At 42.2% G+C, this 283,331-nt stretch overlaps 17 protein-coding genes and 3 long non-coding RNA genes across 54 annotated transcripts; 11 read left to right on the top strand and 9 right to left on the bottom strand.

The window, feature by feature from the left end:
• Positions 1–7,863: 7,863 nt before the first annotated feature.
• Positions 7,864–66,611, bottom strand: bahcc1b (BAH domain and coiled-coil containing 1b). 4 transcript variants are annotated; one of them, XM_026316456.2, is made up of 28 exons: positions 66,472–66,611; positions 55,474–55,805; positions 38,275–38,433; positions 34,395–34,505; positions 32,115–34,121; positions 31,496–31,607; positions 30,697–30,890; positions 30,298–30,438; positions 28,923–29,110; positions 27,964–28,333; positions 26,092–27,027; positions 23,142–23,308; positions 22,486–22,622; positions 22,138–22,242; positions 19,121–19,199; positions 18,808–18,994; positions 18,533–18,694; positions 17,247–17,417; positions 16,495–16,739; positions 14,777–14,936; positions 14,439–14,556; positions 14,197–14,272; positions 13,969–14,077; positions 13,760–13,876; positions 13,524–13,661; positions 11,389–12,815; positions 10,280–10,516; positions 7,864–9,956 (listed from the first exon to the last, which is right to left on the bottom strand). In XM_026316456.2, the coding sequence occupies exons 2-28, from the start codon at positions 55,643–55,645 to the stop codon at positions 9,747–9,749; spliced, it is 8,235 nt and encodes a 2,744-aa protein (XP_026172241.1). In that variant the 5' UTR covers positions 55,646–55,805; positions 66,472–66,611; the 3' UTR covers positions 7,864–9,746. The 4 variants fall into 4 exon arrangements, with proteins under 4 accessions (XP_026172241.1, XP_026172240.1, XP_026172239.1 ...); XM_026316455.2 differs by having other exon boundaries at positions 66,330–66,572; XM_026316454.2 differs by lacking the exon at positions 66,472–66,611 and adding an exon at positions 59,282–59,501.
• Positions 29,009–31,976, top strand: LOC113136018 (uncharacterized). Its single transcript, XR_003296219.1, has 3 exons — positions 29,009–29,135; positions 30,719–30,817; positions 31,525–31,976. It is a non-coding gene; the product is annotated as an uncharacterized LOC113136018 (long non-coding RNA).
• Positions 66,612–90,484: 23,873 nt separating the features above from the next.
• slc38a10 (solute carrier family 38 member 10) lies at positions 90,485–107,997 on the top strand. Of its 10 annotated transcripts, none has more exons than XM_026314893.1 (18): positions 90,485–90,591; positions 90,926–91,158; positions 92,581–92,698; positions 93,173–93,218; positions 93,397–93,490; positions 93,665–93,808; positions 95,970–96,094; positions 99,289–99,391; positions 99,784–99,966; positions 100,822–100,933; positions 101,972–102,078; positions 102,184–102,337; positions 103,757–103,918; positions 103,995–104,414; positions 104,503–104,589; positions 105,260–105,280; positions 105,708–105,848; positions 105,927–107,997. In XM_026314893.1, the coding sequence occupies exons 2-18, from the start codon at positions 91,069–91,071 to the stop codon at positions 107,099–107,101; spliced, it is 3,282 nt and encodes a 1,093-aa protein (XP_026170678.1). In that variant the 5' UTR covers positions 90,485–90,591; positions 90,926–91,068; the 3' UTR covers positions 107,102–107,997. The 10 variants fall into 10 exon arrangements, with proteins under 10 accessions (XP_026170678.1, XP_026170677.1, XP_026170676.1 ...); XM_026314892.2 differs by lacking the exon at positions 95,970–96,094 and adding an exon at positions 95,106–95,230 and having other exon boundaries at positions 90,535–90,753; XM_026314891.2 differs by having other exon boundaries at positions 90,535–90,753.
• Positions 107,998–108,002: 5 nt separating this feature from the next.
• On the bottom strand, positions 108,003–108,938 carry ndufaf8 (NADH:ubiquinone oxidoreductase complex assembly factor 8). Its single transcript, XM_026314902.2, has 3 exons — positions 108,685–108,938; positions 108,423–108,533; positions 108,003–108,341 (listed from the first exon to the last, which is right to left on the bottom strand). The coding sequence occupies exons 1-3, from the start codon at positions 108,763–108,765 to the stop codon at positions 108,321–108,323; spliced, it is 213 nt and encodes a 70-aa protein (XP_026170687.1). The 5' UTR covers positions 108,766–108,938; the 3' UTR covers positions 108,003–108,320.
• Positions 108,939–109,045: 107 nt separating this feature from the next.
• Positions 109,046–114,310, top strand: tepsin (TEPSIN adaptor related protein complex 4 accessory protein). 3 transcript variants are annotated; one of them, XM_026316397.1, is made up of 13 exons: positions 109,046–109,160; positions 109,596–109,668; positions 110,745–110,836; positions 110,989–111,082; positions 111,168–111,235; positions 111,319–111,400; positions 111,678–111,743; positions 111,821–112,012; positions 112,188–112,374; positions 112,536–112,649; positions 112,776–112,854; positions 112,938–113,072; positions 113,162–114,310. In XM_026316397.1, the coding sequence occupies exons 1-13, from the start codon at positions 109,122–109,124 to the stop codon at positions 113,801–113,803; spliced, it is 1,863 nt and encodes a 620-aa protein (XP_026172182.1). In that variant the 5' UTR covers positions 109,046–109,121; the 3' UTR covers positions 113,804–114,310. The 3 variants fall into 3 exon arrangements, with proteins under 3 accessions (XP_026172182.1, XP_026172184.1, XP_026172183.1); XM_026316399.1 differs by having other exon boundaries at positions 112,191–112,374; XM_026316398.1 differs by having other exon boundaries at positions 111,824–112,012.
• A 12,558-nt stretch (positions 114,311–126,868) lies between these two features.
• LOC113135735 (protein FAM104A) lies at positions 126,869–129,164 on the bottom strand. The gene is made up of 3 exons (XM_026315973.1): positions 129,028–129,164; positions 128,511–128,616; positions 126,869–128,201 (listed from the first exon to the last, which is right to left on the bottom strand). The coding sequence occupies exons 1-3, from the start codon at positions 129,042–129,044 to the stop codon at positions 127,944–127,946; spliced, it is 381 nt and encodes a 126-aa protein (XP_026171758.1). The 5' UTR covers positions 129,045–129,164; the 3' UTR covers positions 126,869–127,943.
• A 517-nt stretch (positions 129,165–129,681) lies between these two features.
• Positions 129,682–132,579, top strand: amz2 (archaelysin family metallopeptidase 2). The gene is made up of 7 exons (XM_026315972.2): positions 129,682–129,815; positions 129,959–130,247; positions 130,368–130,541; positions 130,688–130,816; positions 131,127–131,290; positions 131,455–131,631; positions 131,850–132,579. Exons 1-7 carry the CDS (start codon positions 129,726–129,728, stop codon positions 132,006–132,008), a joined length of 1,182 nt encoding a protein of 393 aa, XP_026171757.1. The 5' UTR covers positions 129,682–129,725; the 3' UTR covers positions 132,009–132,579.
• Positions 132,566–139,377, bottom strand: LOC113135730 (monocarboxylate transporter 7-like). 6 transcript variants are annotated; one of them, XM_026315957.2, is made up of 6 exons: positions 139,199–139,377; positions 135,865–136,104; positions 135,601–135,744; positions 135,349–135,477; positions 134,030–135,004; positions 132,566–133,491 (listed from the first exon to the last, which is right to left on the bottom strand). In XM_026315957.2, exons 1-6 carry the CDS (start codon positions 139,236–139,238, stop codon positions 133,190–133,192), a joined length of 1,830 nt encoding a protein of 609 aa, XP_026171742.1. In that variant the 5' UTR covers positions 139,239–139,377; the 3' UTR covers positions 132,566–133,189. The 6 variants fall into 6 exon arrangements, with proteins under 6 accessions (XP_026171742.1, XP_026171743.1, XP_026171745.1 ...); XM_026315958.2 differs by lacking the exon at positions 139,199–139,377 and adding an exon at positions 139,031–139,166; XM_026315960.1 differs by lacking the exon at positions 139,199–139,377 and adding an exon at positions 136,860–136,898.
• Positions 135,354–146,893, top strand: arsg (arylsulfatase G). Of its 7 annotated transcripts, XM_026315965.1 has the most exons (12): positions 135,354–135,495; positions 135,571–135,617; positions 140,373–140,602; positions 140,702–140,937; positions 141,965–142,079; positions 142,439–142,585; positions 144,381–144,586; positions 144,669–144,749; positions 144,882–145,029; positions 145,404–145,524; positions 145,625–145,715; positions 145,945–146,893. In XM_026315965.1, exons 3-12 carry the CDS (start codon positions 140,391–140,393, stop codon positions 146,223–146,225), a joined length of 1,638 nt encoding a protein of 545 aa, XP_026171750.1. In that variant the 5' UTR covers positions 135,354–135,495; positions 135,571–135,617; positions 140,373–140,390; the 3' UTR covers positions 146,226–146,893. The 7 variants fall into 7 exon arrangements, with proteins under 7 accessions (XP_026171750.1, XP_026171752.1, XP_026171749.1 ...); XM_026315967.1 differs by lacking the exon at positions 135,571–135,617 and having other exon boundaries at positions 135,371–135,495; XM_026315964.1 differs by lacking the exons at positions 135,354–135,495; positions 135,571–135,617 and adding an exon at positions 136,309–136,343.
• Positions 146,682–154,048, bottom strand: LOC113135733 (WD repeat domain phosphoinositide-interacting protein 1). Its single transcript, XM_026315971.2, has 12 exons — positions 153,634–154,048; positions 152,503–152,585; positions 151,754–151,923; positions 151,538–151,634; positions 150,996–151,093; positions 150,773–150,865; positions 150,623–150,693; positions 149,538–149,645; positions 148,988–149,152; positions 148,789–148,896; positions 148,570–148,709; positions 146,682–147,994 (listed from the first exon to the last, which is right to left on the bottom strand). The coding sequence occupies exons 1-12, from the start codon at positions 153,708–153,710 to the stop codon at positions 147,873–147,875; spliced, it is 1,332 nt and encodes a 443-aa protein (XP_026171756.1). The 5' UTR covers positions 153,711–154,048; the 3' UTR covers positions 146,682–147,872.
• A 1,256-nt stretch (positions 154,049–155,304) lies between these two features.
• Positions 155,305–164,026, top strand: LOC113135416 (cAMP-dependent protein kinase type I-alpha regulatory subunit). The gene is made up of 11 exons (XM_026315444.1): positions 155,305–155,461; positions 157,054–157,269; positions 158,340–158,510; positions 158,674–158,765; positions 158,848–158,909; positions 159,011–159,057; positions 159,160–159,318; positions 159,495–159,555; positions 159,778–159,899; positions 161,132–161,213; positions 161,492–164,026. The coding sequence occupies exons 2-11, from the start codon at positions 157,096–157,098 to the stop codon at positions 161,662–161,664; spliced, it is 1,143 nt and encodes a 380-aa protein (XP_026171229.1). The 5' UTR covers positions 155,305–155,461; positions 157,054–157,095; the 3' UTR covers positions 161,665–164,026.
• A 1,053-nt stretch (positions 164,027–165,079) lies between these two features.
• fam20a (FAM20A golgi associated secretory pathway pseudokinase) lies at positions 165,080–173,286 on the bottom strand. The gene is made up of 11 exons (XM_026315240.1): positions 172,919–173,286; positions 171,278–171,471; positions 170,907–170,957; positions 169,477–169,555; positions 169,052–169,144; positions 167,838–167,953; positions 167,306–167,486; positions 166,560–166,669; positions 166,370–166,451; positions 166,223–166,282; positions 165,080–166,008 (listed from the first exon to the last, which is right to left on the bottom strand). Exons 1-11 carry the CDS (start codon positions 173,284–173,286, stop codon positions 165,738–165,740), a joined length of 1,605 nt encoding a protein of 534 aa, XP_026171025.1. The 3' UTR covers positions 165,080–165,737.
• A 3,071-nt stretch (positions 173,287–176,357) lies between these two features.
• Positions 176,358–188,827, bottom strand: LOC113135317 (WD repeat-containing protein on Y chromosome). 2 transcript variants are annotated; one of them, XM_026315239.2, is made up of 19 exons: positions 188,266–188,826; positions 186,696–186,939; positions 186,368–186,514; positions 185,971–186,093; positions 185,721–185,892; positions 185,576–185,622; positions 185,326–185,472; positions 185,013–185,201; positions 183,927–184,118; positions 183,350–183,823; positions 183,066–183,215; positions 181,321–181,505; positions 181,066–181,220; positions 180,256–180,404; positions 179,963–180,174; positions 178,430–178,545; positions 177,753–177,805; positions 177,460–177,586; positions 176,358–176,622 (listed from the first exon to the last, which is right to left on the bottom strand). In XM_026315239.2, the coding sequence occupies exons 1-18, from the start codon at positions 188,334–188,336 to the stop codon at positions 177,497–177,499; spliced, it is 2,916 nt and encodes a 971-aa protein (XP_026171024.1). In that variant the 5' UTR covers positions 188,337–188,826; the 3' UTR covers positions 176,358–176,622; positions 177,460–177,496. The 2 variants fall into 2 exon arrangements, with proteins under 2 accessions (XP_026171024.1, XP_026171022.1); XM_026315237.2 differs by having other exon boundaries at positions 186,696–188,827.
• LOC117152779 (uncharacterized) lies at positions 180,291–182,190 on the top strand. The gene is made up of 3 exons (XR_004463330.1): positions 180,291–180,409; positions 181,071–181,194; positions 181,344–182,190. It is a non-coding gene; the product is annotated as an uncharacterized LOC117152779 (long non-coding RNA).
• On the top strand, positions 185,887–186,812 carry LOC117152780 (uncharacterized). Its single transcript, XR_004463331.1, has 3 exons — positions 185,887–186,132; positions 186,346–186,463; positions 186,706–186,812. It is a non-coding gene; the product is annotated as an uncharacterized LOC117152780 (long non-coding RNA).
• Positions 188,828–190,075: 1,248 nt separating the features above from the next.
• Positions 190,076–211,962, top strand: myof (myoferlin). 8 transcript variants are annotated; one of them, XM_026315107.1, is made up of 56 exons: positions 190,076–190,097; positions 190,594–190,662; positions 191,424–191,479; positions 191,910–192,001; positions 195,552–195,660; positions 195,788–195,878; positions 196,043–196,191; positions 196,519–196,647; positions 196,782–196,844; positions 196,939–196,989; positions 197,089–197,119; positions 197,698–197,813; positions 197,933–198,059; positions 198,228–198,331; positions 198,444–198,512; positions 198,620–198,663; positions 199,344–199,426; positions 199,628–199,666; positions 200,034–200,158; positions 200,295–200,408; positions 200,594–200,771; positions 200,859–200,983; positions 201,169–201,278; positions 201,531–201,723; positions 201,887–202,042; positions 202,161–202,292; positions 202,381–202,544; positions 203,027–203,141; positions 203,446–203,548; positions 203,747–203,889; positions 203,966–204,136; positions 204,334–204,427; positions 204,559–204,636; positions 204,792–204,973; positions 205,106–205,264; positions 205,493–205,594; positions 205,682–205,843; positions 206,088–206,253; positions 206,340–206,416; positions 206,553–206,609; positions 207,252–207,263; positions 207,347–207,445; positions 207,574–207,702; positions 207,836–207,991; positions 208,082–208,173; positions 208,284–208,454; positions 208,533–208,681; positions 208,972–209,111; positions 209,209–209,297; positions 209,374–209,469; positions 209,683–209,824; positions 209,923–210,022; positions 210,102–210,295; positions 210,680–210,789; positions 210,975–211,122; positions 211,277–211,315. In XM_026315107.1, the coding sequence occupies exons 1-56, from the start codon at positions 190,091–190,093 to the stop codon at positions 211,313–211,315; spliced, it is 6,201 nt and encodes a 2,066-aa protein (XP_026170892.1). In that variant the 5' UTR covers positions 190,076–190,090. The 8 variants fall into 8 exon arrangements, with proteins under 8 accessions (XP_026170892.1, XP_026170890.1, XP_026170891.1 ...); XM_026315105.1 differs by lacking the exon at positions 190,076–190,097 and having other exon boundaries at positions 190,421–190,662; positions 211,277–211,962; XM_026315106.1 differs by lacking the exon at positions 190,076–190,097 and having other exon boundaries at positions 190,421–190,662; positions 204,337–204,427.
• A 166-nt stretch (positions 211,963–212,128) lies between these two features.
• On the bottom strand, positions 212,129–215,867 carry aarsd1 (alanyl-tRNA synthetase domain containing 1). The gene is made up of 12 exons (XM_026315525.1): positions 215,731–215,867; positions 214,778–214,906; positions 214,402–214,561; positions 214,210–214,267; positions 213,968–214,124; positions 213,670–213,786; positions 213,380–213,510; positions 213,221–213,287; positions 212,955–213,046; positions 212,784–212,838; positions 212,610–212,704; positions 212,129–212,527 (listed from the first exon to the last, which is right to left on the bottom strand). Exons 1-12 carry the CDS (start codon positions 215,767–215,769, stop codon positions 212,389–212,391), a joined length of 1,239 nt encoding a protein of 412 aa, XP_026171310.1. The 5' UTR covers positions 215,770–215,867; the 3' UTR covers positions 212,129–212,388.
• A 327-nt stretch (positions 215,868–216,194) lies between these two features.
• Positions 216,195–218,259, bottom strand: ptges3l (prostaglandin E synthase 3 like). Of its 2 annotated transcripts, none has more exons than XM_026315528.1 (7): positions 217,981–218,141; positions 217,786–217,899; positions 217,523–217,589; positions 217,305–217,403; positions 216,878–216,967; positions 216,659–216,721; positions 216,195–216,412 (listed from the first exon to the last, which is right to left on the bottom strand). In XM_026315528.1, exons 1-7 carry the CDS (start codon positions 218,013–218,015, stop codon positions 216,404–216,406), a joined length of 477 nt encoding a protein of 158 aa, XP_026171313.1. In that variant the 5' UTR covers positions 218,016–218,141; the 3' UTR covers positions 216,195–216,403. The 2 variants fall into 2 exon arrangements, with proteins under 2 accessions (XP_026171313.1, XP_026171312.1); XM_026315527.1 differs by lacking the exon at positions 216,195–216,412 and adding an exon at positions 218,184–218,259 and having other exon boundaries at positions 216,647–216,721; positions 217,981–218,033.
• A 726-nt stretch (positions 218,260–218,985) lies between these two features.
• Positions 218,986–225,066, top strand: kat7b (K(lysine) acetyltransferase 7b). The gene is made up of 15 exons (XM_026316483.1): positions 218,986–219,032; positions 219,126–219,176; positions 220,122–220,272; positions 220,367–220,615; positions 220,726–220,808; positions 221,217–221,300; positions 221,556–221,654; positions 221,781–221,891; positions 222,285–222,476; positions 222,771–222,860; positions 223,058–223,198; positions 223,317–223,410; positions 223,656–223,802; positions 223,895–224,001; positions 224,139–225,066. Exons 1-15 carry the CDS (start codon positions 219,003–219,005, stop codon positions 224,238–224,240), a joined length of 1,731 nt encoding a protein of 576 aa, XP_026172268.1. The 5' UTR covers positions 218,986–219,002; the 3' UTR covers positions 224,241–225,066.
• Positions 225,067–274,536: 49,470 nt separating this feature from the next.
• On the top strand, positions 274,537–278,221 carry dlx4b (distal-less homeobox 4b). The gene is made up of 3 exons (XM_026315549.1): positions 274,537–275,139; positions 275,991–276,184; positions 277,686–278,221. Exons 1-3 carry the CDS (start codon positions 274,818–274,820, stop codon positions 277,926–277,928), a joined length of 759 nt encoding a protein of 252 aa, XP_026171334.1. The 5' UTR covers positions 274,537–274,817; the 3' UTR covers positions 277,929–278,221.
• Positions 278,222–283,331: the final 5,110 nt, after the last annotated feature.

Genomic DNA, 283,331 nt, shown 5'->3' on the forward strand with positions numbered 1-283,331 from the left:
GTCTAGTATCTGACTCTCATGTACGACTAGTATTTGAGGGCAACTCAAACCTGGAAGCTCTTGTGTTTTCTGCGAAGCCCCAAATCCCATTTTTGGCTTTTACTGAGAAATTAAAGCCATTTAAGTCTATAAAGGATCTTCTGGATATTTTTAATACAGTCATTATAAAGTCTTAAGAAGACAGAAAATTGCAACAAAGGCCTGTGGTTTGGCTGCCCGGTGCCTTAATTCCCTCGGCTAACAAGAGACCCTTAACCGCAAACTGTTTAATAAACTGAAACTTGGAAAAACATAAACCTGTCACTTCATCCTTCTCTTTCTTTTGAGGTGAAGTGACATCATTTATGATGTGGAGGTCCCAAACAGCATCTGGCAGAGGGTTCACACCATGACGCCTAGATCCTATAAAACAACTGTCCCTATCCATGTAATGAGTATCCAAAGACAAACTGATTTCTACCTAGTCCTTCCAGCAGAGGACTGTAGTTGTTGTCCAGGTTGATGTTGTTGTGAGAACAGTTCCAGTTGGCTCCGACATGCAGACCAGTGGTGACTCACAGGAAATGAAGGGATCATCTCTAGCATTAATCACAACCGCAGTGTGACGAGGCTTCTTTTCACAATCTCTGACAGAACAACCAATCTGTTCGCTCGCTCCCTCCTTCCATCCACGCCACACTCCCTCTGCTGCGTTGAGCTGCCACTCACACTGCACTCATTGCAGCACTGTACAGGTTACAGGGCTGGCCAGCTCAACTGGGATTTCAGTCTCAGTTGCGTTTGTTGAAACAGAGTTTAGAGCAATACCATGGGCAAATTTGGAGGAAAGAGTTTGGGAACAAAGACTGCCTGTGCTGCAACACACTTAGATGGGCCAGATGAAACGTTGCTTATGAATTGAAACACATGCATTATGCATAATGAACAGAGACTGAAGGGAAAGAGAGACAGAGAGGAGACATCTTGTCATCACTAAAGGAGAGCGATGGAAAGATGGACAAAGGAGATGTCCCAAGGGACTATGCACTCATTCTGCATGGCTGCCTATCCGTTACCATGGAAACTGTGTGTGTATGTGTACATTTGTGTGTGCACTGGCGACCAACAGTGAGCTGGAGGGTGTGTGAGTGTGCGTTATGAGGAGGGGAATAATATGTAGGTGCTAGGAGGGAGGCCTCCCACTGTGTAAGCAAGAATACTTTTGAAACTCACTATGATCACATTCCACATTGTGTGTGTGTGTGTGTGTGTGTGTGTATACTGGCAAGGAGTGAACTGAGAGATCTTATCATTTAAAAGCAGGACCCTTGGTTGATGAGTGATCTGTCGGATAGAGTGATTGATGAAGGATGGAGTGATGAACACTTGATGATTTGAAAACATGAAGAGCGATCAGCATGCAAACACCAATGTACACACACACACACACACACACACAGACAAAGCACATGACTAAGGCCTCTGATGCGCATGTTTAGGCAGCACATATGCATACGTACTTAAACAGACACACACATTTATAGAACCAAAAGACATTATATAAAAAGACCCACAGGCTCAAACACACACCTCCATGGAAGATGGATGATTACAGATGAAAAGTTTATTTTGAGCCAACAGGAATATGACCCGAATAGCTCCGAAAAGGCTTTACTACCATATACATGCTAACAGACACACATTTCAAACACACACACACACTCAGACTGCTGGCACCTGAGGAGAGTGCCTTCACTGTGCCAACATGTGGGAGCAGTTACAGTAAAGAAACACTGCCAAGACCACTCTGGGCAGGGCAAACAGCTGCCAGGGACACACACTCACTGATCCCAAACCTGCAGCTCACACACACCTACCCTCTGCTTTCACTATTCCAAGAGCACAGCCACACATTCACCACACTGCTTCCTCTCACACACACACACTCTTTGCTTATGAACCACACATAATCCTCCACCTCTTCCTCTGTCTCCCTTTCTCATGCAAACACACACACACACACACACAAACACACAAACACTGCTGAGTCAATGTGGATAACAAAAGACCAAAATATCACCAGGATTTATATATCAGACAACAGAAATCAGGAGCTTAACTTCCATTGATTGTACTGTACATTCCTGGTGTGCTGGTTCAGCTCGGCTCACTCAGCGTGTCGTCTTAATCTCTCAGGATCGCTGTCAGTTGATGAATCGTCAGTCACACAGAGCAGAGCAGCTTTCAGGGACTATACAAGCTGAGCCGTTTTGACAGAGAACGTAAAGTAGACATTGTAGGAAGGCACTTGTCTTTGTACTATATCACTATTTCCTCTGTGTGTTCCAGCGTGTCGCCAGTGAGTGTTTTCAAGATGTCACACGGGTCTACTGAGACTACTTTCAGTGGAGAAATTGCCATGATGTTTACCAATTATTCTCCAAATTGTTAATTAATTTTCTGCCATTTATCACCATGGTAACCATGCCTTGACATTAGCCCCAGTTAAATGGGAATAGCATTACCTGGGCTTCTCTTGTGATTCGTAATAATTGCAGAGGTTGTCTGTCTTCTTAATTGCTTGTGAAACTACCAAGTGAGTAAACTGTAAAGAATTCCACAGCAAATTACTTTTCATATTTCACCTAACTCAGAGGTCATCAAGTAATATTAGTTCTGTATCTCATTAATTAGTTTTTTTTTTTTTTATAACAAGGATTTCTGGGATTTTCAGTGCTTTTTCAATCTCTTCTGGACTGACAGCTGGGAGTCAGAGCTTTTTGATACAAGAAACTCATCCTGTTACACAGAGACATTCGGAAAGAGGAAGCTTACAGTAAATTAGTAATAAAATTTTGCGCAGGAGAAGGTAAATTCCAAAATTACATGGCAAGCACACTGAAATCCTCTTATGTATGGTAAGAAAAACTAATAATTAAAGTTAAAAGTGAACAAAGCGACCCCAATTTTTTTTTTTTAATAATTGAATTCCAGGTGAGCTTAGCAACATTAGCTTTTTGACAACTCTATGTTTTCCCCCATGCTCTCTACGTGCTGCCCTTACGTCACGTCACGTCACAGAACGTGTTTATTTACATTTCTACCCAATTACTGCTCTGTCATTATCTTAGCAGGCATAAATTATATAGCTCTATATTAAAAACATCTTAAACCACATGAATGTCATTTGAACATAACTGTCCTTTAACCAAACATGTTAAATTATGTATTATCTCTATTTATCAAAACATGTTTCTTATAATATTAATATGTAACCATAATGTGTTTATGCTTTCTTTCCCCAGGCTGCACTGCTAAAAGTTAATAGGCCTGCAGCAATGTAGCTTTTTATTCCACGTGCATCATTTCATTTCCCCTTGAATTATATTCATTGTAACATTTAAGACAACATGCTAGTCAGGTCTCTGATTGCATTTTACAGCTCACACAGCAAATGGTCAGTTTTTGGTAACCATGCTGGCAGATAAGCTGTAGTGTTCACTTGGCTACCTTCAGCAGCCACCTCACATTTATCTTTCAGGTTGTTGTGGTCTATCTAGGCCTCCCCAAGGTAATGGCTGGGGGTGACCAGGGATGGTATAGATTTACCTTTAGTTTCCTTTGGACAGAGCCACATTAGCTGTTTCACAATGTTTACAGTCTTGATGTTACAGCTGGTAAACAAAATATCTGTATTTTATGACAGAACGAAATGCAGCCCAATGCATGAATGACCATTTAAATTGGTAACAGAAGAATGTGAGGAGATAAATCACACTGTTCAGGTTTCGACCTAATCTTCTATATGTATTAGATCCAGACAGGTGTACAGTTACCAGTATTCTGATGACCCTTGACAACACACCAAGAAGGAAGACCATACAGGGAAGTGTAAGATATGTGTGCATGCCCCTGTTATTACTCACATGGTGGGGACCAAAACCATATTGTGGAGACTTGACTTTCCTTGTAGGGACAAGATCCTGGTCACCATCAAGAAAAACACTCAGTTTTATGGTGAGGTTAGGGTTAGGCAAGTAGTTGTTATAAATAAATAAATGTGAGTCCACATGAGGAACGACAGCAAATGTGTGTGTTTAGTGGGTTCTTTTATATAACTATACTGTACATATCTTTTCTCCTGCTGTCACTTGGGTACAGCTAAGCTAGAGTCAATGTGGTGCTCATCGACAGAAAACTGCAAAAAAACATGATGCTATCTACCACACACACACACACACACACACACACACACATATATAAATTACACCCAGCAGCCAGATCACATCATAAATATCACACAAATATTTCTGCACAGCAGCTATCAGGTGTCTGCGGCTCGGGTTGCTGTGTCCACTAAGACTTTACAGGATGTTTGACCTATTCTGACTGTCGGGGCAGGCAGCCTCGCACCGGCCAAGACTCCTCTACTATTCCAAATATCAAATACCAGAATCAGTGATAACCACCAGAGCTGCTCAGTGTAATGTACCTTGTGTGTGTGTGTGTGGAGTCTGTCTTTCCTTCATTAAGGGGAGGATAGCATCATGCTTTTTTTTTTTTTTTTGCAGGTTTGCGTTAAAATCTTGTGGATTACATGGTTATAGAGGGAATTTGACCCTATGTGACCCTGAGCCAGCACACAAGCTACAAAACACTCCTCATCTCCTGCTCTTGTGCTGTATCTCTGCTCCTTTAGTTACAGTACAGAATTTGGAAACATACATTTTTTAATCATTAATACTCTCAAAGTTGAGATTTGAACAAAAAATTCAGCTCTCTGTGGATTAAATTATCGATATGTTTCCTTTTTGTTATAATGTTAATTTAATGTTTAATGTTTGTTCCAAACTTTGCCTGATTAAATAAAAACTGTGTGGTAATAATCTTTTTGCCTGTGTTAGTTTCATATCAATAGTTTCAACTCTTACTGTACAATAAAGTCAAACGCTGCTGTAAAACAAGTTTAAAAAGAGCTCGTTCCTCATTTCTTATCGTTGACTGATAAAACATTTTTTTACTTCATAATATCGACATATGACCAGTTATCTGTGGGAAATATAACACTGCTCTTTCCTTAAATATTCTGTGTAATGGGCCGGAAACTGAAACAAGTCATAAAACTGAGGGAAATGGGAAGAACAGTGGAGATTTGTTGCAATATAGAAGAACATGGACATGACTTCCCCACTGCCAGGAATCCATGATTTATGTAAGCCTACCATCTGTTGCCACAGAATACGTTGCACAACTACCAGTGAGTCAGACTGGCTATATGGACATCTACTACTACACACACACACACACACACACACACACACACAGATAGTAAGATGGATACTGATGGCAAGCTCACAGTGGCTCATATGAACGATGGATGAGGTGATGCAGAGACGGCAGCTGATCTCCTTACTTCCACTCTGAGTGACCTGAATGTACCCAAGCACACACACAAACACACACATATAAGCCATCTGCGCGTGCACACATGCAGCATCCTGCTGCAGCTGACAGCCATTCATTCACTTCATTGACATGCTCAGGCTAGGTCTAAATGGAGGGCTTTCTCTGGACTGGAACCCTCCTAACACACACACACACACACACTCACAGTTTTTTCTTTTTCAATCCACCAGTTTTTCCCATTTCACTGCTGACCCCCTTCTTTTTTCCCTTTCTGTGTAATAAAACAGAACACTGATGCACACATAAACAGAAGACAAAACAAAAACATACACACATGCATTCACTCTGAAACACAATAGATAGTCTATAGGCTCTCCTAAGTGAGTAACATGCTTCAGATGTGGTGTCTCCCCCATCCCCTCACCTGAAAAACAAAATTAGAATAAAAAAACAGCCACACCTCACTCTGACACCTTGACCCTTTAACACACACAAAAATCAGCTTGCAGCATGTTTGCTCTTAAGACATGAAAGCCTTCTCTCATTAACCTAGAGGGCACCCCCAGCCTTCCATTGTGCCCCTATCTCCTGCAGCATTCTGGGTAAAGTAGTTTAACAATGTCAACCAGATAAGCCCTATGCAAACCTGCTGATAAGGAGTCAAAGACTGCACTTAATGTCTGTGTGCTTTGAAGGTGTTGGTTGATTGAGGAGCCGATGAGGAGGATGTAAAAGACCAACAGTGTGAATGGATGTATGGTCAGACTGGCGGGCGTATTGTTTCATATCTCTTTAATAACAAGTTAAACTGCCGAAACAGCGGAAAACAAAAGGAAAGCAAACACACAAATTCACACATAGCACTAGACAAAGAGTCTATATTTGAATGTGTCCATATTTGTGTGGTTTCAAACCATGACCCAGGACCATTAGCAAAGTTATCTAGAAAAATAAAGGTGAGCCAGCTTTTCCTGTATTGATAAGTAAAAACAAACAAAAAAAAAAACTGGGGAAGGAGCAGCTGACATTAAAAACACAGCTCAAAGTAAAATAAAGTTTACAGCAGATGTTTGAGGCAACACTGAGCACAGGCTCTCTGCCACAAGGCAAACAGATTGTACTCTGAGGTCAAAGGTAAATCCTCCATCGAGACTTTAATGTTGCAATACGCTTCGTCACAAAGGCTCCAGTTGCAGTGCGATAAAAAGGTGTGAATATGTCGGAGGAAGTCTCAAATAAAATGCAATAAATTTGCACACTTTGTCCCAGAAACTCCACACCCTGTTGGGGATAATCTCAACTGTTCTTCTCAGCTCTCAGATTACGCACACACACACACACACACACAAACAAAAGCAAGCAGAAAACCCTTGGAAGTACAGGAATGCATGCACACCATGTGGATTTATGTTGGTGTACAAACTCAGTCTGATGAGAACATGTGAGCTGCATTTTTGTATTCACACGCATGCAAGAATACACACGTATGCGCAGACTGAGGATATGAAATCTTTGATTGAAATCTGATATGCGCGCTTTGTTCTCTTGATGGGCCTGTTCCATTTTTATTATTCTGAATGCCTGACCCACCTGCACAGCCTGAGGAGACTTTATTCCTGCCCGTCGTCTCTCATGAAACACAGCTAGATACAGTTTCCCCTTTCTCTTCCCATTCTACCCCTTCTATCGGCTACAGCTACAGTTTCAAATTGCTTCCTCCTCTGGTGTTTTTCTCCCCCCACCCCCTTCTTATTCTTTCATGCTTTCTTCTGTGGTCCATTTTCCTGCAGCAGACAAATGATCAGCATTGATGAACACAAGGGAGTATTCAGAGGACTGGCACCCAGCAGGAAAGGGGGAGGGAAAAAAAAAAAACAATTGAGATGTTTTATTTTGTAAGAATCTTTTTTTTTTTTAATGAAACACAAAAAGGCAATAAAATTAAGATAAATAATTTTTTCTTTTTGTACACAAGGAAATATTTATGTCATATTTCCAAAGAATGACTGAAATTACATAATATCTTTTAGTAGGCTATCTCCACCATACAAAGCAGGTTCCAGTGGGTCTAAAAAAAACAACACGATGTTACTTTTGTTAAAATGTGATGGTTAGAGCTGAATCCAGTGTTTCTTAAAGAAAATACAGCTTTTAAAAATAATTCAATTAAAGACCCATAAAAGTAAATATTTTAAAAGTGAATTTCACATTAGACTCCTTTTAAAGCTTTTGCTTTGCAGTGTAACAGCAACGTTGTTGTTAAAAGTCAGTCAATGTACTAAAAAAGAAAAAGGCATTCATGTTCTTCCCCCCTGTACATCCTATACACTGACAACAAACGGTCATCACGGGCTTGCATAAACAGTCAGACAATAGTAAACAAGGAAAACAAGCAAACATAAAACACACAGAGACATTTTTGGCAAAGCAGGAATAAAAGTGACAAGAAGCATAATTTGTGATTTGATCCTTATCGTGTTTTTTTTTTTTGTTTTTTTTTTCGTCTCTCAACATTGTCCCCATTGATTGGCTCTGATTGTCCTTCACAGTCACGTGATGCCATTCTGGTTGCCATGGAGACCTCAAGTGCATCAGCTGGGCAGCATGCAGACAATGTTGCTGCAACGTTTCTCAGAGGCTGTCATAGCAACGCTGGGTGAACACGAGCAGACAACGAGAGGAACTCTACTTCAAATACCTCAGTGATTGCAGGGGTCCCGGATTCAGGTTTGATTGAACGTCTTTTTGTCCTTTTCATAAAATTGTTTTCTTCTAATGCGGTGAAGTGTAAACTCACAGGTGCTTTGGTATGTTTCTTTCTGATGCCAGATAAATATCTACATTTTATATATGAATACAGGCTAAAATAGATAAAGAAACACTAGATTCTTTTAGGATCAGACAACAGTAGAAACTCAGTTTCTTTCCAGTATTTGTGAAAAAAAGCACTCACAGGAAATGCTCATTCTAAACCCAAAAGAGCAAAATAAAAAGAAAAAAAAAGACATTTTGGACACATGTTTAAAAAGAGCCTTTTCTGATTTGCTTATAAAAACAACATTTCCCAAACACCTTTTCTACATATTCATCCCTAAAGCAAGGCTTGCAACCACAAAGTCTTCACATGAGTTGTACAAGCCTCCAGTCCTGTTCAGTGCACTGTGAGAGAAGGAAACGTAACCCAACCTCCTCCCTCTGCCAGACCCCCGGCCCCCAACCCTGCCCACACACACACCCTAAAAAATCTAAATAAAATAATCTTCTCTGCAAAGGAACACAACCAAAAAACAAGAACAAATATATATGTATACTATTTACAACATGTTATTATATACATAATGCTGTACAGAGCACACACAGTCACCCAGTCACACATATGCATGCACACCACCATGCACGCACAGTTCAAATAAACAATCCAACTACCTGTACATGTATCTTCGTACCTGAAGGAGGATACGAGAGAGAGGTATTGACGTGTATGGCTTGACAGGAGAAAAAAAAAAAATCGTTCTGTGTTTCAGTCGCGAGGACTGAAAGCTGCATGTTTAAGCACTGGACAGATTAATATTCAGCATGTTAGAGACATACCCATACCGGCGGTGTGTCATGACGTCGTCTTTGCTTGATGAGCACAGGCGTACACGTGCATGACCACATGCGTGCGCACGCGCGCACACACACACACACACACACACACACACACACACACACACACTGTACAAACACACCCACACACTAAAGCGCTGTTTACTTAGAGCTTATTAAATGCCAAATAGGGTCATTGCAGCCACTCTGCACACACGCACACACTCTTATACACACACACGAGTCCAAACTACAGTGTTTTTTTGGTCCTCCTGGGGATCTCCCAATGGTGTTGTCGTCGTTAAACTATAAGACCAGTAAAACCATCCAAACCAGTGTCGGTTACAGTAAGTCTGTCCTTACCATACAGTCTCTCTCTGTCAGTCTTTGTTTCAGAAACTCTGCAACCCTCCCTCCACAGCATATCCAAGTTACTGTACTCCAAAGTGCTCATGTCCTTGGTTCCTGTTCTTTCAGCCAAAGGGAAAGCTGAAGATTCTCGGCAACAAGGAGCCACAGTCCTCAACTAATAAAGGGGTAAAATCTGACATGAATCAGACCTTTCCCCCAGAACAAAACCTTTCAAGTGCCAGTACTGACAGGATTTATCCAGTGGGCTAGCTCCTTCTCTTACAAGGGACAGATCAATATGCAGAGCCAAAACTCTTTGTCTTGGTTTCCCTCTGTCTCCTGCTCTGTTCTCAAGGACCATCCTGGAAGCAATCTACTCCAGAGTCCAGCTCAAAATTTGGATTTCTCTCTAGCTGATGGAGCTAGGACACAATGGCCATGCCGTCTGCGCTGATCAGCTGCCCTGTGGTTGGTTCGTAGGTTCCCGCCAGGTAAAACAGATCATTTGACGTGTTGCCAGGTTTGCGCTCACGCATCAGGTGATCGTACTCAGCCCTGCTGACCACCTGGCAGCGATGGGAGATGGTCTGCACGTCATTCTCATCCTCGTGGCTGGACTGGTACAGGGCATTCTGTGACAAATATGAAAGGAATAATCAGACCGTCGCAATTAGAAAGTTAAAGTGATAAGTTGATAGTTGCAAGATTGTTGTGTTTTTGTTTGGCAAAATCATTGGTACCGTTTCTATAAGATGTAAAATTTCATGGACGTTCATGCAATAAGTCATTTAGAACTGCAAATGTTAACAGTTTCATGAACTACATGGAAGCCCAGCCTGTCGTTTCAGATGGGAATAGAGAGTAGCAGTGTAGTTATATATCTACATGAAAATGTCACGGACTGTTATTTTGACCATTCCCGTTTTAGAAATTCTACTTGTACTCTGGTCTTTACCTTGCCATCACGATGTCGCTTCCCCAGTCGAGTCTCCTCAGGGTGATAAAACCACTTGACCCTGACCACCATGCTGGAGCTCCATGACTCCCAGAGGCTCTCCACCCTGCCCACGTAGGGCAACTGGGGGCGACCAGGTGACAGGAACACAGCACAGTCTCCGACGCGCACTGTCTCCTTGCCCCGCACAATAGCCTTGTAGAAAAGCTTGCGGGCTTTACCTTTAAGACCTCTCCTCTGTTGGAGAAAGAGAATAAAAATAGCTCTCTGAGTAAATTTATTCAGTGTGGAGGGTGTATTTCACCACCAGGCTCATTTCAGAAATTAAATTTAGTTTGCTTTGCCAACTCCAGCCTAACAAAATATATTAAAATTTGAAAAGTTTATGCTTTAAGTTATAATAGGAACACACTAATGTTTATTGGGGATTTTAAAAGCCTAACACTCATTTTGTTGTGCTAGAGGACTATGTGCACAGTTACACAATAATTTACTCTTAACCTGATAAGGCAACACCCCTGAAACTCACAAGCTGTCATCACAGTAACCATAACCTGGGTAACACGGCTATATTTCTGCTCCATCCTTGGATTTCGGGGCCATGCACACACCAAAAGGTCAGCGTTTACTGAGCTGCACGTCTGAGTCGACAGATGTAGTCGTGTTTACAAACCAAACATTGCAGAATGGAAACCGAGAGTGGCAGAGGTTGCTCAGACTGTTTTGTTCTATTATCTCAGGATCGTGACATAATAATCAGGAGAACAAATTCAGAGATTAACCACACCAAGTAATCCTGATAGTGTTGCCAATGTGTACCGAGTCTGAGGCAGAATAAGCAGTACTAGGAGATCGTATTTGGTTACTGAATTTACTGTATGTAATCAAGGTGTGGCAAAGTAGAAACTGCAACAGCAATTAACACTTACTTAAGATCTCAACTTAAGAACGTTACTGATACTCAGTACAATTGTTTCGTAACCATAAAATCAAAAAAATAAAGTGTGATTTTAAGAAAACACTGTCTCATTTAACCAGGATCTTGATGTCATGGGATTTCGATTGGCACCTCTCTAGCCATACCCTGGATGCAACGCAGAGCATCCTACCTGTGTGGGGTTACCAGACCATTTCCACAGCTGGCGTCCAGGCAGCAGAGGAGCCATGTTGGGCAGAGGCTCAGGTGAAGCCATCCTCTGCCTCTTAGCTGTTGCCGGGTCCTTGGAGGCAGGTTTTTGTTGTTGGCCCGCAGGACTCTGATGGTGGCTGTTGGAAAGCCCTTCTTTCCTCTTCATCTGAGTTTTGGCTGTGCTGCTGTTAGCCACCATACTTCCTTTTGACATGAACTCCTTCCTGTCTTCTGCTCTGTCAGCCCTCACTTTCGACCCTGACACGGCCATGCTAGCTTTGGCCACGTAACCGTGAGCTTGTGCTGAAGCAGAAGGAGAAGAGCTGGAGGTGGCTGGGTCGGGGCTCAGGATGTCGGAGGTCATGTTCTGCCTGTGCTTGTGTTTGTCCTGCTGGAGCAGCGCACGACGCAACAGCACTGACGAGGACTCTTCATCAGAGGAGTACGAGGAATCGTTGTCTGAGGAGCAGAGAGATGAGGAGGAGATGGAACCGGAGGAAGAAGATGAGGATGAAGATGAGGAGAAGCAGAGACGGGAGAGAAATCGACCCCCACGGTGGGATCCGACTACTGCGCTTCTTCTGCGTGCTTCTTGACCATCATCCTCATCATCCTCATCCAGCTCAGAATAGGAGCTGGGGCAGTCGCTTGCGTAGTCCAAACTGTAATCCACACCCTGGACTCCAAGACCTGCTGACAGAAGATCCTTTCTCAGAGGTGGAGTGCCCTTTAGAAGAGGATCAGACCGGGCCCCTGCACCGTCTCTTTCCCCTCCTCCCTTCTTGCCATCCTTCACTAGCAGTGAGGGGTGGATGTATCGCAGTGGTGCGCCTGCTGAGCTGAGGTGCTTCCCCCCTCTCCCTCCGCTGCCTCCGAGTCGAAGCAGAGCTTTACCATTTTTCGTTTTAGGAGAAGTTACTCCTTCATGGTCAAGCTTTACCAGGAACTGTTTCCTGTCACGCTCGCTCACTGGCTTCCTGCTCCCAGCAGCCATTGCCATGCTGACAGATGAGGAGCAAGTGGAGGAGGAGGAGTCCCGGAGCCCCATTGAAGCAACTGTGGTAATCATTCGTCCGGCGCCAGAGTTTCCACCACTTCCAAAAGTAGAGTAGCCATTGGCAATGCTACTGAATGAGTCAACTTCAAACGGAGAGCCGAAGATGCCTTTGATGGGGCTTGGGGGAGCAAGAGGGTGAGAGGCAGGCCGATGAAACAACCCCATGTCTCGCTCCCGTATCCTTCTCTGGGTTTTACGAGATGTCCCATTGAAGAGAAAAAAGTCAACAGGTGGTCTCTTCCTGGGCGCAGACCAGTTCAAGGAAGTGTTGCCTTTAGTTACAGTGTCTGTTACTGATGCCGGTGTGCTGGCAGTTTTAGGCACAGAGTGGATTTTCTTCGGTCTGCCAACTGAAAAAGGAGGGACAGAAAGGAGTTATAATCAATATGAACTGACAGGTCTTAAGAGCGGCCCGAGATTAATTGTGGAACTGAGAGCTTTGGAGGAACTTAATATCTTTATCTTCTTGATCTTCACCTAGTTTCAACATATCCATTACTCAAACTACAACAAACCTGGAGAACCTGTCTCACCCCCCCACCCAGTTTTACTTGTCACCCTGAGCCTTTGATGAGCTACATGTATGTTGCTCAACTACACAAAGCACACTGATGACAATTCATAAAACTGTGATTGATGTGCTCACATAAAGGTGGAATAATGGGCAGCAACTTTAATTTACGAGTCTTTTGGTTTTATTTTCCTCCACTTTGACTCAGAGGCATCAGATAATTGGTTGACAGTTGGAACTGTAAATGAGGCCTTGTTGTTGGGATTTTAGTATGGCCTGAAGGGCTGTGTGTGTGTGATGTATTTACTAGTTAGACCAGTACTACTCAGACAAGATTAAGACTTTGGTGTTCGAGAGATGTTCCTGTGTGGATTCCTCAGACTGAGAGACTGACATTATAAACTGAAGACTGTGTAAAACGCACAAAAAATGGAAATTTTCAGAAAATGTGTTTTTCCAAGCAGTGAAGAAAGATCGAATACAAAGAAAGGACATAGAGGATGTCTGATCCAGAGTAAAGTGCTGCACGTCTTCCCTTCTCCCTCACCTGGTCTTTTCTCCTGAGGTCTCCCCACTGGCTCCTCATTGGTTGGTTTTTCTGTGGGTGTGTCTTTCTTCTCCTGAATGGAGTTTCGTCGACCATGGTGACCAGGTGAGATCAGAAGAGCTGGAGAGGGTTCCGCACCTGACAGGGAAGAGTTTTTTAATAACAGCGTTCATTTGTTCCTGCATTCTTTTCTTTAGTATGCACTACCCCCCATCCCTTCACAGAGCCATACTCACAGCAGATTTGGTATCCCGGGGGCAGGAGTCTGATGTTCGCGAGGGAGATCCTTCCTCTGTCTCCATCATCAAATTCCACCATCACGCTGCCAGCCTTCTCCTCTTCACCTGGACCTCCTAAAGCACAACACAGAAAAGGAGGACCTGAGTCTGCTGGGAATGTGTGTGAGACTGTGTGCAGAATGAGGCTGTGGATGTGACTCACGTACCTCGATGGACGTATCCAGGGTAAAGGCAGCGAGAGCGCTCGCTCCAGTAGGCACAGACTCGCGTCCCTGCAGTCAGGATGGCCTCAGTCTGGGGCCGCACATCCAACACCTGGAGAAATCACAAAACTTTTAAAACATGTTTCAGTTTAAATTACCCAGCACTGCACGACTCCCATCCAAAGCTCTAAATGTAATAGATGCTCCGAAGCCATCAAAACTGAAACTCACTGCCTCTTTTAGTAGTTGCTCAAGTGAGTAGATCCTGGGGCGATTACCTCGTTCCCCCTCAATGACAACGCTAAATCTAAAAGGAAAAAGAAAAGCAAATGGATGAGAAACAAAATTTTGTAAAAACCAAACTGTCATTTTAATTTGTTTTTTATAATTTTGTTGTCACGGTTTGATTTCGGGGTTGTCTTTTGAAATTAGTTCTTAGTAGTTCTTGAGAAACCTGGGAAACAGGGTCTTACATGTCAGGCAGGTCCAGAGTTTGGACACAGGCAGCATATAGCAGCTCATCCTCCTTAGAGATCAGGATCTTCAGCCCGTCCACCAACATCTCTTTACTCAGCACACAGTTTGGCAGAGCTGGGGAAAGACGGCGTGGTAGAAAGATAAATGGGTGAAGAAGATAAAGGGTGCAATATACATAATTTGTGAGTGTGTTGAATAATTGCTATGTGGAGTGAGAAAGAGGGACACAGGCAAAGGAAGAGGTATGTGTGCATGTGTGAAAAGGATCCAAAATGCTTTTAAAACCTGCCTGTGTGTATGTAATTATAAATGATGTGTCACTGTTTATGCCTACCGGGTATTCTACAGGGCATGTTGGGAGGAAGGTGGATTGACTTCTTCTCCTTTGCCTCCTCCTCTTCCTCCTCCTCGCACTCAGAGAAGCTGCTTTCCTCATCCAGCCGAAAGCCGTCATCTGCAGCAAAGCTCTGCAGGAGTCGGCTCACTGCGTGGCCCTTGGTGGGGACACGAGACAGGATGTGACATCAGTCATGGCGTTGCTTCATTATATACCCAAAAGAATTGGTAAACAAGATCTGCAGGTGACTGAATTAAGACTTTTCACTCAGATGTCAGATGTGGTGAATCCATCAGTGAAAGGGAACCGCAGGCACCGACGCCTGTTGTAATGTGATGCTTCATTTAACCCTGCAGGATTTTTTTTCACACTTGCCATTGTTTGCTCTAAGGTCAGAGGTCATGGTCAGGAATTGTAGCTCTTAAACTGGTAGGACTTTAGCATATTGCCCAAGGACCCATCAGCACCACCTAATAGAAAAGTTCAAAGCCTAATTTACATGCTCACCTTCATACACACACACACACACACACACACAGACTAGATACTACCAGATCTCCAGACTGGTTTAGGCTAGTCTAATGACTAATGATGGAAAGTCACCTCGCCCGACAGGTTTCTGCTTGTATTAAGGTTTCCAAAGAAAATACCACAATATTCAATGCAGGGGAGAAAGTGTGTGTGTGTGTGTGTGTGTGTGTGTGTGTGTGTGTGTGTGTGTTTGTGTGTGTGTGTGCATGTCTCTTGGGGTTTTCAACAACAGGAGACCATATATTTTAGTGACAGAAGTTTCGTCACCAGAGGGCATGGCTGATCATCCATTCAGTGCTGGTGTTGTGTGTGTATAGGCATGCATGGGTGTGTGTAGGGTTATGGCCAATGATTATCTTTATACATCTCTGTTTGGTTTGGAGTTATATGTTTTTGGACATTCCCTCACAGTGACTCAAAGACTAAAGCAACCTTGGGGCAGTTCTCATTAAAATGAATGCGGGTGTTTTGCCAACAGCTGCCTACACAAAGGCAAGGGGCCGGTGGTGTGTTAGTACAGGAGACATGCATGCAAGCACCCACCTTTAACACGAGCAAACGGTATATCTGACATGTGACTGATTTACAGCTGATGCTAAAGGCCTGTGAAGGAGCAGGAGGCAGTGGTAGGTAATGTTAGTGCTAATCTGTAAGATTTTTGGATTTCCTGGCAGGGTGTGGCTCACTTCAGCAAATAAGGAGTGAACTTGAGGGAAAGTCTTTTCAAAATTCCTCTATGCTTCTCTCTTTTGCAGTTTTTATTTGCATTCAGCAGAATGCCAAAGGGAGTGACCTACTCTGAGTCACAGCCACTGTCTGAATCTAAGTCCTGTCCTGACCAGTGCTGGGTCCATTACACAAAAACCGACATGTCCCTCTTCCTATTCCATTTCAGAAGTAATGACGCCACTCTGCTTACAACTCTGTGGTGGCATTATTTTATTGTGATACTTGGCCATAGTCTTAACTCCAAATGTTGTCAATTTTCTTCACAAGTTTAAAGCAGATTTGCAAAGTGTGTTCAGTGCATGTTTTTTTAACTAAACTGTGCAAATCTCCTGGCACCAGGGCTGAGAGTAGTTAATGGCTACTTTTTTATTTTTGTAGTTGTCACTGGCAAAAATAAATGATTGATGTGTCACTGTTCGATTACATGTTGCCAACCAACACTGGTGATATCTCACCTTTCCCAGAATGCCATGTCCTGCTGAGCTCTTCCTCACAGCTTCCTTGCTGCCTTTGTTTGCTTCTGCCAGAGCTCCGTGGTTCCCCCGGCCATCCCCAAAGCTGCAGCCCACTGAGGGCAAACCCCAGCAGGGCACAATGGCTCTCTTAGGCCCCTGGTGATCTGGATGTCCCCTCTCTGTTCCGATGAGGACCGGCCTTCTGGGCGCTCTGCTATGTTCTCCACTGGGTGTGCTCGCTGTGCCTGAAGGTGAAGAGGAAAAAAAAAGAAAATTAGAGCTTGCAGATAAATCGATACAAAGTCAATATCGTGAAATTAAGAAACAGGGGAAGAAGGAGGGATATGACATGTAACAAATGTCTCTGGCTGTAATTGAACCAGGGACACTGCAGCATGGACTGTAACTGTTTTGTATCTGGCTGCTCCCAGGTAAAATCTTTCCTGATCTTATAACCTTACAACAGTTATCCAGTATGACTGTCTGATTGGATTAGACTGTTCTAGATGAGAAAAATGAACAAAGACTCTTCCAACAACTTGGTCATCACCATCAAAAATTAGTGAGACTTTTATTCTAACATCTCCAAGCTGCTAACTTTTATATGACAAAAGAAACAATATTATTATTATAGTTAATCTTCTGAGATTCTAAACTTTTCTAAAAGAAAAGCGTGACGTCTTGGTTAAAGTCAAAAAGTTTATTTTTTTTTATGACACATAAATATATAAAAATACGTATAAAGATCTCACCAGGAAGTCCTAGTCTCTTGCTCTTGGCTTTCTGGCTTGTTTGGAGTTTGCAGGAGTGCGATGAAAAAGACACAATCCCAGCAGAGTTTGCAGGAGCTTCTTTAGAGGATGAGCTAATCTTGACGTCACCAGCTCCGTCTTCACTGTCGTAGCTGCCATCCTCCTCCTCCTCTGCGCAATCACAACATCAATATGATCAGTCAGTCAAGTCGTCTAAATGTAAGCACCTTCAACTGAGGCCAGGGACTCACTTGACAGGACGTATTGATACGATATGCATTGATAGCAAACTTTCAATATTCCTCTAGACTGTACAGTTCACAAGCTTGTGGCTAAAGTTACGTAATTGTAAATACAAAGAGAGAAACATTGTCATTGACTGGTGCATGTTTGATGAAACTTTCCTTTAAAGTGGGACTTTTCTCATGGATTAACTCTGCCTTAATGGCTACACAGTAATGCAGGGCTTGTTCCCTGATTGCAGTGACAGGAAGCAAATGTTGTCACACAAGCACATATGCAGACACACAGAGATTCCTATTGGCAGCTGTGTGTTGCTGACTGCAGGGGTCGCGTCGGGTGTCGACACTTCTCTGACACACTTGTCACTTACACGGCGTGCTCGTCAACACTTTGCCTCAGTCACACACGCACACACAAACACCGACAAACACACATGAATCGACTACTTCGCCACGCCATCGAGGCCGTGGGGGTCAGTCGGATTCTGGTGTTTTCCTGAGGTTTTTCCCGTCCTCTCTTTCATTGAGAAGTCAGGAGGGGTGTCACCGTGTCTCCTCAGCTCAAGACTTCCAAGGAGAGCACATTTGTGGGGTTAGGTAGGCATAGAAGAGAGAAGAGGATGAGGTGTGACATTCTGAGTGGGGCCAAAGCGGGCTCATGTTACCGTATGGTGTTGTGGGCAGTGGTGGTTGTGCTGCATGCCTGTGGCAAGTCATTAACGGTTTTAACGGTGTGACAGACGAGCTGGGAAGTGAGAGGAGGCTCCTGATGACGGCTCACTCTCAAGATGCCTAACGTGCGCACACACAAACACACGCTCATACTCTCACAGTGAAATCTCACAATGTCTGGTTTCTGTTCAGCATTACTTGACTCATATGTGTAACTGTCTAGGAACTCTATCAGTTGCTCTACAAATGTGTTTGCAGCCACTGACGATTTTGTGATAAATGGTTCAATTAAGGCCTTAGAATAGTTTTATGTCTGCAGGATCCTTGTTCGGTTGGATTACTACCTTGTGTGTGAACTGCACTGTAACTCACCATGCTCCGAGCTCTCACTGTCACTCTTCTCTTCCCTAGCTTCCTGTTTCTCAGACGCCCGGTTGTCCTTGTGGTGGTTTCTGTTCAGGTCCATCAACACTTTGGGCTTTCGACCCCTCTTCCTTTTTTCTGTCTGACCAGCTGCCCAGTCCTGCTGAGGGTCTGGTGGATCAACATCAGAGGGGATGATTTAGTTTTACGGTGCTTCCTGATGACATTGAGTGTATATATATATATATATATATATATTTGTACATATATACATATAACTCCACCTTTTGCTCCTTGTCTGCAGTGACTCTTGGAGGTCTCTTCTGCTCCAGGCACCCCTCTGCAGTGCAGCATAGCTTCAGATGGCGTGCCACGCTGAGCTGCAGCTTTCTGCTTCAGCTGGGTCACCCGTCTAGCCAGCCTGGAGCTCAGGGTGCTGGGCCGACCCCTGTGCTTACAGCGCGCTTTCATCTGTAGACGGGGAGGCAATAATTCATTACTTTCTTACTGTTAATTGAAACATCCAAGTAAAAAAAATATTAGCAGCAGGAAGTGGATGTCTATGTGTGTGCATGAATGAAACACAGGGGGACAGACCTGTGCAGCACTGAGGCTGTTGAAGCTGTGATTGGATATTTTCTTCCTGGCTTCTTCCTCTAGTAAATTCAGCCCGGCCCTGAAAAACATAAAACCCCAGCACTTAAATAAGAAATTATCCTGCATAAAACAAAACACCCAATCGATGTGATCACACATTTATTTTCTCTGAGACTTTGCCTCTCTGCTCCCCCTTCAGTCTAGTCTTACTTCCCTCTCTGTGGGGTTCATTCATTGTCTCACTCTCTTCCCACTCTTCTTTTCTGTCTCTTAACTTTGATGAGGTAAGAGACAGGTTCCTCCGCCCATCTGCACAGTTTGACGGCAAACACAGAAATATTCAGAGGCTGTGCGAATATGAAACTCTGCTGAATCACCACATGAAAGGATGAGAATTATCTGGTGTGAAGGAGAGTGGAGAAGAGACAGAACGAGGAGGAGAATGGTTGAGGGGGAAGGAAAAGAGACAGAGAGAGAGATGAAGCAGTCTCAGGGGAGTCTGTCCGTTGACCGGAGCTTCAGGGCTCGATCGATAAACACTAACCTCTATTGAACACTACTCCTCCCTTCCTCTCTCTCTCTCAGTCCTTCCTCCATTGTATGCATGCTTGCTCACACCACAGGCAGCCAGCACACACATACACACATACACTGTTAGCAGCTGGTGTCTGAGGCAGGTGAATCCTATAGTCCCACAGAGGGAAGGTTTGGCTCTCAGCATCCCACTCCCAGGAGAGGAGAGGAGACGAGAGGAGAATGGAGGAGAGAAAAAAGGAAGACATCTTTCTAAAAAAGACCTGTTTGTCTATCCATCCAGACTGCATCCATGTGTTGAAGTCAGTCAGCCCCAGCCTGAATGTTCAACCTCTGAGCTTCTAAGTCTCTGAGTCTACTTCATATCACGCCTTCTCCAACAGGACAGTCAGTGTGCATAGAGACTGTGTATACTACTGCATAATACCAGAAAGTATGTGGTAACTACATGCGTACTTTTTGGTCTGTGTTGTTTTTCATGTTATGGGCCAGAGCCTTTAGCTCAGATTAAAGGGAATCTCGATGCTTCAACCGACAGTGATATTTAAAGGTAGCTATTTTCTTTTCAGCTGCTAGAGGACCTAATGAGATTCTGTTTTCCCCTGCACATCGCATCCTGTCTCCTAGCTACAACATGAATTACAGGTGTCTGGTGTCTGCGACAAACTTTTCAAAAGGCAGCCCCCAGTCCAAAGCTACCATTAGCTGAGTAAAGAGTAAATCTGACAGTCCACGATCTGGTTACCACCTACGCACTAACAAACCACAAAGCTCTAGTAAGTCCCAAAGTAAAATAATGTTAATTTTATATTAAGGTAAAATCATGACAATATTAGGTTGCTGATGTTACCAAAACAAGCATGTTATCCTCAGAGGCATCCAGAAGAAGGAATGCTACAAATTAAATGTGACTTTGGCTGATTCTTACATTCTCATGATAACCATGTTTTTTCTCTCTCTCTCTCTCTCTTTCTTTGTCCCACGCTCTTTGGGCAAAAGAACATGGTGTCATTCTGGCAGGCACTGCTTCAGATGTTTAGCTGATGAGAGATCCTCCATGGCTGGCTGTTTCTAGTGACCACTCACAGTCTGAAGAACTTGGAGTGACAGAGTGCCATGGACATCACATCATCCAAAATGTGCACAATCTTATTGAATTCACCACAAAAGGGTACATCCAATTTTGGAATAAAAGTTTGTGGAAAGCCCTTTCCTGCTCCAGTGTCTCAGGGAAAAGCCCATGTTGCAGAAAGGCAATTTCTTAAGCTTCTACACCAAACTGGTTTTCCCAGTTTGGTGTGGGTCTGAAGAGAGCCCTGACTAACACTTTTGGTATTAACTACATTGGCAACTGAAAGACTGTCCTTAATGGGTCTTCTATGTTTGGCCAGTTTTTCAACTCACTTTTTTCCCCCAGACATGACCAGGAAACACATCAAGTGAATTACTCTGATTCAATGACATATTTGACTGCAACATATGAATGTAAAGTTCAGGCACTTTCAGCCATATAATTAAAGGCTACACTATTTATCTACCAAAAGCAATAGTCTGTTAAGTTTGGAAAGGTTGCCATTCTCTCTTTATCTCGATTTCATTCCATTAGAAGATGAAGGTATAAACAAATGATACATCACTTATTAATAACAACAGAAATGCTGCTCAGCCACATAGCGACCAGCTCCACTAATTAAACAAAGTCCCTGTGTGTGTGTGCATGTGTGTGTGTGTGTGTGTGTGTGTGTGTGTGTGTGGCATGTATGACTAAAGCCTTTCATTGTCATTTTCATTAGCGCTTTCTAATCATGGTAACCGTGACAAACCTTGAGTTTCTCTAATCATTTTATCAAGGCGAGGGGTGCACATGCTAACAGAGGTGGGGCAGCATGAGAAAACACATTTGTCACCATGAGTGTCGAGCACTGACTGCATGAGTGTGTGTGTCTCCTGCTGGTGCGTATGTGCAGGAATGTGTGTGAGCATGTACGTGTGCATGTCTGAGGTGTTAAATAATGTGTGGTTGTGTGTTGCAGCGGGTGAGGGTGGTGTTGAGTCGTTTATCACTGTAATAACTGTATATCAAGACTTTGTCCAGCTGTATTAATATGCTGGAGGTTCATGGGGAATCAGGACATAATCAATGCAAGTGATAAATATGATTAAAAGTGATTAATGATGATTAATGAAGGCCTGATCTCCATTACCTTCTCTCATTTAAAATCATACCCAGCCTACAGCTCTCATCACATAACCCATTGTGTGTATGTGTGGCTGTGAGAATGTGTGTGTGCGTGAGTGAGCAGCTCCTTCCAGTGCCCAATCAAGCAAATCATCAGCTATAGAGTATTCGAATCAATTCAGCTGAAGAAGAACTTCTTGAAAATCAACCGTGCCTTTCACTAAAAACACAAACAGAAATCAGGATGAATGAGTTGGGCTTGCCAATCACACTGATTATACTGACGCAATATCAGCGGACTGACCTGAGTCTTTTGGAGCTCTCTGCGGCAGCTGGGCCGGGGGTGGACTTGCGCTTGCGGGGGCGGCCTGGCCCCCGGCGGGCAGGGCTGCGAGACGTCTCCTCTTTCCTGCAGAGAGGAAGACAAGATTGAGGAGGAATATGGGGGAGAGAGAGATCAAAGATGCAGTCAGGACAGCAGGAGAAATCAGGAAGAACCTTGTATCGGCTACAGGTCAAACTGCATTAGGTATGAGCAGGCGGTAAGTCCTGATAAATCAGGGGGATGCAGCATGACAGCAGAATTATGAATGTTGGAATGCACGGTTCAATCCCGACAAAAAGAAAGTGTGTGTCTGTTTTCTCTGCTCACTGGTGGTCGTGTTTCCTCTGTAGCTTGGCCAGTTCTCTCTGTTTCTCTTTGTAGCGGCGCTGTAGCTCAGCCAGCTGGACACGCATGGCCAGCTCCTCCCCTCCCATCGTCTCCATGGACCCCTTCACTGGGCACACCTGACACACACACAGTGCACACAGACACACACAGACACACATACATAGCAGAGGAATTTAAATGCTGGACACAAACTGAGCTCAACAGTCACCGGATATGTGAAGTAGCCCACTTGTGTCTGGGCAGCTTGATGATTACTTTTCTGTTACCAGCAGCTCACGGGTTTGATCCCTGAAGCAGCTAATGTTTGTTAACCAACACCTGCCCTAAAAAGACATTTCTGGGAGATCAATAAGGTGATCCATGCTAAAATATTTACATTCAAGGTGACATAGGGAAGTAGCATTAGAAAAAGGTATTCACTAAAATAATTTATATATATATGTATATATATATATATATGTAGTATATAAAAGTAAGTATATAAAAATGCAAATGCCAGGCCAGTTTTGTTAAAGCTTAGTAGATAAAAATTAAAATGAGGTGTATGTCTATTGGTCAATACTTCCCCACATTTTCAGCATGAATGATGTGTGTTTGCATACACAATTGCAAAAACACATTTGGCAAAGCCTCACCGGCTCATGGCGAGGTGTCCAGCTGTACTTCCTGCGCAGGTTGAGCCTCTTCCTGATTGGACACTGCTTGTCCGCCCCCTCGTCCACAGCCCCTCCCCCCATCTCCAGGGCACGGGCGGCCGCCAGCGTCGCCAGACTGTGGAGGTCAAAGGTCAGTATGTCCTCACCTGCACAGAGACGGATCGCTGTGGTTTAAGATTGGTACATCACACAGTGGCTGACACAGTGTTATAAAGCATGTTGAGCGCTGAAGGGATTTATTTCTGGAGCGATGAAATCATGCCTTGAAAAGTGGTGATATTTATGATATTAGCTGTGTAGTTTATTTGATGTATACTGGTGTTCATGCCTAATCGTGCACACAAACACACACACACACACAAAGGGGAGCAGCAGAGAACGATCTCTACATCTGTCACTGTCATTAACTCCGTCATTGTCACAGCACCCAGTAGATGAAACAGAATATTCATGAGACGATCCACACACACACACACACAAACCTAGGCAAATAAAACACACTGATTCTGAATACACACAAGCACCTACAACGTTTTTGCTGAGCTGCACAGACATGGGCATGAATTTGTGTGAGGGAGAATTGGAGAGAAGGAGAACAACAGGCTGGAGGGAGGAGAAGGAGGAGTGCAATGCAGTGCGAAAAAGGTAGGGGAGGGGTGGGGAGTAAAGGGGAGGAGAAGCAATAAGAGGCAAAGTGTTTATTGAGCTATCTATTTATTCTCCTACATCTCCTCATTATGGACATGGACAGAATCCAATTTCCCCTTCGAGGAGTGGAGAGAAGAGGAGACAAGGAGAGGAGTGGAGAGAAGAGGAGACAAGGAGAGGAGTGGAGAGGAGATGAGGAGAGGAGAGGTTTTACAGGATTACTCTGTGCATTACTGTGCACTGGAGCTTTAAGGCCTATTCACTGACACCTGACATTATTAAAACCTGCGTGTTTGAGATGCGGTAAACAGAGGAGAAAGAAGAGGACAGGAAGGAAGGAGTTTTCATCTGTAAAGCGAGATTAAAAAAAAAACAAAAAACAAGAGTTTGAACGAAAGAACAAATGGATGTGAGAACGACAGGTAACTCCTCAGAGAGAGGAGCAGGAACAGAGCTAAGAGATACGGCTTTGTCCTGTCCCGGCTCACAGAGGTCAATGCCATCTCATCTGTCAGACCTCTGAGCCAATGGCACGCTCCGATTACCCTGACAGGATGACATCACTGCTGACATCACCACACCTAGTTTAGTATCCTGGAGGATGGCCACAATCGATAGCTACCTTCCGCCCACTGTACATAGCACACACACACACACACACACATCTTTGCACAGTAATAACACCATACTGTGTCTGTAAAGGGGGTGAAGGGTGTAATAAGAGGCAGCACAGGGGATTTGAAGGGGAAAAATAAGAACAGTGGAGGAAAATTAAAAACCATTACAGTTGATATGGGCCTAGTCATCATTAGAGGCCATTAAGGATGTTTATTGAGCCAAAATTTCAATATAAAGAAAATGTGAAGGAATAAAGGAAACTATGACACAAACGGCTCCTCTGTCTGTGTGGAAATAGAAGTAATGGTGCTAATTCATACTAGAGGGGAAAGAATCTCTTGATTCCTTAATCTGTAATTGCAATCTCTAGTGAACGGCTGAGATATCCTCCCACGTCAAGGAGCGGCATAAATGCATCTGTCTGGGATCAGTTTCATCTCCTGAACACAGTCACGATGAAAAAAAAAAAAAAAAAAACGCCATCAGCAGTATTAATAACATTCCACACAGTGAGGCCAGTGCAGGTTTTAAATAAATGTGTTGCAATTTGGAGAACGTTTTCCACGCCACGACAGGACTTATTGATTTCACACCTATTACACATGCTAACCACGTGCACGTGCATGTAAACAAATGCACACTCACACTCTGTAGCTCACACACACACACATGCACAGACAGCTGCGGAGCGTCGTATGATTTCTACACTTATTAATTCCGTCAACAAGGCTTGCAGAGGCAGGATTTACACACAAGATTACATTGGTTTAATGAAAAAAGAAAAAGAAGAAGCGGGTGAGGGGGGGGAAAAATAACAAAGAAGGAGGAGGAGGCGCAGGCAGGGAGCAAGCAGCCTGGTAGAGAGACACATTGACTGTGATGGAGGAGAGCAGGGATTCATCTGGGATTACTTAACAGCTTACACACACACACACACATCCCAGTGCACGCACACACACAAATACAGGCAAACATACACACACAGATCCTGGCATAAATAAAAACACTTTCTCTCAAAGGGACGAGAGGAAAATAGGAGCGCTTACAGGAGAAGTGTTTTAAAGGAAAGGCTCTAATTAGCAAAGCAAGACGCCAGAGCCTGGGGGACACACTGGGCAGAGTGTGTGAGTGTGTATGTGTGTGCGAGTGTGCTGGCTTGTGTCTGAGGCTCAGCTTGTTTGTCCATCTCTGTGTCCCACTCAAACACACACCCAACTTTCCCCAGGGGGAAAACTATCGTCTATGGACAAGAAGAGAGAGAGAGAGAGAGAGTCTGGGCTGAGGAAGGAAGCAGGACAGTTAGTGGGAAATGTGTGTGTCTGTGTGTGAGTTGATAGTCTTCACATCTGGGTTGCACACATCTCCCAGACCCTTTTCCCTTTTTGGTTCACTGCAAGTGTGTGTTTGTGTTGGCATGAAAGAAGTAGGGTAACTTTTTTTATTTTTCCTTGATCTGATTTTAAGGGACATTGTGGTCCTGTTTGCTGTAATAAGACAGTATAAAATGTAGGATATCATAAAAACATCAGGCATAAGCCTAAGCCTTGTTTTTGTTTAAGAGGCATTCTATGAAATTAAAGAGGTTTTGAAACTGGTCAAAATGTCAGATTTAAACTATGTAGCAATGCAAACAACAAATCACTTTCAAATGAGCACTTCTCACCTTCGCCATCTTTCTCTTGGCTCTTCCTGCTCCTCTGCTGGATTTCCAACTCAGCCAGTTCTCCCAGTATCTCCATACCATGGTGAGGTGAAGGGCTTGGGGTTGGGACAGGAGATTTAGGTGGGTACAAGGCATCTCTGGTGGCACACAGAGCCGCGGCGATCAGGAGCTCCAGGCTCCACATGTAGGCCCCTTGGAGATGGGCTGCTGTAGTCGCAGTGGGAGGGAGGACAGGGCTGAAGGACGGGGAAGGAGCAGTAGAATCGCACGTTAGTTCCACCAAGTCCTCGTCTGGACTGGCCTCATTCCTCCCCTCCTCCTCCACCTCCTCCCCCCCAGATGCCTCTGCATTCCCCCCATCTTTGTCCCTATCCACCCTATCCTCTACCTCTTCCCTCTCCACTTCAGGTGCTATAGGCACAGAGACGGTACATTCTGTTGGTTCTGACTTCTCTCCTTCATCCTCCTCTATGTCCTCTTTTTCATGTTCCCTATCATCCTCCTGCTCTTTGGATATCTGGGGCTCCTCCAGGCTGGCCTTCTGGCCCAGGCAGCCCAGAGCAGGCTCTACTTTTAGGGCTGTGCCTGTGGCTGAGCAGGCTGGATCTGGGGAAGGGCATGGCAGCAGTCCAGAAATGTTGCTCTCAGGCTCAAAGTCAGAGCATCCTTTCTCTTCCACCTGCCTTTCCTCCTTTTTTTCTTCTGCTACTCCACTCTGAGACTCCAGCAATTCACAGTCTCTCTCAGCCTCGTCTTTCCTCCCCTCCTCTTCTTTGGTGAGAGACTGGTCGTGGCACGAATGTGGAAGGGACTTGGAGTCAGGCTCGGCCGGCTCCGCCTCCACCATGGCTTGTTCAGCCGATCGGGCTTCAGGAGGCGAGGGTCCAGCTTTGTAACCCATGGTGATGGACGGGTAGTTGTAAACAGGAGGCAAGTCTGGTAGAAAGAGGAGACAGTAATGGTTAAATAGGTGTTCTGATATAAAGAATATCTGATATATACACAATTTATTTATAAGCATTAACAGAATGTCAGGCCTTGTGCTTAAATCCTTGGCTGTTTTGTTCAAGCAAACATGATGACGCACATGATCACAGCTGGCATAATACACTAATAGCAGGGTGCACAAAACGCATGGAGTGTGTGAACGTGTGTATGTGTGCAGTAGATGTATTATATATATTGAATTGTATTATGTGTGTGTGTGTGTGTGTGTGTAGGAGTGTGAGTGGGTGCACAGATCTATGTGGGATATTGATGACACCCTGCCGTTTTCTTGCAATTGCAATGCCGGCCCTGTCACCCCTGCCTTCTTTATTATTGATGGTATCCCTCCGCCCCTTGACAACGCAGCCAGATGAATGCGTATTCTTCCACCTGTACTTCTCAAGGACCCCTGAAGGATAAGGAGAGTCTGTCTGAAGATTTCACTGACCTTCCTCTTGTGACACACATACCAGCTCAGACATACAAGTGCAAGCAGGCAGGTCACACATACACACACCCATATGCTTTCTCTGACCCTAATGGCAGACCTGCCCGCTGTCCCTCTTTAGCTTGCACAAAATATTGTATACACACACACACACACACACACACTCAAGGACACACAAAGCAAAGGATCAGCCATGCTTCAAACAATTTCTGCAAAATCAAAAGAATACTACGCTTCAAAGACCTGTGCTACATTTCAACAGCAGCACTCTACATCTCTCCCCATCTTCTTTCACTCACAGTACATCCTTCAGTTTTTTGCCTTTACATTGTGTCTAACCACCTGTCCTGTTCTCTGTTTTTGCATTTATGTTATCTGAATGTTCATCCTTCACACATTGCATTAATAGATCAGCATACAGGCTTCTTCATCTTCACCTGGCTCTAGGGATTGTGGGTAGTCCTGAGGCGGCTGTCCCTCTCCTCGATCGCTGCCCCTCTCCAGCCCTTTAGAGAGGTGTGAGGGAGCAGGGCTGATCGCCGGGGAGCGAGGAGCTGCTGCAGCCGGGCTTGGCGCAGGGGTCAGAGGGTTCGGTGGGTGCGGACGCCTGGATGGGGAGTGGTAGCAGGGTGACTGGCGGCTGCTGGGGCACACCCCTGAAGATGGTGTGGGTGTTTTGGCTGGAGGAGGGGTGTGTGAGAACGGTTTGGCCACATGAGAAGAGGTGGTGGATGAAGAAGGAGTTCTGGATGCTGAAGATTCGTGAGGAGAGTCTTCTATGGTGATTGCATGCTCCTCATGTTTTCTCTGCGAGAAACGAAATGAAGAGTTTACATGGTGATTCTTTCAGTAATTCATTATTTATCTGTTTTATCAAATGTTTAACATCTTTTGTTCAAAAAATCAACACACAAACAGGACACAAGATACTTAATGTGAGCACTAATAAACACCACTGCTATAGAGAAAAACCTCTTGACAGGAAAGCTATGAAAAACAAAGTCACAGTGTTGGCCACACTTTTTGATTGCCAAATGATCTGGCAACGTGAGAGTGCAAAAGCACAACACCAGCGTCTCTTTTTCAATGAAACCTTTTGCCAACAGAAATGAGAAGTCATTGGCTTAAATAAATATTGTTGAGCGAGGTTTTGCATACGGTTAGCATCGAGAAAGTTATCTGTGCTGAGAGATTGTCAAATGATTAGTGACGCTGCATTCTACTTCTCACTCCTTGAAGGAGAAAGATTAACTTTTGCGGAAATGCTTACATACTTCCTAATTCTCATTTGTCCACACTTACACAATTTTTTTTGTGTAACTAACGAACAACTTCTCTGAAATTTTAAACTCACATGTAACTTCTCCCACATGTGTCCAGGTTGTATTACTTGTACCTGTCCTAAAGAGTGCCGATGCATATGCTCCATGGCTCGCTGCTGCTGCTGGTGCTGATGCTGCAGGGCATACAGTTCCTGTTGCCGTAGAAATGAGCTGCGGGAGTAGACAGGGTGATGCTGCAGGTGAGGAGGAGGCCCTCTGCCTCCGTACACAGGTGGCCATAGACCTGACTGCTCCAGAACATCTAGAGGAGGAAACAACAAGAGAGGGTGAGTTACAAAGGTTAGCATTGCACAAAAATGCCAGAAAGTAAAAATTCCTATCAGTAAACTCACAAACTCTACTCTTTCTTATTACATAAGCAGTAAAAAAAATCAGCAGAGAAATATTTTAATGGTCACAGCTGGCATGCCAGGAAAGTCATGAAGAGAAACTGTATCATTGAACTGTGAAACTGCCCATTTGAATGTGTGGGATTGGCAAGAGAGCCAATCTTGACTGTAATAACTGTGACCTGTATGTTGGCCATAGTCACATCAATAAATCCACATTCTTCATACACCTTCTTTAACTCTTTCAGTTTCTAATGATGGTGTTTTTCTGTGTAGGGAAAACACAGCATTTCCAAAGTCCCACCCTAGGCATATATGAAATTAGATACACACACATGCACATACACACACCAACACAGCTCCTTGGCTGCCTTGTCGCTGGGAACCTTTGTTCTGTGAGATTAGCCTGAGTGGGCTAATGTTTCCCAGGGGAAGGGTTCAGTGGATGCACTTCCCCTCTCTGCAGGAACTCCCACGGAGCGAGGCAAGGGAGGCGGGAGATAATTAAATTTCACAGCCTGTTTGCAAAGCAGTGTTCACACACTCACACACGCACGCACACACACACGCACACACGCACACACACACACACACACACACACACACACTCTTTTTTCGCAGTGGCTGACATGTACAACACAGCCCTTAACACTCAACAATGTCTCATGCTGTTACAGACATGAACACGACTAACTTTAGATGTCCACGTGCACGTGCATGTACAAAGACGAAGTCCAGTCCAAATACACCAGTGCTCCACCACAAGAGAAATGAACACCAGTTAAACGGTTTGCATAACACTGGGCACATGCAGAGGGGGGCAATGGAATAGCTGCTCCCATTAACGAAGCCATAAAACACGGTGCCACTGACAGAGGGACTTAGTTGAGCATTATATTATGATTAGCCAATGATACTAAAACTCTGGGAGAGAAATGGCAGTGGCTCCGACGGTACAAATGGAGAGAAGGAGGGAGGTAGGGGGCAGTAAGTGCGGGTAGACGGCAATGAATACAAGCTCTGCCGCTTGAGAGAGTCTGTGTGTATGTGTGAGTCTGCATCCGTGTGTGTGTGTGTGTGTGCACTGGGCTTGGCGTACCAAGGTGATGATGAGTCCCAGGTTCTGCAGGAAGAACCATGAGAGGAGAATTAGGGTCTTGGGTTAGCGAGCCCAGGACAGGCTGCAGAGGGCTGGGCAGACCGGGTGGGAAGCCGGGACTCATTCCCACATGGCTGAGACCTGGAACAAAGAGACACACATAACCACGCCAAATGAGTGCAACATTTAAATACTGATTTTACTACTACACAAACATAGTGGCTTGATTAGAGGGGAAATCCTGGGATGTGTTTGTTGCAATTCTTATTCAGCATATAGGTTTAAGTTTTTCTGTTTACTGTCCTAAGCACATAGAGGCAGATATGTAATCTCAATAAAACATTAAAAAAAGTGCAAAAGAGAGAAACTCGACGTAAAGACTGTGTCCACTGTACTCACTGTACGAATGCCCCATCCACAGGGAGGGACTTCCCGTCCTCTGTATCCAGTGGTGGTGAGCTGGGTGAGCATGTGTAACGGGGTCCGTCCCTAACTGGCTGGCTCCTCCAGGGACCAAGAGGTGAGAGGTCAGGTCACCGTGGCAACTACTTGAAGGGTGGATCCTGGCAAACTCAACGCGATCCTTGTTTTCCCTGTCATGGTCGTAGGTGGGGTGGACTTGGTCATTATCTTGATTATGCCTCTTATTGTCATCATCATCATCATCATCATCACCATCATTATGATCATTATCTTCATCCTTGTCATCTTCATTACCACTACTACCATTATAATCATCAAGAAAAGGAAATGTGATGGCAACAGGAGCAGCCATCATCTTGTGCTGGGTCTATGAGTTCTCATTATATGTTTTCTTCCCTTAATATGACTACATAATAAGAGCCTGATACTTCAGAGACCACAGTATTAGTCCCTGTAACATTAATGCACCACATCTCATCTCAGAGAGGAGGCGAGACAGGGGAAGAGAGAGAGTAAGGGGGTACAGAAATACCACATCAAAGGGTGAGAAGAGTAAATGGAGTGAGGGGATGAGAGAAAAGAGAAGCAGAGCCTCAGACTGGGAGAGAGAAGCCAAGAGAATAAAAGAACTGCAGCTTATCAGATGAGAGAAAACATGAATAGATGTGTGTGTGTGTGTGTGTGTGTGTGTGTGTGTGTGTGCGTGCGTGTGTGTGTGTGTGTGTGTGTGTGTGTGTGTGTGTGTATGACTGCATGTGTGTGAATTTTAGTGTACCTGATGATCATTTCTCTGTCTCTGTCCAGGTGATGAAGACTGATCTGGTCCTCTGTCATCCTCTTCCTCTCCTCTGCTTCCCGGCCGAGCGGATAGACAGGACGTGACACCCCTGAATTGCAAATACAGCCGGAGAAACACGTTTACACTTCCTGTCAGTCACCAATGAACAATATAGTTAGATGACAGAGTTTATAACACCCATACTTCTGAAAGCACAGAACAGATGTGACATTCGCAACTTCAGTTGTTTTTCTTTTCCTTTAAGGGCTATCTGCAGATACTTTTATACCTAATATCATATTGTTATGTTCATTTCATTGTAAAGGCTGTAATGTGCTTCATAGACTGCCATTATAAAAAGTGATGTTGCACAATTCCTACAACGTCTTTGACAAAATCTGCTCCTGCAGAAGTTCCTTACCATGAATCTCTCCCTGCATGTGCAAAATAATGAGCTGAGATAAATTGGTTTGCATGTGTCCCCAATAAACAACTAAGAAACATAAGCTACTGTGAAACACCAATGACTGCTCCCTAGGATTTTTCCTTTAATGCGGCCTGGAGCAGAAACAGCTTTAATTGACTTTCAGCACAAGGAGCATAAATGATGTCTGACCTTTCATGCTGGGCAGCACCCTGCCCTGTCGGCTGTGTCCAGGGGTGCTGTCTGGGGAACGGTGGGGTGGCCGGGCTACTGCGACTGCTATACCTACTGGAGGCTGTCGCACCTCCCCCTCTCCTGCCTCCCCTGCCTCCTTCCCACCTCTGTCACCCCTCTCTCCCTCATTAGTGGCACCTCGGCGAGGAGGGAGCGACTGTTTGGGCGGGTCCTGCAGGGAGGTGTTGCTCTTAGCTCCTCCTCTGTCTCCCTTCTCTGATCTCTCTCCACCCTGCTTGAGACAGCCCAAACCTCCAAAGGGGCTCCGCTGTGGCAGCAGCAGTGGCTGCTGGGAGCTGTAGTTCATTAGGTTCTTCATGGCACTGCCCTCACCCTCAGTGCTTTGTGATGAGGAGTGGGATAGAGGTGGTGGTGGTTGAGAATGAGGCTGATTGTGGTCACTGTTTGAGACTCTGTTGCTGAGCCCTTTTCCTTCACCATTTCCAACTGACACATGATGGGAGCTTTTTCTCTGGTCTTCCTGGTGGCTCCCTCTAGTCCCCCAAGAAGGTGCTGTCTGACCTCCATCTCTTCCCTTCTCTTCTGTGCTTGCTCCATGGCTGCTGTGCTGTTGATGCCGTATCCTTGCAACCTTTTGTCCCTCCCTCTGAACCCCTGATCCCACTTTCCCATCAGAAGGCGGACCTGAGTGAGAGCAGTCCCTTAATGGAGGAGGGCTGGTGTTGGGGCCACTCTTGGATGTGCTCTGTCCAGCACCAGTCCCCTGAGCATCTAGTGAAAGTGAGGGCCGGAAAACATCTTCCACAACTTCAACCTCTCTGAAGGATGAAGACGTCTCCAGGCTGCAGGACCGCAGCTCAGGCTGAGAGCTCATGTTGGGGCTGGGTTTGTGGTAGTGCTGTGTCTGGTGGCTCCAGTCTGGAGATTTGTCAGCCTTGCCATATCCCAGCTGCTGCAATTTCTCCTTCTTCTGGCAGCTACTAGGTCGACTGAGGTTTTCAAAAGATCCTTCCCCATTCTTGTCATCTCCCTTTCTCCCACCTCCTGCTCCACGACAGTCAGGGGCTGCCAGGTCTCTCAATGGCCCAACTGAGGGCACATAAGTAGGGCCAATGACTTTTGCCTCCCTGCCAGACCCTGCAGGGATTGACACTGGATCTTTGGAGGACGTGAGCGTAAGGGGGGCAGGGGGACAGTAAAACTCAGGATGAGGATGATGATGAGCGTGGTGTAGCCACCCTCCTGTGACTGTGGAGCCCAGGTGCAAGGCATGAGGTGGAGGTGGTGGAGGGGGAGGAGGCATGGAGTAGGAGGTCACAGAATGGGAGGCGGGAGGTGCCAAGATGGGTGCCGCCGCCCCTCGTCTCATACATTCAGAGGAGGAAGTTGAGGATTCGCTGATCCTCATCTCCTCATTTATGGGTCCATCTTTGGAGCACCGCCTGCCACCTCCAGATGGAGGTCTGCCAACCCCACCATCACTGCAGCTGCTGAGTGCTCCCCCCTTCACTCCATTGCCAGTCTCTGCACCAGAACTGCTGGACAGTTTACAAGCACTCATATGTTTTGTCCCCTGGCTGCCCAAGTCGCTGTCTCTGAGCTCCTTGTGTCGCTCTAGAGACTGTCTGTGGTCCTCCTCCCGGCCCTGGGAAGTAAGGTGAGGAACAAGGGCGTGGTGAGGGTGGGGGTAAGCTTGGTGGTGATGGCCAGAGGGAGTGGTGGGAGGGTTTGTCTGATGAAGATGGTGATGATGAAGCTGGTGCTGTTTGTCTTTGCTCTCCTGGTGCCGCTCCTTGCTGCTTGATCGCTCCTTCTCCTTGGACACTGATGAAACACCTTTCTCACCGACATCCTTGGTGCTCTTGCCGCCTCCTCCCCCACTGTCTGTCTCCCGGCTGCAGGAGCCAAGTGGGTGGCCTGGGGCGGTTCTGGACAAGGGAGGAAGGGTGTGATTGGTGGACAGCAGAGAGGGCTGGTGAGCAAGGCCTCTCATGTAGAAGTGATCTAGGAGGAGAACAGATTAATTTTAAATAGATCACTAAAGTTACAGGCATAAAGATTAAGAGAAATTTATGTTTTAGCTGTAAAATTGTGTTGTAGGTTTTATTACACTTTATTAAACATGTTTCTGATAACTCAAGGAAAAGAAATGAGAAGCTGCCAGCTTGAAAAACCGAGTTACCAGCTGTTCTTATTCCTCTAGCGAGTGCTGATTAAGCAGTTATAGCATATAGCATATATAAAGCTATTTTCTCACGCACACACACGAGCACCTACCTTTTTGAGTTTCGTAGAAGCGGTGCTGCCCATAGAGACCGTTGCTATGGTGATCCAGGGGACTCATGGGGAGAAAAGGAGAAGCAAGACTTCCTGAATAGCTGGGGTACCCTGTCAGAGGGAGGGAGAGGGAACTGATGTTTCTCTGCAGCGTTGACATTCAGCAGCCCTCTAAACAAACAGTTTATCTCTACAATCCATCATCAAATGGGGCCATTTTGGAAAACACTGAAAAAATATGGCCAGTTAGTGCTACTTTTACCATAAATGCACTTTTGCACAAACACACCACATGAGTTGACATTATTTACAGTGGACAAAGTGGTGACAAAAACCACAGCCGACAGCTACTGCCAAGTGTTTGCAGCATTTAACTGGAAGGAATTTGCTCTTCTACAAAACACATTTTTCCCAAACCCAAGACAAATAGTATGAAGCATCGCAGCAACCCCCCTCCCCCCGATCCTTAAAACACACACACAGTCCTCCCAGAAGGTCACTGGGAGGTAAATGGTCGTTTCACTCTGTTCCTTGTCTTCAAGGACATTGAACTGAATCGTGGGATAGAGGAGGTCTTGGTGGTTGTGTTGATGCTGGGTGCATGGGTATACTGTAGGTATGGATGAGGGTCAGTGCGGGTGTATGTGTGTGCAGGGTAGTTGTTCTGAGGAGAAAAACAGCTAAATCACCAAACTCCCATGCAAACATACACGCGAGCTCATGTATGAATGCACAAACATACAGCACACAGGAGGCACACATCTCCACGTCGTGGGGCCAAAAGGCTTGGATTGTGTGTTTATGTGTGAGTGTGTTCTCCAGCAGCTGGTTTCATGCCCCACAGAGTGTCCTTGCTGGCCCGTTAATTGGCAGCCGTTAAAAGTTTAACGGTGGTGGCCAAAGTAAACAGCACTCCATAAAAACTCATCCTACGCATTCCACAGTCGCACTGCAAAACCACCAACACCCCCTCACTGCTCCCAGCATGTGTGTGTGTGTGTGTGTGTGTGTGTGGGACTCACTGGGTCTCCATGTTCATGCTGCAATGTAAATGCATGAATGTGTATGCTCGGCTGTGTATGTGTGTGTGTGTGTGTGCGTGTGTGTGTGTGTGTGTGATTACCCTGACTGGTTAACAACCAGTGAATCTAAATGGCAACAATTAGCCAAAAGGCTCTATCAGCCATCTAAAGCCAATCCCCCGGGTAATGATGAGTGATAAAACTCAGTAGGCAGAGAGGGAGCGAGGGGAGACTGGAGAGAAGACAGGATCAGAAACAGCAGAGGGATGCAGTGAAAGAAAAAAGGGGGGAGAGAAATAAAAAACAAGAGAGAGAGAGAAGGAAGTGAAGAAAGGACAGAGGAGGCTAGTGATTGAACAGGAAAGTCAGTAGACACCAGAAGAACAGAGCTGTCAATTTGGAAAGGCACCAATCTGGTGCTGCTGTAAGGCTTATGGAGAGGGGAGTGTGTGTGTGTGTGTATGTGTGTGTGTGTGTGTGTGTGTGTGTGTGTGTGTGTGTGTGTGTGTGTGTGTGAGGGAGGGAGGGGGGGGGCGTGAAAGGGAAGTGGAGAGCTTTGTGATGGCGAAGATGAGAGGACAGAGGAAAGGGAGGTAAGGAGAGGAGACAAAAAAACAAGGCCAGGTGTGGAAGATGGAGGAGGAGAGGTGTGGGAGAGCCAGGAGAAGAGAAAGGGAAGATTTGCGTGTTTGAAAGAATGTGTGTTTTTTATTTCAAACAACTGTGCATTTTTCATGAATGTGTCTCCGTGTATGTATGTGTGTGTGTTGAGTCTGTGCCTGTCTAGAGTGTGTACCGGCCAGGTTTCGACTCTGCGCTGGCTACGCTCCACTCTCTGGATGGAGGCCAGCTGGCAGACCGCCTACCGGAGCTCCCTGGCTTGAATTCTTAAAAACAATCATTTGTAGTGTGTGCGCGCACGTGTGTGTGTGTGTGTGTGTGTGTGTGTTCAGACATCAAAGCTGAGCCACACAGACACAAAATCTCTCTGATAGGCGCACACATATTCCCCCTCACACACACTTTCTCGCTCAAGTCCTTCCTTCCGACTCTTTCTGTGAATCTGATTTAAGACAGTCACTCCGGGCGACATTAGCGCTCATTTTCAGGGCTTAACTGTTGCTATTTATCGCTCGATGAGCTGCAAATGAGGCAGTAGTACAAACAAAACTCTTGTCTCCTTTCAGGCTTTAAAGCTGTATCAGGAGAGATTTTGTGCGTAAAAACTCGGCTCTCATGAGTTTCCAAATGTGCGCCACGGCGGAGAGAGGCCCTGTCTGTGCGAGTTAGACGGAGTGTGTTCGACTTATTTGCCCCAAATTAAATTCTTCTGTGCACCTTTCTTCACCACCAGGATGTGACAAATTAAAAAAAAAACAAACTGTTCCGTAAACACAACTTCCTTCCAGAATAAGACGGACCACCTTTCGCTGCTCGAAGCAATTAAAGGACGATGACAAATAAAATCGAACTTGTTTTTATTTTTATTTATGTATGTATTTATTTAGAATCTCAAATGTGCGGCCTTGCAGTTGTTTGGTCACTGACAGAGCAGTTGAGTCTGAAGATTCCCCTTTTTAAAGCAGACACTTGAACGTGTCATAGCAGGGACCACTCAGGTGTAACCAGTAACACTAATGATGGCTGTGTGTGATGGTCACCGCATTCCTGTGAGTCCGCAGACGCCGAGCTGCTCACCTGCAGCTGTTACTGATTACTGTTATCGATTACACCTGAGCTGCTCCTGCTATGACGTGTGCTGTGACGTCAGTGCGGCGGTCATAGAGCGTTTCTTCGCTTAATACGAGAGAAAACAAAAGAAGTTGGTGTCTGCACTGTTTTTTTTTTTTTTTGTTGTTGTTTGGTTTTGTTTTTGTTTTGCTTTGTTCATTTTATTTCACGGAGGGTCGCGTTCACTCAGCTGGCGTTTTGTGAAAAGCTGGTGAAACGTGAAATCCGGACGGTTTTCAGTTGGTTGAGAAACACAGCCTGCAGCGGAAGCCGTCTTTCTGTTGAGGTTATCTCTTCAGACTCATCTCTCTGTCAAAAAAGAAATCCTCTTACACAAACACAGAAACACATGTGTGCGCATACCTGAGAGGGACAGATAACTTAAGTCGAGCTCACGCTTTGACCACAAACGGTTAACAGTCGACAAAGGACATGATGCGTGTGGATGCGCACATTTTTATTTATGTGCGTGTGTCTGATCAGGAAGAGGGCCGTTGGAGGTCGGTTAGCCCAGAAGGGGCCCCGAGGGTGGGGCTGCGGTAAGAGGGGGAGGGGCTGTGCACAGGGAGTGGATGGTGGAAATGGGGGTAAGTTTCAGTGTGCGTGTGCGTGTGCGTGTGAGGGAGGTTTGTAGGAGCTCATGAAACCTAAAACTGGCTCCTTTAATAGGGCAGGGTGCTGACAGATGATTGAGTGAGAGGAGGGGAGGGAAGTAGAATATATGAACCTGAAGTGTGCTGTAGATTATGTTGCTGTACTGCATCAAGGTGTGTGTGTGTGTTTGAGTGAGTGTGTGAGAGAGGAAGAAGGAGGATTTGGTCGTCTGCCAGTTTTAAAAGCATCTTTGTGCTTTAGCTAGAAAACTAGAAAACAGCCACAAACTCTGACACACAGTCAGTCAGTTGTGTGGATGTGTGTGTGTGTGTGTATGTGTGTGTGTGTGTGTGTGTATTTCTAAAAGGAGCGTCTTCTGAGGCGTCACTGCACGTGTTTGGCCTCAGCTCAGTGTTGGTTAAACCACTTAATGGCCCCATCTCAGTCTAATCCCAAACCAAGACCCTGGATTAACCAGCGACCCGAGCACTCTGGGCTGCCTCTCTCTCTCTCTCTCTCTCTCTGTGTCTTACCTTCATGTGAATGGGGGAACCAGATAGAGGAAGCGCTCGAATGTGGTCCAGGCCTGTAGGAAGGGGAGGAAGGAGAGGCGGCAGGTCCTGAGGGGTGAGGAGGGTGGGAGGGTGGGGATCCTAGACTGCTGGCCAGGAATGAACCCATGAAGGAAGCACCTGAGAGACACAAGAGGTTAGAGGTCAATGACTGCAAATATCTCCACCATCAAGAAAGACAGGGCTGTCGAAAAGACAGAAGTGATGCCATTCGACACGCTGCACTGACAGATAGGTGCGAGATGTGCACCAAAACAGAAACTACAGCCAGATGTCCCATACAGCCATATGAAACACAACCATGGACACAAACCTGAACTGTGACTTGTCTAGAAAGAGAAAATCTTCAGTTCAGCTGAAACTCGAAAGTGACGTTAGAATCGGAGAGAAGTATGGCAGTGCAACGTACAGGACTAAAAACTAGTTCCACTTCTTTGAATGACTAAGACCAAGCATAGCTGCTCAGTCTCATTCCTGTAGCAGTGAACGGGCTCAGTTCAGTTTGGCTCCGTTTGAATGTATTTCCACTTATCAGCATGCTCTCATTTAGTGGAACAACCCGAACAGTTGTAGGGGAAGGAGGAAACAAATCCACAGGGAATCAGGTAATTAGTCACAGGATGGAGAAAGAGAGAGAAAGAGAGGGAGAGAGGTGGTGGGTTGGGTTGTTACCCATAAATGCTGCCTCGCATCAGAGACAATTACCACAACCACAACAGTCCGCATCTGAGTCACACACACACACACACACCAAGTACATGTAGAGTACCCTCACCTCAACCACGACCCGACGCCCTAACAACCACAACCACAAGCGCCTTCAACTGTCTGCCAATCGCTCTCTCACAAACACACAGACACACACACAGACGAGTGCGAGGGCTAAATCAAGACGGAGCAGCGGTGTGTATTAAGGCACAATTAGAAGAGGCTGTGTGTGCCTACTTGTACAACTGGGTTTGAGGAATAGAACAGCACACATCAATAAAGACAAACACACAAAAGTAGAAATTCTTCCATCTTTTTGCTCTGGAGGCATAATAAACCTGGAGGACGAAGAAAATGAAAAGAAGTCGCCCAAAAACTTTCTCTTCTAGACATTTATTTTCTGTTTCGTTCATTCTTACTCTCACTCTCTCAGACAGGATATTTTTACAGTCTCCCGCCTCCAAATTTTCTCTTGAACAACTGTAGATCAGTGGCCTTTCAGCCAGTAATAATAAAACACAGCTCGTATAAGACTCAGGCTGGTTTCACAAGGCCCCCTGGCAGTGCAGACACTCACACGTCAAATAGAGACGGACACACACACACATACACTCACACACACTACACCTCCTCGACTACAACAGGCAATAGAAAAAAGGCTGTTTTCAGCTGAGCAGCCATGCATTTTTGAAATTACATGAGGCACCTTGTCTCAAAGGACCTTAAAAGTTAAAAAAGACATTTAAAAAATTTGTTACACTGATTTCAAACAGGAGCGATATTGATCAGTAAGTTTAACGGTGTAAATAAAAACATTCCTTGTTGACTTCCTTCCCACACCCGTTCTTTAATCTCTCCCCTTCTCAAATCTCCACACTTCCCTTTCTTTTTCCATTTTCTCATCTCTTTCCCTCTCTCCTATATTCCCTTGTTCCCTCTTTCCTATCACCTCCCTCCCTCCCCTCTTGGTCTGTTTTCTGTTGGCGAGTTGAGGAGAAAATCATATTTGCCCACTCCCTCTGGCCTGCTGATATGGAAAATCATCTCAGAGGCCAGCCGCTAACGTAAACCTTATTTCTGTCCCTGTGTTTTTTTTCCTCCTCCCTTTTTCTCTTCCTGCCCTCTGTTTCCGTCTTTGTTTTATCCTGATCCACACATTCCCTTTCCATCTGTCACCTCTGCATCCTCTTGTAGTTTCCCGTAGCTCTGAGCTATTCTGAATGCTCGGTGCAAACACACCAAATTAGCCACAGCTGATGAGATATATCACAGGAACGGAGAGAGGGATAAAACATAACGATAACAAACATTACACCAGCTCTACCCATCAGTGCGTTTGATTGATCAACTGCAGATACCTGTCAAAAATCCAGGTCCGACCCATGTGATATCATGATTACGCCCTGCATATTACTTTATGTGCATATGCTATTTATGATAAATACAAGCTGCTGACTGAGAAAACAGCTCCATTCAGTCTCCGTAGTGGTAATTAAAGTAGAAAATGTGTTCGTATGCCTCCCATTTTTCCCAGTTGGCATCATGACTTGGAAAACTGTGTCAACACGCAGGCAGCGAATCCTCCGATGTTGACAATCCAAGGTAATAAAAATCAGAATTATGAGTTTCTATTCATACTCATGGAGTCAGCTGCGCTTACAGTGAGTAAAATCTGCTTTAGTTTATTTATGATTGAGTGTAATGTGATTTGCTGAGGGGAAAATCCACTCAAAAACACTTAAACACTGTTTAATAAAAAAAGAAAGCATTGGAAATGTGCCTTGCTTTTCTGGGCAGGTTCTGCTGCTTGGCATATTTTTGGTATTCTCATGGATAACGGGGCCAAACATAAATTTTGGGATGTTGTTATATTTTCGGTGCAGCCACAATGGAGTTTGTTAGCAGCAAATCTGAAGATTTAACAGTATAAACATCAGGATTTGGTGTCAGTGCTTTATTTAACAGCCAAGGCTTCTGAGACACCATTTTACACTGTTGTCTGGGAGCTTTTTAACTGGGTAAACTCTCACACTGCTGCTGTCAGAGGTTCACTGAAATAACGGGTTGTAAGGTAGAATTTTTAAATGTAACCCCAATGGATAAGAGTCGCAAAAAATATGTTGGATGGAGCTGGTGCAGGAAGCATTTATGAGGGTGCTCTGGTTTAAGGCACAATAGGACAGTTTTAATTGAGGATGAATGAATGAAAGCAATGACAGTCATGCTTCGAATGAGTACCACTGTATACACTTTGAAGCAAAACCCGAAGTGTGTAATCATCAAAAACACTGTCAAATGTCAAAGTCAAACTTTCTTAGATTAGAGCAGATCCGTTAAATAAATTCATGTATGTGCATAATGTTGCACAAGCCACAGAAAATGATCAGTGTGAAAAAAGTAGAATAACCCTGCACCCTCTTCTGTGCGTTTGCTTCAGAATCTACTGAAGAGCGCTTGATGAAATCTACAGTGAAACAAAACAGCACAACACTGAAACGCACAACAGCTATCAGACAGACCGTCCCAAGGTTTCCAGCTATTCTAAAGGGAGACAGGGAGGAGGAGAATGAGGAGGAGGAGGACGAAGCAAACAGGAGAGGAGAAAAGGTGTGGGGTGATGGTGGTGATATAACAAATGTCACAAGGACAAAGAAGAAAACAGATAAAGTAACAGAGGGATATTCTTCATTGTGGTTCTGTGAATGGACTGCTCTTGATCAATATAGAGCCACTCATACAAACACACACAAACACACACACACCCACACACACACACACACACACACACCTGGAAGGATGACAAGTTAAATCGATCTCCATTCGATTGAAGATCAATATCTTCTCATGTTCTATTGTCTCATTTGTCAATTAACAGAAGCCTCTGTCCACACACTGATATACTAAACCCTCACACACACTCTTTCGCTCTGCCATTGGTAGTGACTACTGAGAGAGCCTGAGTGCCTGTGTGTGTGTGTGTGTGTGTGTGTGTCAGAGGTTCTGACTCTCGTTAGCTTGGCTGTTACGCTTATTGCCGTACACTTGGCAACCACTCGTCAGTCCGACCCTTTCATAAGCCTCCAACCACCAAGGGCCCTGGCACTGAGCCTTCAATCTGTGTGCGTGCGTGTGTGCGTGCGTGTGTGTGTGTGTGAGAGAGAGACTGAGTGTCTAAGTGTGTGTGTATGACTGTGTGTATGTGTATTTAGGGGCAGGAGTCAAGCCAGACCTTTCTGATCTGTTTTGACACCACGGAATTGCACAAGTGACAGGGCTACTCAAACAAGGCAATAGTGGAAAGCGCTTATACACACACACACACACATGCACACAAAGGGCCATAAAAGCATTATGGCACTGGGGACACAAACACATTCAATGTGTGAGTAAGCGCCTGAGCGGTGCTTACAAAGACTACGTTCAGGGGAGAAAAGGAGTTCCTTTGCTCGACTAGATCCAGATAGCATTTTCCTTCTGCTCTATCTTATTATTCATCAATGATTCCTCTTGACTCATTCATGTTAGAGAGAGCCGGGTGTGCAAGCAAAGCATGGCATGTCGCCTGGGACGAGCGGCTGCACTGAATCACATTACGGCGGGAAGAAGAGAGAGGACAGAGAAAAAGAAAAGGAGAGAGAAAGAAAAAAAGAGTGGAGGAGAAAAATGAGATGAAAGAGCTACAAATGAGAGATTTCCCTGTGAGGCGCATAAATCAGCAGACTATGAACAGCATAGCTCAAAGCCCGACTCCCAGGCTGCAGACCAGAGCCTCGCCATCCACACACACACACACACACACACACACACACACACACACACACACACACACACACACTTCCTCTTCTACCATTCCTCTACATGCAAAGACTACAGTAGTAACAACCAGATCTCAGTGCACCTACATGTGTGTTCACACCATCTAAAGACACTGAGGATGCTAAAAATCAACTGTGATAAATAAAGAGGGGAAGAGGAAAACAGGAGGAATTAAATGAACAGGGAAGAAACCATGCGACTTTGAACCTTGAGTCAACGCATCCCGAAAAGCCAAAAAGAAAGAGAAAAGAGCTCCAGTGTTGTCCAGAGTTTTCCGTCGGCAAATGTGGCCGAGAGCGTCCCGGGAGCGAGAAGGAAAATGTTTCTGCTTTTTGACCACAGGCTTTTTGGATGGCACACTCCCACCCACCCACGTCAGGAGGAAAGACCATATATGGCTGTGGAGAGCAGGAACTCACACCACATGAGAGTTTCTTAGGAAGCAGAAAAGAGGGAAGGGGACTGTCAGAGTAAGTTTTTCCATGTTTCACCAAAGAAAACAGAGGAATTTGGGGAATAAGTGTCATACGAGCCTGGTTCTATTGCCTGGGTCAGAATGAAACACAAATGGTATGTGCAGACACACACGCACACATACACACGCAGACACTAATTAAAAGCATAAGGTTGCTGATATTTCAGGAAAGCCTGCGGTGAGAGCCAATAATGCAATTCCGACTAACTTGTGTGTTTGGGGGTGTGTGCGGGAAGGTGTGTGTGTGTTGGCAACCCCTCCCTTCCCCCTCCTTCACCCCCACAGTAGCTTTGCAGCTCTGGTAAACATTGATGAAGTCTGAGTTCTGGTCGTCTGACTTGCCTGTGCCACGGCCCTGTGGTCCATTCAGTCTGCAGCCACGACAACCACACACAAACACACACAAACAAACACACACACACACACACACACACATCATAATGATTTGAAGCTGCATGTGCCTGTCGCTGGGTGAAATACACCCGGGGGGTCAAGGCACCAGGAAGAGCACAAAGTGAGTCTAAGAGAAAACACGTCACAGTGAGCTGGGAGTGGAGACAGAGATGAAAAGGCACACATGTTCCTGCATGAACCTTATGATCTACTGAAATTCAAACACAATACAAATGCACCACTTATCAACATTTACTACTTTCTGGTTACTTATTACAGTGTACATTAGCACACAAACCTTATAAGATGTATGTTCTTTAGTGCTGTGTTACTTATTAACAACTATTACTGATTATGACATTAACAACATGTGACAACTGGGTGCACTAATACGAGGTAGGGACATTTTCCAGAACTGAAATTTTAAAATATTTAATTTTCACCTGCTTCACCCTGAAAAACCACCTTGTGGTTTAAGATTTTTTTACATATAATAAATCTAATGAGACAAGATAATGGATGGATGGATGGATGGATGGATGACAGTTTCTTGGCCACAAAAACAAAGATGGCAACAGGAAATGACATCATCTCAGACCCTTTGGGGCTAAGTTGAGCGCAGTGCCTCTAGTGGACAGTAGTAAAACTAAAGTGTTTTTGAGTGTTTTACCATCTTTTGGGGTAAAAAATGAATGTGACAATAATATTAGCTGCATACCTCTAAAGACAAATGTGGGGGGCAGGAGTCTGTAAACAACAAACATTTAGCAGCTAAAGAGTCAGATATTTCTCACAGGAGCTGGTGAAGACCAAAAACTGAGCTAAAAGGAGAATGATTCATATTAATGGTCAGATATATGGCCCTGCAGTAATTTAATAAGACAGTGTTTCCCTGTTTTAGTGTATGTTCAACAGTCTCTGTTTATTTGTACTCTTAAGACAAGCAATGCAGCATTTATTAATTATTTATTATTTTGTAAGTGAGTTGATGAGTCTTAACTTCACATTTAACTTGGACTAAAGTTCCCCAAACTAAAGCACTTCAGGCTGTTTTTTTCCATCAAGGTTTGAGACTGTGGCCTCAGATTTGCAACAGCGATGCAGCGTGATCCTGCTTCAGCTAAAGTTAGCTCAAATGCCAGTGGAAACAAAGACACCTACGCAGCAGAAGCGCGGCAGCAGGGCGGCTACAGCGAAGAAGACAACATCCTTTAACCAGCAGACCCAGATTTAACTATACCCATGTCAGCAGCCACCATGCTTAAGTGAGCTTGAGCAAGACATTGAATCCACACTGGTCACTGTACCTGACCCTGCAGTCTGATCTGCCAGCAGCTGAGAAAAGGTAAATTATCAATTATCACATCATCATTACAGTATGATACTTGCAAGCCATCTGTAGATGGCTTTCTCTAATCCCACACCACGGAGAGTCATATCTCACCATCACTGGAGCAGGATGTGTGTGTGCGTGCGTCTATGTATACCCCTGTGTGTGTGTTCAACCATGCTACACCGTATCACCCTCCATCATCATGAGCTGAGGGGTTGTGGTTCCTAGAGAAGCACTTTACTTAAATTAGACCCTCAACGACTCGACATGCAGGTGTCAGAGTGTGTGCGTGTGTGTGGGCGCCAGACAGTCACCGTGTGCCAGTGTGTGTGTGCACGTGAAGGGAGAAGCGACTGAACAAGAGAGAAGAGCAGGATCAGCAGACAGCGAACACGAGAGAGAGGCAACAAGGGAGCGAGCGGAGGAGGAGAGGAGAGGAAGAGCAGAGAGAGGGGGGGAGTCTGTGACCAAGCGAGTGAGGGAGAGAAAGCAGGTGAGAATAACCTAGTCTGACCTTTTTTCAGCATGGCTTATCCATTCTTTATAGTCCCTCATTGCTGTAATATTTACACAGGAATAAAAGATTATTGGAGAGATCCACAGAGAGGAAATAAAGAGGAAGGGGGGTGGGATAAATAAAAGAAAGGATGAGCGAAAGAGGCTGAGGGAGTGGGGGAAAGGAGAGAAATAAATCTCAAAGCAGAGCTGCAACTAATGATTATTTTCATTTCATTCTTTTCCTATGGATTAGTCTGTCAATTATTTAATTTATTATCATATTATTATTAAATTTATTGCACCACAGAAGGCAGGCCATTAAGAAGATGGGGACGACAAGCCAGTGGATACAGGACATTAATAAAGACAAGAGGGACAGAAGGTGTACAACGAGTGTGTAGGTGGTTTGTTTACACGGTGTGTTTGTATGGGTGTTTATGTGTGTTCTGGTCAGTCTACAAAAGGAAGACAGAGGCCAGTAATGGTAAGTAAGAGGGAAAGGACTCCAGCTTGGAGCTACCCCCAGATGCTGATAGGAGAGGGCAGACCCAGTGCTTGGTCCCAGGCCCTATGGATAGAGAGGAGGGGAAAGCAGTCAAATGATGTTATAGTATTTAGATGTTATAGTATTTAGAAGCTGAAGGGTGGGCCCCGTCTTCCCTCCCCACTCCAGAGAAATCCCCCAGATTACCCCCAGATCATTACGCCTCGATCGTCAGGGACAGGGTGGTGCATCACCCTGACAGATCCCCCCATTTGGAGATAGTGACGGTTTAGTGCAAGGAAAGGAAAAGAAACAAAAAATGTTAATTTATTCGAAGAAATTATGTTATATTGTGACATTAACGTATTATTAGTGACTAAAAGAGAAACACTGTAAATATACATCTATATATACCTACACCCTTAAACAATATATGGGATAATAATAATAAAAATGAATACTAATAATAATAATAATGATCACCATTGAAGTAATAGATTACCATAATAAATGTGTGATAGGTGGAGTAAATAAATAAATGAATATATATTAAATTTAGACAAACAACAATAATAATATTCACTTCATTATCTACCACACCATCACTTATATTTGTAATATAAAACCAACAGTAATACATTTTTTTAATTTAGCCATATAAATAGCATTTAAGAACAAAATCAAATATTAATGATTTACAAGGAAGGTGAAAAAGAGGAGAAAAACTGTAGTATCAGCACATTATAATAACATATAAAATGAAGAAGATTAATGCTGTGTTAGTGGTGATATGAATATTAATAAAGAGGGACAAATAAAAACATCAAATTAGCACCTAATCAAATGAAACACAATTGAAAACAAAAGCAGTCTGTCCACAATAGCCAGAAACAGAGAATTGAGAAAAACCTTATTGATGTAGGTTCAGTAGACGCAGTCAATAATTCTATACAGCTGAAATGTTTAGTCGATTAATAAAGTAGTTGCTTCATTAATTTTTGACTCATCCAAAAAAAATGGCAAAATGTTCCCTGGTGCCAGCTCCCTAATTGTGAGAAATCTCTGCTGTTCAAAAAATTGAATATGTCGGACAGTGAGGCCATTGACATCTGGGTAAAAACAAGCAATTTGAAGATGTCAGCCACTTTTAGAGTATTACGATGAGCAATTCTCATGATTTTCTGACATTTTGCCGCTCGAACACTTAATCGATTCATCGAGAAAGTAATTGGCAGATAAGTGGATCATTAAAACAATTGCAATGCATCCATAATTTAATATTATCCAGTGGAATCTTTTGGAGAATTGATTATCTGATCTGTTGTCCACATTAATGATTTACATTGAATTTGATCTCAACTAATGCAGCAGTCCACAACAGTTTTGTTTTATTATTTCATACTGAGTGCTGCAAGCCATTGACCAGAGCTTCACTTTCTCACAGAATACATCAATTGGACACCGGTTTCAATACAGAGCCAGCATCATACTGTCAGCCCAGAAATCCCCAATCAGAAAAATGACCTTAAACTTCCTGACATTTTGGGACAGATCAGCAAAACTGGCTGCAAAACAGCAAATAAAAAACCTGCAAGACCACTCACTTGTTCCATTCTTTCTGTCTATAGAGCTTTATTGCTTAAGATACCTGTCTTTTTGGAATTGTTTATCTGTTTATTCTTATGAAAAGTATCATGTAAACTGATTTAGATTTGGTAATAACATTTAAATCCATATCAATAACTAAAGCTCATTAGATCTGAGGTTAGAGGTTCTGATGATGTTCTGAAGCAAGACGAGCACACACACACACACACACATATGTGTGTGTGTGTATATATATATATATATATATATATACACATATATGTATATATACGTATATATATACTCAGGTATACCCAGGTAGCAGTGAGCATGCACATGCAAAAGCAGAGATAAGTGCATATTTGCACACAAAAGACGTCCCTGTATTATGCATGCACACATGCTTCCAAACATTACAAAAACACACATCAAAACAACCGGAAAAGACAGTAGGCGGTTATTAAAGAGACAAGAGAGAAAAATAGAGAGAAGGAGAAGAGACACTTTACCAGCAATCAAAGATGTAGAGAAAAAGAGACACAGAGAGAGAAAGAGAGAGGGGTAGAGGTAGAGAGACAAATGCAAAAAGGAAGAATTTGCTTCTAATCAGCCTGGATCCAAAATTTAGACAGGCACACACAGAGGCACAAGCAGTCCCAGTAGGATTAGGACCTTGGCACTGTGTATGTGTGCGTGCGTATGTGTGTGTGTGTGTGTGTGTGTGTGTGTGTGTGTGTGTGTGAGTGTGTGTGTGGTGTGCACATCCCACGAGACTGATTAGCCATGAATGACTGATGACGGATCTTTGTTGTTTTTTTTTTCTCTCTCTCTCTCTCCCTCCCGCTCTCTTTTCTTGTTTTTTTTTTTTTTTACTACTCGGGCAAGAGCATGGGAGGGGATTCTCACACAGAAACACACACACACGTGAACACACACACACGTATATACAAAGCTGCACACAGCTCCATGTATATTCAACGAAAGCTCCTGAATATACTTAATGCTTTCATGTGTGTCACTGTGTAACGATCCATGCTGTTCCACACAGCTGCTTCTCTCTTTTTCTTATGCTTTTCCTCCTTTACACACACACACACACACACACACACACGCACACAGACAGACACACAGATATGAACCTATTTCCTATTTAAGAGCACATTAGCTGTCTTTCACACCAAAATACTCAATCTGTTTAATCTGTACAACTGTGTGACTGTGACTCAGAAAAACTGGAAGGGTCCAGCATTCAGGAGGCCGTCCGGACTATTCTGTCTTCTTTAACCTCACCTCCAGATGAACCTACAGCCCCTTCCATCCATCTGAGCCTCTGACAGCAAAACAAACTGGACATAGACCCGCCTGAATGGAGTCCATTACAATATGAATGAGCCAAACAGAGCTGAAATGACTCGAATAGAGAGCCCAAAACACAACAGCCGAGAAAAGGTCCCCGGCTGAGTCAAACAAGTCAGCTCGAGTGACGATGAGTCAGGCATAAATGTGACCCTGAGACTGATAAAAGCCGGCCCGTCTCAGGTGTTGACTGCTGCTGCGATAAGGGTTGCCGTGGTTGCACCACCTCGCTTTGTGGTATGCGTTTTCAGGGGGTTCAGACCTGTGGATCTGGCGAGACTGTGACATCATGTCTGTGTCCCCCACCCCACCCAGCTAAGTGATGTCACCTCCCTGTCACGTCGCGTAAACAGAGGATTGTCTTGACCCCTCTGAAGAAGTGGAAAGCCATAAAATAGCAGGGAATTAGTGTCTGCAAACACACACATTTGTGTGCACACACACACACACACACGCACACAAACATACACGTGCACTTTCCTTTCACACATCTTGTGACTTTTTGATGCACTTGTATCAAGAATTCCTGTCACAGCAGCCACATATTAACATTAAACACCTTTCACTGGATTGTATTTTTAAATGAACACACACAGACACACACTCACACAGCTCCCCCTCCTCCTGTACAGAGTAAGAAGCTGTTTTAGCCCAGTGTTTTGCGGGCTGTTTAAAATGTCATTTTTCTCTCGTTTTTCTGACTTCAAAGGCACAGCTCTGAGCTCTCACTCCCTCTTGCCAAATCCTCCAATCGTTTCTGATTTAGTGAGTTGGCCATGGGCCGAGTAGCACCGGGACGGGCCCGTTAACAACCGGCCGAGCGGTGGGGAGAGGAAGGGAGGCCAAAAGAGAGGAGGGTATGGGAGGGTGGGGGAGAAACAAATAAGGCAATGTGGAAAAAGGAGAGGAAGCAGGGTGAAATTGAGACAGAAATAGGAGGAGTGCTGAGAGAAGCTGGTCTGCTAACAACAGGAGGAGGCGATGGGTGTGTGGGGAGCAAGACAGAGATGGGAGATGGATATAAGACATGGGGGCATCGATTGAAAAGAGAGGAAAGAGTGGGGTGGAGGGGGAGAGTGGAGAAAAGTGGGGAGGAACAGGGCTACTAGGAGGAGGAGGAGGAGAAGGAAGGAGGGGTGGAGGACCACTCGAAAAGCTGAGAGGAGTGAAGGGGAAGCGAAAGAGGAAAGCAGAAGGAGAGGAGGAAGAGGGGAGGGTGAGCATGTGGTTAAAGAGGAGCAGGGAAGACGGGTGGAGGGGAGGCCTGGCCAGTGAGGGACAGAAGAAGAAAAAGAAGAAGAAGAAGAAAAGGGGAACTAGGATAGAGAGAGTAAAAGAGAGAGCACATGGACACAGGAAGTCTGGCGCTTTCCATTCACATGCCAAGTCATCAGATGGTGGCGTGTGTTCACACCCCGGAGATGTCGCAACCAAACGCACCCCACTCCCTTCAAATCACTGCTACCGACAATAAGCAGCTGTTCACATGTTGGATGAGACGAGAGAAAAAATCCTTCTGTCACTGCAGCAAATGTGCCTCACAACAAATGCACACTTGACTCAAAACTCCAACAACAAAAAGACTCAATCACTTAATGTATTTAACTTCTTTTTTAATTTATTTTATCTTTCCTCTGGTGTGACCTTTAGGGTGGCACAAATAACAAACTATTGCTCTGGGGTCAATTTGATTAGATGCAGTGAAACATTCAGGAATATATTTAAATGATGTGCTATAGTTTGCTTAAAATATCAAAGCATTCGTGAGAGTCTAATTTGTAATGGAAATGCATTTAATGACCTTACTGGCTTTACTTAATGACTTAATGACTTAATGTCTTTAATGCCTCAACTAATTTCAAACAGTCCGACTCATTTCATTGATTTCTTTGGCCGTGCTGTATATTTGATGTGAATTTTAGAAAAGTGCAGGACAGATTTTCTAGTGTTTTCAAGTTGACAGTAAAATATGTGTATGCAAAATGTTATTTTCATAGAATCTGAATTTGAGTGTGTGAGCTTAATGTAGGTCTTTAGATGGAAATAAATATTAATACATGCTAAAAAGGGCAAGAGGTTAACTTTACTCAGGGCCAGTGTACATTTTTATTAATACTGTGGTGTCATATAAGCAAACTAAAATATAGTTAATGTGACCCAGTGCCAAATACATGCATGCACACAATGTATACAGAGCATGTCAGCAATAAATTATCAATAACAAACAGACACAAGTTTTAAAAGCTCTAGTGAATTTTAATACGTCACAATAATACTATAATTTAGATTGGGTTAATAACACTAACACTGGGTTCTTTGGTAAAGTTAACAGTATTGGTGCTATAATATCCAAAGTGGATCTGTTTCGATTTTTGGTATGTCTGTTTTTTCTCAAAGTAAATTGACAGTTCACACTGTCTCTTCCTCACTGAGCCCAATAGTATCTCAGCTGGCTGCAGCCTCCACCAGCTGTCTCCTCCACACAGGGGGTCGTCTTGCACACTGCACCCGAGATGTGCTCCTTGTAACCCGGGAAGAGTTAGTGAGGTGGGGGGGGGAGGGGGGGGGGGTGGCAGGTCTGTCTAAGGCTCATCCACTGCTGACTCATCTCACACAGACATAGACAAGTGTCTCCTCTCTCTTGCTTTCACTCACTCTCCCACTCTGGAGAGGCAGCGGAGACGCCAGGCTAAGGAGTCAGGGATGATGCCCGATGGGTGCCGTCAGGCGGTGGTAATCTGACCGGATTACCAATCAGGTGGAAACATTCAGACTCTCCACTCCTCATTCTCCTCCTACCCCTCTGCACCATCCATCTATTATTTTTGTTCCTTCTTTTAATATTTCTTTCTGATATAATTCCTTCTTTTATTTTTTACACTCAGTTCCCTACACATGTACACACACACAAATGCCTATCTGTACTAACTGCAAACCTCTGTCTCTAATTCTACAAGAAGCCCACAGAAACCTACAAACTCGTGCACACACACACACAATGATCCTTTCTTTCCACATCATGCCAGTTGTTTGTGTGTGAAGGTGTGCACAGGTAGGAGGATGAAGGGGCGTGTCACATCTGTGCTGCCGTGGCGATCAAAGCCAAAGCTGAGAAACTTCCAAAAGAGGAGAAACATTACTGACAGCGTCATGATGAATGGACAGGCGGCTGCATGTAACACACACACACCCACACACACACACACACACACACTCACACCTACTCATATTTATAGCAGAGAAACGCAGAATTTCACTGCAGGATCTTGTGCCTCACTAACAAGACTGAACATGGGGAGTGGAGTGAGAGAGGGAGAATGATGGAAAGAAGAAGGGAAAGGTCAGGAGAGAAGGACAAAGAGAAGAGATTGATCGAAAAGAAAGAGAGGAGTGGCAGAGAGGGTATCTCGTCTAACCAAAACAGTATGATTCTGGTTTGTTACTTTTTCAAAGCACCGAAACACAAGCAGCTTTGAAAGAATCACTGTGTGTACAGTTGTGGATGTGCGCATATATTTAACATGTGTAACATCAATGTAGGCTCTTTCTGTCTATATTACTAGGTCACACACACACAAACACACACACACCCTGTTATACATACACGGTCGTGTAAACAAAAGCCGTCTGCTGTCTGGGAAGTAACACACCTGTCCAATGACAAACTCTGCCACGCCCTCCATAATACCGCACACCTGTGCTACTGCAGGCTAAACCTAATTTTAATCACACACACACACGCAGCTTACACACACACACATACACACGCTTGCACAACTACTGCCCAGGGGCTAACATCACAGAAAAGGGAAGAAAGAGAGAGAAAGGAAGAGAGACCGGAATAAAGGCAAAGAAGTAAAACAGGGAGGGGAACGAGAGCAAGACAGACAGACAAAGGCTTTCCCACTGCTCCTATCAGTAATCCAAATGTCTGTGTAATATCATTCTGGGGTTTTATCAAATGGGGGCTGACTCTTATGGCGCTGGTATGCAGCTGTCATTCCATCACCTTGTCAAGCGCAACCATATTCAAGCAGACACCATGCTGATCTAAATAAGAGGCTTCAGCAAATTGATGGATTGCAGGTTTTCTGGGATATGAAGAAACTGGGGGGAATGAGGAGAGGGTTTTTTTTATTTATTATTGTATGTGATATGACCGGATTGGGCTTGTGAGAAGGTAAAAAAAAAAGTGTCTCTTTCCAAAGATCTGAAACATCCCCCTCCCCTCCTGCCCTGGTATGGCCAACGCCACATCATATCTACCCCCTGTGCTGAGGCCTAGAGCCAGGCATACAGCTTTCTGAAACTCTAAAGGGGGCAAGCACAAAGGTAACCCCCATCCTAACCTCACACACACACACAAACACACACGTACCCCACCCCCACCCCAAACAACAATCCTCTATGCCCATCATGTCAGTCAAAACCCCATCAGGGACATGCATGGAGAGTCTGGATATCTGGAATCTCAATACAGTGTCATGCACCTTGAGACCCAGTGAGAAGCCCTCTTGAATATATTTCAATAGCATTATCCCCCTGCATTACTACGCTTTGTTTCCCCTTTCAGCATTACAGAATCATTTTTAAATTGGACCATAATACATGTCAGTGAGTAGCAATATCAGTCAAAGTGGAGTCTAATCTGTTTAAATCATTCTGCAGCAAAGATGCAGGTTAGCACAGGTTTAAAAACGAACATGGTCACATTTTAGGTAAAATCATCTCAGTGTAAGTTAAAACAGACAGACATGCAGCTAAATGTTTCCAACATTTAGTATGAATTTTTAAAATAGATTTAAAGATGTAGAGCTATAATTATCTAAATTATTTAATATAGTAATAGATACAAGTATTGCATGTCATTTTGTAAATATTACATTTACAGTAACACATTTATTCCACACATAAACGATTCCACACGTTAAGTTTTAGAAAATATTTCAACAACTACCAAATTGTAAAAATTTATAAATATAAAACATGAATTATGAGGCTATTCCTTCTTATATTGTGAAATGATAATATAAAATAAAAGCTTATACACTGCACTTTTAGTGAAAATCCCAGACTAGGAGCGTTAAAGCTACACATGTGAATGATCATGAAAAGGGTGGGAAAAAAAACAAGCTGATGAACATTTTATTTATTTTTATAAGTTACCTCCAAGATCAGAACCAGGATTTACAGAACACCAAATTTCAGGGTTTATATTTCTGGGGAGAAAACAGTGCGTCGAGTAAAAATGTGGAAATTATGTTAAATTTTACAAGTTAAAATCCCGGACTGGATGTCTGCGTCGGTTTTGCTGCTATGTGAAACTAATGAATATGCAAATAGGTGAAGACAGGAGCTGTATGGATCATTCACAGGCCCGAGTTTCAGCGTCTGTTTAAAGAACCCGCTGCATTTACAGCTGATAATAAATGAGGTTTCTCTTCGGGCAAGTTTATATTCATCCAGCAAGTCCAGTTTATACACACTGCATGATTTCGAGCTGAGCCTTTCTTTCTTCCCCTCTCTCTCCCTCCACACACACACACACACACACACACACACACACACACACACACCCTCCCTCACAATTGAGACAGGATACCAAAGCTACTTGTTAAATCTAATGCATGCACTGTCAACCCATTCGCACCCCGTCACGTCCCCGCTCAATATAGAAACCGGATTTTCTGGTATTACCCGCACCTCTATTAGCCAGAGCTCCCCTCCACTCCCCACACCGCGACCCCCAGTCTGTGACCAGTACAAACCAGCATGAACCCCGAACCCAGCAGCACCAAACCACTGTGCTCCTCCTGGCACCACTCAACCACACGTGAAGGAAGAGACGCTGCAAAGAAACTGCAGAAATAAGGAAAGGGCTTGGCTAATGGCTTTAATTTATTGTTTAATGGGAAATATAAGCAGCCGAATTACCCAATTCTAATTAATTACATCAAATGGCAGTGATTAGTACTTTACTAATTGATGAAACCATATAAATCTATGACAAGATTATGTCTTTGGAAACGCCTAATAATCCCTGCCTGATAAAAGCAATAATCCTAGATTTTTTCTAAATTCTTGAGAGATTTAAAAACTAAAATAAGAAAAGAAAAGTGTCATAAATTTTAAGTTAATCTCTTTTGCAAAGAAGACACATTTACCATTTTGATCCATAGTTTGCTTTTACGCAAGGCTAAAATTCCAACCTGAGCAAATTATGTGTATTTTCATATATTACGCACAGCAAGACGCCACGTCATAAACAGTCCATTAAATAAAGCAAAACATAAAACTTTAAGATATCTGTACCTTTTTACTAATTTCTATATGCCCACTGAGCTTGAGCAGTTTACTTCCACAGTAAATTTTAGTCCGTCCCAAAGAGCTGCAAGGTTTCCCAAGTTTGTAACATGGACAGCATATGCTTCAGACAAAAGAGAGCAACAGATTTTTTAAACCCCACACTTCTCATTCCTACGCAAGAAAAGCGCTGTATTCAAAACCGACCTGAGTGCGGACCCATGGAGAGGTGGGATGGGTAGTATTTCCCGGGCTGGAAGTGAGCGGGGTGCTGCACGGAGCCGTGGCCGCCCGGCGCCATCCGAGACGCGGCGCTGTGAACCAACGCGCTCCGCTCCGTCAGGAGGTGGTGCGGAGGAGCGAAATCTCGGCTTTCCATCCCGGTGAGAACCGATAAATCCCAAATCCAAAGTAAAATCCGGAGGCACCGAAGGTCTCAGGCACCCAGATGCAAATAATCCCCTTTATGAACTTCGGGCTCCCCTCGCATTGAGCGGAGTTTTGGCTTTGCAGGGTAGAAACTGAGTCCCCGTCATGTCCTACAAAAGAGAGAGCAAGAGACACGTCAAAGCGCTGACAATAATGAGCCAACCAGGGATACAGTGCCGAAGAACAGGGTGAACTGTGGCTCAGTCGCTGTTCACGTTCAGACAAACAAGCAATATTTACAAAAGGCAATTCATATTTGACGCAAAACGTTTAAAAATAACATTCACATATTATTATCACCACTTTGGCGCTATTATTTGCGTTAAATTTCCCTAGGATTTGTACCAGAACTGGAAGGCTGGCTAAAGTCTGTTCTGCGGATGAAAAGGTGGGTGAGCTGAGGAGTTTGTGCGGATTTAGTCTGCACTATATCGTTGGCTCCAACAGAGGAGTCTTTGCCCCCGTCCTCCCCCTCATCCTGAGACCGAACACGATGCAAATAAACGTACACGGGAGCTTTCTTTATCAGCGAGAAGAATGGAAAGGGCAGGGAGAGATCTGGCTCACGTACAAACAAATGATGCATATACAGTACAAGAGTTCACAGCGGTAAAAGCCTTTCTCGATGAAAGATGAGTTGTTAAGTCTTTAAACTGAACAAGGATTGGTCATAAACAAGCTGGACCTCGGAGGCTCTTGCACTAAAATGAGAAGAAAAACCATTTGCGCACAGCGAGAACGCGTAAAAGCAGATTTTATCCTAAATTATGGCAACTAAAGTCTATTCCCCAACCTTGAGTCCTATGTCCTATTGTCAAAACAGGAAAACACACACACACACACCCAAGCACACACACACACACCTTTCTACTCTAAGGGGTGTTGTTTATGTAAATGAAGTTTGATTTCTTTCCCCATTCACTTGTAAAATCTGATCTTCTGGCCATACATTTCACACTCGTGTGTGCCACTTTGGTGGACGGTATCCCAATTTTCTACAATTAAAAAAAAGGAACACGTGCTTGATGTGTAAAACCACATACACACATTTCTGCATGCTGTTTGTCGTATATCTTTGAAATAAATACGCAATAACAGCTACGTTAAATCTGACTTTGGTGCTTGCGTTTTTTATGTCTTTACTAAACTTCCTCACCTTTAATTTTTGACTTTTTATAGCCTGCGCTGCTCTGACCAGGATCCTTGTTTGTATTGTTGCTTAATAATGTAAAACGACGATGAAACAGCTTTTTCTATTAACTCCAACGCAGTCAGCAGCGGTGGCCCTTGCCTCCTGACAATGGCAAACGCCATGCATCTCTGCTACACATACAGTATACATATAGGCTACACGGTAATCACAAACACAAATCAAATCACCTTTATGCTCCAGTGCGAAAGAGCGGGGCAATAAACAGTGAAACAGACTAGGAAATCATCGACTTTATATGTATGCCTTATAGCGCAGGTCATTTACTTAAATAGGGCTCCCTGTGACGCTCAGATAGGGAGAGCTGGGTGCCTGTGCTCACCGAACACACCTCAGCAGTCCATCTATTAGGCCTTTCAATGCATGGCACGTCCATCTAGCGCTCTGTAGATGCTGATAGCACCTCCCAGAAATCAACAAGAAAGGAACAAAGAAAATATAAAAAAAGAAAATATGCTGTGGTGCACCAGGGGCTTATGAAGTGCAGAAGAAGACAAGCTGCATGAGCTCCGATATTCAAGTCTCCTTCAACGCGCACACACACGCGCAAACGCTGCTCAAGAAGTCCAACTTTCAAGAATTATGTTTGGGAGAAGGGGGGTGGGATGGGGGCGCGGGGGGGGGGGGGGTGATCTCCAAAGTTCAGCAGCTCTGACAGAAACTGCAAATGCGTCCGTGAGTGTGTTGCACGTCCAAATTCTCCGAAGCATAAAATATCCAATGCGTGCAAATGTCAAAATGATATCTGACCCAAACTGCGAGTGCATTAAAATGATTTAATTACCTTTTGTGTGTTGTGAGAACCACGTTAACACTTTTGGCCATATCTAGTCGACAGTCTGAGGAAAAACGAGGAGGGAAAAGGAAGGGAAACGCTACTGCAAGCGCACTGGGAAGGCAAAATGGACTCTCTCCTGTCCCTTAGGCTGTGAGAAACAATGGCCCTTCTCTACGGGACATCAATCATAAACCACTCTCGTCTGACATTTGTCTATACATTTTTAAATTTTCAGGCCATAAACACACGTCCTTGATGTTTACATTCCACGTCAACAGAGACCCACTCAGGCTGCATTTAACAACCTGGATCTAAATCCCGTGTTATCGCACGCCACGCAAACAAAACGACGTGAGCAGATCGCGCGTAACAGTTTGTAGAAAATTATCATTTGGATGTGCTGTAGTGTGTGTGTGTGTATGTGTGTGTGTGTGTGTGTGTGTGTGAGTGAGTGTGGTGGAAGGCACTCAGACTTCCTTCCACTTCACCCAGACTCCCCCAAACCCCATACATACACACACACACACACACATCCCTCACAAACGCGCACACACACACGCACTTCCACCATCATCGCCCTGCAAAGGGTCAGAATATCACCAGACCAAAATCCCACTACAAATCAATAGGCTACTGGTCAAAAGGACATTGCATGATTTTAGCAGAAAATCCTGCAAATCGTCAAAGAAATGTGTTTTTAAGCTCATGTGCAAACGAGGATTCAAACAAAACTAAACAAAACAAAAAAAATGGGCTCCGCGTTTGCGCTATTTGAACAGAAATCCTTTAAATCATAAATGTTTGCGTCCACTTTTGAAGTGCTTCTGGCTCAGAGGCCAACTCGTTGCCTTCAACAATTTTGCAATAAAGTAAAGTCACAAAGCATAACCGGGGTACTAAATCCGGATATTCAGAGGCCGGCTAAACAGAAGAGACAAGCCGGGCCGAGCCGAAGACAACCCGGCGTCTGCACAGCCTTCACACCGAGGGGGGAAGCAGGGAGCACTGCAGTTTGCAATAAACCTTTCTGTCTATCCGTCTCAAACACACACACACACACAGTAGGAAACTAACAAAGGAATAATCTGCAATTTATAAGCTAGAAAAACTACAGGGGTTGAGGAGGTGCGCTGAAAAGAGAGGGGGGTCTGAATAGTCATCTGAATGAATTAGAAACGCACAAGTTATTTGGCTGTGAAGAGAGGTCAAATCACACAGTGACACACATATCGCCCACAGCTCAGCCCTCCACACTGGACAGGAGAGCAAACACAGGGAGCACAGTTTCAAATAAAGCCTGCTAAAATACTGTAAAACCGTGGTCTGTGTTGCTTTAATGCAAATATTACAATCCTCAAAATGGGACGTCTTTAGGTTATTATTCTGAGGTGTCACATCAGCTTTCATTTTACTATTTACTTCTCTAAAGGCATGACAATGAAAAACAGCGGAGTCTTTTGAAAAATAGACGCATCTCCATTTAAATAACACGATAAATTCTGGTCACCCTCCCCTGCATGTAGCACTAAACAAAAATCGACATTCAGTACAATCGCTAAAGATTATAAAACACAGCTATAAAATAACGCGCTACTTACTGGTAAGTTATATCCGTTGCATGGCGAAAAGAGTGTAATGAAAGAAAAAGTACAAAAATGTTCAAAGTGAAAATCCCCGAGTCGCAGAGATGAAACATGTGGGATTGATTACATCCTATACTGCTGCAGACTGTGCTGTGCAGTCAGTTGAGGTATGGGAGAGACGCATCGGAGAAGTTCAGGCTTGTAGTGAATCGAGGCTCGTTCATGCAGCCGGAGACTCAGACACGCCGAGGGAGGAGGAGGAGGATGGAGGGGTGTGTGTGTGTGTGTGTATGTGTGTGTGAGAGAGAGTGTGTGTGTGTGTGAGTGTGGGTGTGTGTGCGTGCGTGCAGGGAGGGGTGGACGCGCAGGCCTATTGGTTTGAGAACGACAATGTGAAAGCGTGCCCGTGAGGCGCTCCCCCACCTCCCGCCCCCCACCTCACCCGACCCTCTCCTACACACACACACACACACGCACATATATCTCCACCCCACCGCCACCACCCCCTTCGACGGTAAACGCACGCTTCTATTGGCTGCCGCTCCGAGCCAATGAGGAGGCCGACGGAGCCGCGGAGCGAAACGGCGGGCGTTTGATTTGCAGCCCTCGGCGCACTGCGTGCACAAACAAATGCGAGGAGACAGGCGGCTCAGCTCGGCGCTGCTCAGTGTGCACAGCGGAGAGGAGCCGGAGCCGTGCGGTGCTGCCTGCACTTTCTGATCGCTGGTGGAGAGCAAACAGCATCTAGCCCATTCTGTGTGATCCGGCTGCACTTCAGTTCAAATGCTGCGTGTGCTCTGAGCAGGCTGCATCGTTATTTTGCTATGTGACAGCCATGATGTGAGAGTTTTATTGATGCTCCTTCGGGGAAATCCTCTTTTTCTCTCGCCCCACAGCATGTGTTTTACTAAATAAATCCTTATTAGCAGAATCTGATTTATTGGTCATGGAGCCTCAGTTTGCAACCCAAGACATTTTTGCACACATATGCATAATTAAAAAAAGTTTAGCACCTATAAGTGAGCACTGGGATGATCGAAGTAACGTAGCTAAATATAAAATATGCTTACAGTATTTTTACAGTAATGGATATTGTCCTTAGAAACACTGAGCACCGACTGCATTTTGATAGGAAGCTTTACAAGTGAATTCAACTGTATAGGCAACAGAATATCCAATATTTTCTATTTCGTAGCTGCATGTTTACCTGTCTGTCTCTCTCTCATGCACACACACACATGCACGGGCAAATTGAACCACAGTGTAATTTGAAAGCATTACTGTCCTCGGGGTTAGCCTCGCGCACGGTTCAGTAATTTAGCCAATTAAAAGTGGAAGGATATGGGCTTGTGTGTTTCCATGTCGAAATGTATGAGCCGCTATAGGCTCATACTCCGGTCCAGGTTTGTTTATCCGTGCAGGCAAAGGGTTAAAACTCGTGGCGCTGGCCCTACCAGGCTTCTGATTGGCTGGCGCGCTGCCAGAACGCTGTCAATCACCGAGTGTAAACAAGGCTCTGATTGGCTGCTGGCCAGTCCGCACTGGGCTGCCTGAAAAAAGCAATTACTGCCCCTGCGGTTTCAAGGCGGCCCCGCGCTGAACGATGAAAGGAGATAAGGAGGGGCGGTTTCAAGGCGCCCCCACGGCGAACCCCGTTGGCCCCAGAGCAAAAGGAGAGTCAAGAGTGACTAAATCAAAGGCAGCACGGGAAACGGGGAAATCACGCGTTGTGTTGAACGGAGAGGATGGATTCCGCGTAATGCTGCAATAACAAGTTTGTGTGTAGAAAATGGAGGAGAGCACGGCAACAGGAACCGGAAAACTGCTATTGCGCTGCCGAGAGGGAGCTCCTTGTTTCTCAAACGCAGAGGGAGAAAAGTTTGTGTTGACAAAGGAGACGGTGGAAAGACAGCGATAGGTCTGAATATGAACGAAATCATCTCACAAATGTTAAAACTGCGACGGCGTCACACCGTCAGGACTTGGCTTTCGCCATGCTGCTGCGCCCAAAATGCTGACAAAAACTTTTTATTGCAGCTGTTCAATAATTAGCCCAACTGAACATTTCCGCTTGTACGGCGGCTTAAACGGTGGGTCATTAGTAGGCTAATAATTATTTTACTGAAAGAGAAAATACAAAACTCAAATAATATCAACATCATATTTTTCCATATTCTACGGCTAGTAAAAAATATAGCGACATCTGAAGCAATGAGCAATAAAGACTATCAAAATAACTGGTATAAAAATATATATATATAATTGGTATATAAAAAGTAATATATGAAAATGTGGGTATATAATATGTCTACCTAATGAGAAAACATACATACGTTTAAAACGTGTACGAATAAAAATAATCCATCCAATGAAACACAATAAAACAAATTATATTTATATTACGATAGAGAGCTTATAAATGGTCTGCAAGGAGCACAGTGAGACCTCCATCTATACAGTGGAATTAATTGATATATATATAATTTAAATCAAATAACGCCAAAGCGAACAGATTTATCACGTCTGTAATTAGATAATCATTGCCCTCTTTTTCCATTTATATAGTAGCCTGCATTCCCAAGCCCTGTGCTCTCCAATGGGCTTCAGCCACCACGTGTCTCTTTCTGTCTCACACACACACACACACACACACACATACACACACAATTGTGTACACAAATCTAGTTACATTCTGCACTCTTCTGATATATTCGCCTGCATGATGTCTCAAATGCGATCCATGCAAGACTTCTGTGAATTTTCAGTTATGCATTAGGGTTGAGTAACATGGCACAAATGTATATGCTTTAAAGTTATTTGTGCAGAGTAAATAGGAAGGAGGAACTTTCTATTATCAACTTTTATTTAATCTCACAGGTGAATCACAGACTTAGTCTATTTTATATAGCCTACATTTAACCTACTATATAACTTTATCCCAAGATTGTAGTCATGTTATAAATATAAAATATTTAGATTAATATTATTTATATTATTTCATAACACTGAGTTAACACACACGCACACACACACACATATATATATATATATATATATAAAACACACACACACACACACACACACACACATATATATATATATATATATATATATATATATAATAGGGTCTGTTTTATTCTCTCCCTCAGCAGTGTCAGCAGTGTTGTGTTGTCCTCAGCACTAATGACAGAGGGACAGTAGAGAAGCTCACAAAGGAGCTCAGCCACTTAAAACAGAAATCTGCATTGAATTTATTTAGTGACAAGGAAAAGCCTTTTATAGCTTGATTTTTATTGCTTCTTTTTCACTTACAACGTGGGGGTTGGGTGTGCATGTGTGTGTATGTGTGTGCAGAGGGAGAGAAAGCATAACACACGCACCCCAGCCTCCTCGGGCCCATGTGCCAGCCCGACCTACCCTCCTCGGTGGGGGTGGATGGGTAAGATTGGGGGGGGGGGTAATTAATGCGGATTGACTGATTGCTCTTGAAACAGACCGGGCCTGCGCGGGGATTGTCCTCGAGCAATGAAGCGTTCCTGACTGACACTTCCCACCTTCCCTTCTTCGCTCTCTTCTTCTCTTTTTTTCTCTCCCCCTTTCTTCCCCAACGCCAAGCCGATGTGGAAGACTCTCCCTGCGCGGCGAGGAGGCACACATCCCGGCTGCTTTTCTGCCGGCCAGCCCAGACAAGCTGAGCCTGTTTATGTGCAAATGTGTATCACGATCAAAAAAAAAAAAAAATATATATATATATAGACCAAAGCGTGTATACCATTTAGGCTTTCGGCTATTTTCTGATTTTGAGCTTTTCGATTCTACAGGCTAAGGGTATAGTTTTGCGCAGCAGGACATGCAGGAGTTCAGTGTTGCTCTGGTGCATACGAGCTCTGCTGCAACTTTACCTCGAGAGGACTCTCCGTATTAAAAAAAAAAAAAAAAAGATAAGCAATTTTCCGCACATTAAAAAGTAGATTGAGTGTGTTTACAGTGGGGGTTATACCCTCCACTCCATCCCCAACATTAACCGAACAAACTTTTGAACATCAAATAAGACCACATTTTTAAAAAAAACACAATGCAGTCAACGGGAAACACATTGGAAAGGCTGGTTTTAAATGAGGTCCAAATGGAGAGCTGTCTCCACGGGAGGCCCTCCATACAGGGCAACCATCCTATTCTCAGCAGATATTTCTGATAGCGCTTTAATGATGAGAATTTCCAAACAGGGCCGTTCACCAGGGAGACGCCCCGGCTATCTAAAGGTGGTGCAACCCTGTGAGACAATAGAGCCACATTAGAGCAGCAAACCATGAGAAATGTAGCTCTGCCGAGCTTTTAGACTACATATAATGAAAAACAAGCGTGTTCTGTGCGCTCTGGGCGTGTAGCAGCGATGAAGTGGGCGCATCATTCACAAATGTTTCCCCCCTCTCTCCTTGGTGCACAACACACCGTAAATATCAGCCTCGACAAAACAGCGATGCCATCTAGAACCGCTCAGTAGAAGGAGACGTGATGAAGTCAGAAGTTGACTGGACACAAAAACAACATGACCTTTTCTTCTCTGTGTGCGCAGGACAGACGCTGCTATTTCAGATCACCCTGACAGATAAGGCTGTGGAGCCCACGGCTCACGACGAGCCAGGCAACGTGAAATAGTTGGCACGAAATATAAAAGCAGCAAAATGCCCCACTCCGCCAACAAAGCCCTTTCAAAGACTTAAACCGTGGAGTGTTCGCGTACGACTAAAGGCGCATGTCTTCACGCACCTTTAGATCAAGAGTATGATGGCGCAGCAGAAGAAGACGATGATGGCGATGATGGTGATGACGGAGGGAATTGCTCGGGCACTAAATTAGTACCTGTCAGACAGCCACATATCGGGCTGTAACCACCACCAGGCCTCTATGGGCGAGATGAAAGCGTCAGCATCTATTTGAGGGCCATCAAAACACCCAGGTGGAGGCTTTAATTGCCATTACCTTTCGAACATAAACAGCCAAACCTGCGTGTTTGTACTATAAGCTTATGTGTAGAAATGAACCTTAAGAGATACTGAGATAGTGTGTGTTTTTGTGTGTGTCTTTCAAAATGTCTCCAACACCACCTCCTCTGATAAAAATGTACACATGCGCACGTTCTCACGGGAGGTTGAACATGAAATGCGTCTTTGTATTTTTCTAATTTTATTCCACGCAGTGTACTAAGACCGCAGGTGACGCACGGCTAAACTGGAGAGTCTCTAAAGGCAAAGACCTGGAAAAAAGTGCAAAAGTGTAAGGTTGAGTGTGTCCAGTGTGGGGCGTAGGAGGGGTCAACAGGTCACCTGATCCCCTGCAAGTCCTCACTCCTATTTTCAATTGATTCTTTCAACAAAAAACAAAAGTCTTTCCATGACTCATAACTTTAGTAATAAGCCATAACGTGCTTTGGTGACACACCAGCGACGGGCTCCTAAGAAACAAAACAGGATTTTAGAAAACTTTCAACACTCAAAAAAAAATAAAAATTCAATATTTAGTCACCCTGTCTTCTCGCAGGCTGTTGCCCAACTTCGGTCATAGTTTGATCTTTGTTGATTAAAGAATCTCCCAAGCGTCTGATCAGATCACCTCTCTGCGCCTGGATCGTGTTTCAAAATAAAACTCTTCCAGGAAACGATTTAATTTTTGAATTTATAGCTGTCGCTGCACGCCACGCTGAATCATTCTGGACTGAACAAGCTGCGGTGCAGACACAGTTAAAACTTTCAAAAGAGAAAAAAAAGCTACAATCTTGGCTGAACCAAAACCCCTTCGTCATCCAGAATGACACACTTTTATTACTTGTACGATCGATACACAGGAAAAAGCTGTTTTACAGTATAGCTGCAAATTATAATAGGTAATAATGCTTTTACTAAGTTATCTTCCCCTTCCTGTCTTTGTACCTGTCCACACACTGTACTGTATCTGTGATCCTGGGTCATTTATTTAATATGTTGTCTCTAAAGAAGCATAATAAACCCAATAAAATAACATTTAATTATTGCTTTGTTTAAAAGACAATACACAGTAATAGTGCAGGCGTTGAATGTAGATTTTATTACGCTGCACTAACAGCAAGAAGTTGATTCTTGTTTTCTGCAGCTAGAAAAGTTAATGCGTAGGTTCAAACGCAAATCAGGAGACTTTGTATGGGCGTGAACATTATATTTGACTTGACTCCAGGACGAGAACCACAATAACAAGTCTACACGATGTAAAAGTTGTAAACGACTCCTTGCATCCAGGTCTGAATCAAAGGTTGATCAGCTGCATTTGCTCTGTCAGAAGCAGAAATGTGGCCTAAAAAATGTGTGTGTCCTCGCGCTTGGATGGCTGCACGACCAGTGGCGTTGCCAAAAGCTTTCCCTGTGTGGGTGTGCGTGTGTGTGTGTGTGAGAGAGAGAGAAAGAGAGGCAGACAAACAGCAACTCAGTGTTACCGTGTAATATAATATATAGTAACCCTGACAAAGTATAACACCCAACTCTGGAGCAAATAATTTAGGGAACTTCACTTCCCATGTTAAATCATCGTATGTTTTTGTGTGTGTATATGTGCGCCACTATATTGGCACATGGCCCCCGAGAGGCCCCAACTGATAAACCTTCTTATATTAATCGCATCAAGAAACAGATCGAAATTTGTTACTGATAAAAGTCATAAACAATGCACTCCTGCACTGCACATTACCAGGCAGGCAGCTCACACTAAAAGCAAATATATCTGCATCGGTTGGACGCGTACTATACGGCAAAGTTTCAGCGTATTTTATTCTTGAGTCAAAAGTACCCCAAACCGGATAATGAACCGCTTGTTCAAATATGGTAAAGAGATTAAAAAAAATAAAAAATAAAATAAATAGGCTCTATGTTACTCAGGCACATACTGGGCACAGCAGTTAAGCAGCGTCAGGAATGTTTAGACTAATCCCCAAATCAGTAAAACTAACTAAAACTCAAAAATACAACGAATTATTTATTTTAAAAAGTTCCCATCTGAGTAAATCACAGAAAATATAGCAAAATACAACACCTACCTATAAAACGACCGTCTTCATATAGCACATTATAGTATTTGTGGATATAAACTGAAAAACAAAAACAGTCTTTCTTCCTCCCGAAACTTGACAACAGTAGAAATTATTTTTTTAAAAGTATTAAAAATCCAAACCAACGCACATTCAGTTGTGTGCGCTTAAATAGCGCACCGCTTCCTTACAGCTCTCTGCTGAATCTATCCACCGAGGGGTTTTCCTGACTACGAGCGCCGGATCCTGTGGATGTGAGTGTCCGTCAGACTGTATAACAGCAAATTTATGTCTGGATGACGCGTCCTCTCTCTCCCACACTGCAGCTGAAGCGCTGACATTAAACAGAAAATTGATGGAGAAACTCTCTCCTCCTTTTTCTCCCTCGCTTCTCCACGCACTGTGTCGCGTCTTGTCTAGGAAGACTAGAAGGGAGCTTTCTTGCATTTTCTGTTTTTTTGTAATCATGGGAGGGGGCAGAGGGACATCATCAATGATGCTTGTGAGTTACACACCAGGAATACACCCACTTCTATCCCCACCAACAGAGATATACTGTAAGTCTACATTTACGCACCAAGACAAACACACACAAACACACACACACACACACACACACACACACACATCTTTTCTAACCAGTATTGTTTTGTTTGCGTTTGTAATTGTACTGAACCGGATCTGTACGTGAAGGTGGAGGAAGCGGAGAGCAAGGCCTCCTTAAACATGCATCTTTTTCTGATACGGATTTGCGACGCACTGGCCCCTCGCTTCCTCAGCCTTCCACAACTTTTTGCAAAGTGAGCTACGAGGTTTTGCATAATCGCTCTTCTTTCCGTGCACCAAGTGTGCAACCTGTAACCGTGGTGTAGTGGAAGGCAGGCCGTACCAAACTGCTCAGTTTTTATTTGCGGAAAAGTTCGAGTTTGGCATGAAAGGGAGCAATCACTGCTTTTCTGGAAATCTAATTGATATGTGTTTATAGTAGCAGTTGTTTGCCAAATGATAGGCCTAATTACCGCCCGGAGGTCACAGTTTACCCACCTTTTTTTAAAATTCAACACTGCATCAGTATCTGCTATATATAGCTCCTCTCTCCGACTTTCACAGGCATTTTGTTCTGGGGGATGAGCGGCCGGCGCAGGCACACACACACACACACACACACACACACACACACTCATACACGGTTTTACTTGTAAGAGCACCATAAACATTTAGCACAGGCGTTAAAGAGTCCATGGTATTTCTGCGAGTTTGCCCTGCAGCATCTGATCAAGTCCAAACGGTCCAGACAAGTTCGTGCGTAAAAGTGAATTTATCTCCCGTTCTCGCTCCACAGAAAGGAGGCTCGGTCTGCTTCGCTGTGTCGCTCTGGATTAAAGAAACAAAGAAATGATTGCAAACAACTACAGTAAAAGAAAACACACACACACACACACACATAGAGTTTCCATTCGGGAGGCGTTTTACTGATAAAGCGGACACCTATGCGTCCAACAAATGAGCTGCAGGTTGAAGATGAATGCGGAAGAAGCGAATCTATACGAGCCTGGAAATAATCGCAGAGTTATAATTGCGGTTGTTGCTGGAGTCTCCTTCCCTGCTTCCCAAACAGGAACCTCAGCCTCGGCTTTCTCCTCTTCTCCCCCAGCAGCCCCCACTGGCTGCCCCCGCGGGTCACCGCTTCAGGAGCACCACGTCACCACGTTAACCCCTACATCGCCGCGTCCCTGACTTAAGCTGTGCCAAGGGCCCTGTGTGGTTGTGCAGAGGGAGGGAGGAAGGATTCCCCAGACTGGGGTGCGGGGACCTCCAGGAGCCCTGAGGGGCGGGTCCAGGGGGGGTCTCCGCCAAAATGAGGAACAGGTTTTTCTCGGTTTAATTCAGATCGTTGGAAATTCACCTCGCCAAGCTCATATTAGAATAAATGCTGCAGTTGCTCTGCACTGCTTTATTGTTGATATTGATATTGTTTACAAGTTATTGTCATGGATTGAGAAAGAACTTCCCTTGCAAATTTCATTTAAAAAATCCTGTCAATAGCCTATCCTAAAACTTAGAAAAACAGTGGAAAAGTTAAATACACATTTTTCTCATTTGCATCATACTTTCTGTATATAAAAATTGTTAAATTAGTTTGTCATATCAAGCAAATTCACATAAACCCTTCCCAGATGTTTGTGTTTATTTATGATTCATCTTCCTGATTTGATTTTCCAACAAAACAGCATTTGAATTATTGCTATGGCAGCCAAATCCAGATCAAAACCACCCAAATAACCCATGTGCCCTGATGGAACAATAAGCTCACAGCGGCACACAATGGCCTACAGGCATCCCTGGGCACCATATATTCTGTGGGTCAGTGGACTGAGCTGAGACATAAAAACATTTGACTAGAATGACATCAGACTTTTCCATCTAATAACAAGAATGCTTTACCAGCCTCAACAGGCAAATCCACTTAAACAAATTCACCAAAGTTTAAACTAAATAATCCTGTTCTGACTTTTTTTTCGAACCGTTGCTGCCCCCATCAGCAGTGCTGGAAAATACACAATAATCTCAAGACCAAAAGCAACAAAACATGCTTCCAGTATGGTTTTGGCTTTGCCTTTGAAATGGATTTATGGGAAAGGGAAGTGGGAGGGTCACAGCAGACCCCACCCACCAAGGACCACGACCTTTATTTGTTTCTGTAATAGCCTATACTGTTGTATTAATCTAGACATTAAAACACATATACATTTATATTAAAGCACTAATCTTGATCTTATTGAATCTATATTTTTGTCATTTTAAATGACCATTGTACTTACATTTTAAAACATTTAGAGAACTTTATTTTTGTGTCACTTCAAATAAAATCAGGTGCTTTTGGTTTTTGACTTGTGAACAAACTTGTGAACAAACTCAGTCTCTTTTTCTCGTCTTGTAAAACATCACCATGAAACATTTCCTGGAAAAAATTTAGGAGTTCACCATTTTTAGTGCACATTTTGTGTTTCTGTGGTTTAAATTCATTATGCAACACATCCCAGTCATCAAAACACATTCAAACATCTCCCTTTCGCTTTATATTTCACCAAAAAGCTCCTGTAGTTTGGAAATGTGTCTTAAATCTTTAGCAAGAACTTCAGTTGTTTGCCACATGTCATACATGGGGATGCCTCTGGTCCTCATCTTTCATCCACAGTCTCACTTGTTGGAGAAACGCACATACAAACGGACCAAACAGTTTAGTAGGTGCCATTCACATTCATCAGTCTATTTCAGTTTTGCTGCATTCAGTCAAACCATCACCTGCAGCCTGAAATGTGACCCCTTCGCTCCTCGCTAGAACAATCCCAAACAAGGTCAGTTTACTGCTAAACCCTGGGCTAGGCCGGGCCCTCTCTGTTCCACACTCTGCCTGTGTTGGGTAAACACACCTCAGTGAGAGGTGTCAGGTGGTTTTCACCCCTGGATTCCCCCTTGTGCTGTACATTATACATGTTGCACCTGTTGGAGCAAATCCATGTCTCGTGCCATTAAAACAATGGCGAGAAACATTCTTTGCTTTATGGGTGTGAAAGTCTTTAAATAGTACCATGTACCAAAATGTTCCACTTTATGTCATTATGTGGCAAACACATTTACGTAAGAAACACTTGTAATGCTCTTTACAAAACACAGCAGCTGCAGAAAAGTCGATACTTGTCCATTGCAACATTTGGCGTGTGTTTTTGACGAGCTTTAGGGACGACTGTGATGTTGTACAAATATGGCAGTACTGATAAACGTGGACAAATGTTTGAGATTTACTCTCTAGATGTGATGCAGCTCATGTGCCGTGGTGTAATCCAGTTGCTCATTCTTAATGCTGTTCAGACACTGCATATGTGTGTGTGTGTGTGTGTGTGTGTTTGTGTGTGGACCCATGATATTTGTGTGTGACACAGCTGTGATAGGTTAAGAGTCAGACGTTAAACCTGTCTCTGGTTCCAATTTCAGGCCAGCTCCTCTTTTGGCAAATGGAAAACACTCCAAGGTGCCACCGGACGTAAAGATGGGGCCGGTTTCTACACTTAACATGGTCATGTGATTTTTTTTTTTTTTTGGAGGTTGTTTGGCCCAGAGGCAAGTGCACTGCACACACACACACACACACACACACACATCTGTACATAAACACACATACGCTCCTTCAAGTTTATAGAGGCCCGCTGACCCCATAGGTGAGTTTAGCCGCATAACTGGGACAGCCACAAAAGGGTGAGATTAGACCGCAAAGCATCCTGGGATATGACTTCTTGCCAAAGCACTAAATTCTTTCATTTTTGCGCTCATATTGTAATGCATATCATTCATCAAAGAGCATTACATCACCAGACACAGTACTGCCTTTATCTTGAACCCGATATATAGGTCTTCCTCTCTCCATATGAGTTATGGTGTGTATGCATATTTTATGAAGCAGCGTTAAAACACAGTGTAGAGCAGTGACAGACAGAGACATCTCTTAAACGTCATGCCAGGCCATTCAGGCCTCCATGCCATCGTCCATCCGTCCTCTTCTCCCTAAGCTTTTTTTGCAGCTGCTAATGCAGCAGCCAGAACAGAAACAAAGCTAGCTTTGTGACTCTCCCTCCCCTCCTCGCTGTCTGCTGACGCGTTTGCTTGTTCTCCGTGTCACCCCCTAGCCCTTGTTCCCCTTCCAATCTTTCACTAAAAACTTCTTTTCTTCCTTTTATAATTTTTTTCCCCCTTCTCTCCACATCTGCAGCAGCATCACGCGGCCTGGCATAGCCGGCCTGCACAGTCATGTGATCTCCGCAGTGGCTGCTGCCTGGGAGAAGAAAAGGGAAGTGTGTGTCGGAACCCGTTTTCGGCCCAGCTGGGAGGTCAGAGGTCAACTCAACGCTGATCCAATCAGTTCAAGCCACAAAAGGGCCGACTCAATATTACTCTGTCTCTTTTCCCTCTCTCCGCTGGCTCTAAAACTCTCTTTCTTTTCTTCTTTGCTTCTTGCCCTCTGGTGTGACCCAAATGTCTCTTCTGGAAGCCTGAGGCTGACTGTGATTACAGATATGCAGATTGAATTAGTATACTTCAGCATCACCAGGAAATCACGCATCAAGGCCCAGAGCTGGACGTGGACTATCTGGGCACTAGCACCTCAATCTGTACAGCCCACTGTTCAAAAAGAGCAAGAGCCCTAAATGTGAAATTAGTAAAGGTTGAAACTGCAAAGCTTTGAAGCACTGGGACAAAACCTGACTTTGTGTCTACCCCGATGAGCTGGGTTTGAACGGATCAGACTGAGGGAGAGCAGACAGACGGCAAAAAGAGCCACAAGGATTTGATCTCTTTAATGATTGATCGCTTTAATGATTATAGCTCAAATACAAAAGTGTAATGGTAGACATCACAGAAACTGGGTCACAAACAAAACCTTAAGGAAAATATATTCAAAGTCTACTTTTAACCTTTTTTTTTGGAAAAACCCACTTTTTAACGTTTGTTTTTTGTTTGGATCTGATGTTTTTCTGTGAATTGGAGTAAAACTTTAAACTTTGAACTGATTACTATAGTACAGGTCAGTCTGTAGCTTTAAACCAATTCAGCTACATGTGTAGTATCAGAAAGTACATGTATTTCCCAGACAAAGCTCTTTCACTGTCCGCAGCCATCTCTCCCAGCATCAGCAGCTTGTTTATGATCATGAGACTGAGTGAACATGACCTAACCAGGGGGCTGAGAAACAACTGAAAAAGTGCTGAGCTGATGATTTGTTGTTGCTATAATCATGATAGCTCTGTGTTTGCTTTTATTTACGGCAAATACGGTTCTAAGAAAACCCATCAGAGCCGTGCCAGTCCGTCTAGAACTCTGATTTGTTTTCCTAAAAGAGATGAATCTGATCTGTGTAATATGTAGAGAAACTGTGCCCGCTATGCTGTAGCACTTCCTCCCCGCAGAAACACATACTTCCTCCCCCTGCAGGACTGACAGCTCTTCACCACCTTCCTCCTCCAGCAGCTGCATCCATAAAGACATGAGTTTATGTGGCATGTTGTGGATGACTTTACATGAAGCAGCTGCATTATAACATCCATCTTACTTAGATAGAATTACTACACCTCTCCTGCTGCCTCCTCTATTTCTCCTCCAAGCCAGTTATCGTCATCTCCAGCAACAAGTGGCCTCTTCCCTCGATGAATTTCTACATCCATGGAAATGCAGTCTGCTCCTGACAAAGGAAGCGTTTGAGGGTGTTTCATTGATTCCGCACAGGGGTGACAGGTACACACGGAGGAAGTGGGTTTATTGTTAACAAAAATATAACAAGTGCGCACGCAGCTAAATACACAACAGACACACTTTATGGTTTTCCATGGCAGTTTTCTCTTTTCTCTTCTTCTGCTCTTGATCAATCCGAGGGAACGGGCTGCTAAAATAAAATTTTAGTGCCATGGTAATGTTGCGAAGCAGCATGGCGCCACAGCTAATGGAGAGATCATATCTACATCCCCATTCCTGCACCCAGCTCCATGTTAAACCCCAGTGTCTGTCATCATCTTGAGCTCCCAGCACGGGGACACAATGGGCCCTGAAAGTTCAAACGTCCGGACGTAAAATAAAAATAGAATTACAAGAATGTGTTATTTTTAGAGGTTATAAAAAAGGTGGGGGATTAAAAAAAAACTGTCTGGGCGTGCTTTAAGGTTTTTCATCTACTGTTGTGGAGCAAAGGTTGGTCACAGTGGTGGTGTGGTTTGCGAAAATCCCCCAGCAGGGCTTGATTTAATTTAGAAAGTACTCCTCATGGGGAAGAAGACAGATAATAAAACAAATAAAACCAGTGGTTTGGTGATTAATGCTAATGAATGTAATTAATGTACAATTGCAGTGACTTACATTTTTGTCTGTGCCATGTTTCTAATAATTAGGTGTTCCTGCACAAACATGATGCATCTAGACTAAATGTTCTGCAGACAAACTCAACATGTCTAAATGTCTAAAGAGGCCAGTAGTGCCTGCCAGTGAAAGTGTGTGTGTGTGTGTGTGTACATCATGTGAGCAGAGCATTATTAGGCCTTTCTGGGGAGTTATCCATTAATTCGGGGTTAAAGTCCATTTGCATCTAGACAAAAGGGACATGGGCCATCCATCTCCACACTGAGGGGAAGGGGGTAAGAGAGGGAGGGAGAAGGGAGGGGGATGTGTGTGTGTGTTTGTGTGTGTGTGTGTGTGTGTGATAGACAGAGAGAGAGGGAGGTGAACCCTCCTCTTGCAGATAAATCTGTTGCCCTCAGGGGTGCGTTTACATAGGTGAGGACTGACTGTTCTGCAAGCCGAGAGTGATTTATCTGAAAATACCACCAGTAACCACGCACACATACACGAATGCATACACACACACACACACACACCTTTAGCACCAGCACCACACTTAATCAATTCCTTCACTATGGATGAAGCAGCCTATTTCACTTCCAGTGTGCCTGTGTAAATGAATCCACAGATGTACACATTCACTTATGCATGCAAAAGCTAAAACAGGAGCACAACACACACACACACACACACTGTCCAACAAATCCTCACCTTACAGTTTGGAAAAAGAAGAAAAAAGGACCAAAATCTATATTTGATAGAGGATGAAAGTTGATTTGGTTTTGCAGCGGATTTTTTTCTTGCAGCTGCCTTCTCATCCTGCTTGTAGATCCTCCTTCACACACCCACAGAAAGGATTTCCTAGCAACGATTATAATGCGCGCACGCACGCACATGCACACACACGCTGGGGCTCCCTCCAGCTATCAGCGTGGGCTTCCCCTTCTCCTCCTCCTCCTCCTCCTCTTCTTCTCCCTCGCTGCCGCTCCGCCGTGGAGGGAAGGAGGGGGAGAGAGAGAGAGCGAGAGAGAGATCCCCTCTTCACAGCTCTCCCCTGGCTGGAAGCCCCAGCTGCTGGCTACACTGTTCGGTTATACGGGCTGTGTGCGCACCGGAATGGCGCTGTGTGGATGTGGAGACGGTTTTGTTTTGCGCAACGGCGACGAGGGAGTGAAGGTTCGGATGGTGGCGGAAAAACACGGAGAAAGAAGCAGCGCTTGAGTGCACGGCGTGGATCTTTTTGCCGGTGAATGCCGCGGAAGTAACGGGAAACTGCTCCAAGACACACTGAGCGGGAGGGGGAGGGGGTAGCTTGGAAAGCCACGGATGCCCGAGAAGTGCGCTTTTATTCGGTGCTTATGACGAGACGCCCCGATGGTTGTACCGACGTGCTGTTCAGAGGGAAAGGGGGGTGGGGGTACACCGGCGAATACCGGGGACGGGTTCACATCCAGATACTACAGCCGACATGGGAGCAGAGGCTACAGCCCCATTGCGCGCAACGCGACGCACATGGCACGCCCCTCGCTCCCTCCTGCTCCACACCGACAGGCAGGCGTTTGCTGCAGGGCGCCATTTTCAAAAGCCTCCTTTTTGCATAGGAGATTTATTTTTGCTGCAGCCGTCCTGCCGTCTCATGTTACACTCATATCTGCCCATGGAGAACATGGACCGAAGAGGAGGAAACCCGGAAAACCGGACGGAACCTTCATCGTGTCGTTTATTCTTCTTTAAAAATGTCTTTCTTTCTAAGGTGAGGCATTTTAAAGATTCACTAACACTTAGACTTGACTTGGAAAATAACGTCATCGTTTGTTTTATGATCATTTTATTTTTATAATATATCAAAACTAATAAAATGCATCAATTGCATAAACAATGCGCAAAACCATAACATGTTACAATTCGGATTAAATTATTGAAGATGAGTAAAAACATCCGTCATAAAGGAGCAAAATGTGCTTGATCTGAGACTTATTGTAGATCATGATTTATGTCAATGATTATTTAATTTAATCGTTTAGTTTAATATATAATTAAATTTAAATGTAGACTAATATTTGGTACTAACTTGGTGAGATTATTAAATTGTTTCTAGACATTTTCCATTTATTTGAACGCGGTGGTGCGTTCAAGGCATAAAAGACAAAACCTTTAAAACCTAAAATCGATCATTGGCGGGGTGGGCCAAACACATTCGCCATGTTGAGATCCTTTGTGTGTGTGTGTGAGTGTGTGTGTGTGTGAGAGAGAGAAAGCTCTTATTGCAGTGACCTTTAGTTTCGCCTGAAATATAAAAACATAAACTGCTATAAAATTACCATAATAGTTTTTATATGTAAAAATATATAAAATAAACAGGAATGTCCATTTTTTTGGTTGCATGAAGGAAATCAGATCCAAACAAAAAAGCCTCAGCGAATTTGACACCAAAGTGGGAACTGATTTTCTGAAGTTTCAGGGCGATTTAAGCCACATTTATTTTAACAGTAGAAGATTTTATTTTATTGACCTTTCCTCCCGTTTCTCGCTCTGTGATTTGACGTCGCATCTTCTTTAAATGCGCCAGAAAGATGTAAAATTACAGGCTGGTTGCAGGAGCAGGCCTACTTTCCATAATTACATACAGTGGAGTAGACTGCTCACTTTGAAGAACACGCTTTTTGTTCTACTAATCATCACAGCATGTACAACAGCAGCTCATTAAAATGCAAACATATTATCCTTATTATCTTATTCGCAGTTTTTGTCATCCAGTTTGAACATTTTGGACAAAAGGCCACGTTGAGTTTTCTTCTGTCCCTGCATTTGTTTCACGTCCCCACAGTTGATTTACTCTGAGTTTTACTTGATAATCTCTCACAGTAGAAAACCAGCCGGAAACACGCGCTTGCATTTAGCTGCGTTTGGCTGAAATCAGTGAATTTACGGCGGGAAAGCTTAACGTGACCTGTGTATATTTAGTGTGTGTGTGTGTGTGTGTGTGTGTGTTGGGCGGGGGGGTCGAGCTGCTGCAGTCGGTGAGGAATTTCCATGAATTTCCTCGTTGGTGAAGTTAATTTGAAGTGACTGCAGCAGGACGGGACGCTTTTCTGTGGTAGCGTTCACCGCGAGGCGATAACAACGAGACACAGACTCACAAAATCCAAAATATATACGGAGGAAAAACACTGTAACACAACAGGCATTAGCATTATCGTTACAGCATGAACACTGACTGCTGCATGTTTATTTATGTCTGTTTGATGCTCACGAAAATACTTTGGTCAACAACAACAACAATAATAATAATGACAAGAAATAAATAATAATAATAAATAATGCAATACAAATAACGGTACTAACAACAATTATTATTATTGATGCTGTTATTAATAAAAATGGTTATGTAATGATTTTTTTCTCTATTGTGTAATTAGAATAGATTATGTTATATGACCTAATATATGTTATATAAATTATATAAATAAATAAATAGATACCTCTGTCTCTCTCTCATATATATAGGCTATATATATATATATATATATGAGAGAGAGAGAGGTGTATATACATATATATATATATATATATATATATATATATATTTGACAGAAATAATAAGAGAATATATATATATTACTATAAAAAGAATACAATAAAGTTAAAAAATATATATACTTAAAAATGAGCTTTGAAAAAAACATCTTGTTTAAATAAGCCTAAATTAAAAAGAAATACATATATAAATAAACAAAAACGTAAATAAATGATAACGTTTGTTGCTGTTTTATTTTTTTATTGTTATTGCTTATTTATTTTTGACAGCTGTTTACATATGGGCTTGTCTTTTTTTGTTTTGTGTCAGAAAAGTTACAATAAAATTTCGATAAAACAGTTTGACCGTTTCGAGGTTCATTTCTGTCAGATCTGCCTTCGACTTCTGCTTCATTTAAAGCGTTTGATCACTTTGGTCACGTCTTTGTTTCACAATCAACATTCATTAAATAAGTAAACCTGCAGATTTTATGTTTCGTGGCCCATTTCAGACGATTCCTGTGCGTGGATGTGTCCCGTGTGCATGTGGATGTAATTGTTTCAGGTCTAGATGAATTATTAAACAATTTGCAAGACAAACAAGTTTTGCGTGTGTGCTTGTGTGTGTGTTCACGTTTGTAAGCCATGCACACCTGAGAGTAGCTCAGCAGCGGATGGCTCCTCTTCAATGCAAAATGCAAATATATGTAGGTTGAATTTTTTTTTTTTAAATCTCCTGATGGACCACAGCAGCAGTGCATGCCGGGATGTGTCCGCACTGAATCGCCCAGATGTTGATTTTTTTCAGCCGGTTGAGGCCACAGAAACAGCAAGTTTGGTCGACCAGAGCCGGAGACTGAGGGTGTGTGTGTGTGTTTGGGGGGTGTGGGGGTCCTGCTCCAGCACCGATGGGGGCGTCGTGCGCACCATCCATATCCCCCACACTGCATCACACACAATTAAGACGCAAATGAACAAAGTGGTGGGCCCGTGGAGTGGATGGAGTGGAGTATAACCGAGTCAGATGTGCAGTCTGTCCGCCATAATTCACACAGCGATCAGGCATTCATCAGCTCAGGCTGGCAGTGATACAAACTCACTGTTGCTTTAGATAAATCAGACGCACATGAAGGTAAACATTGTTTCTCCACCTCTTATTGAATTTATTTGAACTCATAAAATGACGCTGATGAAATGAGGACAGGGGCCTGAAGAAATCGCTTAACTTTGCTGATTCTCTGAGGATATAATGAACTTTTCAGCTCTGCTGGTGTTTCTTTACACCTGGATGTAGGTTTGATAGTTTGCAAACTTTTATTTTTTACCATCGGACTAAAAACGGACTCGGAAATGTTTTGGGGACTCAAAAAAAAAAAAAACATTTGTTGCTCCATTTTTACGTGAAGGATGTTCATTTTCGTTACCAGTTGATTGTTTGCTGAGACAGAGGCGGGGGCTGGAAGGTGGAGGGAGGTGTGTGTGTGTGTGGGTCTCCTCTCCTCTCGGCCCTTCCACCTCCTCCTCCTCCTCCCAGCCCCCGCTGCACTGGGATGGCCTGAGAGAGAATCCCCCACCCTGCAGCAAGAAGGCACCCAGCTACGAAATACAATACAAACTCAATTAAATGCAGTCTCCGCTGCGATTTACCGCAATGAATGATAAATTGGTCGCCGTTCTCACACTGTAGGATCTCTGAAACTGCAATAATAGGCAGAATCGTTATGTAAAATACGCACAGGCCCACGTTTACCAAATTTAGACCAGGAGGGGCAGCTGTCTGTCTGCGCCTTTGTTAGGAAATTCCTGCTCAAATAACCAGGTTTGTCTCTAAAAGCTGTGTTTAAGGTCAAACTGCTACATGCGCTAAATTGGCACATTGTTACCCAGAAGAGAAGAATAAATAAATAAATAAAAATATGCATCTACGAGTTTCAAATATTGCGAGAATGCTGAATAATTTGGTGGTTGTCTAGCGTGAAATTAGTACATGGCAAAAGATGGTTTAGCAGCAAACAGTACAAACAATAATTGCAAAGAGAGAGAGAGGCCAGAGAGCAGGGGAGGGAAGGTCTTTACCTGCAGACCCTGGAGCACAGAGGAGAACAAAACTCATTTTAAACATTTTTCTAAAGGTGTAGACGCATTCACAACCAGCCAGTCAGCGTTTACGCATCTGTTTGTTACAGATTTAATACGTCCTATTCATACTGCAGGTTGCAGGAAAGTTTCTTGAAAGAAAGTAAATGTGCGTTTTATTGGGGTTAACCTGCTTTGAACTAACACCCAAACCTCATAAACTGTCCATGGACATTCATTTGAAATCTGTATGTTCAAAAGAGTAAATCTTAACTAATTTTATGTGCTTTTTAAATATGACAAAGATACATATGAGTTTTAGTAAAGAAAAACACAGAATAAAAGCCTGTTTTCATTGCTCTGGATTGTTTACTTCAACAGAAACAAAATAAAATATTGGGCTAAATTATGTTTAATTATGCAGATTTTGCTTGTAGTCTATTGTAAAAAATTCTGATTTTAATTTCATTATATAATTTGCAGCCTAAGTGTCACAGTGGTCATAACAGGAGAAAAATGAAAAAGACAAAAAAAAAATAATTTGTCATTTTGTACAGGTTAACATACACAACTTGACACAGCATATACATTTTTCTGCTTTGATTTAAAAATGATAGATTTTCAACCAGCGTCACCTGCTGAATGTGTAAATACATCAAGGCTCAACCCACTGAAACTATTTTTATGACTCAAATATCACAGTGAGTGGTATCACACCGATGCCAGTTACATGAGCTCGTATTAGGTCCCTGAAGGAGAAGTGAAAAGAATGGTTACTTTTAAAAAATATGATTTATTATTGCTTGTGTTATCAGATTTTCCAATATTGGAGTAAAAGGACCAGTGAGCCTAATCCACACTCACACAAACGCACAGATTTGGCTGGTGAGCCACCTCCTCCCAACAGGCTGTATTCCCTTTGAGCCATTCAAAGCATATAGTTCAGTTCTCTCCTTACTGAGGGCATAAAACAACAAGCCCACTATTCATTTGTGAACATATCTGTGCATTACCTGTTTTTTTTTTTTTCTCTACACACCAAAATGTTCTAATACAAGCCTTTTCCAATTACCTCACTGTGCTGAAACACACTTAATTTAATAGAAAATCGATGTAGTATTATGCACCTTGGGCTTCTTTTTTTTTTTTTTAATCACCTACATATATTTTTTGCAGATACTAGCATGTTGATGTGATGGCACCAAACAAGTTGGAACTGGGTGCAAAATATTATCTGTAACATGAGGAATGATGACCCACTTAGGCTTTTGCAGGAGTGTGCAGAAAAGCCTTAAAGACAATGCCAGTTTGGTTTTATTGTGAAAATGTAAAACCTCAAAGGAGTCGATTCATAAACAAATCAAATACTACAATTTCACACAGATATGTCTAAATAGGTTGGAAGTCAGATTGCACTTCAGGATACCTAATATTTAGGGGTTTTTTAAAGGGGATATCTGGATGTATATGGCCAAAAGCTAGAGCTGTGTATTGTGGAAAAATATTGATTTTGCAGTGGCCTAAGAAAGACAGACACATACTCACTCGCTCTTTCTCTTCTTCCCCCTCTCTCCTTTTTATTCCATTAATCTCTCGGAGCGGTGTAAGATACTGGAGGGTTAGTGTAACATCGTGCAGCTCTAATATATTCCAGCGCTCACGTTGCCTGTGGCATCCATATGTTTAATTCCACTACAAATGTTTTGACAGCAAATGAAACTCGTTTCTTTCTCCTCTTTTTTTCAACATTAGGTTGGGGTTTTGTGGAGCAAAAAAAAAAAAAAAAAATTTATTTTTTTTTTAAACTTTCACTCTCTGCATCTAGAGGGCTTCTCTAGAGTATGTGTGTGTGTGTGTGTGTCTCAAAAAGAAGCAGAGTGATGCTTTATTTAATTGGTTGTGGACCACCTGGAGTTTGAGCGTTTCCCCTGGCTGATTTCAGACTCCCTCAGGTCAGCTATACATGTGATGTCTGTAGCAGAAGAAAAGACAGATGAAATGTATCATTTGCAATGCTAAACCGATGTAATAGTACATGGGCTCTATTTTAAAGTGTATGTTGTGTACTTTTTTTTTTTTAAAGATGTTTTATGGTGTGTTTAATTTTAAATAAAGAATCAAAAGGTAAATCTCTGAACTATCTGGTTTTTTATTTGTGCAATATCTAATCCTGTTTCTGCCGCCTCGTAACACACATACACACACACACACACACACACACATACAAACCTACAGTGTATTGAAAGACATACACTCATACAATAAACACAAGCACATGACCTATAAATGTGTGTAAAACACTGGACACTATCGACAAAACACTATACTCTCAGTATTAGTCTCACACACACTCACAAACTCTGCATGAGTATCTTGTGTGTTTGTGTGTGTGTGTGTGTGTGTGTGTGTGTGTGTAGGAAGAGTAGACCAGGAAGGAAGGAGGCTTATGAGGTCACTAGAGGAGAAAGAGAAGGAGAGAGGATAGTGGACTGGAGAGGGTGAAAGAAAGAAAGTGTGTATGTGTGTGTGTGTGTGTGTGTGTGTGTGTGTGTGTGTGTGTGTGTGTGTGAAGATGGCAGGGGGTTTCTAACATGTGCTTCCGGTGCAGGGTAGCCCATTCATCATTCTCACATGGTGGGTTTACTTTGCCAGTGATAGAGAAAAGGGTGAGCAGCATGGGGAGAATTAATGTGTGTGTGCGTGTGTGTGTGTGTGTGTTGGAGGAGGGGCATGTCAACTGAGAATGAGACCGATGGCCAAACCAGATGTGAAGGTGCACGCATTTATCCGTGTGTGTCTGTGTGTGTGTGCATGTGTTCATGGGGCAATGTGTGTCACAGGGACAGATTTACTGCCCCCTCCTCCCCCCAGTTGACATATATGTCATATTCCAGGTCACCCTCCCTCCCTCATCCCCACCTATACAAAATCAGGCAAAACACACACTTGGCTGAACCGCCTCTACACATTCCTCTACAACACACAAAATCACAAGTGCATGTTCATCACTCACACATGCACACATCATGGCAGGAGATGGGGGATCTTGTTTGAGATGACATCACACTACAATGGTGTGTGTGCATGAGTGTGTGTGTGTGCGTGTGTGTGCATGGGTTCAGAGTGCGGTCAGGTGACATAACAGATGATCCTGTCATTGTCTCAAACAAACCTCTGCTGCCATGACAACAACTGAATATTCACCAGGCCGTCCTGAGAAGGAGTGCGTGAGGAGGAGGTCAAAGGCTGGAAGAGGAGGACACATGAGGAGTCACATCCTTCGGTAAATGTAGACTTCAACCACTGCAGAGGCTTCACACCTCCTATCTGCTTTTTCCCAGCTTTCGTTAAATGGTGAATCAGCTCAACGGGAAGGACCGGTGCTGCTCAGAGGCCGCCTGCTGACCTCTGATCACCCACTTATGGGAATCTCCAAGGAGGGTCGTAAAGGATGAGCCACAGCCTCCCCTGCTGGATGCACACCGAACCGCACCCTGATTAAAGAAGGAAGTCTGATCCTGAATCACCAGAATCTGATTAACTAAACCAGTTAAAGGATCCACGTGATTAAAAGTCTGCAGAGTGGGAGAGATTTAATGATAAAGTGTTTTTTTACTCTTTGAGAGGAAGCAGTGAGGGGTGAGTGGGGGGACACCGAGGTGAGGTCGCTGCAGTGACTGTGAATTGGGAACACCTGTGGGATTGCGAGACTCGTCATATCACAGACATGCATGAATAATACTGATACAGTGTAAATGTGCACGCAGGGGCCTTGTTCTCTCTTCATCTTTAGTGCAAACAGACAGACACACACACACACACACACACACACACACACACACTCCCCCTCTGACCTTGTTTAGGGTCACACAGAGGGGGACTGAAATGAGTTTCAAATGTTCACATTATTTATTATTGCGTATCATCTCACTGTACAAATCCTTTACAGATGTTAGCCTCTGGTGCATGCCTGTGTGAATGTGTGTGTGTGTTTGGAAATGCTGTGCAGAGAGCGCACAGGATACATTTAAAAGGATGTTGTTAGTGATTAGGTATGGAAGTCAGGTGATGGTGCATCTTTGTGTGTGTGTGTGTGTGTGTGTGTCAGAGGGAGCGAGGCTCTGAGTGACTGGAGGAGAAATGAGAGATGATCTTTATGTGGCAGCTTATTTGTTTTTGAATGCAGTGGGGCTCAGAGGGCCCTAACTAAAGGCATCAAGCACGGGGCAAGAGGAGCGCCTGTCACTGTACTGTCAGCAGACACACGCAGAGAACAGCGAGAGGAACAGAGAGCGACACACACACGGCTCGGTCTTGTGATCAGGCCTTGTGGGCTTCATTTAAGGGAAAGTAGGTTCTCTTTTTTGCCGAGAGAAAACAAGCATGGTGCAAGAGCAGGATGATCAGTCACACTGGTGCAGTTTCACAACATAAAAGGCCTGATCAGCCTGTGACAAGTGAGAAACTCACACAAAAGTTGAATGAACTAAAATATTACAGTTGAGCAGTTAAACAAAATAATCTGTAATATTGTGCCTACATGTACACTGTATTTTATCTGGGAATCTGGGACCTGGATGGAGTTTACACATTGGAATTACACGCATGGGAATTTAACAGACTATTATTTTTAAATTTATGCCACAAGTAAGAAAGTATTTTAATATTTCCCCACTAGAATATTTCTTCTAGGAAATGTCATCATTCAAACAGATTTTTAGTACCGAAATAAAAATATACAGAAAATGTTCATAACAATTTAACAATGAAATAAAATATGAAAAAATGAGTTTCACAGTATTTCTTGTGTCTGATTAAAATTTCCAGAGAACATTAAAATCCTGGCTACAAACTAATGTCAATGTTTATCCAGTAAAGATAATTTTTTTTCTCTCAAATTTGGTCTGCCAAACTCAGAAAACCCATTTTTAGAGAACTGAACATAAGGAAATAAATGAAAAAGCTCTGTAAATGGATCATATTTGATCATTTTAAGTATAATGTTAGATTTAAAAATAGCAGAGGGGATTCCGTAAAGATGAAACCAGTTTTCCTAAAGAGCTGCAGTCAGTCTGGGGTCAGATAGCAGAAAACTCTCCGTAAAGGTCAGCGACGAGCTCTGAGGAGAGCAGGAGTGGTGTGGAGGAGTGGTCGGTCACCAGGCTCGCCTCGGGACAGAGGGGTCAGCTCTGTCGCAGCCTGGATAAGACTGCTGACCTTTCTGGTGTCAGTGCAGGGGTGTGTGTGTGTGTGTGTGTGTGTGTGTGTGTGCGTGTGTGTGTGTGTGTGTGTGTGTGTGTGTGTGTGTGTGTGTGTGCGAGTGTGGCCTGGCCTGGGGGAGGATGGAAGGCAGGTCAAATATAAATGTGCCCACATGTTGAGCAGGGGATACATTGGGATTTTTTTGTTGTTGTTTTGTTTGACTGAATATCAGCAAATAAATAAAGAGCACACACATATAGAGGAGGAGGAGGGGTCCTTTGGTACTTTGTTAAACACCTTGTTTTTCTGTTTTTTGGCCCACACACTAGAGAGTCCTTGGCAAATACTAAATGGATGAAAGTAAATAAAAGTGGCCATTATGTGTGGGCTCCAGTAAATAGCTCTTCTCTTGTCTCTCTGTGCTTCAAAAAGAGGGGCGGAAGATGCAATCACGAGGAAAGCCCGTGTCTTTTCTTCTTCAGCCACTATACTGGGGGTGTGGGGTGTATGTGGGGGGGTCTGGCTCTCCCCCCTGCTTCCTCCTCTTCTTTACCCCTTTTTCACTTCACTCCCCTTTTCAGCTTTCTCTCTTTCTGCTTCCTGCTCCTCTCTCTCTCTAGTTCACTTCTGTCGCCACTCTCCTCTTCGTCCTTCTCCCCTCGCTGTCTCCCTGCCCGCTCCTCTCCGACGTTAAAACCCCAGCTTTGCCCGCCCAGTGTTTCTCAAACACGCAGGAAGGGAGAGATCAATGGTGCCCTCGGAGAGGGAATTACACAGCTGAATTTCGATGAGACCAGAAGAAAGGAAGAGGAAGGGAGAACAAGCAGAGGCGGGGAAGGCATGTGAAAAGGGAGAGAGGGAGGGAAGAAGGATAGTATATCCTTCAAGAAAAGAAATGGGAGGAATGTGGATGACTGTGTAGAAGACTGGATGAGTGTGAGTGAGTCCTTCAAGACTTAATGTTAAATTAAGGGGAAAAAATTACAGAGTGGATGACAAGTGAATGGCTGTGTCTTATTTATTGGGCCTGAAGAGATAGGTCTTGTTTATTTGTGTTTGCATCCACACATCAGACACAAGAGATGTGGGAAAAAAAGCAGGAGACGAAGGAGAAAATGAGAAGCTGCAGGTAAAGATTTGCGCCATCAGTCAGCTTCTGCTCTGTCCATGTGTGATGTGATGAAGTGAGATGTTAATGTGCAGTCATATGTGTGGGTTTGAATGTGACCCATGACCTTTGCTTCAGTTCTTTCATCCTTTACTTTCTGTCGTTTATAGCCCGGGGAGCCTAAACTGCAAAGCAGTTGTATTTAAAGGGCCATTTCACCTAAAGCACAAAATTGCAGATTCTCTCCCTTACCACTAGTGATGTCTGTAAAGTAGTGAGGTTTTGTTTTCTCAAAATATACATTACAATGTTTGTTTTTCTGCTTTTTAATGTATTTTTTATGTATGTAAGACACCACCATCACCAACAGATATGTGCGAACCTGGGCAAACAAAACCTCAGCTACATGGACAGATAGCAGCAGAGATTAGTGAGAATTTTTACTGCAGTTTAGGTGAACCAACCTCTTTAAACCCCTAAAGTGACACTTTTCAAATATTGATCAGATCATAATCACATAAAGAGCAAAAACGAGAGGCTCGTCTTTTGTGTGGCGTCTGGGTCCAGGTGCATGATAAGCTAGACAAAGGTTTTTCTTTTGTTGTTAAAAATAAACTCTGAACATGTCAAAAAACACACATTGTGGGTCATTTCCTTTAATGTCTCATCTGTGTAGTCTTTCTGCAGTGAAAATCCTTCTCACGCTCTGTGCACTGAGCACATTAAGTGCATTTCATGAAACAGACATTTCATAAATGCTTTTCAGCCTGGACTCTATTTGCTTGAGGCTTGTTGAGGTTACTGTCTATTCTGAAATAAATCAGCAAAGTAATAAAAAATAAGGAGGAATAATCCTTGTATTTGTTGTGTAAGGGCCTGGCTGTTCATGTGATAAGTGCCACTCCTAAAATCCTAATGATGCTGCTGGCACCAGAGAGCCGTATAAAGCAGCATTTCAAATGAAAGGCCTGTTTTTGGCCACAGACAGCCAAAGAGCAAGGAGCAGTGGAGGAGCCTGAAGAGAACCTGGAGTCTCTCCTGGCTCTGAACTCTGCTGGGCTCAAACGCCGTCAATTACTGGGAGATATACGGGCCGGACTGTTTCCACCACTTACTGAGTCCCCTTCAGTTGCAGCCCAGTCGGACTGTAAATTATCACTCCCCCTTCCAAGGTTTGCAGCAGTTTGGAGTCACCAGTGAGACCCTCCTCTGTCTCAGTCAGATTCTGAAGGAATTCCCTCCCTCTGTGCGCCAAACCCCAAACCTTTGCAGACCCAAGCTGTGGAGCATGCAGCTGCACGCCCGCGTGGACACGCTCACTCTCAAACATTGATTTAAACTCGCACAAATGCACACAAATGTTCGTATATGGTTTATGAAAACACCTGGAGCTATAGATCAATGGGAACAGGTAGAGAGTTTAGCATGCACACACACACACACACACACACACACACACACTCGCACACATATTCACAAGCTGTAGATCATCGAGGTGGGCAGGGACGTCAGCACTCCCATACACAGTGAGCCTTATTGCAGAGTTTAATAGAGGAAAGCCAGCATGAATCCCTACAGTCATTCTGTTCCAGTCAAACACACCATTCACAACACACTGGTTCTGTGTGTGTGTGTGTGTGTGGGTTCATCCACGCATACACATTCTTACATAATGTACATCACATGCTTCTGTGTGTACTCCACTGTGTGTGTGGTTAGATATGTATACAATATGTAAATATATGATTCTCATGCAAATCTGACATGCTTCTTACATTTACTGTACCTGTGGCATCTGTGTGTGTGTGTCTGTGTGCGCGCATATGCGTGTGTAAGCACTACTGCTAGGATGGGTGCCATATTAACCCATCAGTGCTGCTCTGTCACCTCTTCTCTTTATGAGTCTGGCCTTTTAAAAACACACTGGATTTATGGTCAGTTTGGGCACTATCTCAGATGGGTTGTGTGAGTGTGTGTGAGTGAGAGTGAGAGAGAGAGAGAGAGAGAGAGAGAGAGAGAGAGAGAGAGAGAGAGAGAGAGAGTGAGTCCAGAACAAAAATTTTCTCCCCTAAACACCAAACCTAATGTAGAAAATTAGTCTTGTTTGCTGTCAAAAGAGGAATTAAACACATAAACAGTCAAAGTGATGAGCGGGTTGTTAGCGCTGTGTGCTACTACAACTCTGCAGCACATTAGAGTGAGAAAGAGAGGTAGGGAGATGTAAAGAGAAATGTATAGTAAAGATGACACTGGTATTTTTTTTTTTGCTGTATTATTCTCTGCAACATGCAATGAATGTATTAACTAATCAGAATATTTCAGATTGCCTGTGTTTACAGGCAAAAAAAAAAAAAAAAAAAAATTCAACTGAACTTTACCTTCATCAGATTCTAGGAAAATAAATGACATTTTCACTGATATACCACAAACTCAAAAACACTGAGTATAATTTACCCATAATGCTCTGGTAATCTGTGTGAGTGCAAGTGCAGATAAAGTAAAAACATTAAAATGTTTGCATGCCACAGTAACATGTTTAGTTTGGAGTGTAAACTCTCTGAGTTGTGGCGTTTACACGTGTTGACGCAAAACCAGGTTATCTGAGCAAGAGCAGAATCCTTCCCCACAGTGATTGATGTCGATATTGTACTGACACGCACACACACATTGCACATGCCTGCGTACAAAGCCAAGCTGTGCAGATGGCAACTTGGCATCTTCCTCTCTACAACACACACATACACACACAAAAAAAAAATCCCACGTCATCTTAAAAGTGCTGCGCTTCCAAATTGATTTCACAGCGCAAGAACCCCCTGGAGATTAACAAAGTAAATTCCACTTCTTTCCTCCAAAAGAAGCACCCACAGATTTTTGCTTTAACCTCAGATCAGCAGACATGGATGATTTTCTTGAGACTATACAGTACACCCTTTATCTGGGATTCTACGTGCCATGTAATTGTTGATGGAGTCTAATGTGTGGTCCATTTGCTTCATTAATGGGGCAGATGCAAGCCGTTCAGCCAAGAAAACGCCTATTGTTCCCTTTACCTTCTCATTTTTAATGTGTAGCATTAGTCCAGCAGTTGTTAGTGCTCGACCGTAGTGCTTTGCTGATGGTCAAATGACAAAGTGTTAATAGAATATAGTGGGCTGGGCAGGACAAAGGTGGGCAATGTTCAGCTGGGTGCAGCCAATTTCTGTGTGAGAGGCCTGCCTAAAAACCCTATTCATAGGCCGTCTAATGCTGGTGCGTAATTAAATGTGATTACTGGAGCAGAGGGCTTCTCTCTCCCTCTCTGAGGGCCACACACAGGACTGGAGGCAGCGTGCATGTGCTCATTAAGGAGGCGCTAACAGATGCACACAAGCAACGACCACAGGCATACCTAAAAATCCACGCCGTCTCTGTCTTCCTGACGCACATGCTCACACGAACATCAGCAGAAGTTAAAAAAAACAAAATCATGTATCTTTAACATGTCAGCTGTTCGGGAGCTACGAAAAGCAGGACTGGATATGAAAGGGAGTAAACCCACAAGTAGTTGACTTTTTTAAGCCAAGGAGAATGTAACGCTTCAGCTGAAGTTGAATCATGATTTTGAGCTGCAAGATTTCTACCTGACAAAATGCACAAAAACAAACACATACCAGCGGCAAATAGAAATCAGGGTTAAACTATGACCTTCAGTCAGCGATAATTATAAAGTAAACAAGCAGAAATATAAACAAAAATCAATTATGGTTTCCATCCACACACACAGAGACACACACATACACACCTTGTCTGGCCCGCTCTCCGGTCCAGTTTCCTGGGCAGACACAGTCCCCTGGTGCTCATGGGAAATAGTGAGCATGCCAGGCCCCACAAAGGCGTCCTTTCAGCTGCCCACATGCTTGACCTGTGCTGGGTCAGCGCTCTGCTTTGTGCCCCGTGACCCTTGAGTGACCTGGGGTCGCACGGAGGACCTGGGGTCAAATCCAGATGCCTGCGTCTAATTTTGCCCCAACTGGGTTATCCGTCCAAATCTGCCCTAAAATTTGCCCCCCCTGAAATCTACTACTACCTCCACACATGACTGAGTCCCATAGAAATACATGGGTACTCTATGGTCTAATTGGACTACTGTGGAGTAGTGCTCACACTCCAGCTCTCTCTTACTCTGTCCCACACACACACACACTGACCCCCTGTAACTGCACTAATACCCCAACCCATGGCCTTTGGTCTGTCTTGAGGGATTAGGTGCAGAAAGACACACATACAAGCACAGATACATCCACACACACACACATTAGTGCAGCAGCCCTGGCTGAGGGTCTACCTTGAGGGATTAGGTGCAGAGAGACAGGACCCTCCAGCCAATCAACCGGTCTGTCACATTGATTTTGAGGGGTCACTGGTGCACAATGACCAAGGTTTCCTGTCTCAACCTCTCTGATCATACACATATGCACACACACCCACACCCACAATAACAAGAAACTTTATTTAGATTGTATAAGTAAAAGGCAGATCTGGAAAAATGATTGTTTGGCGAGTAAAAAGAAAGGGTGATAAACAGAGCAGGCTAAGTGCAGCACACACACAAAATAAGGTTGAATAAGGGAATTAAAAAAGAAATCCTATACAGAGCTGCACACCCCCCCCAATGGCCACCTCTCAAAGCCTCATCATATCTCCTCTTCTGAAAATCCTCCATCCCTGAGGGAAAAGCACACCCGGCATGGGGAAAGCTCCCAGGTCAACCCCCATGCCTCCAGCCCTCGTTCCTCTTTCTCCTTCCTGGTCAAACAACACAATAGTCATCTATCAGAGAGGGCACTGGGCAGGCGCTTTAGCTGACGGAAACAACCAGGGCCACCTCCAGCAGCATTTGAGGGGCTCTGTCTGACTGTTTTCTCTGACGTCACCCACAATCAGCCTGTTCTGTTTCAGTCTTCTTTTGTTTCCCCTCACACCTTTAGCACTCACATCCCTGGGCTGACAGTTTCCCCTTCCTGAATGGAGTCTCTGGGGCATCTGGAAAAACAGGATTCATACATGTCTGGTGGTATTGTATTCGTATTGTATTTGTAGCTATTGTATGCTATTTATTACTCTTATCATATGTTTTCTAATGTAGAAAATTACATCTGTAAAATAAATCTAGTGGAGGTAGAAGTATTTATGTTGCCGTTTAAAGCAGCATTCAGGTTTCCTAAACTGGAGCTGGGGTCTGATGTTTTGGCACAGCAGAGCCTTTACAATAACAACAACAGAGAGTTTTTTTTAAAATTCACTAAAACCATTGCTCTGCTTGAAGAAACTTCAAAAAGCAAAGACTTGAAGCTGTATTTTCACACGTCCATTGACGCATGTTCATGTGGTGACCACCAGGGGGCGTCCAAGCGTTTGACAGCCCTGAAACCAGCAGCCTGTTCAGTCTTCAGTCTCCTCGTCGACTCTAATCCCTACTTCCTGGATACGCGTCCACATAAACAGGTTGGATTTCTTAAAATTACTCCAGGTTGAGTGTCCGTAAACTTTGGGCTGATATACACACGAAGACATTGATTTTCCTCGATAAAAGACCGATTAACGTCAGCAAATTACCGATGATACCGTAGGCCTGGCAGCTGTCTGCGCGGAAGTCGCAGAGAAATAGTGAGTCAGTGATAAAATGAGCTTGTTAGCCAAACACTGTAACGTGAGCCGCTTGTATTAATGCTAATACATTCGTGTTGTCGTGTAGTGTGGGGTACTTTGCTAACAAAAAGAGAAAAAATAAACCAAAGTGGGTGAAATGTGACGCTCCGTTTTCTCTGTTCATCCCCAGAGCGCCACGTCAGTGCCAGGCAGAGAAGTCAGAAACCCAGCCCGGGTCTGACCCCGAGATTAGACGGCTCCTCCTCAGATCGCTGCGGCCGTGTTGTTTCATACACCCTTAGAGAAGGGGGACCACCCAAAACCCGCTTCAAAATGACGGGGTCCAACTCGGGTCTGATCATGAACGTTGTAAACAGCATCGTCGGAGTCAGTGTGCTCACGATGCCCTTCTGCTTCAAACAGGTGAGACACCTGCGGGTCTACAGGTGCTGCGACTGAGCCCTTCACACACCCGCTTTTTGTTTACAGTATTTACTTAGACAAAGTCCTGCAGTTAAAATCTGAAGAGAATAAAAAACATGTACAGTACTGTGCAGAGCTTTAGGCACTAAAACACACTGGTGATACTTTTAACATAAATTATATTAACTGCTTTTTATTTATCAGTTAACTTCATACAAAGCTCAGTAAAACCTAACCTAAAACCAAAACCAAACCTAAATCTAATCAGTATTTGCAGCTCTTTAGGAAATCAAAATAAATGTAAGTAGAAAATATAGAATAAGTATAGATGAAGATACATTTAGTTTGGGCTAATGGTGAATTTAACAGAAAGGTAATATTCAATTTTCATTAAACTTATTCAGTGTAACAACACTGTACAAATCAATACCTCTGTATATTTCATTTTGGCCTCCGTGTGTGTTTTGTGTTCGTTAGAGTGAAGGGAAATTTGCCTTGAAATGACTAAGCTACTTTACACCCTGGCAGCCACCTCGTAAGATCAGTGGACGCTTGGTTAAACATAAACAACATCTCCATCTGTTGTGCGACTGCATCTAAAAAGAGTTTAGGATCCTCTCATTAAATCATTTAAACACATGTTTCTAAAGGTTTTGGAAAAAATGCTAAATTAGTTTTAAATCCTTTGGCTAAATAGTGTAGGACCTTCGGTCTCCTGTGGAAAACAGCAACATGAAAGAGAGAGAGACCTGTACCACTGAGCATTGTCACAGAATTGTTCCTGGAAACCAGGGTATAAAGTGTGTTTCACTTCTTTTAAAAAGCTAACTCACATAATGCTGTAATATTTGCATAAGGCTGAACTGAATACAATGTAACTACAACTGAGATTTAAGGAAATGCAATATATCATGATTATTAAATTGGTTCACTAACTTAGCTGGTAAATGGGGCAGACTGTAAAAATTGAGATTTATTTTTTTTTTTTGTAGATGAAATGATTTATGCAGTGTGCATCATTCCTGATGCTTCTATAACCCTGTAATATATTGTTTCTGAGTTTGATGTTGTTTATGTCCTGTAAAACATAAGTTGTGCCTTGTTTTGTTTGATCCTCTGGTGTGTGTCTGTATAATTTCTCAGACTTTTCCTTCTCCCCCACCTTCAGTTTTTAAGTCAAATGCTTTTCTGAAGCATATTAAAGATTTAAAATAACATGTTTCCTTCTATTTATAGTAAAATGTGATAGAATTTGTTTTAAACTGGACTTGAGATAGTTAAGATACCATTTTGACTCTTAGTCAGGACACTGCTGTTTGCATAATTTAAGAGGACATTGTCTCACACTTCGTCTTTCTGTAAGGAGAGCTGATCTCAGGGCGGATCTATGAATTTATGTATGATGTACGTTTCCTCTCTCAGTGTGGGATAGTGCTGGGAACAATATTGTTGTTCTTCTGTTCCTGGATGACCCACAAGTCCTGCATGTTCCTGGTCCACACAGCCAGCAACACCAAACGAAGGACATATGCTGGACTGGGTGAGTTCAAGCTGTAATAAATGTTGTTTTTTTTGTCAGTATATGTTGTATTTGCTGCTTCGTGTTTACCACTGACAGCACAATTGTGATTCGGTGTGTATGCAGTTTATAAGAGGGTTTGCATTTGTGGTTTCTTTGCGAGTACATTATGTTTTTGGCAGCAGCAACTGCTGGATGAAGTTGGAAGAAATCGGTTGTTATCGTTGCTACTGCCAAAAATTATGACAGAAACATAAACTTCATTAACAAACCACACCACCACCAGGAATGATAATAAACCAGAACTTTGCAGACTTTTAAGTGTAAGCTGCTGTGCTGTAGCACACACGGTGTGCAAGCAGCATGTTGGGAGTGTTGGGTAAGTGCAGCCGTGGTGATTTGAGCTTAGTTATTATCAAAAGAGAAAATATTTTAGGACACTGCCATCTGCTCGGTCACTTGTTGTTCACATAGATATCATTCCTTTCTCTGCAGCCTTCCATGCTTACGGGAAACCAGGAAAAACACTGGTGGAGATGAGGCAAGTGTCGTTACGTGTTCACAACAACCATTACCCCATGTTTAAAGTGTATATTTTAACTTATTTTCTGCATATAACTGTCACACACATTAGAATAAAAGGGTTCTGTTCATTTAACAAACCCATTGTAGATAAAAGTGTCTCTCCAACCGGTTTCTCTCCTCGTCTGCCCCTGCAGCATGATCGGCTTGATGTTGGGAACCTGCATTGCCTTCTACGTTGTCATTGCTGATTTGGGCTCGAATTTCTTCGCTCAGATGTTGGGTTTACAGGTTTGAGATGATTAATTAGTATAGTCACGCCTCATTCTGTCAACCTGTCACAACACCTGGACAATCACACCAAAAGATTTGTCCTCACTTCTTTCTTGCGCGTGTGCCTTTCTCTTTAAAACAAATAACACCAACTATAATGTTTGCATTCTCACGTCACACGTTCATCTAAAGGTGACTGGCAGCTTCCGTGTGCTCCTGTTGATCGTCGTGTCTCTGTTCATCGTCCTCCCTCTGAGTCTGCAAAGGAATATGATGTCCTCCATCCAGTCCTTCTCAGCCATGGCTCTCATCTTCTACACCTTCTTCATGTTCACGGTGAGCCAGCTCCGCTCTGCGCAGTGTGTATGACTGGACTGCAGCGGACACACGTTCTCACTTTGCTTCCAAGCTGCACAATTAAAGTGGATGATTGAGTTTTTAAAATGTTTCTTAGCTGACGAGCTATCACAGTCATTTTCAGATTCATGTTAGTGCTGTATTCTATGTGAATTCGTTCTCATTTGCTTCATTGTACAGAACTACTGTATGTCTTGCTCCTCTTTTTTTAAAGGGCCAATACGCACTAAATCACATCAGGCAGAAAACAATTGCTGCACTGGTTTTTATAGGCTGAAACAAAGGCGTTCCCCCGGGAAGCAGGAGAAAATGGCCACTAGAGACAGTTCAAGTTGTGTAAGTGGAAAGTAAATGGGGGTCACATGGTCAGTCCCAATAAATCATAAACCTTTGCAACTTTAGGAAAATAATCTGTATATTTTCACACAGTTGTTAAGAAGAAAACCTGATCTATGCCAGAAGTAAAAGTGTAAATGAAATTTACGTAGTTCATAGGTTTAAGGTGTGTGTCAAATAGTTTTTTGTTCAACCTGTAGTCCAAAACATTTAAATTATAATGCTGTAAAACAGAAGAAAGCAGCAAATCCTTACTTTTGAAAAGCTTCGTAGTGATTTTGCTTAGCAAATGATGACATATTGGGTCTAATCAGTTACATGAGGGATCAATCTGTTCATTATGTTAAAATTAGCGTTTTAGTGTTAGTAAAGAGCCAGTTCTCATATGCTATCAAAGTAGCTCCTGCTGCAACGCCACACAATAAAACGTTTAGTATCGTGCTGCAGATTTAGGTCAGAGGTGCAACACGCTAAAAAGTTTGGATCCAGTTCAGCTGCAGTGTTCTGCCTCATGTGATGTGTTTAAATGTTAAGTCTGCACAGACGCGTTTGGGTGTGCAGCTCTGTGTTACTCACCTGTAGCGCTGCTTCCACAAACACTGCTGTTCAGTCTCTGACTGACTAATGTGACTTTAGATTGGAAGCATGGCAATAACCTGGAGCAGCAGTGTGGTGTGTGTCTGGCTTTAGATCCAGGCCTGGCCCAGCCCAGACCTCTAACCCTCTAACAGTGACATATCTCCTTCCCTCCCTCCTTTCATCCTACCCTTTGTTGTTCCCTTCTATCCCTTCTACACAATATACTACTTATTTCTCTTCTTGTTTTTCCCCTGTGCCCTTCTCCCCCTCACTCTTCTTTAATACCTCCTTTCCACTCCCCTTGTGCACCCTTTGTTTACTCCCCCCTGTCCCGCCAATGTTTCTGCTGCTGGTGTTGTAGATAGTGTTGTCATCTCTACACTACGGCATAATCTCGGGTTCCTGGTTTGAGCGGGTTCACCTGTGGCGCTTCAAGGGCGTCATTCAGTGCCTGCCCATTATCGCCTCAACTTTCTGCTGTCACCCGTAAGTAAAACATGGAACCCACCCCCGCAATAACGCCACTGTAAGGGCAGTGGGGGAGTGGGGGTGGAGAATGAAGGAAGCCCGACGTGTTGCCTGCAACTTTAACTCCCCCAGCCTGCCCTCACCTACCTGAACCTTCCCCACTCCTCTCAGTCATCACCATTTTTCACCTTTATTTCAGGTTTGGTCTGAGCCGTCTCAGTTCTGAGATTGTGTTGTGTGTGTGTGTGTGTGTGTGTGTGTGTTTGGTGGCAGTAGTAAAAAAAAAAAAGGCTGAGGGGAGTAATATTTTTGCCCTCCTGCCTCTACGCCACACCAGGATGCAGGGCCTGGGGTTGGCATGAGGCTGGAGGGCTGTGAAGTGTTGTTCTGTCCTCTGGGATCAGGTAAAGAAAGGAGCAAGAAGCAGGAAACACATGCTGACTGAAAACCTGTGGGGTCATCTTCATTTAGATTAACCTTTTATACATGTCATAATTTGATCAAATTTAAAACTCCACTTTTATTCATTAGGTATCACCTTCATTACACAACATTTTCAGGTTTTTTTGTTCAGTATGGGGTTTCCTGTCATGTCTCTGCTTCTCATGTACTCTGGTTTTCATTACTTTCGTTTTCTGTCTGTGAGCCGTCAGCATGGGCGCAGCCCCCCTCCGTCCTTTTCCTCGTGCTCCCCCCCCCAACTTGTCTTCATTTGGTTCGGGCTGTAACTCCCCTCCCCACCCCTCCTTCCCCTCAGATGGTGTTGTCCTCGTTCAAACACGGGCTGCTCAGCGGCTGGTGGCTAGGGCAGGTCAATGTGGTGCACTGGGAGGGTGTGTTTCGCTGTTTCCCCATCTGTGGGATGGCCTTCGCCTGTCAGTCGTAAGTACTCCTCCCGCCCTGCCACCCGCACAGGATCATGTAATGAAATAATGTTAGACAAGACTATAAAGAATTCTTAAGTTGGAAGCTTATTGATACAAAATAGGCAAAAATCTGTCAGTCGTCCTAATACTGTGTGCTGGGGGGGGTTTTCCTCTCAGTGACACAGTGAATGAAATCTTTCATCGCTGCATGTTGAAACTCACCAAATGTCATAATTAGTGCATGTGTACTTACATGTGTTACTGCATGTGTACTTATAACTCCAGGCCACAGTGGAGGGTTTGGGGGGTTTGGGGTGAGTTTGTCATGAAAGACTCACAGATTCGCACTGGACATGTAGTGGTTAGGAGACTTCTAGTTTCACAGGGGAGGCTTCTCATTTTGCTAATGTATGCATCATTTGTTCTGACCTGTTGAGGATTAACCCTAACTAAGCTACCCGCTTTTTGTCCATTCGGCTATTTTTGTTCATTCTTATGTAATTAGAATAATCAGTATGGCACTTGCAGAAACCCGAGAGTTGCTGGAAAACAGTTGTCAAGTGACTTTTTAATGTCATCAAACTACAGTGTGCTGCCTGAAAAACAGTCAGCAATTGCTTAAATGTAGTAGACAAAATATACAAGAGGTTGCTAACAAAAAGTGTTTTGGAGAACTTCAGTCCAATTTCCAATCAGCTTTTCTGATTTTAAACATTTGTGAAATGTAGGGTAAAATAGTGGAAGTACATTGCTCTTAGGTTTTCACGCCAATCTTGGGATTCGAATAACCTTCTGAGATCCTGCCTCTTAGAGTTTAATCAGAGCTTTTCTGAATAACCACATTCACTCATTTCCCTATTTATACCCATCTGCATGCTCTGTCACTGCCTCTTTTGTTCTGTCTCTACACTTCAGTGCTTGTGCTGGGCTTGTAGTGAGTTGAGCGGGTGAAGAGCAATGTGAAGGTCTAATGGGATGTGGGCGTACCAAGTCTTAAATTTGAATGCAGTGTCGGGGAAAGGATGCAGGGAGTGTTACAGTGAGGTCATTAGGGTCCAGATGTTTGGGTGGTGGTGGCGGTATATGGGTTTGTTTGTCTGAGACAGAGTGAGGTAAGTGGCAGGAGTGGGTGACTGTAGCCTTGAGACTGAAACGAGGCTTTAATTAATTTAATCGCACAAAGCCAACATAACATTATGGTATGGCGGGTGTGTTCATTAGCAAGCAAGGTGTCCACACGTTACAAGAAGAAGAAAGTGCGCGCTTGTATGTGTTTATGCATGTGTGTCTCGTGCGGCGGTTCCCTCTCGCAGCGCTGAGTGATATTTGGCAGGATGATTTCTTGGCCTGTGGTCAGGCCGAGCGAGGCAAGCGCTCCGTTAGGCGGCAGGCAGCTTAAGCCAAACCACTAATCAACACATTGGACTGCCGCCATCTTACAGACACACTGATGTATTCACAGGCTGATTAAACAGCTCTCAGCACATTGGATTTTTATTACATTCATGAAATGTGTTTACTTTCAGTTAAAACATTACTTAACATCACCATTATGACGGGATGGGAGCTGGCCCTGTTGTTTTCTGGCTGCACGTTGGAATAGCGAGGAACAGTTAGCTCGTAATAGAGGGACATAAGAAAAACATGTGCAGCAAAAATGTCCCTCTGTGATGCTACTGTCAGCATGCTTTCAACTCCAAGTTAATTATATTATCTTCAGCACACACTCTAGTCCCCCCCCCAACACACACTCACACACTCTTCCCCCACATTGAAGAGTTTCTCTGTCATATTTCCTCCATTTAAGGGCAACGTTAGAGCAAATAAAAACAAATTAGCCTCTGAGTCAAGACTATTGAGTGACCATTAGGTGCTTTAGGTCCCCACTTACAATATGCCGTTTTATTTAACCTTGGCTTTGAGATTTACTGGTTTGCGGATTAAACAAGCGTCAAGGAATAGCACCATGGGACAGTGCTTGCTCATAAAACCAGAATGTGTGAAAGAGACAGGCAAAGAGACGGAGCAGCAGAGAAAGTTATGGCTTCTTGTTCTCTCTCTCACCCTCTTTTCTTCTCCTTTTTTCTTCCTTTCACATATAAATATGTGAGATAGAGGGAGAGAGAAGGAGAGGAGGCAAGCACAAAGAGTCAGCCAGGAAAGTTTATAATGCTCTAAAATCTGCCAGGCACTTGCTGTTATATATAAAGCCTGTAAATTCACTGGTTAATGTGCAGATGGGCCCTGCCGCCCTCTCTTGAAGCACAGAACAGAAAGCGACAGCGACAGACACCTGTGTTACCAGGCAGACAGTCTTAGGTTCAGCCTCAGCCAGACCTGACTGTTGTCACCCATCCTGTGCCACACACGCACACACAGTATGCACAGACCTCTACACACTTCACCCCCACTGCCATGACAATACTTCCATCTATTGCCATTTTGGAAACAACTATCTTTTATGCTGCAATTTAAAGTGGGATGGACTCTCAGAGCTAATTAAAATACTAAAATAACATATTTTATTAAACAATTGTGCATGTTTAAAAAGCTGTTGCATTCATGTGATGGTCAGATAAAATTATAGACACATATCTTGTATGTTTTGGTGCAGTTTGGGGCCCATTTTTCCAATCAGTTATCTAAAAACGTGATCGGTCATGACGAGGTGAAGCAATACATAAATACATGGGGAAAATCAGTGAAATAACTGTTGGTAAGAGGGCAATGGATATATTTTGCTAAAATTTCATTTTTCTATCTGCTTATTAGACTTGAAACATCAGTCAGACAAGAAGTGTGACTGTTACTGATACTAAAGGTGACTGCCTTACAGTGTTAAGTTTCTAAGGAGCTCAAAAAAATATCTCGCACGTCTGGTTTGGAGTGATGCATCATTTGATTATTAGGTGGTGCAAACAGGCCACCATAAGGCTACGGATTTTAAAAATCTACAGAGCAGCTTTCAGTGCCAGATTTGAACAAAGTAGAACATCATATTGTTTGCTGTCTGAGCAGAGAAGACACAACTCTGCAGATTATTGCAACTTTTGCAGGTTTTTGCTTTTTCCTGTGACTTCACTGCCAGACTTTAAACGGTCAGGTGTGTGTAATGATTCATACAGCACATGAATGCACAGCAGCAGTACCGGTGTGGTTCTGTGTCATGCAGCATGCAGAGTATGTTTCTGGGCTGCTTGTCTCTCACAGGCAGGTGCTGCCGACCTACGACAGCATGGACGAACCGTCCGTCAAACGCATGAGCACCATCTTCACCTCAGCCCTGAACGTAGTCACCATCTTCTACATCACAGTGAGTGGAAATGCCATCACCCTTCACATCAGTCACATTCGCCTGTCACCACTGTCACACACAAAGCTGAGGATTTTGTGATATGAGTGTGTCTACTTGTTCTGAACTTTTAAAGGCCCTTTCAAATCACAAGTTACCAAATGTGGGGAGTTACAATTTTTAGCAATTGTCTTAGTGTTTGGGTTTTACAGAATTAAACTATTTTTAAATTATAAGTGGTCTTTTATTCTTATTAACTATAGAGTCCTAGGTGAAATTACATCAGACAGCACATCCGTTTTAAAAAAAAAAAAAAAAAAAAAAAAAGTCATCTACATCTTAATTTTTCACTTGTTTTTGCTTTCCTCCCAAACCTGTGTCTGTCTGCTCCCCTGCACTTCTGTCTGGTACAGGTGGGGTTCTTTGGCTACGTCAGCTTCACAGAAAACATTGCAGGCAACGTGCTGATGAACTTCCCGTCCAACCTGGTGACGGAGATAATCCGAGTGGGATTTATGATGTCTGTGGCCGTCGGATTCCCCATGATGATCTTGCCCTGCCGCCAGGCTATCAATACCATGCTGTTTGAGCAGCAGGTGAGTTAAACCCCTACCCATTCACTTCTTATATATACTGAGGAGAACACTGCTACTCTATGCACTAGACAAAATATTTGTTCTTGTTTATGTGAGGGAATATCTGAGAATTATTCCCTAATGTCATATTTTTATCTGAATATTGCTAATAGGATTGATTAAAACAAACATATATCCTAATCTTTCTATTTGACACTTTAATCCATTTCTTGGGGACACTCACATCCTCATGGTTTGACAATTATAAAAGCAGAAACATGTTGCTTCTTGTAAACAGAGCCTCCTGAAAACACCTGCAATGAAGCATAGCTGCACTGTCTGCTTTTATCGTAAACATCAACACATCTGACATCTTAAAAACCTGCGATGTACTATTTTTTGTTTACTGAGAAGAATTCCTGGCATAATAGTTTTTTGTCTTTTTTTTTTTTTTTTCATTTTAAGAACTGCACCATTTTTCCAGAAATCTTCCAGGAACTTCTGTTAGGTTGTATTGTTTTAAATCAGACAGTGGATATAAGTAGTGTGAATAACAGTACAAGCTGTGTGTGCATCCTCAAGAAACAAGAATGAACCTGTGACCTGGTTAAAAGAATGGACGTAGTGACTGCAACCATTAAAGCTATTTTTTTTTTTTGTATTATATGTTTACCAGTGTAGAAGTACTGCTGCTGTACAGCTTTTTACTTTTGCTCTATTTTCTTTTTGCAATCAATCTAAAAAGCATGAAACACTGTAACTGCAACTCAGAAACCATGAATTTGGAATTTTATATTTGAGATTCGTTACAGTCGCTGCTTAAATTTTTTTTTTTTTTCTCTCCCCCCCTTTTTTTTTTTTGTTTTTGCTTTGCAGCAGAAGGATGGGACGTTTGCTGCCGGAGGATACATGCCTCCTCTGCGCTTCAAGATGATCACCCTCTGCATTGTGTTTGGCACCATGCTGGGAGGCATTCTTATCCCCAACGGTACTTCCTCAGTGTGTGTGCGCGCGTGCGTGTGTATGTATGAACAATCAGGCGTAGATGGACTGGATTGAAATTGTGTGTGTGTGTGTGTGTGTGTTCATATGTGTACAGCTCCCAGACTGGAGGTCTTTAAGGTGCATGTGTCCCTTTATGTGGGCGGAGTAGCTGGCAAGCTTTACGACGTGTGTGAATGTGACTTTACGAGTCAGTGACTGTCACACTCTAACACAGTCCTTAAATCAGGGCCCTAACTTTTATCTTCTTTCAGACGGGCAGACGGGAAGATAGGGCTATTATTCTCCCAGATTCTCTCTCTCACACACTCACACACACACACACACACACACAAGTCCGTGTACACTCCAGTACTGGCTCTGTCAGGATGTTTTGACTCTGTCTGTCCCTCTCACAAACAGCTCAAAAATGGTGGAGATGTAAAGGTTACATGAGTTTATATTTTATTTATCCTTTTATATGGTGACTGTTAAACTTGGATGGACACACACACACACAAACACACATGCAAAGCAGGTTTGGCTGGGTCTTTGTGTATCTAATCAGACTAATAGGCTGAGGAGAAGGGAGGTAAGGGCCCTGGGGAGAACGGACACTAAATCTGAAGGAGACAATATGGTCTCCATCTTCTGGATAAACGATGGGTTTCCGGGCCTGACGCCCAGCCAGTCCGGTCTACCAAGGTGGGTGGGCCTGGGCTCGTTGCTGCCAGGAGTAGGGTGTCATGGATGGGCAACCTGCATGGGGCTGGGTGGGCAGTAGCTATTAATGGAGCGACCGATAGGAAGTGTGGATTTGAGGAGTTTTTTGAAACTGTTTATCCTTGACTTTTAGTTTATTATTAAAACTCTTTATGTCTCAGTTTCAGCTAACTGTTTTTTCTGTTTAACCATTACTCTCTGCTGTTTCAACAGTTTATGCATAATTTTAGTCATTACTTGGTCTTCATTACTACCACATATGCCCCTCATTTAGGAATCTCCGCATAATAATCCCTGTTTTTTTCCACATCTCTTCCTTTAGTGGAAACAATTCTGGGTTTGACTGGAGCCACCATGGGCAGCCTCATCTGCTTCATATGTCCTGCTCTCATCTACCGGAAAATCCATAAGAATGGCATCGTTGCTCAGGTTTCATCGGCATATTTAGCAATTTCCCCATCATTTCCCATTGAGAATATATTTGTTCAGTGTTTCTAACCTGCCATGCTTCTCCTCTTTCTCTTTGTCTTGTAGCTGGTGCTTTGCGTGGGTCTGGGCATCCTGCTGGTCAGCACCTTTACCACCCTCTCAATTTCCTCCAGAAGCCCTGGCACGAACATCCAAGCTCCTCCCCCTCCAGCACCTGTCAACAAAAACCTGCCACTACCGGACCTCCCTGAAATGCATGGTAAAGATCATGACATTTGCTAATGTCTGGCAATCACTTATCTGCTTGATGGACTGTAGATGAAAGTGGTTTACTAATGAACCATGGAAACATTTACCTCAACAGGCCGAAGCCAGTGTTGTCTGTAGCCTCTAAGGTTGGACGACACTGCTGCACGCGATTATTTCATGCAAACGGTAGTGACAGCACAAGAGTATATTTCCTGTATGTTTCTTGTTTTAAAGTCAAAGATTGTGGCACCCTAAAAGAGCAGTATAAAGTAAATGTGAGCTAGTAGCAAAGTGCCAGGGAGACTAAAACAAAAGCACAAAGCCAGACCAAAAGAAAAGCTTTCCTTCAATTCAGTGAGAAGAAAAGATGGAGAAAGACAGAGTGAATGACAGACAGGCAGGGTGAGGAGATAACCTCTTGATAATATCTGAGAGCAGCACTGAGTGCTTGACATTGATGGAGCGAGAGTGATGCCCTTCAAACTCCAGCAGTTTCTCTCCACCCCTCTACCTCTGTTCATTTCTCCAGCTTCCCCTCCCCCTCCAAAATACATTGTCTACACCCCCATCTCCCCACATATCTCCCCTGGCAGCTATAAAATGCCTGCGAGCTCTGGCTGTATAAATGAAGGGGTGACAGGGGTTTGGGGAGGGCAAACGAAACAAATGGAGATGTAATGAAATCTGTGTGTTAATATTCTCAGTTTTACGGCAAAACAGGATAGACTCTTAGTTTAACTTCCTCCCTTTAACCCCATGATTCTCTCCTTCTTACCTGCCCACTGACAAAGTCTTTTCCTCCATCATTTGTATCTTTCTCTTTGAATCCTTGTTTGACTTTCCTGCGTCTTTTTCTTCCCAGAGCTGTTTCCTGTTTGTCGTTTTGAGCAGAATTCATCTCCTCTCTCTTCTGTCATTCACTGTACCCTGCCGATTGTGTCGGTGTTGCCATTGTCAGTATTTGCTGCCATCTAGTGGATCATTTCAATCACAGTCCATGTGAGATATTCCTGGTTGTTAATTTGGTTTAATGTCTGTATTTAATGTGTCCAATAAACACAACAAGAAAGAGTAGATGTCAGGGTCAGTGGTAAATAGTCATGTGCTCAAATACAGTAATTTTCCTACAAGAGCAAATAATGCAATAAATGAGGTGTCAGATTTGTTATTTTATTTTAGTCATAGTAATGTGCCTCATATATTTTAGATTGACTGTATATGCGGCAAAAGTAAAATAAAAAGCTCAATACTAAACACATTATTTTTATGGTTGTATAGATCTGTAACTAAAGGACTTGTTTACTCAGTTGACTTCCCTCAGAGGAGAGTTTGGTTAAAGGATCTGTGGGTTATTTGACATTTTCACAAAGGTGATATCCAGTAGCAGCACTACTGTGTTGTAATTGGTGGTGTTCTGTGTGTTCGCAAGTAGACAAGAAACCGGTGGAGATAGAAAAACCCGACGTCCCTGGCGCAGAGGTGGTGGATGCTGTGCGGAGGGACCAAGCTGAGCCGCCTCAGATCAAAGGACCAGTGGAGCTACCTGAGAGGAAGAAGGAGGAGGAAGTGCAGCTGGACCGTCCTGATGCTGGTAAGGAAACTAAAACAAAATGAATCTTCACCACATCTCAAACCGTAGTTAGTGATGTTTTTGTCCAAATACCCAGGTGTCGCAGTTCCAGAAGGAGATGCCCACCGCCACGAACCTCCCATTCCTCATGACAAGGTGATGGTAGACTCAAGAAAGAACAATATGGAGCTGGAGGAAGACAAGAAACAACCACCTGGAGGGGGAGAGGAAAAACCAGTGCTAAATGAAGAGCATGAGCAGGTTGAAGAGAAACCAAAACCTGCAGAGGTTATGAGGAAAGAGGGAGTGATTTTGGATCAAGGTGAGGTCCTGTCCCATGAGGTACTGAAGAACCCGGTGGCAGACGTGGGGTTTAAGCGGGAGGCCCCTTCACTAAATGAAGTGGAGAAGCTGGATCCTGTGAAAGACCCTCTGAAGAAAGAAGCTGTGGGGGACAACAAGGCTGCTGCAGTGGACGTAGATAAAGTGGTCATGGCTCCGGACGCTGCAGGGAGACGTGAGTATTTGTCACTCTTGTTAATTGCTGTGCACGACAGACACATAAAAGTGCAACACTAACATTGTGACATTTGGTGATTCTTCAGCTCAACTCCCAGAGGGAGAGCATCATGCTGCTGCAGACGGGGCTCAGGCCGCTGAAAGCAAAGACAATGCGGACGAGAAGATGGAGGGTAAGTAGACCAGAAAATGTTTCCATCAGGGGGAAGAAACAAGAGTCTCAGGACATTTACATGGCGGCAAATTTTGTAACATCCTCTGGAATATTATAATAAATCCTGCAGATTTAGATGAAAACTCACAGCAGGGCAGCTTTGGTATTTGGCTGTTCACTACTTGAAATTTTTACGGTTGATTGGATGTGATGTAGTCTAAAATGCCAGTTTCTGTAGCGTGCAGGATTTCTAGTATAGACGACATCAAATTTTCCAGTGTACAGGAAGTCCTGCAGTAGTACTTTCAAGTTGTTATTGAAAACATGGGAACTGAGGTGAAATAGGTGGGTTTTCCTCTAATTAGCTAATTCAGGCTGAATTATAACAGTGTTTCAATTGGTTTCTGTAGTTTGCTGCATGCTGTTTATACCACTGTCTCCTTTTCTTATCTCACTTTGCTTGTTTTATCTCATGTGATCTCACCTCTGATCTGTTCTTGGTACCTGTGTGTATTTTTGAAGGTACACATGGAGTAAAACACAGGAGATATGTCTTTTTTTTAATTTATTTCATGACCTGGCTTCAGGCACTCCTTTTGACTTCAGTTGACTCTTTTTCTGTTGTTTACTTTACTCCTTCTCTACCTTTACCGTTTTTTCTTTCTTCCTCTGCCGGACACCTGTCACAGTGATAAAAAAGCTGGTTGCAGGTATGAATACTCTCTTGCCTTTTCTTCTCTTTATCTTGGTTGGTCACTCAAATTCACTCATTGAGCCATTTATCTATTCATGGATATTTACATACTTATTAGGGAAAACAATTTGTGATTTTTTTTTTTTTTTTAAGTTTATTTTTTTTAACATATAGCTGAATATTGCACCACTGTAGAATTAACACACTACCCTCACCCACTAACATAGTTCATGTAGGTCTACTGCTGCCCAATTTATGGTTAAGGCTACAAACTAGAGATGTGCGTTTGTTTCCAAAAATAGTGCAATATTGTCTATTTCGCTCTGTCTCACATAGGGCCTGGCACTAAAGCAGTCTACCTAAGCTTCTTACAGATCCATAACTAATACAAAGTTCTTAGAGCAGATTGTGACTCGTTTATTTCAACATTTGTCTCCATGCAGAGGGCCAGCTTGACCATGCAATGCTGCTGCAGGTGATTAAGGAGCAGCAGGTGCAACAGAAGAGACTCCTAGACCAGCAGGAAAAACTCCTGGCTGTCATAGAAGAGCAACACAAGGAAATCCACCAGAAACAGCCTGCTGGTGCGTATACACTGACAGAGAACACAGATATCACAGGTGTTTAACAAAGAAATATGACCAAGTGTTTGTAACCTAAAGGGGCTGCTGCTGAAGGTGAAGCAGACAAAGGCCCCCAGGAACAGTTGGAAGCGGAGAAAGGGGGAGCAGCGAAGCCCAAAGACCTGGCCTCAGACCCGAAGCAGCTCAAGGAGGGAGCTGGAGCTGAAGCTGGAGCTCCAAAGGACGGAGGGGTTGAGCCTAACCTTGTTGGCCAGAAACAAGCTCAGGTTGTGGACAGGGTTGCTGAGGCTGGGGCTGTGAAAGTAGGTGGTGCAGCTGCTTACAAGGAGGATGGTCAAGTTCCTCCTGGAGTACAGTCCCATAAACAAAATGAGCTCGGGGCGAGGGGGGTGCCCCTTGGGGAGAAAGGATCTGATGATCATCAGCCTGTGCCTCAAAATAATCAGGTAGCTCAGCTTAAAGATGCAAAACAAGACCTGGAGAAGAAGGAGGAAATTGAAAATGCTAAAAAACATCAGATGCAGAAAGAGGTCCAGGCTAAACTGGAAAAAGAAAAAGCAGCAAGGGAGATGCAAGAGGAGCTGGCCAGACAGCAGGAGTTTAAGAGGGTGGAGAGAGAAAGAATAGAGAAAGAATTGCTGGAGAGGCAGAGACAGGAAACGCTGGCCAGACAACAGGAGTTAGAGAGAGCTGAGAAGGAGAGGATAGAGAAAGAACATCTGGAAAAGGAGAGAAAAGAGAAGCTGGCCAGAGAACAGGAGCTGGAGAAAGAGAGAGCAGTCAAAGGGAAACCTGCACAGGAAAATGCTGCAGACGAGAGAATCCACCCGGAGATCCAGAAAGCAGACAATGAAATACTTGAGAAAGCAGCACAGGGGGCTGAGGGTGAAGTTGGTGATGCTTTGAACAAAGAAGGGCAAGACCTCAAAGAGAAAGCTGCTGCTCAGGCGTACCCTAGAGAAGGAGTGGAAGACGGGGCCGTCAAAGATGAGGCTCACCCCCAGGGTTCCCACGAGAAAGTCAGGGACCAGGGGGAGGTGGATCTAAGACGGAAGCGCAGGGCACTGAGAACCAGAGCCGATGAAGGGCCCCCAAAGGAGACAGAGGTTTCCAGGGGCGTTCCCGGGCTGGAGCCCCTGCTGCAGATGGGGGGCTCAGACCTGCATGCGGCCTTGGAGGAGCAGCTACTGGCAGGGGCGGTGGTGCACTCACGGCAGATTAAACAGGCCTCAGAGGATGAAGGAGCAAAATAACACACATCAGACACACACAGATTTCTCACTCAGTGATTGGACAGCAGGTTGTAACACACACTCTCCTAACACTGTGGACTACAAGATCACTGCCTTACGCTCCGTTACTTTCATAAAGATGTGGACAAAGAGAAACATTTTCTCTTCTGCGATACTGTGTAATAGTAAGCCAAAGTCATTATTTAAGAGTGTGTGTAAATATTAACTTATTTTTGTCTTTAGGGTGGAGAGTTTTTACAAGTTTATTGTTGAAATGTATATAAATCTATGCAAATACCATTCTGTGAGGCAAATAGCTGTTTGTATTCGAGTCTCTTGAATTCTTCTCATTAATCAGCTCTGCCTTTCTGTAGGACCTGTGTTTATATTTGATTGCCTCCCGTGTTTTTCTGTTACCCTGAGATGTAAATAATTTTAATCTATGAATCTACATTTACCAAATATTGGTTGGAATGTGTGGGCCCTGTTCTAGGCGTTGTTTCATTATACTTTTAAATGAAAGTAACTGAATTCAACCTCATGAGCATTGCGGTACCTTCACTAGTTACTAATCATTCCATCTTTGGTATCTCTTTCTTGTTGATTTATCAGTGCCTTTCAATCCATATGCTGCAAAATAAAATGTGCCAGTTTCCTTTTTCCCTTCTACCAGAACCTTTTACTGTAAACCATACAGTAACTATGGCAAAATAAGATTTGTACATTGTGTTAAGGACATTGGGCAATGGAAGTAATTATGCACAGTGTTTGTAGTGTTTCTTAGTAATCAAACCTTTCTGAAAAGTCCATCAGTTAGCACATCACCACATATTGGACCTTTGCTTGGTACAAGAGTATATTTCTGATTGTTGTATTTCTGTACAGTTTGGTGGTGATAAATGAAACATCTATTACAACCATGGCTGTTGATCGTTTGTTCCGTTAATAGAGAAATTTATTCACATCTCTGCACTGAAGCATTAGACAGATCTTGCATATTAATTTTCAGTACTCCTGAAAATGAAAATCTCAGTTTCAACGTCTTTGAAGTGTCAGTGTCACATTCAGTTCATTCACAGCAGCAAACAGCAGCAGCAGCACTGTGTTTTCATCATCATCACACCTCACAGGTCAATCAAAACATGGAAACTCATGTCTTTCTCCCAAAGTTTGCAGACACAGTTGATGTCTTGCTGCTTTTCTGAACCCGCTCTCCTAATACAGCCAGGACGGTTTCCACTTATCTGGCTCTTTTCTTGGCCTGTGATAAAAACAATAGCTTTTATATGATGACCATCAATGTCCACGACACAAGACCAGTAGGAGGTTTATTGACACTTACTGCATTTGTAAAGCAGGTCTTCAAAGCTTCAAATTCCTTAGCACACAGGTCCTTCTTCAGCTCCTGCCTGCCTCTTGTGGTAGCTGCCACGCACCTCCCATACGCTGTGGCCTGAATCACATTGAAATAACCATGGCATGTTTTTTTTTTCCCTAACGTGGGATGTACATTTACTCACTGACAACAGGAGGCATCTATTATAGGATATTTTAAATGAACTGCACTAAAGGCAGCACCATGTGCAGTCTCTGTGCGGCCTCACCTCTCCTGAGCACTGAGCAAAGAGTTCAGGGAAAAGCCGCATTTTGTCCCGGCTACGACTCCAAACATTAGGCCCAGACATGGTTCTTGATAGGGCGGCGCTAAACGGAAGGCTTTTAAGTCAACTGAATAAAATAAATAAACGAGAGGAGCCGATAATTCCGAATGAGACTATTAAATGTGATGAAAAACGCATATTAACAAGCAGCGCCATATTGTTGACCCTGTCATCGAGGAAACGGTCAGCAGGCTGTTCTGCAACGTGATTCGCTGAACTCGCTGTCAATCAAAGTTGCACGCACTCCTGAAGCTGATTCGCTGTTTTTGGGCGGTTGGTGTAACCTGACCCTCTGATTGGCTAGCTGTCACCTCGTGTCCCGCCTTTCCCTCGTAGCTCTAGGTGGAAGATGAGTAACCCGCAGCCAGGACTGCTAAATCATGGCCACATTCATGGAGCGATTAGCTTTCCTTCAGAAAGTAAGTGCTATTTCCACTCAGCGTTACTTGGGCAAACTAAACATGTGAACAGAGCGCTTCTAAAACCACGTAGTGTTACCGTGTCTGTTTGAATCTGTCAAGTTATGGCATCGCTAGCTTGCTGTTAGCCTCCTAGCTAACACATTTGGTAACTGCTTGTCTTGTTTTGCTGGACACGTCAAGTTTTTTCAGATTAGCCCTGTAACGCTGCCTTTACTGTCGGTTTGGGGGGGAACTATACTGGCAGTCAGAGCCCGGTGTCATGCTGAGCTTTTCTTCCACGTCAGAATCTGCTTCACATTTAACACCCCATGGGGCTGTTGGGATTTGCAGTTTCGTGCACAATAAATCCCGAGGGGTTTTAAACGAGCTTTGAACTCCTCTGGTCATGAATTTTGTCAATCATCTCTTCCATCATCATCATCATCTCTTCAGGTACCCACTCTGATGAAGGCTACAGCAGATGATGAGAAGCCCTGCCCTGGCTACCTTTTCCAAGAGATTGGAAGTATCCTTGGTTCACCTAGTCTGTCACACAAACACCATATGTGGACATACACATCAGTTGGTTTAACTCAGGGGTGTCCAACCCATGGTCCCCCACGTCCACTGTCCTGCTTATTTAACCGTGCTCTACCCACAGCTGATTACCTGCATCAGGTGTGTTCAGCCAGTCACAAGCAGGAAGATACCATCTCAGATGATAGAAGTGGGGGAGGACAAATGAATTGGTAACTTCAAGCTTGTGATTGGCTGAACACACCTGAAGCCAAGTGATCAGCATTAACAGGCCAGGATAGTTGCCCTCGGTGCCTCGTGGTTTAACTCCTCAGTGGTTGTAAATATTATCTACAATCTGCAAATGTTATGGAGGTGATAGTTCAAGTAAAAAAAAACAGAGCTGACTACAGCTGACAATGAAAATCGAATCCCTTATTTGAAACACCTATTTTGTTACCCTGAGCAGGAAATATCATAATAAAATAGGTTTTTTATACAACCCAAGTTCCAAGAAGTTGGGACACTGTGTAAAAGCTACATAAAAACAGAATGCGAGGATTTGCAAATCTCATGAACCCATATTTTATTCACAATAGAACACAGAGAACATATCGAATGTTTAAACTGAGAAAATGTATAATTTTAAGAAGAGAATTAGGTAATTTTGAAATGGATGGCAGCAACACGTCTTAAAAAAGTTGGGACAGATGCAACAAAAGGCTGGAAAAGTAAGTGGTACCAATAAGGAAGAGCTTGGAGAACATCTTGCATCTATAAATAGGTTTATTGGCTGCAGGTCAGTAACATGACTGGGTGTAAAAGGAGCATCTTAGAGAGTCAGAGTCTCTCAAAAGTTAGGATGGGCAGAGGTTCACTAATCTGTGAAAAGCTGCGTCTACAAATTGTCGAACAATTTCAGAATAATGTTCCTCAACATAATATCCCCTCTGCAGGTGATCATTTCTATATGCAACTGAATAGTTACATTTTTGCCCAAAAAACAGTTAAATAAGAGAATCACATATTTTTGATTATGTAGCATATGTATTAAATATTATACCATTAACAATTACTGCACCATAGAAATCTCCCATGAGTCTTCAGGTTGTGGTCAGTGTTTGCTGGAATACCTGCTGGAGAGGCTGCAGGCGGAGTCTTGTCATGTCAAACTCAAGGTGAGAGGAGTGTCATTACTAACGCTTTAGTTCATAATATGAAGCTGTGAACTTGAGCCATGTCATGTGTCCAGTGTGTAAGCTTGCATTAAGTTAAACTTATCTGTTAGTTGTTATCCTTTCATTTTATTCTGTTGGTAACTCTGCTTCAGGTGCTGAAGATCTTTGTCCATCTGTGTGGTCATGGCTCAAACCACTTCCTCACAGAACTCAGAAGGAACTCCACCTTCATCCAGCAAGCATCAGGTTAGTCACCAGTCACATTTGCTCTTGGCTCCACTTAACTCTCAGAAAATATTCACTTTGTTTCTGGGCGTTTTGCTCTGCCAAGTTTACAGCGGCCCACCTGATCCCATCCATGGCACGGCATTGTACCAGAAAGTGAGGAATACGGCACAGGTGAGATACAGGTTGTACTTAGTCATCGTGTCAGTCATGTACCTCTATCTATATATCTATATAATCACATTTTCTGTGTGCAGGAAGTGGCCAGGTTGCTTTTCACAGATACCCTTTCCACCAAAAGTGGCATGTCCCCCGTCACTCTAGCGCCCCCAACAATGGGTGAGTTCAAAAGGCTGTGAAAAGTTTAGGTTATGAGAGAAGAAGCCTCAGATGTTCCAGTGCATACAATATCTAAAATTCACATGAAGACCTGTGTAATGTGTATAAACACATGTAGTAGAGTCTTTATTTGCAGAACTTTATCAGGTTTATCAGTTTTGCATCAAGCTGCTAAAGCTCAGTGAGATACTTGAGTAGAAAGTTTGGGATATTCAGTCACTGTATTTTGTCAACTGAAAGCCATGGGACAATATGACCTCTGTCTCTTTCTGTTCAGGCATGGGCTCTTCCCACAGGTCGGGAATGCAGGGCTTTGGATACAGTCCAGGGAAGCAGGGAACAGGTGAGTGATGCACATGAATCCAATCAATTTTCTGTGCAGATTTCTGTACCTTCTATATTTGTCCCCATTCTTCCCAGCAGCCAGTGACTCACTACTGGACAAGATCCAGAAAGCTGCAGAGGTAGTAGCCAGTGCTGTCCTTCCTCCAACTGAGCACCAGGGCATCCGTCTCCATGACAACCATTACCGGGCTGTCGTGGCGCCTTCTGCACCTATAGAGGTGGCTGTACCTGCATGTGCCTATAATTTACCTGCCCGCAGACCAAAAGGTGAGACATTGTTGGTGTGACCGAAATTTGGTCTTAGGATAAATAGAAAGTTTGAATCTCAGATATTTCCAAACACAGTATGTGAGACACGAGCAAACTCTGTACAGAATCAAGATTTCCATTCACTCATTTTCATTCTTACACGTTCACCCCAGACTGTCTTGTCTTCATCCAGCAGTGACCCAGAGGTGCCCAGGACAGGTAGGTGGAGGATGGGAAGAGAGCGACAGCGGCAACAGCTCCTCTCACAGCTCTTCTCAGGACATCGTTGCAAACAGCAGGGCCTCTGTCGGCAGCAAGTCGGCCAGTACTGGGAGCCAAATGGGAGCCAGCAGAGAAAGCAGTGGGGACCTATCAGATCGGTGAGTGGTAAATTTAATCTGTTATATCAACTAATTCTAGCTGAATATAGCAAGATTTGAGAGCTGGTAGATTAACCTTTGAATATTTGAGATTATTAAACATTGTGGATGAGGCAGTGATTCTCAATTTTTCCATTTTTATTGTCATTTTGCTTCTTCAGGGTGGAAGCCTTGCAGTTGGGGGACTGTGGCCAGGAGATGGCACTCATCAGCAGACTGACTGAGGGCTCCAGAGTTTTTCTGTCCAGGGAGGAGAGCCAGCACTTCATCAAAGAGTCAGTGCATCCAAAGTCTGAGAAAAAAACTGTTCAGGCTGTTTGTCCCTTTGTGTATTGTAGAATTCATCTGTTGTCTTTCCTCATTAATACACAATGTAATCATTGGGATATTTAATCTGTCAGGTGCTCCATCCTCAACTGTGAGGTCGTGGTGGAGTTGCTTTCAAGCAAGCTTCAAGATTCCTCAAACACTATTAAGATGGTAAAGTTACAATCTGTTGAAGATTTTTTTTTAGGATATTTTAATTTCCAATAAACACATCTTGTTTTCCTCCGACCCTCCAGCGTGCACTGTGTGCTGTCGCATGCCTCATCACCTCTGACCTCCTCTCTCTGGAACAAATGTTTGGAGCTACACAACGAAGGCTCCACCAGCTGAGCGAGGGGCCTCCAGGACCTGTAGCAAACAAAGCCACCAAGGTAAGAGGCTGCAGAAGAAGGTTCAGCTGGAGCAGCCTGATGGGAAAGAACTAGACAATACTGTTTTTCTTTGATTCTCTTCCTATCAGATCTTGCGACAGCTTGAGGCTCTGATGGGTGGAACCTTACAAGCTGCCAGGCAGGATGCAGCGAACAGTAGCCATCAGGTCACAACTAATCAGCTTCCCACATCTACATACTCAGACCCTTTACTACCAATCCAGTCTGCAGACACCAACCTCAGCCATCGTCAGCCTAACATCTCACCCTGTGATGTCCCCAAACCACCAAATCACCCAACCTCCTCTTCTGGTCTGGCCTTGGCCCAGATAGACTCCTCACAGGAGCTGTTGGATGAGAGTGAAGAGAAGAAACTTTGGTCCATGCAGCAGGAGCGAGTCAGGACTGCTGCAGTCAAACTGGCTGCTGAAGATCCAGAACTTCTTGGAGACAGAAGCTTCACCCCTCCCTCTGAACCCAAGAGCAGACCTTCCCTTTTCAGTGGTATGGAGCTGGTGACCAAGGTAAGACCCCTGTGTGAGAGAGAAACATCCCCAACAGAGACAGATGGTATTTTAAGGGAGAACTCAGCTGTGCATAACTCTGCCAGTCCAGTGAACTCATCTCCCCCTTGCATTATTATACCCAGTGACGATGCTCCTTCAGTTTGCAGTTCACTTACATGTGACAGCAGCCAACCAGTATCAGCTTTCTCTTTTCTCAACTTTTGACCACAACTTTATACAGCAGAAACTGTTACCAACGATGTCATCACATGTATCTTTTTACCAATTTATTTCATTTTCTGAACCAATATTAGATCTTTAAGGTTTTAACAGGTTCACATTATGTTTGAATTGTCTCTTACATGTATGGTGCCTCCCTGGAAGCTGTATTTAAGCAGCAGATTGGGCCAAGAGCCTGAGATTCAGGACTCAGAACTGTAGTATTTAGGACTTTAAGTATTGTTAAATTACAGTTTATTACTGATGGTTGTTTTATCTCAGGATTTATTTTAGGTAACAACTCTTACACCTCTGCAACACGCCCTGAACCTCTGAGGGAGAATCCCTTCATTTGTTATTTGCACTACAGTTGCTTTTCTTATGAACTCATGAAACTACAAAATAAGAGTTGTCTTCCATATTTTTTGGTACTAAGCTATAATGATATGCAGTGTTTACAAATTATTTATTATGTTTTACCTTGTACTGATTAAAACAAACCCTGAGAGTGGTTGTAGAGTGCACGTCTATGATTTTAAAACTAATGAGAAAATAATTATTGAGAGATTCTGTCTGAATAAAGTTATGTAACCAAATCCAAAGTGGATTATAACTATGTTGCTATTGTTTTCAGTTCCATGCTGTGCAGCGGTGTTGAATATTGTAGACTGTAGTACAGTACTACATGCTCAAATGGTAATCCTACCTACTGGCATCTACAATAAACACTCCTAATGTAGTTTGTTTCAGTAGACATAAGACCATGCTGTTGCACACAGTCAAAAACAATAAAATATGCTTGTATTTTTGGTACAGCACCACTGTTATATTTCTGTTGTCTTGCTATGCTGTATTTAACCCTGAATCCTATCAGGTTGCAGACATCACCTTCTGCTATGTTTTATTTCAGTGACAAATTGTTTGGAAAGTTACATAAAATATGAATCTATCTCTTCATCAGGGTGGTACTGGAGGATAAATGAAAAAGGCTTTACCTCCACACTCTTTATGTACAACACACATATGCACACCACCCCTGTGTGTGCACAGACAGTGTATTATATAAGAGTAGGCTAAAGTTAATTTCCACATTAGTACACTTCTGCTCTGCATCCCTATAAGTAGCTGTACAACATTCCTCTTCCTCTGAAATGTGATTTATATTACAGGCTGAGGGTTTTTAAACCTGCCAAACCATTTATGTTTAGCAAATTTCACTAAGCAAAGAGGAGAATGAAAAGAGAGAGATGTTGGAGAGATGTTCCAAAGTAGCAATTATCTTCCTCCTGGGTTGCCAGTTGTGTAGCTTCCATTTTGGTCCTAAAGGGGTACAGGTGTTTATGGCTCGGGTCAGCTAAGCCACAGCCAAATACTGACCCAGCAGACTGCCAGGCTTCCAGTTTTCACCTTTTGCCTTTAAGTTCATGTCTGTCCATATGATCGGTGTTACACAAAAAACATCAGCAGAAAAACTGGGAGTGCTATTGACAAACTTTACATCCATTACCTGTTTCCTGCATTATCAAAGACAGCCAGCTGTACACAGATGGTCCTACATACTACTGACATACTATAGTGATATTTCTCTCATTTCATACATTCAGATCATCCTATTGAATCCCCTTACTATGATTTAGGAGAAGCTGGAGATGAAACCACCAACACTGGCCAGACACTCTCAGTATCAAGCAAGGACTTTGTCAATGCAGACTGAATGTCCAGATCACACTGATATGTCTAAAAGAACATGAAGAAAACCCTTTATTTATTGATCCATACAGCAGATGAGTGTGAAAGCAAACTAAACATCCAAAGATCAAACAAAAGCCATGAGATGCCAGAATGAGAAGCTAAAAAAGGAGCTCAAGGGTCTCACAAAAAAAATGGAAAAGTTTAAGAAAATAAAGTATGTAGAGCTACAGGCAGAAAGGGATGAAATCCACAGACAGAATCTTGCCTGTAGTGAAGCATTATGTCATTTGGGGAGTATGACGACTCGAGGGCGATCTCAGATAGCTTACACGTCAGAGTTCAGAAGAGTTGTCCTACCAAAAAACCCCAGCTCGTATCTATAAAATAAGAAGCATAAATCGCATTCCTTTTCCTCCATATTCTGCTGCTTCCTAGAATATCACATGAAATCCAAGAGCCGCAGCAAAGATGAAGTGACATGGCGGGTTAATGATTTAGATGTATAAGATGCATTTATCTGTATTCATAGTAACTATGTGTTTTCTGGGGTTCTCTCTATAAAGTTTGGTTTTCTCCGTGTGCTACGGTTTCTTGCCAAACTTCAAACATATAAATCAATAAAACAAATTAAATTGAGCTGAACTGAGTGAATTCCCATTTATTTCTGAATTTACATTCAGAAATGTGCATGTTATGAATGTTGACATTGTTGGTGTGTGACCACAGACTGAAACGTCTCAGAATCTATTGGTTGGACTGCCATGACATTTTGCACAGACATTCTCACAGACACTTTTGGGTTGAAATTAGAGAAATGATATATGAAGCATTTAAAGAATATATAAACAATTCTACCTTGTCTCCTACGATGAAACATGGTATTATCACACTTATACCAAAACCAAACAAAGATAGTTTCCTTAGACAACTGGAGGCCAATCACACTCGTATGTGTACACTCAAAAAAATTATTCATGGCCCTGATAAACAATAAACAATATTTTTAAGTAAAATCTAACTGAAATATACAATATCAATTGTTTATTCGTTCATTTAAATAAACAAAGTAAATTTACCTATGTATAAGCTGAATGTAAACAGATCAAATACTCTTTATTTGAATAGAGCTAAATAGGGCTATACGGTAGGGGGCAGCAACAGGTCAAGATGAAGAGGAATACTGCGCATGCGCAAAATCAAAGGAAACATCTTGAGCGGGAACTCCTATGGTCGACTTTTCAAGTGGCAAGTTCAGTTTTTTGCTCTCTGTTACCTTAAATTACACTTTCGGTTCACAAAGACGAATATGACTGATGTGGCATCTAGGTTTGAGATGATGAATTTAGGCAAGTGTTAACTAGGTAACTTCGGTTTTGTCTTGTTTTACTGGCACCTGCTATCAGTATAGCAGGAGTTAACAGCGCCACTTCGACCCCGGGCTCATTGTTTATGTATGTTTTTTTGGCGACGTAGGTCTGCGGTGGAGAATACTGCTTATGAGACTACTGACACTCAGGCAGCGTCTGTTCATGCACTAGCTGTTAGCTCTGTTACACGGCTTATCATTAGCTAGCAACTTGACCGTCGTGAGGGCCCGCGGTGGGGCGGTAGTAGGCAGCAGGTTGGGTGGTGGCGCGTTAGATATTTTCTCCTGGTTTTCACTCGGGGATCGACATTAGTCTTTTTTTATTTTTATTGAATTTTTAACATTTGCATTTTACATGGTCAGTGTAGTTCTCAGATAAAGAAAAAAATCTGTTACTACAGATTACTGAATACAGTAGAAGGCTTAGGCCTTTGATTTCCTTGAGTACTGATGGGTTTAATGTACACTAGAAAACCATACAAAAACATACAGCTTTTACTCGGGTTTCATGGCAGTGGAATGTCTTGCCGATGCATAATTTGTAGTTTGAGTAGCAGATGGAACAAATGTTTACATTTTTGTAATTTTGCAAATTGTTATTTGCCTGTCATGTTTGTAATGTTATGCTGGACTTGGCAATAAAGTTCTCTGAACTGTGCTTTGTATTGCATTTGGCTTTATTACAGGATGTTTGATAACCAATTTAACATAAATTGCTTTAATGTAAAATACTTGAATAATCACGTAAGGTTTATGCAGAAGTTCTCCTTAACTATACACAAAGTAATTAAATAATCACATAAGGTTTATGTATAAGATCTCATTACCTTTACATCAAATATTTGAACAAACACATAAGGTTTATGTGAAAGTTTGCATTAATTTAATCCTATCTGACAAAGTTATGTAATTTATTGACATCAACACAACATGAAGGAAAAACATTGCATTAAATGTGACCCCTTACCTTGAATTTATGTTATAAAATTGCATGGAAAATTTACATGTAATTAAATTAATAAAGTCAACGTTTTAGGCTGGATTATTTTTTTTAGTGTAGATTATAAATTATTAGCTCATATATATGCTAACAGGCCCATGAAGGGATGAAATATGATAATAGAGGAAACGCAATCTGCTTTCATTAAAGGGAGACATATCCATAATCATACCCACTTAATTTTAGACATTTTGGATTATATTATTTGATCTCAGATAATAGCTTTATCTTATTTTTAGATTTTTTAAAAGTCTTTGACACCCTAGAACACCCCTTTTTATTCAAGGCTTTAGACCTTTTTGGCTTTGGACCCAAGTTTTGTAATGCCATTCGTATGTTTTACAGTGAAATAAGTAGCAGTGTGTCCCTTAGCCATGGATCTTCTACTAGGTTCACAGTGACTCGGGGCATTCGTCAGGGTTGCCCGATTAGTCCTTTTCTATTTATTTTGGCGGCAGAATTAATGGCATTATTTTTTAAAAACTCTGCTCTTAAAGGTATTGAAATAATGGGGAAAGAAGTATTTTTTAAAAGCCTTTTTTAAAAGCCTTTGACACCCTAGGACACCCCTTTTTATTCAAGGCTTTAGATCTTTTTGGCTTTGGACCCAAGTTTTGTAATGTCATTCGTATGTTTTACAGTGAAATAAATAGCAGTGTGTCCCTTAGCCATGGATCTTCTACTAGGTTCACAGTGACTCGGGGCATTCGTCAGGGTTGCCCGATTAGTCCTTTTCTATTTATTTTGGCGGCAGAATTAATGGCATTATTTTTTAAAAACTCTGCTCTTAAAGGTATTGAAATAAAGGGGAAAGAAGTATTTTTTAAAAGCCTTTTTTAAAAGCCTTTGACACCCTAGGACACCCCTTTTTATTCAAGGCTTTAGATCTTTTTGGCTTTGGACCCAAGTTTTGTAATGTCATTCGTATGTTTTACAGTGAAATAAATAGCAGTGTGTCCCTTAGCCATGGATCTTCTACTAGGTTCACAGTGACTCGGGGCATTCGTCAGGGTTGCCCGATTAGTCCTTTTCTATTTATTTTGGCGGCAGAATTAATGGCATTATTTTTTTTAAAACTCTGCTATTAAACGTATTGAAATAAAGGGGAAAGAAGTAATAATAATAAGTCAGTTTGCTGATGACACAGCTCTGCTACTAAAAAATAAGTATATGGTTCCCATAGCAATTGATATGGTTAATCTTTTCTCAAAAGCATCCGGCCTACACCTAAATCATAAAAAATGTGAACTTTTTGCAATTGTGTAGCTAACATATAGCTAACATCCCAGTCAACAACGAAGTCAAATGTTTCAGTCTAGTTTTAACTAAAAATTTGTTGAACAGGGAGGAACTAAATTTCAACCCTTGCATCGAAGCCACTCAGAAATCTTTAAATCATTGGCTCTCATGTGATTTGTCGCTTCTAGGCCGTATTCTCTTATCTAAAACAGAAGGATTATCTAGATCTGTATACCCTTGCCACTCTTTGTATATTCCACCTAAATTTACCAGATCATATAACTCCAAAATTTTTAATTTTATTTGGAAGAACAAAACCCACTATCTTCGTAAAACACAATTAAAGATTATGAAAACGGGGGCTTAAAAGCCACAGATTTTGAATCTTTTATTGCAGCTATTAGAGCCAAATGGCTTAAAGATTGTATTTCCCAGCCTCAATCAATATGGTACCATATTCCCAATAGTTTGTTTAATAAGGTTGGAAGGATTAATTTTCTGCTTAAATGTGATTTTGAGATCACAAAAATTTCTGTCAAATTATCTAATTTCCACAAACAAGCCCTTAATTTTGGCAAAATGTTATTTTCCTACGATTTTTCACCCCATAATGCACTGCTGTGGAATAATAGGGCTATTACTATAAAGGGGAAGTCAGTTTTTAAATCTGATTACTGATATCTTAAATTCCAACGGCCAACTACTTTCCTTACAAGGATTTTTAATTAGATTTAATCTTGTAGTTTCCAAGAAAGAATATGACATATTATGCAAAGCTATTCTAATGCCCTCACTTCAGTTGATTCAGGGCTCTTTACAGTACTCCTTGGTAACCCCTGCCTTGCCTGTCCTAAAAGTGGGTGTCATTAATTTGTTGGATAAGAAATGTAATAAAGTTTTTAATTCGGTTTGCAAACAAAAAACCTTTGGAGACTTTCATTCGTGTTATTCAAGGGATTGTTTAGATATTTCTTTGTGTAAAAAATCCTTTTCCTTTTTTCGCTTTCCTATTGCTCCTAAAGTTAAAGAAACCCATTTTAAATTAGTCACAGTAATTTACCCTGAGAATAATTTTTTACAGAAGTGCTTTAAATTTGAAGTTAATCCATGTACCTTCTGCTCTAAAGCGCCTGAAACTATTGAACTTTTTTTTTTTTTAATTGTTCCTGTCAGGATCCATTTCGCTGGACTTCCGTTTTCTTTTATTTTGGAGGATCCTGACAGGAACTGGTTTTTGGTTATTTCTGTTTCCTTTACGTTGACCTAATTAGTTGATTGCTTTCACCTGTTTCTTGTTTTGTGCCCGACCTTTATATACCTTGGTTGTTCCTTGTTTTAGTTGCTGGGTTGTCTGTTATGTTTTGTTCAGAGTTCCTGCTTAGACATCGTTTGAGCCTGTTTGATACACTTGTTTCTTTTGGAGTTTTGATTCTGGATTACCTTTGTTCCCACAGTTTAAGTTAAGTATTCTGCCTCCTTCATTTTGTTGTCTGTTCTCTTCCCATGTCCCCTGTTCTTGTGTCGCTGTCTAGAGTCTTGTTCTTTGTCCTTGTGTTTTCACGCCCTGATTTCCTGTAGCCTTGCTCCTTGTTTCCCTGAGTGTCTGGTGCGTCTCCTTAGTTGTGTGTGACCCAGACCTTCTAGCCCTGTTAACCTAGTCTATGTTTCTGTTCTCAGTGTAGGCTGGTGCGTATCCCTCTATGTGTGTGTGTGTGACCCAGTCTACCTCATGTCCCGACCCCGTCTCTATGTTCATGTTTCCTCGTAGTCTGGTGCGTCTCCCCAGTTGTGTGTGACCCAGACTACCTCATGTTGTAACTCTCTTGTGGTCTGGTGCGTCTCCCAAGTAGTGTGTGTGACCCAGACCTTCATGCCCTGATTCCTCGTTCTCTCGTTCAAGTGTCTGTGTGATCTGGTGCGTCTCCCCTGGTGTGTGTGACCCAGATCCCTCCGGCCTTGTGCTCTCGTGTCCATGTCATTGTCCTAGGTTCATGTTTTCACGTAGACCCTCGTGCCTTGTTTCCTTGTGTCCTGTTCATGTTTTGTCCTAGTTACCCTGCCTAGACCTGTCCCCGTTTTGCCTTGAGTTTTGTTCTTGTTTTGCCTAAGCCAGTTTAATAAAGTCCGGAGTGGAACCATAAGTACCTGAGTGGGCGTATCTCGGTCCGAAACTTATATCCGTTTCCCCAGTCCTGACAGTTCCTTTGTGAAGTGGAATAGTTGTACTCCCTGTCTCCCTTATTTTTTAAATTATTTTACTAATTACTTTAAATCATCTGACAGTGAGTCAGATGAAGATACTGAACTATTTGAAATAACCGTGATAAACGAAAAACTGACAAGCTTCAAGAGCGGCTTCATGTCACAAGACAAGTTGCTGGAAGCGAGGAGTGTAGCGCCCTACAAAAACAGATCAGCGATCTTAAAGACAAATTAAAATATGTTACGGGTATATATGGAGCCTATAAAGACTTGAAAAGCTCCATTGAAGATCTGAAATATGAAAAACTCTTTATGCACCAAAAATTAAAGGGTTTCAGAAAAAAGAAAAAGCCATGGACGATGAAAAAGTAGACATTGAAGCCCGTATAGAATTGAACAGAAAGCTCAGAAATAAACTTAAGCACATGGAGGAATCTAATTTTGCTGCAGTGTTGGAAAAAGCAGCATTAGAACAGGAGCACGCTGCCCTGAAACAGAAATTCCATATCCTCAGAGAGAAATTTGATTCTTACACTGCTGCAAAAGAAGCAAAGAAGATGAATATACATGTGAATAAAAGTTTGCAGCAACAAATTAGTCAACTCAGAGAAGGCCCTTTTGAAGAACATTTTCAGGAGGTGTACACCAAAATTAAAAAGTCCTCACCTGTTGTGTCATTGTGAGGCCATGCAGAGGAAAGTTGAGCAATTCTATGCAGACAATGAAAACGCAGAACGCTACATTCAGCTGTGTGCGAAAATTGAGGCGTGCATGGAGGAGTTTACCAAAGACATCAGATATTTGGAAGGACAAGTCAAGGACCTCAAGACACTGTCAGAACAATGAGGCTTTAAAGGAGAGATAAAAGATTTGAAAGCTAAGAAAAAAATCCATGCAGACAGAAAACACAGTCCTGACAAAAAACAAAATAAGCTTTCTAAAAAGCTTCAACATGAAAATGCCCACGATTTGAGCGTTAACATAGCCCAGCTGACCAGGGATAGATTCACTGAGGATATGCAATGAAGACATACATAAAGAAATTAAGTCATATTATGAGAATATGGCAAGTTTTAGTCATGTTATGGGAGAGTATGCATCTGTGAAGGAACAGAAAAAGGCTCTTACCAAAAAGAACAAGTCTCTGGAAATTTACCTGCACAAAATGGAAAAGAAGATTCCAAAACTTGACTCTTTGGAGGCGAAGCACTGTTATCTTGAAGTCTTAAACAAAGACAACTGTGCTCTACGGGCCACGATTGAAAAACTCAGCGTCAGACTGAAAGAAGAAGTAGTCCTGGCCATTACGTATGATTCAGAGAGAGAGAGAAGAATACAGCCATGAGACAGGAAAACGATACGCTACGTCAAGAAGTGAAGGATCTGGAAAGAAAACTGGACAAACAAAAGTTTTTAATAATGAAGTATGAAGAGATTCAGGCTCAAAATGATGAAATCCACATATAGAATCTTGCCCTAGAAAAGGAGATACTTTGTGTCTTCTAGAAAAAAAGAAAAAGTCATGGAGGATGCAAATGCAAATTCCTAGACCAAAGAATAAAAAAAACTCAAACTTAAGCACCTGCAGGAATATAATTTTGCTGCAAAAAAAGGAAAAAGTGGCAATAAAACAGTAGAATGCTGCCCTTTTAAAAGGAAGTCCCTATCATCTAGAAAAAACATTTCCACAGGTCTGGTTGAAGCTGTCTGTAGTGGACATTTTTTTAGAATAAAATCCCACTGGTGTCCCAGGTTACCTGTCTGTAGACTTCAGTGATAATGCAGTCAAAAGGTCAAAAATACTTTTACCAGTGTGTTTCAGTCACACTTCTTGCCAGCCTAGTATTGTTGATGAACTGAGTGATCAGCTCCATCGTTGGGCATCAGACGTCGCCTTTGTCACCTTCCTGTATTCACCCTTCTTGACGTTTGTTGGAGCTCGAAATGCGGGCCCAGCCCAATCAGCACTTCTCCCCCCTCACCGAGGTGAACAATTCAGGGGACAAATTTGACTGACTGTGCCTTGTTGGTCATCTTCCAGGGCGCTTGTTGTTTCCTTGTCTGCTTGGTATACGTCTGGGTGTGGTTCATCTTCTGGTGTGGGAATCTTCCCCCTTTGCTGCTGTCATCCTGTGAAACATCTCAGTTTCCAGCGTCAGAGCATCCAGTCACCTGGTTTGAGCCCATGCAGGGTGGTGTCTGCAAGGGTAGACAAAGCAATAGTCAAGCAATATCTGTTTTTCTGGCATGATGACAATTCTATGAAGTCAATCATCCAATGTTGAAAAAGCCCATTAGGTGGGGGGAGTGTTTACAATGGCATTTTAATTAGTGGTCGACCGATATGGGTTTTCTCTAACCAATACGGATGCCGATATTTAGAAATCAGGGCAGCCAATAGCCGATATATGATGCCAATTTTTTTGGGCCGATTTTAATTTTCCCCCTTCATCTCGCAAGGTATAAAAGTGCCCAGGAATAAAAAGTGCATTATTATGTTTGTAGTATTTTTTGTCCTTGCTTTTTCTGCTCCCATGCTCAGCAAAGTCTGGCAGATATTGCACTTGGCCTTCCCTGATGTTGGCTGAGTGAAATACTGCCATACTGGGTTAAATTTCTTTTCAACCATCAGACTATAATTATATTTTTAAAAAAATACAAGATTTGTCATTTTAAACTCACTTTTTTTATAATTACATTATTCCATGCACATCACAATCCTATTATGTTTTGGAAAAAAACAGGATTGATTTATTGCAGGGTACCTGTCACGATCCTTATGTTTGTTGACAGACACTGCTATAATTCAAAGGGCCATAGTCTAAGAATATGTGTAAACAAATATGTGCAACAAGTCATTTGCATGTGAAAGTAGAAAGGCGCAGTTCAGACAAAACTTCAGGCTAAAATGTGCACATTCACTTTCCTCATTAAAAATATATTTTTTGGTGGGAGCATCGTTCCGGACGCACACACATTTATTGAGGAACGTTATCCTGCGTGTTTTAGCGAGAATATTCGCCTGAATTTCACACGCGTTTATACTTTCATATTCACATCACACAGCGTCAATTCTAATACGCTACAATGTAATTACGCTTTGGAAACGAATGGTTTTCCCCTGCCATCATTAGCTGAAGCCGTGTGTATGCGACTATAATAATTTAGCCGCTGGGCTTGTTAGCATGTTTTGGTACCCGTGCCTACAGCCTAAACTACAACTCGCTAACAATACAGACCAGACAAACGCTCTCCAAAAGTAGCTTCATATTCGACCAATGAAATGTATAAGGCTAAATTAAAAACAAAAGATAAGTACTTTTTTACCGTTTTTGGACGCTTTTCAGCTCACTAAACACTGGTGGTGACAACCTGCTTGTAGCAACACGTCTTCACGTGTTCCACAACAATGCTTAACTGGTCGCAGATGTGCCTGCCTATAAATCGGCCATATTTGCAGTGAAATCGGCCAATGCTGATTAATTAAAATGTGCAAAAAATCGGCCGATTAATCGGCTCTGCCGATAGATCGGTCGATAGATCGGTCGACCTCTAATTTTAATGGCACTATAGGCACTGTGTGCTGCACAGATTATAGCTACATCTCCTGTACCATTCAGCTGCATATACTACCAGTCAAAAGTTTAGACACACTTTCTCATTGATTTCAATAGGAAAGTGTGTCCAAACTTTTGACTGGTACTGATTTTGTGTCTGCAAAATACTCATTGAAATATGGTTTTGATAACAATCAAATAAATACCTAAAAATCATTAGTAATTTGTCAAAAAAGTGATTAAGGCTCCTTTTTTAAAAATGTTATACATGTATATTAACGGAATATATATATTATTTTATATATAATATTTATAATTATGCTAAGTTATAGAGTTTGCATTACTTAACCGTTAACCGTGATGGTTGCTATCATCGTACCACTGAGGCAAAAATGACAGTTGGCATGTGGGACCCTGTGGACAATTACTAACATAAAATTAATATAAACAATGTACAATTACTATACATATGTGTCTTAAAATAACAACTACACTATATTCAGTGACATTTAATGGATTTTTTTTTTTACATTTTTTTCATTACAATGTTAGCTAACGCTAGCTACTATGACTCACCATGTTAACGCTAAATCTCTTATGAACTTAGGAAACACGCTATGCCAATTTATGCAGCATAATTTATTCCTTTAACATGACATTTAAATGAACAAAGCTCAACTTCTGACCACAGAGGAAACATTAACAAACTTATCACCAACGTCCGCTTAGCTTAACGTTCATTCACGATTAGCATTCTAATAAATATGAATTTGATCGTTTAAACATTGCTATACGACAGATAACGTTACATATGTCGACTATGACTGCTCACCTAACAGAAGAATGTTGTACAAACAGGTAACTTAAGAAGGCTGGCGATAATTTAGCTACCAAAAGTAGGCAGCTAACGCTAGGTTAGCTCTCACAGGTTCACTGTGACAGCCGTTAATCCGAGCCGCACTCTCTTCTCTCTCCTGTGTATATGTGTAATGTACCGTAGCGAAAATATCTCCAGAATACGAAGCTGTCGTAAATCTTCAGGGGCAGTAAACAAAAGCTGTGCCCCATCGTTTGAATATCGTTTATAAAAGACCAGCCTTCGTAAACTCTGTAGGCCGAGCAATGCTGAGACAAAATGAGACGGTCTACGCTACCGTTGAGTCCCGTCTCCTAGTAACCATGACAGCTGGCCGTTAGACCAGACTTGAACGACGGTAGTCTAGAGAGAAAATATATTAGCGTTACTTTTATTGTTATTCACAGAAATGCTGATTATATTTATTTGTTTTATGTTCTGTTTGAGGGCAGAGCAAAGTTGAACCAAAATTAACATTATATGCTTCCTCATCATATTGCTCATTTGCTTGGTCTCTGGGTGGATTCAATTAACTAAGTACAGGACATCTAGTTATTTAGGATAAATATGATTTATTATACCATTTAATGAGAAAAAGAGTTAAAGAAAGAGACAGACTTCTGGTTCTATTTTTCCAGGTAGTTTGCTGCTGGCTTACAGGTAGTGTATGTGAGATGTAATGTGTTTTCTTGATGAAAATATCAATTGATTGGAATTGGTCCAATCTTCCTGATATTTATTTAGCAGGCGGAAGAGCATTCATTTTCCATAAAGCGTGATCTGATCTTCATCTAAGTCACGGCAATATTCAAACACAATGTGATTGAGGAAAAAGTAGGTGAACCCTTTTAGTTAATAGCTGATCGAACCTGCTTTGGCACCCACTACTTCAAGAAAGTACTTTGGTAGCTCTGGATCAGACCTACTCAGACACATTTGACCCCTCAGGCCCACTTCAATAGGAGCATTTTCTTTTTTTAAAGCCATATCCCTTACACCTCTGCAGCACACCATAAACCTGAGGGAAAATCCCTTCATTTGTTATTTCCACTACAGTTGCTTTTCTTGCTGAATTGTTGTTACGGCATTACTGCTATATTAGTGTTGTCTTGCTACACTGTATTTAACTCTAATTAGTATCAGTGACAGGTTGCAGACAGCACATTCAGCAATGTTTTAATTCAGTGACAAATCATTTGAAAAATTACAAAAAGAAATCTATTGCTCTCATGCCTTTTATTTTAAATGTGACACAGTGTACTGGTCATATTAAACCATCCATAAACAAGTATGGCCGACAGGCTCATGACTCATTCTTACATGTGATGTATACAATGTTGAACTGAGCACATGGTTCTAAAAGATTTTAGAGAGCCTTTTCTTGATATCTTGTTTTATTGGAAGTACTGTGAGAAGCAAACTGCTGCCAGAGCTGCAGACTCCAGCGCCTGCTCTCAGCTCTATAATTAGCCAAGCCCTACTCTGAGGTTGGACTTTAGTGGTGAGACTCACAAAGAATCTCTTTTCCATTACCTTGAACCCACTCACATGCCACACCTGACTGTTTTTGTCATTTAGACAGTAAACGTAACTGCAAAGTATAGTTTACTGTAGTTGCAGAAAAGAGACAAGGCCTAAAAATGTTGTTTAACTATATTGTTTTAATAATGCTCCTTGAGAGTTTATCTGTTGGTCACCATCAGCTAACTATGACTGGGATCATTACAACTTCCACTTGACAGGCACAAACGTGCCATCAACTTTCCCAGTTGAGAGTAAACAGAATGAGGAGATACTGATTGTTAAAGTGCTTAGCTTTATTTAGTTTTCCAAGCACTTTGGTTCATCATCACACTGTGATTAGCACCAATGAAAATGTCCATGCGTCAATGCACGCATGTAAAGAGAATGATACCTCTCTATAAAGTGCACAAGGTGCGTGCACACCCACCCACACACACAAACTTACACACATATACACACATCAATACTGCACAGAAAACCACAGTGGCTGGGCCATGAAAAGGCAGATGTGCTTATGGTCTTGACAAATGGTACATGGTGAGGTGGGGATGAGCCTATGTGCCCAAAATCTGTAAACCTGCCCACAAAACATCCCCTTCACCCTGACCCAAGTGTGCCACTTGAGGCTTTCGAAAACGAGACACCTTGCCAAAAGTGTTGGCACTGGCATGTGGGGGATAAAAGGTCAGGAGAGGGATCAGAGGTGATGGTCATGTTGAGCCTGGACGCCCTCTGGTCTGCAGACTGCTGAAGTGCGCCTCCCTCAGGACTCTGTTGATGTAGTCATAGGAAACACTACTGCTGTCACCATGGAAACCATGCTGCAAGGCGCTGGCAGAGTCTTCAGGCTTTGGGCTGAGTGAGTGCTGGGTGATGCGGTTGTTCTGGCTGTGAATGCATGGCCTGGTACTGACCACTATTGCTCTCTCTGGACTGCTGACCCCATTGCTGCTGTCGCTGCTGGAAGACTGAAAACATAGGGTAGATATTGACTCTTAACAGCAGCTTCATGCATGAATGCAGAAGCTGCCCACTTTCTCTGACAGTGGTGCAGTGCATGAGCAACACACAGACACTAGATTTAGATGCATGATCACAGGTTGCCTGCTCTATTTGTAAACGTCAATGACCTTAACATAATTTCAAATATAGAGGATAAATATTCTTAGCAGAAAGATTTATCCTGTCCTTAAAGATGACTGTCATCACACAATCACATGAAATCTAAAACTATGGGGTGAGCTAAAGATGAATGTAAAGATCAATTTTAGTCTCACCTCTGAGTCCAAATCTGACACAAGCAGGCTGGGACCCCCTCCTGACCTCTTGGCCTGAGGACTCAGCTGTCGGTCCTCCTCACTGTCACAGCTACGATGTCGCTTCCTGTACACAACCGAAATAGAAAGAGATGAGACTATTGTGCAAAGTGCAAAGCATGAACATAAAGTGAAAGCGACAGTGTGACATAAGGGAGGGGGAGAGAGATTGAGCAAAGAAAAGGTATCAGAAAGAGAGAGCATGAAGAGGAACCAAAAATAGCAACACAGTCAGGCAGTTACATGATCAGACATGAGGCACACACTGATTAACATACCTTCAATGAGGTCTACATAGAGATTAGTGATACAGTGTTATATTTGGGCCTCATTTTCAGTGTACTGTCTAAAATTTTATCTACAAATGTTGAGTAGTGCAACACGCCGTTTAGTTAAAATGTTCCACTACAATAAACAGTTGTTACATGTAATCCTGTATGTAATGGCACTGAATTGTAAAAATGGTTCATTTCGTTACCTGTTGTCAGTCAGCATTTCCGCAGTGTTTTTGGCAAAGAGAAAGGTTGACACTCCTTATGAGCCGGATTGGGATGTGTAATTCTAAAGCTTTGGCAGTGTTATCGTTACAGCTCCACGCCCATTTCGCAGAAACTGAGATCGCCAAGCTCCCTCTCAAGTCGTCCAGGACGTGTGAGTGAGCTAAGTCAGGCCGGCTGAACCACAGGTCGCCGTAAGGAAACACAAACCGCAGCTGGGAGTTAGTTCAGCCCTGTCACTGCTCCAAGTCCAATCCGCCCTGCCTACGCCCCGAGGGTGGTCCTCTGAAAGCTCACCAGCTAACAGCTAAGTATTCTCGTTTAAGCAGTGAAACCCCGATGAATTGCAGGCATGACAACAAAGGATAAGAGCTAACGTTAGCCTGTTAGCTGCTACCATGTAACGTTATAGCAGCCAGTTATCAAGCTAACTACTTCGGCTAACTCCTACTGCACTATGCTAACTGAAAGTTCTTCCGCTTTCGTATACCGTCCACTCGCAGTTAACCGTTGCCTGTACTTGACATCAGTCAGACGCAAGACGCGAAACAAGCCAAGTTAAAGATATTTTAGGTTTCCATGTTATCCGAGGTAAGTTTACCAACACCTCGAAGTCGTTTGAATGTGCCAGAGCAGCGTCGGTGTTGCTCAAAGTCAATAGCCCCGCCCCTCTGTTTACATGACGTCATTTCAATATGTACTGGGTGGAAACAACTTCCGGTGTCAACGTTTTGGTCGAGTTCCTTGTTTATGTGAAACAAATCTCCAGGCAGGTTTTTACTGTTTATATCTACTTACATATACAAAGTTGTTTTTATTAAATAGGAACAAAAGGGGGGGCAATCTGTACCTGAACTATTTCACCTTGACTCCATCTGTATCTATCTTAATGTGGGTCTGTCTCTTCCATAGATGAATGTGATCCAGCACTCCAAGGAGACGTTCCAAAAAGCTCTGCTCTCTGACAACCAGGACTTGGTAAAACTTTACTGCAAGTACACAAAAGAAGAAAGGCTTCTTCTGGAGGAAGGATTCCACCCAGGGTCACTGGGGTCCCTTTTCCAACCCATCACAGTGCACTCAGACTCAGACTGGATTCCTGCTCACCCTGAGGAGCGTCAAGATTTTGAAAGCTTCTACAGAGACCCTTACCGCAAGACTCCCAATGCAAGCCAGAATACTATTTATATTCAGACCATAGGTCAGTATGTTGGTATGTAGTTTGTATGTGACAGACCAAGACTTGGAAAAATGTACAGTGTTTTGTTTTTGTTGTGACCCTATGTCACATGGCCTTAATTCTATCCTGTATCTCTTCCAGGTTCCTTTGGGGAAGCAGGGGAACAGACAGACCAGTATGTGGAGTGGCTAAGACAATACTGCCAGGCCTTCTTCTATGGACTTTCTGTCAAGTTGCTACCAGCCGTTTCTGTGGCTGAAACAAGATGCTCTTTCAGAGTTAACAGTAACTCACACAACCTTCAGATCCTCACTGGTAACTTGGGCAGTTTGTTACTCCTTACATCTCAGAGTTTTTATACCTGTTCCATCTAGAAACATGAGTGTTGGGAGCAAACAATAGTAAGCCCACACTGATCCATGCTATTGCTTTGTTACTCTGGTTTTTATCTTGAAATATAGGTGACCTGCTACGATTTCTGGGCAACAGGAAACCAAAAGATGCTTTTTGTATTGTTGGGATCACAATGATTGACCTGTATCCCAAAGACTCTTGGAACTTTGTCTTTGGACAGGCTTCTCTCAGTATGGGTGAGATTTTAAAACCTTAACCTTATAAGAAGATTTTAATGATACCACACACCACTTACTCCACTGCATGTCAGTGTATTACACATCTTCTGTGAATTACCCTGATATGTCCACAATATCAATGAAGAGAGTAACAGTAAACACTGATAGTTTTAAGATATACAGTAAGTGCATCATAGATATTCCTGACCATCTTCATAGCTTTTGATGGTGTCATGTGTTTGAGCGGCCACTAGCTGGTGCTAAATACATGCAAACTATCAATGGGCGTTTGTTACCTACATTTTCATTATTGTTTAACTGTGTGCAGGAATGGGTGTTTTCAGCTTTGCAAGGTATGATGACAATTTCTACACCAGAAATTATGCTGGGAGGCTGAAGAAACGGCTTCAGCTGAAGCAGGGAGAATATTCTGTGTTTGACGGATATTACACTCCCCCCATCACCAGCACCCTGCTGCTTCGATCCTGCAAGGTTTGTATTAAACACACTCTTCTACTAACTAACTTAAATACACTGAACCTCTGAGTCCTCCATCCCTCCACTTTTACCAACAGGTCTGATTAAAGCACTTCACTTAAGTGCTTGATTTTATTGTGCAGTTATTAGAAAAACTAATGATAAATATTCCTTTCCAGACAATGACCCATGAAATTGGCCATATGTTTGGAATAAAGCATTGCCAGTGGTTGAACTGTGTCATGCAGGGCTCCAACCATCTGGAGGAGTCTGACCGTAGACCCCTGGATTTCTGTCCCATCTGCCTTCGCAAGCTTCAGGTTTCAATCAGCTTCAAAATAGCTGAAAGATACAAGGTAAATTAAAAACAAATGACTTTCATAGATACAAGGAAAGAACTCTGATTATGATGATACAGCAGTTTTTTAGTTATTTTAACAGTACCGTGTTCCTCATCTGTCAAAATGAAAATGACTGCATATTCTAGTTAAGATAGCACAATCAGATTCAACAGGACAGTTCAGTATCACATGCCAAAATAGGCCTGATTGTTTCAAGTTTATCTGTTTATCAGGCCTTACTGCGTTGGATGGAGGAGGATCAGAGGGCAACATGCAGTCCAGAGGAGGGCTCTGCCTCTCACTCTGCTATCCTTTTTCCCAAACCCAATGAAGCCTTTCATACATACAAACAGTGGCTGCACAGGTGCCTGGACATACTAGAAAAAAGATGAACTAAAGTATTTACCTGTGAATGTTTGATGAAAAACAAAGTCTAGAAGTTTATTCCCAATTTCACAACGACCATAGGATGCACTCTAATATATTTTGTTTGAGAGTTATTGGCTACTCATAGTCAAATATCAAGAAGTAGTGACTTCGTTTTAAGAACATCAAACATATTTTGAGTTGTCTTAATTGAAAAATAGTTTTGGAAACTTTTTGGAAATGCATTTTGGAAATTTGTGTTTCTGAACTGAATTTAAAGTTTGGTTCTTTCTTAATCTAAGTAATGTCATAATGTAATACAGTATGTGACTATTGTTCTGCACTAACATTTTACATTTACAATTAACATGAAGTGAACATGATTGACATACTTCTCATTCACATTTGTAAATATCTGTCCCAGCTAAGTACAGGAACTCTGCTCTCTGTTGTTATGAGGTCTGATGTCACTGCATTTAAATATTTGTGGTGCTTTATAAATGCTCTTCTATTTAAAATACTTTGCAGTGAAAACAGTTTCTTCAAGGTAAGAGTTAAAAAGATCCCCATTACACAGCAAGGGTAGGTTCAAATCACTCTTTATTGTGATTGAACATAGTTTCAGTACAAAAATAGTTTTGAGTCTGACATCTCATATGACATAAAAGTGCATTGTCAGCTTAGTAACAGCTTGATTAAAAAAACACTTTTAATTACAAACGCCTGAGCTTTATCCATTTTCAATAATGTGTTAGAGAATATGTGCAATTTATTGTTCCTGCAGCTACAGTTGTTTCACAGTTTTTATGACTACCTCTGTTGTATTGATCACCAGCATGTGATTAATTTGTCAAGTTAGAGGAATATCTAAAACTGAGGCAACTCCATGATCACTCATACTAAACAGGTAACTTCCAGTCATATCTCACACCACTGTCCAAGACTCCATTAAGAATACTGAGTAGTTAAAAACTAATCTTAATTTTAACAGTACTGACTCTAGTAAAAACACTGTTTGATAATAAAGTACAATTGTTAAGTACATATTGTGATCTAAGTCATCAAGATTGCTTTCAGAAGCCAAATGTACAAAAGAAAACCATTGGTCATCCTCCCTTGTTTGCATGTTACTTCAGCAGTAAACCAGCAAAAGTCTTTACCCTTCTATGATTTGACCCTTTAATTAACCTTATCCTATGTTATCAGTTCAACCAAAATGTATAACCTCCTGGACATCTCTTGTGGCTTGAATCTGATTGTGGTCTAAGTCTACTTCAGAGCACTCCTCCTGACTGTCAGTTCTTTCCTGCAGTTTATGCACCGCACTCTGTTGCCCAGAGTCCCCTTTCCTTTCATGTAGATCCTCAGGGTGTTTTGAGATTTTCCTCCTACAGAGTAATCCTCTCTTAGCAGGTTTTACCAAACCCAGGAATAGGGCACTCAGTGCCATACCGACTGCACAGGAGTAGAAGGCTGAGCTGTAGTTCTGAGTGACATCCACCAGCACGCCTGCCAACAGAGCAGAATTGATTGGAAGCATTAAAGGAACATTTCGGCAATTATACAAATTAAGTTGCATAATGTCTTGCTCAGTTCTACAGGAGGTTAGGATAATTACCCTGATAACAACAATGCCATATGCTTAGAGTCAAATTACGGGGAATGTAGAAGACCCATGCCAAACTGTTTAAAAATCTGAATTTCTCCTTTTCTGGTCCATTCTCTTTTAATTAGTCCTTTTACAAGTGCCTCATCTTTATAGAAGATAGATCTGACAGATATGATTGCTGTATGTGTTACCCATGGATGTACTTAAAGTAATTCTCTGTGATTTCTTTTGTAGATGCATTGTAACAGCATGCCAATGCACTGTCCAGCTTTATGTAGAAAAAAAAATGCATGGCTTTTAGTACTAATGTAAGCAAAGTTGGATTTTTAAATCACTAAACAAAACATTCCTTTGTCATTAGTAGATAAAAGTTGCATTGAGCTGAGGAATCACTGAAATCATACATAATATTTCTTGTAGATTTGTCATTACTCTTACCTCCAAGTGGGGGTCCAGCCAGCCCAGCAAAGCTATGTATGAACACATAGACCCCAGCAGCTGAAGACATCCTCTCTATGCCCACCACATCATCCTCAGCCAGCATAGGGATGTGGGTGCATGCTAAGGTTCCCATAAAGAAGCCATACAAAGCGCAGCACACAGCCAGGCCATAGAACTCTGTAACCAAAGTAAACCCCACCAGATCCACAGTCATTGTAATTACACAGACCAGAAGGACAAGAAGCTTGTCTTTCCTGAACCGCCTACGCGTCAGGATCCACCCGATGAAGAATCGCCCTAAGATTTCAGCCACAGCCATGGTGGAGAGCATGTAGGTGGCACGGTCCCGCTCCACACCTCGACTCACGCTCAGCTCAATGATAAAGAGTTGAGGGGCAAAGAAGCCGAGTGTGGCAAACAGTCCAAAAAGAGAGTAGAAAATGAAACTGCACTCTCTGAGGATGGAGAAATCTAGTAATCTTGAGTTATGTACACATACCCTTTCGTCGCCGGCTTTATTTTCTTCACCTTCTATCCTTTGTTTGTCTGTGTCCTTGTTTTTCTCCTCCACATTTACAGCCATACAGATTTCCACAGATTTCTGCTCTGTCTCTGACCATGCCTCTTTGTGCAATAACATTTTCTCTGGGATGTTACCTGTGTTGTTTAGAGAATCTCTAGTGCTCAGAGAACCTCTGGTTATCTCATTGCTCAGACTATTGGAGGTATTTTGTGCTTGCAATGTCTTGTTTGCTACAGAGTCCTCTGTTTTTTTGCCCTCTGCATTCTCCTGTATAGTGAGGGCATCGACTTCCTTTGGAGACGACCTTTCAGTGTCTGCTTCATGGGGTCCTCTGGGTTTGATAACGATTGGCCGAAGCAGAGCACCACAGATGATAATAGTACTTTGCAAAGCTCCTATCAATGTCATTGTATGTCGCCAGCCAATATGGTCCCTTAGGGCAGAAAAAGCTGAAGGGGAAGAGGAAGTATTTAGTGAGTTCTCCTCAATAAAACTGCATATGTGGTATTTACAGTAGATCTCACTGGAAATGAAACATAACATGTCCTTGGTGCCATCAGTAAAGCTTTGGCTTCATTTGCAGTAATTAGTAGAATGAATGAATTGCTAATTTTTGTTTTCTTATACTATGGGATTTTACCATTAAAATAGTCAGAACCGTAGTCTTCACATTCCAGCCACACAAAGTATATCAAAGTACACATTCATTACATGTGTTTTCTACACGCTAAAGTCGCACTAATTCGGCTGTATGCATAAACATCAACAGAATCTCATGCTGTGCATCCCTCACCTGGTGCCAGGGCAAACACAGACAGAGACTCTCCAGTGGAAGCCACAGCTGTGACCAGGGACCGTCGATGGTTGAAATACTGGGACAAGATGGTCACGGTGGGCAGAAACGTCAGACAGTAGCCCAGACCTGCCCAGTGGAAAAGATGTAAGGTTTAAAATCTAATTCAACTAGTAAAGCAGCTAACCATCAATAATAGCATTATGTGATTTTTGTTTTAAGATGGAGGTACAGGAGACAGCAATTAAATACCTGCAAGTAATCCATAGGTAATGTACATTTGATTGATGGACGTGGTAAAGCTGGTGGCAATGGTACCCAAGGAAATAAGTAATCCTCCAAGCATTACAACAAGTTGAAACCCAAAGCGGTTACACATCACAGAGGAGAGAGGACCTGAGGTGAACAAACTGTTGTTTAGTGTAGACAACAGTACAGTAATTCTCATAACTTCATTTTCATTTCACTAGCCTCTATTGTGTCTGACACGCACTTAACCTGTTAAGCTTCATTTACCATTGAAGGTCATGACAAACACGCAGATGGAAACAATCCAGGAGACTCTACTGTTGCTCTCTCCAAACTCCTCCATCAGGTTCTGGAGGAAGATGCCAAAGCTCTTGATGGTCCCATAGGTAAAAACCGTTACCAAAAAGAAGGACCCAGCCACCACCCATCCCCAGCCTCCATCAGGGATCTCTGAGTACACGTTGGGTCCCAGGAAACGTGCTGGCTTCAGTCCACACAGTGTCATGACTGCACAAAGAAGCAACAGTTTTAGAGCTCTTAAGCAACTTAAGCAATCAATTTAAAAATATTCTAATTTGCATACTTTGAAACAAAACACAAACCATGGTGGCAGAGTCGAGTAGCTGTGACTCTATTGAGTCCTGTAGTGTGTTTGTCACTGTAGCGGTGTCTTATAAAGCGTGAACGCGCACTGCACGCAATTCATCTCATTTTAGCTACGTAGCGTCACAGCACTGGGACCCGCAGTGAGTAGCCACAACCCATAACAGCATGTCTGCTTCGCTTACACACACAGCAAACACGTTTTAAAACAAACATCAACGTATTTCTAATCTTAAACTGCACACAGTGTTGCGGTTTTAGTCGCATCTGTAACTTTTGAGGGAAAGAAATATTGTGTCGGTGACGTCGCAGCTAGTTACGTTAGCTTTAGCTATAGCTAACAACAGACACTGACTCTGGACCTGCTGCTCTTCTCATCATACATTAGTGATGAGAAGAGCAGCAGTCATTAAGTGACATGACTTAATGACTGCTGGCTCACAAGAAGTAAGTTAGCAGGTAAGTTGACGTTAGATCAGGGCTCCGAAAGGTCCTGCAAAATACAGTATAGTCCCGTAACTGGAAACTGAAAGACCTGTTCCATATTGAATTAATTCGGGATGCTGTTTGTTTCGTTTTTTTGTATTTTTCACAATTTTGTGCAGATCTAGAGGAGAGACATATATATTATAATATAGCGTTATATTATAAATACCTACGCGGATCAGTCTGTCATGTTCTCCAACTTAAACAGAGACTCGCCTCTCATTGGTCGTGACCGCGACCAATGAGAGGCACTTTCAGCGTTGCTATGATACGCCTGACAGCGGGCGTGAGATTTAAAAGTGAGGACCCGGAAGCATAGTAGGCCTGCAAATAAAGATAACATGGTTCTGTGCATCAGGCTGCTGTTTAATGTAACACCGACTATGCTACAGCCAGAGATGGTAAGGAAGAAAAAGCACCCAGCTCAGCTCCTCTCTGCAGTCTGGACAAGGCTGTGCTTATTCAATTATTAATGCAACTGGGCAGTGAATTGGGCAAAAATTAAATGTTCTGCACAAATGTAGGTATGACAGATTTCAGTATAGATCTACAACCCAGTAAAATTACCTTTTGACACTGATTGTGGGTGAAATGAGAATTTGGATGAGATATGGTGAGTCCATGGGAGTAAAATGTTTCACAGCTTTATTTACAGGAAGCAGAATAACAGACGTTTATGTGATACTTCTTCAGCAGAACAGATAATGACCTAAAAACAATATGGTGTTATTGTTTTTTTTAATAGAAAAGAAGGATACACAACCAGCACTCAGTTTTGGCAGAATACAGAATAACTACTCATATCATTGTGTAGATTATGGTACCTTTAATAACGTGAAACATTGGTTTTGCTCTCTCTTAATTAAATGAGCAACACTGTTTTGGGGCAATGAATTATGATTTGCAAACATGATTACTTGAACACATGAATGATTCTGTTTTCTAGGGTTTTCTAGGGAGCTTACCTATGTGTGGGCTCATTATCTACAGTGCATTTTGTTCGACCCCATAGAGACTGGTTGTGCAATATTCCCTAGTTTTGGTCAAATTTTGCAATAGAAGGTGGCTTTCATAAGCTGTACTAGTATGTTAAGCATCGTGTAAACTTCCGTTTTTCAGTATTTCATGCAAAATGCTGAAGGAAAACAACACAAATGGAGATAATGTCCCTTTTTTAACACTTAAAACATATGCACAAACAAAAAAGCTACCACAGACAAATGTCCATACACAGAGTAGTTAATGCACTAACACATTTTAAAGTCCCAACATAACAGACCTAAAATATACATTTTCTGTATATTTTCTGTATATATTTTATTATATTTTATGTATATAACAGGATATTAAATCCTAAAATCTATGGAGTTTACTTAAGACTTGTTATGTCAAAAAGTTACTTAGTTGACCTGGAGTTAATTTATTGTGTCAAATTGCTATTTCAAAGGTCAAAGATGCACATGCTCAACTTAAACTTTTATTAATGTAGACATAATACTACTACTATAATATTACTACTACTACATAATACTATCCAAACTAACTTTGTAAGAATATTTAATAACTCAAACTGTTGATTTTTGTTTTTTAAAACTCTGAGTTGCTAGATTTATTCAGTTTGTAAGGTTTTTCAGTATAATGACAGTAAACTAGAGAGGATTAGAGGTTAACACTGCTAATTGGAAACAAAACGTTGAGATTTAACTAGAAGTATTTGAACTATACAAGAAGTACAGGTCTTTTTCTTTTTGCCTTTGATTTTTTGATGTCTACGCTTTGTGTATAAAATAAATAAATTAGTTCTGTCAAGGCTAAACATTAACAAATCTTTATTAAATACTATCAAATACATAGGCTACTATTTTCTGTACTTAAATGGGGAAAATACATAAAGAATCGCTTATTTATAATGGGGGCGACTGTCCTGAGACTAATCCTTTGGCCTATAACTTCTTTTTAAAACATTATTCACTTATTTATGAGCACAAAAAAAACATTGTCCTTATTGTATCGCCCCGTAATCCAAATAGAAATACGTTGTTTTTAAGCAGGATAATTTGTTAGGTTTATTTCTTTAATTCAGAGGCGTGGGAGGGCTGGTCATACTGACTTGAGAGAGCCGTATGGTCTGTCCTCATGGGGCTGACGCAATGGGCGCCGGCTCATGTGGTCAGTGGGTAAAGTGACTTGACAACTGCTCACAAACACAAACAGCCCGTAAGTACTTTTCTGCCGCCTGTTTGAATATAGACGTGTTCAATGTATGTCCTGCCACATGGGCTGCATTACTTAAATACAGTTACTCGTTTTTAATGAAATAATCTGCGATAGTCGTCTGTCTCACCTGTGTGCCGACGGTCACAGGTTCCGCTGCTGCTCTTATAATCCCGGTTTACTGTCGCGCGCTGCGTCAGCCAACGTCTGCACTCTACGTATTGTCGCGCGCGTATATCCACCGGCACATGGACAAACGGACACACACACACACACACACACACACATACACACATACCAAACACACGTAGAAACATGCGCTCATTACAACCACGCATTCACGAATGCTCCCTCCCCAACTGGAAAGGCGAGTGGGGTTTAAAGAGATCTGGTTACAGCCAGTTCTGTCCCCATATCCGTCTTCAGGTTCCCCACAACCATGGTCCACAGGGCGAAGGGGGCGCAGAATGGTTTGGGAAAAGCCTCAGTTCACCCTGCCTGGAGTGTGAGTGTGAGTGTGTGTGTGTGTGTGTGTGTGAGAGAGAGAGAGTTGAATATCTTTAATCTGCTTTGTGGTGGAAAGCCTCCGGTCAATTCCCACTTACATGATTGTCTTAAAACAACATAAAACCTATTACTGTCAGTTTTCATAATAAAAGTCTGCACTCTTATCTAGCATCACTTCTAGAGGTTATTACACTTTGATGAAGCACAATAGTCAGTGTCCTGTGATGTTAGAGTACGTATGTTTTGAGTTAACCCAAATATGTTCAGTAATTTCTTCTCCTTGGACTCTAAGTAGATGTGACATATTGTTGTGTGATTGCCCATAAATCTACAGTGGCAGATGTGCTTCTGCTCAGGCAAACAGTAGTCTGATTGCATCTGTAAAATATTAACGTTTTGTGTGATCAACCATAAATGCAGATTAGTTTCATCAGCATTTATGAAACTAATCATTTATTTATAATTTTTGTTAAATGTAAAGTAGCAGTCTGACTGTGGACACAGTATAAATGTGTTTGCTGTTTGTTTATAGTTTGTTGTAGATTCAGACTTTTATCTCTTGCACAATGAAAGGCTGATACATAAATGTAGATTGATTTACTAAGGTAGTTCAGAACAGAGGCAGTTTTGAGTTTTCATCACAAGAGCCACCTATTGCTGCCATCATGTTTACATACCCACAAGAAACAGGGTTATGTTGATAAATTGTGTAACTATTAATCCCTGATTACAGAAACTACATTCCTCTTTTTAAAAGTCTTTAACAAATGAGGCCACTACACAATCTGATTCCCAGTATATGACATAGTTAAATGTCTACCTAATTTCTATACAAACATGACCAATGTCAGTATGGTTTACAAATGATCTCTTTCTCAACTTTGTATTTTAAAAAATACTTACTGACTTTTGCTTTGTATTGATATGTTTGTATGCTATGCTGTCTATGTTTTTTTTCAATGCAGTCTAACTAACTAGCCAAAATGGCCGGGGCTTTCACGTCATTTCTGTCTGGCATGCTGCTGTGTGGACTTCTGCTCCATGCAGTCTTCAAGGTTGATAAGCCCAGTAAGAAGCCCAACTTCATCATCATACTGGCAGATGATATAGGCTGGGGTGACCTGGATGCTAACCATCCTGAAGGCAAGGCAAACAACACGCCTTACCTCAACATGATGGCCGACCAAGGACTAAGGTATATACAAGATAAGATATTAAATTAATTTGAATGTCATATTTTTCATACTGAATCTTCCTCTCCACAAGATAGCCTGTCATTTCTCTAATTCTCCAGATTGACAGACTTCCATTCCCCAGCATCAACCTGCTCCCCATCTCGTGCTGCCATTCTGACAGGCCGTTATGGACTAAGAAATGGAGTGACTCATAACTTTGCAGTGGACTCTGTAGCCGGTCTGCCTCTCTCTGAAGTTACATTGCCCCAGCTTCTACAGAAGGTGGGCTATTACACTGCCATGATCGGGAAATGGCACCTAGGTCACAATGGACAATATAGTCCAACTAACAGAGGTAAGTGGGCGCCTGAAACTTACATCACAAATCTGTCATGACCCAACTAAACATTAGAGCCCCAAGTCAGGCAGGAATTTCTCGAAAAGGTTTGGTTAAACTTTGCACAAGGAAAGTAAAAATTATCTTTACTTTCTTGTACATGAATGGACAGATTTAAAACATTAAATGGTGGGATTGCTGTATAAACAGCAGTTAAAGCAGTTTATCCTTTTCCTCTTTTCATGTCTTCTCAAGCTAGGTCTAAATACTTTTTGTACATTCACTATTGATAAATTCAGAAGCATATAACAAAAGAATTTCTAAAATATAAATGCATTTCAGCATTTAATTAACACTTGAAGGCTTTCAAACAAGAAAATATTTGTTTCATGCCACATGAAACGGTGAGATTGGAGCTAAAACGCATACATGCATATGCCACGTTATTTATTGCACACCAGATTTACAGTTCAGGGCTGTCGAGTCACTTGGTCTATCCAGACTTTTCTAACCACATCAAGTGTGTGAGTGTGCATCCACCTCACTGCAGGGAACACACCAAACAGGGTCAGTAATGAACTCTCTGCAGCTGTGACATGACACCCTTGGACTTGACTCTTCACTTTCAGCTGACTCAACACCCACCTCCCACTGGCATTTAATAAAATACGATAAATAAGATAAACTTTATTAATCCCCGAAGGGACATTCAAGTCCAGTTCAGTCCTTTGAATAGCGCTCAATAGCACCTACAGAATGCTCCAATGGCTGACAACCTAGCATCTGGCATATGCAACTCATTACCACTATATATCATCCATATAAGTAACCAGTTGTGTTAGTGGGCCATTATCATATCTGTTGTAGCCACTGCCATACCAGCTATTGGACTGTGGTGAAAACTGTTACCATCAGCTTTTGTATCCCAGTAACTGAAAACATTTTTGTCAGTTTCAGTGTAATAAAATACTTGATACAATACATTTATGTTGTGTCTCTTCATAGGGATGAGTGAGCATAATTTTTCCTCCTGTCTCCTGGACAGGTTTCGACTACTACTTAGGTATACCATACAGTAATGACATGGGCTGCACTGACATTCCAGGATATAACCTGCCCCAGTGCCTCCCCTGTAATGGATCTGAAACTCAAGTTTTCAGGTGTGGCTCTGTGCTCCTGCTACACTACCCTAAGACTTTAACACTTCTTTAAGTCAAGCCGTAATCAAAGTTGTTTAATGAGTTTTTCAGATGTCCTGTTAGAAACATTAGCATGTGAAGGATGCCATTGAAAATATTTTACAGGAATTTGATACTCAATTGATTTTAATCTATTTACTGAACTTCTGTCCATCCTGATACTGGCACTTTATAAACTTTAGAAGTTTGAGATTTAAGTCAAACCTCTAAGATGGAAAGTGCACATCTTACTCACACAAACACACACACACACACACACACGCTCTTACACACATTTGTTATGTTATTATGCCCTGCTGTTCTCTGTACCCATGATCTAGACTGAAGAGGAATGTACAAGGAGGCTGTTATTCCAAAGTGGGTCTTCCTCTGATCGAGAACAGCAGTATCATGGAGCAGCCGCTTGACCTGTGGACACTAACAGAAAAATACAAATCTGCTGCAGTCAGAATCATACACAATGCAAGGTACAATACAGCCGCAGAGAAGGACACATTCTGAAATAGTTTTACAGTTTTCAACACTGTCATATTTTCTGACAAGTGAAACCTGATTATACCAATACATTACAAACAATACAAACAACTTTTGTAAAAGTTAAGGTTAGTATACCCAATGCTCAGGCACAAGGAGTTCTGGTTCTTATTCCATTAACTCTGTACATTATAACAGTAAAGATACTCTGGTCAGTAACAGACTTAATATTCTCAGTCAACATCTGAGACTGTTTGGAGTTTTGTTTTGTATTCGCCAGTGTTATCACTGGAGAGATCTGAGCAATGTTTCATCATCAGAGATTACCCGAGGACAAACTTGTACTGTGGATCACTTAAAGAAAGACAGAGGGAAAATCAGAAGCATGTGAAAACATTTGTACCCACCTGTAGTTAATTTCCGTTTAAAGTCTGCATATGGAAGGAAAATGACCAAAATGCCGCATCATTTCCTGTTATGCTGTATGGCTTTTGTATATGTTCTGTTTTCGGCTACAGGGATCAGGCTTGGTGTTTATATGTAATATGTCCATACAAAAGATATAAACTAATGCCAACTGCATCCGTATGTCATGAAGCCTGAATTACCAGAGGAAATATTATAATATGGGCAACCTGCCAATACAGTATAACGCAGAACTGCCTTTGTAAACACTGTTTTTACTGTTGTGTGTTAAGGAGTGGCTTATGGAGAAGTTATTTAATAATATGCCAAAATAAAATATGCGTGTAATTTAGATACCAACTGGCATTTGTAAATTTGCCAACAGAGGTGAAAATACTGGTAATAGTACAGTAAATGTGTCTGTACATATTGAGTGTGATAGGAGGATTGCGGTGAACACTGCGGTTTGCTACTGCCTGTGAAGACAAAATTCCTTCATACTATAGTCTGAGGTCATGTTAACTAGTGCAGCAGTTATCAGTCATGTCCTGTCATGACCCAAACGGTATGCATATTGACTGAAGTAATATAAGTGACGTTGTGTTCCAGACATGTCAGAAAGTTCAGAGTCCACATTCCATCCATCCATTATCTTTACCTGCTTATTCCTATTTAGGGTCACAGGGATCTGTTGGAGCCTATCCCAGCTCTCTCTGGGTGAAAGGCAGGGGTCCACCCTGGACAGGTCACCAGTCCATCACAGGGCCACATAGAGACACACAACCTCACACACTCACACTCACTCCTATGGGCAATTTAGAGTCACCAATCAACCTGACATACATGTTTTTGGACTGTGGGAGGAAACCAGAGTACCTGGAGAAAACCCACACAAGCACGCAGCCTATCATCCAGATGACTCCACAGAAAGCCCCCTCCCAGGTGTCGACCAATGACCTTCTTTGAGGCAACAGTGTTAACCACCAAGCCAACGTGCTGCCAATTCACATTCTTACACGGAAAAATAAAATGGCAACATGGACTTTAAAATCGAAACCATGCTTCATGAATGTCACACATCATGATTACATTAACAAATTGTACATCAGTTTAGTCTACTTTATAATGGTACACAAGGACAGGTCACTTACTGGAAAAACAGCTGCAACTAATGTCATTCATAATGGTAATTTCCACGTAAGTTTTTCATCAGGATAAAAGGATCTGTAATGTTATGCTCTTTTTTGTGCTAGAAGTTAACATGTCTGAAAGAAATCGACCATTGTTGTATCCAGATGTATGTTTGGTGAGTTTGCAAGTGGATGCTCCATTTCAAAGAACCAGTATTCTGACCCCGTGTCATTTTATTAATTATCTTTGCAGGGAGCGAGGACAGCCATATTTGCTCTACATAGCACTGGCTCATATGCACGTTCCTTTAGCCCCTCCACGTACCCCCTCTGCAGCCTATCATCCAGATGACATCAGAGTGTATTCTGCCAGCCTGCGAGACATGGACAGCCTGGTGGGGGCAGTAAAGAGCGCTTCCGATGACACAGACAAAGACAATACTCTCATCTGGTTCACCGGTTAGCGTCTTTGAATGCTACCAGTGCAACTGTTGTCCTAAAATGCCTTAACCGCAGTCTCATGTGTATGTGTTACACTTAGGTGACAACGGCCCTTGGGAAGAGAAATGTCAGTACGCAGGACATGTGGGCCCTTTCATAGGAAAGTGGCAAACTAACAGAGGTATAAAAATAAACCTGAAAAGCAAAGCTCCTTTACCGATGTCTTCCTTTACGTGGTAGAGGCTTAGGCTACTGTATGTCTTATTGCTGTGAATCCTTATATTCCTAAAGTCATGCTTTGCCTCTGTGTTAGGTGGAGGCTCAGCTAAGCGGACTACCTGGGAAGGAGGTCATAGGGTGCCAACCGTGGTGTACTGGCCTGGGAGGATCCCTGCGAACACCACTAGCTCTGCCCTGCTCAGGTGCCATTATGTAGAGACTACTTTAAATCCCTCAGAGACGTAGGTCTTCTGTTTACTTTACACACCTTTTGTGTACATAAACACTCAGCATTAACTAGATGTAATGGATCAAACCTGAAGCATAGTGGCATTAGATGCATTCAGCGACATTTGTAGACATGATAATGATATTGCACTAGGACAAACTTTTTTCAGTCCTACACTTGGGTCCAGATTGAAATATTTCAATAACTCCTGCATTTTTGGCTCTTACTGAAATATCTTGACAACTGTTGTATAGATTGCCATGTTATTTTGGTGCAGACAGAGATTCTGTTGGGAATTTGGGATTATTTAAATTTCTAATGATGCCAGAAAGTTAAAAAAAACAAAACACAGATTATGCATAACGATCCTTATTTCTCCTCTTGCAGTGGCATGGACATTTTCCCAACTCTTTTGTCCCTGGCAGGGATGACTCCCCTCTCTGACAGATGTTATGATGGCATTGATGCCACAAATGTCCTGCTATATGCTGAACAGACTGGTCATGAGGTACTATTTTATATTAAATAATTTTCCTTGTGCTGTTAGTTGGCTGTATGTGTACTAGAGCTCTAAAGCAGACATATGCTCTTCTCTACTTATTTCGTAGTTTCTTTTCCACCCTAACAGTGGAGCTGCAGGGAAATTTGGTGACCTGCAAACAGTGCGGACAGGCAGACACAAAGCTTTCTACATCACAGGTACGTATCAAATAACAGTACAAATAACAGTGCATGTACAATGCAGCATATTATGCCTTGTCATCATGTTGGACAGTATAAAATTTATTATGTCAGCATGTGGTACCACTCTGGTGGCTTGTTTATTTTTCTGTGCAGGGATATTTTCTGAGCATTATTCGAAATATTATGTAATAACTTCATTCTTACAGTGATGCACATACACACACATATCCCTGTCCCCTTTCAGGTGCAGCTGAGGCATGTGGTGGTGCAACGGGAAGACAGCAGCTCCATGACCCACCGCTGATATTTGATCTAGAGCGTGACGAGGCTGAGGAGACCCCCCTGAAAGTTGGGACACCTGAGTACCAGGCAGTAGTCGAGAGGATCAGTCGCAGAAGGGAGGAGCTATTATGGGACATAGCCACCGACAAGTCTGTGTCCGCAGCAGACTACAGCACCGACGGGTCAGCTGCGCCCTGCTGTGACCCGAGACAGGCTGTTTGCCGCTGCCCCACGCTGGGCTAAGGGTGGGAAATCACACACAAAAACATCCAATGGAGAAGCATCCAGATGTAAGCAAACAGATGTGGAGACAAACATCTCCTTCGAATGTGCTCAGTCGTTTGTTTGTAGAATGTGTTGTTTGAGAGGTTCAATGTCCAGATGTAACACGGGACATGCAAACAAGCAAGGAGAGCAAAGAGAAGCCGACTGTCAGGCATTTAGTTAGTAGAGGAGGCCAGTCGATTGGGGAAAATTAGATCTATCAAACCACAAAATAGTTAAGATCTGCTTGTTATAGAGTAACTGAGCATATGAAAAGCCACGGTGTTCAACAATTTGAAGTTTGATGGACCTTTGACCTCTAAAATGTCCAAAAACATAACTATTATTTTGTTTGATAGTTGATTAGATTTAATGTGAGATTTAAACATTCGCCATATAAATGATGTTGTTTTAAATCAAAAACAAACAGAGGTGCAGAGTTTGAATCACTTGTCAGCTTTAATGAGTCTGGTGTAGATGTGCAGTACTGAACAGGTCAATGCAGCATACGGGTATCCTAACAGCGCCACCTTTTGGCGAAACACATGGCATTACCAGGTTACTTATTACAACAGTACTCTGTATAAATGTTATATATACACATTATACACACTGTAAAAAGTCTCAATATATATTTACGCACTGAGTGCGTTGATGTGTAATACTTTAAAACATTTTGCAAAGGAATATTTAATACATCAAAGTAAAAATGAGTTACATGTTAACATTTTCAGCATGTTACAGTAAATAAAAAGGTCTTCAGGATATCACTGAAATTCAAGGACCTCTAACTTTGTCACTTCCAACCATCAAGCCTTTCTCATGTCACTCCTCCCACAGAGCCAACTCTTCCAGACATATCATACGGTAACATTTGTGGCTCTGCATGTTTTTAGCCTCATCTATCACTACCATAATTAGTATCACAGCTGCATCTGCAAGTCTTATAATACTGACTGCATGTGTCATGATTTAAATAGTGTATCACGCTTGACATCTTTTCCTTCTTGACAGTCATCCCTGGTTACTCGAGGTGTGCCACATTTAATGCCCAGAGATAATCTCCCAGCGTCCTGAGGCCTGACTGACTAAACTGTGCTATGATGTGGTATATGTACCTAAGAGAATAGACCAGTTTCATCAGACTGCGCTTGTGAGAAGTTACTCTACAGCAGTCTCTTGTCTCTTATACTACCTTGGTATATTCAGTCTTCTCACTTGCTACCATGACAATGTGCAACAAAAATGTCACCGTGCTGCTGAGTTATTATTTTAAAAAGGGTTAAAAAGTCTCTCATGGCGTTAGATGGCAGGGTGGGGGCCCTTCAGACTAGACTTAAATCTGTAACAGCAGAGTTTAAATGTTCTGAATGTGTTTGTTTTTTTGTGTGTGTGTTTTGAGTGTTTTTTAATCATGATTTTGCACAAAAATTGAGAGGGCTGCAGGATGAGGAAACACTAGGAAGTAACTTTCTGGCAAAATTTGACCCTAGGCCAGCAGGGATACGTGTGGGAGAGTGAGGGTGCCACAACGTCTCGATACGTCAGGAATATTTTCCTCCCTGTTCAAAACAAGCGATTCTGATTGTTAAGCAGGGGATGGGAGAGGTTTCACGGGAGATTTGGTCAGTTACTCTGGTTGCCGACTGGAGGAAACTCATTTTCATCATCCAGACAGACAGGGCCTTCAGCAAATTCATGCTCAGGGATGACCTCACCCTTCTGAGCGCCACCGTCCTCAGAGTAGCCTGAGAAGAGAAGGGAGAAGGCAGAGAAATTTTTTTGCATCCTTTTGCTACTGAAACATCCCTATGTCCATTACAGCTTCTCTTAGCATTAGGTATAAATTAGTTTATACTTCAGCCCCATAAATGTATCGTTCTACAGTCATCAGACGGAATTGCATACTTTTTTGTCATATCTTTTTCTTTCTTCATTTCTAATTAATAATGCCGGTAAGTTAATGTAAACTTGTATTTCTATTTTAAGACGGTGCTGAAAACAATTTTTTAAAATGACTAAAGACACATTTTTCCTTCATTGATGCATATTTACATTGTTTATTTTTTATGAAAATACTTTGTAAAAATACATTATAAAATCTGATCTACAACGGCACCTTTGATTTTAGTTAGCATGTGAAGTGTTCTAACTTCAGCCACAAAATAATCTCTGAGGTTCAAACTGATTTTTAGTAGTTCCATAACAACTTTGGAAGCCAGAGTTAAAACAGCAAGAAAAATGTGGTGCACGGTACAGTAAGGAGTATCAGGTCCAGGATGCTGGTTTTCATCAGTTTAAATAGTGTATAGCAATGCCATACCCATGAGAGTGGTGGAGGAGGGTGGAGTTGAAGGAAGAGCCACAGTGGCAGCATATGATTGGGTGGCTGGTTGGGGAGAGACATCATCCGGTTTAGCGTCTTCGTCCTGTTCCCCCTGCTCCTCGCTGGACTCAAACAGCCTGCAGGAACAGAGCGGACGAAGGCTTAACAAAATCACACCACCAAAGACATATTGTTAACATGTACACATGTACACACCTGTGTCTCCGGACAAGGACACATTCGCCTCCGTCCTGCGGATCCACATTATAGATGTAAAGATAGCCATCTGAGGATGCCACCAGCAGGCGAGGGAGCTTTTGAATCCTGACACACAGAGCACACACAAAATATGACTGAACCTGAACATACTTTTTAAAAACATCCCATCATGGCTCTCTCTCTCATTCTGCCTTACGTAGCCAGGGCGCAGATGTTCTTTAGACCGAACATGTTGAGTCGTACAGTGGCAAAAGCTCTGTCCTGGTGCATCATGTCGGACACTTGTGTGGGCAAGTAGGTGCTGGCTGCTGTGAACATTTTGCCCACATATGCTGACCATGTAGGAGATTCCTCCTCTTGGCTGGAAGAAAACAAGATTATGGTTAAAGATGGTGCAAAGATGAAGCATTAGGACACTAATAAATATCAATGCAATGTATAATAAAGTTTTACACACTACTCCATTGGTTTATATCAAACATACAGCAGAGGGTGCTGCTCATTAAATGCACCCTCAATGCAATAGAGACTTCAAATAGAGAGAAATTGCTTTTTATTTTAAGTCTGTTAAGCATATGAAAAATCAACAGAATGTTAATCCTCAAAAGGAAACGGTAAAAGTATCAACAAAACTACATCAGCAATATCTTAGTTTTAACTGCAGGTCAGTCAATTAAGTCATTATTGGATTTACAGAAAACCTGTCATTGATTCACTGAGTAGAAACAAACAGAGCGAGTGTTTACCTGGGGCTGTGCTGCTCCAGTTTAAAAATATGGACCGTCTCAGTGTTGCTGGAGGCGCACAGGAACTGAGCATCCGCACTGAAGGACAGTGAGCTAATGCTAACATATCTGACACACACAGACAACAGATGGAAAATGATAAAACAGTCAAACTTAAGTGAAACTTTATTGAAAACAATAAAATAAGCACAATTTAAACCCACAGCACAAATGTAGAGTTTTGAATATGTATTTACCGTATTTTCCAGACTATAGGTTTGCACTTTTTTTTAGTACTCTGGCTTGTCATTCAACTTATATATCAACGTGACTTATAGGTGTTCATTTACTGACATTTTGTTGAATAGTCATTAGCATTAGATAACACTCTTGATTCAGCTGAGCATAATACTGTACCACCTAAAAAGTAAAAAGGTTCATGTTAAATTCTAACTTCTAGTGTAACACAAGTGAAAATGCTGCCCAAAAGAAAGAGCTATACTGCAGTAGGTAATAAAGTCTGCAGCTGAAACAAAGTTTGGCAACCTGAGAGAAGAGGTGGACACACCTCTTCACCTTCTCCATGACGATGGTGGCGTTACTAACGTTACTTGACGCAGATAAATGAATTTGGTTATGCACTTCTGGTTTATACGCTGAAGTGGCTTATTTATTTATTTATTTTTTTCTGTTCAACAAGGCTGTTTTTGCTAAAAGCATCTAATAATTCGGTGTGACTTATAGACTGGAAAATACAGTGGATGAAATCGGACCACTGCATTGCCTGAGGGCTAAAAAGCTGCGAGTGAAAACAGCCTCTTCAGTGTCTCTGGCTAACTGACTCATCTGCTCACGTGCTGATATTGGGCCACTGACATTCGAAGCTGTTCAGTACATTCACAGTCATCACTGGCTACTGAGCAGGAGGGCGAGTGTCTTCCTCAACTAGCTGCCGTGGAGTAGGTGAGTCATTTGAACTGCTAAACTTTCTCTCATGAGCCATTTTTTTTAACCTCTGACATACAGCCACCATGAATCATCTTGTCCACTCTCTGTCCGCACTATGCTTATTAATAGTTTCTTTTGAACTACAGAAGGTTGCTAACCTTTTCATCCCTCGCCGAAACTCAAACAGTCTCTGTCCTTCAGGAATGCTGAAGACTCTGATAACAGTGCCCTGTAGAGGAGAAGATGGTCAGCCATAGGCTAGTGAGTGATAAAACAGAATGAAGGACAAAAAGAAATCAAGTCCTCACCTTCTCTGAAGCGCTGGCCAGTTTGGTGCCAGAGGCACTGAAGGTGAGGGCAGCCAGGGGACTGTCATGGGCCTGGATCAGCGTCACAGTGCTCTAAAGGGGCAAACAAGGTGGTTTCTAATGAGATCAGTGCTGGGCTGCTTTTCCCCCATAGGGTTTTCAAGAGACGTGACGACAACGGCAAGTTTTTTTGTTGCTATGTTAGACTTAAATGCAGCCTCACCAGGTTGTTGGCATCGTACACTGTGATCTCTCCGATGGTGGCGCTGCCAGGGTACGCAAGGTAGGAGTTACTGTGGTTGACAGAGAGAGCGCAGAGACCTAGAAGGGAGTACAGCGGATCATTTGGGCAGTTTTTGTGTTTTTCTCTTTAATGCACTTTTTGCACTTTGCTTCTTAGGTTATGAAATATGTGATGCTTTTTTTATCTTACAAATGGAAAGCTGAGTTCATAAGCAATAAAGATGTACTCTTGCTCATTTCTGTGGTTTCACTCCTACACCCTTATTTGGTTTGGTTGCACCGATATCTTCTGCAGACTAATGTCACTGAACTATACATAGATATTGATTGACAGCTGACATTACTCAGTAGTCAGTTTGCTGACTTTACAAGTCTTCTCTTGTTTGAACTATCATTACACTAAGATTAAGTATGTTGCATTATCCTGCAAATGTTAGTTGTGGTCATAGTGGCCTCAATTCAGTAAAAGTTAAGATAGTCTTGCTTTAAAGGGAAGTAATTAACATAAAATCCTACGTGTACCTGAGGGGTTGGTGGGAGTGTTGAGCAAGGTCTTGAGGAGTTTCATGTCTTTGATATTGTGGATGTAGACTGACTCCTCCAAACACACCACGAGTCGCTGATTAGCATAGGGCGTGTCGGCAACAAGCAACAGAGAGAGATTAGCGTACCAAAATATATTTGACAAAATAAAGCAGAAAAGCAGAATAACTGAAGAGACCCATTTCCTCTTTTTACCTGTCTGTTGAGCCTGACGGAGAGGATGTTGTTGGAGTAGCTGTAGTTACATATCTCTGTACCTTTCTTGAAGTGGTAGACGTTCATTCGCCGTGGCATGGACAAACTGACCACTACCACCAGACTGCTGGAGAAAAGCCGTTCCACAATATATACATGTGGACACTCAACTGGAAGAGGGACAAGAGATAGACCTTGGAAACTGCAGGATACTTAAAATAAAAAGCTATTATTACCAATGAACATATAGTGTTTTCAAAAAGGTAAATATTGTAGCTTCCTTAAATTCAAGAGTTCACTTTTTTACACTCTCCTGTCATTATACACAAAGTCTTGTGTTAGCTACCGACCTGCTTAAATTTCATATGAAAGGAACTGACAATCAGATCACTGCTGAGCTCAAACTTCTGCAAACTGACTCTAAACTTTCTCTTCCTTTCAGCTTCAGAGGATTAGAAAACTGAGCATTCCTCTGTAAGCAGCAGAGCAACCATGTCGCATCTTGTCTGAGCTGCTGTATGACCAAGGTGTATCTGACCACAGCTCAAATAATATTGGGTAGACTCCTGTGAGTGTGGAGTTATGTTATGGTGTGTCACAGAGGATTTACTGTATGCATGGCTCATTAAAAATAAGCCCTTAACCATGCATGCTTTCCTGTGTTGGTGCTACGTTTGCCGGGGAGCCGTCATGTGACAGTATATGCTCTGTGCTACTGAGTAAACCGAAACTCAGCAGTTCCTTCTTACCTCCCTCATGGATGCAATCCAGTTTGTCCACAGCAGTGACTGAGAAAAGCCGGTAGCCAGTTTTAGTGCCCACTGACAGAGAGCTACAACAAACACACACACATAAAACAGACCAGCTTATCAACATAACACCCATCACTGTCCAGTTGAATAGATGAAAACAACACTGTAATTACAGTGATTAAAAAATGGACTCTGAGATGACTTGTACTACTGAGCTGATAGCAGCAATAATAGCAGTAATAACCCGGTCTTTCCACAAATAAGGAGGTGCTCTGTTGCCACACAGTTTATGATGTGATTTATTTATCTCTATCTTGTCTGGGTTAGACAGCACAGCTATAATGCAGATGCTGTGGATTTCTCCAGGGATGCTTGGTTGAAAATGAAAAGAACATGATGACAAAAAAAGGATAAGCAGCCCAGGTTGACTGGTTTGCCACCTGCTTGGTTTTACAGTCAAAGCCTGAGGGGATGTTTATTGAAGGAGACACACCTGTAACTGAAGAAGCCAGTACCTGACTTGTCTTTTAATTCATTGTTTACCCTCTAATAATCCATTTGTTCTGGGCAATGGATGCCTACAGCACAGGTGTGGATGGTCAAACTATTTAGTAGTCAAGAAATATCACAGGAACTTTATGTGTTTGTAAAACTACTCTCAGTTTACTCCTGGTTTTCTCTTCAGGGACTATTTAAGTTTATCTTAATAATTAAGTTTATCTTAATGACCAGTTTGCTCTTACTGTTACATGTCATATTGTTATTAGCATGTTATATTGAATGTTGATATGAATCGACCATCTTGTTTTCAGTACACTACATTAAAGTGTGCCTTACTTACAACTACAGGTTTCGTTACTTTTTAAATGTGCAACAGGCCTTTGAGCATTGACACAGTGGCCTGACTCATTCCCAGCTGGTACGGGCTCATCTAGAAGTTTTACTAAGGCATGGACAACTTGTAGATGCGTTTTGAACGCACACGCATCCCCGATTATCCCCGGGCTCTTACGGACTATCAGAAAATGAACCAGAGCGCGTAAATGCGGCTGAAAATAATTATGCAATAGTCAAGTGCATCAAGGAGAGGATTGAGTTCACGCTGAGCTCGGCCCGTAGGTCGCTTACGTGGTGTCCTGGTTAAACGAGGCGCAGATGAAGCCTCGGTGCATCTCGGGGCCGTCCAGTACGTCTTGGGACTCCATCCGAGCCGCTTAAATCCCTCTCCTCTTGCTGTCCGAGTTCGGAGGCCTTGGGCTCGGGTCGATCCCCGCCGGAACCCGCTTCCCCTGTTCTGCTCCCCGACTCCAAGCGCCACGCTCGCACTCTCGGGCAGAGGAATGTCCGGTCAGGCTGGCTCAGCTGGCACACATCCCGCACCGAGCGAGGGGTCCTGAGTCTGAACAGGAGAAAAGATAGACGACAGCGGCCCCTCAGTGAGGCGTTTGACTTTAGGCAATCCACACTGTTATTATGATGTTATTAACTTCCAATATCCACTCAGCAAAACAAAAACAGCTGATGGGAGGATGCGTCACTCTAAGCTGCATCACGATTGGCTGATGGCAACACGTCAAACGTTCTTCTCCGGCATTTCTATTGGTCGAGGGTACCAACGCCTCTGATTGATTCGACAACACAGCTGTCAATCACATAAGCACCGCCTGTTTAGATTGTGAAACTGATGATTGGCCAATTACACTTTCAATCTTATCATGAGGAATTGTTTTGATGATTTCATTGGACAAAGGACAGAACAAGCTGTTTTAGTGCCCGACCCGCGACACATGAACGACCCTGACACAGATGTTCATTTGCAAAACAAATATTCTTTGCTGCTATTTGATAAAAATGTAAAACTACTGTTTTTAAATTGTTTTGTTTATTTCATTGTTTCATTACATTTTGCTTAAATGCAAAAAACAGAAACATTAAAAAGGCTGCAGACAGTAATGAGTTTAAGACTGTAGCCTATATGAGCAGCCAGGCTTACTATTTTCAATAAAATTACACCTGATGTACATGTACACATGTACTGTACTTGCTTGGACTTCACTTAAGTGTTCCTATTTTATGCCATTGTATACTTTTACACTATATTCCAGAGGGGAAAGCATTTTTTCTCCACTACATTTATCTGGCACCTTTAATAAACTCCAGATGTAGCTTTAACATACAAAACATGTCTGTTTTGAAATTACCCAAAAGAATACAGCATCATCTCGATTGATTATAACATAGAAATCCTACAAAATAATGCACCAGTGACAATAACACCAACATGTGCGCAATGGCATATTTCTAACAAGTACTTTAACTTTTGATATTTGAAGTACATTGTGTTGATAATACTTTTGTACTTTAATGTTAAAAATATTCTGAATATTGCAATAACTACTACACATTATTTAGATGTTCTGCTGCCTGTAGAAGAGAGTACTGAGCATTATTTGTTAATGTTCCTATGAGAATTGATTTATCTGGGGAGCCCACGTCTGACTTTCCTCTTCCCTTCCCAGATATCTGTCCCCAGTGTCCCCAAAAATACGAGAATATCCTCGTTTTAAATTCATGCACATTGCTGGGAAGCGGGAGGGGGACGGGGGACGCGGGGCGGGGGTGAAGACGTCTCTAAAAAAATGAACCCAGAGAGATTCCTGTAATCAAGCAACGTTTTAATCAGATATCGATTTTTTTTTTTCATTTCTCAACTATTTCCTTGACGTCACGGTTTCCGTGCGGTCCCCTTTAAGGTTGCCATGGGTTACGAGCTCACATGTCAGAACGAGGAGAATTGACGTCAGTGACGGCCGTTGATTGGTTCCCAGCCGTATCCGGTGGGGCAGCGGTCCAGGGCTCGGGAAAAAAATCGAAAGGATCTGGTATCGGTACGCTTTGAGAAATAACAGCCATCCCGAGTCGCTATCGAAGGGCTCGGCAGGAATTTACCATTTTTGTGAGTATTTGCGTTGTGTCTGCTCGGGGAACGTGTGACCTGTGCATAGGTGAAATTTGTTTCCTCCGTCTCTCGTTTGTTTATGATAGAACTCAAGATGGCGTCATTGGAGGAGAGCTTTGCCTTTGCACGGAGCTAGCCAGACATCAAACTGGACACACGCTCTGACATAACGCAGGCCAAATATAGTTAAGCTGAAATACAACACATTTGATATTCATTGTATTTGGTGTTTACTGGTAATAGAGAGCGTGTAGTATTTCAAGCATTAGTCTGCTTCATGTAGAGTTTCATGGCTGTAGCCGTCAGCCTCCTCACGAAGCAGCCTGACCTACACGGTGCAACACACAGGCCGTTTGTTTCACACGGTCGCTAACATTTGCTTAGTTTGCAGACTTTTGCAGAGCAGTAGATGCGTTTTTCTCTACCCTCCTCCAGCACTCCGCTCTCACTCGGTCAGCAAGGTCATTTGTGCATCTGAGTGTTTTCTATAATTTAATTGACAGTCTGCTTCTTTGTAAACAGCAGAGGTGATGCTGCAGCCCAGTGACTGCATTTTAAACTATAAGATGTTGTTTTATTTATTTATATTTAAACAAAACAAGACTTACTAATTACCTAACACTGTTGTTGGATCTAGCCTCTAGCTTTGGCTCTTATTTTACCACCTGGTCTGAAAACAGGACCATTTTATCACTCAGGTATTCCTGTGGTAGGTTTAGATTAAAGCAAACCTGCCAAGTTTCCACCAAGAGCGTAGTTATCTCTGCCAGCCTCCTCTTTGATAACTTGTCTAGTAATCTCCCTCGGACTTGTCAGATTAGAAATGATCTGAATCCTAGTACACTGATGCACAGGCAAGCTACACCTGCAGGACTAGGGTGGGTCGGTCTGTTTGTTTCATTGGTCTAGTTGGTCACTTATTAACACCTAAAATGCACATGTTGGTTAGAGCAGGAGTTTAGATGGCTTCCTGTTTTAGACTGCTAGATAAAGCTCAGAGCTATCTGAAGAAGCTTATATCACAGAGGCTGATCAGATGATCCGGGATCTGTCAGGCTATTTTGACCAGCAGCAGTTTTCAGCTTTGACCTGAAATGCTGAAGCAAGTGCACTTCATTTTATGGTTTGCTCTTTTCCACAGTGAATTAATTCACTGGCAATCATTTTACTGTTTTTCTAAAATTAGGCCCCGACTGTGATACAGTCTAAGCCATACCTGTTACTGGTTCTCTGTTAATGTGCTTCTTCCAGGCTGGTGAAAAACCTAAATGTATTAAGTAAAAACCAGGGGCACAGCTTGTGCGTCTTAGTTGGTTCCCTTTAATCACATATGTGTGATTACATCATATGACCAATTTTCATTCCTGACACTTAGAAGCACTCAGGCTCCATAGTGCCAAAACAACACCCCGTCTCTGTGTCTTCTCACTCTGGTTCTATTTTTCTCACATTCTCACGTTTTCTGTCTGTCCATCTCTCATCACGACAGACACTTTAACTCTGCGTTGTTCTCCGAAACCCACTGAACTCATGTTGTACAGTGACATGAAATCATGCTTCCTTTTCCCATTACTGTCCACTCTCTCCAGTACAAAGGTTAGAGGTCACAGAACAGGGTTGCGGTTGTCGTCATGGCATCTGGAAGTACGAGCAGCGAAGAGGAGCGGAGCCTGAGGGAGTGTGAGCAGTACGTGCAGAAACACAACATTCAACAGCTGCTGAAGGATTGCATTGTCCAGCTGTGCACCTCCAGGCCAGATAGGCCCATGGCCTTCCTCAGGGAGTACTTTGAGAGGCTGGAGAAGGTTCGTGTATGTTTGTGTTTTTCTTTTGTTTTGTTTTGTTTTTTTCATTATTGGTCACTGGATAGGAATGAAATCATTATACAGTTAAAGCTGAGCATCATATACCAGATTTATTGTCTCATTAGCGCACTAATATTTTCTATGATAAAGACTGTAATTCCTTCAGTTAGTTTAACACAGTTAGTTTAAACATGTCAAACAAAGCGGTTTCTCAGTCATTTAGATTGAAACACTCTAGTTTTATGATGTTATCACTGGTTGAAAGCATTTACTTTAGTTTTCATCATTGGCCACATACCAGTAGCTCAAAATTGTTTATAATATTAACAAGATGCTAATTAGCTTTCTAGCTGGCATGCTGACACCACTTCAGTGCTTTGGTTGTTGTGGTGCTGTGCAGTGATATGTATAAAATGTTATTATTTTATAACAAGGCCTTGGTAAATATTACACACATGTTTTTGGTAAGACTTTAGACTGGCTAAGTACAAATCAAGCACTGTGGCAGGCAGCCATGTTCAAATCTGATGCTTCTTTTTAGGCAAAGTTACTAATGCTTGTTTCAGTAAATCATTACATTTAATAACTGTGCATGCATTGATCATTTTTTACATTTTTTTATTAGTATTATGAATTGATCTTTCTGAAACTACAGCTTATATTCTGGAAAGATGCACACAGAAGTCACTACCTTTAAGTTTAAAAAAGGATATAGTTTAAAATTCTTTTGATCGTCATTTATGGTTTTCACTCTTGTTTTTATGATTTTTAGGGCCTGAAAGTAACCTTCAAATCCTGTTGTAGCCATATTGGCAACAATATTGGCTAACTTTAAAGAGGATCTTCACATTGGTTTTTAGCCATTATTTTATGTGATTAATAGGTTAAGTGTAGGACTTCTTGGCAGTTATTTTGGTGTTGTACTCCTCTTCTTTTGTGTTGTGTTTTATATGTTTATATACTTTTCCAAGCAGGTGGAACAATTTATTGCCCATTTCTTTAGAAATAACCAGTAACTCAGCTAAGAGCCTTGTTCGCTGACAGTACTCCATCCCCTCCCTCCCCTTCAGGAGGAGGCCAAGCAGATTCAGAACCAGCAGAAGGCCAGCAGTTCTCGTTCAGACTCACGTGATGAGGAGGTGTCTCCACCCATGAACCCTGTGGTAAAGGGTCGCAGACGGAGAGGAGCATTTAGCGCAGAGGTTTACACTGAGGAGGACGCAGCCTCGTATGTCAGAAAGGTACACACACACAAACGCAAGCACTTCTGATGTCAAGACCTCTGTTGCAACCCTAAAATCTACATCAACATTTAGATACCGTCAGTGTAAAAAGTTTGCTTACGGTCTATTAAGTTGAAACTCTCAAGCGAGTAAAATATTCAAATACGTGTTTATTTTTAAGGTCATTCCAAAAGACTACAAAACAATGGCAGCCTTGGCCAAAGCTATTGAAAAGAACGTGCTCTTCTCACACCTGGACGACAATGAGAGGAGGTATTGCTCTTTTCATAAAAGAAGTTTAAATAATAGGCCAACTGTTTTTAGTTGGTTGATTCATAGATCTCTTCCTTTCCAGTGACATATTCGATGCAATGTTTCCAGTCACCTACATCGCTGGAGAAACAGTTATTCTGCAGGGTAAGGTTATATTCTGTGGGTTTAGATGAGCAAAATTTGATGAGAATTGAAATGTGTATTTGTGCGACTGTCATGCCAACTGTATTGTTGTCTGCGTTCAGGTGATGAAGGTGACAATTTCTATGTGATCGACCAAGGCGAGATGGATGTGAGTATCGACAACTAACAAATATAGGAATTAGTCCATCCTTATACAGAAATTAAACTGCTGTATTACAAAATATGAACTTCTCCCCTTCTTATCTGACAGGTCTATGTGAACAATGAATGGGTGACGAGCATTGGCGAAGGAGGCAGCTTTGGGGAGCTGGCCCTGATATATGGCACCCCGAGGGCAGCCACAGTCAGAGCCAAGACCAACGTCAAGCTGTGGGGCATTGACAGAGACAGCTACAGGAGAATACTTATGGTGAGGACTTTTGTTCTTGTACCTGTGATGGGAAAGAAGACAACTGTTTATGAAGCTTGATTGTGACATGGTCATGTGGCTTTTGTGTAATGCATTACTTAGTATTCTGACTTCTAAGCTGTGTCTTTGGTTTCATTTTTACAGAAAGACGCTAACAAAAATATCTTTTTCTTTAGGGAAGCACTTTGAGAAAGAGGAAGATGTATGAGGAATTCCTTCGGAAAGTGTCCATTTTAGGTGGGTTAAGCTTTTAAAATCAGCCTCATCCCTCAATCTAAACATACGAGAAGAGAAGCCCATCACTTGTGTTTGGAGCTGAGTTTAAAATAACCTGAAAGAGCCTGTAAAAATATCTCACCTAAAAACAAAAAGTATAAAAGGTTCAGCCTTTCAAATGAGACTTTTTTCGGGTTGTCTGTTATTTCCACTGAAAGCTTTCTCCTGTGTTTCCCTCCTCAGAGTCTCTTGACAAATGGGAGCGTCTGACAGTCGCTGATGCTTTGGAGCCTGTCCAGTTTGAGGATGGACAGAAGATAGTTGTGCAGGGAGAGCCTGGAGATGAGTTTTTCATCATCTTAGAGGTATCCATCTGTTTACTGTCTTTCACAGAGTTTTACCTCTGACAAATTCTGAAGAGATAAAATAAGATAGTTGTTAGCACAGTTCTTTTTGTGTCGTTGGAGTGTCCGTCATTGTTGTGATATATCATCAGTTACATATTTGGCTGTTGGTTCGGTTTCATCAAACAGTTTAGAAAGTGTTGGATCCTTTTGTAACTCTGTTTTATATCTTCAGCTGTCAGGTCTGTCAACTATTAAAAGCAATGTGTCTTCCACACACACCCTCTGTTGCTGACACACACAGTCACTGGTCACAGTGTTGTTTCACGTACGAATGAACGATTAGTTTTGATCATCCAAAGTAAGAGGCAACAGTATGGCTTGTGCTGGTACTAGCTTTTCATATATGACCATTTATTTGCTCGCATTGGTGAACTGGATGTGTTTGGGCTGCTGCTGAGTTAAAACCATTTAAATATATCCCCCTTCACTGCAGAAAATGAACATATGCATTAGATAAAACGGTTAACTGGCAGATTACCCGATAAGAATCCTCAGGTGTAGCTCTGATTGGATCACTAAGTACTACTGCAGACTCATAAAACAAAGTATTATATATTTCCTGGTTTAATGATATCAGGCTGGTGAGATTAAAAATAGACAGAATGTACATGGTTAAAATCTTTTCCTTCAATTACTTCTGTCTGTTTCTGCTTTTACCTGTTGAGTTTTCTCTTTATGTCTTATATTGATTGATTTTAATATTCCGTTTGAAAATGATGACTATACTGCTCCTGAAGTTATTAATTGGTATCACTCTATCAAAAAGCTAACCAACACATGCTTAAGTAATGTGGAACTAATGCATGATTCATGATTTAGGATGCGTCATCAATGCTTCTTGCTCAGCAAGAGTTTATGTGACCATTTAATGTCTAACGGATGATGAATGAACATGTAACTCACACTTATTATCAAGTGTCACTAGTCGTTGCAAAACCTGTTTAATAGTATCTCATCATTTAACTCCTTTAAAAACACACTTTTGTGGAAACAGTTTTCTGATACAAGTGCCTGGAGATGAGCATGATGAAATTGCCTGATCCGAACTGATGTGTCTGTGTCTGTGTCTGTGTCTGTGTCTGTGTCTGTGTCTGTGTCTGTGTCTGTGTCTGTGTCTGTGTCTGTGTGTGTGTGTGTGTGTGTGTGTGTGTGTGTGTGTGTGTGTGTGTGTGTGTGTGTGTGTGTCTCAGGGCTCAGCAGCTGTGTTGCAGCGTCGCTCAGAGAACGAGGAGTTTGTGGAAGTGGGGAGATTAGGACCATCTGATTACTTTGGTAAGAACTAAAGCATTAACACAGAAGTCTACTTTTCAATTAGTTAATGAGATTCAGTTAATTTTGTTTAGCATACATTTATGACAGTGTTAATAAAGGAATACTTGTGGTACTAAGCATGACAAAAATACTGTTTTTGACCACTCATATATACTTTATATGAAGTCTGTCCAACCTTATTAGTTTTTTTTTTTAGCTTATCTCACCATTTGCTTTACATGCATTATGTTTCTATAGTTTTTGAGATTTTAAACAGTGCCTTTCTCTGCGTCCGTCAGGTGAGATTGCTCTGTTGATGAACCGCCCTCGTGCTGCCACCGTGGTCGCCCGTGGTCCCCTGAAGTGCGTCAAGCTCGACCGGCCTCGCTTCGAGCGCGTCCTGGGTCCCTGTTCAGACATTCTCAAACGTAACATCCAACAGTACAACAGCTTCGTGTCACTGTCTGTCTGAAGGGGGTGACCCCAACCACCCTTTTCCTTCCACCCTTCTCCCTCCTCCTTTCCTCTTAGACCCAGGGTCCACCAATGCAATTTGCTTTTTGTCACTTTCTTCTTCTTTCTGTTTGCTTTTTCCCCCTCCCTCTTTGTTTTAAACACACAGATCATTTTGTTGTTACCACCCGACACAGAGGTGACTTTTAGCCATTCACCAGCGCTTGTACCAGCTGCTGTATGCTACCTTGTAGGCACAGTTACATCACGTTATCTATGTTCTCTATGTATTTACTGGTTACGCTTTCATTTTTGACTTGAACACAGAGCTGGATTGTTAGGTGACCCTAAAGACATTAGGGTCTCTGACTGATGAGACAGGACAATCAAACTTTAAACGGCGCTTTTAGTGAATTTGTTACAGATTTAAGTTGCAGATTAAAGCAAAGGGAGGCCTGCCGCGTGTCCGTTTAACACTCTCCTTTCTGACATCAGCTAGCCTCGTTCCAGCAGAATCTAGAAACTGTAGAAGGCAGGAAGAATGCTTCGAATTTCATCAGCCCCTTTTATATTTGAGCTGTGACATGTTGCTCCATTTGTTATTTTTGGTTACCTTTGATTGGTATGGTGCGAAAAAAGATGGATTTGCTTAGATTGAGAGAGCTCGTACAACTTATGTTTTTTTTTAAATTTGTGTGCAGCTACCAGGCTAGTGCCAAATGTTGATTACTGTCACAACGCAAAGATGCATAGCCATGGAAATGCAGTGCGTGTCCTGTTCCCTGACTATTCGGAGCTCCAAACAAGAAGTAGTTCTCACCCTTTTTGTCCTCTTAATCTATAGAACGACCATACAAGAACTGCCTTGACTAAACGAAGGAAAAAAATAATATAAGAATAAAAAAGTAAGAGTATTAAGTGTATTTCAGTATTCAACTTTTTTAGTATATACCAAATAACCTGGTCACTCCTCTGCTATGGTTTGTAATCAAAATGTTATCATAGTATAGTTAAAATGATCATAGTTCTATTATTATCATTGATTAAATGATAAAGTTATGGTTTGGAGTGATGGTGATCTTAAAAAAAAAAAAAATGTTTAACTGTCTTTTGTAAACACTTATTTTTCCATAAATTCTATTTTAGGTGTCCAGTGCCACAAAGTAAATAAATGCTTCTTCTCGTCAACTGACAAAACAGTATGTTACTTGTATTGTGTAAACATCATGGGTTAACACTTTTTAAAAAATAGATCAAAAAGGCAATTAGAGATTTATTGAAGAGAAGTCATGGATTTTCAGGACATCTGAAGTATTTATGTATCAGAGCTTCACAGGTGAGCTGACAGGCAGCGTGAGCAGATATTTATTTAAAACTAGTGTCATTGCTTATTGCCTATTTGAAATGGTGGCTGTCTTTTCATCAGAGTAGCTTGTGATCTGTTCTCTATGCTTACCTGGCATGATGTTTTAGGCATCCAGTGATCTGGTATGAATGGAAGTGTGAATTTAAAAAAAAAAAAAAAAAAAAAAAAAACACGTGCCCTGCAGCTGCATGCAGAAGCAGGAAGTTTGTCAGATATTTGGTCTGTTACCCCCCCCAGCTTAACTGCTTCATGACTATTTAGATAAAATGCTAAGTCTGTCTTTTTCTAAAAGATATTTACCAAATCACACAATGTTGACTTCTGGATTATAGGCCTAACTCTTCATTCCTGCCTCAGTCTGTTACCAGAAATGACCTAGAACCGATCATGTTTCTGTTTCGTCTCATTCAAAGCACTTGTGTGCGCTTAGCATCGCAATGTATGTTTGTATGTATTAGAAAGGTTTGATTTTGGTGCCGATTGCAGGGTAGTCAGGTTGATGATAAAGAGTTTTTTGTTGAAGGACATGAGTGTATTTTTCTTTTAAGGGAAATTGAGCTTTTTCATCAGTTCCTCCTAACCCTCAGGTTATCCTTGTGGATGTGGTTACATGTGGATTTGTGTCCACTGACACATTCTGTTCATCACGATCCACAAGAAATGACTCCGTTAGGGGTGAAAACTTGACTCACATTTTGTTTTTTTTGTTTTTTTTTTTTGTTTTTTATGTAAATAGCGTCATTGGTTTTAGTCCAAAATGTTTTTAGCCACACCGCAATCGTCCCGGTTTGCCTTAGCTTACCTAACCTGGGCTTACAGTAGTAGTCAGTCACTCCTGCTAGCCCGACCTTCAGTTAGGCCTGTAGCGTGAGAGAGCTGCAGGTGATCAGAGGACCATTCTTTTTCTATTCTACCGTGTATTCAGTTTGACCTCCTGTATGTGCAAAGATGTTTATCCTTTTGGTATAGATTGTTCCAGATGGCAGTTTAAGCAATAAAAAGGAAAAATCACTCAGCTTTGTCTCAGGCTTTGTTTGTTTTCTTAAGGCTTGTGTTCTACCATTGAATGTGTTGTTGGGAAGGTGGTGGTTGATGGTGCTCCGAGTCATTTAATTGATTTATTACTGAAACTGCTCATGTGCGCCATACTGTTCAAAAAGATGTAATATGACCCACATCCACCAGGGGGAGCCATGAGGATGCAGAAAAGCTTTTCAATCAATTGTTTTTAATTCCTGCACAAAAAAAATCTTTATAATAGAATATTATAATGTATTATAAATGTATATTTACTAAAAAAAAGCTTTGTGTGGTTAATATCACACTATTACTTACCTTTTAAGAGGATTTTTATAACTTTAGACAATATAGAGCATTTTTCTGTGCTGTGATAATTTTAAACAATGAGCAAAACATTTCAATTTGATTATTAACAGCAATATTTGTATCTTTAACTGGACTGGAAATGTCTGTTCTGTTCCTTCATTGCCTAATTCGTCACTCTTCATTCTCCAGGCATCTAAATCTTTATTCCTGTTCCGAGCTTTTAGTGAAAATATGCTGTATAGAGGCTTTGGTATGAAAGGATTCACTTGCATTTAAGAGCATATTTTATGATAAGGACACTTGTTAGCCTCCCTGCCTGCTTTTTCAGGCTGACTCGCCAACTCTTAAAAATGCTTGTGGTTATTTGTCTTATTTCAGCTCCCACAGAGACCTAGAACGTATCAGGTTTGTCAGAGAACAAAGCAAAAAAAAAAAACAGAAATGCTCAGATGTATGAGACAGAACAGTTGGCTTGGTTCAAAATTATTGAGGTGGTTTGATAAAACACATATTTGTTAGGTGCCGGTTGTCTCAGCCCGTTTTAGTTGACAGTGATGTAAAGCTCTTTAAACACTGAGATGAGACACAGGAGGATTACAAGTCTGGAAAACTGGGTGGAGTAAAGTAAATGGTTGTTTAATAGGTGGCACTTTTCTCTGTCCACCCCCCTCACCCACACACACACACACACACACACACACACACACACACACACACACACACAATGCAGACCAGCCTGTGCTCCTGTTACTTGCAGGTGTTGTTACCTGTATGTCACCACATAGAATCGCTTTATTTTATTATAACATCACATCAACACACACATCTTTGTTTCTACAGACGCAATATTCACTACTGTTCATTTGTTAAAAAACCAATCCAGTGCATCACAGCTCTCTCACATGAATATTAAACTCCTCTGCTGATTTTGAAGGGCCAGTGAAAGAGCGCCTGTATGAATTAAATCTCCCGGATACCATGGTGCTTTGTTTTTACACTGATTTGTTAAAGTGAAACTGGTCTTTGTTTCTTCAAAGGTCTTAATTAAAATGTGGAAATCTCTAACCCCTCTGACCAATGTGCATATGGTGTGCATGAAAATTCAGAGCCCTATCATAAAAAGCATCTTTAATAGAATTTCTCCATTAGAGAAACAAAAGGAAATGAAGCATGGCTTCCTCTGTGGTAGGAGTTTAAGGCCTGTAGGATTTCACGTTCTGAGCCGCCACAATGAGACTCCTTTGCTTTTTGAAGATTTTACCACATCTTCCATTTATGGCTCGTTCCTTAAATTGAAACCATCTGAGCCTTGTTTGGTCACAGGTTGGAAGTGTGACCATGAAGTCTTCTGTGGTAGAAAAGGCATTCACCACGAAGAAGAACCAACATTTCATCCTCTGTTACCTGGTCTTGTCCATCTCGGTGGCAGTCTCTGGTCTCTGTGTGGATTTGACAAAGTCTTTGGTGATCACTTCGTCCATTCCCAGCTTCCGGATGCAGCGCTGGACCACTCTGAGGACCTTCTGTAACCTGCGGTCCAGTGCTAATAAGTGAGGCTCGGTTAGAATTGGCCGTAAAGTATCGCCCTCCAAGGATTCCTTCATGACGTCGCTGAGCCTGAACTCAGGCCGGGCCAGGAGCTGGAGCCGCAGCAGCGTGGAGCGCTTTATCCTGAGGAAGCGTTCATACAGAATAAACAGAGGGCAGTCTTTTTTTAAATTTGTATATTTAAAACTATAAAATTGTGACTTTTAATGCTGCTTGCTGAAATGCAAGTGGCCCAATAGGTGATTTTTTTTTTTAACACAAAACCATTCACTTTTTAATATGGACTAAAAATACACAGAAAAGCTGATTCTATTACACCAGATCACATTTCACTTACATGCAACACTGAGATAGTGGAGCCAGGATGGACATCTCATCTTGAGAGTGCTTCCCAAACCTGAACACAGGATTTAATGCCACATAAACCACACTATAAAACTATACTTTCACAAGATTTTCACGCTCGGTAATGTTTTCTCCTCACCCTCGGGCGTTGTCCAAGTGCAGAAGGAAGCCTTCGTCACCAAACTTGGTAAAAATCTCGTAGTGGTGTCTGTCCATGTTCCCTGCAATATAGAGTCAGACGCTTTACAGAAAAGCACAGAAAGATGCGTTCTGATAGTGATGGGTCTGCTGATCATACGAACGGTGCAGCATGTGGTGGAACAAACTACCTGTGAGGAAGTCGAAGACAGACATGTCTATGATGTTGAGCAGCCTGTTGCCTGAGTTATAGGGATACAGCTCCTTTATGGTGTCACAGTAGAAGGGATTCACTTCCCACCTTTTACAAACACAGATAAACATATCCTCACAATGGATTTGCAAATATTTGTAATTGTGAGAAAACAATGTCCATATTTGGCTCTTAATTTCCTTACAGTATCTTCCTTTACAATTCAAGAGTTAGTAAATTATTATCGGCTTAATTTTGTTTTCATGGTATTATTTTATTGTCTCGGCGTCTTGGAAAAGATAGGAAACCTCTACGTGTTTTAATTGTGTGTCACTGAGATGGATTTAATTAGAAACCTGCTCAGCTGATTTATGGCACAAAATAGGAAGAGGTTTCTGTTTATTAGGTACAAATTCAAAATAGTAGTTGGTGTAGGAAATAAAGAGGAAAGGCTTAAAGAACAAAAAAAAACAAACTTTCTCCTAAATTTGTGAAGTCTTTGACCAAAGTGATAAAGACCCACTTTGATACAGCATTATTGGTATTTATAGGAACTGGTCTTTTATTTTATTTTGAAAAGACTGCAATTGATAATCTTGCTGAAGGCCACCTTTTGTTTCAGCCACAGTTTGATTAGTACTGGACCATAGGGGCCTACAGCATCTTAGACAAGACGACAATTTATAAAGTACAAGTATACTGTAAAATAAGATGTTACTCTTCTTGAGTGCACACAGGACTTACTCTTCTCGTCCGGTGAAGGTGTACGATCGTGTCCAGGGGTTGGGTATAGAGATGCGGGGAGCGATGCTGAGGCCGGGCAGGTAAGCAGACAGGGAGCCCTCCAGCAGGTCAGGGTTCCCACACACCGCATATTCCGTCTTACACGCATACAGGCACTTGGCGAAGAAACACGTGTTGTTTGCTGTTTGGGAAGCAGTGAAAAATGTTGGGATTCTGAGTTTCCTGTTCTCGCTTGATTACATGCCTTTTAATCAGTTGTGCCTTTCCCCTCAGCTGGGGGCTGCATCGCCAGCAAGAAAAACACCAAACTACAACCAGAATAACTCATGGATAAGCTTGGGTTTATACAGATCTGCTTCATTTGGAAAAACGTAGGAACATGCTGAGCTGAGTGAGAGAGCGTCATGTTACAAATATTAGAGTCTGTGCTTTGGCTCCTGGCTGTGACTGTTCATTTTTAATGGACACGCAAATACAGAGTATTTCCCAAAATGTTAAACTGTTCTTAGAAAGACGCCCGACCATGCTCTACCTGGTGAGGTGAAGAAGACAGCTCGGAGGTCCTCGTTGTGGGCGACACTGAGAATTTCTCTTGTGACGCTCACCAGCCTGCCAGCCACAGGTGGGACCCTCCGGAAGTCCAAGATCCTAAGAAAGAAGATGATGATATGCAGAGAAAACCCCTTTTAGAAGTAAGTTATCTCTGTTTTGACTGTAAGGAAAAGTTTACAGCTCAAGAAGTTCATGCTTACAGAAATATAATGCAACCCTCTGAAGATGATGGTAGTCTTATCTCTGCCCCCTTACCTCATTTAATAGGAGCCCACAGTTTATTTTTTTTTACTGATCCTTATCAATGAATGTATACTATTGACAGTCTGTGCCAGCTGTGTAATTTAGCTGCCTGGGTTCATGCGCACTATCAAGAGCTTACATCTCCCCAGGGGCCACATCTCAGTCATCTCTCACAAACAGTAATCAAACAACAATCAGTGTGTGAAGCCGAACTGCTGTTTCTCAAATTGTCAGCATTCCCCAACTGCTGATTGTGAGCGATAATGATAAGGACTCCCAGCACAGACGACACAGACACAAGAGAGAGAGAGAGAGAGAGAGAGAGAGAGGAAGAGACGACACTGCTGCAGATTTAATTAAAAATAGGAGGAAGCAGAGAACTGATCTTATTGATAGATATTTAAATATGAGCAGGTATACAGCATAATAACAACTGTTTGAGTGGAATTATAATGATGGAGCTGTTGAATTGGCACGCTTGTTGTTTTCTGCCTTGTGCTGAAGTAGTGATGTGGCTTCGTAATGACACACTCTGACTTAATGACTGTTTTTCAGGGTGAATCACCTCACCTCAGCTAATGCACAGTTACACATAAGATGTGTGTCTGTAGCCTGAGGTTTATACTCAGCTGGTTGAGAAGTCCTAGGATGGGCAAATGTTGAGCAGGCTGGATGATATGCAAGACAGCACATGGAGATGTGGTTATACCTATTATACCTGTGGTTTTACATCCACATCTGCCTTTAAAATAAAAGGCCCAAAAGGAAAACATTCGTAGAGCTTCAGTACGCGCAAGAACCATAACTGGGATTAATAAAACTGCAACAAAAACTAAAACTACCCCCGAGCACCACTACCACATAAAACCACAGAGAAAGACACTAAAAGTACAGACTGGAACAGAGAGGGGAGTAAACAGGAAACACGATTAGGCGATAGTGAGGCTGCACCTGTCCAGGTGAAAGGCAGCGATCTCTGCATTGTGTCTCTGGAAGTCAACAAAGTAGAAGAAGTCCTCTGGTGTCTCCTCATCCCTCTGCTGCCTGACACACACACAAAGCCAAGACATACACAGTGATCAAGCTGTCAGTTATAACATGTCAGTAGTATGTAATTAACATGATGAGCGCTATCATTTTATGATTTAGCCTGACATAAGACATGACATGATGATGCTGTAATGTAATGTTAAGTAACACAATGTTGCATCTTGTGTTTTGTCAGATTTAATGGACACAGAGTCCTTGTTTAAAACCGATTTCAGAATCACATTTTCTTTGTATTGGTGCGATAAAAACCTTTAATGCTCTTCTTTCCCTATCGGGCACCGGCATAAAAACTATTGATGGTGTTTCACTGTGGATTTATTCCTCACCTCATTGGTTTAAACATGACCTTGGCGAAATCTTGCAATTTCAGAGCCAGTTTGAGGTGATGTCCACTGGGCTTCACCACTGTAACGGAGACAGAAACCAGAAACAACAGAGTGATGTCGGGTACACACCAGCAGAGATCAAGCAACTTTGTATCACACAGTATTTCCTTTGCAATATGCAGAAACTGTCTGTTTAACACCTTAATTGCATGTTCAAACGTTGCAATGTTGACTTGACAGAAGTAAACACTGTGCTGTGCTGTAGGTAACTGAGACAGTATTTGATCAAACTGGTCAGATCAAACTGGAACATTTTATAGATCTGCCTGCTCCCTGTGATGAAATAATTGGGGGGTGGTCCCACACGGCTTGCGCTCTGATTCCTCTCTCCATCTACTTCTCTATTACATCACAGCAGTAGGCCACAGTAACCACACACACATGCCTTCTCATCATCTCTGTTATTTATCAATATCCTGCAGTGTCACAGTTTTATACAAGCTCTACTCTTTTTCTAGAAATGAACCAGACAACCACACCAAGTCTGAACATTGACAATCTTTGGTTAGTGAAATAATGAGAAAGTCTTGAGGTTAAATTTAAACAGGAGGGACAGATTGTTTGTTGCATGTTTTCTTGGCAGTGAATAATGTTTGTATAGTCCATTCCACTGTGCAGATACACTGGAGAGGCAAAGAAAGGTCCAAATAACATGGGACATAATCCATATAGTATTTGCATCAGAGTAAAATACAAAGTATAAACGCAATCATGTTATTGAACATTGAATATGCTCAAAGTCTTTTTGCAATCCAATTTTGCATTAATGTTAATATGCATGTGCATTTGTATCAGTTATATAAAAGCTGTGTTAAACTTAGAAACAGCTAATCACATCTTTGCTCCTTTCACTATGAAACAGCACATGTAGTTACCATCCATCCATACATTTGCAGTTCAGCTGTACAGTGGGAGATGACAGCGTAGGAGGCGGTTAGTGTGTAGGTTGAAGCCTAGAAATGTCAGTTTCCCCTGGAGCACGCCGACATCAAATATTTAATTAAGAGCTCCGTGTTTAAACAAAAATGAGTGCCTGGTTTTTTTTTTGTGTGTGAGTGTGTGTGAGTGTGTGTGAGTGTGTGTGAGTGTGTGTGTCTGTCAGTCACAGGAAGACACATTTGAATTTTGGTATCAAATGAAAAAACGAAATCCTCACTATGACAAAGGCAGCAGTGTGTTTGTCTCTGATGGTAGTGCCAAGTACACGCAGCACAAATCAGAGAAAGAAGAAGAAACAAAGAGGCTAGTCAAAGATCCAACATTCGTGTGGTTACACAAAATGTAGAGACATGAGACGACGAACATCTAAACCTAACTCTTTGAAAATGGAGCAGATGCATTATAGGTAGTGGAAAGTGGCCATACTGTACCTTGGGTGCAATCGCAATCTCCCTTCAGGGCTTTCTCATCTTGGGTGTAATCTGTGAGGGAATAAACTTTTTAGTTTTACATGTTAAGTTTTATTTCAACAAATGATGCAGCTTGCTAGAGCATTAGCATCTCTACCTTCCAGTACTGTAGCCATTAAGTAAAAAAAAAAAAAACTGCTGTTTGCACTTTATAGTACCAAAGGATATTGCTCTGAGGCACAAAACTGTTTGTTAAACAATTAACTTGTCTTGTGATTGCAGCTGGTGAAAAGCAAGAGGAGAAATGTGGAGACAGACTGAAGCACACAGAGTAATGAGAGGCCACAGCACTGTTGTTATGGTAATTATTAACATAGACATCCATCCCTCACCTGCATTGATGACCGTCATGGCCTGCATGTCCTTGAGGAGCTGGGGGATGGCGGGGTCATCACGGGAGTACAGAGCGTAGCGGCTTATTCCCAGGTGGAACTTCAGCCAGCTCGCATCAGGGTCAAAGGTCACTACATGGTCGACCAAAGTGAAGTTGGAGACGGATGCTGCCTCAATGTAGAACTTCTTATGCCTGAGGAGTGAGATGTCAAACAAAGGGAAGCTTGCAGAACTAAAAACAGACAACCATCCTCTGTCTATTGTGATATCAGGACTTTGAGAAACTGGCTGTTGCAGCTGTAAATGTCATGTTGCCTGCTGAACCTGAGTTGTCAGTTTTAAAACCTACCCTGCAAGGTAATCACAGGCAGACAAACTAAAACTACTTGAGGCATTTTTGTGGGCAGGATTTTATTTGGTGCAGTGCTTAATGCCAAAAATCATCTTCAGGGTAGTGCATTCAACAGGTCTCTGAAGCGGGTGTGTTAAAAATGAACTACATGGAGATACAGATGTTTCTTGAATATTTTGCATTCACATTTAGGATTTTCAAAGCAGTTGTAACAAAGTTCAGAATTTCCACCTCCTCCTCTCTGCTTTATGTCCCCGAAATCTGGAGCATCGATAATCTGAGACCTGGGTCTGTGGTGAGAGGGGCACCTCATTACCAGACCTGACCATAATGAGTGGGACAGTTAACTCTGGTCATAATGGAGCAAAGCACTATAAATATCAGTTTGTTCAATGGCTTTCTTACCAACTCATCAATCACCTCTCAATCTAAAGCGACAGATCAGGGTAATCAGGACTAGGGACGAATACAAACCACAGAATATAAAGCACAACAGAAGATTAAAAGACTGGACAGAGATGTTTTGTTTTTTTGTTTTTTTAGTAGTAATTGCTTGCAGTGTTTGCCAGGAAGTACAGCATATTGGCCAGGAAATTAACTTGAGACCTACTTTTCTTTTCAGCATGTGATTAAAACTGGTTTGAACAGTTTGTTTGAGCATCTCCTGTGAGAAAACTCTACTTGTGTTTGCTGCGGTGACGAGGTGCTGTTGCAAGACTTTGCCATATGTAAATGAGTCTATCTGGATTATCCATTGTTTTTCTGCATCAGGCAGCAGAGAGGGGAGATCCATTCCTCATATTTCTTTTTACTTTCCACCATAGGAGCCCAAAATCTCTATCCCTTTGATGAGTTCACTGTGTGAATAGACAGGCAGCATCGCAAGCCAACACAGCTACGGCTCCCACTGATTAAAGATGAGCTTTAGCAGTTTTAAATCCTTGTTTAGCTTAAAAGGAGTGTTGTAGATGCAGGCTCTAGGTTTTCTGCCACACATTCTGATGTCTGTTGTCATGTAGAAAGTGTATTTGTGCTCATGGCTGTGTATTTGTGTGTATCTGTGGTGGGTCAATGACCCTGCCTCTTGACCACAATCAGACCCAAACATGTGACTTCACAGTGGGATCTTTCAACCAGAACAAACATGCTTAGTCTTTCACAATAAAGTTGAGTAACATTGGCACATCCAGCTCACTGTCAGACATTGCAAAATCAATCGCACTTGGACAAAGTAAACAATGTCTGAATGAGATTTTTAAAATCTAGAAAAATGACACCAGAAACTGACCTGTCCCACCATGACACCTTCCTCTTGTAGTACTCCATCAGGTGCTCCTCCTGCAGCAGCTTCTCCTCTGGCCCCAGTGCTGGAGTCTGGATGTTGTACAGAGGGTGAGCAAACAGCCTCCCCAGCTTTGAGCCCCCATCTGTGGGGTGAGATGTAGTACCATCCAGGGGCAGCTTGTAACTCCAGTTGAAGTGGTCTGGGGTAGTAAGATCTCTCTGGGTGGAGAAAGTGAGATTCCTGGGACCACATGAGCAAATGTGTCTTGATCCTTGTCCCATGCTCCGCAGCTTTGGCAGGAGGATGAAGTAGAGGTCAGCGGAGAAGATGGCTGTCAGGGTTGTGGCCAGGAAGAGACGGTCCCTCCTCATCTTTGGAACAGAGAGAGAGGATCGTGTCGAAACGGAAACCAGACAAAGCTAAAGAAAGTCCTTTAGAGGTAAAATGACTGTGCTGCTCCAGAGGAGTGTTAGACATCACTTGTAGGCTGCCTCCAGTCTCCCACACAGTCAGCCAGGCAAAGGCGAGAGGTAAGCACTTAAGAGGCTGGTCCAAGTCTCTGTCTTTCTCTTTTCTGTGTGTTTCTGTCTGCTCCTTTCAGCCTCACTCCTGCTTCTCCTCCTCCCTTGGCAGAAACTGAAGAAAGTGCAGAGCATGTGCTTGCAACAGTCCCTGACACTTTGACTGCTCCCAGGGACCTGCTGCTCAGAGAGAGAGAGGGGGGGGGGGAGAGGAGTGGGAGAGGCAGAGGGTGAGGGTGTATGTATGTATGTCTCTGTGGATTCTGAGTGTCTATTTGCGTATATGTCTCTGGGTGTGTTCTGGGTGTGTGTTTACACAGGTATACACACAAACATCAAATGACAATTTGTCACATTAGTTGAGGTTATCTCTCTTTCTCTCTGTCACACACACACACACACACGCGCGCACTCAGGGAGGGTTAAAGCAGAAGTCCTAATAAGCAGGAAGGGGTGGAGACTTTATCACAGATCGCAGTGAAACCTTGCTCAGCTGGCGTATCCCCTCTGATGCAGTGTACAGAGTGTGTTTGCAGGTGCGGGTCCAAGTCCAGTTTTTATATCATTCATGTGTGTGTGTGTTTGTGTGAGTGTGTAAACCAAGCTGCTTCTTCGCCGGTTTCTGGCAGGAAGATGGAGTGTGTGTGCATGTGAAGATTTGGAGCAATTCATGCAGAAGTGTGTTAGGTTCCCTCTGTTATTCCCTCTGTCATCTTCTTGTCTCCTTCCTGCTCTTCCTCATTAAGTAACGTCCACTTTCACTCTTCCTCCATCTCATCCAACCTCTCCTCTTCCCATCCCATGGCTCATGTCATTCCTGCTCTGCTTTATTTGCTCCTCTGTCATCCTTTCTACATGTCTCTCCTTCTCTGCCTTTTCGCCACAGACCTCCAGCCTGTCTTGCTTCGGGTAAAAAAAAATTCCCAGCTGCCAGTTTCCTTCTTGCTGTAGTTCTTCCCACACATGAATCCCTCACGTTCCTCCTTGTCAAGCTGTACTACATAGAGACACACATTCAGAAAAAGCCAAAGCTGGGGAATAAAAAAAAACAAGGTCTTGCACAACTTCAAATGAGGAAACACGCAGGGAAAACCTACACCTCCCCTCCTTCACAGGGCACCTTTTCTTTACCCTCCCCTCTCTGACTCCTGTGAAAATATACAGTGTATAAATTACGGTCGCTGCTTGTTACTCGTATCTGCTCTAAAAGCCCTAAGCAGCTTTATAGTGAAGCGATGAAGATCTCACAGGTCACTTCCCAGCCTGCGTTCACGCTGTTGTTGCTGTGGTATTTTGGAACATCTGTCATCTGTTTATGTGCGTGTGTGTGTGTGTGTGTGTGTGTGTGTGTGTGTGTGTAACTCTGGCAGAATTACATGTCAGTGTCTGGGAGTAGCTCTCCAGGGTGTTTTACCCTTTTCTGAGGAGAAAACAGGCTGAGAGAAGTTGTTGCTTTTGTTGAAAATTAGTGAAATGAAGCTTTAACGTCATTTAGCCCGATTGCAGAAGAGCCTCTGTTTTGCCTCTACACACACACACACACACACACACACACACACCCACACACACAAAGTCGGTGACCTCTCCCTGCAAGACCACAACTATAAAAACAAGAGAAGTTATTGTTGTTGTTTTAACCTAAATGCATGATAGAAACCTCCCTCTCCTAGAGAGCAGAGGCCACATTTCTCAGAGAGGAATGAGCTTGTGCTGTCTTAAAAAGCTGTATTTTGAAATACACAAAAAAGACAAGAGACAAGTATGACTATGTAATTTTGATTTAATTCCACTGCACAAAAAATATAAATAAATGTATTTTTAGCTGACAATATAATCACTTCTGATCAAACCAAAGAACATGAATAGACAGGAGTTGTTTCTTTCAACAAAACACATTTGGTGAAATCCAGTAACCGTGTTATCTTGCAGATGCCTGAGGGGATAAAAGTGCAGAGATGACTTAATCTGTTTGTCCCAGCACTGTCTGTTTGTATTCATCCCTGAGACACAAACTTGAGAAAGGACCACTATACGATCACTCCCCCCTCTGGCTAAAACATCCAGACTGTTGCTGTAAATAACATGTTTTGTTTTTTTTAATAGGATGAGTGGGCGAGCACATGCAAAAAAAAAAAAAAAAAAGTCCCATAGTCAAATATGGAAAGAAAACAAACAAAATAGGGCATGAAGCCTTACGTCACCAATTTGTGCAATTCAGCGCCAGAGTACAAGTACAGGGTGGCTTGTGTTGAGAGAAATGGGTGAGATGGCTCAGATGTCTGTCTGTCTAGATGTCTGTCTGAATGACCCAGAAGTCTCAAATATCAGAAATTTCACTCCGTTGATAAAAAGAACCACAACAATCTGGGTAATGTGAAGCTACTCTTGCACAAACGCAAAGGAAGCGTGTCCAGCTAAAATGATTTGAAAGCAGAAGCAGGACACTCACTTGCTCACTTGCTTTCCTGCAGAGACTTGGATAAGGAGATTATTATTTCTCTCATGTCTCATTAAAAAAAGAGTCAGTTAGCAACAGGACTTTTAGCTTAGCATAAAGGCTCCAGGCATATAGGCTCTAGAAACAAAAATAATTTATTTCTAAGGATTAAGCATATGAGGTATTTGTTAATTAATGAGCTTTAGTGGTGTTGGTGTTTGGTCAGATCCAGACCAGGTGTTTCCCCATTTCCTGCTGGCTGCACCTCATGTTCTTCCTATAGCCATGATCGTGCTAATGATTATCTGTGTTCTCATCTGAAGCTCAGCGTTTTCCAAAATGTCAGTGCTATTCCTTTACAGAATAGATACAGCATCAGTAAGATGGACCAGACATTGGGAAATGATTTGGAGTGAATGAGAAGAAAAAATGTAAAAAAGCTAAAAGCAAAAGAAAAAAGAGAAAACACAGGCAGTGCAGAGTATAGGCTATAACATGATGGTGACAAATCCTGCCAGTGCATTATTTATTTGACATACTTATACAGACAGATTCAATTTATAGTTTCCAGACAAATGCATCAAATAAGAAAAAGAGAAAAACAGTGTTCATGTCTGTATCTTTGTTCATGTCTGCCTGGACAGGTATGGAGCTCACTTCTCCTTCCAGAGTCTGTGCGCTGAGCTTCGTGTCCTCCGTCTGATACCACACCTTGGAGATTGTGAGTAAATCCTCAGTAAAGGCATTTCCTGGAAAAGAAATAGCAATAAAAAAAGAGGAAAATGAAGAACAGGCCTTTTAGTTTGAGGTTCACAAAAGCAGGACAGAGCAGCATAACAAAGGCATTTCTGGCCTTTTTCTTTCACAGAGCATGAAAAACAGAGATGAATCAATGAAAATCTTTTTAATTTCGGTCAGTGACCTTTCAGTGGCTGGTCCACATGAATTGGCAGTTACAGGAAAAGCCGCTTCCATGTCTAGGCCACAAATGCACAGTGTGGCAGCGAACACAGCACAAAATGACGAGGTCACAGATGGGAGGAGGAGACAGCGAGAGGATGAAGAGTCTCACCAGATGGAGAGATCAAGAGAAAGATATACAGCACTTAAGACAAAGCAATGTAATGAAGAAGTGGGAAAGAATTGCAGGCAAACTTTCAAACGAACACAAATCAGGTTTGTTCCCATCAGATGTAACTAAAATAAAATGGCAGTATTCCCCTCTTGCTGCTTTTATCCCTCTTTCATTATGCCTTCCCATCAATCATGCTTTTGGAAAGCTTCAGGCTGACTGTGGAGCAGCCGCAGCACTCGGATGAAAGGAAGTGGAACTGCACCGTCACATTCCACTGCTGAGTCTTTTACGGTCACGTGTGCTGACCAGTATTTTTATGTTGGCGAGTACTGGAAGGGCCTCAGACCTAGACTACCACAATACATTCCCACTATAGAGAATTTACAGTTTTACAGTACAACGCATTATTCTTTCCAGTACTAGGTATTATCTGATGTTACAGTCACTTGGAACCTGCAGAACACAAAGATCAGAAGCAAGATGCAAGGCAAATGATTCAGTACAAAATCACCTGTAGGACCACAGCCTGATGTGAAAAACTCAGCCGATCAGCAGGGATCGGTGTAGCCGGTGTCATCGAACAGGCAAATCCTCTCGTGACCTGAAGGTACCGTCTGGTAAAAGTCGTCACACACATACTGACACACACAGATGCACAGATGATGATTGGATCGAGGGATGTGCATGCAAGGAGGGATGGAAAGAAGACGACTGAGATGAGAATGACAAATTTGTGTGTGTGAAATGGTTTCAGCGCCCACAGTGTTTACACTCATCACTGCTCGTTGTGTGTTTGCAGGTTACCATAGGCTGCTGAGGTTGCTCGTGGTCATCCTCTGCCAGCTTGATGGATAAAGCTAAAGTGGGTGACAAGAGACAATGTTAAATGAGTCAATGCTTGTGTGTGTCTGCATGGGTGTGGTTGCAGAGAAAGCACAGCTAATCGCTTATTTTGGCAAGTCGTGTGTAATGGGCAGACAGTGCAAGGAAAGTGTAGGAAATGTCTTGCAGATACACACACACACACACACATAAACCTTAAGCATTTGTGCACTTTAAAAAATCTGGCCTATGTCTCTGGAGCAGAACATTGCCCAAATGTTCCCAAGTTGAGCTCCAGACTTCAGAGGAGTAGAATGTGAAGAATGCTCTGAATGCACTTCTCTTCATAATGTGGGGAAAATGGACATGATTGAATCATAGTATCAGGTTTAATCAGCAAACATACAGGCTGTCCTGACCTGAATTTTTTTTTTTTTTTTTTTTTTTTTAGTGAAACCTTCAGCAGCAGCTACACACACTTAGTTGCACATGTTAAAGGATTCTGATCAACGTAGTAATTACTGAAAAGGACATTGCCAGTGTACAGCCAGATGTGACTGAAGCATGCCTCAGTCTGGGAGAGGCCATTTGTGTGTGTGTGTGTGTGTGTGTGTGTGTGTGTGTGTGTGTAAAAACACCTGCTTGTGCTGAATGGTTACCTTTACAGCAGCATTCCTCCTGTGAAGCTTGACCTCTGATCTCTTTGGGTCCCACTTTGTCACTTTCAGTGCTCTGATCCTCATGTGTGTCTTCTCTCAGGTTGCTTTGCGTCTCCCTGTTGGTATCAGAACCACAAAATATCAGTCTGTGCTGAAGGGAATGCATTAGTGTAGACACAGTGTTGCTTAATTTGCATGCAGGCTTTCCAGTTTTGTTAATGTCAAGGTCCTGAAACTAGACAGTGATCTCTGCTGGATGATATTTTTGCCACTGAGTCCAATAGCTGTGAGGATGTTTGTTTTCATATTTGATTTAAACCAGATCTGTAGCTGTTCTCTGTAGTTGTGGGGCAGCTGACCTTCATTTCTTCTCTAGTTGCTCCCTCTCTCCCTCTGTGTGTGTGTGTGTGTTTGTGTGTGAGCGTGCATACTTTGGGACAGCTTAATTGTGTAAATTAAAACCAACACTATAATTTCAGCACATGCTAAATCGTATTTCGCAACTGTACAAGCCGATAAGTGCCAACATATTTTTTTGATAGTCATAAGGTGTTGACATCTGCGTTGCTGGAGACATTTGTGGTAAAAATGAAACTATAAAAAGTTTAAATGTCAAGTGTTTAGCAAACATGTCAGGGCAACGGTCTTCAGCAATTATATACATGTGGAATTCTTTGATGCTAATTTGGGATAATTAGACTTTTTTTATTAAACGTGATGGTTGTGTGTGGCTGTGCTCCAATACAGCAGTAGAAATAAACGCTAACATCGGTATGCGCACATCCATACACACTAAATAATCTCAGTACACTCATCCATGTGGTATGTCTTCATTTAGATACCACAGAGACACATTAGCAGCGTGTCTTGACTAGAGTTAAACCGTGACATTAAACTACATGATGGTTTTGATCCGTACAGAGCTTCATGCAGTTATGACTCTGTCTTTCACTTTAAATGCACTTTTTGTTTTTGTTAAGTTACTTCAGACAGCTACTTCCTGTATGGTGTATGTTAACCGACATGTGACAGAAATACACAGTCAGGCTCATAGCAAAGGCCCAAGCCAAGCCAGAGTTTATGACCTTTAACCAAATTGAAGTTTTCTTTAAAAATTCAAATGGCTGTGGAAGCAGAGGAGGAAGTTTCTTTTGGAGGAAGCACTTAACCAGGACATATTCCTCTACACAACATTTTCTATATTAAATCTGGCACTTACAGTAAGGGCTCACTATTGACAAAGCCAAGTACATTGGCAGGACAGGGCCCCACAAAGATATCCGTGTTTACATGTGTCATCGTCCATAATTGGACTGTGTAATCCAAAATGCTTGACAGGCACCATATGTGCAGTCATATTTAGCATTTATGGCCCCCATGACCATAGAAGACTTAGCATGCCACAGTACAGGGAGCGGATCTGTTAACCCTCAATGCATAGGAAGTTTGTCAGCTGAGAAAAATTTGTGAATTGTTTTATCCATTTAAATAGAATTTGGCCAAGCTCTTCCTCTTCCTGTTATTTAAGCTCACCTATGGTAAGTTGCCAGTTTCATAATATTCCACGTCACTTCTTGTCCAAACATCCCCACATGATCTCCGTCTTCTGTCCACAGCCCAGCAGAGCCGTCCGATGAGGCTGTGAGGACGAACAGTCTGTCAGCCACCTCGAAGGCTTCCACACTTACTATTCCACCCGTATGAGCCCTCCAACAGTGCAGCAGAGGAGGCCGCTCATGTGCTGACTGTGAAGACAGAGAAGGTTTCAGGTACATGGAAATATGCCCTACATGCTGCACCTTTTTCTTGTTTTAACACCAGCTGACCTCCTGTTGGACATCCAGAGCATATTGAGAGATGTCCCAGATCTGAAGCCAGCCTGCTGTGTCACCTGAGACCAGGACTTTGTTTGTCGGCTGATCTGAGCTCAGGCTCAGCACTCGCTCACTTGGCTGCTCTGGAGCATAAAACTGACCTGGGGTAAGGAAAATGATATAATTGTAAAAAAGGAAACCATGTAAAATCTAGATGTTTTTTGTTTTATAATGGGCTCCTTCATATTTGTCCATAAAAAACAAAGCTGGTTAACTTACATGCAAAAAAAAAAACAAAAACAGTTTCTTTTGTGGCGATATAGAGAATAGTGTTTTGACTTAAATGAGAAATGAGCTGCTACCATTTAATCCTTTCTGTTATGTCACACGTCTCTCTGTTATGTCACAGTCTCAGTTTCTTCGCTGTTAGAGGTCTGCATGGGCACATACCTATACACACTCACAGATGCACACTGGCTCACTCATACACACATGCATCTTGTACACATATGCAGCAGTCACAGTGCATGAATCCCACACCACTAAACACAGATGGGATCTGGAAAGAGACATAGTTGTGGTCTGCCAGGAATGGTAACAGCCAGAAGCCAAGTCAACAGTTCAGCTTAAATGTTACTTCTTGGACTGTTAGTAAATCCATCTTAAGGAAGAACTGACAGCTGCTGGTACACTTCAGAGCTTCCACCTTTTTCTTGCTGAGAGTTTCATTTTCCATTAGTATATTACGCTTTTGCGTCACAGGTTTACTAAATGACCTCACAACAATATCTGCTGCAGTTTTTCCTTCTTTGCCCCACTCACCGTAGGTGTGTGTCTGTCCAGTGACGCTCCAAAAGGACAGACAACCAGCCTGTGACGACACCAGGACCCCCCTGTTTCTCAGCTTTCTGTTGCCTGCGCGATGCTGCAGGAACAAGAGGCCGTCTACAGGTGGCGCACCTCTGGATGCACACGAGCTGAAAAAAAAAAAGCAAAAAGTTGGCTCTCACTAAAGAGGCAAAACTCTTGACAAGGAAACACACACACACACACACACACACGGTTGTATTCTGTTACCCTGCCATTGTCTCTGTCCGTAGGTGGAGCAGGGGCCCTTGTGTCTCCAGCCTCCAGATAACAACCTCCCCATCATGACTTGCTGTGGCAATGACCCCCAGAGCAGAGCACTGACACAGGGCCAGGATGTCTGATTTGTGGACACCGCTACTCTTCCATGACATGTGTGCTCTCACATACAAGTCCTAGAGAAACATTTGCATGATGTATTAACAGTATCACCAGTTTTAAACATTGTATCCCAATGGAGGAAAGGTTGTCCATAAAAACAAAGTGCAGTGTTTGTCTTCGGGGTCTTCCATGTACTGGGGCTGGTTGGTGGGAGTTGTGAAAGCACATCACTTCCCACTGTGTGACAGTTTACAAATGGACTAAAATAACATGTAATTGTTTGCGTTGCCCTGTGGAAAGCAACTCTATTTCCTTCTCTGGTTTACTGATTTTGTTTATACCTCTGGGCCACAATGTTGTGGCCAGGCCTTTATAATGGATGATGTGAAAACTCAGCATGGCGGACGTCAGAAATGCTGATGTCATGCGTGGCATCTCATCAGGTGGATGTGTGCATGTGATAGTAGCTTGTGCAGTTCAGTGATATCATGGCATTTCTAGAAGTGTCTAGAAGTTTTTTTTTTGGGGAGGGCTTAAAATGTTTTCTCTAAAAACAAACCAGCTCTGCTAATACAAGCGACGAAACCTCATGACTGGGGAAACACCGGATTCAAACCTTACTGGAAGCGCATGAATACTGACTGTTTCTTCTGTAGTCTTTAAGTGATGGATCTAAACCGCAGAGCAGATGGTAGTTAAAGTTTGGGAGATAAAATGCAACACAAGAATCTGAAATGTGAAAATATGCATGTCTGCACATCCAGACCTGCAGACTCACATTACCGCTGTTTATACAGGCGTTGGCAATACTTCTTTATTTCTCAAGACCTGTGTGTGTGTCTCTTCAGAAGCATTTCTACTAGCAATAGACACAAATAAGACACAAACTATGAAAGTTTTGCACTACTATTTCAGGAAATATTTTCTGAGACTAACATGGAACAAAGTCTTTTAAGTCTGTATTAGATTAGTATTGAAGTGAATCTGGGACAAGTCAAAGTGTGAAGGAAAAGTGTGTGCTGTAAATCCTTGAATCACCTGTCAATCAAAAAGCCTCTGTAGAGATTTCATGCTGTGCTCAGTACGTGATAGCCCCTCCTTCTTTCCCCCAGTAATTATTTGTGTCAATGCTCGCACTAGTTATACCGTTATTCTGCTGTTCTATCCAAACAGATGAATATGACTGACAGAAACATCAACTGCTTCCTGTCCAGCAGAGCCTCCTTCCTTTGAGCATCCCCAATAAACAGGGATGTTTTGGACAAAAATGTAAGAATATCTTTTTTTGTTGATTTCTGTCTCCATATCACAATGGTTGATCTCTACACCGCCTTATTTTCATATATGAAGAGCTCACATATGAAAGGTGGAGGTTTTTACCACAGGAAGCACTAGGAAGCAATATTTCAGACTTGGTGCCATGACCCACAGTTTTGTTGCTTATTAGTTTCCACTATCCCGCTGAGCTGATTACAATTTCTTACCAAAATGGGCTTTGCAAATGTTTTACGAAGAAAGAAATGCATTCAGCATGTTTGTATGTGCACATGATGCATTTTGGTGAATTTAAGCCTTTCTGACTTTATGCTCATCAGTTTAGTCAGAGGTGAAAACACTGCTGCCTTTAATTTTACCTTGCCAGCTGTGATGTCATACTGAGCGATGCGCTGGCTCCACCCCACAGCCAGCAGCTGGTTGTCATGGAGACACGTCACCCCGGTGACATCAGAGTTGGTGACAGGTTCGAGCTTGTGCAGGTTCAGGCCGTTCAGTAAATTCCACACCTGCTCAGAGTGGTCAGCAAAAGGATTACCAAACTCCTTCCACCTCTCTCGTGAAATAAACAGTGTGTCATATCATGTTGCCAAGGTTACAGTGCTTCTGCACAAACTGAAAGTGACAAGATGTGGTGTCAAACCTTGATAGTGCCATTACGCGCTCCAGTGATCAGTCTTCTGTGGGAGGAGTCTAGGGTCATGCAGGTCAGTTCATCTTCTCCATGAGCATTTAAGATCAAAAGCCGCCTTCTCCCCGTCTCCACGTCCCACAGAGACAGAGATGAGTTGGCGTGTCCAGTAACCACCTGTCTCAGGGTGGGGTTGTACAGAGCACAGGACAGAGCTGAGCCACTTTGGATTTTTGGTCCAAATTCGTTTCCTTCATCCGTCAGCCACCCTCCCCCTCCTCTTCTTGTTTCAGCCAGATTGAGCAGCGCTAAGTAATCTTTGCATCCCACCACTAAGTGTGGCTGTGTGTCTACAGGAAGAGGCGGGCTCAGTAAGAGGAAAGGGAAGTTGCCGTGTTCTGGGATTCGTCCATGCTGCAGGCAGGGAAACTGCAGGTGGACAGTTTTCAGACAGTGATGGGTGGAAATGTCCCAAATCCTCAGCTCCTGATGAAGGATAAAAACATCAGCTTGTTTACTATTAAATACATACACATACCCCCTGTCAGGCCAGTTCACACTTTCCTAAACTTCATTTTTCAGGACTCACAGCATCTCTGGAGTAGCTGAAGATCTGCCCAACAGGGTGATAGATTGCAACATCCAGTATAGTGGTGCGGTGACCCAGCAGTGTAGCTACAGGACGTGTGGTCACATATCGGGTCCACAGTCTGACCACTTGGTCACGACCTCCTGTGACCATCAGCTGCAAAGATGCACTGTAGTCAAAACATTTGACCCCCTGAAAAAACACCAGAACACCAACATTCACAAGTTAAGAGAGAAACTTCTAGTGTAGACTGACATTTTATCGATGTAGTGGAAAATAAAGCACAGCCACTTGTCATAATACAAATAAAGTTAGCTGGTCTCATTAACTTGCAGTGGGGACTTTTTAAGGGTGGCTTTATTGTTAAAATATCCAGACAGCTAATTGGAATATAAAATTACTGCACTTGTTCAAAAAAATGCCACTGTGCATGACAGGAAGTGTCACCACCCAGTTTTATAATGTTTTCTGCAACAACATTAGGTTTTTTTTCCTACTGTGACACTGTTTGACCCTGCATGCTGTGTGGGAGCAAACCTTTGTAATGAGTGACTCACTTTATATATTTGTTATTCTAGATAAAACTGGGTAGGGATAATTCACAGAATGGGTAATGTCATGTTGTAAATGCATCACACCCTTATACTTTCCAAATGGAGTAATAGTTGATTTTCAAACCTTGACCTCTTATCCAGTGGGGTCAGAGTCACCCAGACCAGAGTACTGTGACTGACATGTGAACTTGATCCACATCAAAAGAGGATAACTACAAAAAAATGCACTCTTCCTTCTTGCTCTTTTGATATTTTATCTTCTTATACCACTGTTTTAGGGATACTAAAGTCTACAAATACCATTTTAATACATAAAAATAAATAGTCCCACATGTAGAGATATGATCGAGGCCCGGAGGTTTTTTTTTTTTTTTTTTTACTGGGAATGGTATCTGAAAGTTTGGGTCTTGACAACAGTTCAACTGCACTGATCATTATTAAAATCTAATGTTGCCCATAGTAAGAGCTTCTAATGTACAAAACCTATAATTCACCATCAGATGAGCCATAATCATGCAGTGTAGTTAATTACCTCCTTAATTTTCCAAATGTAAGGCTCCTGCTTTAGTGTCGTGTTTATAAAAACCACAGAGGTGGCATCGCTTTCTGATGAAGTCATGATGACATTGGTACTGGGCTCAAACATCACTCTGTTAATTGGTTCCTGGTGGACGTTCGGGATGTGACGGTAGGAGACCATGCTGCTGTGATCACCGAGGTCCTGTTGTCAAAATGGATAACAGTAAATGCTTAAATGTTGGTTGTGAGACACAGGTACACATGAGAGCTATGTGCTTCAGTGGGCACCTGCAAGGCGCATTTATCTGCAAGAGCAAGATACCTACTGGGAAAAAGATCCTCCGTGGAGGAGGCAAGTCTTTGTCTTTCTTGGAGGGATTCTTAAAAAGACCTTTAGTGTGGTCCAGGAACCACATGAGGTGGACTCCTCCTTTTTCATCCCCCAGTAGCAGCAGAGGAGGTCGCTCTGAACACTTTAGAGGGAAAATTCACATGAGCTGAAGTGATGAATTATTTGACTCCCGAGTGAGTTCATTGAGTTCAAACAACATCATTTCAAAGAAAAATTGGTCGTACCTGGACATCATGCCAGTAGCAGAGAGCAGTCAGGACACTACGAAACCCTTTGCAGAGTGATGAAACGAAGAGTAACCATTTGAATCATTCATCACTGACCAGTTCAACTTACTACAATTTAGTACATGTTAGCAATGAAATGTACCAAACAAGTGGATATCCTCAAATACACTGGTCGTGGAGACATTGACAAAGTGTAGATCCCGGCAGTCGGTTGCTATGGCAACCTTGTGGAGGTTGCCCATATACACGGCGTCAGTGGTCCAGCCTCTGAACCGCCTCGTGTGGGCCACTTCTTCTGTTGGGTCTCCAGCAAGCTGAGAAGTAAATGTAAAAAGTCTGTTAGTGTGTTGTATATTTCCAGAATGTAAATGCAGCACCATGATGTCACTCACCATTACGGTTTTGAGGATGTGTAGGCTGCTGTTCCAGACTGTGATCTGACCCCCTTTACCAACACTAACATAGCGGAGTGGAGGAGGATGGGAAACGGCAACTACACGCACTGTTGGGCCCCTCTGCAGAGCAACGAGTGCAAGTATAAGTCATATAAAAAGGTTAGTGGTGGAAATTAAGAACTACTTGTAGAAAGAAATATAATATAATAACTGCTATAAAATGCTGCTTTGCTCATAGCATCCTGGTATTGGCATTTTCTGTCACTGCTTACAGAGACACTTGAGTAAACACATAACTGCTGTGTGTGTTTCAGTGTCACTGTGTGATCGTTGTACCATCCTACAAAGGTGTGTCATTCTGTCTTTTACCAGAGTAAGACCAGTGGATTCTTGCCTTGTTGTGGGAGCAGTGTCTGATCTGTGGCTGTGTGTCCAGGAGGGAAGCTGTGGGGATGGAGGCCCGCTCCCTCTCAGTGTACTCTAGAAGCAGGTAGGAACACAACTGCTGCCACCTCACCTGTCCTGTACAACTGATATCTACCTGGAAATGGAGACGTTTATAGGATCAGTGCATCTACATCATCATGACCTGGAAACCTCTATCACATCTCGTGGATGGCACAATACTATGGATAATGATGTGGTGCTGAATAATATTTATAATGGTTGCAATGTGGCTTTTTTTTTTTGCTTTCACAGACATTGCTTTTTTTTCTATCTACCTCATTGAAGAATCTCTCCACCCATGTATCCTCAATATCCGGACCAATCACAGACCTCAAAACATCCCGAAACTCCTCAAGCTTCATGGCACCTTCTGTACTTGCAGCTCTGTTATTCCTCTGTCCATTTGGCCTGTCGCCCTGTGTTTGTGCGCAGGCTTTAGCAGAGGTAAACGCATTTCTCAGGAGGTGCATGTGCTCTGAGCTCAGTTTCTCTGCAGGACTGACTCCACAGGCCGGGTCACTGAGGAAACCATCAGATAAAGGAACATCTTCATTTGTACAGAAATTGGATTTGTTCAACCTGCTCATTAGGTCACCACCAATTAAGTACTGCATTTTCTTAGAAGTCAAATAGAGAAGATCCCTATTGGCCAAGCAACCATTAGAAAGCCACTTTTAGAGTTGTTTATTATACTTACTCATTGAGGACTCCACTGGATTCCTCCTGGCAATTTACAGCTTTACATTTGTATGTAGTACTATTATAATGTTTGGTCAATTAGTCTTATGATTCTCTGGGAGTCTCTTAAGATTAGCTCCCAGCTCTCTTAAGTTAGGAGCTATACTTAGTTTTATGACTGCAGCCCCTGAGCCCGCTCCTCAGGTGGATTCTGTGTGCAGCTGGATCAAAACAGGCAGAACATAAGAGGAAAGACACAGGACCTAGGAGTGTCCTGAAGCCATGTAGAAATTTCATCAAGCACAATCTGGCATCTTTGCAAGACTTGTGTTTGGAAGCTGCAGCTGTTTATTCCTTCCATCCTGTGCCCGACATCTGGTGGAGGAGACTCTGCTCGTTGCACAATGAATGCAGCGCTCCCAGCTGGCAGGACTCAGACATCACATTATTGATCCATACAAAAGTAAAAGATCTCATTATGAAGTCTCACATAACACATGTTTATCTACAGACAGTAAGTTGCAGGAATACCTGCGAATTGAACAGTAGGTGTACTTGGTAAATGTTGCAACTAAAGAATAAATGATGATGGGGGAAAGTTTGATGAGAAGATCAAAGTATTCCTGTGTGGTCCTGTTGCTCAGGGAGACCACAGACTGAAACAATAAGTCACATGGCTCAGCATTGGGAACTCTTTTCCACATCCATCAGGACATGCATGAGTGGTCCTTTACATCTTACACGTTTCTCACAATCGACCAGTGGCACCATAAAATAATTAAGCAATAAAAGTGTAGCAGTTTGCTGAAAAGGGAGTTGAAAAAGATGGTTTCTGGTGAAGTGGTGTGTGGCTGGTAGAAGAAATCATTGTCAATGTTTAAAACATTCAAGTGGAGAAAATGTCAATTTAAAAAAGCCCCTGAAAAAAATGTGAATGAAAACGTCAACTTTGGCTTTATGCATATGACAGGATTTATGTTGCTTTAATGTTCTGGATAAATGAATTTATGAAATGAATGAAAGCTGAAACCAAAAATTCTCTTAACTTCTTAAGGAAGTTAAACTCCTTATAGATAGCATTAGCAAGTCATATGGTTAATTAATTAGCAGATAATCTGTTAGAGTTATGAATCTCAAATACATGAAAACAAACTAGAGAAAACTCACCAAAACCTGCTGTGTGGCACTTCTGACTCATAAAGCGCCCATGGATTTTTGTTGTTTCTTAGGGTGTCCATACTTTCACTTTTGCTCTTCACATTCTTTCAAACCTCAGATACTGCTTCATCTATTTCTATTAAATTATTGATCCCGTTTTATCCAAATTTGTCAGTGTTGCGTGTTGTTTAGGTCCATATCCCAGTGACAAAGACGCCGCAGACACAAGTTCTCCTGAAGAGAGTTGAGGCCAGTCTGAAATCCTTACTGTGTTCTCAGGGCTTTTGTTTCCATCCCTTCCTCTGCATTTGCATTCAAACCCAATTTGCTCAGGCTTTTTTGTCTCCAGACAGGGAAGGAATGTCCAGGTCTGTGAATCAATAAGCCATTTGTCACAAGTGTTTGACCACACTGAGAGAAGAAAGTCAACACACCCCCCGAAGGGAAGATCTGGGAGAGATGAGAGTTTCCAAAATAACTGCAACTCTGCTGGGGGTAACGGAGCCACAAAGCCGACAGACAAGCCCTCAGTGGGTTAATCATTTAAAGAGACGAAGTTAGTCAGGACACAGGAGAGCTAAGATTAGTAACGTTTACCCAAGGACAGGTCAGTGCTTCTAACATAATGAGGATTACACATAAATTCAGTCGTGTCCTGTGCAGATATTCTAAAGTCCAAAAGAATAAAAGCAACAAAGCAAAGGTACTTTGTCATATTCATACAGCCTGACCGACCTCTATAACTAATGGTGTAATAATTGCCAGGCAACCTTCAGCCGTTTTGTTTACCACTTCAATGAGTATGAGCTATACAGAGTAGCTTCTAGCTATGTCTAATGAAGGTACCCACGTCCCTGTGGATTCTGGTCTGCTGGGAAATTCCCTGCACCTGGTCTAATATTAAACCTGTACATACCAGTAGCCTCTGTTGTACCTGATCTACAAAATTCAGCTGATGCAAGGACCAGTAATGGACAACGGAGAATACTGGCTCACAGTAATACTCTGTTTTTTATTTTCCATTGTCAAGGCAAAGACAACAGAGGTGCAACTATTACCATTAATGATTATTGATTATTGATCTGTAGTGGAGTTTTCCCTACCAAACTAGCACAGAGGGCTTTTTTAACTGATGGGAGATGTGTTTTAAAATGTCAACACAGGACCTTTCTGTGTGCAGTTTGCATTGGCTCACTAATGAAGTCTATTCATGTTCCTTCACTAAGTCTAATCCTGCTCCTAGGAGCAACAATTTGTAGATATTTTGTACATACTGTGACTTGGTTTGTGTGTATATGTTTAGTTTTGCATATTTTGGCATTAACTTTGCTGTCTTTTTTTGTAATTCCCTACCTCTATATAGTCATTTTGTATTTGTAGTTGTTTTTGTTGTTTTGTAGCCATTTGATTGACTTTAATGGAAAGGTCAACAGCCCTGTGCAGTACTCTGGCCTAGGGGCCCCCTGATTCCTTGGACCCCTGGGCCTTTGCCTGGCAGGCCCGTTTGGTGCCACTGGGTAAAGGTAACAAAAGACATCAGAGACTAAAAATGAAAACATTGGAAAACAACAGATAAGTGGAGAAAAAATGAATATGTCATGTGTTTTGAACAAATTCACATGTTCATGAAATGCTTGTCAGCTGCTACTGAACATTATAAAAACCTAATTCCACAAACAATAATCAGTAAAGTTTCATAAGATATTATACAAATTACGCGTCTTCTGTCCGTCCTGCTGCGTATTTTAGTCACGTGGGCTCACAGGTGTAACGGAGTCTTCATCATCTGGCCGCAGACCAAAATTAGAGCAGACGCAGACGCAGGAAAAAGGCAATGCAGGGTAATACATTCTTACATTTCACGGTTTACTCTACGTTTATTATGTGAGTGGGTTGGTTTTGTTTTTGTACTGTTTTTGTCCAATCACCTTTGAGTTTCTAGACCCGGACTCAGTACCATGTTGTGGTCCTGAAACCCCCCCCCCCAGCTGTCGATCTGTTGTATCATTTCATTTCCTTTGAAACGTGTAGCTACACAGAAAACTCTTCTGCGCTGCTGCAGTTGGTTTCTGTGCGCTCAGGATGGCAGCAGCTGCTCACTGCAGCCTGTTTGAGAAAGTAATTACACTCCCGTGACCCACCCTGCTTTTCACCATCGGGGACATAGACACAGATCTGCGGCCAGTCCTCAGTCCTGTCCCTGTCTGCTCCTGTGATGGGGCAGTGAGAATGCCAAAGCACGACAAACCTGTGTAGACTTTTTAAATTTTTTTTTATTCCTCAACTTATTTAGTGTTTTATTTTAACCATCTGTTGCCATGTTGCGGGTTGTGGTAGAATCGGCTAAAGATCTGCCCAAAAAGAAGGTTGGGAGTCCTGATCCGATCACTTCTGTCTTTTTTAAAGGTAAGTCTTTGTTTTGTTTTTGTTTTTTTTTTTGTCTAACAAAGTTTTAGCTGCTTATAAACCACTTGGTGATCACTTGTGGTCTAAGATTTGGTTCTTATACAGTTCTGAACAAAATGGTAAGTTTATTTTCAGTCTGTGCTCTTAATAGTTTGGATGTGATATTGATATGGCAGACTGGGAAATCAATAAGAAACCCTATACTCACATACACATTTTTTTTCCTCAGTCATCCTGCTTGTTTCCATTAACTGATAGCCATTTACAATGTTAAGTAAAAATGTCATCAGCAGAAGTTGTAGTTATCTTATCAATACGGGCTTTTCCAACATGTCACAGATGCAGAGGCAGCTGGGAGGGATAAGGTTGTGGCAATACTAGACATTTGTTAGGAAATTGACATTTTTATCCATCACAGGATGGTATTTCCTCCTGAAGAAGGCTTTATGAACCTGGCCGTCTGTTCTCAGCTGTGCTGCAGGTTCAGTTTGTTTCCTTCTTCCTTTTAAAGGTTGAATCAGCAGGACACTGGCACTAACACCACTCTTGGCCAAGAACTGTTCCAGTTTGGATAAAAAAAAAAAAAACTCTCGAATGACCTTTTTCAGCAAATTGGGGCAAATTGATTTTGGGTGTTCTGGTGAACCTGTGTGTTCCTTGGAAAACCTTCACAATAAGATGGTTTTTAAAAGTTAAAAGGCAAAGAAAAACTGCAAATGGTTTTCAATAAATGTTCACAAACAGTTAATTTCACTTTTTAGATGAGAAGAAGAAAACAAAATCGATCGACAATGAGTTGAATCCTGTATGGAATGAGGTAAATCTCCATTACACACACACACACACACACACACACACACACTAATATTTCCCTTACTCCTTTCACTGAATCACTCCATTTGTTTCTAAGATCAATTAGATTAGCTTCTTAGCCACACTTTAAATCCAATACTAAACATCACATGGTGAATACATTCATTACATTCAACACATGACTGTGTTTGCCATGTCATGTGATGACTGATATAGATAAGACTGGGATTTGATACAGCTATTAAGATGTTGTACTAATTGACTTGGCGATTCACTGTTTGTATTATTTGCCCTGATCACATTCAACTAAAGGCTCCACTTTAAAATAACAATAATAATAATAAATAATTTTTTTTTTTTTTTTGCGGTTCCGGGCGTAACAGCAGTTCCAGTGCTGTATCTGATGGACTGTATGACCTCATCTTATCTTGCAGGTCCTTGAGTTTGATCTGAAGGGTACTCCACTGGACTCCAGCTCCTACATTGACGTGGTTGTAAAAGACTATGAAACCATTGGGAAAGACAAGTAAGTGGACTACAGTCCCTGAGACACAGCTCCCTGTTAGACTTTATGCAACCGTGGGATCCCAGTAATAAAGGAAGGAGTCCTCTGAAGGAAGAGTTTCTAGGAAATTAGTCCGTTTAGTCAGGCAGCAGGTTAGCCAGCAAAATCTAAGGTGTGTGTTTCTTTGTCTGTCCTTCTTAACAGTAGGGGTGTCAGTTCCGCTGCAGCACAGGCAGGGCAACATGAGCTGTCATTAAATTAGTGTGAAGAGATTTGAATTACCTTGGTGCCTGAATAATCCTTTGCACATGAGATAGGCCTACACAAACCTCCTGCCAGTTAGTATGTGCAGAGGTATCCTGTAAAAACTGATACATACAAGGAAAGTAAGTGAAAGGTTTTTATGGTAATCCAGTGTCTGAGTTATGTAGCTGGCTGTCTCTGCCCCCTCACACCCTGCTTGCCATGCTGGGACTTGCTCGGCTGTGTGGGACGGCTTGGAACTGATTGTGCAACAGAGAATGGATGAATTACTGATTGTCTCCTGTCCTGGTATTTCTGTCATGCTGTGCTGTAAAAGGAAAATGTTCTATGATTAGGTTTCTTAATTGTAGATACAGTATGCATGAGGCGCTCTAATACTATGTTACGGGAAGTGCTGTAATGCACAAGGTTTCTAAGTTGCTCCAAAACAGCTCGAGGGTTTTACTTCCAAATGAAGCCAGAATCACATATGGGACCAATCTAGAGCAGCCACAGAGATTGTTTCCCCTGCCATCACTAATTACTGCGATCAAAGTCTGCGATCACACCAGTTCTTTCATATGATATATGTCAAACAAACTATATATTTCTTTCCTGTGTGTGTGTTTTACAAAATAAAAGTTTCCCCAGTCTATGGGACAGTCATAACTAAGGGAGGAGTTTTTCAAATGTGTTTCCTGTGCTGACTCCATGTTAAATTGAGTAAAGTTTTCCACTGTGCTGGTCTGTCTGACACACTCCCTGAAGACCGACATAGTGGGAACAGAGGAGGACTTCTCCCCCCTCTCTGTAATAGTTTCCCTGCTGCTTCACTGGGTAATCCCTGTTGTGGCAACTAATGGCTAAAAAGAAGAAATCCTTAATTAATGAGACTTTCCAAAGGAATCCGAGGATTGCAGAGCCAAGTAAATATCAGCACGGTCTCGATAATAAGACTGTGCTAGAATCTAACTCAAGCTTCCAGTGATCACAGCTTCATGATAAAACTATTGTTTGGATATGAACTGATGCCTGACTTTTGTTTCAGGCTTTTTAAAGATGATTTGATGAGATGATGTTTTTACATCTGTCATTCTAAATACCTACAAGACTGTGCAGCCATGCTGCACTTCTGTTACAGACTGTGCTTAGACCTAGATGTTGACATCAGCATGCTAACATGCTCATGCAGTGATGATGCTAAACATAATAGCAGATGTGGTGATAAGTGAAAGGAAGAGGATAAACGCAAGACATTTACCCTCAGTGATGTGTGTGCTGTCTGGTTAGATAAGTAGCACCGATGCACATATATCGAGTCGAAAGATGTATCGACCTGTCACATGTGCTTTGATTATTTTACAGTAACTAGCACTGCTGTCATATTTCTTTGTAAATGGCTGTTAAAGAAAGCAGGGCAAAGTGTTTTAGGATATGGCTGGGAATTTCTTTCACGTCAAGCCTTCATTGTTTCATTTCCTGTCTTATCAGAGCTCAGTGGGTCTGACCAAATATTGCACCTACTTTGTTTATTAAAAATATTTCTGGGTTTTGTAGCTTCGCCCTCTCTTGCATAGAGAAACCAGTTTTTCATTAGTCTTATTTTGCTGATTTTCACACCCTCATCTAAACTTGTTCATCACAGTGGTCCACCCTAACAGATCTGTGAAAGGAAGTGTGGGATGACAGGGGCCGGGTGTTCACTTTTTAACTAAATCCCAGCCAAAGGACACTGCATGTGCTGAAGGTCACTCCCTCCACTTCACTGATGGCTATCGCTGCGATAAGTGAGAACTTCATCTTGCCGGACGACGTCAAAAGGACAAACAGTTGCACTCCTCTGTTGCACTATGGAACCTCCTGATAATGTGAAAAAACTGTGTCCACATCCACAAAAAAAAGGATTTCATGATGCCTGTGGGATATTTGAGTGAGGGCTATTTTTTTTTTCTGTGTGACACACCAGGGCCTGACAATGGTCACGATGTCTGTTTTGGTCGTTCCATTGTGTTTACATGGAAAACAATGGGGAAGTGTTCAGCCCGAGCATGTCTGTCCTAATTGCTTTACAATACATACAGATGCAGGCTCTAATACTTGTCCCACAGCATACTGTCGGTGTTGAGGTTTGACATCCAAAAACCAAATCCTGCTCGCATTATTTTGTGGATTTCACTGGGAAAACTACACATGAGCATTGTTGATCACTCAGTGAGATTTGAGGCCACATACCAGGTTGATAAAGTCACTGAGTCCCTGGAGAAACTGTGTCAGCCTCTTTCCTGATGTTGAGGGCTGGACGAACACTCTTCTCCTCATCCTTTCTTCTCCCAATAAAACTGTCCAAATATCTATTCGGCTCTCCCTCTCATGACTTATTTATTTTCTATGCAGGCCAAGTTTGGGGGAAACAGTTTAGGGTCAAGTAAAAATCTCTCTCTTGCTCTCAGATTGGACGTAACTGATTGTGAGCCCTCGGTGAACTGAAGGTCCATAGCGAGTGTCTGACTCTCTTGGGAAAGTTCCTCCTATCAGGAACGCTGCCAAAACATTATTACTTAGTCCTCCCTAAGAATGATGCATTTTACATCATGTGCTTACATTCCACATCGTATTTACTTTGAACACTGATATGGTGAGTGTTATTTCATCCGCTCAAACATTCACTCAGATGGAGGTTTGTTAGACACACCAGCTAAAAGGAGGGCAGTCCTGCAATATATCCTCCTAGATGATGGTGACCATTAGTTTTTGTTGAAAAGATATTCTGGGGAATTTTCAGTTGATGCTGAAAGGAGACTGGATCTATGTTAATCAGATCTTAGAAAAACATTTAGTCACATGTACTTTTGTCCTCCAGTTATCAAAGAGGTTAGTCCAGGAATGTGATTGTTAGACTGTTATTGCCACCTACTTTAGTTAGAACTCATGTTTGTCAGAGCTGATACTCAGGTGGAAAGATCTTCTAGAATTAGCTGGTTTCACATCATGATGCTGTGAACACACTAAAATCACTGGTCGGCAGCTTCTGTGCAGCGTTTGTGTGCTTGCTCCTCGGGTGCGTTTGTTTGTCTGAGCGGGCAGGGTTTGTTAGCTCTGGGTGGTGACTCTGTTTATGCCCCTTTTGTGAATGTCACTTTTGAGTGCACACACACACGCAGAAATTAAATGCTGTGTGTGTACTGTGTAATTTGAATAGTTGACTAGAAAGGCAGCCTGAGTTTTGGCAAATTCTTTACATTTACATGTTATGTGTATTAAAAAAATGACAGTAACTAACAATACACACAAATCAGTTCTGTGTTTCATGTCATCTGTTTCCTAACAGGTTCATTGGCTCAACCAAGATCCCTTTAAGGGACCTTGCCTCAGGTCAGGTTAGATCACTACCATCCAAAAATGTGCCTTTGGCCAACGAAAATGGACAGAATATTGGAGTAAGTTTCTTTTTGTTGATATACAATTACAGTGTCACCTTCTTCCTGTTGTGTAGATATATTTTAGGATCACAAAATCTAAATCAGTGATTTAGATTAGTGAATGATTTTATGTTTTTTCTCCCAGGCTACAATCAACCTTGTGGTTAGCTATGATCCTCCAGCCGATGCTGCAAACCCCAACAACCCTCACGCGGGAGATGCAGCAGTGGATGGTGGTATGTGTGTCATTTTTATAATGCAGTAAAATACCTTCATGTGTTATTGAGTTAGTTAATTTTTTAGTTCATGTTGTTGTCATGCCTACCTAAGCATGTCAAACTCTTTTAAAATGGGGTGGTTTAGTCACTGAAACAAGCCATATTTTCTTCATGCGGTGTAGGCGGCGGTGGTGATGAGCAGAGAGGTGAGACCTCACCAGACGGGGGACAAGGTGGCTCTGCGTCGTCTGGTCAGATTGGTAACTCCCGCCAGAGGGGGACCAGGACACAAAGCCGCTACCGACTGGCCAATAAACCTCAAGACTTCCAGGTCAGTGGGACTGCTGAAGTGTGAAGCCTTTTATCCAATCATTACATATTTAAAATTATTCCAAAGGCACTGTTTTATGTAACTGGACAAAACGAATGAAAATCGGTGCACTATGTGCCAACCTAACCATGGTGCTTTTCTCCATTAAACCGAAGTTAGTTTCAGGAGGTTGCAGCAGTTACAGCAAGACGTGAAACCAGGTTATATATCTCTAAATCGATGGTGTATTTGAACAGAGGGGCTGCTGGTCAGAATCACATGCTCTCATTCTCTTGTGACCTATATACACTGATCCACACTGACATGGTGATGTGTTGTGTGTCTCAGATCCGTGTCCGCATCATCGAGGCCCGTCAGTTACCTGGGAATAACATCAAACCAGTGGTGAAGGTCAGCGTGTGTGGACAGACCCACAGGACGAGGATCAAGAGGGGGAATAACCCCTTCTTTGATGAGGTACTCCCAATTTATTCTCACAGTGAGACTGAATGACATACATTGGAATAAAATTTCTCTTTGAATTTGATTCAAAACTGCTTTACTTTGATCTATATTCACTAAATTTTACATATTTTTTTGTGTTTTCGTAGATGTTCTTCTACAATGTTAACCTGCTTCCATCAGAGCTGTTTGATGAAACAATTGTTTTCCGGGTAAGCACAATGCTGGTCAGTTTTGAGGTCCTACAATGATCCTCAATATGTATTTAAATACATGAAGAATGAGCTGTTTGACTCTTCTCTGTAGATCTATAATTCCTTTTCACTGAGAGCAGACTCTCTGATGGGGGAATTCAAGGTACCTAATTTCATTTCCTCTACACATAATTAATATTTATAAAAAGTGTGATTAATGTGTTCGTGAGTCTGGCTGACCCTGTTTGCTTCTCTCATACAGGTGGATGTTGGTTATGTTTATGATGAACCGGGTAAGCTTGTCATAAACCAGAAACTAGATTTGTGTCATTTCCATTTACAGACGGGCTGTTTGACCTGTATCAGTCAGAATGTGACGATTTTGTTCATTTGTATGACCTAATCATGTATGGTTTACATTTCTTTATTTTAATGTTACATAATAATCAATATATTTTGTTAGTCTAGGTAGTAGGTCATGTGGCTTCTTGTATGTGAATGGTGTTGCTCATAGATAAACTGGTAAACCCAGGGATAATTGTCACTCTGCAGTTCCCTCAGCTGTTTTCACTGGGAGACATCTAAAAGTTAGTGTTCATGCTGCACATGTACTACATGTACTACATGTACTACATGCTGCAGACAAAGCTGCATGTAGTGGTTGGAGATGAATCCAAACTAAAGTAGGATGAATATTATACTTAGATTCACCAGATGGCCATTATTGTCTGTGATTTATTCCCACTATATTTAAGTGAAGAAAAAAAAAATCTGTTGCTGCAGGTTTGAGTAAGATTAGACCAAAATTCTTTACCTAAATTCATTTATTTATTTTATTGCAGTATATTTATATGTGTGTTTCTTATTGCAGCCCATTGTGTCATGAGGAAGTGGCTTCTGTTGAATGATCCAGACGACTCCAGCTCCGGGGCTAGAGGCTACCTTAAAGTTAGCCTTTTTATCGTGGGGACAGGAGATGAGCCTCCGGTATGACTGACTGACTGTAGCACTCTGACAACTTTGGCTGCTTCCTCTTTCTTCATGTAAATATGGCGGTTATGTCCGTGACGCGCTGTGCTCTCTTTTGTCCTTTCCGTCCCACGCAGGTGGAGAACAGGGACTCTAACAATGACCAGGATGACATAGAGAGTAACCTGCTGCTGCCGGCTGGTGTGAGTCTGAGATGGGCCACCCTGTCGCTGAAGGTGTTCAGAGCTGAGGACATCCCCCAAAGTAAGATAAGTTGTAGATTCATAATTATAAATGCTAAATGCAGAGTTTACATGAAACTTGAAACATTCCCCAATTTTATAGTCAAACTGGTAAATATGTATATAATCACCATACCATTCAATCATATTTCATCACTGATACATTTCTATTGATCTTTTCTAATTGCAGTGGATGATGCACTTGTCCAGAACCTGAAAGAAATTTTTGGAGGAGAGGGAAACAAGAAGAACCTGGTGGATCCTTTCTTAGAGGCTTGTTTCGCAGGCAAAAAGGTCCCTCCTGATCATTTATTTGTCTTTAGCTGTGTATTTAAATAGAAAACAGGCTGGACATTGTGTAGTCTAACAGAAGAAACGCTGATGTGTGTGTTTTCTGTGCCTCCAGCTGTGTACTCAGATCATTGAGAAAAATGCAAACCCAGAGTGGAACCAAGTCCTGAACCTTCAAGTCAAGGTAACTTGTCCTACAGATAAGATAAGTTGTGTTCTGTTGAAACTGAAAGAAAGTAACATATCAGAAATGACTTTTTGGTCTCATCCTATTTTCTGTATTTGTTACAGTTCCCCTCCATGTGTGAGTCTGTCAAGCTGACAGTCTTCGACTGGTAAGTGAAACAAGATCATAATTTATATTTAAGCGATTTGCAAATTTGCAAAGAAGTAAGGAATGTGAAGAGGCAGTGTTATTTTGTGCTCAGTTATTTGGGGTTGAGTGTGCCACCACAGTATTTTCAGTGGTCAGCCGTAGTGTGTGTGTGTGCGTGTGTGTGTTTTTGTGCGTGCGTGTGTGCGCGTGTGTGCGTCTCCTTCCATGCTCCATCACCAACCACATGAGAGTAATGTTAACAGTCTGACTCAGGCTGTGCAGGCCCCTCCCTTCCCCTGAATAACACCCTCTGGGATCCTGTTGGCACGCCCTCTCAGCTCATTTTCATCAAGTGTTTCTGAGTGAACAAACAGTCAAATAACTCAGGTCCCGGAAGGCTGAAGGGAAATAAGCGAAAGAGGAAAGGTTAGAAAAATGGTGTGCCCCTTAGAACATGTTGAAAACACAGTTGGATATTAGAGCCAATAAGTTTCCTGTTGAAAACTAAAAGATTAAACATGACCAACACGACTTTGTTCCTATGTCCCATATGCTTCCTTCATGTAGATAGCAAGCAAAACAAAAGTACAGCAGTCTAGCACCTATTCTGTGAGACTTTGTTATTAAACAGTTAATCATATGAATGCAATGTTGTGTGTGGATGCAGTGAGAGTGTTAAGTTACTGGGTGTGATTGCAGGGATCGTTTAACAAGGAATGATGCTGTTGGCACAACTTACCTGAACCTGTCCAGGATAGCCTCCTCTGGTGGAGAGATAGAAGGTATAGTGGTGCTTTTGGTTTAATTTTAAAGATAACCTATTGACATTACTTGTCTTGAAATACCCTATTTTGTTAAAACCCCATGTTGTAGCTTTTGTCTTAACTGGCTGTATTATTGTATGAAAAAAGCCATTTACACTAATTGTTACTCTTATTTGCCTGGCCAACTTGTGAATGGTTCTTTTTTTTTTCCTGGAATAGAGGAACATGCAAGAAAAGGGGAAATGCCATCGTATGAAGGTTTACCCGTGCTCCTTGTTTTTTTTTTGGTTTTTTTTGTTGTTTTTTTTTCTTTCTGTGTTGCATGAGATGTGATGCGTAGAGCATGTTGTGCACAAAAATCCGCCAATTGCTTAACTGTTTGATTCTGTATGTGCACATGGCTAACATAGCTGTGCTGTCCTCTGTTTTTGACATTAGTGATTAGTGATTTCTGTGTTTAACCGTTTTGTCGTCACAATGTCTGCCACTTGCTTTCCCAGCATTCACTGTTTTCACCTCAGTCTGCCCATTACCACCGCCTCAAATACACTAACGTTAATGCTTTGCTTTGATTTGATTGAACTGAGTCCACCTAGAGATTAAGTCTGTCTCCATCTCTCTCCAGCTAACACGGGCGACTCTGAGGTGGGTTTCCTGCCTGTGTTTGGGCCCTCCTACATCAACCTATACGGCAGCCCCAGAGAGTTCACTGGCCTGCCTGACCCCTATGAGGACCTCAATTTTGGCAAGGTAACATTGTAGACATGGTCTGACTACTAAGTTTTAATTTCCTGGATTCTATGAGTCACCTACGCTTCGAAACAGCCTGTTCCTGTCTTGCATTACCTTTCATCTTTGCTCAGTATTTCATGTTGTAACTGCACAGGGAGAAGGCGTGGCGTACAGGGGCAGGATCCTGGTCGAGCTGTCCACCAAGCTAGAGGGGAAAGTGGACAAAACGGTAGACAGTATCTCCAGCGATGACATCCTAGTGGCACAGGTATTGTGACCAGTTGTCCACTGAATGATACCTGACAGGTGGGGTTCAATTTGACAGGAATGCTGAGACATGAATTCTCTTAGGGAAGTGCCGTTATGGCTTAAAGGTGGTTGAAAATGATTATATTCCCCTCCAAAAACCTTAAAGTCTGATGGTTAAAACATCTTGTCCTTCCCCCACATCAGAAGTACCAGAGGAGGAGGAAGTACTCCTTGTGTGCAGTCTTCCACAGTGCCTCAATGCTCCAGGAACCTGGAGAACCAATCCAGTTTGAGGTCAGCATTGGTAACTATGGCAACAAACTGGACACCACCTGCAAACCACTGGCCTCCACCACTCAGTACAGCTGTGCTGTGTTTGATGGTAAGTGAGGCTTTATGTTCACACACTGAAGACGCATGTGAAACCTGCGTTCTCGTCAAGAGGACTTAAATGTGCGCAACTTTCCAGGTAACAAGTACTATTACCTGCCCTGGGCAAACACTAAGCCAGTGGTTGTGATTACTTCATTCTGGGAGGACATCAGCCACCGCCTGGACTCTGTCAACATCATCCTCTACATTACTCACCATCTGGTAATACTGCACTATCCTCTGTAATCCTCAAAAACCTGATTCAGGTAAAAGATATATAGTCTAGTTTTGTAGCCAGGAATTCATACTGTTTAAACCATGGTTGGTGTGTGTGTGCATGTGCTTGCATGTCTCTCACGGAGGATTAAGATGGGAGCATAATCCTCAGCCCTATTTTGTTGTTGCAGCAATCTAACCTGGAGGCATTTAAAACTGCCATCTTGACTAAAGTCCCAGACAACCAACTGGCAGAGGTGTGGCTGAAGTTACTCAATCAGTTGATTGAAGACATAGAAAGGTAAATAGAGGATATGTTGTTGCACAAAACACTGTAGGATCATTTCTGCTGTCTGTGCATGTTTTAATGAGATAAGCCAAATGAACGCAAGAGTCAGAGGTACGGCTGGTAGTGTTTCATTTCACCAAAATAAAAGTAAACCCAGGATGCCCCTGAAGATTCAGTTCAGTGGGTTCTTAGTATAATTTCAATTTATGTGTTGTTCTGACTGAGCTGAATTCAGGCCCTGTTTGTTTGCTCTCTCCTGCCTAGTTTCCCTACACCTGAGCTGGACAGCTGCTCTAATCTGACAACACTGGACCTTCAAATCAAAAAGCTGCGAGACAGGTGTTTAGCCACCATCAAGGAAGGAGCCCGACGCATGATACAGGAGGCCTCAGAGATCAAAGAGACACTGTCTGATATAGAGTCCTGGGCAGATAAACTTAAAATGCTGGCTGAGGAGGTAAAAACACCAGTGTCCACACCTTAATATGTTCAAAATGCAGCGACACATGAGCATTTGTATCCTAGACAGGATCTTAAATGGACAAAATGTTTATCACTTCATTGGCTGTCCCCCCATAATGATCCACCCCTGCATGTGTTTTTCTTCTCCCCGTCTCCAGCCCCAGAGCAGCATACCTGATGTGATCATCTGGATGCTGCGGGGTGAGAAGAGGGTGGCCTGCAGTCGCATCCCCGCTCACCAAATCCTGTTCTCCACACACAATGAGCAGGCCTGCGGTCAACACTGTGGCAAGATACAGACAATCTTTTTACAGGTGCACAGCTTCAGTCAAAAGATGAAATAAATCCATCTAAACAGCTTTCATTGAGCCTGAAAGACTTCTGTGAAATTATAATCCTATAATTCTGACTTTTTATTCCCTCTTCCCTCAGTATCCCATGGACAAGAACAAAGGCTTGAAGGTGCCAGTTCAGATTAGAGTCAACATGTGGCTGGGTCTGTCTGTACATGAGAAAAAGTTCAACTCCTTCTCCGAGGGAACCTTCAGCGTGTTTGCTGAGCTGGTACATCACTCCAGAATATAACGGTCATAGTAAAGCATGAATCTATTATTACCTCTCTAAACTAAACATGGCCTACTTTGCATTACAGTACGAGAACCAGGCCAAGATGTTCGGAAAGTGGGGAACCTCAGGACTAGTGGGACGCCACAAATACTCAGATGTGACTGGAAAACTGAAGCTGAAACAAGAGTACTTCATGCCACCCAGAGGATGGGAGTGGGAGGGAGACTGGTTCATTGACCCAGAGAAAGCGTGAGTAAAATTGGAGGTGACCGTTAATGACAAAGTTCCTGACTGTGCCAGTAAGCTGGAAGCTAGTTACCTTTTTAGTCAACCTCTGAGTCGGAAACAACCTCTCTCTGGGCTCTGATCCTAACACCACATGTGTATCCATCATTGGGGGCCTTTCCCTGCTGATGTCATCTGGACATGTCTGGGTGGAAATGCATCTCAAGCAGCAACAACAGTACAGTGAATGTGTTGTGTTCAGACAAAGGAAAAGCTGAATGATGAATAAGAAACATACTAAACACAAATGTACAGTGTCTGTATAACATAATCATATGTTTAACTAGAGCATGAACTACACCAGGGTTACTCCCAACATGTAAACACAGTCTCTGTTAAAACATAAAAACCCTTAGATCTTTCTCTTGCTCCAGTAAAGCGATCTTCCAGCATGCAAGTTGAATGTTATTCTATATATTTCCAACATACATGCGACTGTGTTTCAGTCTCCTAACAGAGGCAGATGCAGGACACACTGAATTCACAGATGAGGTGTACCAGAATGAGACTCGCTTCCCAGGTGGAGAGTGGAAGGCTGCGTCTGAGCCGTACACTGATGTGGTGAGAACAGCACACGCCTGTTTAAATAATGCAGGTGGCAGATTTAAATATTACGCACACGACAGGCTGATGTTCTTTTTCACACAGTCATGCAAATATGTGCATGAATATCATCCAGATCTTACACAACATTGACCTTGGTATCTCATCGCCTTTGGGAGCTGTTGTCCTCCATACAGTATTTCTCACCTTGTGTACTGCTCCGAGTGGCTCTGAAATACCAACTTATCCAAACATCAGAATGAGGCCAAGTCATGAATTTAAAAAAAGTCCATAGCTAACTTTTAATTTCTATGTTCTACAGAATGGGGAGAAAAGCCGTAACCCTGGAGAGTTTGATTGTCCTCCAGGTTGGGCCTGGGAGGATGAATGGACTGTGGACATCAACAGAGCTGTGGATGATCAAGGTGGAGACATTGACTTAGCTTACAGCTAGCAGTTTATTTTGAAGCTCTGTTTACCGCAAAGCATGTGTCGTTGATTCAGGAGGGCAACGTTAGACTGAAATGTGAACCCACAAGGTGGGATTTAAACCATGTGTTTGTGTCCCCAACCATAATAAAAGGAAAAATGATTCAGTGACTCTGTGTGCATGAATTTTACAGGCTGGGAGTATGGAGTGACCATTCCTCCTGATGACAAACCTCGGTCCTGGGTCCCAGCAGAGAAGGTGTACCATGTTCACCGTAGGAGAAGGCTGGTTCGACCGCGCAGGAGAACTGCAGCTCCTACTGGAAAAGCTGTAGAGGTCAGCACAAACACAGATTATCACTTTGATTTTCAAGCCTTAAACATTTGAGCTCCAAGTTCATCCTTGCTCACAGAGGCAGGATCTAAGTGACCCAGAGGGATGGGAATTCTCTTCCCCAATTGGCTGGAAGTTCCACAGCAAAGAACGTTCATCAGATTCATTTCGTCGAAGGCGCTGGAGGCGTAGGATGGCGCCGGAGGGACGCCTTGGAGCATGTGCCATCTTTCAACTGGAGGGGGCATTAGTAAGTACAGAAAGGGATGTGGTTTCACAAAGATAGAAACTGACTGTGGCTCAAAAACAGAATTCAGAGAGGCATACATTTCAAGTAGTGGTGCCATAAAAGGTGTCAAACACATCGACAGTGCTCCTGTGTTTTTCTATTTAACACTGTGTGACACATGGACACATAGCTCTGTGATGTCTGCTTGGTTTACTCAGCAGGGCGTTGATACGGAAGAGAAAGACACAGGGTCCAAGACAGATGTTAAGACCTTTGGTGTCAACACACCCTTTGTGTCCTGCTCCTTTGACAGTGAGTGATGCAGACACCAATGAACATATGACCTAAGACTGCAATTTTAAATAGAATATTTCCATTGGGCAATTATACACAGCAATCACATTAATATTGTTTCACTTTTATGTTTTTTTTCGTGTGTATAGGTTCATATAGGTACCATCTCCGTGTCTATGTCTACCAGGCACGGAACCTGAACTCCATGGACAAAGATAGTTTTTCTGGTAAGACTCTACTTTGAGGTCAAAAATATAGTTGACATGATTTGAAGAGTTAAATTTAAAGCTAAAGGAGCTTTATTGCAAACATCTCTAGATTAAAGAAAACTGTATATTGATAACTGCTAAACCATGTTTTTTTTTTTTTTCCTTCTCCACAGATCCGTACGCCCATGTGTCCTTCCTACATTTTAGCAAAACAACATCTAAGCTGCAGGCAACACTGAACCCAACCTGGGACCAAACTTTGATTTTCAATGATGTGGAGATTTATGGAAACCCCGAGAATGTCGCTCAGTGCCCTCCTCATGTTGTGCTGGAGTTCTATGACAGTGACCAAGTGGTAGGTTGTGGCAGTTATTTTTGAAACAACCCATCTATATGGTGCCAGTGCTTAATTGTGTATACTACTGTTGTAGCACAATTTTAGATATTTGAACTGAAGGTTAGAGAAATAAAAATGTTCTCTACATAGGGGAAAGATGAGATGCTGGGACGCAGCGTTTGCCCCCCACTGGTGAAGCTGAATCCAGGCAACGATCAGACACCAAAACTTTTGTGGTGTCCCATCATCCAGAAAGGCCAAAAGGCGGGCGAGGCCCTGGTGGCTGCTGAACTCATCCTCAAAGACAAGGTTTGCTCTGAAGTTGATGAAAATGCAGACCTGTGCTTTCGAGGCCAGTAGCTGGCATTGCAGTGTGAACAAAGTGAAACAAATTATTGCTTTTTTTTTTTCTTTTTTTTTTTTGTATTTTTTTTTTTTTTTTTAAGGTTTAATGTCATGTTGATATCACACTTACACTTTCACTTGGTTCTTGTGTATGATACATGCAAAGCTCCTTAATGTTCTGTCTCTTTGTAGTCAGGTCAGGTTGATCTTCCTTTGGTTCCCCCAAAGAGAGCAGAGAACCTCTACATGGTTCCTCAGGGCATCAGGCCTGTGGTCCAGCTCACTGCTGTGGAGGTATTACCTGACCTGGACACGTTGTTTCTGTTGATTCAGATAATGTCTATGACGATCATGTCTGTGTGTGTTTGTCTGCGTGTTCAGATTCTAGCGTGGGGTCTGAGGAATATGAAGCCATACCAGATGGCCACGGTGTCTTCACCCAGCCTGGTTGTGGAGTGTGGGGGGAAGAGGGTCGAGTCAGCCGTCATCAGGAACATGAAAAAAAGCCCCAACTTCCCCAGTTCTGTGCTCTTCATCAAAGTGGTACTGGCAGGGTTATACAAGCTATGGGAGTGTGGGGAATTATGAGATGGAGGAAACTGTAACTATTTTAACTAAATATCTAATAAACGTGAAGAGTATGTGAATACAAACCAAAGGACTTCTCTAAAAAATTAACCATGTTACTCATCTGAATTATTTTAGAAGAAAGAATACAATACTTCCACAGTACTGTCACAATACCATTTTTGGCATCTTATGTTACACCCTTATGCCCCACACCCAGCTCCTTCCAAAGGATGAGATGTACACACCTCCCATTGTGCTGAAGGTCATCGACCATCGTCCGTTTGGCAGGAAGCCTGTGGTGGGTCAGTGTACCATCACTTCTCTGGAGGAGTTCAGATGTGATCCGTATGTTTGCACTGCAGAGGGAGCAATGGCTTCTAAAAGTAAGGACGGGTAGAGGAAAATCAAGATAAAAATGAACTTGGAGACAAAACGCCTCGTTTCAGCTCTGCACTCTGATTATTGACAGTGGCTCTGATGATGGCTACCCCTACCGCACACCTCTCAATTAACATGGAGGAGTCGAAACCACTGCTAGAAGCTAAGGTAAACTCTGTCACTACCAATTACTCATTCCTAATGCAGATCAAACCTGTAACTGTAAAAAGTGGCTTCTGTTACTAAGTAGTGCAGAATTTGACGCTCCAGTCAAATTTGACAAATGTATTACTCTGGCTTACAGTTCTTATACAGCATGTCAGCTGCTGTCAACAAAATGGCTTCCCCTACCTCCTACTTTGTATGTATGATTACCTGTTATAGCTTTCTAACTGATGACGCTGGGCACCAATGACGTTGGAAGGCTGAAATCATGTAATCCACAGCTCCACAAGCTTGGCTCATAATGTCACAATGGCATTAACATACATGGGAACTGTACAAATAATGTCATTGTCCTTGTCCTAATTTGCATTCATGTCATCAGCATATCTAACAGATTTTCACAGCAGGGGCGTAATGTAGAAATAGGAATGAAACTCAGTCAAGAGTTGATTCTGCTATTGAACCATCACTTAGTCAGTCCCAGGTGAGAAATATGTCACCGAAGAATCACTCCTGTATGTTGTGTTTGAAAGGAGAGGTTGAACTGATTTATCTGTGCTATGTTGCACATAAGTGGCCAGTTGATGTTAGTGGGTTCCCCAGGGCCCAGGACCCTTTGCACTGTTACACACCTAGCACTGCCCATTGTTACGCCCTTGTGTCATGAATTTGCTGTCAATCATAAAATTGCTTCTGGGAATTGATCAAATCTTCCTACTGTAGATCTCACCACTTCCATGCCTTTGTAGCCAACTGCGTGTTATGTGTTGTCTTTGTATGTGAATGCGTTTGACTTTTATGTTTTTTTGCTTTGTGTCACGCTCCAACTTCCTTCCAGCATGTAGAGAAGGTGAGCGTTATCAAGCAATTTCAGTCTTACACCAAATGCAGAAAATACGTATGAAGATTAAATTTGTGCAATTCAATCATTAGGAGAAAGAAACGATCGACTGGTGGAGCAAATTCTACGCTTCAGTTGGAGACCAGCAGAAATGTGGCCCTTACCTCAAGAAAGGATACGACACCCTCAAGGTGAGCTGTCTATATTTCTTTTCACTGTGTTCATTTACTAGACGGCCATGGCTATGTAAATAGTGATCATCCCTAAATATTTGCACATGTTCTTCTGTAGCTCTAGATGACTGACACTGCATTTTCAGGTCTACAACTCTGAGCTGGAGAATGTCCTAGATTTCAAGGGGCTGACTGATTTCTGCAGCACCTTCAAACTGCAGCGGGGGAAGAATGAAAATGGAGACGAGGACCCCACAGTTGTTGGAGAGTTCAAGGTGGTTTGTCGAAGAGATTTCATTCTATATACCTCACAAGCTTAGTTCTAAATCTGGTTCTTGAGCCTCAATTTGGAAAACGGAGTCAGAAGCAAAATCTGATTTTTTTTGTTTTGTGCCCTCGTACCTGCAGGGTTCATTCAAGGTGTACCCTCTGCCGGACGACCCAAATGTCACTTCTCCTCCCCAGCAGTTCAGAGAGCTGCCAGACAGTGGACCCCAGGAGTGCCTAGTCAGGATTTATGTGGTCCAGGGGATAGACCTGCAGCCCAAAGACAATAACGGCCTGGTGAGGCTGAATCTACCTTACCTGCAGTAAAAGTAGCATGTGGCCTAGCCAGCTCTTTATTCTTAAACATGTGTTGTCTCTCCTGCTTAGTGTGATCCATACATTAAAATATCACTGGGAAAGAATACAATTGACGACAGAGACCACTACATACCCAGAACCCTCAACCCAATGTTTGGAAGGTAAACTCCTGTGAATGAACAAATTTAAGCAGTGGAGAAATGATATAGACCATAGATGATAAAAAATGGAAAATATAATGCACCTTCTCACTTCTCAAATACTATTTTAGGATGTTTGAGATGACGTGTTTCCTGCCCCAGGACAAGGACCTGAAGATCTCAATCTACGACTACGATCTCCTGAATTGTGACGAGAAGGTTGGCGAGACAGTGATTGACCTGGAGAATCGCTTCTTGTCTCGATATAACTCCTACTGTGGCCTGCCACAAACATACTGCATGTAAGGTTGCCTCTTGAAATGGGGGTGGAAGTATTTTGAATTCTCCAAAGGGTCCTCATTGTCATGTTTGTGCTTTAGTTCTGGCATCAACCAGTGGCGGGACCAGCTGAAGCCGTCTCAGCTCCTGGAGAACCTGGCTCGTATGAAAGGCTTATCTAAACCCAGGACTGAAGACAACGGCACATCACTCACCTTCAATGGCAAAGACTACACACTGGCTCAGTTTGGTAATTGCAATATGTCTTTCTAATCTTACATCATGTCGCTATGTTACAGAGGCAAAAATTCAAATATCTTCAATCTGATATAAACTTATCTCCTAATTGCAGCTGATAATAAATTAAGAATAGTGTATATCTTCTGATAATTTATTGGCAGCATTTGGAATAAAATGGCTCTTTTGAAATGTAATAATAAAATATAGTAATGACTCAATGACTTTTAGATATGTAATATGTTTTACTGGTTTAATTAAACATTAGAGTCTCATTAAGATAAGACATGTGTTTACATCCAGAGGACAACAAGGAAATTCATCAGCACTTAGGTCCACCCCGAGAACGACTCTGCCTGCACGTGCTCAGAACACAGGGGCTTGTCCCTGAACATGTGGAGACCAGGACCCTTTTCAGCACCTTCCAGCCCAACCTCTCTCAGGTCAGATGTCAAACTCTCACACATCTTCTATTTTATACCGCGCATGTCCACATCCACCTTAGCCATTCTGTCTAACCTGTACATTGCATTGGTTCAGGGAAGGCTTCAGATGTGGGTGGATGTTTTCCCCAAAAGCATTGGCCCCCCTGGACCTCCCTTTGACATCTCACCACGCAAACCTAAGAAGTAAGTGTGTGCAGGTATTCATCACTGGTCACGTTAGACACCCCTGAGCTCACATCGCCTGTGTTTGAATGTTCAGGTGTTTCCTCCGAGCCATCATCTGGAACACCACAGATGTGACTTTAGATGAGACCAGCGTCACTGGAGAAAACATGAGTGACATCTATGTCAAAGGGTTTGTTTTGATTCGTTCAAATTAACCTTAGCCTCTGAAATGTATAGTTGGCCTTTGCTGATGAGTTAATTGATTTATGAAGTACTGCAATTAAGACTGTAGCTAATGCTGCTCTCTTAGGATGCAGTTTTTCTCTTTAGAAACAAATATGTTTAGTAGAAGGTTACTGTGGAGAGAACATTGAATGATCCCATCTGTTGTTCCCTGTACCAGCTGGATGCCAGGTATGGAGGAGGACAAGCAGAAGACCGATGTCCACTACAGGTCTCTTGATGGAGATGGCAACTTTAACTGGAGGTTTATCTTTGGTTTTGACTACCTGCCAGCTGAACAACTCTGTCTCGTGTCCAAGAAGGTGAGAGTTTCCTGGTCTGCCATCCTGTTGGCTTAAAAGAGAAAAATCCACTCCAAGTTAGTAAAACACAGATTTGAAAAATATTCTTTATTACACAGGAGCACTTTTGGAGTCTTGACAAAACAGAGTTCAGGATTCCCCCCAAGCTGATTGTTCAGATATGGGATAATGACAAGTTCTCATTGGACGATTATCTCGGTAAGACACTTCCTTTAAGTTTGTTTCACCTAGAGACCAACATTATGAAACCTGACTGTGTAATGCTCTGTGATCCCAGGCACACTGGAGCTGGATTTGCATAACCTGATTTCTCCTGCAAAGAGCCCAGAGAAGTGTTCTCTAGCTATGATGGATGCTCTAGAAACCAGAAGTCTGAACAAGTCTGAGCACGCCAACTCTCTGTTTGCTCAACAATCAGTCAGAGGCTGGTGGCCCTGTGCCATTGAACAGGATGGGAAGAAGGCCCTGGGTGTAAGTATGAGCAATCATTGTAGATCAGCTGAAGACACTTTGGTCTGTAGTAAAAATTATGGAATACCAGAAAGGACAGCGTTGACGTAAGACTAGAAAACCTGTGACACATTTGTTTTTATTGGTCTGATGGGTATCCACATACTGTATGTACTGTAGTTTTTAATCTAAGTTATCTTTTTTGAAATAAGGACATTGTCCTGCCTGAGTTTTAGAATTAAATGTTGCATCTCACTACACCTAAATAAATATATTAGTTGCCTACACAAGCTTGATCAGTACATTATCTGCTTCATTTGAATTTTCCAAAAAATGATTAGATCGCTACTATTATTCTGTTCTGTAGTGTTATGCTCATTATGTTTGCTTGTCTTGTGTCTGTAGGGCAAAGTGGAGATGACATTAGAGATTGTCACAGAAGCAGATGCAGACGAAAGACCTGCAGGAAAAGGCAGGGATGAACCAAACATGAACCCAAAACTGGACCCTCCCAAGTAAGAGCCTGCAGTGGAATAACTATATAGCAGATGTAGAATTTGCAGATATGGTCTCTTTAAAAAATTCATTTAGCTCAAATCCATACTCCTAGTTAATATGAATATGGCAAGCTGTAGTGTAACATATCAGCTAAAATGCCTACCAAATATATTTTCTCTCTTTAAATCTTTATAACTACCAGACGCCCAGAAACCTCCTTCTTCTGGTTCACCAACCCCTGTAAAACCATGAAGTTCATTGTGTGGAAAAGGTTCCGGTGCCTCTTTATCAGCCTCATCATCCTCATCATAGTGCTTCTCTTCCTCGCCATCCTGTTGTACTCTTTACCGGTAAGGTTGGGCAATAGGGATCCCTACTGAATCCCTATTGGTCATATATATTTTGAAATCATTAGCTCACTGGAGGCTTTGAAACATGAGTGTGCTTTAGGTACATACTTTAGACTAGTGACTAATAATTTGGTTGTTCTCCTTCCTTTTCCAGAACTACATCTCAATGAAGATAGTGAAGCCTCTAAGTTAAATCTAAAATGGAGGAGGAGCAGTGAAACTGTAGTGGACACAGAGCACTGCTGCCAAACCAACTGAATATCTTTTTATGTTATACATTTTTAACTGCCTATAGTGTTTTAAGAATGGGGAGTGGTTTTTGCATATTTGCACTATATCAATATATGTTACACCATGGACACCGCTACACTGTGACAGACAATAGGAACTGGACATTTATGATTTGTCTCCAAACCATTACTTTTGTCATGCACATTTGCGTGGTCGGAAAATTGAAGCCCCTGTACGCTGTTACACCGTCCAATACAACAGTCCTTTAATAATCTGTTGGACCTTCTATTTGTTGGGGAAACAAGGTGTGCGAGTGGTGATGATACAGCTCTTTGGGGATTTGATGGATAGTTTTTGCTTATGTAGCATCAGTTCACATGTCTTCCTAATATTTATTCACACTGTGTAAATGAGGTGATGATTCAGTTAAGTTTCAGTACTTTAGCATGTGACTGTTGTGTTAGACGGCACTACAATATACAAGGGGCTTCCATCTTAATCACTTGAACATGCCAAACACAACTAAAGGAGGATTTCAGTTGCCAAGAATCCAATCAAGTGTGTCTGTCTTTTGTATATTATATTTTCAAATAAATATTTTAAACATTATTCAGCAGCTGTTGGTGTCTGTCAGTGGGAAAATAAATTTTGTAATGTGTCTAAAAATACAGCAAATGTATCTGTGGCAGGGGTCTGAGAGTGATTTTGTCCAAAACTACATATTGAGGTGCCCAGCATCTACAGTAATGCAGCTCCCAGATGTAAAACAAAAAAATCACTGTGCAAAAAAAATTTTTAATGAACATGTTTAACAGAGAAAGTTTAAATTAAAAACAGATGACATTTAACATTAACATAGGTACAGCATGTTGTGCAGAAGTCCCAATTATATACATGTCCACATCAATGATCAGTTTCTTGATATTTGTACTTAAACGTATCAATGAATTAATATTTAAGACAGGTAAAGTGTCCTTGTTAGCTCCTAAATGTATTGAGAAATTATACAATAGTAGTATTGAACTTTTGCAGGGTTTATTCTTCCTCTGAGGTGTGATGTTTGCAGTACTGTTGCAGAAAAGCCTCCACCTCCCCTCTTCGTGCCAGGCTGTTTGCTTTGCCTTGAAATCGTCCATTCTTCCCTGCCCCTTTCCCTTGGAGCATCTCTAACACCCTAGAAGGTACAGACAATCATATGGTACCAAAGTATATTATTTTTACTTGTGACTGAGACTAAAAAATGTGGTGTTTCTTACCTTGGTCCCATCTCGGTCACTGGTCCACTGGGTCCAGCCAGTAAAAACAAACCAGGTCCCTTCTCCTCTCCGACAGTTAGAAAAACCAAAGTTTCCTAAACACAGACAAAACAGGGTTAACAAAAACATTGAACTGATAAAACCAAGAACAAAGCGGTCAGGTTGTCACCTTACCTCAGTGCTTAGTTCATTGGCAATGATATTCATGAACTCATTGTCACCCTCTTTTCTGCAGTAAGAAAAAGAAAGACATGTTTCTGTCTAAAATAGTTAAAACTTCAAGGTTTTCCTCGTAACATAAGGGAAATTCAATCCATCAGCCATTTAACCTAAAGAATTTCTCACTTGTGCAAGCTGAAGAAGTTGCCTCTCTTGGGGTCACTCTTAAAGTTCTGAGCAACGAGGACGGCCATGTCTCGTATCAGGCTCAGGTTAGTCTGTCGGACAATTTTATGATGGTTAGTGAATCTAATCTTCAATGTGTTAAGCTGCAGCAAACATACATTATGTGGTGACGTGTTGTACTATTTAAAAGATGATAGATTTAATGACCTCTTCTGACAACTATCAGGAACTGCAACAACCCTGAGCATCCAGAGAAATTCACTTACTTTCTGTAGCAGCTTCACAGACTTCTGCAGCTTGTCAACTGCCTCAACATGATCATCAGGTCCAGTTCTGTTGAAAATTTGAATTTTCTCACTTTCAATTTTGTGAACAAGTTTAACTCACATAATTTTTTTTTTTAATGATTCAGGCTTTAAACTTACTTGAGGAGAGACACCAGTGATCGCTCTACGCTGTAGCTTTTCTCTACGTACTTCAGTACCCTGGTTCCTGCCAGGAAGATCAGGTTGGTTTTGTTTTTCTTTCCCTTTTCAGTCCCCAGAAACTTTATTACCTATAGTTCAGATAAAGTATCAAAATCACCTGAGGTCAATTTGATGTTACACATATGACACAAATAAACAACATGTGAACAAATTCATAACATCAGAAGTCTTAATTTTTTATTTAGGTTTTATGAGTCTTGTATCAGCGTGTATTGGCAAATTTGTACCTGTAAGTCACTGAGGTTAGACACATGGGTTCCACAGCACATGTTGGCATCAATGCCTTCAATATCAATAATCCGTATAGGCCCTGCATGGTCCTCAGGCAGCCCACGACTCCTCACCTGGTTCACAGGCACAGGTCATTAGCACAGGGTGCAGGTAAAATCTTACTAAAACCTCTAGTCAATTTATTAGAAACAGTATATTCAGAAGGAGATGTGTGTTGCAATGGTATTGAAAACGATTGAGACATTCACCACTTAACAGGTTTGCCTTTAACATCATTAAATACAATATAAATACCTTTTCCACAGCAGGGTCATCTATAGACAGAAGCTGAACAGCGACAGGAATATGAGCTCTGATTTTCTCGTTTACAGCTTCCTCTAGAGCCTGGAGCTGTGCAGGTTTCATGCAAGGAGTGTCCAGTTCAATGGTGCTTCTCTGACGTCCAAGTTCCCTGATTTAAAAAAAAGACAACAGAAGACAGGTAAGCCCACAAGCCTGTGGTTACAGGAAACAGAATTTGTGCTGTAGTGCAGTACCAGGATGTGGTCTTGTATCCAAACATTGTATCTGCCAAAGCTGTGATCAAATGTTGACCTAAGAGTGAAGAACACAATCACAGATTAGAAGTGGCAGGTAAAAAGTGTATAGGAAGAGAGTTGGGCAGTCAGATAAAGGTGTCCTTTCACACTAAACACCTGGTACATGTTAATTTGTTTAACAGCCCTTACCTGAGTGTTGCTGCATGTGGTCAAACCTCCTCTCCCAGTCAACCTTTACTTGCACCTCCTGACCCACCTCCAGGGGTGAGCTTACAAAGTGTACAGCTTCTGGTCCCTGCCTGGTCACCCTCAAAACTGGGACATCTCCGATCAGCCCATGGTCATCTGGCTGAAGGACATAGCAAACATTCATATACGTGTGTGTGTGTGTGTGTGTGTGTGTGTGTGTAAGTGTAACATAATACAGTATGGATCCTTGTCACTTCGTTTTACTTCTAACAGCAGCCAAATGAGCAACATGAACATTTTGCTGATAGGTCTTGCTTAATGTAGAAACTGAAACAGATACTTATATTTTGAAAGAAATAAATAAACCCCATCTTACTTGGCCACCACCCTCAGGAAACAGGATGGTGTCTTGGAGCTTCACACTGAAGCCCTTGATTTTTTCTCTCTTTCCATTGACTTCTTGTTTGAGCTCATCAGGGTGGCAGGATACCACAGAGGTAACAAACTGAAAGACATGAGTGAAATTAAAAGCTAAACCTCATTAACGAACAAAAAACAGAAATCAACTGACAAGAAAATTGTAAAAGTGAGTGTGTGTTTAAACAGCAAGGTGCTGTGTAAAAGTATAACTAAAGTAAAAATGTCCATTTCCAGTGTGTTGAGAAACTGAACATGTTAACAACAAGGTGGACAACACTAATGTTTTTAATCTGTCCACAATTACAATACTCATAACATGACAAGCACTTTTCCAGCAGTCTGGTTTTTATAATACAGGATATTTGATTACTTTCCAAAACACTTTTTGTAGATTGTAACACTAATGTTCCTAATTTCATTTTGGAAATAATAATTTAAATGGTCTAATTACACACAAATACAAAATATCCAGTAAGGTGTCCAGGCTATACAATTGTTACAACTGTTATGTTTATTTACATTTTTGACTGAATATTCATATTTTTCTCATGTGCATTTAGGTAAATGAATCTTGCACTTCAGTAGAAACAACTGAAAAACACAAACAAAAGACAAAGCTACATCTGAGACATTACAATAACTTTCCAAAGGTGGTCAGGAAGCATTAACCCTAACCAGATCATATGATATCAATGAATATATGCCATATAAATGTGTAGATATGATATAGAAATGTGTATTTCTTATATAAATGTTTATATGCCATATAATATCTATGAATAGTGCTCAGGCTGTAACATTAGCTAGCAGCCATGCTAATCACTTCTGCAGAGAATGGCGCATGTTCGTCAGTTTTCACATACTGTTAGAAGAAGTTAGCGCTGAAAATGTTTTCAAACAGCTTCATACCTCTTTCATGTAGCAGTCTCGCTGACACTGAAAAGCCATTCCGGATGAAAAACTGTTTATAACTCGGGTTTACACGACTAAAAGTGGCTCAGCTACAGCTGTCAGCCTGCTACGGGTAGCGAGACGGTCCAAAATTGGTCAGACCGGTTTTGGGTAGCTCCACCTCTTTCTCGATGTCTTTTTCTAAAATTGCTCTAAACTTAGAAGAAAATCACGTAAATACGTTAGTAAAGAAATGCCACATACTGTATAACCAACCACCACCATCTAAATCAATAACTAACATCATGACCATCATGATAAATAAATGTTTTGTTTCTGTCCATGCACAGTCTGAGGCTGCCACCCATCACTGCCATCTTCTGGAGTTACAGAAACAAACAACTATGTTCTCAATGCCAACCTCATACTCCAGTGTAAGACCTTTTATTTACTGGTCTGTTACCCCAAGAACCACAAGACAGTTGATAAACCTTAATTTTATTAAAATGTGCAGTATACAATGAAATGTTAATAAACAGTTCTATAGAAAACATCACATAGGTAAAAACAGTATTTTGGACTATTACACATGAAATCATCAGCGCACAAGATCACAAGAAAATGTAGCACTGTCTTGAGCAGTAAAGGTACGAAGCGGCCCCGACCTCCAGCACAGCAGAGAAGGTAACTATCAGTCAGACTGTGGGGGAAGTAGGAAGAAAATAGTCAGTGCCAACATTTAAATGATCCATAAACCAGAGGGTTTTTTTAGTCACCATCACTGCATACCAATATTAAAGAAGGTGGGTTTTTGTATTTAGTTGATACTGATGTCATGTGATGTAATGTGTTTTCATCTAAATAGTTGTAGAATTCAGATTATTACAGGTTAAAAAAATCAGGTAATTCTCCATATTTTAAAAGTAAACTCCTACTATTCACTTACATCACTAAGATCACCCATGTCAGGTGCTTCTCCTTTGTTACTGCTTGCCATCTCTTGGATCATCTGCAAAAGGAAAGACAGGTATTTACACACACACACACACACACACACACACACACACACACACACACACACATACACACATCCAGACCTTGAGATAAAAAATGTGAATCTTGCAATTTAGTTGATCTTTTTACTGCGCACATCAGCGTCACTCACATCCATGTATTTGTCATACTCTTCTTTTCCCTCATCTTCTTCGTGCTCCCAATCCCTCCAGTTATCAAAGTCTACAGATATCCAACTGGGCTGGAAATGGGAGGGGAAACAACAAAATTTCAAATTTGATTTACCAAGGTGACGTTAAGAGGAAATGCAAAAGAGCCATGCTGCCTTGACTTCTGTTTTTGTAGGTTATAATGTTCCAAATCAATGTTTGATATAGACAACTTAGATTTGTAGGCATTCACTTATTAGTTTAAATCTGCAGACATAGTGCCAGGACCACGTCTCACACAACAATCGCAATAATTTAAAACTGTATTGTTTCCAACGTCTGATGTTTTCAGAATGCATTCTAGGACAAGGATATGCAGAGCTGATCATTAAAACCTTGGGACTGGACAATTAACACACTCAGACTTACTTTAGCAGGATCTTTCTGGAGACGAGGCCAGGCAATATCAGGCTTCATCTTCCTTAGCAAGACATTGATTTTGCGATCATAGACTCTTTCTCTGGAGTCCTTTAGATGGCGAAAGCATTAAAACACAATTTTACATTTAGCATCACTAGGCTATATATTTTAGCACACAAACTACCATATTACATTGTTCTCATCAAGCCTGAAAATCAAACACTTACATGGATTTGGACTTTGTCGTAAAAGTGCAGCTCATTGTAGATGACATCGTCTGTGTCATTTTTGCAGCTGTTGTAAAGACAGAACAGGGTTCTGTCAAGGGAACAATTTAGCATGTACATGTACAATTAACATGTACAAAGTTTGCACCACTTTAATAAGATAACCAACAACATAAAACTGCTTTAAAAACTGCTGAAAATGTAAATATTACACAAGACAGAAAGAGAGAGCAAGTGACATACTACCTATGTGGTAAACTCACCATAAAATCATTTTGTCTGGCTGGATATCAACCTGGACATCTTTAGGTCTCTGAACCACGAAATTGATTGTCACATATTTCTTTCTGTCAAACCACAGTGCATGTGCTGGCTGGCTGGGTAGACACAAAGAAACTACTGAACTTATCAATCAGACTTATTAATCAGACTATAAAAAGGAGACTGGCAGCACTTACCTGTCCTCTGGTCTGACAATTTTGGACTTGTTCATTGTAAGTCTTGCACAGAACTAAAACAAAACAAACAAACAAAATGACTGATTTTAACTACAGGAAAGTAAAAAGCATGTGGCTCTTTCGTTCTGACTGTGTGCTCGAGTGCAGTGACCAGGCCCTGGATATTTATAGACCTGTTGGTATCAGCTGCTGGGGGTACTTGCCTGCCACAGCCCCTTCCCCTGCCCTTTATAGTCTGTGGAACTCTCAGGAAAACAGATGCATTTTCTGGGTTCTCCAAACTCCACCACCCCCAAGTGGTGTGTGTGAACGGGGGCAGGTGGGTGCAGGAGACACAGAAGGACATGCCACAGATGGGATATAAAATGTACAAACACCATTTGGAACCATGGAAGTCCTGTTCAGACAATTTGTGTGGTTCTTTTTTGTTTTGTTTTTTGTTTTTATAGAGGAAGAGGAGGCTGAACTACAAGTGAAGTAAAGAAAGTTGTTTTAGGCAAACAGGTTTTCACTACCCTTGTAACAAAAGTCAAAAATAATACAGGAAATAAATAAATACTAAATGTTTATTTAGGTAGGTAGGTTTTCTTTAAGCTTTCAGCTGTATCTTATGTCATGAGATATCAAGTTATGATTTGTGAATGGACTTAAAATCTTACATTCAAACTACTTAAACTCCATACACAGATAAAAAACATTAGATGTTGAAATCTCCAGAAAATATTAGTTGTAGATCTTTATATTGCTTCTTGGTATTAGAAGAACATTTGTTTATTAGGATGCAGTTAATTGCAGAGTGCTAACTAAGATAAGATAAGATAAGATCATCTTTATTCATCCCCAAAGGAAAATTCAGGAAATACCTAGAAAATCAAAAAGTTAATAATTCGAGTAGGCTACCTGTATTTTAGTGGTAATTAACTCCAGATAAGCCCACAGGTCTGTGAGACAATCGCCCCCTGCTGATCCGGAGGTTCACCCTCCATCACCGGAAGTGCAATCCTTTGCTCTGCCGGTGGGGAATGTGGCGCGAGCGATCCCGGCAACGTTGTGTACATATGAACTTCTCTCTGAAAAAAATCAATAAATAGTTTCCTTTTCGTCTTTTCTGTAAAGTTTGGTAATTGTGGCTGTTTCTGACTTAGACCCCGCAGGACGCAGCACCAGTCAGGGTGGAAATGCCTCGTAGACGGCAGGTAAGGAACAAATGCAGGTCGCAGGGTAATGTTAGCCACGGTGACGCTCCGGACAGAGAATGTTCCACCAATTTCCATTCAATAACACGACAATTTAACTTCACCAAACAATGGCATTAGTCGTGCATAGTTTCAGTTCACCAAGTAATATTTACGTGACAGTGATTTTGAACTGTATTACTTGTGATATTTTGCCTTAATATTTTCAGCTAACGCTATAGTAAGTGAGGGCTACACCTCTGTGGGCGGATAAACCTAAGTTAAGTTGTTTTTGGGGGAATTAAAACAGTGTGCCGAGCACCATTTTAAAGCCGAATACACCACAATACCACTATAACGGGGATTATATGAAAAGTTTTGTGATTGACACCAGCTAGAAAGCCTCCAATGGGCCCTACATCTTAAACTTGCTGATTTCTCAATGCAGTGTGGCTCCATTGTCTGTTACCGGTAGGAGAAAACGGGGGCAGATAGCTAACGTCACAGGCTAAGCTAACAACAATAGCAGGCACCTAATTGGGTTAGCTTCTCTTTGTCCTAATTGTAAAACTGTGGACTGTGGCTAACCTGCTGCTCTTAGTGAAGTATATGCTGACTGTAGTACGGTATGTTAACATTAGTTAGCCTCAGGTAATGGTTAACTCTTAGTCTAATGTAAACCAGCTGACAACAAGCTACCAGCGCTTTGTTGCCTTTCTCTCTAAAAGTGATCACACAGCAAACCAGTAAACTCATCTCTTTTTCACAAATGTTGGATTCCTTGTTGTAGGAACCCAAAAGTAGCTAACCTCATTGACTGTGTTTTTGTAAGAGAGACCAGTATTGTCATGTCTACGTTACATCAGTGACTCCTGCCTGACTGTCAGGCTCTTAGGTTTCTACCATAGTAGACTGTGATTGTAAAGTTTGTGTAGGATGTCTCTTATTTATTCTTTCTGCTGACAGAGACAAATGGCCGGCAGTGGTTCAGATGGAACTGAAGACTCTGACTCCTCCGCTGAAAGAGAGCCAACAAATAGTTCAGAAAGTGATGGAAACATGCCCAAGAGACAGCGCCTCACCAGAGCCTCTACTCGCCTTAGCCAAAGCTCTCAGGGTTTGTGCACATATTTTATAATTACACTATAAAGTTTTTACACTATATATATGTCTCAGCTGTTTAATCAACATGATGGTATTACTCCTCTCAGACACGCCAGACTTGAAACGAGTTGCAGACCATGATGAATCTCCACCACTGACGCCCACGGGCAACGCACCATCTTCTGAATCTGAGCTGGACATCTCCAGCCCCAATGCCTCTCATGATGAGAGTCAGGCCAAAGATCAATCCAACAGAGACTCAGATAAGGATCTCTCCCATCGACCCAAGCGCCGCCGCTGTCACGAGACCTACAACTTCAACATGAAATGCCCTACGCCGGGGTGTAATTCACTTGGTAAAATCCCAGATTTCATACATAGGCTCCTTCTTTCATTCATCTGAACATACTGAATAGATTGTTTTCAGTGGCATGCTGTTACAATATCAATCTCTCCATTTGTCCAGGTCACCTTACAGGGAAACACGAACGTCATTTTGCTGTATCAGGTTGTCCTCTTTACCACAATCTTTCTGCTGACGAGTGCAAGGTGAGTATCTCTAAAGACAGCTTTGATTTATTTATTTATTCTTAAATCTTTACCTTGATGTTCTGATGATATTTTCAGTGTATTGCTTGCTATAATTGCCTACGATGATTTCCAACTCTGTTAGTCTCATTGTGTCATTATAGTGATAGTTGTATATATGTTAGCTGTGTCATTCCTGGCCGCCCAGTACATATGATCCTTCTTATTGTCGATGATTTTAATACCTAAAGTATTTATTATGTATTTTACATGATGTTAAGCTGTCTAAATAGATTGACATCAGTTAGTTTTTTTTTTTGACCGAGTGCTTTATATATTTGTCAGAGCACTTTTAGTAAGGATGTGCAAAATGACCTGTAAAGTCACCTTAAGCACACATTATAATCCATTTCTTATCCCTTATTGTAGGTGAAAGCCACCAGCCGTGAGAAACAAGAAGACGATGTGAAGGGGCAGGAAGAAAGTACGTCACGCCATGCAACTCGCCACCAGGTACTTTCTTTTTGCCCTTTTTTTTGGTTCACATTACATTAATTAGTCTTATTTTCTAACAGAAAGCACATGAATGTTAAGTAGTGCTGCACAATTAAAATGGGGAGGGTTTCTCCTAGTGAAGGTGCTTCTCCTCTGCAGGACTGATTACAGCTTTGTCTAATGTGCTAATAAGATATTTCTAATTATGAATTGTTGTCTGCCAACTCTAATATGAAAGTGAGCATGAGGGATTTATTTTATCTTGATTTACAGACACCAACATCAAAGCAGAGCAGATACAAAGAGCAGGTGGTTGAGATGAGGAAGGGGCGAAACTCCAGCCTACAGAAGGAGCAGAAAGAAAAGCACATGGTACATGACAGACACTACTTAATGTTGCTTATTGCTATCACTTCCTATTGCACCATTACTACGGGCACTGCGTTGTGTAAGATTTATGTTGCCTTATTTCTGTACATTCTTCTGTCTAACCCACAGGAGCATCGGCAGACACACAGCAACACCAGAGAGCCTCTGCTGGAGAACATCACCAGCGACTATGATCTGGAGCTTTTCAGGAAAGCCCAGGCCAGAGCATCTGAAGACCTGGTAATGGGCTGCTTCATATCTCCATCATATTGCTATTGCCTTAAGGTTTTTATACTAAAATAACTAATTATATATATAAAGAGAGCAACTAGCCTCTTCTGTTAGTTCTTGCTTTTGTGTTAGACTCTTCAGAGTCAGCTGATCATCTCTTTCAAGTCATTGGTATATTTTCATTCATAAGCTATTTTAGATAAACTGCACACATAGATTAGCAATCAGATTAGTCATGATCAGCTCTCTGTCCCAGACATATAATCTTTTATGCTTTCTGTTCTGGCCTTCTGGAATAGGTTGCAGAGGGAAATTAAATGAATGAATTTGGTGTCAACAAGATCATTGCAAATTTATTGGTAAATTATAGCCATGTTTTTCTTCCTGGTTCATCTTTTGCAGGAGAAGCTCCGCATCCAGGGTCAGATCACAGAGGGCAGCAACATGATCAAGACCATCCTGTTTGGCCGCTATGAGCTGGACACCTGGTACCACTCACCCTATCCGGAGGAGTACGCCCGTCTGGGTCGCCTGTACGTCTGTGAGTTCTGCCTCAAGTATATGAAGAGCCAGACCATCCTCAGGCGACACATGGTGAGAGTCAAACCCTGCTACACCATTAATATTACACAAAACATTTATATTCCTCAATAATACACTTTTCCCTGTACCTGAAATATCAGATATGTGAAAAAGTCTAAAACCTGACAGACTCATTGTTCATAATAACAGAAGCATATAGTCCTTTGGCAAAAGGCTGTTTGTTACTAATAATACACACTGTGCCTGTTGTCATAACATTATTACCTTGAAATTTGTATTTTAACCCTTATCTGTCTTTGGGCCATTGTTATTCAGTATTTGCTTTTTTTTAACGTGTCTTTTCAGGCCAAGTGTGTGTGGAAGCATCCCCCAGGAGATGAGGTGTACAGAAAAGGGACCATATCTGTGTTTGAAGTTGATGGCAAAAAGAATAAGGTTGGGAAATTTTGAATGGCTTTTAATTTTTTTTTGTGTTCTTTATATTTTCAAGATTTGTCAATTGCGTGACTATTCATCACTTCTTTTCTTTGGTTACCTGTTAATCTACAAAGCAAGCACCATGGTGATGTCTAACTTTGTAAGAGAAACAAACAACAATCAGAATAAAGTAGGAAGTGGTTTTGTTTCCCCAGATCTACTGTCAGAACCTGTGTTTACTTGCCAAACTTTTTCTGGACCACAAAACACTGTACTACGACGTGGAGCCTTTTCTCTTCTACGTCATGACTGAGGCTGACAACACTGGCTGCCATTTAGTGGGATACTTTTCCAAGGTAAATTAATTGGTGAATATCAAACATGAGAAACATTAGATTTTTGAACACATTCCGTTTTGTTTCTCTACTATGGACCAACTAAATTTTTTTTTTTTTTTTTTTTGGTGCCCTAAAGGAAAAGAACTCTTTCCTCAACTACAACGTATCCTGTATCCTGACGATGCCACAGTACATGAGACAGGGCTTTGGCAAGATGCTTATTGACTTCAGTATGTTCACAGATTTCTCTCATCTAATCATTTTGATGCTATAAAATAACAGTAAAGATAATCAGTAAAGTAGGTAATTTAGTTTAAAATGATGCAAACTTTAGAGGTCAGGTTTCAGGTTTTCTCCTAACTGAAAAATTTAACGTCACTTATTTGACTGAAAATTATTGTGCCATTCTGGTCAGCAAATATAAGTTTGGTTTCTTAAATCTCAAGTCTCACCTCTGCTGTGTTACTGTGTGCAGGCTACCTGCTCTCCAAAGTGGAGGAGAAGGTAGGCTCTCCAGAGAGGCCTCTTTCTGACCTGGGCCTCATCAGCTACCGCAGCTACTGGAAGGAAGTGCTACTCAGATACATGTACAACTTTCAAGGCAAGGAGATCTCCATCAAAGGTAAATAAGAACACAGAACTCGTGCAGGCTGCCCTGTTGTCTTTAAACAGAAAAAAACGTGTTTACAGTTGTAATGTTTGCTTGCTGTACAGAGATCAGTCAGGAAACTGCGGTCAATCCGGTGGACATCGTCAGCACCCTGCAGTCTCTTCAGATGCTCAAATATTGGAAGGGAAAGCACTTAGTGTTGAAGCGACAGGTACGAGTCTTCTCATTCTCACATTAACATGAAGTTAGATGTTAATAATAATTCTCCTGTTATTAAATGACGGTAATGACACATCACTTGAACGTAATCGTGCTGACAGCTCGGGGTGTCACCTGTCTCTGTCCTAGGACCTGATTGACGAGTGGAAAGCAAAAGAGATCAAACGTGGAAATAGCAACAAAACCATCGACCCGAGCTCACTAAAATGGACCCCTCCCAAAGGAACATAAGCACTAATATCCTCAGGCTACAGAATAAACTCACCTCCAGCCTCACCAGCCACAAGTAGCCTAGACCTATGAACTGTCAATAAACAGCAGTGTTCTTTCTTTCATGTTCCCATCCTGCTTATTTCTGCGTATCTGTGTCATGAGACTTTTTTACTTTTATATTTTACTTTTGTTCATGTTGTAAGCTGAAGGATTCTTGATGCAAGCATTGAATTAAAAGTAGAGACTCTTTTGACCCGTTTGTTAAAACCGCCCACGTCTGCTAAGCTTTGAATGTTAAACAGTCCAGTGTGGTGGATAGTGTGAATGTCTTGCTTTGCTCATGGAAAAAGTGCGTGTCTGTGTTTGGCAGCATTTACAGGCTGTTTTATTTCCTTTAAGAATTGTGCATTTTGAAGATGGTAGTTGATTGTGTTTGGAATCAGTGTAATAATTGTTAGCATGAATTGAAGCTGCAAGCAGAGTGTGTTTTGAGGAGTATGATGTATGGTGACATCTTTGGTTTATATAAAATTGTATAGCTCATTATAATGTGTACTTTTTTTTCCCTAGCTCCATCAGTACAGGATTTGGACCCACTCTTCTGACGAACCTGCCAAATAATAGAATAATGAATTCAGATATTTTTAATTTGCTGAAAATATTTAAAAAAAAAAAAAAAAAAGACTACCACTGTAAGAATGCACATCAAAATAAACCAACCTCAGGTTTTTATACTGATAGTCATACCTTGCTTGCGTGGTTTCTTGAACACGTTGATTGCAGGGGTTGTCACAGATGGTTTTATTCCAGTTAAAGATTCTGTAATAAACACAGGATGTTTTAATGGGACTGTCTTTCCCTTGTACCATTAATTATGGTTGTTAAATGTGTATTAGCATTTTGATATTTTTAGTATCAATAAAGCTACCTTAATATTTTGAGATAATTTCATAGTATTTGTGCTCACCACCACCGAAAATGCTTCTCCCCATCAGGCCTACGAATGTCTCCTCTTTATTTCCTACAAGCATGAAAAAGATGATAGAATTTAAAAGTAGTCATTTCAGGTGGTTGCCATAAAAAGAGACTGAAATTTTAAAATTAAAATGTGTTTTTAAAAAGCTTTCAAAAATATTTGATGATATAAAGACAAATGCTGGTTTTCAGTGACATTTTACTGGAGCTCAAGAGTAAAATCAGACCACTTACGTCTCTTTACTTCAAAAGGTTTCTTTGTACCTGTGAGAAATAAAATAAATATTTACATGATTATAAAAGTGGCCTTACTAAAAGAAAAAATCATTAACCTAAAAATCTAGCTGTTTAATTTAGAGATGAGGTTAGGCCACCTGATCGTTTTCCCATAAGTCCATAGAAGCGAAGGGCTTTCGATCTTTTCATCAGCGTGGCTATCGGGTGAGTCAGACCTGTCCCCAGTGTCTCATCCTGCCAGAAAAATCCATTACATATATTATTATATATTGATATAATTATTCCATGTTTCTTTTTTCTTTTTTTTTTTGGAAAAATAAAGTAAATTGAATCTCCTTTTTATTATTGTCTACAATAAATTTATTATTATAAATAATTGACTGATGAAATAAAAATTACTTTAATACAAACAAACATTTGTTCCTCAAACTAGTATCTGTTTGAGATGCTCACCTGCCAGTCTTTGGAAAATCCTGGCTCCTCTCTCTTCTCACTGAAAGACAGTCCCTGGTAGATTTGCACCAAAGCACAAAAAGTGACAACAACAAGCTGAATCTTCCAGTTCTCCATCTCCTGTTTAAGGAAAATTTGTAACTCTCTAATTTGTTGAATGAAAAAAAAAAAGAAAATCTTGTAAAATCAAGTGTAAAAATGATCTTGGTTCGTTGTAAATCTGTGTTGAACTGTCTGTCCCAACTGTGTCCAGGGTGTATTTATACCTCAGTAGCCCTGCTGCTGACCCCTCCTCTCTATACATGATTACGTACTTGCCTCCACTGCATTTGAAAACGTCGCAGTTTTGCCGTATTACATCATTTGTAAATCCTCTAGTTTTTCATAATTATTTTGCAGTCATTCCACACATTTTGATTTATGCAGTGACTCAGACATGACATTGGTTGCAATTGAATATTGTGTTGTTCTTTTTAACTGGGATTTCATGCACAGATTTATTAAAGGTCTTCAAAAGACACCCCCCCCCCATGTTCAGTAATATTAAAACTTCAATATTTACATTTTCAGATAGTCACCTTAGATTTCAGTTTTTATTAGACATCTGGATTAGTATTGGTCTAAATATATTCTCCTGTTGCTCATCTGTGACCTTGTGATGTGCACATGTTTCTTTGATATCACAAAGGAAGAGGGCAGGACATGAAGGTGCACTGGGTCTTTGCAAACATGACTGTCTGCTTTGAAGGTACAGATTTATTGGTTAGCCTGTTGACTTGGTGAGTTACTGCAAGTTCTGCGCATATTAAGAGAGGCGGTACCCATGTGAGCCATAAGATCAAATGAGCTTGATTAGATGTGTTTTGATTTATTAAGATATATAACAGTGTACTGAGGGTAACGATGGTAAGAAACCAACAGAAATGTGAAAAAAGTGCTCATTATCTATAATTGCCAGGAAATAGACAGTTTTGAAGTGCTAAGAAATATACATGGATTCTGTTGCACATCAAAAGCTGAAATATATTGAAATAATTAACCATGCCAATATTTGTAAGTTTTTTTGTTTTTTTTTAATGAAACAATACATCAGTGGCATCATTTATTTTCCATGTCCTGACATAATTACACCGTTATTAAACCTTTTATGCTCTTTACTTACTTAGCCATTTTAATGTTCTGTTTTTGTGAAAGCTGAGCTTTTTTTTAAAAAAAAAATACTTTGGCTATAGAAATTTCTGGAGAGGCAATTACTTGACAATCTGTGTGCTGTAAGGACACCTACTTGAAACAAAGCTGACACACACATCAAATGCTTTGATCCATGCACAGGTGCTTCTAAAAGCAAGAAAAGCCCCGGACAATTAGGCCCTGAAGGGCAATTACACCTGAACAGCCCTCATGTGCACATAGTCTAACCCAGAGCTAATGTGGAGTGCTGAATCAAAAGAAATCAGAGACACCGTATTTGCATATGAAATGGTTGAGTCACAAAGAGCTCCTGTAATGACAGAACACTGCATTTCCATGTGACGCAGGGAAGCAGCTGAGGAGGCCATTTCAGGATTTGTGCTGCTCCACTGCTGCTGATTCACTGCAGCGTGTTGAGTCTGATGTTAACGTCTGATCGTCCCACCTTCACGTATGTGACTCTTCCAGTGTTTTGTTAAATTAGAAATATCATATGTCTTCTGATTTTCCAAAGACTGGCAGATGAGTATCACTAACAACAAATATGATCATGGATCACTGTCCTCTTTAGAGAACCATGGTCCCAACAGGCAGCATGTTATCTTCATTACTGTGGATCATCTCCTTACAGGTGCACAAATCAAATGAAACAAGACATGATTAAGATTAAACAGTTTTTTTACCTATATAAAAAAAACAAAAAACGTCGAAGCTGTGAATGTGGCTGTGGACAGTTTTGTGCAGGGGGTTAAAACTAATGTGCTGCTGAGCTGAAGAGCAGGGAAAGTGGGAAATGTAGGCTCCAGCACATCTGTAACACATACTAGAGACTGTAAGTCAGAATATTTCAGCCTCTGCTGGTTTGATTGACCACCTTTAAAATCTGTCTCTTCTGATCACTGATCATCACCAGACAGGAAATGGTACATGACAGATACAGTCTGTGAGTATTTTCTCTGTGGTTGGATCCAGACTCAGACTAAGCCTGGACAGGAGGCCTCACATTATCCACAGGCCTATCCATTTAAGTGTTTTTGAAAGGTTGTTAATGTGATTTCTTTTCTGCAGCTGTCAATATTACAATATTTTCAATTCAATTCAAAACCCGGTCATATCAGTGTGGGCGGGTCTGACCTTTGACTCCAAATGTTTGTCCGCATTGTGCGCACGCTGCAGTGCACGGAGGAGTCACGTTAGCTAGAGGACAAAGGCCTATTCCACTTTTTCGGAGAAATAAAAATGTGATGACGATAAAGTTAGATAACTAACACGTCAGAGTAAATGTCCACAGAAAGACGTGTAAAGACGTGCTCCAAACCAGTGAGGGTTAAAACAGGGGGCTTCTTTACTGTCAGCTGCAGATTCACTGGATCATACTAAAGTCATATCCAGCTCCAGGCCTGTGTACTTTGGCAGAGTCTCCTCCAGAAACATCCAAGGTAGGATTAAATAATCCTTTCATGCCCGCCGTGGTTCCTGAGTGTTAGTAAATATTACCAGTGATGCGTCAGCGATGCGGTCAGTGGTGGTGCACCGAGTCTGAACCTTGTTGTATCGTTTGTTAATGAAAACAATGTCCTTGCAAGAATTACGGCTTTGCATGTAGAGCAATGCGAATGAAGTGTTTTTAAGCAGGTTCAGGTCTGGTTGGTTTCTGCTCGGCTTTAGGTCTGTGGATGATCCCAGCTGACATGTTTTCACTCTGAGGGCATATCTCAGCTCCACCTGCCAAGTGCATGTTGGAGCATGTGCCTGTGTTTATGACCTAGTACTGGTTTAAAAAAAAAAAAAAGATATAATGGCATGTAAGGTTTTTTTGTTGTTGTTGTTTTGTATCATCTAATTTGGGAAAGCAGGTTAATCATGGAAAACATACTCAGGCCTGTCCATGTGTCTTTTCCTGTCCTGAACAGAAAATCCTCTTTTCTGTTCAGTCCTGGGAAGAACTGCTTTCTCAGCCAGCTGTTACACTGTTTTTCTTCCTCTCCTACTGTAAGAGACACTACAGGTCCAGGGTGGCACAAGGTGGCAGTACCTGACAAAACCTTTTCACCTCAGTCGGGGCTCAGGGCCATAATCTTGTGCTGACGGATGCTGTGTTATCAGATGAGTCAAGTCACACAGAAAGTCCAGCGCGGTGAGGCCAGTCAGTCTGGAGGCCTGATATCAACACGTCTTAGCCCGAAGGAGAGACTTAAAGGTCAACTGTTAGACCTGCTATCTCCTCACAATCTGGATCCATGTTAACACTGACTAAGTGGCCTTTAGTGGTTGGTCAAGTGAGCGGAGTGCCAAGCTATAGGGAAATAGGTCAAAGAGTTAAACTTCAGCATTTTGTGTCCATCCTGTGAAAACAATGGATCTCCATAAAATTTAATCTGCTAAAAAAAAAACTTATTTAGAAAAATAATCACAATAACAAAGGGAACTGTCTTTTCAACCTTAGGTAACACATGACTTTGACAACATAGTGACTGTTTCTGAGTAAAACCCAGTTAATGAACTTTGACAAACACCTTTTTATTATTCTACTCCATCATTATTTATCCATTTTGTCCTAGTTTTATAAGCCAATTAGTAGCAGGTGCATGTGTGATGTTTATCTAATGTGCAGCATGGGACAGATTACAGTGAGAGTCTTAACCAGGAGGTGGCGGTGTTGTCTAATAGATGAGGACAACCAGCAAAACCTGCAGTGCTGCTGCCTCCCTGCCAACATGAAGCCACTCACTGGAGCCATTTAAACACTTTAAAGCCCTGATGATGAATCAGTGACTTGTTAATTTGTTGTGACTGTATGGTTGGCTGACATATCCCAAAGTTAAAAGAACGTGAAAGTGTCGCCTCGGTCAGGGGGGGGGGGGATGTGACACATGGTTCGTCTTTGGTTGTTGTGGTTCATTTATATCCTGTTTGCAAGTTTTAAAATCGAAACATTCGAGTGTCAGCGTGCAACATTTTAGCCACCGCAGAGAACAGTGAACAACACAGCAGTTTCTCACTGTGTTCAATTAAAAGATTTGTTGCTGCAAAAGTCTTGTTTTGCATAAGTCAAGAAAACATTTGGACACAGACTACATGTCGACACACAGATGATGCTGTTCTGCTACAAATTTCTCAGCATACTACATGAAGATAAGCCAAGTTAAAAATGATAATTGCACATTTCTTAATGAGGCGTATCACAAATGCATATCATGTACACTGTCTTAAAACAGACCACTATTTATCTTTATTACCATCAGTGGGATGACGCTAATCATTTTCATGTTAAAGTATGACATACCAGAATAGATCAGACATTGTATGATTAGACTCCATCCGTACAATGGTAGGCGGAACAAATACAAGTAACTATAAATTATCTTAGGAGTTTGTTGCACTTAGCCTGAATGTCTCCTAACTTTCTTGCTCTTCAAGTTGTTTTTCCCGTTTGGTGCCCTGTGGCACTTTAGTGTGGTTTCTCTAGAGAGGCATGAATTTGGCTCTTCAAGGCTCTCTGAGAATGAAATACCACTGTCTGCCTTTGCATGCTCAGATTGGGGGATTTAGGCTGGTTCTGTGGTGATTCTGTCTGTCTACATCCAGCAGCGTGAGACTGACTGGTGTCTTGGGATCTGCTGCACCAGTCATGAACCAAGAGGAGCGTGAGACGTGTATTTTGCGTGTGTTTGTGTCCCACCAACGAACACCAGTACAATGTTATGTCAACTTTCTCTCCGGGAATGGCAGGTGCTTGGCCGTGCTCTATGGCAAAATTCTTCACAGCTTGAAAATTGATGGATGATAAAGGCATTCCCCTGCCCGCACCAATAGCTCTCTTAACACAGCTGCCATGCTTTTGTGGAGGTGATGTCAGGTTCCTCAAACACAAACGGCCACAAACAGATTCTCCCTGAGCGGCCTCTGTTAGTCGCAGCCGATTCTCAGCTTTGAAATTATTCCAAATCATTGCTAGTGGTTTGTTTTTCAGTGTTATCTCGTGACTGGGAACGTTTCCTCTGTCATCAGTGTTCTGTCGTCATTCCCCAAAACTCCGACCTTTAGAGTTTTTAATTTGCATATTACAACCATCTCAGACTTACATGACAGGTTATGTTACCTGCTTGTGCTGTTATTAGTTTGTCACTACTGGATGTTTAGGTAATTACTTTTGGCATTGTTGTGGACTGAAGGTCTGGACATGGGCATTTTGGGAAGAATTCTTGTTCAAGCTCGGGCTGTGAGTTATATAAGTGCAGTAAATTCGAAACTACAAATAATAGCCAGCGAAATTAGCTAGTCTGTGTCCAAAGGTCACAGAATCTGCCTAACACCTCCAGAGATCACTAACTAACATACAGCGTAGTGTCTTTGTTTAATCTGTACGCGTAGATGTAATCATTTGCATTTTACAGAAGGTTACCTGACGGATTATTTGGTGTTGGGACTAGGTTACATTAAGTTATTGGTCCCATTTTGCCCAACGTTGCCCTAACGCCGGAATAGTCCAGCAGCCTCATATTCTCATCTTCTGTTTTAAATCTCAGAAAGATAAATTATGTAAATGATTATGTCCCAAAATGCCTTTAGGTTAGAGTTGTTATCTGATAGGTGTGGGTCACAAAAATACTATCCTCTGTACTGTGCTAATCGGTTGGTTCTTAGGTCAGAACCCACGGGTCCCCAGAGGCCCACAGCTGGCCCTTTTAGTGATCTTCTTGTTTGCTGGGCTCTTGTGGCTTCTTCGACACTCTCAGTTTATGGCAAGGCCTCGTTTGGTCAGACATGCTTACTTTGTCGAGGAGCCAATCACCAATTCATCCCCAAAGCCTCAGAGGTTCAAAAGCCAAGTGCGTAATTGCTCCTTAAATCAATCTGCAAATTTCGTGGTATCCGAGCTGCAAACAGTTGGCCTGGAATCGTTTATTCACGAGGAATGGCTGTCCATGGTATGTATTTACCGTCACAGAAAATACTACAGTGTGCTGGAGAAAATTACGTTTGAATCAGAGAAGATACATTCAATTATGGGTCTGTGGCTTACATACATTTTACATTAAGCATAGTACAGTTCATCCCATTAGTTCAACCTTTTTGGGTATCGATGTGTTTCTGTGGTCCTGATGGTGGGACAGGCCACACAGAAAGGTCTCTGTGTATGACAATCCCCCCCTGTAGAGTCTTCCCCTCAGTCTTTCTTCATAAACTTCAGTCAGCTGCTGCTACGCATGAGACTCGGAGACATTAGGAGGCAGACAGTGCGGTCGCAGCGCTGTCACTTTAAAAAACAGACAGGACTCATCTTCCTAAGTCTCTCCACCTTAATAACAGCTCCTCTCTACACACACTTTGATGCCCAGGGCTTTACAAGTCCTGTTTAATGCACACTGTCCTGCTCGCTCTCTGCTCTCTCTGTCTCTCTTTTGAGTTTTCTATCTCCTTCTTCCTCCTTCCCTCCCTCCTTCTGTCTTTCTCCCTCTCTGTCTCTTCACTCCTCCTCCTCCTCTCCCTGCTGTATTTGCAGGCAGCTCTAGTGCCAGACACCCTGAGGCAGCGGTAGCGCCAGCGAGTCTTCCCACCTCTGTTTTTGTGGTGGGAGATGACATGTCAAAGCTTTGAAGGGCAAGGGAAGGGAGGGAGAGGGGGAGGGAACGGGAAGGGAGGGAGGGAGCACATCACTCCACACAGAGGAAAAGCGAGGGACCCAGAGAGAATGTCATGTGGCCTGCAGTCCGCCCATATAGTCTCTCTCTCTCTCTCTCTCTCTCTTTTTCTCTTTTTCTCGGGCTGTCTATGTGGGCAGGCAGGAATGGCGACAGGAAGCAACCCCCTCCTTCCTCCCTTCATCCTCTCCTACCCTCCTTCAGCTCTTCACTCACTCACTCCTCTTGGCTCCCCTGCTCCACCACCCTCTTTTTCCTCTTCCCAGTCCCACCTTCCACCCCCTCCGCTCCCGATCCTTCTCTCTCTCCTCTCAGGGCTGAGTTTTTGTTGTGTGAATTTCCCATACTGCATTTTTTTTTTTTTTTTTTTTTTTGCTTTTCCCCTCTAGTTCTGCTGCTTTGTCTTATCTCCTCCACCCACAGGCGTGTCCGTGCATCATAACTCACTTGGTGTTGAAGTGTGTTGAGGTGTGTTGAGGTGTAAACTGTGAGTGAGTAGCAGACAAAACATGTTTGGTTTCAAAACCTCAGGCATTACTCATCCTCCTACGTGAGAGAGAGAGAAAAGCAGCAGTACTTTCCAAAAAGTATTGATTCCATATATACATATATTTACACGCAGGCCTATGCCACAAAAAATACCTGTAAACCTCTTAGAAACTCAGTAAAGTCCAATAAATATCTGAAAATACTGGCTGGTCTTTCAGGTCCTTAACTGTATGTATGTGTACTGAAGGTTTGTGTATTAATTTGTGTATCAGAGCAGTGGGATTAGCGCCGAGGCAGACAGGATGGGGCCGCGCAGTTTGGCAGGCGGTGATTTCTTGCAGCCAAGCAACTAAAATGATGAAAGGAAAAATGGCAGCCACCTCTTGGGTGTATAAAAAGTTTCCACTGACTTTGATTTCTAACCCGTGAGGGCACCATAACCATACCTGTGTCTCCATATGTGGCGGCCCTCTCACCTCTTTTCTTCGTAAAGCATCTTCTAATTTAGAGACAGGGTCTTTTTAGATGGGTAGTTTTCAAAGTAGGGGTAGATCATATAACATTCAGTCCCCAAAGAGACACTAAACCAGTTTGTTTAAGTCAAAGATAACACAGGTAAATAACCTGAGGATAAAAACAAAAGAGTAAGTTGCCTTTTCTGGCTCAGGTGAGCTCACTGGAAGCTAAAACATGTGTATGTATGTGTGCGTTTGTGTTTTTGTCACTGTATGACATGCTGTTTGTGTTTGCATGGGTTTGTATGGATTGGATCACTGCAGGCCAGTTTGATATTTCAAGTCATTAACAGCGTCAGAAAGGGAAGAGATTACAGGGTACAGCAGCAATAACACACACTATTAGCAAGACAAGGTGTTATTATGCTCCTTGTGTCAGGTGAGATGTCAGAGCAGCTAGTCTGTGTCATGCTCACAATTGCTGGATCAGCAGGCTTACACACTAAAGAGTGAGTAATGCAAACACATCAACAAATTTTAGAAAACCTTTCCTGAATGAAAGTTGGATTTCTAAAGGATTTCATCACTGTTTCATTGTTCAGGCTATTTAAGGACAAGTTTGTAATTTTGAAGTCAAATATTGTGTGTAAAAACATCCATTCCACTTGATACAACATGACATTTTCAAATGCCTGGTTGTGTAACTTGTCATCACTTTGCAAAATATAATCCCACTATTGTTTGGTTAGAGTCAAAAACTACTGTTACACTGCAGTTTTTTTTTCTTCTTTCACTTTCAGATTTGAAATCTTCTCTGAGAACTCTTCCCTTCAGTCCTTCAGTGTACAGTGTGTGTTAAAAACATTAAGAAAATGCTCATGGCCACAAATGTGAATAAGCACATAAATTTTGCCTGCCTCTTTTTTTTTTTTTTTTCTTTCCCCCTCCGTCTTTCTTGTTGCGTCTAAATTTTCCATGCCTGGCCTCCCTACTGCTGAGAGTGCTGTTCCTCGAAGCCGCAGTGTATTTTGAAGCAAGGTCGGGAGAGAGCTAGAGGCTCCAAAATCAGGCACAAGACTTCCAGTGTTCCACTGTTCGGCTTTCTCTTGGCACCAGTTCCTGACCAGAGAGGCCTAGCTAGCCACAGCCACTGTGTGTGTGTGTGTGTGTGTTGTGTTGTGTGTGAACATATATAGGCCTCCCCCCTCCTGACTTCTGAGCCTATATAGAAATAGCTTTGGTTGACTCTTTTATGGGCTCTCCCACACAGATACAGTACCAAGGTGTGAGTCAGAGAAGCTTGAGCACAGTTTCTGTTGGAAGAATTTTATAATCGTTCCCTATTCCTCTCATATACATAGTCCCCATGCAACTGAAGTGGAGCTGGGCCCAGATGTATGGGAGTCTGACAAATCTGGACACACGAGCAATTTGAGGGAGCTCTTCTAAATTGGTTCCATACCTTGGCTGACATTGATGAGGTCATCCCCCATAGAGAAAGAGTTTGAGCTGGTGATTCTGACAATGACTTTCTCAATCATAGAAAATGCCAGTTCTTTACAGGAGGGTTGTCTGCTTCCAAACAGAATATGGTCTGAAGGATTAACCTATAGCAAAAAAAAAAAAAAAAAAAAGTTGTTGGGACCATACATCTGAATCTCACACTCGATTAACGCATATGGATTTGGAGTTAATCCCGAAGTTCCTTTAAGTGTGTCAATGGAAAGCCATCCATCTGTCTTCATCCTCAGATGGAATATCCACCCGGGGTCTGGAAGTCTAGGACGCAACACGCAAAACCACAGTGAATATAAATAAATGGCTGTATTTCTCTCCCTGCTTTTGTCTGGTCAGGACACTCTGTCGAGTGCCTGCCAAGTTGAGCATCTACATTTGGGTTTGGCTGTTCCCCTCTCCCGACAGCTCAGCCTGGGCCAAACCGCAGGAAAAGGAAGCGAAAGGTCCTCTCTGAAGGACTTATAAAATATTGTCCCGGTTAAAAATGGCCGACATGAATGGCAACATTCAGTTCCTCCACTACAAACAAAAGGCCTTTGAAGGACAGACAAGCAGTAGTTGCTGTTGTTTTTGTGCCCTTTTGCTGCCCAAACCCTTGTGTTTTACTGTTTTTCATACTTCATTTGTGTTTCTAGTAAGTGCTATGTGTTTCCTGGCAGAGATACCGTGCATAATACGGTGTAACAACCTTAGGGAACAGCACTTTAACTGTTTATTTGTACTGCCATGCCATAGTTACAGTTTCAAGTTATCTGTAAACACCATATAATATAAACAATATATGCTTTATCAGTATAATTGTAATCACTGAAAATAGAGCGTATTATTCAAAGTTTGCACATTCAATCAGGCTTTAATGTTTTGGAAATATGTTAAGCCTTATGTTTGTATACATTTCTCTAGCAGGGACTTCTAGTCATTTCATACCCACAAGGCAGCAGGGAAACTCTCATTTGGGAAGAAGAGATGCACTTATGGCTGTAAAATTGAACTGATATGTAGTTATGATGGTAAGGACCTGTTACACTTGAGTGTTATGATACCAACCAAGGTCACCGATACTTAAAGTCAAATAGTACAGCAAACTAATCTCCTCCTGCACACACAGACACAAGTCAAACACACAAACATACACCTTACACGTCCTTCCTTCTTCCTTCTTCCCACACTCTCTCTCCCACACTCTCTCTCCTCGGCTGTGTCCGTATAGAATGTGTGTCATGCTTTGCGTGCATAGACGTGTGTGGTGCTTCTTGTGTATCTTCTCATGAGAAAATGTATGCAGACATATTTGCAGACTCATGTATACTGTGCAGTGTATATAGAGGTGCATGAATGCATAGCTTAATGCACCAGTGTACGCAGTATATGCACGCATGTGATGTGTGTGTGTGTGTGGAGGGCCATCTGGTCACTCCTGCCATGCCGTGGTCCCTGTGAAGTGCTGTCAGCGTGGCCGTTGTGGTCTCCTGTGGCGACTGGAGGCTTGCTGCACAGCACTTCCAGCCCAGGCAGCCGACCTCAGAAAAGGAAATTTGGGTCGCTTAAATGGAGGGGTTGCTCCCAAGCTATTTACAGAGCCCTCTACCGGTCCAGCGCCACCCACGATATTCCATATGAGAACCAGTGTGTGTGTGGTGCCTGTGGTACATGTGTGTGTGTGTCTGTGTGAGGGTTGAGGGCTGGTGAAGGGGTAAGGGGACTGGCGGGGTTAGTTAGTGAGTGCTTGTGTACACGTGTGTATGTAGATACATGTGCTTTCATGAGGAAATGGCAGCTTGACATGGACGTGTGCAGGCATGTGTGTAACGGTGTGTAGTATATGAATTCACCTGTATTTTGCTAAAACTCATCATATCCTAATTTCAGAAGCTATTCACTTTACATTTAAATCATAACATGCAGAAAATAAAATAAGTGTGTACAAAAGTAAACGAAACACTATTACAAGCACTGGCTGTAATACTTCACGTTCATATAGTGCTGCACGGTAAGAACATAAATCCACATATTCCATGTATCACAATCATAAATCACTGTCAGATTTATGGGTACTGTATCTAAAGAATGCATACCGGAGCTGAGAGCAATGTGATCCCTTTCTAACCTTGCCTGTATAAACATTTCGGGCGTCATGGTTGCTGATCATGGAAATACAATGAGGATACGGAGAAGAGCAGAGCCTCAGATTAATGAGAAACCTGCCTGTAGGAAACTTTGGTTCAAATGAGATCATGGGCATTTCTCTTTTGATATACATCAATTGGGTTTCGTGGTTTTTTTTTGGGTGAATTCTGTAGACTAGGAGAATAATGCTGAAGCAGGGCTGTGGATCTATTTGCCGAGGCACTCGGGATCTGCTGTATACTCACAGTTTTCAGTGATAAACCACATCGTGCCTACTGCGTATAAACATGACTCACTGTATTGACAAATGGGAGAATCACTTGACCAGATGAAGATGTTTATGGCAGAGCTGTGGTAACGCAGGTTTCTTGCACAGGAGCTCAAAATGAGTACCTTGCCTATGTGCTCTTGATGTATCTAAGAGAGGTAAGCAAGTAAACAATCTCTTAGCTCCCACGGACAGAGCACGGTCCACCGCCACCCAAGGGGAGACCTCCAGCATCTCTGAAAGTCTCCCTCTGTTGTGAATATTAGGTTAAGGTTATTTTAGGCCGACCCACTCCAGAAGCAAATTACAGTGCAAGAAAGGGGGTGAAAAAACCAAGTGGGCTGTCCACCGTGTAATTTTCCTGTTTCTCTTTCAAAGGATGAGGTATTCCTCGAGGAAGCCCTGTTAAATTTACAAGCCATGACCCCACATCGACGGGAAGGAGGCTCCTTTGACAGGGAAGAGGAGGCATGGATTGGGCTTTATGACTTTATGTCTACTGCTTTATGGAGCTTTTCAAAATCAAGGCTGTATGTGTTTATGAGATTCTGAGCAGGTAATCAGAAGTTGTCTGAGTTTGGTTTGGCATTCAAAAGAAGCTAACATTATAAATCTGTCACCTTGGGCACTTGTCACTGTTTCGCACTAAGTCTCATGCATACCAAGCTGGGTTGACTCCTTAACAAGACCCTCTGGCTGATGTGAAGAAACCTCACCCTGAATAAAGTTCTTTCCTGCCTGAACAAGAGAGCAGCCTTCAGAAGAATGAAGATGATCACTGCTTACTCCTCAAGTGTACCTCCAGACGTCTCGACCATAATTATGCCAGTCTGAGAGAATTACAGGCACCCTGGCATTATTTCTAAGATGCACACAAACACTTACCTCTTCTTTATCAAAAAGTTATGCCTCTGTTTTTTTTTTTTTTTCATCCTTCAAGCTTGGAAAAAGTCTTCAAAAAACCATTTAGCTTTGCATCTTTGAGCTTTGCCGACAGTGCCATACTGGCTGTAATTACATATTAAACATCACATGCTAAATTGCAACCAGGAAATTCTTAACACTTGAAAGCGAATGGTTGAATGACTGTGTTGACACATTATGCTGCTAATACAAATATATACATCATCAGTGTCTCCTCCTCCAGAGTTTCCAGAGCATCCTCATCTGTAAGCTGCAGAATGAGGCTGTATATTCTTATTCTGAATTTGCAAGGGGCCTCTGCAGTGCTGCTGTGGGGAGGGGGAGGGGATATATGCTGCAGTGCGGCTTGCTGGTTAATTATGGGTCGCGAGCTGCAGCTCGGCTGGCCTGGGCGGGTGTTGGAGCCAGTGGGTCTGGCACAGGGAGGTCTGGCCACAGACCCCGGCGGTGACGGCATGAAGTCTGGGACGAGTCAGAACACCAGCTCGGGGTTTGGAGCATTCCTAGCATTCCCTCCTCCCATGGCTGCCTGCCTGTGTGTGTATGAGGCAAGGGAAGAATATGTGTGAAAGATGCGATGTGTGTACATATTCATAAAGACATGTACACAGCATGTGTGCATGTTTTACATCCGGGCTGTATGTATACTGCATCCGAGATCAAAACCAGATGCTGAATCCATCCCAGGAAGAGGTAGCTGCCATGATGTCTGAGCTGAGTGAGAATGACAGCTAGGTCCTTGATAACAACACTGTCACTGAATAGACAGATTTCTGTGGTGCCTGTGTGTAAGTAGCACGTGAATGATTTTTGACATGCACAGCCTATGTAATATTTCGTAGAAGCGTTTTAAAGCAGAGCAAGATTCAGTTTCATGTGTTTTCCCAGTTGAGGAACAATTCAGTCCTGAAGGCAGAAGCCAGAAAAGTTGTTTAAAATATGTCATTTCCTCCCATTACACAGTATAAAAATAATTAGGCTTTTTAGGGGCAGAAATGATTTTCTGAAACCTGAGCTTCACTTAATAAGCAACCTTTCTCAACTGTGGAGATTTACTTTAATACGACCTGGCAGATTGGCAGCAGGACAACACATGCTGGGCATAAGAGACATAAGAAAAAATCATTTATGCAAAAGCATTAGATCAAATTCAGTTGAATTTTTGAGTTTTTTTTTCATTTGCTTTTGAAAGAGTCCTTCAGGAGAATATTTCAAATTACATTAACATGAGACATGTTATTTGCAACCTAGTTGTTTAATGTTGTGACACTGAACATCCCCTGACTTATTTCATTTGAATTGCAAATCTGTTTACTATATGTGGCTCAGTGCTACGTAGTATAAACAGTAAAGTCCTTAAAAGAAAATCTCTGCAGTCCCAGTTAAATATTCATGAATCACTCAATAGTTATTGAATTCTGTGTTTGTTTACCTGTTAATGTCCCACTACGACAAAACTATTATTATATTTGAGTCCTGTGGTCGTATATACAAAGCTTCTCTTAGTAATAAAGTTCTTAAACTCATGACTTTTTGAGACCAAAACCCACTAAACTTATTCACAAAGTGTCTGAGCCCTTAATAGAGCTGACAACCTGTTAGCTGTTAGTAGGGAACTGAAGGATAAAGAGTTTTTTAAACAGAGGATAGAAGAAATCTTCTCCAAACTCAGAATGATAGTGTGTTAATGAAAGACTACAGATAGGATCGTGTAGGAATAACGCTTGTGGTCGATATCATCAGAGTTACGTTGACACCTGACGTCCTAATGTCATATTGCTAGAAATTAAAGCGATGTTAACCCATGCCTGCCTTTTGCCTTATGTTGTAACACTGGGGTGGAATTTTTATCTACTGACTGATTTGCAAGTCAGCCTGTGTTTTCTAACATTGTGCTACTTGACTCTTGTCTTATAATGTATGCAGCATGGGAAGGTCATTACATATAATAATATTTATATTCCATATTTAACACTGTGTATTAATCAAGACTATATTCTATGATTTTATAAAGTTAGGAGCTCTGACAGTGTCCTCAGTCCCTTTTTATTATTATTAGTGGAAGTGATGAGGTTTTAGTCTTAGTCACTGGTTGCGCTCAGCAGGTGACAAAAGGCGTCTTGAAGCATTTTTGTGTGTGTGTGTGTGTGTGTTCAGAGGAGAGGAGACATGCTGCAGACGCAGACAGGTGAGCGGGCCGCAAACACAACAAGGAAGTCTCGCTGAAAACACAGATCAAAGCAGGTCGCGCACCAACAGGTTGCCATGTGTACACAGCACAGACAGTTCTTTACACATCTCTATATCTTTCTCTGCTGCCATGTCAAAGGATTTAAGCCTTTTTAAACCACAGCCACGTCAGCTCACCTGTGTGTTGTAATAGTGGCGCCGTGTCAGATGTGCTACAGTGTCATTGTCAACATATTGAGATGTAGTAACCTTTCTCACTGAGCTGCAGAAGTTTCACAACTTTAAGAGAGGACCGCTCTTTATTTTTAGCCCTTTTGATGCTCTCCAACAAGGAAGGAACCTCCTCAAATGTGTATTCATGTGTCAGACTCACGTCCGTAGAGCTTTACCCAAAGGTAAAGAGTTAGTTTATTCAAAAATAGTTACAAAGTGGGGAAGAGGGCCACCAAAAAAGCCCTATTCCTCTTCTCCCCACACAACCTTTATTTTGACAAGGCTGGGAGAATAGGGTATTTATATATGGGGCTGTGTGCTGTGGTTTCTCCACAATTACAGAGTGGCAGTGCTTAGACTGGGAGGCGTGCTGGAGGTTTCTGGAGGGGGACGTGAGGGAACGGGGACATGAGGAGACCAGCCCTCCTTTGGCTCTTACAACCTGATGTATAGATTCAAATACCACACATTTATACAGCAACGTGACGTATCGCCCAGTACTTATACAGTCAAGTGCACAAGACTAAGATTTGCTACCACAAACACTTCAAACTTCAAAAACATAGGTTTGTTAATATTTCATAAATTTAAAAGTATGAGCCAAACCTCTATAGCCCCAAAACTTTACATTGCAATGAGGTTCAATTTCAGTGTTTAGAAGGTGGTCAGTAATGTTTTGAGTGGTTCTGGCGTGGGCTGGAGCTTCTCTTTGTAGATCTTCTGTATTATGGTTGCGATATAAACAAGGATTTTCTACCAAACGTCTTGCACAACCACTGCAGGCCACGTAGAGGAGAACAGTGGGAGTTTGTGTTTGTTTCATAGATGCTGTGTTGAATCTGGCATCGGCCTCTGCAGGGGTGAGCAGAGGGGGGAAGCGGGGGTTTGTGGTTCTGCCGGGGAGCCTGGAAGTCAGTAAGGGCGGTGGCTGAACCACCTTCCCTCCACAAGCTGACATCCACCCCACTCCCCAAACACACATTTTCACAGAAGCATATAAGCACATATAAGTGCCTATGCACACAAACTCACTGACTTCGTCTCTGCTTTTTGTCTTTGAAGCTTCTCAGTACAGTGGATCTGGATCCAAGAACATGGCGTGCCAAACAGGCAACAGGAAATACAAGACAGCCTTGTTTACAAGGACGGCATGTCATGCAGCAGCTACACACGCCTAAAAGACTGGTGCCACAAGGGAGTAGAATTAATTAAACACATTTTAAACATTCTGCAGCAAACCAAATAGGTACTTCCTTTGATGCGGATTTGGACTTCTTCTTTTTCATCTTTCCTCAACACTGAATTTTGTACTGACTCAGACTTGATCTTGCCTGTCTATATGTCAAGCTTGGCTTTGAAATGTAATACTTCTTTGGGGGGTGTGAGTGTTCTCAGCAACACACAGTCAGCTTGTTGTGTCTCTGCGGTTGAATGACAGAAACCTGCAAGTGGAAAGCAAACAAGTAGAGCTTGTGCTGATAGATATACTTACAGTATTGTCAAAGTGTACTGACATACATTTCGGTCTTTGGCACAGCAGGCGTTATGTACATCACCTATGTGCTTTGTGTTGAGAGCCATTTCATCCTGCTGATTTTTATTAATGCCAAACCTGATCACCTGAATCTCCTTGTTCCTGTTTCCAAGTTCGTTCTTGTTTCCTCCTACGCTTGGATTTAGTCACCATGGTGGCAAAACAAATACTTGCTTCAAATGTTGCATTTCATACACAAAACCTACATTTTCTCTCCACATTAAAGGATATCAGGGTTTCTGAGTGGAGACAATGGTGAATTAAGGTGCAGTGAACGCATTGTGACATTGTTTGCATATGCGGTTGTTGGTCTTTATGAAGGTATTATGATGCACACAGTGTGGTTTCAGGCATATCTGGGAATAAATGGGTGAACTTCGTGATGTCACAGGTACGGTGAAACGTTAAGGTGCCGCTGGTTGAGCCCGTGAATGGCTGGCGTAATGTGAGCTCACTGTAACCATACCCGCATGTCTGCTTAAATGTTTTCGAGGAGATGTTATTGTAGGATCAGTTTTCAACCCTTGACAGGAGCGTAACTTTGTTTCGGTGTCAATGTCCCTCCTTTTTTTTTTTTTTAAACATAAAGCAGACCCAAATTATTTATATGAATCTCTGAATTTTAAATATAGCATCCTTGTAATGATTGTAATAGTAATATGTAATAGGTGGTTTAATCTATTGCAGTGCATCATATTATATATGTTAAATCACAATCTGCAAATTAATGGCTGTCAAAGTTGTGAAATGTGAAACAGTGAAACCAAATTCGAATAAGCAGCATAACATGAAAATATTTGATCAGAGTATCAACACCTCAAAACTGTATAACACTGGTCATCTGATCACTGACAGTTAAGAATATTTCTGCAGCTCATATCAGCGTCTTCATCAGCAGCTACTGCAGGTCTACATGTTACCACCCTGCAGCTTTGTCAACAGAGACGTATATAGGTCAGTTTTATTTTCTTGGGCTCTTCCTCTTCTCTCTGCACTCACTGGCAGATCAAATAGGAGCTGCTCCCATCACCTGTCAAAGGAATGTGCCAGCGTTCCCATCCATCAGCAGCTTGACTTGAACAGGCATAACTGTGATTCGTTGTAGGCCCCGAAAAGCCCTCAGGGCAGCAGCGCCTTACCTGGTGAATTGGCTAGCATGCTTGTGTTCATGCGTGTTTTTGTCCGCAGGTACAGATCAACACGCAGGTTTGCGCCTTTTTTTTTTTTTTTTTTTTCTTATTTCTGAGGCATCAACTCAACCAGTGGTCCCATCACGTGACCCAACATGTCCTGCCCTGCTCAGCGGCCTATGTGATGTCTGCGGTTTAGACAGGGCGTTCCAGTGCGTTCACCACCAACCTGGGAGAAAGAGGGGGATTTGGCATGTGTCAACAGGTATACCTGTAACCTGGGAGATGTGCCCTGTAGGCAACTAGTGATTTTCTCATGACTGTGATGGCCAGACACAGACGACAGGGCTTGCAAAAGTAGACTCCTCAGCAGGACTGAGGTGGCTTAGCGTGGCGTCAGACACACACACCACTACATTCCATTGGGATGCTCTTTATGCAAAGGGAGGAGTGTTACACTAAGTGTGTGTGTGCATGTATGCATATATGCCTGTTTGTGCGAGTCTATCACAATTACTGTTTGTGTCTGTGGCCACTGAGGGCCAGTGTCACAGCAGCGCTCAGGGAAGAGAACACAGGTCCAACCCTGAGAAACTGAGGAACCTGAGTAGACGTCAAGGGACTAACAGAGTCTAAGGGGCTTAGGCCTGGCTCGACACAAACACTTACCTACTGTGTCTGCTGTCTCTGTCACTGTGTACTGAAAAACAAGAGCTTTGGTGGAGACGTTGGCTCCAAGGGGTACCCCTGAGCTGCTACCCAGGCATAAGCTTTTTGTTACATATCTCGTGTTTGTTTTCGGTTTTGATCATGTTGAAACGATACTGTATCACTCACAATATTCCTCTTGTATTTTTTCTCTCCCATGTTATTTTCCAGTCTTTTCTCTGAAGTGGTTCCCAACCCAAAGCAACAACAAGGTGGCCCAAAATGTGAGGTAAAGGTGTGTGAGAGGTATTAATCTCTCTCTGTCAGCTTGGAGACTAAAGAAGGGCCTCCTGATAAAGCCTTGTGTGTGTGAATATGGGGGGTCTTTAAGTGATGACTGGCACTGCATGACAAACAAAAGGAAATGACTGCCATCGGCTGTCATGAGGCAAAAGATGAAACACTTATGCAAGACAAATGAGGAGAGTATGTCCTACTGTTGCATTCCTAGTAGCTCTAGTAGTCCTCTTTGTCAGTCACGTACTGTCTGTGCATGTGTACATATTTGTGTAAGCATGCACACACAATGTACACGGTTTTATGTGTGTTATGCCAATTTACATATGATACTCACACATTCCCATTTCCCATGTCCTTCAAAGCAGCAGTCATTACGCTGTAATTAGCCCACTTTCCCTTGTCAATAATTTACATTAATGCTGCATTTGTAGCCCTTGCATACTGACTCAGGCAAAAGCTCAGCTGAGCCAAGCTGATATGATAATTAAGGTAAGCTGGTTGTAGACCCTGAGGTGACTCTTCCTGGTCTAGTTGTGTAATAGTAATAACAGAGTTCCTCCACGACCAGGGACAGTGAAGCAGGGGAATCTCTAATTGCCCCAATTATCAAGGGAAACCTGCATTCCAGCAGGTGGTAGAGTGAGCAGGGATCTGCTGAGTATTATGACGGTGCCATTACCTGCTCATTAGATCATGATGCTTCAAACAACTGAAGCTCAATTTCGCTGTATTGTTTGCTGGAGTAAAAATAAAGATTATTTATATATATATTTTATTTTTAAATGAAATCTTTAGGAATTTTAACATGTAGGTTTGCTTACATCCTTGGATAAACAAAGATTAAAACTCATTAAATGTCCAATAGGATGCTTTGGGTGTGGTGATTTGACATTCTGGATCGTGACCAACCGTGTAATCAAAGTTTCCACCTCAGATGAACCTAGTTTATCAAGTTTCTAGAGTGCTCAAGGCAATGTTCCAATTTGAGTTTTCTTTTTGTTGTGCTGCCAGAATGTTACTCTAGATGCACTCCACTCATTTCTACCTTAGTTTTACCTCAATGTGAAACAAATTGTATACGTGATCATAAGAATGCAGAGATGTTGTCTTTGAGTGGAATAAACACAGTTACAGCAATCAGCTGTAAGGCCAAGAGGCACCAGAGAATGGGAAGTGTCAAGCCTCGGACACCTCGTGTCAAGAGCTTTGGATCAGTAACACTCTGAGATGTATCGTGTGCATTATTTATCAGGAGGCTCATCTACCACCACCCCCTGTCCCTGCCAGCTAGGATTTATACCTGTGGTGTAGCTGGCAGGAGGAAGACGCACACATTAATTAAGGAAATGGAGACAAAGTGTTGGTGGACGGCTCTGACACCTACTTAATGCTGCCATCCCACTCTCCAGCGCCCGTCAGTTAAAATCGTTGCAGTAAATGGGCAGTGCATGAATCTGCAGTTGATCACCAGCGTGTGTAAAAGCTGATTTTAGTCGCTGTCACTGTGAGAAAGCAAGTTAGTCACTACAAGTTAGTGTAGGCAAGAAGTTATGAAGTGTAGTGTTAGGCCAGAGGTCTCAGAGGAGCTAATGGACATGGGTGAAACAGGTTCGGAGTTATCTTGAATTATTAAGTATGATCAGGTTTCCCATGCAGTTCTATATTATACAAATGCTCAGGAGTATAGGAGGAGGTCCCTCCTTCCTCTAGTACAGTGGAAAGAAAACCAACACCTGTGAGCCCCACAAAGTGTAGCAGAGAGGAGGATCTGACTGTGGAGACCTGAGTGTGGTTTGGGGGGTGTGCAAATACCGGTTGGTAGTTCAGTGGAGAGGGTATGGCAATAATAAGTAGGTCTGATAACCACTGTTGCAAATATGTGTAGGCTATATCCAGATACCATAAATGGTATCAGCTAATGTTTATTTACACATAGAACAGATGCAGAGCAACAATAGCATTAATTTGGAGCTGTGTCCAATATTCCCTCTCCTGTTAGCTCAGTTGTGTTCTCGATTTCTGGCTCTGAGGTTGTTAGAAGCTCCTCTGTGTTTGTCATGTAGTTGCTAAAGGAGTGTCTGTGCTGTTTGCTGCTGGGCAGGTAGTGTATACACTAACAGTAGTAAAACATCTAACTGGAAAACTTCTGTGAAGATTCCCAGTCAAACCTGTGTCTTTGTGCATCAGGATGTGCACACAAACACCCAGTTGCCGCATTTGAATATCATACTGCTGCTCACTGTGAATTATTCAGCTTCCGTCACCTATAGCAACTCAGATCGCTATGAAGCGTGATGTGATGGCCTCCCCTCAGGTCCTGTTTCCTACGCATCACTAATTACATCTCCATTGTGACAGCACGCCCATATTTTCAGAAAAAGCACTAATGAAGTACTGAAGTATGTTGCTATAAGAGCAGTAGACAATGGAATAGACTTTGGGGACATAACATTTTGTTATTACCTCCCAAATGACTTTCATGTCAAACGTAGTTTGCTAGTCTGTCTGGTGAGAATTGTCACTGATACAACTACTATTGGCCAATCATGTACTTAAGAGTGACATCTTAGGGCGTTGTACAATTTGTTTTAATTATTACCTTTAATCAATGCCATTGTGATGTAATGACACTGAACGAGCAGTGATTTGCATAGTTATCTCTGATATTTGCATACATGGCAGGAACGTTTATAAGTTATGTATTATAGACAGAACCTGCCTCACTGCTTACGGATGAATTTTAATGAATTGTGCAGGGAGAACAGACAGCTTTACCTCTAGCTTTGACGTGTTTTTGGCATTTTTGATGATAGAAAACAGAACCTTCTAAAGACCAGGGAGGAAAATAAGAGCAGCCTTTATATAAAAAAGAAACTCAGAGCCATAAATCGCATTTTCAGGCTTTCAGAGATTTTTCTGGCTATGTCAAACACTTGTCTTTGTTAGCTCTTAGCTAAGGGTGGGGGGATGAGGGTCTGGCCTTTCCCCCTCCAGGGTGCAGTGGAAAATCCCATCCTGTCCTATGTATTTCCCTGGCGGTGAGGTCATGTTGTCTACCTAACCACAGGCCTCAGGACCTCAGCCTGATGACTGAGTTTGTGATATTGTTTCCCTGGGTGAGATCACCGGGTGGCAGTGTTGAGCCAGAAAGGAGGAGGATGGAAGAGAGAAGAGGAGGACTAAACTCTCTTTATGCACACGCAATAGACCATGTTCACTAGAGACTGGATTAACACGTGAAACACAGGGCAAATAGTGCGGGTTTTTGTTGTTAAATTGTATATTCCTGACTGTCACCCAACTACCGGCTTCAGGTGTAAAGGCAGTCAGCACACAGGGCTCCCCAGCCTTTTCTGACTGAGTGGTCCCATTGTTCCCTCTGCACCCATGAGAGACTGAAGCCATTGTACATTGCTGCTGAAGCCGAGTGACTTACCTGTCAGCAGCTATAGCCCAAAGGACAAGCCCCTGTCGCTGCTATAATGAAGTAGAGACAGAAGGACAAGAGGATACTTCCAAGGGAACCTTGTTTCAGTGATCAGATGAGGATGAAGTGACCAGGGCCAGATTCACGAGTGTCGATGGCAGTTGTCAGCATGTGTTTGATGCATGGCTGTCCCTCAGACAGACCCGTGAATTAATAAATGTTAGAAATCAGACAGAAAAGAAATTCTGTGTGTTATTTTCCAGGGTTAAATTTATCAATGAAAACTATGATGAAAAATATTCATTGACAGAAGCTTGGTAAAAAGTCACCTTTGGAAATGAGACCATTTTTCACCAATGAACCAAAACTGAAAAATAACATGAAACAGGGATGGATGGACATGTAGTAACTATGGCGCTGATGTAAAGTCTTCTTCTGTGACTTCAGTGTAACTTCTGATAAAACTGTTTCTACAGTATGTAGTTAATGTATGTTTTGTGTTGCTATCAAAAGCAGTAAGAAAGCCTAAGGATTAATATTGGCAGTCAACCATGTAAATCTTCCTTGAGACGTTCATTAAAAATGCTGGTATTAGTGTTAGAATGAGAGTGAATCCAGCGTCTGCAGGGACAGTCTGTAAACAAATAAACCATTTACCACTTCCCTTGCTATGGATGACAGATGTATTCTCAAAATATTTAAAAGATCTCAATATTAAAAATGCAGCATGTAAATTAGTGAAAACTCATGAAAACGTGTTAAAATGACTTTAGTTTTTGTTGACTAACGAAATAACCAAATTGAAAATCTGGTGCTAATAGTAACAGTGGTTTGGGAACATGTTTTGATTGTTAGAGATGAACAACATGCAGAGTGTATTTTTATCTCAAAAAGTGAATTCCATACGTCCACATCTATCTCTGTCTGAAGTCCCGACCCTTTGCACAATTTCTGTAAACCTCTGTGTCTCGGTATCAGGAGCCATGGAGTGGAGCCATGCCCAGGTCTCCTTAATGGCCCTTTGTTCAACCTGCAGGCCTCACAGGTCAGGGGTCAACTGCACCTGAGGCCGAATCCCACAAACAAAAGCTCTGTGTTTACTGGCACCAGGCCACCACTTCCCTGTCTCCTGCGGTGGGGGTTTGATAGAATGGCTACAGCAAGATAACGTTGAAAGAACTGGTTATTTTAATTGTCTCTGTCTGTAAATGTCTATGTGTTTGTCTGTGCTGTTCTTTCCTAAGCAAACCTTTTAAATAATTCTCACAGTTAAGTTTTGAATACTAAATGGATGCTATGCCTATTAAAGGCATGAAGAAAGAATAAAACAGTATTTCAGACTGTTTCCATATTAACAAACTTGGAACCTGAGCTTACAGGAAATTTGTTATTTTTTGTATAAAAATAAAAGTCCTGTTTTACATTGGATATATACAAAAACAAGCAGAGTTTGGGCTCAACAAGGGTGGTATTTTAGAGCAAAGAAACCATAACCGTGACCAACCACCATATCCTTAACCAACATAAACAAAGCTTAACCTTAAGATCAGAGATCTGAAACAAAACCTGAATAGGTACAGTGACATTTTCAGAATGTATTTGAAAGATTATTTATAATAAAGATACTTTACACTGAGCTCAAACATACTGTATATGTTTCTCACGCAGTGTAATTAGCATCTGTGTCTGTAAATGACAAAGAATTGTCTCAATAGCAGTGGTAAGTGTCGACACTCCCGACTGCTTCCAACACAAATATCATGTAGTGCTCTCTAACCCGAGAATGGAAATCAACCAGGAAGTGAAGGCTGAACAGTTCTCTGTACTTCCTGCAGCAGAGACAGCCCTTCCCAGCTCCTCTGGCACCGAGTCAAGGACAGCAGATGGGAATCTTTAAACTGCCACACATCTGTCTGTGGACGAGAGCATAAGGGAGTTGCACTGACCACATTGAACCCTAAGATAGAACTGTGCAGGGACTGGGTGGTGGTTGGGGTGTTTGGGGTGGGGGGCAGAACTGGTGAGGGGGTGGGGGTCCTACCTGTCAGGACATGAGTAGAACAGGTGAACCCCCAAGAGCCCTGCTCTCATTTGCTTTCTCTTGCACACCGGGACATACATGGGCCAGCCCCCTCCACCTGTCACTGTGTTACTTGGAGCCAGCAGGGTGCCTCCCTCCATCCCACCTACCCTCTTTCCCCCTCCTCCATCTCTGTTACACCCCCCTTTCAATCCCATGCTATTCACTTGGGGCTACCTGCACTGTAACTCTTTTTAACCTCTCTACAAAAAGTTCTAACATGTTCTTGTCTGGGTATTTTAAATTATTATAGTAATACAGTTAATATAAATGCAACAGTGATTAGAATTACATCTAAACTATTTATTCTAATAATTTACTGTTCAAAACAGTGAGTGCTTTTGTTTGCCATAAAAGTTAATGCAGAGGCTTTGCATACTGCTGACAGCATGTGATCAGGAAAAAGCTCTGCGTTCACTCTGTTTTATTACACCATGTTACTTAGTGGGATGTCTTTAAGGATGGTGGCGCTGCATCGGTGCTATTTAGTACAGCGTCATGGAGCTATTAGCATGGCTTTAGACTCTGGGGCCACTTTCACACAGAGTTCACTCTGCTCGGGCAAAACGCAGCTCTTCTCATTGGGTCATGAAACCACAAAGACCACTGTGTTTTTCTCCCTATAGGGCAAATCTCCTGTCTGAATGCAGTTTGGTCTTATTTACCAGTGTTTGCAGTCAGTTGTAAACCGCCTCTCCTTAGTTGCAGAACCTTTGTAAATTTAAAATCAATAAATGAATACCTAATAAACAAAACATGTTCCAAATTAGAGAATTTAAAGTAGACTTTGTTAATGAGCTAATGATCAGTCTTGGATTACCGCATTATAATTTGGCACATGGAGTCTGACGTCGGACTGTTTGGATCCTGAAGGTTTTAATCTAAAAGCTATTATGATATTATTATCATGATTATTTGTCGACTGTATTCCTTTTACCCATAGTGAAAATAACACATACAGTTTATTAGAAAGTCAAGCTGGTTTGAGTTTCCCGCCTGGCTCGACCAATTTGAGGAAAGTGAACAGCTCCCTTCCAAAAAGTCTTCATGACATTTGACTCCCTGCTTCTTCAGTGAAGCTGCTATGCAGCCAACCGGAGATGAGTGTGGTTATATAGGGATGCCTCTAGGTGTGAATTTGTTACCATTATCAATGTGCAGCAGCTAGGGAAATAAAAAAAAAAACATGCATGCCCAAGTTTCACTAAATAAATATTGATTAAAATAATAAACCATGTTTTGGTAGAGTGATGACAAGCAGTGAGTCACCCTGAGCGGCATGGTCTGACTCACCTCAACTGTGCCAAGAAGCAGACAGCTGCAGGAACCTGTTGTTATAAGAAGAGAGAGAGTAAGGGAGACTTTTCAAACGTAACGTGAAAATATAACATGCAGAACATGAACTTTGTACCTTATAAATCCAGCAAGGATTCTGTCCTTACACGTATTTAAAATGTTGGCTTAAAGGCTTTGTGAAAACCTCAGTGGTCATGCATGTTAACGTTATGATAATGCATCTGTGTGCAGCTACTTTAAGGGGCTTTCTGTTTTAAATGGTCTTTTAAAAAAAAAAAAAAAAAAAAAAAAAAAATTCAGTGGGATTAAATGAGGTTAGATGTACACAATACGCTGCGATTTCCCTTAGGCAGAAGAGGAACCTTTCCACTCTGTGCTCACACTCCTCACTAGTCACGCAAGCCCTGTCAGAGATAGGTGTGCACACACACTCACACAGTCACAGAAAAACACCTCTTAAACAAAATGAGTCAGAGGAGCAACTCAGGATAGTATATTCACATGTCATGCAAGGCAGTGTTTGTGGTTTCTGTGGTTATTTGGAATTGAGAGGAATTTTCACATACTATGTCGCCCCGACTTATGTGTTGAGATGTGTTTTTGTTCTTCACAGAACTTTCAGTCATTGCTTGAGAAGATAGTATTTGCATCACAGACCTAAACAATTTCATTGTGAGTCTGCCATACTGTAGTTCTGTTTATTGGAATGTTTTTAGTAGGTGTGCGAGACAGAAAGCACGAGAGAGGAAGGCACATTCAAGCACGGTGCAAGCTTCAGAACAGGCTGCAGGGTATTGCTGAATGACTGATAGCAAAGACCTTTAAAAACAAAGCTCCCAACACACACATGCATGTTACATGTTACACCTCCACTCCCCCACCTCCCTCCACACACACACACACACACACACACACACACACACACACAGTTCACTACACATAGTCCAAAATGAATAGAATGAAATTCTCCCCAAATCCTTCCCCGTCTGTCGCTTCATCTTGTGATGACATTTTTTTTTTTTTTTCATAGCAGTTCATGACACACGCAGTCTAGTGTTGTAACTATAATTCATGTCGATCACTCAGAGACAAAAGCTTTCATGCTTTGTCTTTCATTGATGCATCCACCCACTGGCATAGAAACTAACCAAGTGGCAACTGCCATGACAGGTGATGAGTGCTTTTCAACATGTCACAGACTTTTGTTTGTGTATGTGTGTGGATAACACATGTGGGCTTTTTTGCATGTACAGTGAAGGCCAGACGTGGAGTAGGTTTTAGGAGTAGTAGGTCTTTTTTAAGTCTCTATGTCCTTGGTTGCAGATCTTAGTTTCAGTCACCAGGTGTGGGGTTTAGACCCTCTGAATACCAAAGCGGTATAAATGTTCTCAGATGGTTGGGGGGTTAAAATGTGCAGGGGTTAGGTGTATTGCATGAGGCCTTGCACCCAGGGTGGTGTGCATCTGCAAAAGAGCAAGACAGAGAAACAGAGAGACAAAGATGAAAAACAAATGCCAGACAACCAGTCTTCTTGTGACAGAAGTTCTGAATCTCTCCTCATGTGATCAGTGGCATTGAGGGTTGGAGACTTTCGTAACCCTGGCACAGATTTTGAATTCCACAGACTGTCACTGCCACTCAAACCACATGATGTGGTAGATGCACATTAGACCCTCATGAGTCTTGATGGTGGCTTTACTGTAAGTCTTTGTGCTAGCTGTTCCTGGAAGTTCCACATAATGTGCCCAATGCTATTCCATGTCAAAAGACAATTAGGCAGCTCTAAACCTTAATACTTTGTTCACGGTGGTCACAACATCCATTGCATGATAATTCAAAAGCACCAGAGACAGCATGATTTCACTGTTTGGAAAATCTAAAATGGCTGCTCCTCCTCTTCCTCTATAGTGTGACTGGCGGCCCGGCGCTGCAGAGCTGCTTAGTTCATATACAGTGTTCAGGAAATGATTAACAGTAAAAGATCAAAGGCGGTGGACAGGATAAACATTCTTCCTTGGGACCCTGCTCCTCCAGGGTATACAGCACCACTTCCTCTTTTTACAGACTGACTGCTGCCTCCGTCGACACAGCACAGTGCACACATTGTCACCACATGAGGCACTGACCCACAATTAAGACAGTGTGTGCATAACAGACAGAGATAGAGTGATAAAGAGGGGAGAAGGGGCTGGGGCGATGTGTTTACGTGTTGTGTGGGTCTGTGTGTGACTCCTGAGAGCTGAGGCAACATTCAACGTTCAGTTTAGAATTTGAAAGTTATGATGATGTTATGCTGTGCAGACGCAACAAATCACTTGAGAGGCTCAGCTTTATGCCGATTTCCTCCACGATGCTCTCACTAGTGCACAGCTGTTGCACTAAAGGACCGCCGTTGGGAGCTGATTATGTGACCCAACCAGCTGCAGGTGTAGCAGAGGAGAGTAAAGGCAGAAAGAAAAGAAAAGGAAACCCTCTCTGATGTCAGCAGTGCGGATTCGCAGCCAAGCTGTTGCTGTGCTGAGTGATTTTGCTGCATGTGTGAGGCTGAGGAAGTGTCTGATGTGGTGAAATAGCCTGTGTGTTTGCATGTTTTTGTTTCTGTGCAGAAGAGGAAAAAAAAAAGCAAACACCTTCTCCATTGGATGCCTGGCATCTGACACAAAATTTGCATATTATCCTTTGTACAGTACATAATAGCATCCTTCAATTTGAATACCTGTGATAATCGCCCTATTTTTAACCTTATTTTAAAATCTCTTTGATATTTTCAGTGCTGTCACTCAGTGTCAGGCATTGCACAATACACACAACATAGTATGAGTGCTCTTTTATGAATCCAGTTTTAACCTTTTGATGTAGATGCTGTGTTTACGTCATTATCAAGGCATTCCTTGTTGAATCTGGGACAATCTTTTCCCCCCACCTCCCTGAGGTGAAACATAACCTCCTTTGGGCTCAATGGATGGCAGATCACAGGCCCTCAAGATCTAAAAGACACAATTATCTTCAATTGAAGGCTGACAGGAAGAACAAACGCTTCATAAGTGGTGCAGGGGTCTTTCTTCTCTTAGGGGTGGGGGATTAATCCCCTGACTGGGGCCAGAAGAGTGACCAGGTCACCCCATTGCCAGGTGAAGGACTCTACAAGCTGCTCTCTAAATAACAGGACGGCTGACTGATCATAGGTGTGTGCACATATATGTTGAAAGTCAAGACATTACCATTACATGAGGTCCAACTTGCTCTACGGTGTGGCCCGGAACCAGAGACTAAAAATACAGCGTTTGACCTCGTCTGAAAATCTCGTCTCAGGGACAGTGTCTTTGTGTTGGGTTTGTTGATGGCTCCAGCAGCCTTTGCTGTGGTAGGCACTGAGCGCAGAGTCTGAATGTGGGTTTAAAAATAGCAAGGCTTCTGGATGTGTGGCTGGCTCTTGCTGTTTCTCTTGGCAGATTGAGGTCAGAACATACTTGCCATAATCTGCTTCATATGCAAAGCTACATAATATGAATACATGTCGTTACAGGCTGCCAGTTATTCCCATAGTCAATCAAATTTGACGACATGTCGATGATGGAATGATATTTATATAAGAAAATAAACTTTTGCATTGCTGTTTTTGTGTGCTGTCCCGGAGGTAACAAACAAGAAATTTCCCTCCATGTCTCTGCCAGAGCTTTAGCCTTTCATTCACATATTGGTTACAAATGAGCCTCATTTGGAATGATAACCAGAGAAATGCACATATGGCTTCTAGTGAAAGACCCACATTTGGCTTCTCTGTCTGCCATTAAAAAACATTTAATCTGATAGAATCATTTGTCTTTGTGTCTGGGGCCAGGCAAGTCCAAGGGCAGCTTCCAGCATCTAATTGGTCGAGAAGGCCATTGACATCACCGGAGGTCAGAGGTCAATCTGGGACAGTCTCGCAGGTTCTTTGGTGCCAAGTTCTGTTTGAGAGTTGCCAGGTGTGAAAAGCTTTTCTTGTTGTTCTTGGGCTGATGTGAACATCTGCGTCAGACAACTTGCCATTGCAGACTTTGAATTTAGAGAAAACACACTAATGGGTGGGGCGTAGGACTGGGAATTAAAAATCTCTGTGCTGTGCATCAAGAGTTTCACTTTCCTTCAGTAAACTCAACATGTCAAATTTTAAGATTCAGTGAGCCTTAATGGAAAAAAGCTTAAATGTTTGAAGACACATTTCAGAAGCTATTTCTTGACCCACAAGAGTTTAATGAACTATACAAAAATCTATTACTGAATTTCTGTGTAAATAGAGTTCTTAGAAAGATCTTAGAAAATCCAGCCAGTTTCAAACCAGTGATAAACTAAATTGAGTTACATAGAGGAAAGTTCCCTTATGATTTCCCCTTCAAACTTAAGGATTGTCTTGGCTGGTGAAGACTTCAGTTGTGTAAATAAGGTGTTGGAAAACCTCAGTAATACAGTGAAATTCAACAGGAAGTTAGCATAGCATCCTGAGCTGTAACATATAGGCTCCTATTCATACAGTTTATAATGAGAGGGAAAAATAAGAATAAACTAACCTAACAGACATTATTTGTCCATTTGGTCTGATGCTAATGCTATTAGCATCATGTTTTGCAATCTGGGGTATACTGTGATTGTTATTTTTATTTTATTTATTCTAAGTTACATCACTGAAACCAATTATTTCAAGCGTCCGATCAGATGTGCCAATCAATTCATTCTTTGACTTTTATTAAGTTAACACTAACTATGATTTGTTGGGTTCCAATGAGAGATGAGATGATTTTATTGTCATTTGACACTATATGAATAAATCAAATTGAATTGAGTTGAATATGTCATTGTTTCATTTAGCTACAAGTGCAGCTAAATATTCAGTAAAAATAAATCTCCACATAAAGGCTGGTTTGAGTGTAATGCACCATATTTTCCCTTAGTGATGTATAAATTTGATTTAAAGAATTGTGTTACAACTTAATACTTAAGTTAAGTTAACACTAATACAACTACCCTAATTTTGTATTTGCAAACAGCTGGTGCATTTGTTGCATCTTGGGTCCAAAGCATAACAAGCATTTAGACTCCTCTTATGATATAAATAGACAGTATTTACTCACACATCTAGTTTACCCCACAAAGGCCTACCTCTGTGCCTGACCCTTAACATAAACACAACATGGATCCTTTCCCCAGTGGCCCAGAGGGGTGCAGGTGGTCCACATGGACACCTCTATATGGGTTCTGACCCGGGTTCAAAGGTCAGACCCCTCAAATGACGGCCTTCCTCGCCGCCCCAAATTGCCCTGTTTATTTTTAGTCCACACTGGGCTGTGTTGAACTATTAAAAGAAACATGAACATGAGGTCGTCTGCTAATTACTGTTGGGCCAGCAGACCCTCACTTTCCCTGATTGCTACCATATGCTAACCCACTCAGAGACGAGAGCCTAATCTGTCACCTTCACTGTCTCTGTGGTTTTATTTAGTTTGCAGGATGGCACTTTACTGCAAGTGTGTGCTAACAGAAACATCTACTGTTAATAAGTATTTTATCTATGGGCTCATATAATAGCTACCTTCTCAACGAGGTAACGTAGAATCCATCTTCTTCAGGATGGATTCATCTGAACTAAATCTCAGAACTGACTTTTTTCAATCTCTCTCCCTGTCACAGTGGAGATGCTCACAAGAAGGCTGTCATTTCACCGGATAAACAAGACAACAGATAAAGCAGAGCAATTGCTGGCAAGTATCAGTAAATCTGGTTGAAGCATTTAAGGAAGCAGTAAGTAATTGGCTCGATTTAGGCCTATTTGTGGTCAGAGGGAGGTTGAAATAAAGCAGCAGAGGCGGCCATCTTGATGAAGTTGTGAAGTTTACAAAGGTTTGATTGCAGTAGGAAGCTGGTTGTGTGGATTAGCAGATGGGCCTGGACAAAGAGAGTGTACGTTTCTGTTTAGTCTTAGAGACTGTTAGAGGTGCTGCAGACATTTGATATGACAATTAGAGATCTGTTAGTGAGGTAGCACAAAGCAGCTTACCGCTTTTGACCCATGCAGATAACAGTGAGATATTACATTATACGAGGTTCGATGCATATTTCTTTAAACAACTGGCAACGTTTATTGCAAATTTTTCCAGTGTTTATGTGTTGATACAGGTTGTTTAACAGAGAGGCATCTCTGCTTTAAAACAGCTCTTTTGTTTTAACTTTCTATGATACATAGCTACTTGATTCTTAGTTTTTGTCCCTGAATGCGAGATTATCTTGCTGGTAACGCATGTCAGCAGTGAAGCCGGAGCTGTCAGGAAAGGTGTCTGGATATTGTCAGACAGCACAGGCCCACCCGCCTCGCTCTGCACTGATGGATTGGGTTTCCGCCGCACCTAGATGCACCCAAACCAGCAACTTCCTGCTGAAATGAATCACTGAGTGGGAGAAAATAGATATTCACAGGAGAGCAATGTATTATACCACTTAGACCTGTTAGCTATAGCTATGATGTGATGTTATGTTTCCTGAACAAATAAATTATCTTGGAAATGTCAGAGTAAACCCGAACGCAAACCTGTTCATGGTCATTATCCAAAAGAAAAGCTTTAACACGAGGATGGCTGGGATCTGGCATATTTAGGATGAATAATGATTATGATGTGTAATTTGAGTAATTTCCACTGTGGAAATGCTGATTTGACTGACCATGCACTATAATTACTTGTTGTTGCAACAAACCATACTGAGTAAATGTTTTTGAACCTGACACCTGATATTTGGGTTGTTGGTTGTAAAATTTAAATCCCTGGAAGTCAGGTGGTTTTGGATATAGTACTGAACAGGAGCCTAAATGATCAGGCGGCAGCAGCTGGGCTTCACAAGGAAAAGGTTACAGAAAAGACACATACCAACTGCAAAGAGACACCCAAAAACCACAAAGATACTGCAAAAACTACAAAAAGGCAAAACACAACTGCAAATAAGTGCAGATTAAACTAAACTAAAACCACATATATGAGCACATTGTTTACAAGATGTTGGCAGTGCGAGTCCAGTTACCAGCCTTTGTTGCAGGTCTCCCGCTCTGTCTGCACCATGTCCACACGTCTGTGACCCACCGCACAATTAAAGCTAAAATGCCCGAAACAAAAAAAGAAATCAAAACAACTACACAGACACACAGAACTACCACAAAGAGATGCAAAATAACTGAAAATGTTACTAAACAGCCTCAAACAAACATAGAACATTACTAGAAAGTTTCAAAACAACTACAAAGGCACACCAAACTACCACGAAGAGGCAAAAAATAGCTTTTTCTTACTCGTATATAGGAGATTTGCACACGGAGGCAGTGGCACATAGGATGTGAAGATTTGAATTAGTGTAATTGGAGTCATTAGACAGCAGTAGGTAATGTAGCTCTAACTTTATTTTGCTGTCAGTTTTAGTGCTAGAAGACAGTGTTGTTGTAACAAAAAAATTTAAAGAAGGATGTATAAATTATTTACTTAGAAACGTCAAGCATGATTTTCCCTTCATACGACTCCAGAATAACAGACCTAAGTAACCCAGAAACAGTGGGAGGAGTTTTACTCAAGGGCACCAAAGTAAATACAAAGTATGTATAATACACTCTGCTGAGCTATGTCCTGCCACTGTTACTGAACCTAAAACTCGTAAAATGGCCAGTATTCTTTAACATGGCTTGATCGGAAGCCTAGTTACGACCCTTTAATGCATCTGTTAATCCCCCGGCACCGTCACCACCACAACTGACAGTTGGTTCAACAGAAACACTCCTGCTGCTCACTCACATATGCTCTCATAAAATATTCTGTCAGGATTAGAGACGTGTTCATCTGCTTCATGTAAAATAACAGGCTTTGTTTTTATATTTCTACATGTGGGTGTTTTCTAAGAGATGTGGATCTATGTGTGTTTGTCGCACAGACTGAATAAGCTGCACCTGTATATTCAGACGATTGTCTCATGCCAGTTTGCTGTAATAGGACATGAGGAAAAATGTGATATAAAGAAACTAAAGAGCAAAGTTTTGATCACCTGCAGGCCGATGATCACGTTGTGGCAGCATCTGGTAACACTTTGCAATAATGGCTGCTAACCTTGGTTATCAGGACCAAGCGCTGTGGATTACTCTTTTATCTGAGCGCTGGAATTTCAAACTTTCTGCTTTGTGAAAGCCTTAATTGTGGAAAACTCTGAGGTTTTTCTTTTTAGTTTGGTCTGCCGAGGTAACACCCAGCTGTTGCAGAGATGTTAATATCTGGAGTGCACCGGGAACCTTTCTTGCCACTATTGCTGTTGTTTATCTTTTCACCCCTGTGTAACATGGTGTGACTTTATATGGTTGAGGTAATCCCTAAATGTGCCGTGCAGATGTACAGTAGATTTCATTACAGCACTTTTTAACTGTTTGCTCTAAGACATTTTGTCTTGGCGCGCATCGCTCCTCTCGGCCAAAGTTTTGTTAATTCTAACAATATGCTGATGGCTTTATTTGGTCATAGTTTTGTTGTGAATAGACTTTGGAATGTTTTAGTCCAACACACAAGAAAGGTGTTTCCAGAAGCATGCAGAATATTTAATTTAGGTGTTAGGCTTGTAGCACATTATTTGAAGGTGGGTTATCATGTGAAGACACAGGCTGCATTTGCCACCAATGCTCCCTTTGTATTCAGCGGGGGCCGTGAGGTGTCAGCATCTGGTGGGCCACTGTTGCCACCTGGACAGTCGCTGTAGAGCTCTGGGTCACCTGATGAGCGCCTCAGCATGATGAACACACCTGATGGTGCTCCCTGTGGTTCTGCTCTCTCGGGAGCATCGCAGACGGCTGGAACGTTGGTTTTGGGCAACGCTCCAACTACAACAACACAGAAGTCAGTGGAAACCAAGTCATAAAATCGCCAATCACACTTTTATGTTTGCTAACAGTCTGCTGCCACTGAGGAGAAGCCCCTTTAATGAGGCTGCGTTCAGCCTCATATTCATAATAGAAGGCTCAGTAATAGAAAACTGCTGTGTAGCAGTTGCATTGGTTTCACATTTTTGAATAATAGCCAAACCAGTGAAGCATAGAAAGCCTACAAGGTTGTTGCAATACAGCATGAAATTCAAGACCTTCGTGTTCCAAACCCAGTATCTGGTCCTCCTCCAGGAACCTGGAACCCTCTCCAACATCTAGATTCATGGGACACTCCCAGTTCCTCTTCCACCTCCTAATCTTCCTGAGAAACTAAGGTGTTACTCCTGGGTGAAAAGGTCACTGTCCACCAGCATTCCTGGCTTGGCGGGGGGTTAGGGTTGGGTGGAAATGGAGGGCCAGGGTGAGGTAGGCAGGGGAGGTAACTAAGTCGGGTTTGGTCCTTTGGCTTTTGTTGATGTTTTTTGTTGTCATTGTTGCCCAGACTTAATACTGCAGTCCTCCTGGATCTGCAGTGAGGCTGGACTGGAGAAAGGTAGCAGTAAGGGGGAAAAACAGATGGGTTTTCAAATCTTTTAAGAAACAATAGAAGGTGACCCCTTGAGCCATTTTTGGCCCTTTTGGCCTTCAGGGCCTCGAGCATAAAACTGCATAACAATGGTAGTAAATAGGCAGAGAAAATGTGAGTGACCTGAGGACAAATTTACTATATACATTTATACGTCTGAAACCAACTATTGACTTTTACCTGTTTTACCTGCAGGAAGTTTTAACTGCTTGTGTATTTGCCTCTTCAGGATTGATTTGATAAGACAGTTTGCTGTCAGTCCCACTCTTCACACTTCTTGTAATTTATGTGCCTGCTCATCCTAAATGCACACTTCCCATAATTCAGACCATTTATCCGATCATCTTAAACACTTGGTTCGTCAAAATCGCTAACAGTCCTCCCTCCACGTGACATGACCTACATCAAAACAAAAGAAAATTCATTAGTTTGCCTGAAGTGACTGTGCGAGTCGAGCTCTGGTCAACTGAAGCTTCACCTACCTTCTTGTTTTTGTATTTGGTAGCTCTTGACACAGTCTCCCAAGGCGGATCCTCTCAGACAGCTTTCCCACTGATACACGCCTGCTTCACCCCTTGTGCTCATAAAACAGATTACAGGTAAATGGGTTGTTTTACCCCCAGAGCATGCTGTCACTGAAATATGAATGTGTTTGAAGTGCTAGCCCCTACATAGCCAACGAAGAGGTTACATGTTTGGGTATGAGAGGCATCAGTCATTCTGCTGCTGTTATCACTACCACTTCATCATGTGTGCTGAATTCCTCAGCCTGAGATTTTTATCCTCAGGTCATTGCTTTCAGTCTCTGGTTTTACTGTTCTCTAAAAGATGAATATTGGATGCATGTTTTTGGTGGATTTTGTGGTTATAAGTTGGGTAAGTTCTCTTTAAAGAGCAGTGTGCCCAGCACAAGGCATGCTTGTCCATACATACAGATTTTAAGAAGTAGTTATTCCCGTTATCTGTAGTTCCACATTGAGAGAACGAGACTTTCCTTTCTGCCTCATTCGAAAAGGAGAACTGCCAAAGCTCCATCCATCAGATAAGCGATTTTGGGTTTTTTTTTTTTCGTCTTTGGGTCAGGCACATAAGAAGAACGTTTTGCTCGGAGCGTTCCTACGCAGTTGCCGGGCAGAGGTTTTTCAAGGCAGCTATCCCTGGGGAGCAGATTATGACTAATGAGGTCCAAGTTAACGTGACCACAGGAGGCAGCTGTCTAAAAACAGGCCCCAGTTTGAACCGTTATCATGAGATCTCTCCATGGGCCAGACTGAGGGACAAACCCACAGGAAGTACATCACTGCAGACGCCAGTCACGTCCGCCACAAATGACTTACAGTGACTTATAAGGAAATCTTGGTGAAGACTAGACAAATTGGTTTCAACTGATTGCTTGTTCAGAAACAGATTTTCAGTACTCAAAAGTGATTGTGTGTAGAGTACGAACTGTAACTATAAGAGGTTACATGTGATTACGGCAGATGGTAGTGTGGTCTCATTTACCTCAACCGATGCAGCTACACACAGTATCTGCAGAACACCTGTTCCCTGGTCCCCTGTGTCCCTACTTTTTGTTTTCGAGCTTATTTTTAACAAGACTGCACCTTGTTAACTAGGGAGGATTAGTGTTACATACAGAAACATATTCATATATATTTATTTTTTTATGACCAATTATATAGATGGTTTATAAAATAAATTTTAAAAACTCAAAATGAAGTTTTATAAAATTCTCCCTGCATTTTCTTTCTATATAAGTTATATTCAAATTGACTTCTGGTCCCTTGTGAGCAGTTTTGTTTTCCCTCCTGCTGCTTTATTGAGACTCCTGTTGTCACAGCTGACAAACAGAAATAAGTAATCAGTAATTGTTTTGTGGTTCTGGGACCCAGAATCAATTATTATGCATCCCCAGCAATAATTTCCTTGGTTGATTTAAACGCAAGCTCCCACTAGGTCAGTCATCAGGCCTAATTGAGACCAGGGGAGCTGTGCTGAAGGGTGATGCTGGTTTTCAGGTAGTTTCGTGTTGTGAGACACCATGGTCCCCATTGGGTGAGGAAGAACACATTAATTTAGGCGTTGTGCGGGATGTGATCATGCAGCAAACGGATATTAAAAAGTGTCAGCCTCCTTATAATAAGGCATTATTTTGACTAGTTTGAGTGTTTTTAAAAACCTCCCAGCTCCTCTTCTCCTTGTTGTGTGGAGCAGCCATTCACAGAGCCAAGGTGAGAGCAGCAGGTGTGGGAGTAATCTAGGACCCACCCAGTTCGCCAAAGCGTATTCACGCCCCATTCACGCTCCGCCTAAGCTGCCATCCATTGTGTCCTGGTGGCTGAAGAGGAGCAGAGGCACAGGACAATTATGACATTAAGGCTGGGTGGCTGAGCAGCAGACCCAGCTGGTGAGAAACAGAAGGGAAGAATGGGCAACCAGAGAGCGCCTGTTCCCACAGGAAAGCAATCCACCACATAGAGAGACTCTGTGGGGGTGGGAGGAATAATAGTAGAACAATTTGAATAAATAAACATAAAATGACAATTGTAGGTATTTTTTGATATTTGAATATATACATACTTTTTTTTTTTTTTAACATGATGATGGTGCAGATTACCAAAGGGATTTATTTTTAGGAGAATGTGAATATTTGTGTGTAAGTTATGATCTAGGCAACTCCATGTAAAAAAAATAAATTTCTAACTTTTATCAGATGCAGATTTTCTTAGAAATGCTGGGTGTATACTCTTCATTAGTTGCTTGTTTCTCAATACATTTCCTGGAGCGGTTGTTCCTCTAAAGAACAACATACTACAACAGTTTCAGGACAGGATCTGGCTACTTAGATATGTTAATTCACACAATATAGTGGTTGTATGTATTTTAATTGCAGATATGGCATCTGCTCCTCCTCCTTCTAACCTGCATTCTTGTTTAGTTCCACTAAATCCAGATGTTTGTTGCCTCATCCTCTAAACCCGACCACTTTGACATCAAAGCAGAGGTGTGTTGTTACCTCTCCACGATGTCATGGGAGAATGACCCTGCGAGAGGCCGGTCGAGCCCCAGGACGATATGGAAGCACCTGAGAGGAGCGGTCAGCGCATTCCTCTGTGTGTCTCTGCTGTAAAGGCTCCGAGTGGCCTCGTGCTTAGACGAAGAGCCCTGACACGTCTCTGAGGGAGCTTGTTTAGATGGTTGCATCAGAGCTGGCTGGGTGTGTCCCACTGGGTTGAGTTAGAAAGCAGACCAAAATTGCTGATTCATTCAGGAAAATTGAAAACATTATTTAACAATATTCTGACTAAACCTGATTTACTCTTCACTGCACTGCTCATACTAACTACCTGCTTTTCTGTCCAAACGACACTGTGATCCATTAAATAAAACAGCAATGCTCTTCAATTATGTTAGGGCTGATTGAAGAAAACAGCATTTATCTCCAACATATAGCCCACTTCAGGTGAGGCTCCCACCCAAATGTGTATGTTTTGAAATTCTGTTTTAGGGGTCAATGTATCTGCCCTTTTGGTCTGTCCAGCTGCATACCTGAACCAACGCTGTAAATAATAAAGTAGGACTTCCTTTGATCTGATGTCCCACCCAGAAGCTTCTCGCTCCTAGCAGACAATACTCTAATTCATTGCCGTACCTGCCTCTTCAAAGCTCAGCCACTCTGTGCTGGGAAACTCTAAACTTAGACCCCAGACAGGCTCTTTCAAACACCCACTCACCCCCTGGGCACTGAGGTGGCGGCTGGATGAGTCCACATAAGTCACGGTAGCCTGCACATATCCCCTCCTTAGCCCTGCAGCACCACACCTATCCCCCTCAGGTGACAGGTGGATTATTGGGCAGTGGTGTTTCTGCATTCTCCTGCACAGAACACCCAGTGACTGTGGGAAAATGTGAGTTAAAACTTGCAGAGATGTTTGCACGTTTCTGATCAGATTATTAAAATGAGGTGGTTTTTGTGTTATGAAATTATGAAAATTCAGACCCTAGTTTGTTATAACTAGCTCCAAAAAAAATCAAAGTAAATTAGCACCCATTGCCCTTTTAACATGTGTATTCAAGGCATCACTTTACACTGAGATGTGTTTGTTGTTGCTGTGTAATCCCTTGTTATGACCCTTAAATGGACTGGATGGCTGGCTGAGTACTCAGGAAACCATTGAACCACTTGTGTAAAACTGAAGTAGTCTGACGTGTTTAGGGTAAAGGGCTCTGTTATAAACGCTCTGTGTTTATTGTTGATCCGTAACTAATATTGCACGTTTTTTTTTTTTTTTAGTGTTGTGATGGAGCTTTTGTATGTGTGTGTTATTCTAAGGCCCTTTGAGACTGTAAGGCCTTCTCAAATAAACATAGCTTGGCTTGACTTAACATGTTTCCAGATCCAAAGTGTTTTTAGTTTCATTTAATATCAGGAATAGACTTACAGTAACACCAAAGATTAACTTAAAGCACTACACACCATTATTTAAGACACTGTATAAACACAGATATGTTCCTGCATAACTTGATATGCTGAAGAGCAGTTCAACCCTTGGGTGGTAAAAAGTTGATTGCGTCAGAAAAGAACCTGCACATCCAAACATTTCACCCCCCTCTCTCTCTCTCGTCTCTGTCTTTTTCTATGTGACCCTGTTTACCCACCACTTGCCAAGTCTGATGTCAGCCTGCTGCACACAGGGTCCCTCAGCGAGTATACAGTTTCTGTTTTGACACCCGTTCCTAATTACACATGTAAATGATTGATCACCTGGACTTGGGAGGGGTAGCAGAAATTGAAGTCCTTGTTACATGATGGCTCTGCGGTTATGCCCAAGTTCAGGAGAGTTTTCTGCTGCCGGGAATAGTGGAAACAGACACCTGAGATGGCCCGAGAGCTGGGAGATTAAGTTCTGAGCACCCGCAGTTTGGACCATAAGACTCTCCCTATTAGCGGTCCTTGAGGAGCAAGTCGCACAGGTGTGGCTAGATATCTATAGCTCTTTGTTTCATCTAATCCCACACAAGTTAAACCAAAGCTCACTGCCTGCACCTTTAAGCTGACTTTCTTACACCTGAGGGGCTCGGCCGCTGAAAGCAGAACTCAGCTGCTTTTGTGAAACGTGATTTGGCTAATTGACTCTGGAGTGGCCAGTCTGGAGTGCCCAGGGAGAAAAAGAAAAGGGGTGGACCGTGATAGTTGATGCTACTTCCTTTATGCAGAGCAGTACAGGTGTTGAAATGGACCTGCTGCTATTAGAGCTCTCTCCTCTCAGATATGAAATGATGCTAAATAGAAAATGCAGGCATCTTAGCTGAAACGGTTATGAAAATAAACAGTGAGCTGTAGCCAGAGACCATGTAATGCTTTTACAGATGGGGTGAGAACCTCTGTTTCTCTGCTCTGCCCGGAAACAGCTGTTGGTTCATCTGTGCTTTGACTCAGGTATGGAGCCAATCTGAGGGCCAGGAGGGTTTTAACCCCAATCTTCTCCTCTCCCGTCTCACAGCCTGGCACACATGGGCCGTGCAGCTGCACTTCTCATTGATCTGCCTTGCTGCCTGAATGGCTGGCTGGAGGGAGATAGATTGGAGGGGAAATGGCTTAATTGTCCTCACTCTCACTGCTGGAATGCAAATAACCCTCCAAAACTGGTCTCCTCTGTGAGGTGAGCTCCACGCTGAGAAACCAACATTTTTTTTTTTTTTTTTTTTATTGTGGTGAGGACTTACAGAAAAAGCCTGCATGTAATGAAACACAGACCTTGACACTGCCTTTGCGTCACTGTTGACAGTTTTTGAAATGTATATTCAACGTGTTGTTTTTGCTCATTAAATGAAAAAATGCACAAACAGCCAATACCATTTGTCAGCCACAGGTCAAACAGATAGACAGGTGAAGGGTCATGACTCATGTAGAAAAGGCGGGGGATGAAAGAGTTAAACACTGAGGCGTATGTATCCTGTCTGACTTTGATCTCTGCCTCAGGTAGCTCTTGCATAGCCATCAATCTCGGTCTGGAGCTGATGGGAGGCTGCTCCTTCTTGCAGCGGGCTTGCTCAGACTGAGACTGTCTCCTTGGCCTGACAGGGTGCTGGCATGACATGTCAGACAGTTACACAAAGCTACAAGTCCCCAACAAATTCCCAATAGTTTCTTTTTCCATGAGATCTGATTTTGGTTCTCCTGTTTATCAATTCTGTTTGACTTTTTTTTTGTTTTTTTTTTTTAATTATTAAAAGAATCTAGTGATGCAGGGTTGGAGTACACACAGGGAGGGAGCAGAAACAGGGTGTGTTTTGATGAGTTTCAAAGATGAAATGAGCAGGTCTCTGAGGCTTTGATGTTTCTTGGCAGGCTTCAGACAATCACTGACAATCTGATAATCTGGGAGCACAGGCCTTTTTAAAATCCCCGGCCCGTCCTGGCCCCAGTCATCTAGCCCTCCAGTGACAAACACTTTAATATGACAAGGTTAAACACCTGAAGCACTGCAGCAAAATGGTCACGACGAAGCCAGGGTCAGGGGTGCAGCTTTGAACACCCGGTGGCTTAGTGCTTTATTCTGATACGACAAATCTTCTCATCATTTGTAAATTTAACCTTGAAGCAAAAATGTTTAATATCTGGTGTTAATTAAATGAGTAATTAAAGCTGCAATCATCAATATTTTTAATGTAAACGTGAGATCAATAAACGCTTGTATGTGAAAGCTGTCTGCTTGTAGAGGCAAACCTACAGAGGATTATCACCTAACTCTGCAGTTCCTCGCAGATTTATAGCCTCTCTTGACTCATTGTTTTGGTCTTCTTGCCTACGACGGTACTGCTTTGGTTCACTCCCATCACCAGGAGTGTCATTTTCAGATGCAGCAGGCTGCTTTGTTTCTGTGAAAGAGCTTTAATAAACTCCCTCTGCACCACTCAGCCAGCATCAAACTGTACACAGACAAAGTTAGCAACTGCCTGAAGAACATAGTGGATTATTTAGCAGCTGAGGAGCTAGATATTTTCCTCAAGAGCTGGCAGAGAGTGAGAATTGGACTTAGATTTAGTACGTGGAAACAAACACATTTCCACGTTGATTGTAATGTTGTTCTGTATCTGCTGGATGTTGGAGCCATTTACTAATAAATTAGCTATATTACCTTTGTGATGATATGTCTCTGTTGTGATCACAGCTTGTATTTTCTCAACTCTGTCCTTAGTTTACTTTTAAAAAATTCTTATAAATACATTTAATCCTGAGAAAATCAGAATCAGGTTTATTGTCAAGCAGGCCTATGTTTTCACATAGAAGGAAGTTGTTTTGGTGATGTGGTGCAAAAGCTTTGGAAAAACATAGATTAAGATTATAAATACTTTGAGAGCCATCAATAAACTTTGAGCTATCGCTGACTAAGCAGTTCTCACATGTAACATGTTCCCATGCTGTGTAAAGTAGAAAAACCAACAGAAATGATAGACTCACATCTTAATATCTGTTTGCCAAGTTTTTGTCTAAGAGAAGCCGTCATTTGATAGGCGGCGTTGTACAGCCTGGATGCTGTGGGGACATTGTGTCCTATTGTAGGTCACAATGGAACTTAACACTTGACAGAGCCAGGCCTTGTTGTTAGGAGCCGAACTTGATCCCGTCAGGTTGTTCCCATTGAAGAGCTATAAAGAAAGGGCTTTGACCTCATGGCTGTGCAAGCTCAATATCAGGCCAATATTAATTTTCTACTCTAAGGATGTTCATGTATAATAGGAGAGCGGCGGTATTCTGTACTTTGCCGGAAACTTGTTTTGACACGTAGGCTACATGTTTCTTTTCTAGAGTTCTCACTGGGTGCTCTTTTTGATGTGAGATAATGCCATAGCTCTCATGTGCACATAGCTCCCACTTAACCTGGCAACCCTGTCCAGATGACCCCTCCTGCTGCGCATCCTCTGAGGCTCGTCACCCCCATCACCTCTGGCATTTCAAAACCGATGCTTGCCTCACAAACTGTTGCCCTGCAGACCACGTAGGGGGGTTCACATTACCCAGAGGGGCAGGTAACTTCAGATGGATAATCCTTGGACCTGGTAAACCGGTCCTTAACAGGACCTACTGTTTAAATCTGGCAGCACCAAGCCATGTGTCATTGTGTGTTGATTGGGTGTGCATGTGTGACTCCCCTGGGCAAAACCTTGTCTGATGTTTCTACCTCAATCCGTCAGCTCTTCTGCTCTTAAGATAGGAAAATACTACTTCACTACTTTTGTCTTGTCTATTGTTAAACATTTGTTGTGAGTTTATGGGATTGTGAGTGTTTTTTATTGTTTCTAGAGGAGACTTACGGCCTCAACGCATTGTCTGTGCAGTCCTTACACTTTATTTTCTTCTCAGAAGGCTTTAGTCGATGTCCATTGTGACACTGCTGGAATGTGCCATCAAATGCCACCTCAGATGGCTGTAAACAGTTAAAGCCCTGGCAGCACGTGATGCCACTCCCCCAGATGTTTTTGACCTCAGCTGAACTGCTGTGCCATCTCACACACCAAGCCCTGCAGGATTCTCTCACAGAGACAACTGTCTCTGCTTTAGCCACTCTTCAAGCCGCCGTCACCCTCATGTCGCCCTGCTGATCCATGCCAGTTTCCAGCTTTTGTTTTCCTGCCCGCCTTCCCTTCGTACCGGGGATAAGATTTACAGTGGAAAAATATAGTATATTTTCCCCCCATGTTGAGCTGGTGAGCCTGGAATGTGTGTTTGGGCAAGATTTTGCGAGGAGTGTGAAAAAACAACAGAGCTGTAAACACCAAGGGTAGACCCAGACTGGCTTCTTTGTTCCAGATGTGGAGCAGGCGCACGCTATTAGTGCAGCTCCAACTAAGCACTGGGCTGTAACTCAATACACTGCCACTACTGTCCCGCTGCCTGTCCATCAGCATTCATGCGGACAGGTTACTGCGAGATTCCTCCGTGTACGTGTTAGTGTGTTAGTGTGCTAGTGTGTTAGTGTGTTACTGTGCGTGCGTGCGTGCGTCAGTGTCCACACTCACAATTGGTGCCAAATGCGCATTTGAGCCGCAACCAGGCGACTGAGGAAGGTCAGGAAAAAAATCAACAATGTATAATTTAGACATATGACCGATATTTTCTACAAATGAAGCCGTTTGAGTCCGATTCCCCGTGTGACACCGAGCTCAGGTTGCAGCAGAAAGGCTTATATGCGTATTACGGTTAACGGATTCCAGACGGTTTTTCCCCCCCGAGTTGCCAAGGCCTCTGTATTCAACCAATCAATTAAAAGTTTAAGTCGAACAGTCAGTGGCAGTGGTCGATGGTGCTGTCCTCAGCTGTCTGGCAACAATTACCCCAACGATGTATTCAAAGCTCGAGCCAAAAGACAGGACCCAGTCCGGCAGTTCCCACGCAGTACTGGTACTTCAGATTTAGGAACCTGTTGTAATATTTTTTTATTTCTTTTGTTTTCTGATTCGGTCGTTTTGTATTTATAGCCTGGAGGAACTCCATCTAATATCTTCTTCTCACTTTTTAATTGCATTAAAGTCGGACCAATTGGTTAATTAGGTCTATTTTATTTTATTATTTTTGGATTATCAGCTCTGGCTAAAAAAAAAACTGCTTTCTGACTAATTTCAGGTGAATACGCAGAGTAGGTCTTTTTTTTTTTTTACCGTCAAAATACATGATAAAACCAGTAGAGTTAATAATGCAATCACCTTTGTTGCATTATAGTGTAAAAGTGTTTCTTAATTTTGAAGCACATTGCTGCAGGGGCAGTTGCAGAATTTCTTCTCATAATTACAAATTAAAAATGTTTCATAGATAATGGGTGATACAAACAAAGATTTTATATGACATTTTTTTTGTTTTTATTTCATCATCATAAATACCGAAAATAATTTAATGGAATAAAAAAAATACCACATTAACTGCAGATATTAAAGGTTTGAACATACATGTGCTAACACTCTTTACAGACGTAAATAGAAGCTATGACAAGAAAAGCCTTAACAAGAAAAGCTTTATTCCTAAAAGTTTTAAATATTTGGAAATTAATTACATCTTAATTTAAAATAGACTGAAAATAGCAAAAAGGACATATGGGCCTACTATTTTACAAAAAAATAATTTACGATACTATTACATAATATGAACTCTTCACCCTAAAGCTGCCAATCCATCAATAATGATTGATCAATAATTTTAATTAATATTTATTTTAAAGACAAAATGTCGAAGTGCATAAATTCATATAATACAACAACTGAGGGAATTATATTGTGGGAGTTCAGTCCATATTGTAGAAATTAATTACTTTATATAAATTATTAAAAGTTAATGCCATAACCAAAAATAATTTAATGATGTATGATTCTTGTCTCTTCAGCTGAGCCAGTGTTTAAACTTTAGATCAGTATGTGTCAATGACTTCACACATGAGCGATGTTGATCATGTTACACCGCTGAACTTTCTGGGCCCTCACAGGAGTCCTTACACATCAGCAGCAATATGGCTGCACTTGAGGAATGAGACGCCGGTCGTGCAGATTATTAGTGTTCCTGTGTGATGGCGCCTGAAGGGAAGATTAGACCGTTCATCCTCTGCGCTTCTCCGACTCCTCCTCTGCACCCTCTTCTCTCCTGAGGCAGAAAACAGTCACAGAAAAATGTACATCCTATTGTTTGCATTGGTTTTGTTGATGCAAAGGAGCTGGAAAACATTTGCTTTGTAAAGTTGTAGCTGTTTAAGCTACAGCACCTGTTTATACACATTGGAGGTAGGTGCTGTGTACATATGGGAAAATATTAATGTAATAGGTGTTAAAAAAAGATACAAAAAGTGAGTTATGTCACTGAAACTCTGATGAATGTCAGTTTTTCATGTGATTAGAGATGGGTAAAACTGGGCTGTTTTTATAATATTAATAATTATTATTATTAATATTATTGTTGTTATGTTTCTTGCACTTTGTTCATACTTTGTGTTGTATTTCTGGTAAGATAACTGCCTCACACCACACTTCACTGTGCTGCTGAAATGGGACATGTGGGTCTTTATTCAGGTCTATTATGTGGTGAGTTGAGCCTATGATAATAAATCCTGGCATCCTGTCAGGGTCGTGGACTGTCAGTCTGAGTCTGGGCCTCGACTCGGCCCCAGTAACAGAGGGTTACTTGTAAAACATGACGTGCCAGTGGGGAAGATCACAACCGAGGCAGTTGCCTGGGAATACGCTCTTGGTTTGTACACAAAGAATGCTGTCAGTCTGCATGAGAACTGCGTGATGGACAAACTTAACCGGTGTGCGTGTGTGTGAGAGGGAAAGACAAAACACACCTATGTCAAACACACCTCTGCGGTTGTATGCCCATGCGCGCTGTGCAGCAGAGGAGACGCCAGTGAGTCTGGGCCGCATTCAGGAGGAGTGTGACTGTTTTTAACATCATCCCTTTGCGTGTATTAAAAGAGCCATAGCGAGGACCCATCCCTGCCCTATGACCGCAGGGCTCGCCTTTGTTCTTCACCCGTAATACAGACATAATTACAAGCCTTAAAAAACCTCCTCACCTTGCTTTCTCTCTCTATCTCATACAAGTCTTGTCTCCACGCCTTCGTTCTGACAGATACTCACATTCAGGGCTCAATCCTTTGCATTCAGCAACTGTACACATATGCCCATAGGCCTCCATCATGTCTTCAAAGGCAGCCATTTTTTGTTTATTTTCATTTTTGCCTCCCTGATCCCAGTGATCTGTCATAAAGTGTCACTTTTCTGTGAAGTATTTCCACTAAGGTTGTTTTCCCACAAATAACATGAGCTCCAAACGCAACACCTGCTCCTAAACCAACAACAATCTCTCAGTAACTCGCTCAATGCCACTTGCAGATATTGCTGCAACAGTAACATTGCAGAGCTATACAGCTACAGGCCTCCTGTGTGAAGTCATTATAATGCAAAACTCGCCTCTCGGCAGTGTTTTTTTTTTTTTTTTTGTGACTATGATAATAATTTGTGGCTTTGTTATGGTTGGTTCGCTTCGCTGAGGCCTGTGGGGAATCGGGAAGCGGTCCAGCCCCCAGCAGGCCTCTAGTGCTGCTGAATTCCCAGTAGTTGCAGGCAGGGTAGGACATGACCAAAATGACGGGGTTGGACAAGAGCTCAGCACCACGCTCGAACCCACCAAATACTCTGTTTATAATTTGACTGCAGCTTACATGTGATTTAGCTGAAATGAAAGGTGAAATGTGAATCAAGCTGTTCTGCAACACATGGCGACTGTATCATAGATTTGATTGCAAATGCAGTTTCAGTAGCAGGAGCGGTTTTCTCCACCTGTGGACCGACTCTCAACACAGTCAAAAAGAGCTGAAATATAGAGATGGGGCTGCTCTTTGAGCCTGTGAGCACAGTTTATTCCACACTCTCATGCTATTGCCACATGCACCTTGTAAGTTTTTCCTACTCTGCACTCCCGTCCAGTTTTAGCAGATCTGTGGCCCCTGATTTTATAAATCCTGACATTTATTTAGAAGTAATTTGAATGAAAAATGGACCGAGTATATTATTTTCATTAAAAAGTGAAATCACCCGCCTATTTGGGTTGAGAGTTTGTCATTCTTTTTAGTTTTTCTTTCAATAGCCTGATGATGTTTATGTTTATTGATTTAGAGCACTCCCACAGACAAAGGAAAACACTGCACATCAATTAAAGCACTTATCCAATTGCTTTTACAAATTGTGACATTGAACATCCATTCTAGTGCAATGGTGCCTATTTTTAATTAAGGTTCCTGTGCATCAGTTACAGCCTAATTTGGCTGCTTTGTGTGTTGAACCAGGGAATAAGGAGTGTTGAATGAGCAGCAAAATCTGTGGTTATCCTTCATAAAACGAACCTGATCCAGCATGCTTTATGGTTTGTGGACATATTGTAAGCACTAAAACCTTTCTGTCTCTCAACACTAGATCTTTTTTTTTTTTTTTTTAAGTTTGCTTGAAATTGTTCTGTGAGTTACAAATGTGAGTGTTGGAGAAAGAAAGCAGCAAAATTCACAAATATCTGATTTTTTTTTTTCTTTTTCTTTTTTTTTTTTGCCAAGGCAGAAAATATTTTTAGTAAACTGTGAAATTTATAAATTCAGTGTTTCTAATAACGTTAGCGAGTTATGACACAATTCATTTAACTATTATTAAAATAAGGTTTACTTTTTTGCGAGAATTAAGCGCATGGACTTGTAAACGAAACAATGCTTAATATGATTTTATTTTGGTGATTAGCGCCAGATACGTTTAAACCTAATAGGCCTTTTATTTAGAGCATATGCTCTTGCGCACTCCCTCCATATCACGTCAATTTCACAGTATTTTGACTTATTATACCTAAACTATAAAATTTCAGTTAGAAATGGCACTTTTATTTTGAAAATGTCACTGTTATAATTATCTTCCGAAGTCTTCCATAATGTGTTCAATTTCTTAAAGCAGGTTTATTTTTACTACAACACAATGACAGTAATACTAGCTTGAATTTATCATTATTTGGTAATAGAAAGAACGTTATTGCGAGCCATAACGCGTGAGACCAAATGATATTTATTTCCTAATCTTTGGAAGGAGGTCCCTCCTGGCTGCGGAGCCGCATCCTGTATCATATGGTAATGAAGTTAATGGTGGAGCTCCAGTGACAGCCGGGTGCTGAAGACCAATGAGAGAGCTCACAGATGGCAGGCAGTTTGTTTGAGGCTCCGCAGGCAGGAGGTGTTTGAAGAACCATGTCGCTCCTCCAGTGATGTGAAGAAGGATCTCTTTCGCTTTTACCTGCTTTTTAACTCTATAAACAGTCGCGAACATGCGCGCTGTAACTTATCGCCACGGGAAAAGTTTTTTCACGCGCGGTGCATCGGACCTAAGTGTGGATTTGCTCTAAGATTTCCTCGCTGCCCGACAGAACTCATGAATCCTCCTTCAGAGCGACGGGTTTATGGACTCGCGTATTAGCTAATGATGTCTATGGGTTTCATGCCTGACAGTCTGAATGCCTCAGATCCCACCAAATCGGCCTTTCTAGAGTTTGGCCACGGACATCCGGCACACCAGCAGCACTCCCCCGGACTCTCTCACATTTACCCCGTTCATGGCTTGCACGCTCCTGGCCATTCGCAGCACGAAAGTCCTTTTCCTGGCAGCGCGTCCTATGGCCGCTCTCTGGGCTACGCCTACCCCGGCTCGGTGAACACTCATCCCCCGTCTGCTTACATGCCATACCAGCACAGCAATCACAGCAACAGCAGCAGCCTGACCCACAACAGATTAGAACAGACAGGTATGTGACAAAATCAACTCGAGCAGGACTGAGTTGCTTCATCTTCAGTGCTTATAATATTCTGCTTTGCCATTAGGCCTGAGGGAAATTACGCACATGGCGCGCAGTTTCTCTGAGCTATTACTGATGAGCCGTTTTAATAAAGTAACAACACTAAGCAATTATTTCCTTAATTTAAAATATCTTATATCGAAATATATTAATTAAGGCTTGTGCGTCAGCAGGTATGTTCTCACTTCACGTTCACACGTCTGTGTCAAAACAAAGACGCTTCATATGCTCCGTCCTTACCACGCGTGTTATGATAAAGGCAGATGGTGCCATTAATTTTATTGACCATAATTTTCTGCGGGCAAGTCCAATTGTGGGTCGTGTATCCAGGGCCTACCTCAGGAACTTAGTTTACCCTCACTGTTAGTACACACTAACAAAAACTAAATACTGGTTACCCTTTTGAAACGATTCATTCAGTCTGTGGTGCTGTAGTCGGACGGTGCCAGCCATGATCCAGCGTATACCTGCTGTCAAAACATTAAGTCTGATTAAGACAGACTTAATCCAAACTATAAACCATGTGAGGCCATTTATGGATATAGGATCTGATAATGCTTCGGTGAGATAATCAGTAGAGTACAGCAATAACAGATTTTGGCTTTCAGGCCCCGGTGCCTTTGTGTGTGCAGCCTGTACAGGGCCTGTGAGTTATAGCGTCCAGGCAAAATGGAAACATTCATCAGTGCTGTCGTTTTACTTGACTTGGCTTGCTCAGAAACACTTAGGCTGTGCTGAAAGTCTGTAAATCAAAACTATTCTCTATTCCATCCCCTTCTGTTTTCTGTTCCAACTACAAGATCGCGATAAGTCCACGGTGATTGAGAACAGGGACATTCGTTTAAATGGCAAAGGGAAGAAAATCCGGAAGCCTCGGACCATCTACTCCAGTCTGCAGCTGCAGGCTCTGCACCAGCGCTTCCAGCAGACCCAATACCTGGCCTTACCGGAGCGAGCCGACCTGGCGGCGAAACTGGGGCTCACCCAAACTCAGGTGGGCCTTCAACTCACCCTACAGTCCTGACTATATACAGGGAATGAGTTGAGTACAGAATCTACATAGTAGATATACTGTACTGTATTAGTGCATTAATATTATACTGTACTGTATTAGTGCATTAATATTAATACCAACCTAATTAAAGGCGCTATAATCCAAGGCCTGCAGCATTTCACATTTAGTAACGTATTAATCAACACCACGGGTCATTCACTAAACTAATATTTTATATTCACATGTTTGAATTACTCTAACTTAAATATACCTGAGGGGGAAAAAACATTAGCACGCAAAGAAGGTTGTAGTGGAGGATGCTGAAAAGGAAACCCCTTATTTGCTGCATTATTAAGGATCACAGCGCTTCTGGAGATCAAATGAAAAACAGAACTGTTGTGATTTGTAACTCAATCCCTTAATGCATGCCTTATTTACTGTACTTAATTTCGTGGCTGCATTTCCTTTGTTGGCCTTGACGTGCTCTTTGTGAATGAGGAAACACAGCAATGTAATAATTATTATAGGGAGGAAAAAATCGTATTTTGTAATTAATACTCCGATTATCATTATTATTATATGTCACACGAACTAAAGTTCATTATAAATTGCACATCCTGAAATTAATATATTTTATTCTCTTTTGTATTTGTGGCATAAATCATGTATCTAAGATATTACCATTCATCTTCATTCGCATTATTTTTTTAAATTCCGTTTTTTGAACATGTGTCAATCTGCATTTCTGAACATATTTTGGAGGCAAACAGGTGCACACGCTGTCAAATTATCATTTTTTCATCTGGGACAAAAATGAGATCTTCCTGCACTTTCTCTCTCTCTCTCTCCATTTTCAGCATCAAAACCACTAGGATGCCTGATTTAGTTCACACTTTCAAAATAAAATACAAACAACTGAATCCACCCTGTCATCTGAGCTGCACATTTGCCTAATCCCTCAGCAGACACCTTTCACTCATATGCTGCTGCCTTTCCTGCTGGATGTTTATAGAGATTCATCAGGCGCTTTGATGCTTTTTATGAATATTCACACCATTGTTCTCGTGGGAGAGAAAAATAAAAAAGGCACTTTATTTTGAGTCAGCAGAAATTTCAGTGACCCACCACAGCGCTCTGTGGGCTGTTTTTATTTCACAGTGCTCTTAGTCTCGGCTTGTTGCTGTCACACTCATGCACCATTGGACTCATAAAACGGCGAACAATAAGAGAGTTCAGTTTTAGTGGGTTACAACCGCCACTCATCCACGAGTCTGAGTGGATCACAATGCAGCAATAATAGGCCTGAGATTCACAGAAACACAGAAAAGACGAGAGATATGAGTTTTCTATTTTTTCTTTGTTCCCCTCAGGCCAATTCTGAAAAGTCTTATTAAGTTTAATTTGGAAATATGCTCATAAAAAGCCCTTATTATATTATTTTCCTTCTATTATTGCTGATCGTGAAACACTCTTGACAATTATGTGCATTCTCTCTTTTTAGGTGAAAATATGGTTTCAGAATAAACGCTCCAAGTATAAAAAGATCATGAAGCATGGCAGCGGATCAGAGGGGGAACATCTGCACAGCACCCCCTGCTCGCCAGGGTTGCCCCAGCTTTGGGAGGTTTCTGTGGCGAACAAAGGACCCCCAGTGCACCCAAATAATTACATGAACAGTTTTGGTCACTGGTATCCAAACCACCGCCCTCATCAGGACGCGATGCCCAGGCCTCAGATGATGTGAATGGAGGGTTTCTGGCCAAGGTGCTCGGCCTGTGTGAAGGCTTTACCGAACAGGAGACCTCCTCTCACAGCTGAACTCTGTTTAAAGTGTGTGTCATAACACGTGTTCTCATTCATTGTATATTGTGTGTGCGTGTGGAATTCACAGCAAAAAGTCCATCATTTTTTGGTTGTTTTTTTTGGATTGGTCGTAATGTCACTGCAACCAATGCTGCACGGCCTCAGCTCGTTGAAACGTGGATTTAATGTGTGTAGTTTAACAAGAGAATCTGGATAAAGGAACTTTTGAGAATATTTGTTGTGCATGCGTCTATTTTACTTCCAATGGCCTTTCAGCTGCATGCTCAAACAAATGATAGGAAAATTATGCAAATAAATAGCTGCGGGATGGACGCTATTGTGATGAGTTTCTTGTGTGACGCGTTCGTTTAGGTAGCTGCTTGGCCAGTTAAATGTTTTCACTGTCGAATCTTTTTTTTAAAAAAAGCCAATAAATTGGGGTTGGAGTTTATTCTTCAACTGTGAAAAGAGCCACTGGCTGATCGCAGACCGGCGAACAGACTCCAATGTGAGACTCCTCATCATCAAAAGCTTCCTGCTCTGTAAATAAAACATTATCTCCTGTATGCGTAGAGTTTAACTACACAGCTCAGTCTGTGTAATAAGTCACACCCGAGATATCATCAGTCATCGCCCTTCAACGCTTCTTGCGCTGCTATTGACGACGGACCTGCTGATCTAACAGTTCTCAGCACCTGAGGTCAGATTTAAGGTCGACACAGAAAATTTCAGTTGTTTATATCTTATCGACTGTTAATTTTACTGTTTGTACTTTAGCACAGTTACTTTACATTTAAGGTGAATAGCAGTAGAAGAATGGCAGCGGAATACCCTGTGCGTAAAGGTGCCAGCTTTACGCACGGTGGTTGAGTTCAGTTAAACGCACCTGAGTCAAATGCTTTTCAAATTGTTTTGGGTTTTTTTCTTTGAAACCTAGTATTAAAACAACGAGAGAAAGCAAATTGTAATTATCTACAGCAAATCTACATTCTCTGAAGCAAACTTACTCCATGGAAAAGCAGGCGTTTTTCGTCTGCTTTCACCATAAGCTGCGAGGATAGGAAACAGGCGTGTAAGGCAGCTCTGTAACTTCACTTTCCTTCAAACAGCAACCTCGGCTCAGTCTGAATAAAATGACAAGCGGCTGTTCTATCCTTCCAGTAACCTACGCTTGATTTATTGCGTTTGCACTGATTAACCCATTCTGGCGCTAACACAGTTTAAACACAGATAATGACTTTTTTGCAAACACTTTTCTGCAATCTGGGCTGATGCTCCTGACTCATTAACCTGCTGCCTCGGCTCTCTGGTAAATATTAGTTTGGCTGATGTCACCCGGGGATCAGAAAGATAACTGACCAATCATACACGAAGATATGTTTTCTCTTATATTATTGGAACAATAGAAAAATAGCGCATCTATTTGTATTACAGGTGTAGTTCTTCATGTGTGCTGCTATTTTAAAAAGCCATGACATCTTATAATTAAGGGTTTCATGCCTTCATGCTTGAGGAGAGTCTTTCTTATTCTAGAGCATATATATTGCGATGTAATTGTGTACATTTCCTACTGAGGTCTGTGTAAAGCGGTTATTTTTTAAGATAAAACTATAATTATCAAATTACAGTAAAGCCACACTGGATACTAACACATATTATTGCATTCAGATATAACATGCCATACATTCAAGCTGCTGTATCACTAGTTATACCCTCAGTCATATTCAGTCTTACCTCAGTCTGAGAAGTGCAGCCTTGTTCAGGAGATCTGAAGCCTGCGGTGGTGTTTGTCTGAAGAACAAAGCCACTTCAGAGCCCTGTGTTTTCACTCCTCCAAACTGATTTTCTCACATAACGACAAGCATTGTGTTACATTAACATCTCCTTCTTTATACGTATGTGTATATACACCCTCGTGCCCTTTCCCTCATTGCTGATGATTATGTGCCTTGTTAAACATGCAGGCCCGGGGAAGAAGAGGCGAGCATTGCTGAACCAAGTGACGGGGCATCAGGGAAAATTATAGGCAATTTCACATCTCTAGATTAGAATAATGGCTCGTGGAGTTGGACAGACAAGAGTAGGACCTTTCAAATGGGGGCCAATTATCATGCAGGCAGATTGAAAGGAAAGTGAAAAGGGTCCTTGTGTAATAGACAAGCTAAGAGGTGGGGACAGAAGGCTGGGAGATGGGTTGAAGGCTAATGATAAAGGCAAGTCTGACTGTATCAATGCCGCCGATGGTCGGGGTTATCAGATACGAGGTGTCTGGTGGGTTTTAATTGCATGATAGCAATAAGGGGGAAAACAGCTTGTTATTAAATCCCAGTTGCTTTCAATGGGCGAATGGCAAAGCAGGTCTCTCTGGGGTGATTATTGTTATTAACATGAATGATCTGACATCTCAGCTCGTTGTGTGCAGCTTCAGTGTTAGAGGGAGTGAATACATGATTTGGTTTCATCTGAAGGAAGGCTTGACTTTGTGTGGGACTCGATGCACAGACAGGAGGGATGAAAAGATGAAATTCAATTTGGTGGCCAGAAAGACATGCACACACTTAGACTCAAAACATTAAATTTAAGTAGAGAGCAAGACACAACTAAAACACAAAATGTGAGAAAGTTTTTGGTTGTTTTTATTTGATTTCCATTTGTTTACTTCATTTTGCAATTTTAAATGTCTCCTTTTTTGGCTGAAATCAATGTCTGGAGGCCAGATTTACAGTTTCTAGGTCAAGGTGAGCTCATGCTGCGGCAGCACTAAGCCTCTCACCATCCAAGGCTTTATCAGGATATGATGACTGGTTGTGAAGCATCAGTACACCGCCCAGTCCGGCCCTGGCCTGGGGTTAGCTAGGGTTCACAAGTCCACAGCTGTCAAGGATGCCTTTCTCCCTTCATTTCATCCCAGTTTAGAGCAAAATGGAGAGAGTGAGTGATGCTAATGCGACCGAGGCCCAGCCCAGGCCTAGACTGAGTACTGGGCAGCTGCTGGAACTCTTTCCATGGATGCATTTCAGTTCTCGACCTCTTTCTCAACCCATATCACTGCACCCCAGAGACAAGTGCTGACACCACATTGTTGACTATTGCAGAGGTGGGGCCGGGCACCAGCTTTATTTAGGGTGCTGTGATGTTGTGCCATGCAGAGATCACATTCAAGTTCAACAGTTCACCTCCATCTCCATGGCTACTTACACTTGCTAATGTTTAGAGACGACATATATGGACATTTGTGACAGCCCACACACAAAAGTGCAGCCTATATAGCAAACAGACGTTTGTCTTTGGCACAAATGTTTCCCCTGACAGCCACAGCCAAGGGCCACACATGCTGAGGGACTCACCAAAGAGAGCTCACATGTACTCTTCATGAGATTTCATTGATATTAAAAGGCAATAGTAATCATGCTGCTTTTGTCAAATCAGCACAATGCGCTGACCCGATGAGTGATGCTATAGACAACTGGTGTTGAGTTCAAGGAAATAAACCAGAGAACAGGATTAGGAGCTGTGACACGTTTGATATTATTATTTTTTTTTCTTTTGTGGCAAGATGATGAGAGAATGTGTGTAAAGTTTGGTTGAAACTGCACCAACGCGGTTTAGAATAAACTAACTCACAGGCACCAAAGACACCACAAAACTACAATAAGAATATTTCTGGTATGTTATTATAAGTGAAATACATTGATTTTAGTCCAAATGTCCTCTCAATATATCTCACACTCCATGATAACAAAGGTCCATTTGAATTAGACTTAATTATAATATAAAGCTCAAAGTATGAGTTAATGTAATTATTATATAAATATATTTCAAAAAGTTATAAGTCACATTAAATGCCCTAATATCCCTAAAAGGTCTAGGGCATTTATTGGCCTAACTCATGTATAAAATAATAAATGATCAAAAATAAATGCTATTAAATAGCATAAATCTATTTGTCATACTGTTTTCTTTACATTTCCTACCTAGTGTACCAAAACAACGTTACAATTTTTTAATTTAAAAAAAATCTGTATAGCGTTATTTGATCATTTAAAGGGACAGTGGCATAGTTGAATAGCAATAAGCTTTAGTCCATGTTTACTCTTGATGCATTTAAATCCAAAAATTATCCAGTTTGAGAAAAATACATTTTTAAGGGTAGGCTGTGAGACTTATAGTTCTAAAGTTATAGTGTTATAAGGTTATTCTTAAAGCACAATGGTGCAATAAAGTTTCATAAAGTCACAGCTCCGGTCTCTGGCATATTTTATGCAATAGAAAATGTTATTAACCCAGTAACGCATTGAGTACATTTTCTCTCGGTGCGTAATGGCGCCTTGGTGGTCCATGTGGATAAATCGCCATTAGCGGTTTCTTCATCGTTTAAATTTTTACGGTGCAAATTAAATCATGTATGGTTAATGTGGCCAAAAGGAGCCTATTGTCCACCGCCATTAGTCATTTGTTGAGAAGCCACTGAAACACAGGGTGTTTTTTTCCCTGTGAGTGTTTCATTGGCGCTGTCATAACAGTCATTATCGGAGTAGCTGTCATGCGTATCTCAGCTAATTAATATCAGTGTATTCCACAGGTCTTTCACGTGTCACGGTCGGTCCCATGGGACTGTTGAAGACTATATCCTAACCTGACCTGTTTTTTTTTCTCGTTATTGTAATAAGTGTATGTTTTCACATTCGTACCAAGTGCGTCATTACATGAATGACCAGTGTACTCCAGTAACATAAAAGTCCAGTTCTTATCTGGACTCAGGATCTTTTCAGAAGAAAAAAGGGCTTATGTTGTATTGTACCTTCAGTATTTGGCAGTGTTTCTATCCATCCTGCTGCGCCGGCGTGCGTGTGCGCGCACGAGAGAGATCCCCTTCGGCAACAGCTACACCCCTGCGCACACCCCCACCCACCTTCTCCCTGCTCAACGTGCTGAAGTCTCTCTTGTTATCTGGCAACAGGATAGTAATAAAACCGAGTGACTCCAACGTGTCTGCATGTATGTCGCCTCCTACTGCAGCGCTTCGCACGCAGCTCCCACAGCCAAAACAGAGGGAGTGAGTTCACTGCACGATTCCCACTGCAGTCTGTACGTAAATAATGAAGTTTAAAAATATCTTGCAAAGATAAAACAGATCATTATTATTATTACTTTTTGGTTTCCAGATAGATTTATGGACAAAATACAATTAAAAAAATAGTGCATGTACCTTTATTGTAATGAACTTAGATGATGCTTTTTAAAAACAAAAATATTATAATTCATTATTTCTAAACATTTAGCCTAAAAAAAAGTAGGCATTATAGTGAAGCAGGCCAATGTCCATATATCCTGTACTGTTAAG

The sequence above is a fragment of the Mastacembelus armatus genome, chromosome 19 (assembly GCF_900324485.2).
Source record: "Mastacembelus armatus chromosome 19, fMasArm1.2, whole genome shotgun sequence".
NCBI lineage: Eukaryota > Metazoa > Chordata > Actinopteri > Synbranchiformes > Mastacembelidae > Mastacembelus > Mastacembelus armatus.

Coding starts and splice junctions, on each gene's coding strand:
- bahcc1b (XM_026316456.2), bottom strand. CDS start 55,645: ATGGAAAGCCGAGATTTCGCTCCTCCGCACCACCTCCTGACGGAGCGG. Junction 31,608..32,114: donor GGTGCTGCCCAGCATGAAAG/GTCAGACATCAT, acceptor TTTGCAATTCAG/GGGTGTCACGTCCTGTCTAT. Junction 17,418..18,532: donor CAGTGAGAGCTCGGAGCATG/GTGAGTTACAGT, acceptor GTGATTGCGCAG/AGGAGGAGGAGGATGGCAGC.
- slc38a10 (XM_026314893.1), top strand. CDS start 91,069: ATGACGGGGTCCAACTCGGGTCTGATCATGAACGTTGTAAACAGCATC. Junction 93,219..93,396: donor AAAACACTGGTGGAGATGAG/GCAAGTGTCGTT, acceptor CTGCCCCTGCAG/CATGATCGGCTTGATGTTGG. Junction 104,415..104,502: donor TCCGGACGCTGCAGGGAGAC/GTGAGTATTTGT, acceptor GTGATTCTTCAG/CTCAACTCCCAGAGGGAGAG.
- ndufaf8 (XM_026314902.2), bottom strand. CDS start 108,765: ATGTCTGGGCCTAATGTTTGGAGTCGTAGCCGGGACAAAATGCGGCTT. Junction 108,534..108,684: donor TTGCTCAGTGCTCAGGAGAG/GTGAGGCCGCAC, acceptor AATGTGATTCAG/GCCACAGCGTATGGGAGGTG. Junction 108,342..108,422: donor AGACCTGCTTTACAAATGCA/GTAAGTGTCAAT, acceptor TTTTTATCACAG/GCCAAGAAAAGAGCCAGATA.
- tepsin (XM_026316397.1), top strand. CDS start 109,122: ATGGCCACATTCATGGAGCGATTAGCTTTCCTTCAGAAA. Junction 112,375..112,535: donor AGTGGGGACCTATCAGATCG/GTGAGTGGTAAA, acceptor TTGCTTCTTCAG/GGTGGAAGCCTTGCAGTTGG. Junction 112,855..112,937: donor CCTCAAACACTATTAAGATG/GTAAAGTTACAA, acceptor CCGACCCTCCAG/CGTGCACTGTGTGCTGTCGC.
- LOC113135735 (XM_026315973.1), bottom strand. Junction 128,202..128,510: donor TGTCAGATTTGGACTCAGAG/GTGAGACTAAAA, acceptor CTATGTTTTCAG/TCTTCCAGCAGCGACAGCAG.
- amz2 (XM_026315972.2), top strand. CDS start 129,726: ATGACGTCATTTCAATATGTACTGGGTGGAAACAACTTCCGGTGTCAA. Junction 129,816..129,958: donor TATGTGAAACAAATCTCCAG/GCAGGTTTTTAC, acceptor TCTCTTCCATAG/ATGAATGTGATCCAGCACTC. Junction 131,291..131,454: donor TGCTGCTTCGATCCTGCAAG/GTTTGTATTAAA, acceptor ATTCCTTTCCAG/ACAATGACCCATGAAATTGG.
- LOC113135730 (XM_026315957.2), bottom strand. CDS start 139,238: ATGCGTGGTTGTAATGAGCGCATGTTTCTACGTGTGTTTG. Junction 135,478..135,600: donor TACCTATGGATTACTTGCAG/GTATTTAATTGC, acceptor TCCACTGGGCAG/GTCTGGGCTACTGTCTGACG. Junction 133,492..134,029: donor GGCTGGACCCCCACTTGGAG/GTAAGAGTAATG, acceptor CTCTGTTGGCAG/GCGTGCTGGTGGATGTCACT.
- arsg (XM_026315965.1), top strand. CDS start 140,391: ATGGCCGGGGCTTTCACGTCATTTCTGTCTGGCATGCTGCTGTGTGGA. Junction 144,587..144,668: donor TACTCTCATCTGGTTCACCG/GTTAGCGTCTTT, acceptor TGTTACACTTAG/GTGACAACGGCCCTTGGGAA. Junction 144,750..144,881: donor AAAGTGGCAAACTAACAGAG/GTATAAAAATAA, acceptor CCTCTGTGTTAG/GTGGAGGCTCAGCTAAGCGG.
- LOC113135733 (XM_026315971.2), bottom strand. CDS start 153,710: ATGGAGTCCCAAGACGTACTGGACGGCCCCGAGATGCACCGAGGCTTC. Junction 152,586..153,633: donor TCGTTTAACCAGGACACCAC/GTAAGCGACCTA, acceptor TGTTTGTTGTAG/CTCTCTGTCAGTGGGCACTA. Junction 150,694..150,772: donor TGGCCAGCGCTTCAGAGAAG/GTGAGGACTTGA, acceptor TCTCCTCTACAG/GGCACTGTTATCAGAGTCTT.
- LOC113135416 (XM_026315444.1), top strand. CDS start 157,096: ATGGCATCTGGAAGTACGAGCAGCGAAGAGGAGCGGAGCCTGAGGGAG. Junction 158,766..158,847: donor CTGGACGACAATGAGAGGAG/GTATTGCTCTTT, acceptor CTTCCTTTCCAG/TGACATATTCGATGCAATGT. Junction 159,900..161,131: donor AGTTTTTCATCATCTTAGAG/GTATCCATCTGT, acceptor TGTGTGTCTCAG/GGCTCAGCAGCTGTGTTGCA.
- fam20a (XM_026315240.1), bottom strand. CDS start 173,286: ATGAGGAGGGACCGTCTCTTCCTGGCCACAACCCTGACAGCCATCTTC. Junction 169,556..170,906: donor AGATTGCGATTGCACCCAAG/GTACAGTATGGC, acceptor TCTCCGTTACAG/TGGTGAAGCCCAGTGGACAT. Junction 169,145..169,476: donor GTCATGTTTAAACCAATGAG/GTGAGGAATAAA, acceptor TGTGTGTGTCAG/GCAGCAGAGGGATGAGGAGA.
- LOC113135317 (XM_026315237.2), bottom strand. CDS start 187,034: ATGCAGTACTTAATTGGTGGTGACCTAATGAGCAGGTTGAACAAATCC. Junction 184,119..185,012: donor ACATTTGGAAAATTAAGGAG/GTAATTAACTAC, acceptor GTGTTTTTTCAG/GGGGTCAAATGTTTTGACTA. Junction 177,587..177,752: donor AGCAACCTCAGCAGCCTATG/GTAACCTGCAAA, acceptor TGTGTGTGTCAG/TATGTGTGTGACGACTTTTA.
- myof (XM_026315105.1), top strand. CDS start 190,575: ATGTTGCGGGTTGTGGTAGAATCGGCTAAAGATCTGCCCAAAAAGAAG. Junction 196,990..197,088: donor CTCTGATGGGGGAATTCAAG/GTACCTAATTTC, acceptor TCTCTCATACAG/GTGGATGTTGGTTATGTTTA. Junction 203,142..203,445: donor CTGAGCCGTACACTGATGTG/GTGAGAACAGCA, acceptor TATGTTCTACAG/AATGGGGAGAAAAGCCGTAA.
- aarsd1 (XM_026315525.1), bottom strand. CDS start 215,769: ATGGCTTTTCAGTGTCAGCGAGACTGCTACATGAAAGAG. Junction 213,511..213,669: donor CTAACCTCAGTGACTTACAG/GTACAAATTTGC, acceptor TCTGAACTATAG/GTAATAAAGTTTCTGGGGAC. Junction 212,839..212,954: donor AACTTCTTCAGCTTGCACAA/GTGAGAAATTCT, acceptor TTCTTACTGCAG/AAAAGAGGGTGACAATGAGT.
- ptges3l (XM_026315527.1), bottom strand. CDS start 218,015: ATGAACAAGTCCAAAATTGTCAGACCAGAGGACAG. Junction 217,900..217,980: donor ATTGTCAGACCAGAGGACAG/GTAAGTGCTGCC, acceptor GTGTCTACCCAG/CCAGCCAGCACATGCACTGT. Junction 217,404..217,522: donor ACGACAAAGTCCAAATCCAT/GTAAGTGTTTGA, acceptor CGCCATCTAAAG/GACTCCAGAGAAAGAGTCTA.
- kat7b (XM_026316483.1), top strand. CDS start 219,003: ATGTGGCGCGAGCGATCCCGGCAACGTTGT. Junction 222,861..223,057: donor TTGATGGCAAAAAGAATAAG/GTTGGGAAATTT, acceptor TTGTTTCCCCAG/ATCTACTGTCAGAACCTGTG. Junction 224,002..224,138: donor ACTTAGTGTTGAAGCGACAG/GTACGAGTCTTC, acceptor TCTCTGTCCTAG/GACCTGATTGACGAGTGGAA.
- dlx4b (XM_026315549.1), top strand. CDS start 274,818: ATGATGTCTATGGGTTTCATGCCTGACAGTCTGAATGCCTCAGATCCC. Junction 275,140..275,990: donor CAACAGATTAGAACAGACAG/GTATGTGACAAA, acceptor TCCAACTACAAG/ATCGCGATAAGTCCACGGTG. Junction 276,185..277,685: donor TGGGGCTCACCCAAACTCAG/GTGGGCCTTCAA, acceptor CTCTCTTTTTAG/GTGAAAATATGGTTTCAGAA.